Source organism: Drosophila grimshawi, unplaced genomic scaffold, assembly GCF_018153295.1.
Source record: "Drosophila grimshawi isolate 15287-2541.00 unplaced genomic scaffold, ASM1815329v1 contig_1377, whole genome shotgun sequence".
In the NCBI taxonomy this organism is placed as follows: domain Eukaryota; kingdom Metazoa; phylum Arthropoda; class Insecta; order Diptera; family Drosophilidae; genus Drosophila; species Drosophila grimshawi.
Genome location: NW_025062900.1, coordinates 2,574,829 through 2,863,186, shown reverse-complemented (window position 1 = coordinate 2,863,186; position 288,358 = coordinate 2,574,829). Strand labels below are relative to the sequence as shown.

Below are 288,358 nucleotides of genomic sequence, written 5' to 3'. Positions count from 1 at the left end.
AAAGCTCTTTAGCCAACTTATATTTGCAAAAAGTTAGTTCAACTTTGAATTGCCAAACCACTGCAGGTTAAACCAGTACCAGCCAGCAATCCAAACAATAAGTTTCAGCAGCTTAAGACTTTTTTATGATAACTTGTAAGTGGCTTGCAATACGTATCAAATTAAAGGTATTACCTGAGCTAAACATTTCTGTTGACGTAATGGTCAAATGCGCTCAATTGATTATCACAATTGCAAACCCAACTACTCGTCTCATATTTGTACAAATATTGAGGTTTTTTTACTTTTATTTATGTTGTTCTTTGTGTGGTTGCTGTTGTTGTTGTTGTTGTTGTTCTTGTTGCGTGAGTTGTTTTACGCCTCACAAAGTTCACAATGTGTGACGAACGAAAATAAACAAACAAACAAAGAAACAAACAAACAAATGTCAGGGCATATGAAAAATGTGTGTGAACCGACACAGAACCCAAAAACAGGCAGCGGAAGAGAACGCCATTAATATTTGTTGAAGTATACTTTTTTTATATACTAACATATATATATATATATATATATATATATATATATATATATATTAGCCTCAATTCGTCACTGAGCTGTTAAAGCTGCTGTTGCTGTAGTTGTTGTTGTTGTCCTTGGCGACGCGTCGTCGCGTCCTCGTTTCGGCCGGGCTAAGTGTTGTTATTAAAGCCCACTGCTGACTGTCGACGGTCGACGGTCGACGGTTGGCGGTCGACTCTTGACGTCTTTGGCAGTTGCCGTGCCAACCACCCTCTTAGCCATAATTGTTGCTTTACTTAGAGTCGCTCGTTCAGCAAAGCCACTCTTACCACATTTCATCCCACCTTGGGGCACTTGAGCACCTTTTGCGCTTTTTCCCGTTTTCCTGTAGTTTATTTCATTTGTCTGCTTTTCACTTATTTTTCTCTTACAATTTTTGTTGCTTTTATGACTTTTGGCTTTTAGTGGCCTCTTAAGAGGCTCAGAGTGTTTGCACACTCACACGCACACACACACACCCATACACAACATATGAGTAATGTCTCCAGGCAGCATCCAGCAGCACAGCAGAATCAAATTATATAAAAAAATATACAAAAAAAACAAGAGAGAAGCTGCTGTATAATATTACTTATACGCACATTATTCCCGTGTTGCTAATAAACACCTTGCGGGCACATCAAAAATTATTCAACTTCATATAAATTATAACAGCCTCCATGAGTAGTGGTAAATAAATTAAGTAACGTGAGAGGTGAGCGTTGACAAATTAGTTTCTTTTAGTGCGAAGGTAAGAAGAGCCTTAAGACTCATATATATATACATATATATTCAAATTTAATGTATTTATTAAAAATGTTTTAGTAGTAGATGTAAAACTTGCCAAAGTTCAACAACCATGATTTAACCTCTTGTTTAAGACTATATAATACGAAACCAGAAACGCATTTCCTGTTCAAATTCTAGCCTCAAAAAGTGACTTTAGGGACAGGTAAAACCATAGAGTAATATTAGTTTAATAAACCGTGTCTTTTTATTCATGATCTGATCTCGAGATTAAGACTAAATTCAATGTTTAAGATGCGATACTGGCTAAATATTTATTCCATCACCACTCTTAAAAAGAGCTTAAGAAGTTGGTCAGACATTTCGAAGCCATAACTTTGTCAAAAGTAACTCGACTTTAAAAAAAAACACTGCTTTTTGAACATGGTTTAACCTCTAGATGAAAACTGCATTCAAAGTTTACAATGCGATTCTGGCTCGATATTCACAGCTCAATTGTAACATCAAAAAAGTTCTTTTTAAAACTTTCGCTGTAAATTTCCTGTACAAATTCTGACCAAAACAAAATTGGCACGAAAGTGAACGACTACGAGATACCCTGAGCCCTGCCATATATCTTTAATAGAATGTTTCTGTGTGTGCCAGTTAATATAAAATTTAATTAAGCGTAGTCGAAAAATATTCAATGCACTCACCGACAACATCAACAATATAATTCCCATTTATTAATTGGTGCCGATGCTTCTTTTTGTATGCGGCAACAATTAATCAATTTCTTTTGCTGTACAGTTAACACTTCACAGTGATTTTCACAGGAAAAATATACAAAAAACACACAAAAAAATACCCAATTGGAGCGTAGTGCAATAACATGAAAGACATAAAATATTGCTTTCTTTCTCGTAAAATTTTATTTCTTTGCATTTATTTGCTATCGACGCAGAAGCAGATTATTTATTTTCCTTCACACTTTTCTTCACACTTTCCACACTTTTCTTAAAACACAAAAAATCAAACTATTCGAAGCATTCCATATATACTTTTTTATGTATGTTCAAAAGCATCGCTTTTATTAATTTTCACTTCACACAATGATTTTATGGCATTTAAGAAACATGCATTTGCATTCGCTGATTTTTAATTAATTATTACTTATAGTAAGCAGTGAATGATTAAATTCCTCTAAAATTATGAAACACAGCAAGTTGGTAGTCATTCAAACTCTTAACCTTTTAAATTTCAACGAATCAATTCTCCACGACGGGAAAAATGATTCCTTCACCAATCAAGAATTGTACTGAAAATAAATCATTTCACTAAATCAAAATAGTAAAACATTTAAATAGAGTAACACAATTTTAGCTCGAAATTCGTATACAAAACCCGCTGCTAATGTTTAAAATGTGCTTTAATATACTATAATCCATTATTGTTTCAATTTATTTGTGATGAGGCTTTAGCATTACTGTGCATATAATACTATATATACGCAACTCTATATCAATCACAATAATTCACACACACAAATCGATTCCATTAAAGCTGATAATAAAATAGTTGCAAGAACTTGCTTACAGGAATATAAATTCCAATGCACAGTAAAAATGATATTATTATTTTAAAGAGATTGCCCCAGGCCACAACTTCTGGTGACTCACATATAAAATGCTCCGAGAGGCGGCCAAATGTGATGGCCATCAGTAGCAGGCAATCCCCCAACCAATCTTCATGCGCCCGGCCAACCTACAGTAACAAGTTGCTAATGCTGCCTGCTAAATTTATTGTGCGTCTGTCTGTCAGTCGGTCAGTTGCTTTCCTATCCTATCTCTTTCTCTTCATTTCTTCACATTCCTTGTTGTTATTCTTGTTGTTGTTGTTGTTGTTGTTGTATTAGCTGCAGCGCCTTGGGGAAATTAGTTTTGTGCGGCTGCCTGTGCCTCGCCTTCTTTTCCTATTAGAGATTTTACTACTTCCTATTTCCGGCACACACACACTCTTGCACACACACGCTCACATAAACACTGCGCCATCTTTCCATCTTTCCCTATGTGTATTTGTCTGTTTGCGTTCGTTTTTTACGTTCACTTTTATTTTATGGAAATTTCACACCATTTATTAGCCGCAAGTGCGAGCTGGCAAAGTTATACTTTATGCTCTTCTTTCTTAATCCCACTCTCTTTTTGCATTTTTTATGAGTACACACTTTTTTTTAGCTCTTTTGTTTAGTTTTAATTTTTGGTTTTGCGATTGCCCTACTTAAATGTTTGCTGAGTACATTTTAAATTTACTGCGTAGAGCTCTGCAAAATTGGGTCGAAGGTGTTAAGGCTTTAAAGTGTTGACAAGCGTATTTCAATTGTACAGAACAGACAAGATTAAGAAGCTTAGGAATTAAATTAAAATGTTTAAAATTAAGGTAAATTATGTAATAAAATACATTCACGCTGACAGGCACTGTTGTAAGATCATCAGATATTAAATGGGAGACCTTTTTTCTCCTTCTTTTGAGCTTCACAAAATTGTAGCTTGAAGATTTCTTAAAATAGATTACTATTTATTCATTCCAGCATTTATTTTAAATACATTTAATGCAACTCAATAGACAGCTTTACTTCCATGCAAATACATTGGATAAAAATGGACATTCTACCTGCTTTTTTCATTTCTTATCACAACATTTCGCACAATAAAAACTGTGGGGACAAACAATATTTAACAATTTTGCTGTGAAAATATTCAACAGCAGCTGCCACACTTTGGTCCCACAAAAGCAACAGCAGCAGCAGCAAGAGCAAACAGCATAAAACTGAGGAATTATTTGAAAACACGTAGCAAACATCAAACAAATTGTGGCGAAATCCTTTTAGCCGGGCTCTTTTCACGCGACGCAAACAGGAGCTTCAATGGCTGCTTCCGGTTTGCTCTGCGTTATGGCAGCACTTCCGTTTCATCTTTTTGCAGCTATGCTCGCTGCTGTTGATGCTGCTGTTGCAGCACTCCGAAATTAATTCAAGCAGCAAAAATGGCCCGTTGATATCTTTTCGCAAAGCAACAACAAGGACAACAATGATAACAAGGACGGAGCCACCCGCTGTCTAAATGCTCACACAGATGTTGCTCCTTTTTTGTCCCAAATAATATCTTTTTCAATTTTTTTCTCATTCGCATTTAGCCAATTTGGACCGCATGCCGACTTAAAGCAAAACTCACAGATTTGTCGCAGGATATGTGTTTAAAATCGCATGCTGTGCACAGAACACAGGACACAGACAGCATCCCAAAGTCATCTTTCATGTGTAAAAGTCGCGTCGCGACTGTCATATAAGCTCACATTCAAGTTGGACCAAGTTCAATGTCCCACAAACACACAAGACACACGCTGGCAGCTGTCTGTTGACCTACTGCTCATTAGTCTTTATGAATTATTACAATGCGAGGAGTTAATAATCGGAGTCTGAGTCTATATAAATATGTACATGCAGAGAAAAGGAATGAAAGAAATTTTTCCTCCATCATATGAGAATCTCAAGTTAAGAATTTCAGCTTGGCAATCTGAAACCAAGAATTTAAATTAAAAAATGGGAATGAAGCCAAGAAACTCAACTCCGCTAATTCTAAAGCAAACTTGTATCTATATTTAAAATATTTTCGATGATTTTAATATTTGCATCAAGAATACATTTGTATTTAGTATGTAATTCTTATAATATGGGAACTTAAATAAAACTGTATTTTATATTCGTATCGTAATGCAAAAAATGTTTCAAAGCAGCAAAAACCACAATACATTAAATTTCAGCTGGTCATCTGAATAAAACTAGCATAGAAAAGGATGTATAGATTTGTATGTTTCAGGGGATAATTTAAAGCACATGTTTCTCCAAAAAAAAGCCCAAATTTGTTTGAAATTGATGAGAGGCAGCTTTTGAAAACACATTCGATTCGGATGGTTATATTTTTTTGTGCCGTTTTTTGGATTGCTTGAAATGATGGAAGCAACCACGCTGAGCCGTTAGGGTGCACCACAAAATGGGCCAAATGAAAAGTTTGCCTGGTCAATAGAAGTACATATGTAGGTGGTTGAATGGTTAAGTGTTTGCCCGAGTGGATGGGTTGGTGGTTGGTGGTTGGGTGGCTGTGGATTTTGGCTTATGTAGAAAATGTTTGACTGCCAAGCGGCGTTTTTGTATGCTTGCCAATAAGTCAAGGCGCACAAAAAAGGACGAACATGTTTTATCTGCCCTGTGCGCTTTTTACATAAAAAAAACAACTGACTTTTGCCAGAACACAAAAGAGGAAACAAGGGAAAAAGTGTGCAAAATAAAAATGAGAAAGGAAAAGGAGCAAAATGACAGCAGTTTTGAGATTAGCTTATGATGCGAATGGGCCAACAGAACATGCACATATGACAAGGAGCTTAGCAGCAAACACGCCCCTCTCCTCTCCTTTGTTTTCAATGTTACTTAATTAAGGACATTGCTCCCTTGCCCAAGGAATGCAAATGAAGTGCGCGACAGCAAAGGAGAAAAAAATGGAAAATGAGAAAAAATCATTTTCTATTAGCAGGCTAACAATCTTAATGCCGCAGCATAATAAAATTTCCGAAAGGGAGAGAAAAGAAGGTCGAGACACAGAAGAGGAGGAAGGCGAAAAAAAGATAGTAGCAGCCACTCCACTTATCAGTTCTGATAAAAAGCAATAGCAAAAGAGAAAAATACTTTTGCCCCCGCCCCCTCCCAACGCAACCAGCAACAACAAAGTGTAAGTAAAAATCCAGTCAACTGGGCAAAGTGAATTTCGTACCATTCACACAGACACACACACACACACACACATACACACAGACACACACACACACACGCACAGAACGTTTAGTATGGAAATTAAATTTGCATAAATAAACGTCGACATGGGGAAAAGCGACAACGACATCAACTTCAAGCAGTCAGCTTCCACGCAGCAAGAACACCACTGCCAGGATAACAGTCTGGCTATCCACGTATGTGTGTATGCGTGTGTGTGTGTGTGTGTCTCGCATAGTGCTAGAAGAGTTGTCTAAGCCCCACTAACCACAAATGCGACGCCAAGCGACAACCAACGCAATCTCAAAGACGTCTACTACTTGCGCACAAACAGAATTAAATTGACAACAAAAAAATAAATAAATAAAAGAACAACAAAATAGGCAAGTAATGTCAACACATCCCCAAAAAAATATAAAATATATACTTCTATGAAAATTGTGAAATGGAAAAAAAGTTGAAAGACCACTAACAATTTGAGGCGCAAAAAAAACTGTAATAAATAAATAAACAAAGTGCATTTGGAATGCGTGGCAAGCAAGCGAGAAAAAGAAATGGCAATAAGGGTTGCCCGCAGAGTCAGGCAGGGGTAGGTTAACTGTATCAAAAGAAAATGGGTTGGCATGGCAATCGCTTGGGGCTGGTCGAGTTGAAAGTGTTAAGCTTGTTCACAAATCAAGGTCAAGCACTCCTAATCTTGACTGAAACTGTCAAACAATTTGAACAACTGGTTTAGAAACACAGCTTAAAAGTTGCACAAATTTTCTGGAGGTTAGATAACTTAAAGTGTGTATAACTTGTAGCATTTTGAGATTATAATTATGATATTTATTAAAGTGGAAAAAATTAAAGTCTGTAACCTCAAACCTCAAAAGGTGGCTTGTACATCCAAAGAATATTTAAACGAATTATGTCTCCATTATTTGTTACTCATAATTCCCAAGTAGAGCCGCATAAATCAAGAGCAGCAAAACACTTTGTCACACAAGGTCACCAAGACTTATACTCTGCAAATAAATAAGCCGTGAGACAACACCTTAAAATTTCAGTTCCATTTCAAGAATGATATCAAGCTGCCCTTTCCTTAATCAAATAGAAGACATTTGGGATTAATGACTTCACCGAGAAAACGCCACAAGAAATATCAACTTAATTATTCTGTCACATACCGGATATATATGTTTCCCTTATGCGTGCCTAATCTCTCATATGTTTATCAAAAAATATTTGCATTACCAAAAATAACCGAGGACCTCAGCTGGTGGCAAGCATTACGTAACCAAATTAAGTTCATTATGCCAACAACAACAACAAGAACAACGTGCAAACAGCACACACAGCACACACAACACACACAGCCAGAAAATCGCGCTAATTTCGCACAGCTTAAAGTCTTCATTATTTACAACGCTGGCTGAAAAACTGAGCCGCTTTCAGTTGCAAGGCCGCAAAAACATTACTCAAGCTTAAGGGCGAACAAGAAACGAAAAAAATTATGATTCTCCTGTGGCGCACACCTTGACAAAAGCCACAACAACAGCAAACAACAACAATAACGTCAGCGTTGAAAATGACAAGGCCAACAATAAATAAACTAAACAAGCGCCAAAGCGGCCGCAAAATCTACACAAAAATCTGCAAACAAATGACAAACAAGTGGAGCCAGACAACAAAACAACAAACCAACAAACCACTGTACGACAACAGAGCACTGAGAACAAGATTTTCTCTGAACTCTTGCGAATACACACACACACACATACACATACTGAACAGTTGGCAATTTGGCCAAAACGCTGCCATAACATTGGCACTGATTCGCCCTTACCAACCTGGCCCAATTTCAGCAGTTACCTAAATGTTCCACCAAACTCATATCGCTCACATAACGCCAAGAAGTCGCATAAAAACTAAAATAATAAATGCAAACTTTCAAAATTCATCGCTTCTATATGGTAAGGAAAACATCAGATGAATATCAACAAAATCTAATCTTCCAAATCTAATCTAACCTTCTTGTACATTTAAATATAAATGATGCGTGTTAATAGAATATTAAAATACGAGTACTAATTTTACAGGGTCTTAAAAATAAAACGGCCACAAAAGTATGCTATAAAAATTGTAGCTACTCCATAAAACTAGGCGAAATGATGTTGAATCTGATATTTCGAACGCAACCAATTAGCTGGGTGCTTACACACCCCAATAATATTCATGCAAATCGCCTGGCATGGGCGTGGCAGCATAAATTGCAACCCCCCCAACATATTTACATCTAACTGGCCCACGAGGCTATGAAGATGCCTGTAATTGCCACACGGTGAGTTTGCATTGCATTTACGCTTGTAGCGGTGTGAGAGTGTGTGTGAGGGTGTGTCTGAGGTGTGTGTGAGGATGTGACGGTGTGGGGCAGAGTGTGTGTATATGTTAATAAGCGCTTAGCAAATATAACAAACTACAGTGTGTCTTTACAGTATGCGTATGTAGAAACATGCTATGCATTTTAGACTGCCATCCACACCAACTTACACACACACACACACACACACACACACACAGACACATACCTAGGCACACACAGACACACACATACACAAATGCCAAATGCACATAACTAATACAAGCCAATTGCTCAGATTATTTAGCATTGCATTTAGCATTGTTATTGTTGGTGTCGTTGTTCTCTTGCCAGGCATTAGCCGCTGCCAATTTTGGCCACTAAAACAACTCTGTTTCCATTAAAATCAGATGTCAATTGCATTATTTAGTAGATTAACACTTTTTTTTAATCCAATCCGCAAAATGAGCATAGTCCGATATTCCCCATTGATTATGCAGCTGCTGAATTTGGTCATGTTTTGTATTTCTAATACACGCATGCATTTTATATGAGCATCTAAAGTTGGCAGAGCAACCCGAGTGTTTAATTAACAATGCAGATTGCAAGTATTTATTGTTGTTTATACCCAGCAAACAGTAAGTAAATTGAGAGGGAGTAACATAACGTAAACATAATTTAATAAAAAAAATATTGCAAAAAAACGTGCTAGATGAATTGGACTCTGTTAAATAATTATTTTTGCATTCTTTATTATTTTACAACACACACAAATTAAGTATATATATAAGTCACATTAATATATACGTAAAAGTACAGGGCATCTACATGTTGTACTTGTTCAAATTGAAAGGCTTTAATTGTTTTGTTTTTATTGCTTTCCGCCAGCCAATAATTGTGGAAAATGCTTGGTGCGTGATTTCAAGGATCTCATGCAGAGTTCAAAAACTTTTGTCTGGGTCGCAAATTGTTTTCAACCTGGCAGCAGAGAATAACATGTAAAATTAATTACAATTGTCGGAAGTTCCAAATGTAAATGGTTCTAAGCATTTAATGATGTGTGGCGCACCAATTGCAATTAACAATTGCTGATGTACATGTTGTTGTTCTCTTTATTGTTGTTGTTTTGGTTGAGGCTGCCACTTACACGTAAGTGCCTTTGCTTATATATGGCACAGATTAATTCATATGCACGTGTTGAAGGTCTTCAAAACTTGTCTCAATAATTTATTGCTAATCCCATGTAACTTTCCATGTGCTAATTTGTCGAAAATCAATCAAGACATGTGAACAAAATTAATGGTTTTCGATTGCAACTCAAAGTGCTGTAATAAAATAGTCAATTAAAGTCGTGTTAAGACAGCTACACAATGAAGTTTATGAATTGAAGGAGATGTCAAATGAGCAGCTTGTTTGTCAAGGAATTTGGATATTTACAACAAGTTAGTTTCGGGCTGTTTGCATGTTGGCTTGGTTACTTTGTGAGGAGAGTGGCAGTTTTTTAGGGTCTTCCAGGAAGCTAAAATAACAAAAATATTAACAGCCTGTTAAAAGGCTTTACACATCCCAAATGTAAGTTATATAGCCCTATAATCCACACAACATTCGATTTTAACTAGGGGTAGCTAATGCTATTTAACATTGGGGAACCAATTCGAGGAACATTGTCCCTGAACCCCAAGCTGAGCTAACAGTGGCAGTTGTAGTTACATTTAACAGTGCTCGAATTTGAAGGCCATGCAATCCACATGCGATCCACACACAGAACCCCAATAGAATTTGTTGTGGGGTAGTTGTGCTCTAACGTTGCAGGAACGTTAATGCCTCTCGGCGGTGACATGTTAATTTCCAAGGAACTTATTACAAGCAGGCTGCATGGAGGAACCATGCAGGCAACCAAACAACCAAGGAAGGATATGCGGAAGAAAGGAAGCACGAAATGGTGTGCTTCTACGCGGGTGTGTGTGATTGAAGGAGGCGGATGCCGGGGTGTGTCACTTTGATTTCTGCAGAGAAATGCGCTTTAATTTCGAGCAAGAGGCTAATTTTTGTGAAATTGGTTTTCCAGCAGCAGCAGCAACAGCAGCAATATCAGCGAGAGTGTGGCAAAATTTGGTAGCTAAACTAGGGAGAATAAAAGCCAAAAATGGTCGAGATTTTTACCCAAAAAAAAAGAAAGTTTAAAGCAAATATCTCTCTTTAAACAGTTTCGTAGCTATTTTCAATCAATTTGAGTTTATTACTCGACATAAAACGGAATAAGAAATTTCAAATAAATGAAAATTTTTAAAAAATAAACACGTTTGAGAATGCCGAATATTTTATGCTCTGCTGATTGAATACTTTGCAGCCATTTGAATTTAAGTGGCGCAAAATCTGAATTGCGAATGCGCTCAAAATATATAGAATAAACAATAGAAAAGATATAATAATCACATAGCATAATGGCATTTTTAATTCATCTGTTGATTTTCATTGAGAATATATACATTTACTTAACCTGCTTGGTTAAAGAAAACATGTATTTCGATTACATTATCCAACCCCACCACAAGAAAGGGCATAATAAATGAAGGTAACTCGCAAGCAAGGTGCACAAAATCATTTTTACCATAAAATTTATTGCTTTTGGGTTTTCTCAAATATTTGCCACACACAGAGGCACACAGACTTTTGCCCAGACGCTGCTGCAGACTGAACTGGCGCACACGGGACTCAAAAGTGTTTTATAAACCCTCAATTGCTGTCAATTTATTGACAACATGTCGCAGCAGTATCTCCGCCATCGCCTCAAGCTACAAGCAGGTAGAAGAAAAACCCTTTCCAAACAAAAAATGACAAAAAGGCAGAAAGCGAAATTTGTTTGTCAGAGCCTTTGGGCACCCAAAAAACCATGCGAAGAGACTGCAGACCACACCCACAGATACACACACACACACACAAGTGGTTATCCTTTTCTTTTTGTTGTACTCTGTAGTCAAATTAAATGAATAAAAAGGGTATCAGACATATATAAATATTATATGAAGTCAATTGCCGATTGGGTAGCTGAATAAATACGCCCATTGATTATCAGCGATATGTAAGATTTCTGATTTGGCGAGACATGCATGCTGGGTATCAGCTAGTCGAGCATAGTCGCAACTATAATACTCTTTGTTTTTTTCTTCAAGCTGCGATGCTTGTGAGAAATACGTACAATTTACAATAGGAATTGCTGCGTGTGCATTTGGATAACTCGGCGTATGCGCAATCAGCGCACAATTGCTAAAAGCATGACGACAACAACAGCAAAAACAACCTGCAGGTGACAGAATACAACAAATTCAACACAACAAAACGAATGTTATATTTTACATTTCAATTGTTTTTTATGATTGCGCTCAAAGTGCACACGTACCACGAAAGCCTGCTAAAAAAAAAGAAAGCAAAAACAAAAAGAATAAAACAACACAGAAAAATTGTTGTTGCTGTCTTCCGGCTGTCAATTTGAATCTGTGCGTGTAAATTGCACAACAGCTGCTCGATTGACAACCGCTGTCAGTACATGTAAAAATGTGTGTGCGACTGTGTGTGTGTGTGTGTGTGTATTTGTGCTATCAGCATTTTGCTTGATTTTATGGCACGCCGCCGGTTTGAAATTGAAAGTGAAAAATGCCTTTCTCAGGTGCTTAAGTGATGAAGTGCCAATTGCTGGCACTGTTTTCCCTACTTACTACTTTGCTTTGATTGCGCCCCAATTCTGATTACATAGGCGAGTGTTTGCATGTGTGTGTGTGGGTGTGTGAATTGTACCCTTGCGTATCGATTTCACCCCCTCCAACAGAAAAAAAAAAGAAAACGAAAACGAAAAAAATATACATTAGGTAACAAAATTTTATGGGCTCGCGTGTGTGAATTACATGGAGGCAACCGTATGTAAATGGAAATCTATGAGACGGCTTCCTTGTAGCACATATGTACGTGCGATGTGAATGGAATCAGCTGCCATTGGGTGCTTAAGGCCTGCCAAATGCCTTGGAGAAGCGTAATTAGATGGGCGATGCCTATTGCCCATTGTGAGCGTGGCATATGAATTTGAAATAATACTAAAAATACACACAACGAAAAGCTATATAAAATGCATAAATCGAACAAATAAACAGATGGTATAATAAATAGAAAAATCTAAGATTTTAATAATATGGCATGACAAGAAAGGAAAACTCCTGTTCTTATATTCGAGTGGAACAGTTAATAGCTCTAATTAAATACAGCTTAAATAGGCTTGAACCAAATAAAACCAATTTTTTCGTCATTCATATTCGTTGAATGTGTTTAGAGTGACGTCAGCAGTTAGTTTCATTAGTTGCTGATTCCATGATTTTCATAAGCTTGTGCATATATCTTATAAATATATATAATATATTTGTATCACTTCTCACTTTGCTTTAACATAATAAGAATCTAAATGAACTGCAACTGGCTGTATTTAGCAGCATTGTGTATAATGTATAATTTTTAAAATTTAATCATTTCCTAAGAATTCAACTTTCTTCATTTTTTTTATGTATAAACCAAAAGAAACGTTATCCTCATAAGTTTTAAATTGCTAAAAGGTGTTAGTTGATGAGTTTTCAAAGATCTTCTAAGGACTTAGACACCGAGCGACTCTCATGCGATTCCAAGAATTATTTTTCACCATCATTTTCAATTGTTAGCATTTTCTTCAACAATATTCATTAAATTTTCATAATTTGGATGGCCAACTTTTCATCTAACAAATTTATATAAAGTTCATATATTATTTTTATTTTTTTCATTTTACCCAAGTTACGAAAAATAACTCACTTATGTTGGGCAGTAAAAGCATCGTCAGTGGCATAAAAATGCAAATTATACTCAAAAGGTTAGCCTAAATATTAAAGGAGAAGGCATCAGTCAACAGCAACAGCAACAGCAACAACAACAACAACAGGAAGAGCAAGAGCTGTGGGGCAATGTGGCCAACTCCCAAAAGCACAGTTACTTGCTGGCAACTGGGCCACTTCAGCGCAAACTACTAAATTAAGGCGCTTGGTAATAAAACAAGCCAAAAAGTAGAGATGATGCCCAAGTAGATGCAACAACAGCAACAACAACACCAACAGTGGCAACAAACAATTTTACAACTTGAGGCGCGCGCTAACATAAAAATAAATTTCTTATTTACATAAAGAAACTTTTAGGCAAGCATACAAAAAAATGAAATCAAAATAAAAACCGCAAACGGAAAAATCTCAAGTGGGAAGGGAAGCAGATAACCTCAAAAAAAAGAAATGAAGAAGAAGCCAACAACGAGGCAACAAACATTAACAACAACTACATTTGCATATTTATTTATTTACTTTTTTTGCTCTACAACTTCTTCACTGCACACACACACACTCACACACACACACAGGCACAACAGATTAACACACGCATACTACTTCAAGTGTAGATAGGAGACAGTATTGCCCGAAAAGTATGCAACAGCTAAGTGACTTTTGTTGTTTAATGGCCTAGTTGAGAAATATTTGTATATGGACAAGTTTGAAGCATGCAATCAAATAAAATGCTAATGAAGCCCACAAAGAATCACAAATGCTCTTTCCATGAAAACTTACTTATTTATGTAGAAATCAAAACAAGTCCCAATTTACTACTTTATGTATATTCAAATCAAATTTATCAAATTGGTTTAATAAACTAATAATTGAGAAGAAGCAGCAGTCTTCTGCTCGAGCATACTGTAATATTTTCCTTATATAGCCAAAAGCTATGCAAAACTTGATAAGCCTAAGGATAGTATATGCTTAAAGCCTTAACAAATAGATTTTATATGGGCTATGGTAACAACATGCTGACACAAATACGCCAAAAAGTGAATAAGGCTCGAGGATCTGATGGAAACTGGGCCAACTTTTCTAGGTAACAGGCATTAAAGGCAGCGATGCGTATGTAATTTGGATGGGGTATGTTTTTAGCGGAGTGTTTGTGTATAGGTGTGTGTGTGTGTGTGTGTGTAAGTGTTGGTATTTTTGCCAAGCTACTATAACAATTCCCAGCGCAGCATTTGGCTTTTGCTCTGTTTGCAGTTGTCGGCTCTTGATTTGCTTACATTGCCAGACGCAGCTGCACATTTAGATATGTGTTTTGCGGGGGTGGTAGATATGTACTTAGGGGATGAAGGGAGGAGACGGAATGTGTGTGTGTGTGTGTGTAAAGCGAACGTTTCCCGCTTGTCTGCTTTCATTTGGCTGCCGCTGTTGTTGCTGTTCATAGTCATTTGCTCGCATAACCATCTCTATTTCATTTCTTTTTTTTGTGTTTTGTTTTTGTTTCGCAGTGGCCATAAATATTCAGTCATTGTTTTGCTTTATTATTTTTATGGTTATTGTGTCGGTGAATACGCCCCATCGCCACCCCCTTTCAACAGTCCGCCCCCCTCCTTTATCACCTGCTATTGTGCCTTTAAAATGTATGTTGATTATTTTTATGGCGCGGTCACTTGGTGGCCAATCGAGAATCAGAACAGGATCCATTTAAATTCGCCTGGTAATATGTCAATGTGCAGTTTGTATATACGAATTTATCGTTTAACATGACAAATTGCCACGCCCTCCCCTTTTGTGTGAGATCAGTATGGCATCAGTCGCTGTCAATAAACGTGAATTTATGCATTCATTCAAGCCGCCAAAAACAAATGGGTTACGGGCTTTGTGTATTGAACTGAGAGAACACTGCAAAATTGACTTAAATATTGCCTGCAAACGCGAGAAATATATTGACACATAGAGTTTAGTGTGATTTGTGCTCTCACATTTAACACCATCCCAAATCGCATTCCAAATCCACGTTGCCATCAAAAATAAGCATTTAACAAAACCCAAAATGAACAAGAATTATAAAAGCCTCTGCAAGAGCAGCAAATAAAAGAATCAATTGTATTTTTGAATACAAAATAGATGATATAGTATGAAAATATAAATATATATCTGCAAGATTGCAAAGAGTGCTTTGAACTGAAAGAGTTGTTTGCATATACAAAGATGGGCAGACAGAACTGAAGCTGCTCATGAATATATACATGTATACTTTAAGGAGACGAAGCATCTCCTTCAGTGTGTTTATAAGCCACAAAGAAATTCGACAAATTCATAGGTAACATACAAATAAGCTTTTGCTTGCTGACTTTAATATCTTAAAGCTGCATCTCAGTTTGAAGCAGCAGCTTCTAAAGCAGACACACCCACCTTGACATATATAGCGGAACCACTTGTGTGACACGTGTACCCAATTTTGAGGTGAAGACTAACTTACACAGATACCAGCAAACACACATATATATATATATATATATATATATAGAGAGAGAGAGAGGGACACACAAACAAACTCAAGACTCAGGATTGTGAAGATATAACTAAGCTGTAGGCAACAATCGAGCCACTTTTTGTACCATTTTCACAGACGAAAGCTTTGCAACCTTTTTCCACAACTAAAACCCATTGAATTCTGAGTTGTTGTTTGCAATTTTTTGGTTTTGCTATTTTAGTATCTGGGCTATTAATATTTGTGGCTGTTGTGTTTTTGTTTGTGTTTTGTTTGCTTTTCGCTGCTGGCAGCCTGACGCCTGACGCCTATTCTTGTTGTTGTTTGTTCGAAAGACGTGTCCATGTCCTCATTCTTGTCCTCATCCACTCGCACTCATGTCCTGGCTCTGTCTTTGGCACTAATACGTTTAACATGGGTAACATGATAAGCTAAGCAGCGTGTTTGTCTAGGCCTTGACTTGATTTTAACATTTCGTTTACTTAGCTGCTGCTCAAATTTGATGTCCCTTGGACTTAATGCCGGTCCGTTTAAGGATTACCCTAATTCGGATCTAAATTTTTGTATTTGTATTTTTGAACGTGTACTTGTAAATGTATAATTTGCATTTGCACACCCCGCTCACGAACACAATTAATTGCACTTCAATAGAAACATTAAAAATATTCAAAAGCACATGCAAAATCAATTAAAATGGGCAAACGATAACAAAACATTTTTAGTGAAACCACAAATCGTTTGCCGCAAAACCCAAACAGCAATAACAACTCAAATGACACCAAAGAGCAATTGTATAGAAACCCCAAACCCAATGCTGATCATGTTCCCATTAGAATTTAAAGCATTCCGCATAAAATATATTTCTCTGTAGTTATATTTACAAGCTCCATTTGTGTCGCAGGCTATGGTAAGAGGGGTAGAGAGGAAGAGGGGATTTTTGCGGAGTAGGGTAGCCCTCAAACAATTTACATTGTTTGCTAATGGGTAAATAAATGAGTGCACTTCAAAACTAGAATTAATTCCAAAAACAAATTGTGTTTAAAACACAGAGACACTTTAGGGCAAAATTGCAATAAAAAAATATAAATATAAATAGATAAACAAGTAAGAATAGTCTGTTAGAGGAAGCTCGGCTAGGAAATACCCTTGAACGAGTTCTTAAATACACTGAATCGTTTCGAATTCATGTTCTCGTTTTAATGTTAGAAGATTATTGAGTTAGTGCAAGTTTTCTACATTTGTATGACTTATGAAAATACCCGAAAATGAAATCATCGGCTTGCGATGACACAGCATTTCTTTACCTTTGTAGAAGGTATAATAATTTTATCATGAACTTTGTAACTCCATAAAGTAAATATTCCTGATTAGTGGAGTCGATATATGTTCGCCTATTCGTCATTTTCATCAAAAATTAACAACTAAAATTCAGATGAGGTCTATTTAACTACAGCCTATTACTTTATATAATCTTTGATGTGTTTTCAGTATGAAATTTGTAGAGCAGATTAATAAGAGCAAAATGTATATTTAAAATTGTTGTAGCCGAGAAATTGTATTCCAAATCGTCTATATCGACTCGGATCTTGATGCTGATCAGGTCAGACAGATTTTTTCTGCGAGTTACACAACTTTATTATAGGATTCGTAACCATTTTCAATTGGTTCAGTTTTCTCTCAATGTATGTTAGTATGTAAGCAGGTGTAGAAAAATATAGCAGTTGTCCTCAGAACAGACAGGCAAAAACAAACAAAATCCTCAACAGGAAGCACACAGAACTAAACAGATATCCTGTGCGACTTACTTGTATACCCTGCAAAACATGCCTTTAGCTCATGTTTAGTAGAAAAGAAAAAATTATATCACTTGCAAGTTGCATTTCATCAATAGTCAATAGTCAATAGTCAATGTTGCCTGTTCGACCATTCCTTACAGGGTATTAGTAACAGAGAACAACAGCAACAAATTTGCAAACGATGTGCATTTTCTTTACTGCCCCTGGCAAAAAAATAAATAAAAAAAGAAAAACATTTATAAAGTAAACGCAGCCGAAAAGCAAATACAACTTCTCATGTGAATAAAATACGAGTGAATCTGTTGAGCATGAAAATTGCATTTGTTTGAATAAAAGGACAAAACTGCAGTGGGTGCAACACTGAGTTGTAAGTTGTAATTATTTAGATTGGTGCAATTATTTAGATTGGTGGATTAAATATTAAGTAAGATTTCATTTATATTCCCAAATCTAAATCTGAATTGCAGGTTGAGTTACATTATTCCATAGGTACTGAGCAACAATTTCAAGAGAAGTACTTTAAATAATAATAAAATTAAAAACAAGTTAAAATGGTTTAGTCGAGACAGCTCGAAAGGAAATACAAAATAAAATAATAATTTAATATGCATACATATTTCAAACCAAACAATTCCCAATATTACACAAAAGTTTTACTAAAATTATCTTCGCACACAAGCATATATTTTTCATTTTTAACATTTATGCATTTGGCTGCATACATAAATGGCCAATATAGGTTAATACAATGAAAACGCTACTAAAGCGATTATTTATAATTGAAATCAGGCTAAAAATATAAGCACATTGGCCCACTTAACCCTATCGGAAATTTACAAAAGCAATTTGTATTATGTAAAATGAAAACGGAAAAAATAACGTTGCAAATCAAGCAACAACAAAAACTTACACATGAAAAATTATCTACTGCAATTAAATGTGTGAATTTCACAATTTAAAAGCAAAAAAATGTTTTAGTGTTTTTTTTTTTGTTCGTTTTTGTTCGTTAATTTTTTATGTTTTCATAATTACGAAAAATAGTTTTCCAATTGATTGAGCACAAATGCAATTCAGCCGCGAACTCTGAACAAATTATATTATAATTCTTACGCAGTCTCTCTCCCTCTCTCTCTCTCTGTCTATCTCTCTCTTGCACTCTCTCTATGCCGTAAATAATTTAAGCTTACTCACTTACCACTAAATCAATAAATTTATGATTATTTGCGCTGGACTGAAATGCATTTTTGGCTTTTATTCAAGCAGCGCGAAATTTAAATTTCCCAAAAATTTGCTAATCGAAATCGAATATCTGATTGCTGTTCGCTGCTTGATAAATAAATTTATGTTTAAACCGGAAAAATGAAGCGTAAAATGACTGAAATTTATTTCGTTTCATTTTAGTTGGGATCTAATTATATCCTTGGCATTATTTGATTGTGTATTAAATTCGGTTTTCATTCAAATAAACTGCAGCTGAAAACAACTTAATTGATAAGTTTCAAATGAACAATTTCCACCTGTTCTCTCACCTATACTTTAAGCGATTAATCAGACTTTAGCAACTCCATCACAAGATAGATGTGATTATTTAACTCCCAAAATTAAAAATCAGGTGAGTTGAAAGTTGTTATTATGTATAATTCTTAATTATTGCCCTTAATAAATTTTCTAGCAAATTCTCCTACAATCAAATCATCACAAGACCTTTTAAAATGTATAATTTGTAAAGCTCGAATAAAATTCATAATTGTATTTAATAGTTAATTAGTTAGTCCATTCAGGAATCTTGTTCATGAAAATATTTTTCATGTATCTTTCCCCACACTTTAAGGATGCAAATATTGTGCGGCAGGCAAACTTTTGACGAGAAACTGTTGCCCAAATATGGGGGCACAGGGAAAAAGGGTTAAAGCTTTGGAAAGGAGTAGAAATTCCAGTAGGAAGGAGGGGAACGTTGACGACGCCGTTGCCTGGCCGCATAAATATTTTAGATTTTGTTTGGCCGGACTTTTGTTGCTGCTGTTTTGCGAGTGTCATTCAAAATGAAAGGGAAAGGCAGGGACACAAAATGGCGCTGGCACACGAAGAAGAAGCAGCAGCATCAGCAGCAGCAGCAACAGCAACAGCAGCTGCATATTTTGCCAACCTAAATGGCAGGCTGTTTATCCGGCTGACGCTACATGTTACGGCCAGCAAACTGTATCCACCTCTACAGTACCTCTCTCACTCCACTCCCCACTATACCCGGCCCCACAAATAGTTGGCCAAGTTGGCATGCGGCAACTGCAATGTTGTCGCCGCTGTTGCACAGTGTGTTCCTGAGATAACTGCAAAACTATGCAAGCTGCTGCGGGTAGCTTGGTTTTATGACTGACGAGTTAAAGGTTATTAATTTGTTGTATGCGCCGAAAAGCGCTTAATAAATATTTTAATTAAGAGCCAGATCATGTTGTGTGGCCTGTGCCAAAGGATTGAAGGTCCTTGTGTTAATATTTAATGAACTATGTCAAAGCGTATCGAATGATAAGACGAAGACCTGAACTCAGACAGGCAGGCAGGCAGTCTGCTCCTGTGAAATCTGAGAAGGATTTTTAGTTACTTGTAGCTGAACTTTCACTGTAACAGAGAATGAGATAGAGAGAGAGAGGGAGAGAGGGAGATAGCGAAAGAGAGAGATGGAGTGTGGATAGGGCAAATGTGTCAACTTTTGCTTCTACAAAAACGTCTGCCAAAAAGTCGTACTTAAAGAACACAACATACATCCACACACAAATACACTGTAGAAAACGAAAGTTTATTTAAATATATATACTTCTCTCTCTCTCTCTCTCTAACTCGATCTCAAACATAGTCTTTTTCTGTCCATCTTTCTCAAACATGCTCTCTCAATCTTTCTTATACATACTGTGGCTCTTTATGCACTAATTTTCCCTTCATCATTCTCTCACACATTTTCTCTGTATTAAATATTTTAAATATCAACCCCAATTTATTTCAGTGCACACACAAATTTCTATGCATACGAAAATGTGATCTGATGCGGCTGCTGCTGCTGCTGCTGCTGCTGTTGCTGCTGTTGCTGCTGTTGCTGCTGCTGCTGCTGCTGCTGCTGCTGCTGCTGCTGCTGCTCTGCAACTTTTGCCACACGCGCTTCGCCAGCCTTGAGGAGACATTTAGCTTATGCCACGCCCCCTTGTCACCCATGGCCCGAACCGAGCAACGCAGTTAAGGCCTGGAGCAGGACCCCAAACACAGTGTTAGAGCCGGGGCCAGGACGCAGCTTAGCTCTGACACATTTTACACATAATTTTCAACACCTAAATCCGCAATTTAGTGCAGCCATCTGATTTTGCACACGTTAACGCAAACATAAAACGTTGGATTTGTGGCATGTGGCAAGCGGCACACTGCACCGGGTGTTGGGGGAAGCGCTGCAGCGTGGCAGCAACAACTACACTACTGCTGGCCATTCGACCTCACACATTTTTCTTTTTCCCGCTTTCTTTCTTTTTTTTTCATATTAAAGCAACCTCGAAGAGAAGAGGGGAGCCAGAGAGGAGTCAAAGAGAATGAGCTCAACTGCTTTTTGCATACGAAATCAAAAGCCAAAAAAAATGCAATTGTGGGTTGTTAACGGTTGCCCTCCAAAATGGTAACATTTCGAAATAAAACCGTAGCTGATAATATAAATACAGCAACATTAAAAAAAATGCATTTATAATGATACAAATGTAAAAATATATATATTAAAAATATATTATTTTATAAACAATCCCATAAGCTTAAGCTTAAAGAAGTAAGAGCAGAAGAGGTAAGAATGGAAATATCTCGACAAAAATAGTAAAAAAGGGTCGGAGATACTTCCAACTCCGATCGGAGATACTTCCAACTGCGACCCTTTCATAAAACTCTTTTCACTTATTTTAAACGGTTTCAAGGTATAAAGAATATTATTTATTTAATTATTTATTGATTTAACAACACAAAGAAATGCAAAATTATTTTATATTAACGACTTACACAACTTTAAGGGATTCATTTAAATCATTTAATATAAATTAGATAATCATCGTTTGCAGTTCCCATTTATCATTGCTGGCATCATTTTTTTACGTGCTTTGTAAAACAATTCACTAAGCTTTGGTCAACTCTTTTGCCTAGCCCCTTCTCTCGGCTCAAATATATTTTTTCAGCTGGCCACATCCACACACAAACACACACATGGATACCCGGATTTTGTACATGTGTTCATGTAATTTACATACAGACTCATTCGTAGTTGTTGTTGTCGTTGTTGCCGTTGTTGCCGTTGTTCCCTTTTACCCTTGTAATTGTTGACCGTCCATCATATGACGTCGCATGTTTGTTTTTAAACAAAAGTTTACATTGCATGCAAAAGCAGCAGTGGACAGAGAGAGAGAAAGGGCGGTGAGGGAGAGAGTTGAAGGTGGTGAATAAGCCAACTTGAAGCGGGAATTAATAAAACAAAAAAACTTGTTGGCAGTCAGACCAAAAGCAGCTGAGAGAAAAAGCGTACATAAAAATTAATATGCAACATTTTGCTGTGAGTGTTGCCGTCAGGCATGTGTCCATGTGTGGCATGTGTTGCATGCACATATGCAAATGAGATGGACAACAACAAACTGAGGAAAAGAAGAAGAACATTCTACGCTCTCACAGGGCGGTATATTATTATAATGCTGTGCGCCGCCTGGCTCTGTGTATCTTCGGTGCGTAATCAATTACATTTATGGTGTGGCAGCTGCCATCAGCTGGCAGCGCAGCATTTGTATAAATTAAGTTTGCCGCAAATCTTGTGCCCTTTTCTCTTTTTTTTTATTGTGTTTGTTAGCATCAAATCGAGTGCTTGTGTCCTGGCATACATTTATCATCTATGCGTGAAGACGACAAGAAGAAGAAGTGGTTCGAGTCACCCACAGGGGCAGCACTTGGAGCGCCTGCCACAATATTTTGCGAAAGTGGCAACAACAAGAAAATACAGCAAACTTTGGCAGACTGCAGCTTAAATACCCTAACAGAGTCCCGAGTCCAGCTCGCAGTTTGGAGTAGATATTTAGATAAACACAAAGAGTTGTTTATAAAAGAACTCATCTTTCAAATGATTGTTTTAGAGGAAGGCTAAGTGATAAATTAGTTCGATGTTGAGATATTTATGTGTGCACTGCCTGCAACATACAAATTGATATATTCAAAGCAAATGCAAGGACTGACCTAGCTATATAGAATCCTCTGTTAAAGCTCATCAAGAATACACATATATATATATGATGAATAGGGTCGCCGACGTCACAAAAGAGACTAAAAACTCTTCTTCACTTTCTGACACACTTATCGAGAAAGCAAGAGTATTGAAATGGGAGCACAGCCCATGCCCAGTCACGGCCAACAACTACAAGCTGTAAACAAATAAAGGAAACTCGACCCAACGACCTAACTCCGATACGGTGACGAAACCACCACCTCCCCTCCCCCGCTTCTCCTTCCTGGTCATCATCCCGCACCATACAAAAGCAAAAAGCAAACCAGTCAAGACAAAATGCCCCAAAGGAATCGCAACAGTTGTGTAAAAGTTTTCAATAAGCTTTTCCTCAAATCGACAGCGCAACGGAAATGCATAAACATTTATAAGAATTTCCTCTCCCAGAGCCATGTTGAGCATGATTTGATATGGCATCTTATTATGGTCCTTTGAGGCAGTGTGAAATTCATTCACGACTTCCTATAACAAATTGTATTGTTCTGTGTCACTTTAAATAAATTCATATTTAAAAGTGACTAAAGCATAAAGTATAAATATACTCGTAATGTTTAGATTTTGATATTCATTTATCCAAGGCTTTTGCTGTCAACTCTGGACTATTAAAGTTGCCTGCGGATTAAAGTCTAACAATATTATCAGGTTTCATAAGCCATCAAGCAAAAGACCGAAATTCATTTCTGATTAGTGGTCACTTAACAGCCATCCCCCTTCCCCTTCTACTTGCCTCACTGTATGTGGCATATACGCTTTCATTTGTAATCATCAGCTTTCGGATCTGTGGCGAGCATCTGATTTGTTGGCTAATTTATGCGCTTCGTTTGATAATAAATTTTATATTTACGTTGTGAAAATACCAAATATAACAAAACTAAACATCTATATAAACACACACACACACATATATATATATATATATATGTATACTTATATAGCTCATATGTGTGTGTGAATGTTTTTTTTTGCGACAGTCTCGACGTTGTTTGCCAATGACAATATGTCATTTGTTCCACATTCGACGTTGTCCTTTGTTCATTTCTTTTTTCCCCTGTAGTTGTATTTTAGATCAACGTATAAATATATTATACTGTATTTGTTGTTGTTGTTGTTGCTGTTGCTTTTGTTGTTGTTTGAATTCCAAACCATTTGTTATCGAATTTGTTTTGCTGCTTATTTTGTATGCCAGCCAGAGAACATTTTAGCCAAGGGCAGTCGAGTGGGCGTAACGCTAAACGGGCGACAACACATCTGCACCCCCAACCCCACCCTGCCTCAGGGGCACAAGGACTGACACACACACACAAATACATACATCACTGTGGCAGGAGATAAACTCGTATGCATGTTAATTTGCTGTGATTCAATAGGTTTGCATTGAGTTATGGCAGCATTAGGCATTGGATCTAGATTCTTGGGCATATATGTATGCATCCAGATATATCCATATATATATATATATATATATTTGTAAGAACATGTGTTTAGGCTAACAAATGCTTGGGCATTTGTCTCTGCAGGGATTTGCAGTGCACAAAATGCCGTTTAATATTCATTTGAATCAAGAAAAACACATTTGAATTCGGTTTAAAGTTAAGCTTTGCGATTTAGCGTTTTTAAATTTCATTTATTGCAGAACACATCTCTTATCGAATCACATGAATCATACTCTTTTAACAATGAATTGTACTTAAACACGAATGTGTTGGTCGAGAGTAGGCGACTTTCAAATACCCTGAATTTATATAATTTTAATCAGTTTCTAGTTTTATTGTTGTCATTTTTAATGAAATATAGAAAATAAAAAACGGTCGGCTATGGTTCCTATAGCAGCTATATGATTTAGGCACATAATCCGATGGGTTCCAAACTATATACTGCCTATGAGTATAGACGAAAATGAATATATAGACTTGTCTAGTGATGCCAAAACATATATACTGTATGAGATCCAAGTCGTCTTCTTCAATGCGATACAAACTTCTCCACAAAATGGCAATAGGGTATTAAAAAAATAAGGCAACACATGCTTTTATTCACAAGCCCCAGCTGAAATCACCTGTTTGCGTGAACGCGTGCCTAAAACATGTTTACATATTTGTACATACATACATCCATATATACATAAACGAGGGTACACAAATATATATATATATATATAGATACATATAAACTTAAAGGGGCGCTCTGATAAATGCACACATATAAAAGGAGGTATTTCTAATTCAATCTTAATGAAATCTTTACAGTTGATCAATAATATATCAAGCTATATTAAATAGCTATTCAGTTGTTATAGTTATCATTTATACGGACTAGATCGACTCGGCTGTTGAAGCTATATGGTGTCGCAGATGTTTTATTTACATTTCATTTCACAACTTTTTTTCTACCCATTTTCAATTTGAGAGCAAGTTTGCTATAAAATCTAATCCGATTCCACTTTTACACGTGGTATACACATTTTTTGTTGTTTTTTTTTAACTACCCTTAGCACAGTCAACCATCGAAAAGTAGATAATGTGTATAGCTTTTGGGTTTTGTTAGTGGCTTACAACTTTATCGACGCACTCAGCGAAAATAACCATTAGCTAAACTCCTTGCATCTGCATATAGAACAACTGGCAGCCACAACTAGTGTTCCCCAAAGACTAAGCTCAACTTATCGCGCTTCTATTTTGTTTTTGGCGGCCAACATCAACGTTAAAAATGCGACATAAAAAATAGTAATAATAATAAAAATAGAAAAAACAGAGCACAAAAAGAAGAAAAAAATAGAGAGAGTGCAAAAGGCGTTGAGATAAAGCGCGTTGGCAGGATTTTCACAGCAGCTGCCGCTGCTCCTGCTCCTGCTGCTGCTGCAGGCCTGTTGACAACATTTCCGTTTCCGGTTGCGCGATATTTGCCGACTTGCCTAGCGCCACCTGGCGACGCCTGCTTGCTGCGACACATGATAAAGTTATGACAACTGTTTGTGGGTGGCAGCAGGAGCTGAGCGGAGGAAATGGACATGAAGTGAGTGTCTTGCGTTGCAAATAAATTGCATTTGTTTTTGGTTTGTACTTCTTGTTGTTGTCGATGCTTAACCCTCCAAGCTTACCACAGTTGCGGTCAAAATAATAGTACTGCTGCTTCTAAAAGCATTTAATACAGATTTGACTCATTTTATAGTAAAAACATCGAGGCATCTTCAAAATGAAAACTAATTCAATTCAGCAAAACAAAAACTGTTTTGTTTCTCATCTGAGAATGTTTAAAAAATACTCTAGTTTTTAGAAATATTATTAAGCCGCAGGAAAAGCGGAGAAAACTTCATTATTATTTCACTGCTATTGTAATAATAACAATTAATTAATATTTTTTTGCAAAAATGAATATAAAATAACTATGAAAATAATAAATTTAAGGACTATATTTTTGTTGTTCATAAGTCTTATATATATGCCAACTTTTAATAATAAGACAACCTTAGTTGATTGCTTTGCATAATTTTGTAATCATATTTTAAGTATTTTTTACTACTATTTTGACCGCATCTGTAGTTGTTGTTGTTGTTGCTACTTCAGTCGAGTTTTTGTACTTATTTTCGTGTAAATTCAGTCACGTTCTCAGCCTGCAATCAGCGCTGTTTTTTGTGCATTTCTCCCAGTGAGTCGTCCTCGTTTGTTCCGCGTACCTATCCCTAGACCCAACCCTAACCCCTTGATGCCCCTCATTTGCCGAATTTTTTTTGGCCAACAAAAGCCGCATAATTTTAGTGAAAATATTTATATTTATTTCGACATTTTATGCACGAACACGTTTCTGGGTTAATTTGCATTTACAGCAGCAGCAACTAGTATTTGTCGCCGAGTGTAGTTTGGTAGGTGGCAAACCAAAAATTGAATTAACAACTGAATGAATTGGAATTTATGTGCGAGCATGCAAAAATATATTTGCTCTCATAATTTTTGGCTAAAAGAGCGCCAGATTCTATTGAAGCTTCCGCATGTTGCATAAATGCAGTTGCCCCGGCAACAGGTGCAGAAATTCAGTCTCAAATTGGTTCGTTCAACTGATGCGCTTATCCATGTAATCCTTAATATATAATTATAATTTTGAATAGTTAATTTGGCACAATAATTAATAGAGATAAAAGGATATTTTTGTCTATTCGGAAAATTTACTTCGGTTTAGACTCAGTTTGGACATTAATGCGATAAGATTAGGCAAATGCTTAAATGTCACTTTAATGTGGAATCTAAAATAAATTGGATTAATTGAAGCAAACAATTCTTTTGTGTTCAGTAAAACAGCTGTTTAGCCAGAAGCGAAATGCAAACAACGAATAAATGTATAAATATATCAACTTTTGGCCAATCATAAATTTATGGAAAACATTTCAGCAAAATACTTAGAAAACTAAACATGTGATATGCCCCGAGTGTGGCCAGGAACTGCGTCTTGCAAATGTTGGCAAGAACACAGGTGCTAATTTTCTCATGCGGTTGGTTAATGAAATCATTTGTAAAGTTTTCACGCTTAGCTCTTGACTTATTCAAGGGGACAAGGGGACGGGGAAGGGGAAGGGCAGGGGCAAAATCTGTGAAAGCGCTGGAAAAGCTAGCAGCAACAGCAACAACAACGTGCAGAAAGTGGCTTTCGATGTGTTCTACCATAAAGTTTTTGGCCAAGTCTCCCTCTGTCTCCCTCTATCTTTCTCCATTTCTCTCTCTCTCCATCTCTCTCTCTCTCCATCTCTCTCTCTCTCTCTTGCTCTCTCTCTTACTATCTGTCTCGCTCTCTGCTGTCGTCAAGGACGTGAATGGGTTGAAAATGCCGCTGAGACGCCGCTGGGCACATGCAAAATTTACACAAAAACAAAATCCCTGACAACATGACCAACAACAACAATAACAGCAACAACAGCAACAGCAACAGTAGCAACATGAACATGAACATCAACATCAACAGCAACAGCAGCAGCAGCAAGCGTAAACTTTTCTAAAACTGCACGAAAACTTTTCAAGATTCACAACTGCAACACTTGAAGCGTGTTGAAAGTGCTAAACATACAAACACACACACACAGACACACATGTGTGTGTGTGTGTATGTGTGGAGACATCCTGCATATCCTGCCTGTTTACCAAATGAGTTTTGTGCTAGTTTGTTTTAATGCGCCTGCAGCCAGCCCCGAAATTTATGTGCAGACAAGCGCAGGACGAATCTGTCCGGATCTGTTCGGTGTAATGAACAGATAACTGCTGGCTAATTGTTGTGTGTCTAAGTGTGTGTGTGTCAGTCCTGCTGTCTGTGTTTGTGGCATTCATTGTGGCTGCTCTCAAGTATTTATTTTGATTTCATATGCACATAAATTTTGTATTTTGTTTGGCTTAGCAAATTTATTACAACTTACACACACACACACCAAAAAGTCAAACTCTCAACACATTTTGAATAAATACATAAACTTAAAATACGTTTTGAAAAAGATTTAAAAGGTCTTGTTATTTCTTTGGAAACTTTTGCTAAATGTTGTTGGCTTACCACTTCTTGTGCAAGTTAAAGTTGAGCCGGAGATAGCAAATCCCAAGTCGGGGTCAAAAACCTGGAAGTCAAATGAAGAAAAACGAACTATTGAATGAGATTTGATTCTATTGACTAAAACATTGAATAAAGCACTCTTTTTTTGGTTATTTAATATTAAACAAGGCGCACTTGTTTTATTTCGACTCATTTAATATTGTCTCATGGATTCTATTGTGGCGAAACGAATGGATAAAATCCACAATGGACATGCTCCACAATGTATCATTGAGTTGAATTTATATTTTTACATTACAGTCTTGCTTTTGTTACGATATACGAAGTTTAGGTTGATCGTGGGACTATATAAGACACTGTAAGGCATGACAGAGTAGTTAATTCAAGCACTACCTTCAATATGAGATGCCAGACAATTCTTTTGCTGCTCGCAGTTGGCTTCTGCATCCTCACCGGTGTCAGCAGCAGGGGAAGATCAAAGTGCCCCATATTCTGTTCTGCAAGGATTGATCCTGTTTGCGCAATCTTGAGGCGTGGCCACGTATCCAGCACTTGCACGTTTCTCAATAGGTGCAGACTGGACCTTCATGTATGCCGGACACATCAAAGTAAGTTTAAATATATTTAATGAATAATTCACATCATTTTATTATTGCCCAAATCCATTACACAGATTGGCGTGTCATTAGACAAGGAGGATGCAGATCGGTTTCACCTGATTGCAGGGATCTTTTGATGTCCGGCTGGTTCAACAGATTAATTAAATTTTAAATTACAAAATAATTAATTTTATAATTCTTAAATATATATGGCTCAAGTCATGAATAAAAATTATGAGATGAAAATCGAGTCAGAATCTCTTTTTCAACTTTGATTACTTCTGACAAAGATATGATTTTTGAAAACTTTTGACTCGTCCGCTCCAACTCTCTGTTGATATTTCAATTGTAACCGTCTGTGTAACAATTCTGCAGTAAATGTGGTTGGTTGACTGCTGCTGCTGCCAATTCATGCTGAACCGAAAACAACTTCCCCAAAGTCGAGTTCAATAACTCGGAAGCCTAAAATTGCCATTCTGTCTGAATTGAATATGTTTTATTTTTAGATTTTATTGTACTGAGTAAATCTTTTAATAAAGCTCCGTATTTTGCTCATTATATAACAAGTCGTTTAATATTGTCTTATGAATTGCATTGTGTCGAAAAGTATGGACGATTATTTGCATATGCTCCACAATGTATCATTGAGCTGAATTTATATTTTTACATTATATTCTTGCTATTGCTGCGATACACGGAATTCGAGTTGATCGTGGAACTATATAAGACACTGTAAGGCATGAAAGAGAAGTTAATCCTAGAACTATCATCAATATGAGATGCCAGACAATTCTTTTGCTGCTCGCAGTTGGCTCCTGCATCCTGGGCGGTGTGAGCAGCAGGGGAAGAAAACCATGCCGCGAGAGATGTACTGCTGAGCTTGATCCTGTTTGCGCAACCTGGAGGCGTGGCAGAGCCACGAGCACTTGCACCTTTCTCAATAGGTGCAGGCTGGAAGTTCACAAATGCAGAACACGTCAAAGTAGGTTGAAGTTTATTTTATGAATAATTTACATAATTTTATTGTTGCCCAAAACTATTACACAGATTGGATTGTCACTAATCTAGCAGCATGCCAAACGAATTCAGATGATTGCGTTTATCTATGGAGGACCGGCTAATTCAACTGATTAATTTAATTTCAAATTACACAATGATTAATTTAATATTTCATAGATTTATATGGCTCAAGTCGTGAATAAAAAGTCCTGGTTATGGCATGAAAATCGAGTTAGAAACGCGTTTTAACTTTGAATGTATTATTATTATTATTATTTACCTAGAGGTCAAACCTTCATTAAAGAGACCCTGAGAGCTCTGCTGCAGTCAATTCAAGTTGAGCCAAACACAGCGTATCAAAACTCGAGGTCAATAACTCGTAAGTCAAAAGGTATAACGCCTTATTCCCGCAAAATGTCTGAATTTAATATTTGTTCTTAAATTTTATTGTATTGATTATAAAGATCTTTGTTTGGCTCAATATCAAACAAGTCGCAAGTGTTTTATTTCGACTCATTTAATATTGTCTCATGAATTCTATTGTGGCGAAATGAATGGATAAAATCCACAATGGATATGCTCCACAATGTATCATTGAATTGAATTTATATTTTTACATTACATTCTTGCTTTTGTTACGATATACGAAATTTAGGTTGATCGTGGGACTATATAAGACACTGTAAGGCTTGACAGAGTAGTTAATTCAAGCACTACCTTCAATATGAGATGCCGGACAATTCTTTTGCTGCTCGCAGTTGGCTTCTGCGTCCTGAATGGTGTCAGCAGCAGAGGGGGAAGAATAAAATGCGACCCAGTCTGCCCGGCTTTGTTTGATCGTGTTTGCGGAACCTGGAGGCGTGGTGGAGCCACGAGCACTTGCACGTTTACCAATAGGTGCAGGCTGGACCTTCAAAGATGCAGGACAAATCAAAGTAAGTTGAAATATATTTTATGAATAATTCACATCATTTTATTGCTGCCCAAATCTATTACACAGATTGGGTTCTCACTAGACAAGGACAATGTGAAAGGGATTCAAATGATTGCAGGAATCTAATGAGGTCCGGCTGATTCAACAGATTAATTAAATTTCAAATTACAAATGATTCATTTTATAATTCTTAAATATGTATGGCTCAAGTCGTGAATAAAAAGCATTGGTTTTTGAAAATCGAAAAAGGTTTGACAAAATCATGGGATGAAAATCAAGTCAGAATCAAGTTTTCAACTGTGAATGTATTAAGATTATTAACTAATCTGGAGGTCAAACCTTGATCCTGGAAGCTCTGCTGCTGCCAATTCAAGTTGAACCGACGACAGCGTATCAGAAGTCGAGATCAATAACTCGTAAAGCAAAAAGTAATATTCAATATAATTTTTATATTTATATTTATTTAATATATTTCTTTTACGTTTTATTGTACTGACAAAAACATTTAATGAAGATCTTTGTTTGGCTCAATATCAAACAAGTCGCAAGTGTTTTATTTCGACTCATTTAATATTGTCTCATGGATTCTATTGTGGTGAAATGAATGGATAAGCTCCACAATGGATAAGCTCCACAATGTATCACTGAGTTGAATTTATATTTTTACATTATATTCTTGCTATTGTTACGATATACGAAATTTAAGTTGATCGCGGGACTATATAAGACACTGTAAGGCTTGACAGAGTAGTTAATTCAAGCACTACCTTCAATATGAGATGCCAGACAATTCTTTTGCTGCTCGCAGTTGGCTTCTGCATCCTCACCGGTGTCAGCAGCAGGGGAAGATCAAAGTGCCCCACATTCTGTTTTGCAGGGATTGATCCTGTTTGCGCAATCTTGAGGCGTGGCCACGTATCCAGCACTTGCACGTTTCTCAATAGGTGCAGACTGGACCTTCATGTATGCCGGACACATCAAAGTAAGTTTAAATATATTTAATGAATAATTCACATCATTTTATTATTGCCCAAATCCATTACACAGATTGGCATGTCATTAGACAAGGAGGATGCGGATTGGTTTCACCTGATTGCAGGGATCTATTGAGGTCCGGCTAATTCAACAGATTAATTAAATTTTAAATTACAAAATAATTAATTTTATAATTCTTAAATATATATGGCTCAAGTCATGAATAAAAATTATGAGATGAAAATCGAGTCAGAATCTCTTTTTCAACTTTGATTACTTCTGACAAAGATATGATTTTTGAAAACTTTTGACTCGTCCGCTCCAACTCTCTGTTGATATTTCAATTGTAACCGTCTGTGTAACAATTCTGCAGTAAATGTGGTTGGTTGACTGCTGCTGCTGCCAATTCATGCTGAACCGAAAACAACTTCCCCAAAGTCGAGTTCAATAACTCGGAAGCCTAAAATTGCCATTCTGTCTGAATTGAATATGTTTTATTTTTAGATTTTATTGTACTGAGTAAATCTTTTAATAAAGCTCCGTATTTTGCTCATTATATAACAAGTCGTTTAATATTGTCTTATGAATTGCATTGTGTCGAAAAGTATGGACGATTATTTGCATATGCTCCACAATGTATCATTGAGCTGAATTTATATTTTTACATTATATTCTTGCTATTGCTGCGATACACGGAATTCGAGTTGATCGTGGAACTATATAAGACACTGTAAGGCATGAAAGAGAAGTTAATCCTAGAACTATCATCAATATGAGATGCCAGACAATTCTTTTGCTGCTCGCAGTTGGCTCCTGCATCCTGGGCGGTGTGAGCAGCAGGGGAAGAAAACCATGCCGCGAGAGATGTACTGCTGAGCTTGATCCTGTTTGCGCAACCTGGAGGCGTGGCAGAGCCACGAGCACTTGCACCTTTCTCAATAGGTGCAGGCTGGAAGTTCACAAATGCAGAACACGTCAAAGTAGGTTGAAGTTTATTTTATGAATAATTTACATAATTTTATTGTTGCCCAAAACTATTACACAGATTGGATTGTCACTAATCTAGCAGCATGCCAAACGAATTCAGATGATTGCGTTTATCTATGGAGGACCGGCTAATTCAACTGATTAATTTAATTTCAAATTACACAATGATTAATTTAATATTTCATAGATTTATATGGCTCAAGTCGTGAATAAAAAGTCCTGGTTATGGCATGAAAATCGAGTTAGAAACGCGTTTTAACTTTGAATGTATTATTATTATTATTATTTACCTAGAGGTCAAACCTTCATTAAAGAGACCCTGAGAGCTCTGCTGCAGTCAATTCAAGTTGAGCCAAACACAGCGTATCAAAACTCGAGGTCAATAACTCGTAAGTCAAAAGGTATAACGCCTTATTCCCGCAAAATGTCTGAATTTAATATTTGTTCTTAAATTTTATTGTATTGATTATAAAGATCTTTGTTTGGCTCAATATCAAACAAGTCGCAAGTGTTTTATTTCGACTCATTTAATATTGTCTCATGAATTCTATTGTGGCGAAATGAATGGATAAAATCCACAATGGATATGCTCCACAATGTATCATTGAATTGAATTTATATTTTTACATTACATTCTTGCTTTTGTTACGATATACGAAATTTAGGTTGATCGTGGGACTATATAAGACACTGTAAGGCATGACAGAGTAGTTAATTCAAGCACTACCTTCAATATGAGATGCCAGACAATTCTTTTGCTGCTCGCAGTTGGCTTCTGCGTCCTGAACGGTGTCAGCAGCACGGGAAGATCAAAGTGCCCCACATTCTGTTCTGCAAGGATTGATCCTGTTTGCGCAATCTTGAGGCGTGGCCACGTATCCAGCACTTGCACGTTTCTCAATAGGTGCAGAGTGGACCTTCAAAGATGCAGCACACGTCAAAGTAAGTTGAAATATATTTAATGAATAATTCACATCATTTTATTATTGCCCAAATCCATTACACAGATTGGCAAGTCATTAGACAAGGAGGATGCGGATCGGTTTCACCTGATTGCAGGGATCTTTTGAGGTCCGGCTGATTCAACAGATTAATTAAATTTCAAATTACAAAATGATTCATTTTATAATTCTTAAATATGTATGGCTCAAGTCATCAATAAAATGCATTGGTTTCTGAAAATCGAAAAAGGTTTGACAAAATCATGGGATGAAAATCAAGTCAGAATCAAGTTTTCAACTGTGAATGTATTAAGATTATTAACTAATCTAGAGGTCAAACCTTGATTATAGAGATCCTGGAAGCTCTGCTGCTGCCAATTCAAGTTGAACCGACGACAGCGTATCAGAAGTCGAGATCAATAACTCGTAAAGCAAAAAGTAATATTCAATATAATTTTTATATTTATATTTATTTAATATATTTCTTTTACGTTTTATTGTACTGACAAAAACATTTAATGAAGATCTTTGTTTGGCTCAATATCAAACAAGTCGCAAGTGTTTTATTTCGACTCATTTAATATTGTCTCATGGATTCTATTGTGGTGAAATGAATGGATAAGCTCCACAATGGATAAGCTCCACAATGTATCACTGAGTTGAATAAATATTCTTACATTATATTTTTGCTATTGTTGCGATATACGAAATTTAGGTTGATCGTGGGACTATATAAGACACTGTAAGGCATGACAGAGTAGTTAATTCAAGCACTACCTTCAATATGAGATGCCAGACAATTATTTTGCTGCTCGCAGTTGGCTTCTGTGTGCTTACCGGTGTGAGCAGCAGGGGAAGAAGAAAATGCCCCGAAATCTGTCCTGCTGTGTTTGATCCTGTTTGCGCAATCTGGACGCGTGGAGGCGTATCCAGCACTTGCACGTTTAGCAATAGGTGCAGCCTGGGAGTTCACAGATGCAGGACACGTCAAAGTAAGTTTAAATATATTTAATGAATAATTCACATCATTTTATTGTTGCTCAAATCCATTACACAGATTGGATTCTCATTAGACAAGGACCATGCCTAACGGATTCAAATGATTGCAGGAATCTATTCACGTACAGCTAATTCAACAGATTTATTAAATTTCAAATTACATAATATGAATAAAATTATGAAATGAAAATCGAGTCAGAATTTCTTTTTCAACTTTGATTACTTCTGACAAAGATATGATTTTTGAAAACTTTTGACTCGTCAGCTCCAACTCTCTGTTGATATTTCAATTGTAACCGTCTGTGTAACAATTCTGCAGTAAATGTGGTTGGTTGACTGCTGCTGCTGCCAATTCATGCTGAACCGAAAACAACTTCCCCAAAGTCGAGTTCAATAACTCGGAAGCCTAAAATTGCCATTCTGTCTGAATTGAATATGTTTTATTTTTAGATTTTATTGTACTGAGTAAATCTTTTAATAAAGCTCCGTATTTTGCTCATTATATAACAAGTCGTTTAATATTGTCTTATGAATTGCATTGTGTCGAAAAGTATGGACGATTATTTGCATATGCTCCACAATGTATCATTGAGCTGAATTTATATTTTTACATTATATTCTTGCTATTGCTGCGATACACGGAATTCGAGTTGATCGTGGAACTATATAAGACACTGTAAGGCATGAAAGAGAAGTTAATCCTAGAACTATCATCAATATGAGATGCCAGACAATTCTTTTGCTGCTCGCAGTTGGCTCCTGCATCCTGGGCGGTGTGAGCAGCAGGGGAAGAAAACCATGCCGCGAGAGATGTACTGCTGAGCTTGATCCTGTTTGCGCAACCTGGAGGCGTGGCAGAGCCACGAGCACTTGCACCTTTCTCAATAGGTGCAGGCTGGAAGTTCACAAATGCAGAACACGTCAAAGTAGGTTGAAGTTTATTTTATGAATAATTTACATAATTTTATTGTTGCCCAAAACTATTACACAGATTGGATTGTCACTAATCTAGCAGCATGCCAAACGAATTCAGATGATTGCGTTTATCTATGGAGGACCGGCTAATTCAACTGATTAATTTAATTTCAAATTACACAATGATTAATTTAATATTTCATAGATTTATATGGCTCAAGTCGTGAATAAAAAGTCCTGGTTATGGCATGAAAATCGAGTTAGAAACGCGTTTTAACTTTGAATGTATTATTATTATTATTATTTACCTAGAGGTCAAACCTTCATTAAAGAGACCCTGAGAGCTCTGCTGCAGTCAATTCAAGTTGAGCCAAACACAGCGTATCAAAACTCGAGGTCAATAACTCGTAAGTCAAAAGGTATAACGCCTTATTCCCGCAAAATGTCTGAATTTAATATTTGTTCTTAAATTTTATTGTATTGATTATAAAGATCTTTGTTTGGCTCAATATCAAACAAGTCGCAAGTGTTTTATTTCGACTCATTTAATATTGTCTCATGAATTCTATTGTGGCGAAATGAGTGGATAAAATCCACAATGGATATGCTCCACAATGTATCATTGAGTTGAATTTATATTTTTACATTATATTTTTGCTATTGTTGCGATATACGAAACTTAGGTTGATCGTGGGACTATATAAGACACTGTAAGGCATGACAGAGTAGTTAATTCAAGCACTACCTTCAATATGAGATGCCAGACAATTCTTTTGCTGCTCGCAGTTGGCTTCTGCGTCCTGAACGGTGTCAGCAGCAGAGTGGGAAGAGTAAAATGCAACACATCCTGCCCGGCTTCGTTTGATCGTGTTTGCGGAACCTGGAGGCGTGGTGGAGCCACGAGCAGTTGCACGTTTACCAATAGGTGCAGGCTGGACCTTCAAAGATGCAGCACACGTCAAAGTAAGTTGAAATATATTTTATGAATAATTCACATCATTTTATTGATGTTTAAATCTATTACACAGATTGGGTTCTCACTAGACAAGGACAATGTGAAAGGGATTCAAATGACTGCAGGAATCTAGTGAGGTCCGGCTGATTCAACAGATTAATTAAATTTCAAATTACAAATGATTCATTTTATAATTCTTAAATATGTATGGCTCAAGTCGTGAATAAAAAGCATTGGTTTTTGAAAATCGGAAAAGGTTTGACAAAATCATGGGATGAAAATCAAGTCAGAATCACATTTTCAATTTTGAATGTATTAAGATTATTAACTAATCTGGAGGTCAAACCTTGATCCTGGAAGCTCTGCTGCTGCCAATTCAAGTTGAACCGACGACAGCGTATCAGAAGTCGAGATCAATAACTCGTAAAGCAAAAAGTAATATTCAATATAATTTTTATATTTATATTTATTTAATATATTTCTTTTACGTTTTATTGTACTGACAAAAACATTTAATGAAGATCTTTGTTTGGCTCAATATCAAACAAGTCGCAAGTGTTTTATTTCGACTCATTTAATATTGTCTCATGGATTCTATTGTGGTGAAATGAATGGATAAGCTCCACAATGGATAAGCTCCACAATGTATCACTGAGTTGAATAAATATTCTTACATTATATTTTTGCTATTGTTGCGATATACGAAATTTAGGTTGATCGTGGGACTATATAAGACACTGTAAGGCTTGACAGAGTAGTTAATTCAAGCACTACCTTCAATATGAGATGCCAGACAATTCTTTTGCTGCTCGCAGTTGGCTTCTGCATCCTCACCGGTGTCAGCAGCACGGGAAGATCAAAGTGCCCCACATTCTGTTCTGCAAGGATTGATCCGCTTTGCGCAATCTGGAGGCGTGGCCACGTATCCAGCACTTGCACGTTTCTCAATAGGTGCAGAGTGGACCTTCATGTATGCAGGACATATCAAAGTAAGTTGAAATATATTTAATGAATAATTCACATCATTTTATTGTTGCCCAAATCCATTACACAGATTGGCAAGTCATTAGACAAGGAGGATGCGGATCGGTTTCACCTGATTGCAGGGATCTTTTGAGGTCCGGCTGATTCAACAGATTAATTAAATTTCAAATTACAAAATGATTCATTTTATAATTCTTAAATATGTATGGCTCAAGTCATCAATAAAATGCATTGGTTTCTGAAAATCGAGTCAAATCTCTTTTTCAACTTTGGTTACTTCTGACAAAGATCATGGGATTTTTGAAAACCTTACTCGTCAGAATCAAGTCTTCAACTGTGAATGTATTAAGATTATTAACTAATCTAGAGGTAAAACCTCTGCATTATATGAGGTCCTGGATGACTGCTGCTGCTGCCAATTCAAGTTGAACCGACGACAGCGTATCCAGAAGTCGAGATCAATAACTCGTAAAGCAAAAAGTAATGCATTCAATATCATTTTTATATTTATATTTATTTAATATATTTCTTTTACGTTTTATTGTACTGACAAAAACATTTAATGAAGATCTTTGTTTGGCTCAATTTCAAACAAGTCGCAAGTGTTTTATTTCGACTCATTTAATATTGTCTTATGGATTCTATTGTGACGAAATGAATGGACGATTGTTCACAATGGATATGCTCCACAATGTATCATTGAGTTGAATTTATATTTTTACATCACATTCTTGCTATTGTTGCGATTTACGAAACTTAGGTTGATCGTGGGACTATATAAGACACTGTAAGGCATGACAGAGTAGTTAATTCAAGCACTACCTTCAATATGGGATGCCAGACAATTCTTTTGCTGCTTGCAGTTGGCTTCTGCATCCTGGGCGGTGTGAGCAGCAGGGGAAGAAAATGCCCCGAACTCTGTCCTGCTGTGTTTGATCCTGTTTGCGGAACCTGGAGGCATGGCAGAGCCACGAGCAGATGCACGATTTACCAATAGGTGCAGGCTGGACCTTCAAATATGCACGACAAATCAAAGTAAGTTGAAATATATTTTATGAATAATTCACATCATTTTATTGTTGCCCAAATCCATTACACAGATTGGGTTGTCTCTAGACTAGGAGCAATGTCAAAGGGATTCAAATGACTGCAGGAATCTAGTGAGGTCCGGCTAATTCAACAGATTAATTAAATTTCAAATTACAAATGATTCATTTTATAATTCTTAAATATGTATGGCTCAAGTCGTGAATAAAAAGCATTGGTTTTTGAAAATCGGAAAAGGTTTGACAAAATCATGGGATGAAAATCAAGTCAGAATCACATTTTCAATTTTGAATGTATTAAGATTATTAACTAATCTAGAGGTCAAACCTTGATTATAGAGATCCTGGAAGCTCTGCTGCTGCCAATTCAAGTTGAACCGACGACAGCGTATCAGAAGTCGAGATCAATAACTCGTAAAGCAAAAAGTAATATTCAATATAATTTTTATATTTATATTTATTTAATATATTTCTTTTACGTTTTATTGTACTGACAAAAACATTTAATGAAGATCTTTGTTTGGCTCAATATCAAACAAGTCGCAAGTGTTTTATTTCGACTCATTTAATATTGTCTCATGGATTCTATTGTGGCGAAATGAATGGATAAAATCCACAATGGATATGCTCCACAATGTATCATTGAGTTGAATTTATATTTTTACATTATATTTTTGCTATTGTTGCGATATACGAAACTTAGGTTGATCGTGGGACTATATAAGACACTGTAAGGCATGACAGAGTAGTTAATTCAAGCACTACCTTCAATATGAGATGCCAGACAATTATTTTCCTGCTCGCAGCTGGCTTCTGCGTCCTGAACGGAGTCAGCAGCAGAGGTTCGAGAAGAAAATGCCCTGAATACTGTCCTGCTGTGGTTGACCCAGTTTGCGCAACTTGGAGTCGCGACAACGTAACCAGCACTTGCACATATGGCAATAGGTGCAGCTTGGAGGTTCAAAAATGCTGGACACGTCAAAGTAAGTCGAAATATGTTTTATGGATAATTTATGTCATTTTATTGATGTTTAAATCTATTACACAGATTGGATTATCATCAAACAAGGAGCATGCGAAACGAATTCAAATGATTGCAGGGCTCTTTTGACTCCTCGGCTTTTTAATTAATTAATACTTTTAGTTTAATGGAATGCTTCTTAAAAAAATATATAGTAGAAAATCAAACAGGTTTTGACTTACGCCTAAGATCATTTTTTGTGGGTAATTTTTGAACATGAAAATCGAAACATTGGTTTTTGAAAATCAAAGTTATGGCTGTGGAAAGTCATAAGTCGACTCTATAAGCCCATTCTGAGGGTAAGAGGTTTGTGAAAATCGAAGGAGGATTGACAAAGTTCTAGCTGTTTTTATTCGTCTTTTAAGGGTATTCTTTTAACATAAAAATCGATTCGATGTAGATTTATCTACAGCCCCTTAAATAAATTTCTTACAGCTCGATCGTGCGGTATTTAAACTGTAACAATCGGTATTGCAACACTGCAGCATTGTGGCGCAAGGAAAAAGTTAAAACATTTTCTTTTGGCACTTTGGTTTTTTTTAAATTCAACGTAAATTTTACATCAATCGACAATGTGGCCGTGCAGTGTGATTTGAGTGTTTGTTTGAAAAGCTGTTGCTGCTGTGAATTTTATGAATTTCTTGGTGGCTGCTGCAGCTGCAAGTTGAAGTTAAGCTGAACAACGAAGTCGAGGTCAACAACTCGGAAGCAAAAAAGTATAATGCTTTATTCTCGCAATGTGATTGAATTGAATAGGATTTTATTCTATGGCCTAGAAAATTGAATAAAGCATATTTCTTTATTGCATTTTTAACAATTGACCAATTTTTACAATTCGCATCTGTTTTATTTCGACACATTTAATATTGTCTTTCGAATTTAATTATATTTTGTTATTCACTTGAATAAATATTTACTATTGTTAAAATATACAAAGTTCGAGGCGATCACGGGACTATATAAGGCACTGCCGGCCCTTGAGTAGCTACACAGCAAGTCTGAGCACTGCCTTCAACATGAGAACCCAGACATTATTTCTGCTGATCGCTGTTTGCATCTGCGCCGTGTCCGGTGTCAGGAGAAAGTGCCCCATTGCCTGTACGAGAGAGTACAAGCCCGTTTGTGCAACTTGGAAGCGGGCCAACAAAAGCAGCGATTGCACTTTTGCCACACAGTGCACGTTGGAAATGCAAACATGCAGGACAGGACAAAGTAAGCTAAAACATATATATGATTATATATAATAATTTACAAACTTGATCAACGCTCAGATTGGACTCTCATAAGAAAAGGAGCATGCAAAAGGAATTCAAAAGATTGCAGGAAACTAACCGGCTAACTCAAGGGATCAATGAAGCTTCGAATTATAAAATGATTGCCAAATATTTCTTAAATATATGCTTATATGTGCTTTAAAGAGTATTCTTTTAATAACATCTGCATTTAAACGGGTATAAAGTGAACTTGAAAATCGAGTCAAATACGCATTTTCAATGCTGAATACAGTGATTAAAAATTATGGTTTTCGAAAATCTAAGAAGTTTTGACAAACTTATGACTATATACGAAAATCGAGTCAAAAGCGCTGATGAGTCGGATCAATTCTGACCCAGTTTTGGCTGTGGAAATAGACTCATCCCCTCCAAACAAGCAGCTGTTGCCATATCGCGTCACGCGATGAGTGTTTGTTTGCGTAGCTGTTGCTGCTGGGAATTTTGAATATTATTTATTATACTTTGATACCGAAGGTCTCATAGTATATTATCTATCCGTCTATATGAGTGCTACGTCCATAAATCGATAAAATGAATAATTGCAAATCGATATTTGGATTATTATTATTATGGGGGCAATTGCACTGCAAGCTACTCGATCTATTGTGCCCCCTTCTGAGACTATGGCTCTTCCATCAGTCCCAGTTCCCCACGAATGTAAGGATCTTTGTTGGATTGAGTTCTTCTATGTCTCTGGAATTCAAAACATGCATCCCTAGGATGCTGCGTCTTCTTCTAGTTAAGGTGACACATTCTGCTAGGATGTGCATGGAGGATTCGATAATTGCATATTTCCCAATATTTTAGGGTACAGTCTCCAATTTGTTTGATAGATTGTTGACGATGTCCTTCAAAGATCGGCGTATGCCATGCCCTCCCCCGCAACCCCAGACCCCCAGCTTTAAATGGCTATATCCGCCGCAGTTTTTCAATTGGAATCTTCAAATTTCGTATGTATGCTACTGGAAGCCGCCTTTAAGAACCGAAACAAAGCCGATATTTCTGAAAGAATAAATCGATAAATACGCAAATCTTCCACAATCCTAAAGATAGAGTCACAAAACTTGTTATCAAAGTATATCTAAGTCGATTACTCCCGATTGCAATGTTTCCTCTTGTTGGTTTACTGCTGCTGCTGCAAATTCAAGTTGAGCCGAAGACAGTGTATCCAGAATCGAGCTGAATAGCTCGGAAGCCAAAAAGTAAATTGCTTTATTGTCGCAGCATATCTGAATTCAATAAAATTTTATTGTATTGACTAGAATGTTTAATTGCGCTTTTTTTGTGTTCATTTCTTAACATCTGGCAACTTTTTGCAGCTGCTTTGTTGCATTTCATTTAACATTGTCTTCCGCATTTTAGTAAGTTGTATTATTGATTTGAATAAATATTTATATAGGAAGTTGGGGGTGATAATGGGACTATATAAGGAACTGTCAAGGTATTACAGTGTCTACTTCGAGCACTGTCTTCAACATGAGCTTCCAGACAGTTCTGCTGCTGTTCGCTGTTGGCTTCTGCGTCTTGAACGGTGTCTGCAGCAGGTCATTAGAAAAATGCCGCAATGCTTGCACCGTCTGGGATTCGAGGGCTGTTTGCGGAAGATGGAGGCGTGGCACAGTAACCAGCACCTGCACATTTAGGAATATGTGCATGCTGAGAATTCAGAGATGCAGAACAAATCAAGGTAATCAAAAACATACTTAATGAATAACTTAAAAGTTTATAAATTAATTTACTCAGATTGGAAGCTGCTCAGACAATTTGCGTGCACAAGGACTACGAATGACTGCAGCGCCCTGATGGTCTAGTTAATTCAGTAGATGAATTCAATTTCAAAATAATTACATTAATATAAGTTAAATATATGCCAGTTTTTTCAACCAGTTGTGGCTATGGAAACAGACTTGTTGCCAACCACTGAAGAAGCTGCTGCCACATCGCAGCGCGCCACAGGTGTTTTAGTGTTTATTTGTACAGCTGTTGCTGCTGGGAATTTTATATACTTTTATTAGTTTTCAGCTGCTACTGCAAATTCAAGTTGAATCAAAACCGAATTCAATAACAGGAAGACAAACAACGTGTCTGAATTCAATAATATTGCATTGACTAGAATTGAACTAAAGAAAACTTATTCCGTTTTATTTTTTTTTTTATTTTTTCTTTATTTTTGCCCCCATTTTGATTTTTGTTAAAAGTTTAACAATAAATGTTTCACAAGTCGTATTTTACTCCATTTAATATTGTCTTTGCCTCTTATTATGATGTATTATTTATTTATGCAACACTTGCTTACTATTGTTAAGGTACACGAAGTTCGAGTGGATCGTGGCTCTATATAAGACACTGCCAACGCTTCAGTAGCTACACAAGAAACTTTTACGCTGCCTTCAAAATGGGATCCCAAACAATTCTTCTGATGCTCATTGTTGGATTCTGCGCCCTGTCTGTTGACAGCAGTAGGTCTCCAGTGCAAAAATGCCTCACTAGTTGTCAGGACGCGCCTCATGGGGCTATTTGCGCAAGATGGAGGCGTGGCTTTGTAACCAGCACTTGCACTTTTTTTAGTGAGTGCGTAATGAGATTTCAGAGATGCAGAGGCAATCAGAGTAAAGAACATCAAATATTCTATGAATAATGTGCAAATTAATTAATTAACTTATTTACTTAGATTGGGTGCTGGTCGTCAGAAGCGCATGCAGAGGGAATTCAGATGATTGCGCTAGTCTAATGAGATCCGGATAAGTCAACAAAATGTAAAAATATGATGTTTCTCAAATATATGCTTCTGTGTTTAAGAGGATTCTTGGTAAAGTTCAATAATAAAGTTTGTCAAATTTAATTATCTGAATTTATTGATAGCCCTTGATGTAAGTAGTTTATAGCTTAACTTCTGGTTGGCTAATCAAAAGCAACGAGAGCAGATAGTTGGGCTCAAGCTTAAGCTCAAGTTTAAGTCTAATAGTTCTGGCCAGGCCAATAGAAAAGTTTTGCTTCTGGCCACTTTGGGGCCTCTCTCAGCACGCTCAATTGACCAATTAGTGGAGCAACCCGCACAATTGAAATGTATTTGTGGGGATGTGTCATGAACTGAACATGAAATGGAATTATTCAAGTGGAAGGGAGAACAGCGCTGATTAATCACATATGGCGGGTCTAACAATTATGGCAAGTGTCTTGGTGCTTGGCCAGGACCTGCCAAAGTAAACGTGACCCAAGATGTCAAACAGACAAGAGCATTACACAAACACACCCACACACACACACACTTGAACACACACATTATGCAAATGTCGGAAATGCTTTATACTTTAATTAATTTGTAATCCTTGGTATTGAAGTTTAGGGGCACTGCTGCAATTAGAGGCAGCTGTTCGGTTGCTTGTTGTCTTCCAAGGATTAAATGGATATCCATTTGTACCATCCATGCATTTATCAAACGTCAACACACACACACAGACACACACTAACACACACCACGCCTATCAAATTCTAATTAGACATCTCCAATTTAATCATCAAAGTTGAGTAACAATCAAATCTCAAACTCCTTTCGAGGCTTGGGAAGAAAGGGAAGTGGAGTGGGGTACCCATAACTAAGCCCCGAGTGATAGTTTAATAGAGTTTATAGAACGGTTGTTTAATTAAATCATAGATATATATGCAATATATAGGAAACTATACTTAAAACTTTCAATTGGTAAAGTTTGAGCGAATTAGTTTTTAGTTAAGTTAGAAGCGAATTTAAATTATTGCTTAAGTTATGTTCTTCGCTTTATATGGCTAAATTAAGACTGAAGCAAATTAGAATGCGCTAGTAAAGAGAGGTCAACTAGGAGAGATACCCTTTAAATATTTATTCATTATAAAAATACTTTTGTGTTAGCAGAATCTCTATTTCTCATGCGTTTGTGCTTTTTGTGTTTATTTTCATATGCCATATTTATTTATTTTCATATAATGTCAGTCGAAAAAAATACAAAGAGTATAAAATAAATTAAATTAAATTTAAAAAATATAGTAAATTAAAATAGTAAACATTTTCAAGATAGCGTTAAAGAAGAAAATAAACCTTAGTATGTCTGACACATATCTTTCAAATAATGTCTCTTATTACTATCGGTAATCGAGTTTTATCGATAGTCTAAAGTCGAAACAAGTCTGTTATCGGCGATAAGCTTTTGCGCGGCATTAATATATAGTTTTTGCCATTTTGAATGGGTTCAGGATTCGAACCAAGATATGTAATTTATAATATAGTTTAATAATTGCTTACTTTGCACAAATAATTTTGGCAGGCAATTAATTATGGCAATTTATAAATCTTCAATTAAATAGTAAACGTACCTAAAACCCAAGCATTCAAAAGTCATTTGCAATAATGCGCCGCAAAATATCGAAAGTGAATTATTTGTGGAAAAACCCTAACCCAAAATTAAAGCAATAATTTCCGGTTGCCTTTTGTTTGAATCGTTTTGCATGGAAATATATATTAATTTATTTATTGCCTAAAAACCTAAAATCTGACAGAGAATTATTTACACTGTTGCCACGCCCACTGTATTGTTCTTAGGAGCGACTGCTGATGTTGCTGTTGTTGCTGTTGTAATTGCAGCTTTGTCATTTGCCTTTGATTTGTGTTTTTCTAATGTACGCACACAAAAAGCAATTTGTCTGCCACAGAAATTAAGCCTGCCCCACCGGCTCCCTCTGCCACATGCCACATGCCAAATGCCCCCCTCCTCATCGCTTTAGAGCACTTTTCGAGCAGAAATTGTGTTAATTTGCATATTCGAAACTTTTGCCTAATTGAACATAATGCCACTTAATTAAACTTAGAAAACTTCCTGAGAGGGGAAGAAAACATCTCAACAACTATTTGGGAAGCGAGCATGTAAAACTGTGCCCCAAAAACATTTATGACACTCTGATTCTTCTTGTTTTATGTTTGATAGCAGTTTGTTGAAATGTTTCGATTATGACTCAAAACATGTCTCGCCCCCTTTCGCTCCCTCTTTGCTACCCTTCCCTCTGGCTATCTCCATCCTCCTCCCTTTCGCACATCTGACGGCTATTAGCACTTTAGAGTTTGTGCATAAATTATTTTTAAATGACTTTTAAACGACAGTTGAGAATGCCCAAAAATTGGATAAGTTTTTGATTACAAAAATAAACTCTTAAAAGTAAATATAAATATAAAATAAATAATAGTTTGCCAAATCTTTCAAAACTAAATCATTTAAAATGAATGCTCATAGTTTGAATGGCAACGTTTCAATGTGAATGGCATAAATCGACATAGACACAAATCAGTTATTTAAACTGCGACTTATCGCTGGAAATGTAAATTTGTCAAGTATCAAATTTGAATCTATCGAGAAGGAAAGCTAAATCGATCAAATATCGAGTTTGGTAAAAGTATCGATAGTCTTATGACTGAAATGCTTTTACTCAAAACTCATAAATCATAATTATCAATAATCGAATCGCAATTTATCGAAAGGTCAATTGCTAAAAGGATCGATATAACTCGAAAATCATAAAGTAGGCAATATTTCAAAGTGAAAAAAATAAGCTTAATTTTACAGTTATAAAGCAAAATTTGTAGTTTTATCAGATATGGATTTATCTCTATTATTTTTGTTCGCTTTTATTTATTTATTTATTTGTCTTTTCGTTTACATTATCGATTCATTATGTTGGGATGAATTCCAGTGGAAATAAATCGATTTCAATAGTCGTCGACGATCAAAGCAGTTCCGGCTAAAAGAACCTGTTCCGAGTTGACGGAGCCACCCAACTTCAGTTCCAGCTGACAGATGAGTTTATCCCTTTTAGCCCTGCTATATAGGGGAAGAGAAATTATCTCATCGGTTTGATATCGATTGCTGGCAAACTGTTCGATTTTCTTGAATTTATCGCCAGCGCGTGCATTGAGTTCGTTCTCTTCATCTTTGATTGTGTAGCTGATGAAGAATGCACTCGATACACTTGCATTTGGTATTTGTGTGTCTCCGTCGAGCTGCATGTGTTTTGAAATAAATTTTATAGTTCATTTATTATTAATAGTTTTAATTTTCGTTTTTTCGTTTCATTTAGTTTGGACATAGACCAGCACGTTGGGCGTTAGTCTGTGCAGTAACCAACTGGACGAAATTACTCACTTCACGAAAGTGCATACTCACTCAACGAACTGTACACATAACAGCGCTCCACACGTTAATGCACCGAAATACTTTAAAGTGTGGAGCAACACAGTTCAAAACAAAAGACAAGCGCAGCTGATTAAAAAGAAATACGAAAATAATATTCAGATAAGCCCAAATAATAGTTATAAGAATAAACAAGCAAGTGCAAGCTAAATAAACATTAAGTGTGCATGTAAAACAAAAGTGTACTGTCACTACTCGTAAAATACTCGAAATCAGTGGTAACAGCAACAGCACTTGCTGTGCAGCCCTGGTGCCTGGAGTTAACAGAGCGCCGGAATGTCAATCAAATAAACAAAAAGAAGCGGCGTGAAAAAAAGGCGAAAAAAGCTGCAGCGATATCAAAAATTGAACAAATGCAAATGCAAACGTAAATGTTGTAAATAAAAACGCACAAAACACAATTCAAAGCGAGTGCTAAACGCTATAACAACCGTCAAGCTGGAGACGCATTTTATGGCCAAGATGGGCAAGGTAAGCAAACAAAAAAAAGAAGCAGAACACAAAAAAATCCAAACGCAAGAAAAAAAGAGACAAAAGACTCGCAAGAAAAGAGACAGCTGCGCTGATTGACAGACAGACAGACAGAGAGACAACGAGACAGGCGGACAGGCAGACAAGAGGCATTTTCATTTCGTGCATAAAATAAAGAATTTAACCTTTAATGGAGCCACTTTGAGCATCAATAATTTTGGATTCATCTCATTTGCTGTCGCTGATTTGGATTTCAACTGCAATCGCTGCGTGGAGATGCCAAAATTGCGCGCCTGCTGCAATTTGAGGCAAGCGAGCAGATTCTCACAGTTGTACACTTGCACCAGATTCACCTCCCGACCGAAATCTAGCTGCAGCTGCCCCTTGAAACGCTCCTCCGCCGCTTCCGCTCGCACCATCAAACCCCTCAAGTAATCCACGACGCTTTTGCTGCTTGGCCCTGGCCACAATTTCGCCCAGCTGTGCGGCACCTGCATGGAGAAGGGGAAAATTATGGTTATGGGATATTTTGAGTGATCGTTGGGAAATTAAAAAAGGGATATTATCCATTCAGCGGAAATTCAGAAATTGAAATCGATCACTTAGCATTTTTTAAAAACGTGTCTCTTGAAAGGAAATATATATGTTGTTATTGGCATATTCTTTTATCTGTCTTAATACATTTATATTTCAAATGAAAGATATTTCCTTGTTCTTCTAACCTTAAAAATTTCTCAAAAATACATCAAGTTTCTTACTATTCGATTCTCAGAAATGTCTGAAATTCGATCATAGATTTGGAGTGTGTGTTTATCAAACTCAGAGATCTTGTTCTCATTCTTCTATCTACCTACATAAATATACTGCTTTGTTCTTCCAACTTTCAGTACCTTTAAGCATAAATTAGAGAGATCTTAGATTTGGAGAGTATTTGATTATATCGTTTCTGCAATTTAGACAGCTATTGCAATTCATTCCCAGAAATCCTAAGTTATATATATATATATTAAAATATAAATATTTATAAATCTCAGAGAGTTATTAAATGGAAATTCTTAAATTTTCAATATACTCTATGCTAATTACAAACTTTGTATATTCCACATAGAAACAGGTTATTTTTCAATTACGAACTGTGCAACCGAAGTGTGGCCATCTCTACAATTACCACCCAATCTAACTCTCTCTCTCCCTGCTCCACTCTCATCCCACATCGCATGCTCACCTGCTGCTCCGATAGTGCCTGCATTGTTTGTGCATCGACATCCGCTGGAGAAGCATTCATTCCAGCTGCTGTTGTCGCCGCAGTCTCCTTAAGCCAGTTGTGCAGCTGGGAGAGCAACTGATGCACTGCTCTATAAAGCTGGGCGCCCAGCTGCAGCTCAGCGTGCACGAATAGTGTCCAGGGCGTAGGAGTGGCAGTGGGCGTTACTGTGTCTGCCGCCTCCTTGGCAGTCTGTGTGATGCTACAAGATGTGGCCAACTTGCGCCACAAGCTGAGCAACGGTTTGATTTGCTGTTCGAGACGTTGTCGGGAATTGGGAGCAGCAGCAGCTGCCACTTCACCTGCTCCTCCTCCTACTCCTCCATAGTGCAATGCACGCAGCTCGTTTATGATGCAACGCGTCTGTTCCATTTCACGCTGCTGCTGCGCCTGGTTAGCCAATCCATAAAGACGTGGTTCATCCTGTTCGGGCAACTTCTCGACTGCTGCATAATAATCCTGCAACTGGGAACTGGTGGGCAGTTGACAGTAACTCAAACCCAACGGTTGCCAGCGATTGCTCAGCACATCGGCGCAACAGAATTGCGAGAGATAAGTGTGCAATATATCCAAATCCCTGGGATTATTCAATCTGCCGCCATAGGCGATTGCTTCGCAGAGACGCTGCATTATTGTCCAATCGCAGCGTCCACTCGCCAGTTGTGCGTCCAGCCAGCTGAGCACGCCCAGCGCCGCCTTTAGATCCGCTTCACCAAACTCGTAATACTTGGACCATCCTTGGGGTATATATTGGCGCCGTTGCTGCAACACAGCGTGCAGCAGAAAGAGAACCAGTCGCATCTTTAAGCACTTGGCCGATTGCTTAGTCTCCGCCTCGAGTCCGGCGTAATTTTGTAGCATGCGTTGCAGTTGCTGTTTGAGTCCGTGCGGCTGCTCGTAGCGCACTTGAAGGCATTTATAGATGGTTGCCTCGCTGAATCCCCTTGTGGACTCGCAGAGCAGCCACAGCCGAAAGTCGGCTGACTTTTTCAGTTCGCCCAATAGTTGATCCATTTGCTCCAACCAATTGGGCACCAAATGCACATTCTTCACACACAACCATTGTCCTTTGGCGGCTGCCTCGCGCATCGCCATCAACGCTCTCTGTTCGCTGCCTCTGCCAATTGCCAACTCGACATATTTCTCTGTGCCCCATTTCTTTAGTGCCACTCCTCGCAGTTCTGTTGCCGGATCCAGTTCGGGCTGACTGATCATTAGAATGGGTCTGTCGCAGCTGCTCTGCTCCAGCAGCTGTTGCACACTTGGCTGTGTGGCTGCCTCGGGAGCTAAACCCAACAATTGGCTGCTCGCCAAACGCAGCTGTGGCAGCAGTAAATCGGGTCGAAAGATTTGAGCCAGGAGCACGCGGTGAAAGGGCGTTTTGATATTAGCTGTGGGCAGAAGGGCAAACGATTAAGTTATAAATATAGTGAAACTAATTAACTTAAACAGGAAAACAAAACAAAATTATAAATACAACAATTAATATGATTTACATACGCAGCACATCGTCCGTTTGCTGTTCGAGGAAGCCTCGCCACACATAATCCTTGTCCAGTTGCAGTTGCGCACGCAACTCGGGCAGCTGTTGCAGCAACAGCGCCAGCTTCAATTGTGCCTCACGGCTCATGCAATCGGGCATTGCTCCACCCAATTGGATGCTGCCATCGGCACTGCCCATAAAATTGCCAACGAACAGTTCCCATTCCTTGGCCCCAATTGACGATCCGTATGCCTGGCGACAAACCCACAGCGCCAGAGTCAGTTGAGTTTCCCGTTGAATGGCTCGCGCGAGATGAAGGAAAACACTGCGCACGAGACGCTCGTACAGCAATCGTGGCTCCTGTGGCTCCTGGCCACGTAGTGCGCCCAAAAAGAGCTCAATGTACACCAAGGCGGACAGTTCGTAGCCCTGCGTTAAGCCCGCATAGAAATCCGCTGCGCGAACGCACAACTCACGTAGGCCAGCGAATTCCGAGAGCAGTGTTTGCTTGACTTGTCCACTCTGCTCGAGAGCTGCATCGATTTGAGCACTGCTCAACTTCACCTCATTGAGGCTGGCGAGTAGTGGTTCATTGCGCAGTATGTCTCCCTCGGCTTTGGACAGCTGCTCGAGCAGTTTATCCTGCAACGCCATACGCTGCTTGAGCAGCTCACCCTCGCGTTGGAGCACCTCAATTCTCTGCTCCTCCAGCTTGGCATTCTTGAGCACAATCGCCTTGGACAGCAGTTGATCGGCGAGTCCCGTTGCGGTGACTGTGAATCGCAAGAGATTCACCCTGCCTCGCTGCTCCACAGCCAGCAACTGTTGCAAACGATGCGATTTGCTGATGAGCACCAATTGAAAGTCCTCGTGCAGATCCACCAATTTACTGCCCACGGCCAGCTGGCGTTTGTTGAAACGCACATAAATGTGTCCCTGCAACAGCTCGAGCAGCGGCGGACGCACTTGCTCACAGTCCTGCACGAGCAGCGTCTTGCCAAAGCGCACAGCCAACTCCAGTTGATAGCCAAGTCTCTCGTTGGCCTGCGATGTCAGCTCACTGGCTCTGCCCGTCGCTTTCATATGAGCTGTCAACCACTGTCCCGTCGTCTGGGTGGGATCGAGCAGGAGTGGAACGGGACAACTGCCAAAGGGCAGCGATAGCATCTCTCGCAGCAGTGCAGCACTCTCAATGATCTGCGCATCGCGTGCCAATCCCTGACTCTCCCAAATGATCTGCTGCTGCTCGGTGACCAGAGTTTGACGCAGATCAAAATTGGTTCCGGGCAGCTGAAATTCCGCGTGGAGACGTTTCAACGCAGCGCTGTAAAAGGGCGGCAGATTAATATAAGAGTTGTACATTTAATGAAGAGAGGAAAAGATTAGATAAATATAAGAGTTGTCTATTTAAAGAAGAGGCAGATAGATGGCAGTGATAGGGGAATAGATTAGATTATATAAGAGATCTAGACTAAAATTCTATCGTTGCAGAAACTCAGCTGTATTCTCTTCTAGAATTTTCATAAGCAATTTGCTTTTAAAGTTCCACCCGCTGTGATAATGGGTGAAAAAGGGTTCTATAATAGATTCCTTAGTCTTTACTTAATCGGATTTTTGATCTTTCTCTTCTGCCACCACTGCACCACTCATATTACTCACCCCCGTTGCTCCACGCCCCTGCCCGCATAGTAGTTGATGGCCAAGGCGAGCAGCAGTGTTTTGCCATCCAGAGTTTTGTGCGCACGCTTCAGTTCCGCCAGCTGTTCACTCCAGGTGGCATACTCGGCACTCAGTTTGCCCACGAGGAGCTCGGCTGCTTGAAGCGTGGCGCCCGCCTCTTGTAGCTTCAGTTCCAGCACGGCTGCCTCTTGCGTGTATGTCTGCAACTTGGCCGACAGCTGCTGGACCCGCTTGTCCACATCATCCAATCCGCTGGCGAGCTGCTGCATCTCATCCTCGGCTGCATTGAGATTGTGCTGGAGTTCGTTTTGCTCCCGCTCCAGCGGCTTGATGGATTGGATGACACGCGCATAGCGAACACTGGCCTGCACCCAAGCAGCAAGTGGCGCAGCTGCAGCCGAGGCACGTTTCGCATTCTTCGATTCGTAAGAATCACCTTTGGCCTGCAGCAATCGCTCGACGGCATGACAGTTCTCGGGACTGATGTGTGCCGGGTCCAGGGAGCGTATGTCTTCCTTGACGCCACGCTTGGCCAGAAACGTTTTCATGCTGTTCCACGAGGTGTCCCTGATGCCCATCAATCGCAACACACCCTCGAGAATATCCCTCACCGTCTCGGGCGGAGCACGCAGTGAACGTATTTCAGAGAGTGCCTCGGATTTGATTTGACCCACTGCATTGCTAGCCTCCGCTAGAATGGGTTCCACTTCGGCCAGTTCTTGCTGAATCTCACGTTGTCGCAGCTTCAGTTGCTCACTGCTCTGCTGCGTCTGTTGCTTCAGTTCCAGCATGCTCGACTTCTGCTCATTCGCATTGTGCATCGTGGCCGAGATCATTTGCAGCGCATCATTCGCCAGCTGCCGCTTCTCCCCCAGTGCCTGCTCCTGGGCCGATGCATTCGATTTGAGCGTGTCCACAAGAGCATGTGCAGCTGCCAGTTTATCTACGCCCAACTGCAACTTGCCCAGCCGCTGATCAATCTCGGCCGCCGCATTGCTGTACAGATAGAAATAACTGCTGATTAGCTGATAGTAGCGTTGAGCAGGCTGCTCCGGCGGCAACTCCTCGGCCACGTCCGCAAAGTGACTGCAAACGGGCACCTTGCCACGTCCCACTCCCATCGACGACACCTCATTGAGCAGCTCAATGAATTGCTTGGGCAGCATCGAGAGCGTTTCCCGCGACTCCGGGCGCACATAGAGTATATCCATTTGTCGATGCAATGCCGGACAACTGTTGAAGTAATCCGCCAGCTGGGGACTGCTCGGATCCAGCACGAGTATCAAATGCAAATGCTCTCGAGCGCCTGCAATTGAAGAGAAGAGAGAATATATAATTTTTAACAGAATAACGATTATTGATCATATGAACATAATACATATTTTTTTAAAGAGATCAGTTTAAAAATTATTAAATAATACAGATAGTTTGTTATGCAATTGAATAGAAGTGGGATTATCAATCATATTAAATTAAAACATCATCATCATCTCATCTTCATAAATCAGTAGATGAAAGATGTTTGCAGTTGTAAGACATCCATGGCTATGATTTATTATTATTTTGATTCTATCCATTCCATCCACACCACTTACGCTTCATAAAGTAGGCGCCCAGTGATTCCTGATAGCCCTCCAGCTGTGCGGCCTGCTTTAGTGTGCTGGCTACGGTTTCCAGATCATCGCCAAACAGCTCCAAGATCTCACTGCCCTCGAGCAACGCCTCAATGGGTTTCAAGATGTCCGGCACATAGCTGAGCCAGCAGTGTTCGATGAGCAGATAGCTCATCTGCTGCTCCAGCGCCGCTGTTTGCATGACCAGCTTGAGATCGTTGTAGAAATCGGTCAGAGCATAAGTGGCGCCACCCTGCAGACTGAGCACTTTGGCCTGTTGCAGTGTGGCAGCTGCATAAATGGCATCCACATGGCGATCGCCAGCCTCCGCCAGTACAAGCAAATGTGCATCGTTGCGGGCGAGGATGCGTGCCACTTTTGCTGAATACTGCAGCAACTCCTCAGTAATGGGAGAAGTTATGTTGTAGCTCTCCGCATCTGATTGAGAAAGATCATATTATAGATTAGGCAGAAGACTATGTTCATAGCATTGAGCAGACAATATTAAACACACAGCACATTTAAAATAGTTATTATAAAAGCTCTCCGCGCATCGTCATTGAAGTTGACTCCAAAAAAAAAAAAAAGGAACATAAAATCCAGGTAAATTCCTTTGACTTCCGCATTAGCTACACAAAATTTCATCTTTCACTTTGTGAGTGGCAACATTTTTCTGTTATTTTCTACCCGTTCTCTATATACTTGCAGTGGATGACCCCCGAAGAGGAGGCACGCCAAAAGTTCATCATGCGGGAACGGGACCGGGAGAGAAAGCGCATCAAACGCATGAATCCCGAGTATCGGCAAATGGAACGGGAACGGGATCGATTTCGCAAACAGACGCCAAGGCCCAGTGTAGTTATCCCGATTCATAATGTGTTCATTTTTGTTGTTTTTTTTCCCCCACCAACCCCCCAAACCCTTTTCACTACTCACAACAACTGCTCGTATCTTGAAACAGCTAAAGTCATAACTTAAAGGGACATATAGATAAAGATATATACTCTTTAATAGTTCGGGGTAATGTGCAACTTCAACTTCGATGCGTGGGATGTAATAAGAAAGCTCTGTGTTTATAAACTGGACGGATTAGAAAGTGTTATTAGTGGTTCAGGACTTTCCTACTTGATAAACGTAGCAATATAAAAATTACAAATACATACAAACGATTCCTCCTTATAAATATGGATATGTTTAAAATTTGGGTCAGTACAGGGTAAGAACGAATTTTATAATAGATCAAAGGTTGCCTAGTAATTTAAGACTCACAGATAAAAACAAGTTTCAACTCAAAATTGTGGAAGATTATACAAGGACAGAGTATAAAAAGTATTTCTTTAGGGTATCAAAATCAAAAAAGATACAGAACATTTATCCTGAACTTCTGATTACATAAAAGAAAAGAACTTATAGCTAAACCCTTAAAAAACTAAACAAGTAATTCACTGTTTCAGTTCGCTTAACTCACTGCATATTGTTATTTGACGTTGTACTTCCTCCAGCCACTCATCGTGAGACAATCCGTGCAGTTGTCCCTTCGATTTAGGCGACTTGGGCACAAAGTACACTTTCTGTATAACATTGTAAAACAATTAACAAGCACATATATAGTGAGAAAGAGAACGACTTTCAATTAGCACACACCTCCTTGCCAAAGTATTTGCGCATTGTTTGCTTTAAAATCGTCTCAAATTGCTGCACATGCTCCTCGCTGGCCAATCGATCCCTAAACATGCCCAGCAGCTCGCAATACAAGGCCTGTGGGAATGAAGTGCACCAAAATTGTCAATTGGCAATTCCATTAGGAGTCGAACTAAAGCCACTTACCTCATTGAAGTCACTCGACGGGTAGTAAACGAGACCCTCCAATAGCTTCATAATGCACTTTGGACTAAACTGATAATGCAACTGCTGCTGCTGACCACTTGAGGCGGTAAAAGATGCCTGCAGCTAAAAGGTAGAAAAACCAGAGGCTAGTTTTAACTTTGGGCTGTAGAGGTTTAAATACCCTGGCAAGCTTTTAGTAGACGTTGAATGTAGTTTAAATATTTGTTGGTGATTGAGTTTTAGTTATGGTTATGCCAGCTATATGAGAAATTAAAAGATAGATTTAATTATGGGAGAAAGTCGGACGGAAGTGAAGGGAGATTATAGACTAGGCCGATTATACTCATCAAACATATATATGCAAACCAAAATTTTCAGTCAGACTGATTTATCAAGTTAGCAAGAAAGTAGGACTTCTCCGGACTTTATCGACGAGCCGATATAGAAAGAAATATACTCAATGATATATCTAAGAGAAGTTGCATTAAGTTATCCTTAAAACAAGGATACGAAAATAAGATCTTAAATCTTAATGTATATAGAAACAAACATATAGAAACATGTAGTCAAAGTTACTTATACCATCTGCACAGGGTATACAAAAGCGCATCATCAAAGAGCAAAAAGTACTCCACATAATGGACAAATTCGTTACCTTGTCGAAGCACTCCATTAGACACTCGCTGACATGCTGCAAATTGATGGGATTGCTGCCGACCCCTGTCCTAAAATGAGACTGGAGCAATGGCTCGAGGCGGCACTGAACAATTGCGAGCATATCGGAGGCACTTGGTCTGCCCACTCGCACATACTGATTGATGGCCAAATAGCGTGGGGCAATTTTCAGCAAATTTCCGCTAATAGACGCACATATTTGCAACCCGCTAACGCTAATCCATTCTAGATTGTCCGCATAGAAGCCGCCGCGTTGCACCAGTTGCAGCAGCAACTCCACAATCTCACAGGCACCCCAAGCATCCAGTTGACACAAATCCAAATTCTTCATAAACAGCACCAGACGCGATTGCTTGGGTTTATATTCGCGTCCACGAACGCCGCTCACAGTGACGCAGTGCGTCCGCAGCGTGTGCAGCACATAGCCAGCTGTTAGCTGCGTGGAGCAATTGATGCTGGCCAGCTGATAGCCCGAGTGCTCCTGCAGCGCCTGCTGCAGCAGCAGCGTTTTGCCTGCTCCACTCGGTCCGACGAGCATGAAGGCAGTTGCTCGATTTGCCGGCTGCTCCAGCAACGAATTGATAATGCCCAAATGTGCCTTGACATGGGCCGTAACAATCAGTTGACTATCCTGAGTCTCGGCTCTGTCAATCACACCCACCGCATACTGCTCGAGGGCACTGCGTTGCGGCTCGTAGTAGCTCAGCTCGGCATGATTCGGCTGAGCCACATAGAGATTCGCTCGCTGCAATACCAGCTGCGCAAACTCCCGCTGCCGTTCGCTGGGCACATAGCCGAGCAGGGCTCGCAATGTGGCCGCGCCATACTCCTCCAGTGACTGACTGTTGTGCAGCTGCAGCAGCAGCGATCGCAGCAAGCTGACACGACTAATTCCAGGCATCTGACTGTAAGGGGAGAGGTTGGGAAAAAGAGAGCATTAGATGAAGAACTGTTAGTTGAGTAGTATTCTAGACATTATTCCTGATTCATATAACTTATATGTTAGATATTCATTATACATTTATCACCATTTAACATTGTCATAATTATTACAATTAATCAGTTGCCTGTCTTAATGAGAAATGCCTGCTAAAAGCTTAATATTTCTTCTAACTTACTTCAACAAATGTTCGCTTTCCAGCCAGTCAAAAGCAGTCCTGAAATTTCCATCTATATAGTTTTGTAGTAGATCTCCATAAGGTTCCTTTTCCAGTTCATGCTTCAGCATTTCTTGCATAGGATAATAGTCGTAGCTGTGGCAATGTATATTATTAAATATAAGCAGTACTTTTTTAGAGTTTTATTTTAGGCTCACCTCATATTGACAATGCCCATGCGTGATATCGTAGCTGGGGAGGCGTGACGCACATCGTCCGTTTCGAATATAAAGTTGACATTGTTGCCAAACTGTATGCGCCAGCCTGAGGGCAGCGTTAAGAGTCTGCAAAGTGTTTCAAGATATGTTCAATTTAATTCACTCTTAAACAATATTAGAAAATATTTAGAAACAGTAGTTAAAAGTCTTAACAGGGGACAAGAGATAAGCTATAAGATGATTTCACATCGTTAATTCATCTAATGGATGAAAAATTAGTTATATTTTACTACGCATATTCTTGACCAGCATCAAAAGAAAACCCTTCTTAGCCATGGGTGTTTCGCAGTGTGTAAGAAAAAGCCCAACTCAGAGACTAAAATAGACAGACTTAAAAATATTAATATAAGTTTTCGTATGCCTTACGCTGATGCTTGATCATTTTATCGAACCCTTGAAAATATTGATACAAATCAATAGCAATTAAATTGTAAATTTATAGCCTTCCAATCGGTATATAATATACCCAGACATATTATTGCTCAACTGTAAAATTTTCATTAAGATCGGATGAGAAACAACGATTTTTTCATGTTGAAATTGGGTTGGGTTCAGTTTATCTCCCAGTCTAACTAGATTTTTTCTGTAAAATTAGCTGGCAAAAGTACCACTTCTAGACTTAAAAAACTTCACAACCCACAAAACAAATCCACGCCCTTTATTCTGTTCTTTTGAACTTCGTTTCGAGTGCGGCTCCTACGAGCTATGCTTTAGTTTTTCTTTTTTTTTTTGGAATGTTTTCTAACTCTGCCCGCTCTCTCAAACAACGACAAAAAAAAAAAGAAAAACAAAAAACCAAAACACGCTTCTCATCTCTACTTGCAGCTGATGACACCCGAGGAGGAGGCGCGCCACAAGTTCATCATGCGCGAGCGAGATCGAGAGAGAAAGCGCATCAAGCGACTGAATCCCGAATATCGGCGAATGGAGCGCGAGCGCGATAGATTTCGCAAGAAGGCACGACGTGCTAACGTAGCATTTTTCCAATATCTCTATATATATATCTAAATTATAAACACGCCACACACACACACACCCACACTGAGACAGACATATACACATAAAAAAAAGCTAGCACTTAAGTAGTAGTTGGAAGGAAAATCGTATTTTTGGACCTGGGCTTGGGCATGGGGCTTGTTTTAGATTAGTCAACTTAGTTTCTTATTTACACAGACTGATCGACCAATTTTCCAAACAGAGAAAGGAAGTGAGCGGGGAAAGGGAGAGCGATAGAGAGGGAATACAAATAAACCCAATTGTTAGTGTCAGCCACATTGTGCTTTAATAAGTTTTCCCCCCGTTTCTTTTCTTCTCTTCCCATCCAACAACTATCAGTTGACGCCCGAGGAGGAGTTGCGCCAGAAAATGATACAACGCGAACGGGATCGCGAACGGAAGCGCATCAAACGCATGAATCCCGAGTATCGACGTTTGGAGCAGGAACGCGATCGGGATCGGAAGAAGGCGCGACGTGCGAATGAGGCATTCAGGCAGCTGGAGAAGCTGCGCGATAAGATACGCAAGGAGCGCAAGAAGGGACTCCTGGTGACGGATGCTACGCAATTGCCGCATGAATTTGCCTCAATTATACCGCCAGTGCCTGTTGAGCCTGAGGTGATTATATCGACGCCGCAGACACAGCAACAACAACAACAACAGCAGCAGCAACAGCAGCAACAACAACAGCAGCAGCAACCAATCAACACACACCTGCAACAGCAGCAGCAGCAACATCAACTTGCTGCCGCCGCCGCAGCTGCAGCGGCACATCAGCAACAGCAGCAGCAGCAGCAGCAACAACAGCAGCAGCAACAGCAACAACATCGTCGTCGCAACATGTCGCATGTGGCAACATCGGCGGCGACGCTGACGCAATTGTCAGCGCCCGCTGGCCATGCGACGCCGACGCACCTGCAACAGTTGAATAAGCTGCAACAATTGTATCCGCCACCCAGCTTTGGTCATCCCGCGTTGCCCATTGCCGGCGTCACGTTGATGCCACAACTCTGCCATCCCATATTGCATCAGAATCTGGGCGCCACACTGTATGCGGCGCCACCGAACGGCATCAAGCAGGAATACGGCCAAGATGTGAGTAGCCTCAGTGCAGCGGCAGCAGCCGCCGCAGCGGCAGCAACCAGCTCTGCCTCAGCAGTGGCTGCGGCACAGGCAGCGGCGCTGGCCTCGTTGCGTGGCGTCCAGACAGAGGAGTCCGAAATGGCGCTGAATCTCGAACCGGAGATCATCTTGCAAACGCCAGCCGATGTCAATCCCGCGCAGCATCACTTTAATGCACACCAGCAACAGCAGCAGCAGCAGCAACAACAACAGCAGCAGCAACATCATTTGCAACAGCAGCAGCAGCAGCATTGCAACATGTTTCAGCATATGGCGCCACAGGCGCACATGCAACATATGCGTGCAGCGCCGCTGCCACCGCCGCCAACAGCAGTGACGCTGCCGCCACCGCCACCGCCACAGCAACAACAGCAGCAGCCAGCACCGCCACCAGCAGCACCATCGCAGCAACAGTTGCAGCCGCAACATGCGCAGCAGTGAGAGGAGAGAGAGATTCATGCACTCGCCTTTAGTTCATAAGCTCAACTAGCCACATACGCATTTTCATCCTTATTATTTAAGCGGAAGAGAGGGGAGAGAGTTACACACAGCGGGGAGAGTGTGATACGAGTGTACTCACAAGTTGGTCTTGTCAGCGAACTAGTTGCAGTTCATTAATATTTATCTAATGCCTAAAGTTAAATTCAGTTGAGACTTTACAGCACTCAAAACTTAACTCTCTTGTTTAGATCAAGTAAAATATGGTTCTTTCATATACAAAAAAATTGATTTATAGAAATTATAATCAATTTTGAATTGTTTTCAAATTTGAATTAAAACTAACCAGCTCAAAGTATTACTGATATGTGCATGTACTCAAAAGGCAAAAGCTATCTTGAAAACAAAATAGAACTAGTATAAAGTCACACATGAATGCATAAGTATATAAATCATTTCGATTTTAAGTAATATTCAGTTCATTCAACTAGAGAACCAGTTCGTCAAAATACATCAATGAATATGTTTTAAGTTCAATAGAAAGTTTTCAATACAAGCCATCAATGAATCCGTATAAAGCCAATTTGATTTTTAAATAGAACAAGTTTAAAAAAAAGGCAATTCATAAAAATGAATAAATCCATTTTCACTTGGAAATATTTAACAGAAAGTTACTTGAAAAAAAAAGAACTAGTTCAAGGCAACTACCAACAACACTCTCAACTCTCTCCAAAACACACACGCACACTCATAAACACACACACATACACTCACAAGAAAAACTCATGTTCTATGTAAGAAAAGAGAGAGACTCTTTGGCGACATTTCTAAAATGCCGTTACGTTGTGTATTACGTTTACTACGTTACGTTATTTGTTTTAGCGGGCTTCCCTCATTTAATGTCATCTGTTTTTTGAGCATTTCTATGTTTTAAGTCCTTTGTTTTTTGGTAGCTAAGTGATAGGTATAGGCATTTGCCCATCCGTACAATAAAATACTTGCAACATTAAGATACGAGATACGATATATGATAATGTCTACGTCTAAAAATTGTATACCCCATACGATATATATATATATATATACATATATGCCTATATGATATACATATAGAAAATATATGGCAAGCCGCAAATAATTATTACGAATTTATGCGCAAGTACGAGCAAAAAATATATTAGCAAAAGCTGTTGCTAAAAAAATTTAAGTTCAAATGACTTTTACTTTAATCTAATGCCAAAAATGTATAAACATTTATATAAATTGTCAACTCTTCGAATGCCTCAGAAATCCATCCACGATATTTAACTCCCATGCTGAACACATTTCAAATACCGAAGAGGAGATTTTGCTCTAGAAATGCGTTTCTGATTCTAATCATAGCGAATAAACTTAATCCATGATATAATCTCTAGCTTAAACTTAAAAATTCTCTAGCTAAACCGTCGGGAGAGCTTGCTTAGGTGATACTCTGACCCCAGCTGCTATATACATGCTAGGCGATAAAAAGTGCTTTTTAACTCACTTGTTATCATCGAGCACGGAGTTTAATGCCTCAATCCACTCGGGATCAATGCTGCCATCGCACACAATCCACGAATGGACATGGGCCGGCTCCTGATTGACGAGCACCGCGGTGTGGGTGAGGACGCCGTCTAGCCATTGCCGTGTATCAGTGTCCAGTCGTCCCAGCAACTGCACTCGACTCATCGACTTGGGACTGATGGTGTGTACGCGCAGCTGGGCCCCACTTGTTGTTGCTGCGGTCAACGCCTGACGCAGCAGAGCCAGAATACTCGACTTGCCACAGCCTGGTGGGCCGACGAGGACAACGCCCATGCGCTTCTGGAGCTGCTCATGCAATTGTAATGCCTTCTCAATTTGCCCGTCATTCGCGCTCAGATTGAGCGGCCCAAAGGCGGCGGCCAGTGCCTGCCGGAGCGGTGTCAACGGTGCCATTGAGTCACCAATTTCCGGAAATACATTGCGCAGCAACATTTCGAAACGTTCGACGTCCTGCTGCGCCAACTTGGACATGGTCGATGAGCGCAGACAGTGGACAACAATGCGCAATTCATCATCGTTGCCATCAGGTTCATTATGCTGTTGTTGGCGGCTGGTTGCTGCTAATTGTGTGCGGAGTCCCTCGCCGCAGACGAGCAGCACCGTCTTCAGTTCGCGCAGTCCCCAATCGTAGTGGCGCTGGGCGGATAGCATTTTACCGCACAGATCGAAGAGTTCGACGATGCGCGTAGCAATATTGGCGGCAGCCGCAAAACCCTCCACAAACAGCATGACGCGTGCAATTTCACCCGGCTCCGGTTGTTGCATCACAATCGGCCGGAACAATGCTTGTATATTGCCCGGCAACTTTTGTCGGCCGCCGTATTCGCCACCTGCTGGATTCAAAGTCACAAATATGCCACAGTGCTGGTTGAGTTCCACCTGTTTGAAGAGTTAATCAGTAGTTTAAGTTAAGTGGACAGCTTAAATTAATTAACAATTCAAATAAATCAATATTGTTAAACACTGTTTTTGGTGGCTTGTCCAAATCTCTTTTTTATGCTGACCTACTTTTGAAAACACTTTAAGTTGAATGCTATGCGCAAATATATCATTCTTTGAATTTGGGACTTTTGATGCTGCTTTAGCTGCTGACGGTGTTCATCCATCATGTTTGCTCACCTTTCGCTCGCCAATTTGCACAGTGTCCGCCTTGTCCTTGAGCGCACTCTGAATGGGCTGGATGAGCATTGATATGGATGAGAGCGTTGCCTCCTGCAGCCTATTGAACTCATCGAAGCAGCCCCAGGCGCCGCAGCGAGCTAACCCGGTAAGGATGAGGCTCATCGATTCGGTGTCCACATTCTGTCAAAACAGCAAAACAACATAAATGACAAATTGCAAGCAGCCAAAGCACTCACCTCATCGCAATTGAAAACCAACACGAGACGTCCCAGCATGCCCCCGAGTGCTTTGACGCACTCCGTTTTGCCAGTGCCCGCCGGCCCGAAAGGATTACCGCCGAGTCCCATATGCATGGCCTGGGTGAGGATGAGATAACACTTGTGCGTCAGTTGGGTGTGTACCAGTTTGTTGGCGTGACCGAGAAACTCGTAGGCGTATTCAAATTCTGCATAAACCATGCGCACCAACACCTGTCGTTGCCCATTCACATAATATCGCAGTTGACTCAGCCAATACCAGTCTGTGGCTTGCATCACATTATGGCGCTGCAGCTGCTCCACAACGCTCACATAATGCACCAGATCCAGCAGCAAAGCGCCTAGCTTAAGACTGTGCAAACTGTCACACTGTTGTTTCATGGCCACCAAATGTGAGATTTCAGCTTGCAACTGCTTTTGCAGCTTAGCCAATGACATGCTGCCAATTGATTTCTCCGTTTGCCTCGTGAAATGGAGCGCCCGTGCGGTGGCAAGAACTTGGCTGGCATATTGCCGTAGTAGCTGCTCATTGAGATTATCGCTGGATCCATTGGTGTGGTTGTAGCACTCGTAAATCTGCCCACGCAACGTCTCCTGCACAACGGCGACGAGCTCATTTAACCAGCGCTGTTGGAGGGAATAAGAACTCAGCTCTCAACTCATTGGAATTTTACTAGTTGCACTCACCTCAATGTCACCGGTCATGTCAACAGCTTGGCTTAGTCGCAGCTCATCACCCTCGGCGCTGTGCACCGCCAGTATTCGATAGTGATTGCCATTTGCCGCCTGCTCAATGGACAGACTGTGACAGCCGGGGAAGAGTTTGCGTATGTGTCGCTTAATGATGTCCGCATCCTTGGATGCCTGACCCAGCAGCTCCAGCAGATCGTCGTCGCCGAGGAAATAGAAACGTGGAAACGAGTTGCGTTTGTCCTACGAATGATTTATAAAGGCAGTAATAAAATTAAATATATAATTAATAATTGCATAATATAATAAATCTAAATAATTATAAAAAGACAGATAAGACAAGTGGATCGGATATGTGCCAAAGAAACTTTATCAACAGTACAAATATCATTAAGATTGAATAAGAAGCACAGGTTTTTGAAACCTAAACTTATTTTTATATATTGAGCAAACTACAATCTGTAATCCTTCTATGTATCTATAAGCTGAGTTCGTGTTTCTATAAGGGTTCCACAATTCGTGCTGCTCTTACCGTTATATAGCTCATTAGATTCTGTTGGCAACGCGCCAATTGCGTCTCGAGCGCATTCACAATGGTGCTGATGTTGTTAATCTTAAGCAGAGCCGTCACCCGTGGATCCATTTGAATCTCACGCATAACGTAGCGAAAGTCCTTGTCGATGCGCTTGAACAGAGCGTGCTCCTGCTGCAAGGTGCCAGCGCCAAACACTGGCTCCAAATAAACCCAACTATAGTGTAAAAGGATAACAAATATCAATAAATAAGTATTTATGGATATTAAGAAAGTCAAAAAAGATGAAAAATTCACCGTCGCTGTGAATGACTTAAGCTGCTGAGCAGCACATCGAGCGTATTGAGACGACTCTCCCAGAGACCCGCCTGATCCGAGAAGCTATCAAAGGCAGCCGAGTTTTTGGCCGACTGCAGCAGCGATTGATTGTCGCCAATCTTGTTTAGCACCTCCTGATAGTCCTTGATCAGCGCTACGCTTTGCCCGGCGGCATCTGTACGCTCAATTAGCTTGAGTTGGGCGGTAACCGACCACTGATCGAGTTCGACGAGAGCTTGCCGCACAATCTGCTCGGATGCCGCCTGCCGCACAATACTCCCAATCTCTGTGGCCGATGCCTGCAATGCATCCATATCCTCCAACAAATCCTGCACTTGTATGGCATGCAAAGGCTTCGATTGACGCCGGTGCAGCAGGTGAAAGATGGCCGCCCAATGACGTTCACTCAACGCATCCGATTGCAACTGCTGGAGGATGGGCAAAGTGAGCTGCAAACGTTCCACCTGTTGCCGGATGCGTTTCGCAGGTAAATCAATAGAGCCATGCACCGTGCCCTCCCAGCGGCCAATGAACTCGTTGAGAATGTACGGACGTCGCCTGTAGATGGCCCACTCCTCCTGAAGTATGGGCTGCAGTTCGTCCAAGAATGCATCATAAGTTTGCCACTGCTGGGACTGTGCCTCCAACTGGGCATCGATTGCAGCAAAGGGAGCCAGTGCATCTGCGGGAAATTCCATATTGAATTTATGGCATTCGTCGAGCAGCTGCTGCTTCTTCGTCTGCAATTGTTGCCAGTGGGCGCGTCGCTCCTTAAAGAGTTCGAGGCCGGCCAACTCATTGGCCTCCAGCTCCGCAATGGTCGACTCCCAGCGCAACAGAAACTTCTCCGCCTCGTTGCGCAGATTCTGGAGTTGAGTGTGCGCCTGCGTCTTAATCATATCCACCTGCCTCTGCAAGATGACCGCATGATTCTCCAGCAGCGGCTGCAGTTGCTCCCACTGCAACATAATCGTGGCCAATGCGGTCACACGTTCCTTGCACCACCCCGCCAAGCAGGCATCCTTCTGCCGGACCAACTCCAACGTGCCACTGATCTGTGGCAACTCGCGCATAATATTCTCATACTTCATGCCCGACTCACTGATGCTGCCCTCGTCCATGGGCACATTCTGCAGGAATTGCAACGCATTCTGCAAAAACTCCTGCACCGCCTGTACATCGTTGAGGATGGAGGACCGCAGACTGTTGGACAACGCCTCCCAGTAGCGTCTGCTCAGGTACTCAATATCTGAGCGCAGGGGCATCACATTGATCACAATGCAATCGATGGATTCCTCCGATTGCTGCAACTTGGCCAGCTGTTGACTAAATTGTTTGCACGCACGAAAATTGCGATCCCAATCGTCGGCCTCGTTCAAGTGGATGCCACACAACTGTTCCACATCCACACAGCCCAACGCAATCCAGGGCAGCCAAATTAGCTTAAATTCCTCCAGCTTATCGAAGAGTTGAGCAGCTCGCGCATAGAGCGGTCCAAAGTGATGGCGATTCAGCGTCACCATGGACTGAAATAGCTGAGTGCTCTGCTCGGATAGGCCATGAAAATTGCTGGGTCTCTCAATGAAGCGTCGCAGCTGCGAAAAGTAGACATCACGTATCTCCTCCTCCGGTGGACTGTAGCAGAGTTCGCGCTGACGCAGCAGCAACTTAATGTGTATATCGGGCAGTTTGTTGTTCATGTCCAGCAGTCCGAGTATATATTGATACTCAAGCACCTTGTACAGCTGATGATCCCAGTGCAGCTTGAAGGCATCCAAATTGGTGTAGCCTTGGCGTTCCAGCGTCGCCACCAGCTCACGTAGATGACGTAGCTCATCTTTCCACACTTGGTTTTGTGTCAGCAGATCGGTGCCCATCAGTTTCATGACCTGACAGAAGAGGTTGGGTTAGTTATTGCATAGATAAAGATAAGTTTCCCCTACACCCACGCACCGTTCGCTTGGCCTGCTCATGATAGCCGACTAGTAGCGTATTATCCGCCGACAGCTTGGACACTGCCTCCTGCAGGATGTTCACATACCGTTGCACCGACGCCTCATCCTGCCAAGCGACCGTTTCGCTTTGCACCAGACGCTGCAACTCCAGCGCATTCTTCAGCATTATGGGTCGCTGGCAGGGAATCATGCGATCCCCAATCGTGTTGTGGAACGTGGCAATTTGTTGCAATCGGCGAGCATAGCACATATATTTCGCAGCATGTGTGGCTGCGGAGCGCAGCTCGAGTGGCACCGTATAACCGAGATTCTCAAATTCGCGCACATCCTGGCAAAAGGTGACCAACTTCGGATTGAAGGTGACACGCATCAGCTGACGACCCTCCTTCTCGAACTTGACCACGGCCTGATCGTCACGTAGTCTGTGAATGGGAAGGAGTATTTGAATGTTAATTCTTATTTCTTGGGGAGATTTGATGTGGCTGGTCACCTGAGTTCGCCACTTTTCACAGCCGTCGAGCATTGACCCGACCAGATTTCGAAATTGGTGCGCAGCAGCGATTCGGTCTCTTCCTTGATCTCCTGCACCGCTTTGTTGATCTTGTCGAAACCCTCACGGCCGCTTATCAAATGGCTGACCTTTTCGATCTCCTGGATTTGATACTGCACCACTTTGAGCCAACGGCACTCGTTGCAAATTACCGACAAATGACCCGTATCCGGTTCCATATTCGTATCCGTCATCGCCTTGCGCAGATCCTGCAACAGTAACTGCAACGATTGCAGAAATTGCTCCCGCTCAATTGTGAGCAGCTCGAGCACAGCGGGTCTTTGGATAAGCATCTCGTATTTGGAGAAGATGAAAATGACCTGGCGTGGATTACTCAAATGATGATGCAGTTGTGCCTTCAAAGCAGCTGCAATACGCTCATCGATCGGCTGCAGCACCTGCTCGAAATGCTGCAGCGCCTTGTGCCACTTCACCTGACCAGGTGGCGAGGTGTCGAATATATTGAAATCTAGATGGGGAAGAGGCAGAGTGAGAGTGAGTTAATGTTTGAGTTTATGTTGTATTATTCTTATACTCATTGGTATATGCAAATCTACTGGGATTATGAATGATTTTTATGGCTTTGGAGATATATTCTTCCATGCGTTCCCTAGTTTTTAATATTTCTCTCACCACTAAACGCTGCCTGCTCCTGGAACATCTCCTGCAGCTCGGCATCGTTGAGGAGCGTGGCAATCTGTTTATACAGTTGTTTTATGTTCCGAATCTCTCCGAGACGCTCCTTGAACTGCTGACCACGACGCGGCAGATGCGGTTCTCCCAGCCACGGATGCTTCACGTAGTTGGGCCAAAAGAGACGCGTCAACGAGTCGCACAACTGCATCCAGGCATCTATGGTGTCCATGCACTGCCCCATCACATTCTGCACATTATACGAGTTCAGGCTCCAAATGTCCTCTTCGGCGAGCAGTTGACGGAGACACGCCTCCCACAACCGATTGCCCATTATGTCCAGCAGATCCGTCATCCGTTGCTGCGGATAATTGTAGGGCAGGCGCCACAATTCATCTAGACTGTTGTGGGCGTGGTCGAGGAACTCCTCAATGCGACTGCTCGAATTCCCGCCACTATCAATGGTGCTATATTAATAAAAATAAGATAAAATAAAAGCAACATAAATATGTAATATGATATGTAAATACACTCATACACATCTGGACATTAAAATACTTTCGAAGACAATTGTGAATTAATGCGAGTTTCATATTAAGAAAAGTTTAATTTCCTTATTGATTTTATTTGCCAAAACTATGATTTGAAATTATTTATTACAAGAAAGCCTTAACTGAGGTGTCAAATAATATTAAATGCACCAAATCACTACCAGCTGTGTATATTTTACTGTCCAGGTGTGTACATAGATTCACATATAAACACAACATGCATATATGTATGTATATAGAAATTCAACTTACTTAATTTTTTGCTCAATATTCTCCAGCACGCCAATAAACACTTGCGCCATTTCGCGATCAAGTCGTGAACTTGCCTTTTGGCCCAGTTTCTGTTTCCAATATTTAATTTCATCTTTTATGCTTGTTATACCTGCAAAATCGCAATTTGCACTCAATAAAATTGCAAGCTGACAAAAATGAGCAACTACCGTTATTAACTGCAATCAGTGTGACCGTGTGCATTTATGTGTTGAAATGATCATGTTGCCACTGAGCAGCATTTGCCAAGTCAACGAATTTGCATTGCATATATAAGTGCTTAAATTGATAATTTAACTTAGTTAGGTTAGTAAAAGTTATCTTCACTTTGATTTTGACTCTTATGCGACTTTTGTTTTGCTAAAATGTTAAGCATTGCTTGGAACTGAAGCAGTGGGAACACTTCATGTTAACAAGCAGCTCCTCCAAATGATCTACCTTTTTGAGTAAGAAGCTAAGCGATAAGTTTGGTAATCGACTAGCGTATGTTCTTATTGGAATTATGCATTGATTATTATGGTTTTGAGCAATGTTCACTTACCGCTCTGTGGCAGACCCAGCGTGGAGCCCAGCGAGACATGCAGATTCTCGAGAATTCCGCTCAGCTCGGGACTGTATTCGTTGCGCTTAAACGAAAGAATTTGCGAGATACACGCTGTAAAAATAATATTGAGAAAACAAATTGCATCCGCTGGCAAGTAAATATAATTGACAAAATGAAATTGCAGAAAAGAATCGAGTTATGTGCAAATGCGATTAAAATGCTGCTTGCTGCTTGCAGGTGGCGAAGATGAATATGGCCGAGTGCAATCAGTGCTGGCCACATTTGAACACAAAATAGCTACATTTAGAGGGAAAAAGTTAAGGCTCTCTGCTTAGTTGATGTTGTGATAGATATCTACTGCTAGTAAAATTAAATTAAAATATATACATAACAAATGTACTGTATATCATATTAATAAATTATGCTAAAATGTTTCTCCTTTTTTTTTTTGTTATTTTTCGTACCTTGTTAGCTGGACGCACAAAAGAGCCAAGTATTATCAGCTAACTAGCTAGTTTTAGCAGGAAACAAATTGCAATTGACAGCACTGTGTGCAAACAGCAAAATAATTTAAGCTCAACTGGAATTACCGTATAAGCTACAACGACAACTACAACAACGAATACGAATCAAATATTTGTGTATGTTGCATACAGTACACACACACACATACATATATACACTTGAAACTTACTCGAGCCGTGTTGGCATGGGGCGAAAAGACACGTGAAACGGAATTGTAAATGGATTTAACCAGGCCACCCTCCAGTGTTAATATGCCCAACAGTGGCTCAACTGCCCCCCCTCCGCCTCCGCCAGCACCGGCTGCACCCTGTCCCACCTGAGGCACCTTGTAGAAGAGTAAACAGACTTCGTCGTTGGGTATGCGATGCTGAAATTTGATTTTGCCATCCGATTTATTATGCACGGCCGAGATAACAGTGTGCTCCTCCTGCTCCACAAACTCCAATATAGTCGCTGTTTGCTCATCCAGCTCCGTGCTCGGAATGCGTCCGCCAAAATACTCAACTGAGTGCAGACAGAGAGAGAGAGAGAGAGAAAGCGGGAGAGAGAGAGAGAGAGGGAAGAGCGAGAGATAAATGGTAGAATTTTTATAGTTTTTTGTGTGTTGTAAAAATGTGTTTTGTGGCTCGATAGATTTTTATAACCTGAACATGAAAATGCTTAAAAGTCGTATAATGCAGTTGTGCCAAAGGCAATAAGATAAATATGTATTCTTGATCAGCATTAATAACCGAGTATATCAGGTCATGTCCGTCTCTATGAGCGATATGATCTCCGAAATTATTAAATCTAACTTCAAACTTCAACTTAATTATGTTTTATCGATAACTATTATCATATAAAACTCGATTAGCGATAGCAATAAGAATCACGATTATAAAAAAATCTTCTGAAAATTCTTCAATAAGTCCAATAATCTTTGTCAAGTTGAGGGTTTCGATATCTTTTGAGTAGGTAACATATTCCCCAAGATACTACATCTTCTGTAGGATTCTTCCTCAATGTCACAAAATCGCCAGATTCCGCTACGGACTATATCTAGTTTAGTTGGGTGACTTCTTGACCGACTATGTCCTGTAAAAGAGAATGGTGAGTGTTCAAAGTATATTTTCCAGATAAATATTGCTTGCTTAAATTGTTTTGTTTTATAGCTGCTTATAGCAAGAGTCATTAGTCTCTGTCTGTGATCTAGTCTGGTGCCGCATTCCAGCTCCTAACGGGGTACTGGGTACAGGGTATCTGCTAGTCGAGCACTCTCAGCCAGAGCTTTCTTACTTTTTTTATTATACTACGTATATAAATAAATATGTTTTCCTTTTGGTTAACTTCTGTTAACTTTGGCATTTCACTTTCAATACACACAAGTGAAAAAAACAAGGAAAAACACTGCCAATTTAAATGAATATATTTAACAAAGTTTACCGGATGTGTTTATTATGAATTTTGTGCGCTGACTCATTTTATTGATATATATTAATATTAGTTTTACATAAATATTAATTGATTCGGTATTTATTTAAACTGAGCTCCCGCTGCACTTTCAGTTTTCACACTGTGGCCTCTTTCACTTTTGGCCCGATACAAAGCAAATAACCAATTTGTTGTTGCCTGCCGTGTTGTCCGTGGCAACTCGATTCCGGTTGCCAGGGATTCTAAGTTGTGTATTACCAAGCACAACTTTTTTCTGTCTCTCTCTCTCTCTCTCTCTCTGTCTCTCTCTGTTTTTTGTTTGCTTTTTGCACCTGTTGTTGTTATTTTTTTTTTTTGTTCTATTTTTTGTTTTGTGGGTACAGGACACGTGTTTAGCGTTTAAGTTAAGGGATGGCCAGGTGAGGTGGGTTGGTTAGTGATAGTGAAATGCTTGCTGACATTACCTCAAGCGGAGTTACAGTGCCTGCTAATGAAACTGAACGTTGTCCTCTCTCTGAGCACTAAAAATGCCTCAGCAGGTTTATATCATTTGAATGTCCATTAATTGAATTGTAGGCGCGTGCTCAGATACCACTCAGATACTCAGATGCCGTGTCCTGGGAGATGAGCTAAGAACGAACAGCCAAGTCACGATACGGCAACAAACTTTATGGCCATGTCCAAGCTGTAAACGGAAGCAGCAGCAGCAACTACTCAATATTGACAGGCAAAAGAATCGGTTAAAGCGCTGCAGTTCAAGGATTCCACTTTTCAGCTGGGGGCAGTCGCAGTGCAGCATTGACTTGTAGATCATTTATTAAAGAGGAAATGTATGTATGTAATATATGTATGAAGAAACGTAGGGATAATCACAGATTTCGTTTAAGGGACATTAAAGGCTGTCGAGGACGCCACGTGTCGACTTCGAATTGAGAGTCTCGAGACTCCAGACCCCAGCCATAAGAAGATTTAGAGAAATGAAATGAATCTAAGAACAGGAATAAACATGAAATTATGGCAGAACCTAGGACCATAAATCATTTATAAGAAATATATCTGAATGGTCATAGTGCAGAGACTCTAACTATAATGATGAATAATATACTTCAAATCAGCTTATTAGCCAGATGTATTGGTAAAGAGTATCTAGCTCTATTTCTAACAAGTAAAAAATATATTCACCTGCAGACATCTAAATTTCACTATAAACTTAAAAACCAACGCAAATGATTTTTTGTCCAACTAAGAAGAACACCCAAATTGAATGAGTTTGGTTTGCATATTCATTAAAACATGTGTTCAATAAGAACTGTCATTTTGATGATTTGAGTTAATATTAATAAGATTTCGAAATAACTAATTTCAATTACTGAAAAAATTCTTTAAAATAGTTTTTGATATAATCAATGAATTTAATTATTTTTGATTATCAAACAGTTACAGAAATAATAATATAGACCATAGTTATTTGATCACAGCAAGCTAATTGCAATTAGTGTTTAGTTTAGTAATAAACGCAATCTGGACATGCATAGATAAATGTATTTATATATAGATACATCAGTTTGCATATATATTAGATACATGTGCCATAAATAAAGAACAACCACGCATATAAATTCATATCTGTCACTTCGAACGGTTGATTATAATCAAATTTTGGTTCGCAGGGGAATTTGCATTCTGAGCCTCCATTGTGTGTGTGTAAGTGTGTAAGAGTGTAAGAGTGTGTAAACTTAGTTAAGCCAACTAACTGCTAACTTAGAGCGCTCTATAGAAACGCACTGTTGTGCGAAAGTCTCAAAAGGCAACTTTCACCGCACGTAAAAGCGAATTTAATAATGAATGAAAGGGAAAAGTTGCAACTGTCTCCTCTCCCTCCTCTCTGCCCTCTCTCTCCATTTGCAACATGCTCCTCTCATCGATTTGGCGCTTATCCTGTCTGCACATCAGCCTTTGCAAATATTGTCAAAATATTTGAATCCTGTTGCAATTGCTGCTGCTGTTGTTATTTCTGTTGCCCTTTTCCATTTCCGTTCGCTCAATGATGCAACTTTTTATTGGCTCACAAATATCTGTGCGTGGCATGCAACACATTTTTTTTTCTACCTTTCACTGCTTTGGTTTTTTGTGCTTTGTGTTTGTGTTTGTGCCAACAATTTAAATACCTATGCCCCCAAATTAACTGCATTGTTGCCTGGCACTTTTTAAACCGCCAAAAGCTTTTGCCAAAAGTAATGGAATACATTTTTTAACACTTACTGCCAAAAAACACAAAACACAAAAGCTAAAAACAAAAATTAAAGTTTGCTTTCATCCACAAAGCAGTTAAATTGTTTGCATAGCTTTTATTTATACTTTTTGGCAAGGTAAGAGTGATTCTGTCGCCAGAGCTCGACTAGGAAATACCCCACAATGTTTGTATTGCTATAATTTTTTACTGATGACAAGAAAGATATATGGTTAAAATTTTAGTTATCATTTCCATCATTGATGGATTTTTAACTAAATTTAGAAAACGGAGAAAATGACCGATAATGAAATGAAATAAACTAGGTCAAAGTATGGTAAATGAGAGCACGGCTTCTCAAACAAACTGACAGGGAGACGGACATCAACTAGTCTTTTCGATGCTGATCAAAAATACATGTATACTTTATAAACTTGCAGCAAAATTCATTATTTTTATACCCAAATTGGACAATTCTCTTAATTAAGTAAGTGGAATAAACAGATTAACATAAAAAATGATATTCAGACAATAAACCTTTTCGGAATTATATTTTTCAATTGTAGCTCAATCTTTAGTCTTGTTTTAATTTAAATAAAAACGTAATTTATTTACACTCATGTCGAAATCTAGTTTAAATCCTTTTCCAGAACATCAATCACATAAAAAACTACTAAATGGCTTTCAAGCTTTGTGAGTCTGTCGCCCAAAAAGAGCTGCAACAAAAACAAACTGTAGAAATAACTATTCAAAAAATAACGCAATAGCAACTTTGAAAATTTGAAATTGACACATTCTGATGAATGCCTTCTGTGCTGAGTGGTTGCTTTTTGTGCGGCACTGTTGTCTCTCTCTCTCTCTCTCTCTCTCTCTCTCTCTCTCTCTCTCTCTCTCTATGAGTGTTTGCTTGTGCGTACAAATTTAATACCAATTTTTGTTGCTGGTGTAATTCGTCGTTGGCGGTACATTTAAGCCTTGATTCAAATCAAGCTTAGTAATTTGGCTCATAATGCCCGTATGTAAACGTTTTTCTTGCCAAACTCGACACAAAACGAATGTATTTCCATGTGGCTTTGAGCTTTCTTTTATGCTCTGTCGGCTTAGATGGATGGGTATATTAGTTTTGACACGATTTTCTTATGCTGGAGACTTGAAATGTTGTTCATTTATTAGTTTATGCTGGAAATTCGTATATCTCTAAAATCAGAAGTACAAATTGAATGACCACGGCTACTTCCTCTATATCTAACAGCGCGTATCTCCCACAATTTTACCAAACTCTCAAGGTAAATTACTAAGAACCACCTTCAAAGATTGGTAGCTACATTTTTTCGATACGCATACCCCGCCTCAAAGAATTGCTCAAGATCATATATATTCCACAGTTTTATAGCTAGAATTATAATAATCTTCCCCGATGATAGGTAAAACGATTCACGCCCACTTCTGCCCACACAAATTGCTTGAGCATATAACTCGCATAGTCTTCGAGCTTAGAGTTATAACTGGTATCAGAGTATTTCTCAGTTGGTTATGCCCAACTGTCAGATTCTCACTTGTTTCTTTTGTTGTCTTATTACTGTGGCTTGTAGTTGCCCTAATAGACCATTGTTACATATGACGATTTATTTGTTTATGTAGTTTTTATGTGCGAGTCAGTGGCTGACAGTCTATGCCAGGGTTGCCACACACACACTCACACACACGGACACCCAAATATGACGATTTCGATAATATTTTATGTGGTCTTCTCCTTCTTTGACTCTTGCCAGCAGTTTGCTACTTGGCTTGTTTTTATTGCCGCAGCGATTACGAGAGTGAGTTCTTTCTGACTAAAGCCGACTGAAGCTGGAGTGGAACTAAAGCACAACATATACATATATTTATATATACATGTATGTAAGTATATCCACTGGCAACAAGGAAGACCAAAAACAATGGCCTGTGGGCCTACAGCTTTAGGCCATTTTAGGCATCTTTCTATCACACACAGAGACAGGGCGCAAATTTTAGTGTGTTAGCTTTGGCCAAAGAATTTATGGTTTATGGCAATTTTGTTGCTTTTGTCAAATTACAAAGTGTTGTCATACCCTGAATCCATTCAAAATGCCTTGTACGAAAGGGCATAATGAAGAATAGAAAATGTATAAAACAGCCAGAAGCAAGCATCGTCGATTTAGTAATATAAACAGTAAATATATTGTTGATCAGTTGATTTAGCCATGAACAAGTCGATCTGAAAAACGAAGACACTTTAAATGTGGAATATAAGTACTCGAAATTCACACGCAGCCTAAGTTTATTTTGTTTTATCGATAACTGCATCCGGTTTGTAAACATCGATAAAAATTGATTTCCGATAGCAGTAAAAGACACAATTTTTAAGATAAAGTTAAAAATAAAATAAAAAAGTTAGAAATATAATTGATTAAGTGAACAAAGTTCATTAAGATCGGAAACGAAATACAGACTTTTTTAAGTAAAACTTTCATAATGAAGAAACTGCTAACAGCAACCCATCCATGTATTTAACAGGGTATCTCCCCGACGAGCTCTCTCGACTGTAGTCTTCTAACTTCTTGTTGCTGTTGTTCTGTAAGCAGCTGTAGCTTCTTTTGTCTTTTGTCTGAGTGTGTATTGAAGCGCATAAATTGTCAACACACACACACACACACACACACATTCACACACACATTCATACACACACACAGATGTAAGTATTATGTCTTCTCTCATGCGACATTTTACATTGAGAATCGCTCTTTGATGGCTGACCTCTTTGTTTATTTGTTTACATTTCGGCACTCGTAAAATGTTAGAAATGTGTAAATTTTTATCCTGACGCTGCTAAAAAAAACACACACACATCGAGCAATAACAATCGGCCATAAAGTGGAAATTATATCAAAGATTATGATTGCTATTCGAATGCTAAACACAACACAACATAATACAAAACACACACTCACATTTATAAATATAAATTGAAAATAATATTGTTGCTCAAAGACAAATTTAAATTGAGGTTATGTGCACATATAAATTGAGGATATGTCGTCTTTTATTGCACAGCTGTGCATCGAATGCTATCACAATACGTAATCCTGCCACTTAATATGAATGTTATCAAGTCAAATTTGTATATTTGCTTTTGTCTCGTAAATCGGAAAAGAACGACAGATGTATTATTATGTATTCTGTGTTTAGGTGATGAGCTTAGGAATATTATTATGATGGACTGCTTTCAATGTGGATTACCTGATAGGAAGCTTGAAAATATTAAATTGACAGTTAATTATATATCATATTTGGTAGATTTCTATATTACGATGTTGCCAAGAAGTTGAAGAGCAGTACTCTCTTTGAATCAATAATCCTCTCAATAATGTTGCATCGCAAACACTCCCTACAAGCTAAGTCCAACAGGTTTCACTGACTATATCTATATCTATCTATCTCTCTATATTTGAATTACCCTTATCGACTTCTAGGATTCAGATATATGCTTCCTTAATCACCTCTCCTGCATCATTCTGCAGATTGAAAGACTTATTTAAGTATTTATTGTCTTATAATTATATATAGTTTAACATATTTAAAAATCAAATTGCAATTTGTTGGCTTTATTATTGTTTACATAGCGTAAGTTGTTGGCTTCAACACATATTGGTCGAGGAGAGAAATTTTGCTCGGCAGACATGTGCCATAAAATATGCATATGCAATATTAATGGGCGTAGCAACAATTCATCGTTAAGCCGTGGCCTTTAATCAACCAGACACACACATACACACATATACACACATATATATCTATATCAGAAGTTATACTTGTGCCAAACGTGGCAATATGCGTCTGCCTCTCTTCGGCTAACCCCATTTGGGAAATGCCAACAACATAATTCCGTTGCATACTTGGAGGCGCCACCAGTTTCTACGCGTGATGCATTTGCGTGATTTGCGAGCTATAAATTGTGACTTTCAATGCAGTTGCAAGCCGACATTTGACATTTACTAATTGCTACAGACACAGACTGACAGAGAGAGAGAGAGAGAGAGAAAGTGGGAAAGTTAACTTAAATTTGCGTTGAAAAAAGATTCGTCTACTTTTCGCTATTCTAATCAATTTGTATGCGAGGCCAAAACGACGAGATCACATCAGCAATTATTAATCAACGTTGGGCTCTGAGTGCTCTCGTTATATTTGCTGTCCTCGTTTGTATTTCTGATTTTTCTCACACCCTGTAAAAAGTGCAAATGCTTCAAATATAGAGTATAATGCGTGGAATTAACAGAAGGCTGCTTTTCTAGAGTCTTCAAATTGAGTCTACAATAGGTGACAAAGAAGTTAACTGCTCTAACCGGGAATTCATCGCACGGAATTAACAAAAATTTTGATTGCCGAGCTAAAAACTAGGCTTAATTAAACTTTAGAGCTATTGTTAATATACAACATCTAGAGAGGCTGGCATCAGTATCTATATTTGGAGACTTAATCGGTCTATACATGTCAACTACTTCTACTTTTTTTCCCATATTAGATTCCGCCACTAATAACATCGGCTTCAGCATTTGGTTATTAAAAAATTCAAATTATGAAGATGATATTGAAGATGTTGAGCATCGATTTAGGAACTTATCGATAGTTATGCTGAACTATGAAAAAAGGGTCCAACTCCAAGAAGTATCTTCTCATTCGCACAGATTTTTGATTTACTTATCGCTATGATAAATATCTTTATACATATATATTATGATACATTCAAGTGACTGTGTTAGACTGCACTTTCCTTTAATATCAACTAACGAATATATCGATATATGCAAATGTATATTGGACTACATTTAAGTTTTTACAGGATATCTTTCAATCAAATAAGCTGTTCAAATAATTTTAATTTTGCCTGCTCGATAGCAACGTATCACTTTCACAAATTGAAGTTCCCATCCATTTTTTTTTTGTATTTTGTTGAGCACTCGAATATGCAGCATGACTTGTTGTTGTTGTTGTTGTTGCTGCTGCTGCTGCGACTGGCGTGCTTCATTGGGAAAGTCATGCATATTCATTGTTTACTTAGGCAAGCCAACGACACACAACGAGCTCAGCAAATAGCAACAGCAGCAACAACTGCTAGAGCAACAGCAACAATAATAAACACAACAAGAATTTCACCTGATTTCCTACAAATCATTCTCTTCATACTCCACTACTTTCTGTATATCCTTTGGCATTTCTCATTGCCGCAAGGACATTTCTGAGTTGTTGCTACCATTGTGATATATTTAGATCTGCAGTTTCGTTACCGGTTACCGTTGTTGCTTTCAATTAACCAGCAGACAAAATTGCAGCTCCTTGCTGCCAACCCACAAAAATGTCTCCATCAAATTTTGTTTAAAAAAATAGAAGAGATTTACAATTCCAAGCACTAAACGACAAAACTGTTTAGCATTTACTTTAGCAGTCACCGACAAATGGAGAGTTTTGGGATTTCCCTAATCGCAATCGAGATTATGGGCATTGACAATTCCAAAAGTTTGATTTTCACTCTTGGGGCATCTGAGTTTAGTTTTAATTGATGTCTCCCAGCTGCTCGAAGGATGACTCCAAATTGATTTGTTTGTACTACGATACTGCAAATCATACAAGGGAAATGGGAAAGATTACGTTACTCTTCTGTTTGTATTTTGCAATTATAACTTGTTGTTGTTTGTCTATTTTTAATCACTTCGAATACTCCAGTCGAGGTAGGAGATACCCTAAACCAAGCTGTTGAAGAAGTAGTCTTGTTGAAAGTAAGTTATTTAATATGAAAGTATATTTTGCTTAACATATTGAAATTTGTATATTTCCTTAATAATGCCAGTTGGAAGGCCATATATTTACAGAAGTGTCATGTATTGTCATCGAAAATCGATTTTAATCGATTGTAATTCTCAATTAAATTAAATAAACTTGAACTGTGAATGGATTATGAGCACTTTTATTTAACATTTGGAGGGTTTAGCATAATCTCTGAGATCAGGTTGTTCATAAAGATGGAAATAAGTAAATTAACTCGGCTTTTGATGCTGGTCATGAATAGATATACCTTATGGATATCAAATATGCTTTCTTTTGCTTTGCACAACTTCATTATAAACTTTATCCCATCCTGTTTGTTTGCTACCCATAGTTTCAATCCAAAATTAATTCAGGATGACAAGTTTGTTTTCTTAGCCAACGATTTGGAATACATTCTGATTTTAGCTGCATTATTTGGCTTGCTAGAGTCAACATGAATTATTCAGTGTTTATCTGTAGATCTATGCAATGTGCAAAATTCTTACATCTGAAAAGGTATTTAGCATGAATGCGATGCCGCATGCAAATGACTAACTAATTAAACATAATTAGCAACTATTAACAAGATAGCAGACCCCCTCCCTCTGCCCCTCTGCCAGCCACCCTCCATCGCAATGTTTAACAAGGACACACACTTGGTCAGCTTGGGTCAGGACAAACACCCCAAAAGGGACGACCAAATCAAAGCAAATCAGCAAGCGCTGACAGACCAACACAACACAACACACACGTACAACACACACACAACTTGCTCACACACAACAAATACGCACACCGCCCCACAGACGACACACAGGCATACACAATCACAAATAGGCACTCGGACCCTAATAAGTCAACTGCAATGCATAAATTTAGCAGCATTGTTCGAGTGGGTGGTTTTTGGGAGTTGGGAGTTGGGGGTTGGGTTGGGGCAAGTGCTGGTCAAGTGTTTGCGCTTGTGACTTGGCCAAATAGCCGACAAGCTGAGTTCGGACCAAGGCATTTCATGATTGACAATGTGGTTGACTTCTGTCTCCCATCAGCCTCGCCTGCCCTCTCTTCTCATCCGCTTATATGCCAACACTTTGGCGCAAATTTGGCAATACAACAAACGCTTTAACCTTTGGCAGGCCGCACACATTTCAATTGTTCGTACCAAATTTGTTGCACGGCCAACAGACGTTAAACATATGTACAGTGCTGGTCATGTATTTAGGCACGACTTGTACAAATTATAATGATTATGATTATGTGGCTGGTGAATATAGGAAATGGATGCTAAGAAAGTTCGTGATTTATATTGTCTACTGCTAAGCCAAGATATTTAAGAGCTAAAAATCTTGGTAGCAAGATTCCATTTATTCCAACTGGAGGACTCTCAACTTCTTTGTTAAAGGGAACTAAACTTGATTAAAACTACATAATTGGGTCGACTCCTTTCGTGTTTCTACCACAATGACCCGGACTGTATGTGTGTGTGTGTTTTGGTTAGGGCCACATTAAAATTGATTGCCTGCAAGCATTTTGTGCCTTGCTTAAGCCGTATAATAAATTGCGGCTCTTGGTTGAAATGTCTTCTTCGTGTTCCTGTTGTTTTCCAGCAGCTGTCGGCATCGTCATCATTTTGCTGATGTTTTTGATTTTCACACTTTGTTGTCATCATTTCAACATTAGAATTTGTCCTACTGCGTGCTGATTTTTCGATTTCAACAAATTCAACTTCAACATTTCTATGCAAATTAATGAAAGTTGTTAGTTGCCCAAATCATGGCCTATTAAAACAAATGTTTCATTATTTATTTCGTTGAATGAAATAATTTCCTGTTTTGCTTAAGCGCTTATCAATTAAGCTCAAGTTTCTAATCTTGTATGGTAATCCTTTCGTATGGCAAACGGATATTAATATTATCAACAATTTACGCATTTAACTGCATAACACACACGCACACACATAAAGACTAATTTCAAATTCAATTTCAGCTGGTCCCTGCTGGCAACGTCAACGTTTCAATGCCAAATATAAAACTCATAAAATTCTAAACATATTTGAATATGCGTGCAAAATTCACATTAGGCTGGCACCGTTGAATCCTGGCATTCAGGTGGAAATATGAGTTTATGACTTGAGCCGCCGCATATATGATTGCCATAAAATGTCATTTCATTTTATTTCATTTTATTGAGTGTGCGGTGTGATGTGAACGAGATTCCCTCAAAGCAAAAAGTATACCCAGTTTCTAATCGAATACAGCATTTAAGTCCATTTTGGATTGTTAGGTAAGCTCAAAGAGGTTTTCATATTACTAGAACTTTTTAATTGTCTGTCAGGTTGTCAAACACGTTATAATTGAGCACCAACACGAATTTAGGTTCTGTTTACGGTACGACAATTGTAAAAGTTACAGTTAAGACTGTAGTTTATTCTAATTTTTTCCGGATATCTTTTAACTAACATTTATTTATAGGAAATTGTTATTACAGTTAATTTTTCTATTATTATCAAACAGCATTCACGATATTTCCTCGTACTGTCGAAATTCTATGTTTGCTTAAAGTAAACTTGTATCTCACTAGCTCAATATAATTGTTAACAAGCAAATAAATTCACGTTTTATTTTTTCTAAATTATAAACGAGTATTTTGACTCGCTGCCCCTTCACCTTTGCCCTTCACTTGCACTGTGCCTGTTCAAGCACAAAACTTTTGCGAATAAAGCAGTTTACTGTGCCAGTGGGATTTATAATCCACACAAGCGTTATAAATGCTGCTGCTCTTCCACCTCAGACCCAGCCTCATCCTCTGAGGAACCACTTAAAAAAAAATAATAGAGTGAGCCACATCCTGGACATCGTGGTTTGCTTGCTCTCTGCTCGATCTGCTGCTGTCCGAGTCGCAGCATTTCAAATTAAAAGCATTTGCCGTTTTTATTGCTGTGTCTGCAGTTCGTTTTTCTCTTTTTTTTATACCCCAAACCCATTGCAAATGGAGAAAATGGGTATAATGAGGTTGTGTGAGGGATATGTCACAGGCGGAAGGCATTTCATCGAAAACTTCCTCCAATTATCTAATATCGATTCAAATCGATTACTGATTGCATAATTATTACCTATTATGCCCCTTTTAAGAATATTAATCTGCCATAAACTCCAATTCTTGAACTCCTTGTTGGGGTAAGAGTTTCTGTCTTTCAAATTGTTTCCCTAGAATATTTAACCTTCTCCTGGTTAAGGCAACTCAATCTGTTGTGTTGTCTCTTAGACTATATCTAGTTTGGTTCAGTGACTTGAAGATATTGATGAGTAATCTAAGTCTATTCTTGTCCATAGATATTTTTTACTTGATTCGTTTTGATTACATCTACATCTTCGTCGTAGATGGTACCTCTCTGCCCCATTCTTGCAAATCTACAACTGATCATAGCTGAAGAGTATCTTGTAGTCGAGCTGCGTCTTTCTTGTTTCTCTTCTCTCTGTCGTTGGCAATACAAATTTTTATGTCCATTTCGCTTTATTTCACACTTTCTTGTTTATTATTGCAGTGCTCTGGCCCCACTGAACAAAATGAAGCGTTTGACCTTTTTTGCACCGCCTCCCGCTCCGTTCATGTGCCTTCTTCACATTTACAATAATGTTGTTGCCATTGATTTATATGCACGGACTTTTTCGGCGGTAACCCGTAACCCTTTACCCGATACCCTTTCACTTTGTTCAACTCCTTCCCTCTATCTCTCTCTTTATGTGTGTCCTTTGTCCTTATTGGGCTAAAATGCTAACTTAATTGTTCTGCCAGCGCCTAAAAGCAGGCAATTTGCCTGTTTTACGCTCACTGCATCTGCCTCTGTCCCTGCCTCTGCCTCTGTTTCTGACTATGCTGGCACATCCCAAGGCGCCGTCAGCATTTAAAAGAAAAACATGCTCTTCATTAGGACAGTTAATTAAGCCCCAAATCATTACACAAGTTGCATTGAGTGCGAGCAATTTGAGTTGGCTGTAAAAAATATATAAACACTTTTAAACCGTTTTCTGAATGAGTAAGTAAAAGGGGAAGTAATTAGGATTGTCATGGGCTTAAGTACATATTTAATTTTAGCAAAAAATTGTATATACATTTATAAAGAGAATTAATTATGTTTGACTTTCAAAAAAAATATGTATTTTGCATAAAAACATTTTAATTTTGTCATATATAATTCTTGCAACATAGACATTTACGAATAAAGTTGCAAATAATTCCTTATACAACACAATTTATTTGTAGCTTAGCTATGGATTATTTTCATTTTATTTAGACACAAATTTGTAGTTTGTTTATCGATTCGGCTACTGAAATAAACACAATAATACCAACCATAAATATTTAAATGCTCTCATTTTATAAATCATTTGTCAACTGAATTTCAATCTAACTTTTAAATATACAAATAAACTGCACATTTAAGCTTGCAGTCAAAATGTAATTTATAACGAATTTCTTCCTTTGACCTCTGTATTTTTATTTTCGCTTTAAACACGCAATAAATGTCAACGCCTTGGACTCGTTCCACATCCTGTGAGGGACACATTATTTAACACTTGCAACACCAGCAACGTAGATGAGAGTATATATGTGTATCTGTGTGAGTTTATGTGCCTTTGAAATAGATGGGAGTTGAATAAAATTGAAAAAGTTTTAACTAGAAATTTCTGCTACGTTTCGATTCGCTTGTGGTAATATATGGAACTAGTTCCTAAAACTAGTTATTATCAGAATGTTTGATATAAAATCAGTCTAAAAGTGTTAACCATTTGTGATTTTTAATGCAAATTTCATTTGGCTGCTCCTTTACAAGTATATATATATATTTATAATATTTTAAACATGAACTGAACCAAGTTTGTCATAAAAATCGAAATGGCTTTCCTCACAAAAATATTCTTTGAGCAACAACTCCTATCAACATCTCGTATGCAGGCGTAAAAGAGAATTCACAACTTGGCCTAAACACTAAGCTTTATCCAGTATCTTGCTCTTTGTGCGTCAATCCACACATTTATTGCTCCTAATGGCATTTGTCGCTCCTGTTCGCTCACAACGTTGCAAATGCGACTCTTAAATCTATGCAGGACGTCAACACTAAGCCATTAGGCCAGCTCAATCACCCACTCACTGACTAACTGACTGACTGACTAACTGGCTAACTGGCTGACAGACTGACTGAGCCTGCATAACATCCGCCTGTGGCACAAGGCAAAGCCATAAAAAAGCAGAATATTATGTCAATAGATAAAAGTCAAAGTGAAAACGACAACGACGACAAACATCGCGAGTTCAATTGTGCAGTCGATGTTTGCTGCTGCTGCTGCCTGCTGCTTCTGCTGCCTGCTGCTTAACCAGCATCCTAAACATCCATTTATCCATTCATCTATATATCCATCCATCCAAGCAACCAGCATTGACAGTGTTTATTTTATTGATGTCGCTGGTTTTATGCAACTTGAAGCTGCCACAACAAAGTCATCATTGCGACGTGGCAAGCCAAGCCAAATGTGACTTGGCATTGTGATTGTTGTTATACCCTGAAGCCCAATCAAAACGGGTAAAAAGGATAAAATGAATTTGTGCTAGGGACATGTAAGAGGCAAAAGGAAGCATAAATTATATATACATATATATATTGTTGATCAGAAACAACAGTCGAATGGAGTCAGCCATGTATGTGATTATAAAAGCTAAAGACTTTTCAGGTGGAGTAGAAATTAAATATTTATACCATAAACAAATCGATGCTTAACTAGATCAGTTAACATCGATTTCCGATTGCAGTTAATTTAATTAATATAATTAATATTCTTTGATATATTAATAATCAACTGTAAACATTTCATTCAAGATTTTGTTAACCAAAACGTATTTTCATATTGGAAGACCCAGTCTGCATCTGTGTAGGGCATCTCTCAGTTGAGCTTCCTCCACTAGAGCATTCTTGCTTATTGTTCTTGCTACTGTTTTACGAGCTAGCGAAGCGACTATAATTGTGCATTCACATTCACATTCACATTTACATTGACATTCGGAATGACAGTCGCAGTTACCAATCCCCATATTACAGCGTCCTTTTCTGCCCGCGGCTCTGAAACTCTGTAGCATTTTGGCCGCGTCATTTGCAAGTGATTTATGGGGTTTTGTCTTGGGGGGTTGGGCTTGGGCGGTTTATGGCAGGGATGCTTCGGGTTTGGAATTGAGCGCAAGTTACATTTGCTGTGCACTTGATTAACAGGCAAGTGATTGAACGGTTATTGCTAAATTGAATCAATATATTGGCGTTAGTTTTGAGCTGTTTATGAAGTACGGCATTGGTGGAAAGAAAATATTTTGCAGAAAGTACAAGTTTTGATAAATATTACTAGATTTACTGTATTTCTTTTAACCACACTTGAGCACATATAAATATTTTTGTGGATTTGAATAAAGAGTACTATAATTTTCTATCCAATTAAAGAAGACATCATTATTTATCAGAATCAGTAGCCGATTCGGAGCATATCTCTCCAGATCGTATTATCCTTTCATCATATTTTAAGTATATCTATTTTATAAATGTAGGCAGGTCAGCCTTGGAAACAATTTTGTTTGTTTTTATATAGTTTGTGGGAATATTAAGTTTGTTTACAAGAGACAACAGATTTATTCAACAACTGAAGAGAAGTCATCCATTATTTTCAGATAGTACTCAGTGTAATAATGGATGGATTTAAAACACTTCTGCCTTAAATATTTCATCAATCACGGTATATCCGTTTCAGCAGTTTAACACTCCAGTTTATCTGTAATAGAAAAGCCAAACAATTGACTAAAAGTTAAATAATGTTCATTGGATGATTTGATGGCATTGTGTTCAACTCTTTCAATTGTTGTCAGCTGTAATTTATTATAATATATCGGCTATTGCCAGCCACAGACGGTGCTGTCACTCACAAAACACTCCACAAACATCGTTTGTGTAAACCCACAAAACAAGTTCACGCCCACACACACAGCACACAAAAACACTCTTACACAAATGACAGCCATAAAAAATATTATGGATATAAATATTTTGAAAACTAACACATGCAATCTTCTGCAATTTTCACACTGCATTCGCTTGCCAGCAAAAAGGGGCGAAAACAAAACATAACCAAAAACTGAACTTCAACATTCCACAAACCTAAACCCGAATCCAAGCCAAAGCAGCTGTCAGCACAAACAGTTGCCGGGCAGACATAAAGATTATACGTATGGGTTTTATTGTAATATACCCTGTTGACTTAATAAATGGCTAAGCAGAGTTTGATAAAGTGGCGAATAAATTATTTGTTTAGAGAACTAAAGGTGAAAAGCTGGATTTTTGTAAGTCTATAGTCAGTAGAGTTTATTTTGGATTCTGTTGTTTATTTCTAACAATATAAATAGTTTAGTTAGCAATTTAAATCAAATTTTTTCGTTGTTTTTCAATTTTTGAACGAAATCTTTTTATACAGCATACTCTACTGTAAATCCGATTACGGAGTATCTTCCAGTCTCTCACTGGCTCCGTTCATTGCAGCTAACGATGTTATTCACACATACCAAATATTTACGTTAGTAACTATTTATATCATCTATATAATCCAGTTCTTGTTTTCATATATTGTAATATTGTTGTTGCTCTTACTTTATTTATTGTCTTCAAATATTGTAATATTCTTGTTGCTCTCACTTGAGCCTGAACAAAAACAGAAACATTTTGTAAAGACCAAGTTTAAGTCGATGCTTAACACAAGTTTCTTTGCGAATGTTTGCTTTAAATGTTGTTGTCCCATTTATTGAGCTGATGGAAATACCCGAAGTAAAGATCAGCATATGTTTCTTGTTTCTCGTCTGACAATTGTAATTTGTTTTTAAATGCCATTTAGATTGTAATAAATCTAGTTTTGTGTAAAGCCTGCACGTTTGCTGGTATTACTCATTTAGAGGCAACAACACTTGCCACTGTGTTGAAAGGAGCTTAGATATCTATGTGGAATACGGCTTACTTCTATTTCAGTTGCTGATTTGATTTAAGGCTCAGACTTGTTGTCCAGTCTGTCATTTTCAATATTTGGCTTTTCATTAGAAACGCGTAAATCAAATTCAATAAAGTTAAACATTTAAACGTGTTTAAAGTCACTTAATCATAGCACATAAATCTCAATGTTGTTTTGGCATTTTTCTTTGTCGTCGCGACTCCAACTGGGTCTTAAAGTGTCGACTCTGTCAAGTTCCAGCTCCAAGTAACCATTAGACGAGCACAATCTTTAGCATACACAGAGAGAAAAGAATAACCTACAATTCGCAATATTTATTGATGGGTATAATGAAGTTGTGCAAGAGTATGTAACAGGCAGAACGAAGAATCTCAGAGCCCACATTATATATACTTTCTTGATCAGCATCAACAGCCTAGGCGAGCTATGTCTGTCCGGTTGTCTTTTCTCACGGCATACTTCCAAGACTTTAAATACCCGTTATAGGTTAAAATTATATATTCTTTTTGTAATGCTGTACATTTTATATGTATTGTAATTACATTGCATTACGCATTGCAAGATTCGTCTCCGATCCCATTAGCTATATGTATTCAGCTGTCTACTTATACTTTTCCTTCTACTATATCATAAAGTTGCCATAGAAACGATTTGAATAACTTATTTGTTTATTTGATAAGGGTATCTAATCCTCGGCTTGCCTAAGATAGTCTTTTTTATTTGTTTCTTCTATTGTTTTGTATTTGTGGGTTTGCCAGCATTTTTATTTGTTTTTCCTCAACATTTTTTTGATGTGGCCTCGCTAAACTGCTGGAAAATAGCAAATTTATGTTAATTTTGTACGTTTGGCATTATTGTAAATGATGAGCGTCAAAAAAAAAGGAAATTAAATGCCATAAAAAGTGAAACTTGACAAAAGAAAATGTCGAGACAGTGTAAATGATATGCAAAATATACAAGAAAACAGCAAATAGACAAAAAATGTTTAAAGTATGCGAAACTGATATGAAAATGAAGCAGCTTGGAAACTTTTTGTTTACTTTATGCAATATTTGCAAGTACATAATTCAATTTCTGCAAATCTGTTTGGGGGCAAAAGTCTTTATACAAATCTACTTAACGAAGTGATTTGCAAGTGACCCAAAGATGCACACACCCAAGGACTTACACACACACACACACATACATGTATATATTTATATATATATTTACACACACATCAACCTTCTTTTAGCATGTTAAGTAATAAGATTTTACAACTATTTCTTTTTTTGTTGCTGTAGCTGGTTGTGCCAAGTATTGGCTGCCCACATATCATTTCTCATGCAGTTGGTCAGCAGCAGTTTTATCTTATTGTGCCACACACACACACACACACTCACACACACACCAACACACAGAAGAAGAAGAAGAAGCATACACACTACACTTTTCGGTTTCGGAAAATCAACACACACAATTTGATAGATGTTCGAGCTGTGGAAAAGTGACGCATTTACATTTCTCCATTTTCTTTTTTAAAGCATTTTTATAGCTGGCATTTCTTGGAAAGTTTGTTGCTTTATTTACTTATTTCCACTATCTGCCGGCACTGTCACTTTACTCCTCTATATTCTTCTCTCCGTCCCTCCTGTCTCTGTTTATTTATTCATTTTATATAAATGGTGGCCAAACTCAACTTGCTGTCTTCTGCTCTTGAAGCTCTTCAAAATTCAACTGAATTCAATTGAACGCATCTTTGCAGCACTCACCACCGCCCCACCCAACCGATAAATGGGCTGGAAGGGTTTGCATAAGGACATTCGATATTAAGGGTAAATATTTGTGAAGCACTTACATTTTTGTTGTTATACCTTTAACCCATAATTAAGTTGTGCAAAAGTATTTAACAGGCTGAAGGAAGCAGCTCCCCGAACACATAAGGGATATTTATAATTTAAAAAGATCGACAGTCTAGTCCATCTATATGCGCAATCCGGTTTTGAATATAAGAAATATTTTCAAATTGAACAACTTAATTTTCGAATATAAGCTGCGATTTGGGTCAGTTCCCTAGACGAGCTCCCTCGACTAGATCATTCTTACTTGACTTTTTATAATAAATTTTTCAAATTATGCGATTGTGCTTCAGCTGCAGGGTATCTTCTAGTCACCGTCTCTCGACAATATCACTCTTATTTGTTTTTTTTTATTATTGTGAAAGCCAATCATTGAGTGCAGCGCAGAAAAGCCAATGCAATCAAATGTTAATAAATGAGTTGGTTGTGGTTTAACTGACTGTAAATGCAAGCGATTAATCCGATTATGGCCTCCATTATCTGTCGTTTAAGTAATCGCTGCATTTACAATATATTTGTATGTGCGGTATTATTATGAGATTCAGTTGTTTACTATGCGATAAGTGTGACCGAGTGATGCGAGAGATTATTTATGGCAATGATAAATCTGCAATATGTGTAACTGGATCGAAAATAGAATGCTAATATAATGAATATCTGACGACATTTAATGGCGTTTAAACTTCGTCAATTCGTAGACAGCTCTGTCTTTCCGTCATCGATCTATACTTTTGATTGGCAAATAGCTTTTTAAACCAATGAATTTCGGTTTGTTTCCATTTAAAACTAGCATTATTTTGTCTTTAGTCAAGTCTTTAACAATTCCTTAAATCGAACAAAATTCTACCCTCAACTATGAAATTTTACTTCGCTTAATGACTAACGCTGGTCAAAAGGTAAATTGATTTAAGTCTGGGCACACTTATGCTCGAAATGTGTTTGCTTATTTCCGGTTCCAGTTCCAGTTCAGATTCGTTTTTTTTTTGTCACACTCTCGCCAGGACTTCCTTTTCCTCTTTGGTAAACACACAATTACCTGAGCGTGGCCGTGTCATGATTTGCATTGCACTTGAATTATTTCCGTTTGCGCTGCTTTCACTTGCCCCACAGAGGAACTGAACTAAAGTCGACGAGATAGGTGCTTAAGGGACGGAGGGGTGGCTGGAAGGGGGGGAAGTGGGTTAATGGGAGGTTTTTATAACTGCACACATGCATAATTTCATGTTTAATGCCACGTGCCGTTCATTTTGTTCGCCTTAAATGCAGTTATCTGGATTTTTTTTACGTTTTTACCCCACTATTATGGCCATATCTTCTGTTAGATGAAACGTGAGCTCGCGCATGAAAGCGTGCATTCTAGAGTAAGGTGAAGTCGGTAGGGAGTAGGGCGGTCCTTTTATATGCAGATTACCAGCTGTAAAAGTCAGCTGCTCTAATGAGACTCTCCGCAGCATCTGCTCTGGGCTCCCGTGCACATGTGTCTGCTCACCGATTGACTGCACATAAAACGGGGTGGCAACATGAGGCAGCACATCATGCTGCGCATTGTGTGTATGCTAAATTTATGCGCACTGAAGAGTGAAAAGCAATAAGCTCTGTTAAGTTGTGCATAAAAGGGAAATAGGCATATTGACATGGGCCCATCAACTGACAACTAGCTTTCATTTTCTCGACGTGGGTTGAGATTAGCGACCGGAAACTGGCACAATATGTTTATTCAATTTAAGGCGAACATGATTTGCTGTCAGTTCAAGCATTATATTATCTTGAGATGACGCAACGAAATGTCAAAGTTAATGTTAGCTGACAAGCAGTTAAGTTTGACCGAAAGTTGAATACACTCTTAACGGAAGTCGAAGCCCTGCATAGAGGCTGTGAAATAGTAAGTGCAACAAGCAGCAGAAAGCATTTCTGGTCTCACAAAGTATATATATTCTTGATCAGCATGACTAGCCGAGTCGATGTAGCCATGGATGTCTGTTCGCATAATGTAGTCTGCAGAAACTTAGAAACTTGCATAGGCCAGAACAGACTGGATTGGTCTACTATAGCATATAGCTAACAAGGCAATAATCGAACAATTGGTTTCAAACAAGAGATGTGCGTAATATTCCGAGCTTCGAACATAAATTTAAATATTTCATGTAACATTCGTCGTGCCAAAAATGAAGGTTCTTCTCAAGTTTGCAACTGTTGAAATGATTGCGATTAATGCACAATGAGACCGCATACTAATTGGCTGCCATGTTAAGTAAACAGTTGCATTTACGCAAAGCGTTGCCTACTTTCATGCGTTGCAACTCGCGCTGTGTTCGTGTGTGTGTGAGGAGGAGAGATGGAAGTGGAGTGGAAGTGTGTGTGTGTGTGTTCAGGTTTCAATTAGTTTTAACTTCGCCACAAGCAATCAGATTCAAAAAAAATCTCAAGCGCAGTTTGCATTTGCAATGAGGCAGCGATTGGAGCGATTTTACCGCTCACCAATTTGATTGCGGTCCCTTTGACACTTTTGACTTTGGAGCCACGAACGGATTAGCGCCGGCCACCAATGTAATGCAAAAGTTTGCGAGTGTGTGTGTGTGTTAATTCAAATTATTAAAACAAATACGCAAAAGTTTTTGGGTTGCGTAAAGTTTGCCATTTAATTAAATTCGAACCGCAGAAACTATGCGCAGCGACAAAGACGCCCGAAAGTATGCAGCGAAATTATGCTTTTGCTTCACATTGTGCTCTCTCACTTTGGGGCAATGCGCTCACACTCGTTGCAGGAATGTGCCAAATTCTCTGTGCGTGTGGGTGTGTGTGTGTGTGTGCACTCAGAGAAAGCGGGAGAGTATTGGTTGGGCGTAGTGCTTCGACTTTTGATTATGTTCTATGTAATTATTAACTTCGCTTGTTGACTTTTAAATTTACAGTTAATATTATCTAAATAAAAAATATGAGCTTTTCATTTGAGTAAAAATTGCTTAATTTAAGTTTCCATTTCCGCTAACTTAAATGCTAATAACAGAATTTATTTCAAAATGTTATCAGTTCTTTAGTGTTTAAAAGAGTAATATAAACATAGAAAAACCTCTTCATTTGCATACGAAAACAATAACTGCGATTTTTCTCACAGTGTACGTGTATTAGCCAACAATAAATAATAATGGCCACCAGGCTGGGCCATAAAGTGCATTGAAGCAAACAATTTTTAATAAATATATTATTTCTCGGTCTCTTCCACTTCCACATCCACTTCCTCTCCCTCCGTCTGTTTCCCTTTTTTTTTGAGCCAGTCCCTAAAGCTCACATATGTGGCACAAAGGGAAGGGGGAGACGAGTGAGGGGGTACCTACATGTTCCAAAGTATTTTACATAGTTTCATTTTGGCTTTTTTGGCAAGCTAACAAGCAGCTCAGTTTCTATTTCAGTTAAACAATCCTCTGCTGTAAGTTTCCCTTTCAGCTTCCGTTGTCTGTCAAAAACCTTGACCCAGAAAACGCGGCCCACAACCAAAAATAGAAAGAGGGAGGGCGAGAGAGTGAGAGTGAGATGGGGGAAAAAGAAAGACAGCTCTGGCTTTGGTTGATTAGTTGTCTGCATGTGGAATTTAATTGACTTGAAAATAAAAATGCAGCGCTTGTGAAAATGAGTTGTTGTGTTAAATGTTAAATGTGAATTGCAAATAAATAATATATTCAAATTGACAATATAAATTGTAGAAGCAAAGTTATTTCTATCCTATAGAAGTTGCATCTATTCCAGTGAGAAAGCTGTCAAAGTCACTTAGTCAAGACTTTGCATACCCATAACTTTGTTCAAAGTCATTTGTTTTCAAAAAAGTTTCTTAATGAAGGCTTGACTTCTAGATTAAGTTGGAAATGCGATTCTGGCTCGAAATTCATGTTAGAAAGATACACTCAGAAATTGCTTGTGGAGATGAGACAAGAATTTCCACTTCGATGACTTTGTCAAAGGTGATCAGGTTTTCAGAAAGCAGAACAGAAATTTATATTCAGATTTTGTAATGATATCATCGATATTTATCGATTTGAATTTAGCTGTGTTACCGATTTTCCAGCTAACAGTGGATGTGAAACCACAATTTTCATCTAACTAACATATCTAGGTTAACCTAGGTCTAACCTAATCTAACATATCTAACTTTAAGGGTGTCAAAGCTCACACGTACATGGGCGGACAATACTATTATTTATATATATATATACAATCCCTTAAACATCTTTCGCTGTATTAAATATTTTTTGCAATCCAAGAAAATTGTCTGACCTTAAACCAACTGCGAAGTGTGAATGCTGTGCGTGTTCTTATAATTAATACGAGTGTCTGTTGAATATTTATTTTTACACTCACCGACCGGTCAGGACGAACCGTCTGAGCGTTTTTCTCTTTGTCTGCCTGCCTGTACAGAGACATCCAGTGAAATCAATTACCTTGTTGCAACAGACACAGCTGCGCTTATATGTGTGTCTGTTTGTGTGTTTGTGTGTGTGGGGCAATTATAACTTGTTCGTGTCTGTTAATTAAATGTGTCAAGTGAAGGCATTTAATAAGCTTCAGTTATTTACAAAGAACGAACATGGCATATACGTAATGTGGTCCCAACTGCCAATCAGGCATATGTACTTGGGGCTTAAGGATGTTGCCTTAAAGTCACTGTCTTTTGAAATTTGTTATACATTAAAATATAAAATTTCGCTTATGTTCAGGTTCTAAATTTCAATTGATAAAGTTGCTGTTCTGATCCTGGATACTTTTTAGCCAACGTATTTATTAACTTTTTATTATTAACAGATTTAAAAATTAAATCTAACAAATTAGGAAATGTAAGTAAATAAATGGAAAGAAATGTTAAGTTACAATTTGAGATTTAACAAAAAATATATAATTGAATATCGAAACTTAATCCTACGTTTAGTTCATTGCTAGTTCGTCCTGGCCGATATCATTTAATTTGGTTGGCCGACAAAATGCCCCCAGGAATATTTTCTTTTCGGTCGCTTTTGGGTTTTTGGCGTTGATTAATCGAATCACCATTTAAATAAACTCACTTTCCGAACCGTTTTTTGTTTACACAAGTGCGACATTTTACGCCATTAAAAGTGAATTTTGAACGCAGTTGAAGTACCCTTAAAGAGCCAGCAAACAATACACTGTTAATTAGACGCGACCTCAAAGTGTTCAATGTGTGTTAATCAGCTGAAAATTGTGTGAGAAATCAAGGCGTTGACTGTCACATAATTTGGGCTCCCCCTCAATGTGCCAGACAGACAGACACCTGCTTGAACTCCATAAGCCCCAAGTAGTTTTGAATCTGTGGGTTTATTTGACGGTTAAGCAAGCGGCATTAATTTGTTAAGTTCTCCACCCTACAACTGACAAGCGGTTTCATGGCTTACATGGAGTTTAAGAGGAGGACGACAAGGAAAGCTAAATACTAAATAGTAAACTCTACTATTACCTATTTGCAGTTGCTTGTCTTTGTCGCGAGAGTTGCTGCAATAGTAGGGAAAGGGAGTCAAGAACACAATTAGTAAAGAGACTGTTTTAGTTTCAATATGTAAAAAGTAAGTAACATTCAGAAGCAGGCATCTCTGACCTCATAATATACATAAATATATTCTTCACCAGCACCAAGAATCGAATCGATTTGAGAGACTATGAGATTTTGAGATTTCAAGTTCAAAATTAATTTACAAATTGTCGGACTCCATATGCAAATCAAGTCTATTTAATTTTGCAACTACCCCTCTTGAGTGAATATCGATACAATATTTCAGAGCAAGTCTACAATTTATATAAAATCTGTATTCAGGGTATTTCTTAGAAGCGCTCTTGCTCCACTCGAGCCATATTGACTGCTCACAACTTCTTAAGTCGCCCTCGCACTTATGCATGTGTTGCATTCTAAATATTTGCATACATGTTGCAAAATTAGTTAAATAAGCATTTAGCGTTGTTTTAATGTAAGTGCTTATGTTGCTGCCACGACAGTTGTTGTTGCTAATGCTGTTGTTGTAGTTATTATTGTTGTTGCTGCGTTTCGTTTAGGCCACATTTGTATTACTTGTAATGTTTGCCTCCCTTGAGCGTCCGCAACTATTAACAAAAAGGTAATTTTACCAGCAAATTGACATAGAAGACAACAAGGTAAAAGTTTGCTACTAGCACATACAGACACACACACAGACACACACACACACACACACACACACATACACACTCTTACGCACACACATACATGACCGGAATTTATGTAAATGGAAATTGCAGTGCATAAGCTGAGCGGCGTCGTTGGTAAGCGTTACGTATACGCAATGTGAATGTGTTGCAGGCGGGAAATGCCGAAAACCATTTTGCACGTAGTATTAGCGCGCTGCTTTCATTATTTGTGCCATCTTTTAGGCAACGCCATTACGCCAGCTGGCTGCCATATTGTCGCCTAGGCTCAACCCTAGGTCTATGGAGGGTTGGTGTGTGTGTGTGCATGGGTAGGGGTATGGGGATGGGGTTTATATTTCGGTGGTTTTTCTGCGGGTCTGGCACTTTGCCTTTAGTTTTCGTTGTATGTATTTTCTTTATAGGTTTTCTGTGCCTCAGCGCCATTGCCAAGTGTTCAAATGGGTTTCTCTCTATTCCATTAGGTGTGCTCGCTTGGCCCGTTAATTGGAAGGGTTTTCTCTTGCCAAAGTAATTGCGTTGAGCACACGAGAGTTCATAAGCACTAAGCACTTTAAATATTCTGAAACAAACATACTTAAAAGCCATAACGGATTTCATAATTGCATTGCAGGTAGCTGAGGCTCGAAAAACAGACGGTGTGGCACATAAATCAACCCGAAATGGCCAAAAATAAAATAAAAATCGATGTGTAAATTGTTTTTAAGAATTTCGCAACAATTTAGAATTTGATGAGAAAATTGTTTGTAATATTTTCAAATGGTAAGAAAAATCTGTAATCATGTTTTGTATTAAAGTTTGTAACGAATTAAAAGAGCCGCCTCCAAACCCATAAGGACAAACAAACCAGTTAGAAGTATGGCTTAGTTGCAGTTTATTTCATTTTAATTCCTTCAATAAAATGAGGATATTTTCTAGAGTTAAACAGCAGGATGTGGGAATATAATCCGTTGAAAATCAAAAATATAATCAAGCTGTGTAACAAAACAGTTCACAAAAAACGTATTTCAACAAAGAAGTCTGTGAAGTTCACAAAAAATATTATTTTCTTTAAGTATATATTAATGGGCAATGTCAAAACTAAATCTAAAATTTAATGCAGAAACTAATCGTTCTACTTTTCAGCAAAGCCGTTAAAATTAACAACTTTTTCAGTTTGCCGCTGGAGAAGAATCCAATTACAAAAGTAATTCATAAAATGTGCTCACAAATGCACTGCTAATTATCAGCACTGCTCGAAGAGGTTTGGGGTGAGAGAGTGGCAGCCACTTATTAAGCTGTCGGCTGACTGTGACCAGTTGCTGAGGCAGTTGCAGCTTCCCGTGCAACTGTACAGAGTACGACAACTGTCCCTGGCTGGCAGTATCAAATATACAAATAAATTGCTTCATTTTCGAATTTCTGTCATACTCGACGTGCCGTCTGTCTGTCTGTCTGTCTCTTTCGCTGTCTGGATGTTTCCTTTCTTTTTAGCACATATGTTTTGGAAATCTATTCGTGCCACGAATTTCATTTTCAACTTGGCAGCTGCAATGTTTGCTTTTGTTGCTGCTGCCGACGTGCAACGGCTGCCAGCAACTTATTAAAAATGTCTGCAGCAAGCGCAATAAAAAAGAAGAAAACTGAAAAGCGCAGAGCGAAATAGAGCAAAGGGAAAAAAAGAAAAAAGAAAATTACTTGCCGCAAAAATTGCAACGAGCATAGTTGACAATGAGATGACACCGAGCAGCTTATACTTTGCAAAGGCAGCACGAAAATTCATCTCATGTCTTGCTCTGTAATTGTTAACACACACAGAGAAAAAGGAAGAGGCAGAGATGGAGTACTTGCTTTGATTTAACAACATTAAATTTGTGCCACACACCAATTTAATTGTCTTGCAACTATAACATCATCCTCGTCATCCACAGTACTCCACTTGCCACCTGTGTGTTCGCATGACTGATGCAGCAGCTCTGTAATTATTTGCAATGGCTTTTGGCCTCTTGCTGTAAGCCGGCTTAAAGTGCACTCAAAGAATTTCGATTCGTAATCGAATGCGTTGCACAAGTAAAACGATGTTCAGATGAGTCCTTCCGTCCTATTATTTATTTACAGCCGCCTGTTCTTTGAAGGAAATCCCACACATGCCTCAAAATTCAATTTCTAGGCAGTTGAGTCAAATTCCATATTTAATCGAGGACGTACAAGCAATGTCATTTTAATATATATATTATAATATATACTTAATCAGCTTTTGTAGCCGAGGTAATAGAATTATATTTGTCTGTGTATCTATTTGTGTCTGGGTCTATCTCTCTGCAGCTAAGCGATTATTATTATCCTTCAAATTTTAAGCTTGAAAAATGTGCTTGCTTTTGCCGATGAAAATTCCAATGGAAGACTTGATCTACAAATTGAGTTATTGTAATATATATTTTTCGAATAAGCATATATGTGGGGCATGTCAGAGTGTGCTCAACTGTGATTAATCTTTTTTCTTATTACTATCACTCTTTATCTCTCTGTCTCTCTGCACATAATTCACTTTTTAACTTTCTTATTAAGGATTTATTTTTCCTCTGATTGAGTTGTTTCTGGGTTGCCTTCCTTTCTTCCAATAATTGTTGGACCAGTTAACATTTTAATACTCCCAAATTTATTTTTTACGCTTTAAAGCCTAATTAAATTATGCATTATTCAAGGCATGCAGTTAAAATTGTTTAAAATAAATAGGTGGAATTTAATTATGCAATTTCATTATGTGTGGCTCAAAATGTGTGATTAATGTATGCCATTTTAACGACCAGACTCACTAGAAATCTGTTCAATCATGCTAATAACTTTATTCCAAAAATATGTCTACATTTATTACCATATTAATTATAAATATACAACAGTCGCACATTAAGTTATGTGAGCAAGGGCATTAATTCTTCAGCATTGAGAGCTTAACTGTATTATTTTTATTTATTTTTATTTTGTTTTTTTATAGTAGGGTTGGTTGTAGTGGAGAATACATTGCGCAGAATGCGAGCGTGCTTTTTGCCCTATCAGCAACTTCAACATTGTCTGCGCCACCCTCTTCTTTTGGCCCGCTCAATGACCTTACTCATTTCTTTACAACACTTATCCTCGTTATGCATTGTTGCACTCAATTGTTCGTGTCGAGTACTCTCCTCAGTGTCTGCGAGATGTGGCTGCGATAGGGCAGGCAGCCAATTGGCCAAGAGTGGGTTTTAATGTGGCTACTTCTCAAGCAGCAGCAGCAGCAGCAGCAGCAGCTAACAATCAGTTTCAGTATCAATGTCAGCAGTGGCTACCACCCATTTGCAGGTGTGCCTCATTTAATGAATGATGATTATAAGACTCGTTCTTGGTTGTACTACAGATTTACGCTTAATGAAATTTGAACGGGTTATTTATTGACTTAACAAGCAGCTCTCTTTCTCTACTTCTCTCGGTCTCTCTCTGTGTCTTTGTCAGGTGCCAAGATAAACAACATTATAATTAGAGCATCAAATGCAGACAAAGCCGAGCAAACTTGGCAGACATATCGTTTGACAATTCAAATAGGAAACTTCTAAAGAAACAAGTAACAATTACTACAATTGAAACTACATTATGATTTGATACTCTGCTCTACTCAGTACTATCCGATATCAATATCCGATATTTATGTGTTATTTAATGACTTTGCAATCAGACTTGATTGTGCTTTCAATTGATTGCTGTGTTGAGTAACTCCAGCGAACACTCAGATAGAGCTCAAGTTGCTGTCACAATGGAAAAAACGAAATCATCAACAATATTTATTTTTGTGATAGGAAAAGCATTTCAGTGGAGAGTAAAAGTTTTCGCTGATTGTTGTAGAAAGAGAACAATTACTGCTGAACTGACGGACGCTTTGTGGTTTGCGTCAGCAACTTGTCCAAAACTCAAATGCCTCACAGCATTTATGTATGTAGCGTATTAACAATGGGAAGTGCCTCGAGGCAATGATAAAACACATACGCGTCGTCAAACTTCAGCCTGGACGGACGGGCAGGGAAAGACCTCAACGGGCAGCGAGCAAACGAGCAGGTGTTCCAACTTATTCATTAAAACAAAAGGAAACAGCCACACCAGACAGACAAGACGGACAGACTGCAAGACTGCCACAACAAGCAGGAGAACAAAAGTGGCAGCAACTCAAGACGCCAGTTGTACACTGTGCAAAAGATGGGGCATAGAATTGAGAGCATTCTTTTAAAATGCAAAACGCTCTGAAAACCAGAAATATATTTGTTTTTGAAATCATTATGTTCTAATCTTGATCATAAGAAGTTCAATTATATTCGAATTTAAGATCTAAATCTGTTCTTAAAAACAGAAGAAAGACGACAAAAAATCTGAATCTGAAGACTCAGTATAATATTTATAAGTATATCTGAGATTTTTATATGTCCCTTACTTTAGACTTTAGTCAATAATATGTTTTGTGTTTGCACTATACACATATACAGTTTTCTCTCAGTGTGAGCAGTCAGCTAGAAGTTTTGGTGCTGTGGTGCTCCTGCTGTTGGGTGCTTAAGATTGTGGTCGGCACGCAATTGCGGCAATTTCAACTTGGATGCGCTCTCACTCTCCACACACACTTCAAGCTGCCTGAAGCGAGCGAGGCGACTTAGAAGCCGCAGCCAACCTCCCGCGTCTTGCCCCCTTCTGCTAGTCCCTGCCAGAGCACCTCAACTGACATCCGCCGCAGTCCATTGCCATCATCCTGGCAATGGGTTGAGCCACTTGGCGCCAAATCCGGTTTTTGAGCATAGCGCGTTAACTTTTAAATGCCCGGTAGCGATGATTGCGAAGACAACAACGACAACGACCAATCCCAATTCATGCAACACCAGCTGCCTCTGCCACAGCCACAGCCACAGCTTCCCATACAGGATACAGGTTCTTATTCCTTCTTCTGGCCCCCCATCTACTCTCTCCTCTCGTCACTTGCTCTTTGCATACTACATATTTCCAGTTCGATTTATCATGCCCAAAGTTATGATCGCTTAAGTGGCTGCCGCTTGTGCATTTAGTTGCCGAACTCCAATTGACCGCCATAAATTTGTTCCCATGACAACTCTAATTATGCTCGAGTTTTAAAATTGCTGGCTTCTGGCTAACTAATTGCATATGATATGTTAAGGTCCCTTTAGTATATATATAAATGTTGCAATACAAATATTCATTCATTAATAAAGCCTTTGACTCAGTGCTGAAAGTGGCAATCTCACTTTGACTATATGAATATCTCTTGGCACCTCAATTTGTATTCTATAGTAAGTTAGTCCTAAATTCAGTCAAGCCAATAACTCATAAATCAGATCTTTATCAGCTAATGCATTTGTTTACTGAGAATGCATACAAATGGAATAATGTTGTTTTGAGGGGGAGATGTAACAGGCAGAGGGAAGCATAAAAATATATATATATTCCTGATCAGCAGAGACTTCTGTATAAGCTTATATTTATTTTTAAATATACATAGACATACTAATGATCAATGAAAATAGATTTTGTTAACGAAAACGTATATTCATATTGGAAAACAAGTGTGCTATGTATTTAAGACCAACTTGTAGTGTATTTTCTAGTCGTGGTATGTCGTCAGAGCTTTCTAACTAGTTTCAATTAAATTGTCGATAGAATTGTTTTGTTTTCATAATCACACCTCAGATTGTATCTTCTGTACGCGCTGTACATAAGTAATGTGTGTTTTTTTTTGTTCTCCGCATAATTGCTGGCAAATTATCATAATTCAAATGAAGATTGAGCCATTGCATGGCTTAGACTCGTGCCAAACGATTTGTAAACCATACCAAGATCATAAATATTTATTGTTATGCTTTTTTGAAGCAACCAAAATTCTATTTACGTATGCCGCAAGCAAGGCAGTCACCCCAATATAAAACCACAAAATTATGAACCAAAAGCAAAAAGAAGAAGAGAAAAAAAACAGTACTGTTGCCATATAGTAGCACAGCGGAAGTTGACCAGCAGATATTATAGAACTTTTCGAAACGTCGTTCGAGTACAGAAAGAGGCCATAAATATTGTTCATTTGTAAATAAATGGCTTAAAAATAGATAGAAAAAAAACAGTAGAAGTAGAAACACACAAATAGAAAACGCACAGCGTACAGCATATAAAACATTGTCCAGTTTTGTGCCCCATGTTCATTTCCACAATGGTTGGTTACTCGTCGCACTTGCGCTTCTTCTATTTCCTAGGCAAACATGTACATGGGCCGTCCATATACAGTTGTGTGTGTGTGTGTGTTGTGTTGTGTGTGTGTGCGTTGTGTGTTTGTTTTATTACAGTATCATCTTCCGGTCACTTTGTCATTTCTCCACAACATATTTCAAACAGTTACGACGAGACAAGTGGCCGTTGCGCGTGTCCAGACCGACGCACTGAACCAGACCCAGGAACTAGTCGCACAACAACAACAGCAGCAACTACTGTAACAAGAACTGGAATTATTAAAAATACAAACAGAAAGAAAGAAACTCGGCTGGACAGAGTCAGAGAGAGAGAGAGAGACCTATAAACGGATGTGGCATAGACTAAGTCGATTGCTTCTCGATTCAACCTCTCTTTTTTTGTCAGCTTATTGCTTTGTCGTTAATATGTGTACTTGAAAAAGATAAGCCTGCACTACCTATTAATATTTATTTATTTATCTTATTTGCAGAATTGTAACTGATCAACTGATATAAAACATAATGTTTTATTAACGACTCGTTTCTATTAATAATTTTGATTTGTGTTTTTCTAATTTTAAATGTGAGTTTGAGTTTACTTATCGTCCTAAGCCTAATCAAAATGGCTTTTACAGAAAGGTTCACTTTTAATAATGTTGTTTCAATGGAAATTCTCGTCTCGTGCGGTTTTTCTCCCATAAAAATCTCAAATCTTGTATTTAGAGATAAAACTTTGCCGCCAAGATTAGGCTGAAAAGTGGAAAACTTTTAAAGTTGCATTTTCAAGCCAATTATTTGAAAAAATCTTACACTTAAACGCAGTCCCTTTAGTTGATTATGACTGAATGAAGTATGAAAGAATTACACTTTCAATTTATTATTTCTTAAACATTGTTTTCCATTCATTTTGGAAATTGAATTATTAATAATATAAGTTACTTATCTGAAACCAAAGAAATAGTTTCTAATTATATTTTCATGTTTAATTTAATTTCATATTTGTTGACTTAACTTGAGATTCAAATACTGCTTATATGATTTTGATTTTTGCGCTAAAGAAATCTAAAATTAAGACTAGATTTTATATATTTTTTTAATATAACTTTTCTGTGAGTATTTGCTTCGGTTGTGACTTGAACATTTCTCAACGTGTCATAATACTGTGTGGAAATTTGTGGAGAGCTCTGCAAATCTAAAGCGCAATAGCGGCTCAAAATTGCCACGCAAGCCGCAGCGAACACATTGACGAGGCACACTCACAAAGTAAGCCGCTGACCAATGTGCAACGCACGGACGCTGCCCAGTGGTCGCAACTTAAAAGCAATGCGCGCGGTTGCACAAACTTGTGGAGGTGGCGGGCACCGTAGAGTTGGGGAAGCCAGACGCCTACACTAAGCCCCCCGCCTCACATCTTCCCACCCCACTTAAAACCACAGTAGCCGCAGCGTGCTGTGTCGCATAGCGCTTTGAATATGAATTACACACAGAGAGAGAAAGACAGAGAACACACACGACTTTGACGCGTTGCATGCAGCAGCAGCAGCAGACAGCAACAGCAAAAGAAGACGAACTAGAAATTTGAGAAGGCAGCGGACGCAGCATGGGGCAGGTTGCATCTATATTGCTGTAAGCTGACTCAAAGCATTCTAAACTATGCGAGTGATCCGAAAATGATGACATTAACATGCATCAAAGGTGAAGTTGCAAAGACATTTCGGACAAGTTGTGGTTGTTGTTGTTGTTGCTTCCGCATAGTTGATTATGATTGTGAATATTATTGGCATTGTCAACTTTTGTACGTTGATTGATTGATTAATTGACAAAAGCATTGCCGTTACATGCCAAACAATGTTTGAAAGTATTTCAATTTGCATATTCTATGAAATACTCGTGCAGTGAGTATGAGTGCATTCATTCAAACTAAACACGCATTCACTCAACTAACTAACTAACTGACTGACTGACTAACTGACTGACCGGCTGACTGGCTGACTGGCTGATATTTGGTTCATTGTGTTAGTTATGCAAATGCTGCCGTTGTCGCTTCCGTTCGAACAACGGTCAAACGGCTCCCCAAAGCAACTTAATTATTCATTAATTTCAACTTAAAACGAACATCGAGCGTGTTACTGCAATTTAAATACCCTGTATTTAGCAAATGGGTAACTTAGCTCAAAGTAATGAACTGCAGTGAATAATAGTTAGTTATAAATAGCTATTTATACAGACTTATTATATTTATATATCATTTAAAAATCCTGAAAAACCTAATCAGACAATAAAAATATTATATGATAAATCTGATATTTAGAAAGATGAAGGAATATAATTAATATGGCAAATAATCCCTTCCATAATTTGGAATCTTTACTATTTCAGTGGTCAAGCGGCAGCTCTACTTTAAATTGGTGTACAGAGTATATAGTAGTCTAACACACACACACACACGCACTCCCAATAACATGCTTAATTGTTGTCCCATTTATTGAGTGACCAGAGATTCCCGCCGGGGCGTGTCACTGCATTTACGGGCTTTTGTCACCAACAATGAAGTGTTGCTCGATTATGAAATATTTAAACGCATTGTGGGCCGTTGCAAGGCGTGTGGGGTGAAGCGGGGGAGGGGTGCCCGAGCTTATGCAGCCATTATGATTGGGTCACTGTGTCTGCAGTCAGCCTATTAACGGCTGAATGTGTTGCTCAAATCTGGCTTCTAGTTTATTTTAATTGCAGCAGGCTTTCGGTCATGTCAGTCAGGCCACAAAACCAATGTATTAACATTCTCAGTTGTTGCCACAAACAACAGTGGAAACAACTTGCTTTGTTGGCATGTATTTTGAATCTGAGAGCAGTCAATAGATTCCATCAAAATTCACCATCTTGCACAATGTCGTATGTATTCAATCCTGGCTATATTGGACCCAATCCACCCTGCTGTGATCCGGAATGCACCGACGAAAATGATTGTCCCAATGCCGAGTGTGGTCCATGTCCTGGACCTCAAGCACCTTGTGGCGGCTGTTCGCCAGCTGTGGATGGAAGACAGCAGAATACCACAGAAAATGAAGATTGTCACAATAAAAGGGATGACACACAACATCAAACCTCAAAGCAATAAATAAGTAGAAATTTCAACTTGAATACGAGGTTTACTTAGCTTGAAATGTTATGCAGAAGAGTTGGGCTTCATTGGGTTATATCTACATAAGCAAATCAAGCTGCCTTTGATTTCCAATTCATGTGTATTAATCTAGTTTTCTGGCATTGCTTCTATATTTCGTAACATAAACAAAACAGCTGGTCAAAAGTAAGATTTTACAATGTACTAGAAAAAAACTCACATTTAAAATCAGTTTTCAGTTCTATAGACTTTCCTCAACATGGCTGGTCCTCTTTGCAGTTTTGAACGCACAAATCCATTTTACATTGGCCCATATCCAGAAAACGCATGCGGTTCGTGTCCATACGGTATTTATTCGGGATTTGTGCCATGTGGCTGGAGTGATCGCTGCAAGGGAACGGCCGAGAAAAGGGAATGCAAAATTGAGCTGAAGGAGAGCAAAGCAGGCAGTGAGGAAAAGTGTGAATAATCAATTGAGACGGGAAATGGAAAAATTCATTTTGCACATTTTGTAATTATTTCGAACAACCTAATTCAGTTTAAAGAGCGAAGCAGCTAATGCATCAGAAAACGTAATGCATTAAAATGTTGATAATTATACCAGCTGAATGAACAGATATTATTAGCGAATTCTATTAATGATGTAGCACAAAGCGAATAATATTTTAACTTTAACTTTATTGAGAATTCAGAGGTTAACATCACAAAGCAGATCTTAAATACAGCCACTGATATCCTCAACCACAGTTCGAGCAACTTTTAAAACGGTCATCTCATAATCTGCATAGGAAAATTGGAAAAAAAATCCTTTCATTAAATTCAAGCATAGCTTACCACCACAGCTAATAATTGAAAAGTCCTCCGGCTGGGACTAATTAGCTCAGCAGCAGCAACCGGAACCGCAGCAGCCCCCCCAAGGACGCCAACCACCGCAACCGCCAGCCGGGACCAGACAGCCAGGAGGGCAGGGTCCAACATGGAATGGATCAAATTTGCCAACAATTTACATTTTTAAATTCTATATTCGGTTTAGCGATTTTCCTGAAACTGAGAATAAATGGCAAACAAATATATGAGCAGACCTCCATTAGGACAATATGATTATCATAAGTGCTGAATTCTAGCAGATTCGAGCTTCATTCATATTTATTAATATGTTTGGGCATGTGTAATCTTGACAAATAAATCAAAGGCTGTAAAATTGGGGAAATAAATTCCTAATACTCCTAGAGCAACGATGAGGGTAACAAAGAAAAAAAGATTCCACCATGTGAACAAGTCTATAAGAAATATCTTAATCCAGTTCAAAGTCCATCTCACAACATTCTCTGAGCCTGGCTGGCTATCCCACTCGAAGATAGATTAGTATGGAGTGAGTATGGAGTTTTTTGAGGTAGGGGAGATTGAGGATCTAAATTAATCCATCAATTTTAAGTAGTTCATTTATGCGGCTATATTCAGATTTGTTTGATTGATCAGCCGATTTATGACTAAGCAATCGAAATCGATAATTATGATTATTATTTTTGATTTTGTACAGTTTTTTTTATAGGTTTTTTGTTTATTGTGAGAGATCTGACAAAGGAATTCAAAGTTTTTTAAATAAGAGTTGAGTATAATTAGGTTGGGAAAACCATAGTTGGCTTTTATAAATTTATACAGTTTTCTCTCCTAACGTTGACCAAGTTTCAATCTTTCATTTCCTTCCAAATTTTCTGTGCGTAAACTACACAAAATATGACAACAAAATAATAAAATAAGAAACGACGAGCAGTGGACGATAATATATATCATATATCCTTAGCCTAAGAAAAGTGAATAATATTTATGTAAGTCGGCATTTAACATTGTATTATTGTTTGATAATATGATGATGATGTTGCATCAAGTGTCAGCCAAGGCGATTAAGCATCCAAAATGTATATCGTTTGCAAATTTGATCCGTTCTACGTGGGACCCTGTCCGCCTGGTTGTCTTGTGCCAGCTGGCGGCTGCGGCGGCTGTCGTCCTTGTGGGGGCTGCTGTGGTCCATCCTGTGGACCTTGCGGATCCGGTTGCTGTGGTCCCTGTGGAAACATGGGTAGCCCCTGCTGCACTAGCTCCCCATGCGGTTGGTAAACTGGGTAATGTCCATCTGATAAACTGATAATATCTTAAATCTAAAAATGTTGATATTTAACAGTGGTTGACTGTAAGGAGGCTGAGGATATATATATATTGTTATTGCCAACTCTCTTTCTCTCTCTCTGAACATGCAATATAATAAATAATGTTGAAATTAAGTATATAGATTCTGTTCTTGGCTGCTGGATGCTGGATGTTACTAGGACTAGCGTTCGCTTGTTGTCCTAGGTAAGGACCAAACGCCGAACAGCTGTTCGGTTCGAGTTGCCACGGCGCAGACTCGCTGCGAACCGCGTTGCGTCTAATGGGGGGTGGATGAGTTGGGGGTTAAAGCTAAAAACATCGAATGTGGAGCATTGTGTCAGGTCAAAGGCTGTGGCATCCATTCTGCCACCTGCCTGATGCTTGATACATGATGCTTGCCTCTGCTCTGCTCTGCGACTATGTTTTGTTTTGGTTTAGCGCGATTTATGGCGCCCACATTCACACACACACGCACACAGACACACACATACAAATAGAAACACGTGCACCGTTAAGTTGGGTGTCCCTTTAAGTTAGTCCTGCTGACATTTAGTTGGCTGTGTGTGTATGTGTGTGTACTTTTACGCTTCTGCAGGATATTTCACTCTCATTTTGGCATACGCGCTTGGAATTTATTGCGGCAGGTCGGAATTTTCATTGCTTTGCTTTATGTGCTAGTCACCTTCGCCAAGCATCTCCCCCTACCTTCCCACACCCCCATGTCATATAGCTTACTCTTAAAGCAATTGCTCAACAATTCTTGCATCTAGTTTTCGAATCAAGTCTAGTCATTGTTGTGCAAATTTATGTTTGTTTTACAGTCCGGGAACCAAAATTTAATCAGCAAATATCTTTTTGCTGCTTTATTGTTTTCAGAACAAAGTTGAGTATTTATGTAGTTAATTGAATATTTAATATTTGTTTAAATGAAATACTTATTTAATGCCCGGAATGATAATAAAGTTGTGCTCGACCTCATATATATATTCTTGATCAGTATAAACACTCGATTCGAAGTCACAATATCTGTGTCTCAGTCTGTTCGTCTGTCTGTCTTGGATCATTATTATTTGCTGTATTCATTATTAGGACGCAATATTGAATGTTTAATCCTGGCATCATCGTTGCCTAGCAAATCAATTAATTTTTAGATATGAGTAAATATCCTGAATAAAACTAGCTCCATTTGTTATTCGTTTGTATTCAAATTTATTCACTTCGAGTGTGGAGCTAATGATCATCAGCAGTTGACGAGGCAGAAAACATAGAATAGCCGAAGCCTTAATCGACTCGGCTTGAGCCGGCTCGAAGTTGAGCGAACATGTTGCGTGTAATGGACACCGTTTACAACTTGTTCGAGCTTGCGTGACAGTTCTTAACTTGCACTTCGCCCAATCCCAAAGTCAGTGTTCGTTTTACATTCGCACAGTGCGGACGTTGTTCGTTTTTTGCTTCGTCGCTTCGGTTCAGTTTGAACAGACGTCTTCGCGGGACTTTTTCGAAGCCAGCAAATAGACTTATCGGGCCCAGTGTCTGAGTTCGAGTTCGTGTTTGAGAACTAAATTCAAGTTCAAGTGCAAGTGAATGCTAGTTGTGAATGAAGCGAATTAAACAAGGAATTTTTCTGCATATTTCGTGTTTGTTCGCAGTTATTAGTTAGTTGTTGCGTGCCGAGGGAAGGGGCAAAGAACCCAGCAAACCCTTTAATCAATTTTCATTTATTGGCAGGCTTCAGCTGATTTGAATATTTTTCCAAAACACCCAAACTTGATTAGATTGAGCGCGTGTGTGTGTGTGTGTGGTGTGTGTGTGTGGTGTGTGTTTGCCATGTTTAACAGTCGCCTGCCGCAAGAGGCGTGATCGAAAGTGACATTTTTCATAATTTTTCGATTTACATGCCTTCGCTCATCAGGTAAGCTCAAACAACAACAAAAACAAAGATCAAATATGTCAAATGAAGATTTGCATATCAATGAATATTATCATATGAAAATATAGTGCAGTTTTTTGGGGGCTTATTAAAGGAGTTATTTTCGGGACTTTTATTTGCGTAGCTGCCTGCAATATTTTGCACTGGTTTCCAGTGCATCTTTTTCGATATATTTGGTAATAAATAAAAATTGCTAAGAATGTTGTTTTGCATTTTAAATTTGACATTTTTAAATTTAAACTACCACAGCACTTTCATTTAAGAACAACTATAATTATATTAAGTAATTCGCCAAATTTATTTTGTGGTCTGCATTTAGTCTACATTAAATAAAAACAACTATTCTTTAAAGAATCCTTGAAATGCGATATTTCAAAATTTGTATTCACACAAATATTCAACTGATTACAAATTAATTTATATGCAACAAGAAATTAAAAATGTCATTCTCAGTGAATATCAAAGTATTTGAAGATTGTTTAGCTTTACCACAGATGCCAAAGTTATCTTTTTTTCTGCCCCAGGGGTCACTTTAGATTGAGAGTCTTTAATGCAGAATTAATTCATATAATATCGCCGATCTGTGCGGCCAAAAGTGAAGTTGAGGCACTTTTGCACTGTTGCCGATGCGGCAAAACTGTTTGAGATTGTTTCACTTTGCTTGACAAAATATAAAGTTGTTCATACAAATATTTCTATGGCATCTAAATGACAAGGTTATATATTTTGCGAATTTATATCTAATCATAATCACAAGCAGAATGAATGCAAATCTATAATTAAAAATACACAAATAAAAAGTCGTATCGATAATTATATTGCAAAACAATTACTCTACTTTTAGATCAAATAAAAATATTTAGTAATGAATACATTTTTATGCAATTTTAAATTTTCAACTTAATTACATTTCTATTAAATTATTATTCAATTTTAAAACTGCAACGTGATTACGCACATTTTAGATTAAACTGATTATAGCTGATTAAATAAAAGACTGTTTGAAATAGTGCCCATAATTAGCCGCAGGTTTATCCAAAGCGAAACAAATTTTAAGTCAACATTGTGATTTGATAGATTAAACGTCAGATATTTTGATAAACCTGCTCACATTACTCAGTTGCATTTGTCGGCCTTTAATTGAATGGAGCTCAACATGAACCTTAAGCTGTAATCATACGACACCTGTGCCAATGTCTGTAGAAACCGCAAAATCAATAAACCTCAAAGGCCAACGGATATAACAAATACACATATCACATAGCTGCTCTTCCGCTATTGAAGGGCTTCCATTTGTAGAACCTTTGCGTTTATCGCGAAGCGTCAATAACATTAAACCGCAAGTAATTTAAAGCTGACAAATAAATCTGAAAATGTGAATATAAAATGTGCACATTGTTGGCCAATCGATTGCTAATTCATTTCCTGACGCACTTCCAAAATCAGCTCATAATTTCCCATAGAAAACTGAAGCTCATAAATTAGCGCCCAGAAAATTGTCGCACATAAAATAAAATTTTATGGGTTTTGGGACAGCGCGTAGAATGTTGGCCATAATAAATTGGTGACAGCTCCTATGAGGGGACCATTGTAAATTATAAGCCAACAGGTTGGCTGTAATAAAACCCAACATTGAATTACTTTGCAATATTATATGCCTCAACTTTCCGCTACTGCACCTGGTGGCCTTTTAAAATTTTTATTCAAATTGGCAAACTTGAGAAACTCATTCGTCATGCCCAACTAAACTGGGGTTAATACGAGTATGATGAAAGAGCGTTTTTCTTCTTTTCTTTCTTTTTTTTTTGTTTGTTTTGCTGGTCAATCAACCAGCTGGAACACTTGGCTTCAAGGGGTTGTGCGAAGAACCCTTTGATAGCCATTTGGCTTACTTTTAGCCACAGAACCAAATGTAATTAAAATTGATATATATATATATATATATATACTATATATATATATCTTAAAGTCGAACTTAAAGTTTAAAGCTCAAGTTAATAATTAATATTAACATAGTAAACAGTATTTGTGGATATTTTGACTGGGGAGTGCTACAAGTTTAAGCTGCCTAACAAAGTTTGTAATACTTGTGTTATTGAGATTTAATCTTTAAAGTAACTTAAACTTATGAATTTTCATGCGGATTAAATTTGCTACAGGAAAATCGATACTTAACTGCGGATTATGACTTTCCTGTAAACTTAGCGCTTTAGTTCTTGATTTTTGAATTATTTTGTAGCCAAAGTCTGACAGAAATTAATAAATATTTTAGCTAAAAGAATTTTAAATTTTGTAATGTATCCATTAAAGACTGAATGGGAATGCAACTGACACAAAGATTTTGTTTGTTACATATTTATTTACATATTTAAATATTCCAATTTTCATCAAGAGTTGCTAGAAATAAACTAGAAGGCTACAACGAATCGGCAAGTGATGTTGATTAAGAATGTTTATACCATATTCCATAAGGGTCGGAGACAAGCAATACAAGCTTCAAGACGAAATAATAACACCCTCTCATTATAAAAAGAAAAGTTGAATAGGATACTTTGTACGCCAATTGAATTATGAATAATATACATTGATGCATTAAATTTTAATACAAGTAAGAATATCATTCTTAAGCACGCTGAATAAATCATTTTCTTGCAGGCTGAATAAGTCTCCTTTAATGCAAAATGATAAAACCCCCAGCAAGTGTATATTAAAAGCTAACCTAGAAACTTCCATCTGATGTAATATATAAATACTACTCATATAGTTATAGTTTTCCCTTTAACCACATACATAAATGGCATTTATGTTTATTCTTTTTCGCTTCTGTTCCCCACACTTTGCTCCACCCAAATTGAGTTCGTTTTGGGTGTTATTCGGCAGCATTAGCATCAGCATAAACATTATCAGCAACAGCCCGTCTCGTCAGCATTTTCCAGTGTCTCGCTTTAGCATAATTTGGGACATAAACTCGCATAATCCGGCGCCCTGATGACAACTAAAATGGTTTAAAAATGGAAACACACCATAGAAAAACATATAGCTCGAAAGTGAGAAAAGTTGTCAGCACCCTAAAGGTTATCGTGTCAGCGTGTTTCTCTCTCTCTCTCTCACACACTCTCTCTCTCTCTCTCCCTCACTCTGTGCGTGTGTGTTAAATGTTTAAAAAATGAAGCGCTGAAAAGTTTGGCGGTTGTATTACGCATACGCCATGTTGAGTGCGCCTTGCGGGGATTATATCTTGGGCTCATATAGTTAATGACATGCAGCTGCTGTGTGTTAACTTTGCTGACAAACTTATGAATTTTAAGGTGATTCTCATGTCGTTCGCCAGAAGTTTAAGTCCATATCAAATGAGCAGTCGGCTCAAGCATACGTCTCGCATGAGGGGGTCTCACTTGGGGGGTCTCACTTAGGTGTGCGTGTGTGTGTGTGTGTGTTTGTGTCACAGAAGGGTTGTGCGCATCATAAATCAATTCAATGGTGACTGGCTGCCAGCCCAGGCCACCCACCAACAGCTCGTCGTAATCAAAATCATTTTGTGGTTTTCAACATTTGCTCTCGCTTTGCTATTCGCAGGTAATTAATCATTAAAAGTAATAGGTTTTATGTTTTTGATTTGACAGTTAAATAATTGCAGCAGTGACAACTCAATTCCACATATCATTTCACCTTACTTTTTCAGCTGCACAAATGTTGCAATTCATATTCATACAAATGGAAAATTAAATGCAAATTTTTGCTCTGTTCAAAATAAAATCTGTGAAAAAGCAATAATGTTGTAGTTGAAAGTGCTTGACTGGAAAATACCTTGTTTATTATTAACACGACACTTCAATTAAGTAAAAAAGAAATAAAAGGCCAAAACAAAGCGCTTATCCGTTGACAGAACTGCTTAACGGATTATGGACTTACAATTGGTAATTTCAATAACAATATTTTGCCATTCTAAAAAACTTTTGGCTTTTAAATAATACTATATCCCTATAGCTTTCAACTGCATATTTTACTAGCAAACATTGTTAAACACAATATACTGTAAAATAAATATAACGTAAAATAAATGTATAAGCTGCCAGATTTTATGGATGTTAATTGAATTTAAATAATCGAATGTAAGCTGGAAGACTTTATATTGTTGTGCAGCTGCAAAATTTATACACTTGTTTTTATATCGAATAACAAGTGTATTATAATTATGGCTAATTAGGCAAATGTGCACTCGACCACTTTTGTATTATGTGCTAATTAACGCTTTCAGCTGTTTATAATTTGTGAATAAATGTAATTTTCCAATAACAAACTGAAAAACATATTTGCAAAAATTATTTTTTTTACCATTTCCCATTAGAGTATTTTGAGCTGATTCAACTTTCAATTTGAAATGTTTATTATACCGTTGAGTAGTTTGTTTATAAAGTTTTCTTTAAGCACAGCCCCCGACTGAATAACAGATAAGATTCAAGTGCAGTTTTGGGCATAATAAACAAACAAACAAACTTAAAATCCCAAAGAGTCGACTAAAACTTTACTAAACGTTGACAATAAAAAATTATTAAAAATGCGTCAAAGTCTTTACAAGAATTATGCCACAGTCGCAGTAGCCATAAACTCAAGTTTGAGTTTATTTCGCTTACACAAACACTCCTGGCTGGCAAATGCCGCTGCTCGCTGTGAAGACTCGCTCAGTGCCACTTCAAAGGAAATAAAACGTCAGCTTACAAAAATATACAAAAGAAAACAAACAAAATAAAAACACAATTCTGTGCAAACTCACAAAAATACAAAATTTCTTTTTTTTTATTATTGTTGCTTGCTCCCATGGAGAGTCTGGAACTAAGCCACTCAGCTTGTGAGTTTTTTGTTTGTCTGCTGCTGCTCAATAATAAAATTGATGTTATATTTTTCAAGTGGCCGCATGTATTTTTTTTTTTAATTTTTTGTTTGTCCCAAAGTTTTTATATGAGAATGTTTTGTGCATTTTTATTGAAGTGTATTTGGCTAGCTAATTAAATGCCGTTTTTGCAGCCCATCTTGAAAGTAATACATATTAAATATTCATGCGGCATTTAATCAGAAAAACAAATAGACACACACGCGCACTCACACTCACAATCGAGCACTCATCACCAAGCCGGGTATTCATTTTTGTTTATTTAAACATTAAATGAGCCTACATTTGATTAGCGGCGTGTGTTTTTGTCTTTCATTTCAACGGAAAGCTGGCAAAGCAGTCAGCCGAACCATTTGGCTTAACCACTGCGGATTCTTGGGCTTAATTTCGCTTTCATTGCCGAAATATATATAATATATATGTATATAGGTGGTAAGCGTAAGCAGTCGACTGGCAAGTAGCCTGTAATTGAGTTTTAATGAGAAAAAAGTATTCTTACTTGGAAGCAGGGTATAAGTATTGATTCAATTCGAATTCTCATTTTACAAACATGATTTTACTATACAAATAAAAACAATTTTTAACATGTTATTGCTCAGTAATAAAGAAGTCTGTAGTGTAAATAAGGTCTTCGAAAGATAATAGACACAAAGATTCAATACAACTTTTTATTCAGCTGCTTATTCAATACAACAGCACACTCATTCATATTTTTGTGTACAGGGTATGGAAATAATGCTTTGGGGTCGTATTTTATTTGCTTTTGGCTGAGTGCGTTCATTTACATTACATTTGTTTTTCATTATGTTGTTGATACTCCCATTTGCCTTTTATGCGGCCAGTTGAATTAAAATTCAAAAATTTATATGTTTGTGTACTATACGAAAAAAGAAAAAAATTCGCGCAATTTTCTTGTAATTAAATATGTAGGAGCACATTAATAAATCGATTCTTAATTAAATGCAGGCCATGAAAGCAATGCGGTTTAAAACGATTTTTGTTTTACAATTTTTTTAACCAGTATACAAAATGTGAATATTTTAAGTACAGAAGATTTTAAAGTTCATAAAAGTATTTTATTCAAATATAGATAATAATGACTATTTAAAAAAAGGAATAATAATAAGAATATGCATATAATACAATCTGACTTTTGGTGATTCATGTACAATATATTTTAGTGGCCTGTAGACTCATCTTCTTCTTCGTCATGGTTACTTCTTTAGAAGGGTGTAAAATGAAGTACCCTAGCTTTATTGTGAACTAAACTCAGCTGGAAATGTATTAGGTATTTAATTAAGGATGCCAAGCTATTACTACTGTTTAGTACCCCGTTCTTAGAGCTCAACTTTCTTGCACTTAAGCTGCCATTTACGAGTTCAATACCCCGCCAAAACACCAGCTGGATGGGGTTTTAACTGTGGAGATGAAAGAAAACCGTCTGTAACCAGACTGGCAGCAGCAGCTTCTGCTGCCGTTTTGTTGTCGACTGTCAGCACGTTGTCCAAATGACAAATGGGCGCATTTGCCTTTTGTCAGACAGCAGTGGCAAAGATATGGCGGAATCGCGCCAATCGACAATAAAAATAAAAACAACATAAGCTGTGTGCATGGCCCACAAAACGTAAACAAAACAACGAAAAAATAGAAGCAGCGAAAACAAAGCGGCTTTATGCCACACACACGTCACAAGTCGCAAATGGGGAGTGCAGAAATCGAGGCAAATACATACATACATACATACATATATATGCATGTATATTTATTTATTTCCGCACGTTGCCAAAAATTGTCAACATGGATCAATATCGATGACATTGCCGAGCCGAACTTTTAAGCTGACAGAGGGGTAACATCGACATCGACATTGGCTTCGGCATCGTCATTGTATCTCAGATATAACCGGGCATAAAACGGAGCGAATTTGTATCTTAAAGTATCATATTTCTGCCCATAATCATAATACTTTCTGTTCATGTTGATGTTGCTCTTGTTGTTGTTGATTTTGTTGCTCTTTTCGTTGCGGTTGCCATTGAAAATTGTGTAAACAATAACAACACAAATCAAGCGCAACAACATTTTGTGTTTTCCACTTCATTTGCTTTGCTTAAATTGCTCTCAAAATTGTTTTTGACTTGAGTTGAATTTTTGCCCTTGGATTTATCAACAGCATTAAAATGTTTTCCTTTCTGGCTCATAACAATTACAAAGCTGATTAGGTTATTCGTTTTATTAGAGCTAGTTAATGTTATCAAGTTAATTGCTATTTGTTAAACCCCTCAGGACCACTTTGGATATATATGTCAAAATTTGTTGGGTAATTAAATCATTTAAAACTCACGATTCTAAAGTAATTATATGGCTTAAGTCAAGTGCAATGTTTACTTAATGCAATAAACTTATATTACGACTACTACTACTACTTACAGAATAATTACAAAACTTGAATATGAATTTCTAGCCAGAATGGATTTTTTAACTTTATATGCAGTTTTAATCTAGACATCAAGTCCTGATTAGGAAGCAGTGGTTTTTGAAAATCAGATCATGTTTGACAAAGCTACAACTGCTAAAAGTTTTTCTATAAGCACTTTTTGGGGACATTTTAATATGAAAATCAAGCCAGACTGGATCGGTTCAGCTTTGGCTATGTTATGGCAGTGAAAAATATTGACTACAGCTTACAAGATAAAATTAATAGGCTTTAAAAGTGATTGCGGGATGTCTTTGCAACTAAAAACTTAAAAAAAGTAATACGTTTTGGAATAACAAAAATAATTATTGATTTTTAACTAAAACTTTTGTGTCAACAGCAGATATTTACGGAAAGTAATAAATTGAATAAACAAATAAAAAACAAAGAATAATTGTTTGTTTTCTTATTCGCTGACCTCCTCGCAATTTTCCCCTTTTTTGCGGACTCGCCACGCGTGTTTTATCAGCTGCTGCGTAAAATAAAATTTGCATTCGAGTTGCGAGCGTGTTTTTCCTGTGTTGTCAGTCATTAAGCGTAGAAAAACAAAATAATAAAAAAGAGTAACCACAAGCGAAGTGAAGAATTGCAGCGCACATTGAAGTCAAGCATACGCCGCATGTGCCGGGTCAAAAGCTGTTCAGTCTAATTGCAAGACAGACAACTTATAATTTATAAAACTCAATTTGCTAATTGCTATCAAAATAATGAAGTCTACCACGGAGTCTATGGAGACTGCTGGACGGACTGTTTGGCTGCCCGGCTGCCCGGCTGGCTGCTGATTGCAACCATCAAGCATCATTCGAGGAATTTAAAGTGTACTCGAATCATCTGCGAATACCGGATGCTGCAGTTGCAGCTCAACTAACTGCAGCAATAAAATCAAGCGTGCAGCTGCAGCAGTAGCTCTAAAAGCTGGCACAAAACTTTCTCGGCGCACGACGATTCATACAAATGAAAGTTCAGCTTGAGCTTATGCAAGCCAAAAGTTCACCCTTTTTGCCATAGACGCACACACACACACACACAAACACACATACACACACATATCCTTTTGAGGTGTTTGAACAGAACTTTTGAACTATGCTTTCCAAGAGTTTTGCGCTATCGTTGCTTATATATTTATTTTATTTTTCCCGAGATGACTGCATTGTCCATTTATGTCTTGTTAAGACTTTTATATGCTTAAGTCTATATTTAGTTTTATTCCTCTGCAAGTTTCCCAAACTGCTGGCCTAACTAATCTTTAGTCGCTTTCCGAAACCATGTGCGACTGAAGTATTTTCCTTTAACGCTGTTGCTTGATTAATTTCTTAGTAGCTGTGAACTGCAAAGTTGCACACAGCTTTTGGCATCTTTGGTTGGCATTGTGATGGCAAACAACTTTTTCAACTTAAAGTCATCGTAAATTAAATTTCCCCTCTTCAGCGTCATTTTTCGATATGTTGAAGCGCAGCTTTCTTTCTTTTTTCTTTCTGGCTGCTTGTTTTCCAATTAATTACCAAACTAATTAAACAGCTCCATGTTGCTTCATTCCGCTTAAACACCACAAACAATGCAATCACTGGATTTCATTGAACATATTCGAGTTCCTTAAAAATAGCACGCTTCTGACTATTTAAAAATTAAGCCAAATATCACAATAAGAATTGCAAGGAGGTGCAACAACGATAATGATTGGTGGCAAGTTGAAGATTGGGGAGCAACAGGTGCAACATGACAAGATCTCCATATCCATATCCATATCCAAGATCAAAAACCATATAAAACATATTAAACTCTTCCAGCACACGCAAATCAGCTGTAAAGCTAGCAATTCAAATAAGCTAAATACAAATAATAATAAATAACTAAATATATGCCTGGCAAATTTTGTTTTTCTTATTAAAAATAATAATTTCAAAGTCCTTTTATTAGTAAAGCAATAAGATTGCCGCAAAGCAAAATGATTGAAATTTCAGTGCGAATATCCTATATAATCTAAAGCACGAACTCATTAACTTAAAATATGCGCAATGGCAATTTGATTAGGGTAATTTGCTGATGATTCTACACGACACACTGGCATAACCAGCATACCCAGCACACATCCACCCAAACAACAAACAACATCAAGCTCATTGTTGTTAAATGTCTCCACATGCGGCAACATATAATCTTTGGTGTAATTTGTTGATGGCTGCGGCGGCGTTTATGCCAAATTAATATGCAGCATCAGCCAAAGGCAAATTACGTCAATAAATTAAACGACTGACTGTAGAAGAAAAGAAAATGTTCGGCGAAAAGTTAACAAAGTTGTCTTCCTTGAAATTATGAGCAATTTCGTTAGGAAAAAAGGAAACCTACCCACAAAATAGGCAAAGTTGCACGACTTTGCACTTTGAATAATTGCACGCACGTTTCAGAGAATTTTGCGCCTATTTTGGTGCTAGCTGCCTATATTTAAATCGCCAAAAGGAGGAGGAGGGCGGCTAAGGAGAGTCTCGAGAGGGACTGTTGTGGGAGGAACTGAGAGTATTTGGCTAACCCCTTTTGGCCGCCCCCGGGCGCACTACGTGTTTTGGTTGCCATAAAAGCCAAATCAGTTACGGCCACACGGCTGTCTGGGCCACATTTACGACAAGCTTCGCTAATTTTAAGCAACTGAATTTAATTTTGCCCTTTTTTTGGCGCGTTTTTGCAACTGTGCTGTGCCAGCGTGGCAATACCTTTGTGGCCGGCTCGTCGGTGCGTGTCCTTAATTTTGTGCAAAAATATTGTGCTGCTTATGACCAACTGGGAAATACACGTTGTCAGACAAATAGTTAACCTATTTAATGTCAACTAAAATAAATTAAATTTAAAATAAAACGCAATATGTAAATTAAAAAATAATAATTAATATTTATTTGATTTATTAGATTTATAATCCAATCAGGCCAAAATAAAGTAGTTAGTATGATTATTCCCCAAACAAGACGTTTAAAATTGAGTTTTTAATGAAAGAAATAGAGGACTCTGAATTATAATTATAAGGTACTCGAAAGGGTTAATAGAAGGAATAATTAGGAGATTACTTAATCTAGTAAAAGTGGAGAGAAGTAACGAGGCGGTCTAAGGAGAACAGAAATATTAATTTGGCTCAACAGCGCAGCGAAATTGACTTTACCATTAACTTCTTATAACTACAAATATAACGCCTAAGAAGGATTCAATCGGTGTTTGGAGGTAATTTACCCCAATCATAGCGACGAAGAGTGAAAGATATGAAAATTCTTTGCACAGATTGACATGTTTTTAAAATTTCAGTTATGCTGTGTGCATTGAGTAACCGATGTTATTTTCTAGTTAAATCAACAATAAGAATACTCAGGGTTCCTGGAATATCCACATAATGCCGAGGATCAAGCAAGCTTTTTGGTCTTGTACGACCCTATCAAAGGGATTTTAAATAACGCACAGGAAGCAAAAAAAAAGAAGGAAAATCAACAAAAGGGAAACAGAGCGTGGAAGAGAGAGGCAGAAATACAGAAAAGAATCCATAGAGAGAGAGGGAGAGAGAGAGAGAGAGAGGGGGAGAGAGAGAGAGAAGCTTAAAAAGTGGCAGCCACAGCAGCAGGTGAAGAAACGATTGTGAAAACCAAACCACACCAAACCAAACCAAATGCAACGAAAACTCTACTCAAAAACACAATACATTTCATACAATGCCAAAAAAAATGTGTGTGTGTGTGTGTTTGTGTGTGTGTGTGTTTGTGTGTGTGTGTATGTTTGTGAAATGTTGGCCACACACAATACAAGCGAAATACAATTTGGCCAAAGTGTAGTGAAAATATTGCTGTAAATAAATACTTTAAATTTAATACAAGTGGCCGGGGTAAGAGCTCTCAAGGATACTTGAACGTATCCTTCGCCGTTGGCCAACGAACGCATCGGCTCTGTTTGGTTGCTGCTTTTGCACCGGAAAGTGTTTGGCCAATATTTTCATAATTAATGGCTTGTGCATTGAGTGGCAATACGACATCAAGAAAATAATTACAAACAGTGGTGTCATTGTGGGTCGCTTTTAATATATATAATTGAGCCCCTGTCTGCGAAGCAATGAGTTCACAATTGTTGTTATTTAAAAGGCGATTAAGTCACAAACAAATGAAAGGAATATCAATGAAGTTGATGTGCGCATTCAGCTTTGCTTTCGTTTTATTACAGCGTCGGTTGAAAAGAAGTCATGTAATGAAATATGCATATGACTTTAACATGAACAAAGCCAAAATAAAAACGTCCTTCGATTTAAATGTTCATTACATATAGCCTTAAAATCCCTTGAAGGCCTCATGTGAGATGTAAGCTGCGTGAATTGAATGAAAGAGAGAGAGAGAGAGAGAGAATCTGAATTATAACACAAAATAAATACCTCAATAAGTAAATAACAGTTATTTTGTACAAAGTTTTACTATAAAATATTTCCGCTTGCAGCAACTAAAAACAATAAATGTCCTTATAGTTTTCTTCATCAAATGGTTATTAAAGTAGCTTAATTTAACACGTTTTCGAAAGTTTTAATTAAGCGTAAACTGCACAATCTATAATCGTAACCGATTCTTACGACTTAAGCAACTTTAATATGACTTTAAATTATTTCAGTGGAAAATAATTAAAATTTCATAATTGCCTCAAATAGCCGGCAGCATGCAAAACACAAAACACAAAACACAAACCCCAACCCAACCCAGCCTCAACTAGGCCAACTCCAACACCATAAGCGCTTTCAACAAAAAGAACAGTAACCACAACAGCAATAGCAACAGCAACAGCAACACCAGGAGACAGGACGAAGGACAAAGTAGATATCGTTGTCGCTTATCTATGTGCATAAGTTATGAGCCACAGTCTCGGTCGGCGGCTACTCGTTAAAACGTGTTCGGTGTCATGAGGCTGAGACAGTGCCCCTGGTCACCGACAAGCCACGCCCCCAAAACGCCTGTTCGACTGGCTTCCACGGTCTGCGTTTGCTGTCAATTTGGTCGAGCACATCACGTGGATAACATTTTCCATATTTAAACGTGGCAAAATAAAATGTTCACTTGCACAAGGGGAATACATTAACACATCTTTACAATTAAGGACTGCAAGGAGCAGCAGCTGCATAAGGGACTCCCCAATGCACTTACCAGTCGCAAGAAGCAGTTGAGTTCTCGCCAGGACTACGCTCAAGTTGCCTGCACAACAACCAAGATGCTGAAACCGCCCATATATATGCATTAAATTTAACATACAAAGTGGTGGGCGGATTGGAGGTCCTGTCCAGAATTCCTGCAGTGGATGCTGCAAGCATCGTGCACATTATGCAGAGTCAATGCAACTGACCACAAAACGAGCCAGCAGCACTTACATAGCCAAGCAATGAGCCAAGAACTGTACGCACCGAGAAAAGGACTCCCTGCCTGACCGCATCGCAAACTGCAAACATGCATTGTACTGGATACACACATTTACATATGTATATAAATATATGTATATATATATACATTTTTGGTGGTGTTAAGAATGCAAAAAGGCATTCTTTGCAACCGTATCCTTGCTTAAGGTATTTCTTTTTATACGGTTAATTTTTTATGTCTAACGAAAATTGGGCCAAGAATTATGAGCGGCAAGTTAAACTTACAGCAATGTTCTTTAAATTTTATCATTTTCAAATTGCCTGTATTTAATCTGCTGGGCACTTTTAATATCATTTAGTTATTACTCAGTAAAAAGTTTATCTTCTACATATTTTTACAGCAACTTGGCAACATTGTTATTTATATATGGCAAAATATAATCAACTGTTTTCGTTTGCCATCAAAATATTTTCTTTATATTTTTATATTTCACTTGCAGGTTTTTGTTGCATTTCTAGCAATTAGTAAAATATGTGTAAGATATTTTTATATCCCATAAGCACTTGTCATACCTTTCCAGTAAATCTTCCCAGTTGGCAAGTGCTTTGATTTTAATTTGCATGAAATGTTTTTGGCTTGCAATTGCAAAATTGTTGCCAGTGTTGACCACAAGAACCGCAAGTGCTAAATTGTCAAGCAGAAACTAAAGGCGGCTGCCAGCGAACAAATTCAATTAATGTAAAAACGTTATGCGAGCCAAATATTTGTACTGCCCGTATTGCCTTGCCAGGGAACTGAGCTTGGCAATATGTGCGGGTGCTGGCTGTGCATATCGTGATATCGAATGTGTCTAAACGCATCGGGCCAACTTGGCTAGCTGTCTGGTTGTCTGTCCGCTTGGCTGACCATTTTGGCTATCTCCGGTCAGTCTCGGTGCTTGTGTGTGGCGGCTGCCTGCCAAACTATCGATTGCCAGTGCCGATAGCCACAAAACTTTGTTTACCGTACTTGGGCATTTTGCAATCAGTTGAGGGCAAAACTTTGCTGCAATATTTATGACATTTACACACTTAAACTCACTCTCTCTCTCTGTCCCTTTCTCCTCTCACTCACACACGCACACACACGCACTTTAGCACTTTCTAATGCATTGGTGACCTCAATATTTTCCCAAAAATATTTTTGGCTCCTTACAATTGGCAACGTTTTGGCCAAAATCTGCATAGCATCGCCTTACTTGAAATGCAGAGAATTTTCAACTCTACAAACATTTTCTATGTGGACAAAAGCAGGTTAAAAGTCCATTCATTTATTTCAGATTTTTATGTCATTGTTTAATTATACAACTATCACTATCACACAACAAAAACGTGAATTCACTTTCAGTTTCATTTCCGCGCCAGTGTCAGAGCATTTCAATTAGTAATTTTAATCATGATACTGGCATCAGCATTCGTGCTCCTCCCCTTTTGCAGTCTGCATAATTTGCCAGAAATTCGCCGAAATGCACAAAATGTTATTGTTATTGCTCTGGTTGCTAGTTGAATTGTTTGTTTGTTTGTTTGTTCATTTGCGGAAATATTGCACTGCATTGAATTGGAATGAATTCTATTTGGGTCGCACAAACAAATAGCAATTCTTGTTTTTCATTTTTTTTTAAATTCATTGAGCCTAATGGCGAACTTTTGTTAGTTGGACTACATTATTATTAGTTACCAAATAATAATAAATGTATTTATTTTAGTCATTTATATTTACAAAGTACAGATAAAGATAAACAAATATTTGTATTTGTATAAGCATCGGTAAACGGGAATGATATTGACAATATAGTTTATTCTATTGCTTGTTAATTAATTTTTTTCCGAAAAAATAGCAATATTTAAAATAAAAATATTAAAGCATTGCGCAATCGATATAAAAATCAATTGATGCTTTTTAAATCAGTATTAAAGCATCGTCAAATAGAAAGCAAAAATTGTTTTCTGATTCAATATTATATATTTATTATACAGATTCGCGAATTTCTAAACAAGTTTACTGGTAGCAACTTGATATTTAATTTCAGCTTCAACACAGATCAAAAGTCGATTTCAGTTTCTTGGCAAATACAAGTTTGTTGCTGATTCATACAGCGCCCATTCTATAAAGTTTTCTCTTTTCTTTACCATTCTGTGTTGGCAAAATATTTGCACAAATACAAATATTCCATTTCAATTTCGGGCCATTAGTGTCGCCGTTTAAATATGGCAAGCACCAAGAAAAAAGTTTTGTTTTCACGCTTTGGCATTAAAAGGAAACAGTCAAACCAAAAGCAAAAAAAAAAAAAAGAAGAAAAAGAAGAAAAAAACATGGCAAGAAAGTAGCGGCAAAGTTTTTCAGTTTCCCTGCAGTGCCCCGCAGCTAATATGCCACTCTCGAATGAACCCCTCAATCCTCCGTAACTTTTATTTGTCTGTGTAGCCATTTCACAACTTTAGCCGCTTTTTACCCAGTTTTGTTTGTTTGCACAAGGAAAAATTAAAAGAAAACAAGAGTCGTAACGAAATCGAAATAAGCCCACACGACCCGATCAAAATCAATTTGTCTACGGCATGTGTAGAAATATTGGTCCTGTAACCAGTCGAAAGAACTCTTTAGCTTGGCGCAGATTGCCTTTAAGATGCACATATATAAATAATATTATATTTACATATTTTAAGCTACTTCGGCTGATTACAAGCCATAAATTGTGTACCAGGCAAATCTTATCGATTAGAACTATTCACATTTGAGAAGAAAGTTTATTTATAGTTATTTAAAGAACTTGTTTAATGAAATGCTCGGCTTACGTTAACTTCTGTCCACATAAGTATGCAACACTTTTGACAGAAACCACACAATGCTCTTTTATTTAATTAAAAAAAGTATACATATATATATATATATATATATATATGTATTTTTTTTGGTCTTTCTTGATGTTTACCCAAAACTTTGCCATATAAAAAATATGACTAACGATGTGCTGATGCAAACCACACACACACAACACACACACACACGCAACAGACACGCCTACACTAAGCTTGCTAAGCCACCTCCGCCGCCCCCTGCTTTTTCTCAACTAGCCAACTTCAGCTGTGGCAGCTTCCATGAGCCACGTTGCTGCTTTTGTTGGCTGCAGTGGGTCATGTGGGTCAAGTGGGTGGGTCAAGTATTAGAAGGGTTGGCTTACAGCCTCTCACACTCACTCTCATGGCATGGGTTAAGTGGTTTTTAATGAAAGTTAGAAGCCGCTTTAATGCAACTTGTTGTTGCTAATTGTGTTATGGAGAGACCACGTGACCAAAGACTTTCCCGCCTCTAAACCACCCACCCAACGGTAAACCGCTCGCACAGCCATTTTTAAAGCACATCTAACAAATGTGGGACTAAGAGCAAAAGTTGGTCCTTCACAGAATGTTGAAACATTTAAAGCGATTAAAAGTGCTCGATGGTGACGCATCATTAATTGTTCAGGATAATATCCTTAAGCCGTTAGTGATAACTTCATGGAAATGTATTAAATTATAACTTATGCAAGTTGCCATAAACCAAAACTGTTGGTCACAATGGCCCCAACAAAAAATCACGCATAATTTAGCCAATGCATTCGCTTTGTTATCATGCATTTTATAGCCAGCATAGTGTTTTATCGTTTTTTTATATATATAAATATATATATATATATTATTTCAGTTTATTATTTCTGTTGTTCTTTCTCCGTTTCTTGCGATTTTTTGTTGGCACTTTTTCAGTTGATTTCCTGACCCCTGGCTTCCTGATCGGAATTCAGTATTTCCGCTTCGTCCATTACGCTTTTAAGTGCGTTGTGTTGTTGCCTGTTTTTTGTTATGCAGTTCTCGACTTATTTACTATTGTTGCCGCTGGATAAATGAGCAGCTGTGGCAGCTCCAGGAATTCAATTTTTACTGTGGCAACTTTCAATTTGTTTTCAAACAGAATAAACAAAAATAAATCTTTTAAAAATATTTAAAAATTTGCAGCTGATGGAAATTATTTGCTCTTAGATTTAGTTGGAGCGTAAGGTAATTTAACGATTTTTTTACAGGTTACAAACCCGAGTCATACGCTCCGCTTGGCTCATCAATTTTAAAGTTCCTTCCGCTATATATCCTGGAGAATTTTATTTTGCTTGGGAGCAACATTTGCAATTTAAAGAAGAAAATTACAAAGAAAAAAATAAATGTAATTTTCTACATAATAGTTTGAATTCAGTAGATAGAGCGTATTATGCACCTTAAAGTATTTGATCGCATTATTATATTCCATAGAGATAAACTGGCTCACTCATGCGTTATTTCTAATTCATCCAAATGAGTTTCAATAGTTAGATAAAATGTTGCTTTGAAGCAACATTCACAATACAAATTTTTCCTCTTCCATTAAATAAAGTTTTTGTTTTCTTTTGTTAAATATTATTCATGCATATATTCATTCAAAGCTACAAATGCTTCGACATTCTACCTTACTTTGTGGTCAAAAGAACGGGGCTCTAATCTTGCTGCCTCCCTTCTAACCGAACGTCAGCAGCTACCAAACCCAATTACATTTTTATTTAAGAAAGTAACAAAATACTTGTCTCTCTTGCTGAACTCAGCTGACAGTGTCATAATTTAGACCCAAATTAATTTACTTTGCTTCTGTATAACTGTAAACACGGTGTATGGGAATACATTAATCTTCTCCTTGGCCTCATTCCTTGGATGTGGCTAAGGGATTTCATTCCCAACTGATTTCCTGGCTGTTTAATATGCTCAACGCTCAGTGATTTTAATTAACATTTCTGATTTTGTGGCTTAGCTGTGTATCTCTCTGTGTATATATATAAATGTGGTTGTGTGTCTGTTTTTGTGTGTGTGTGTGTCATGCTCCTTATTAGCACACCTGTGCACACTGGTGACACACAGAATCTTGGGCCGTGCTCCCTAGTTAATTGAATTGCTGCTTGTTTAATTAGCTGTACAAGTTTTTTATGATTAAGTTTTCGTCAACAGCTAATTCTTAATCTAACATAATTAATTCATTTTAAATCCCAATTCTTGTCGTTACAGAATTTTACGTACCAAGTAGCTTGTGGCCAAAATAAACTCAACCAAAGGTAAGTTTAACTCCTTACAATGCCATTGACATTGATTGGAACTTTGCCAGTTAAAAACATGTCATTAAATTAAATAAAATAAAATCAGTTGCAAAACCTTATTTTTAATAAATTTATTTAAAATATAACACATAGAAAGAAAATGAAAGTTTGTTCAAAAATTAATTTAAATTGGTGGATAAGGAAAGTTTCTGTGCTAACTTTGAGCAATGGAGTGTGCAAATATTTGCTTAAAATGCCATAACAAATGGACTATTGCAGAAGCATAGCTTTTGTTGCGGAACTACAGTGTGTTTTGGTTGTTGTTATTGATTTATTAATAGTTGGCATTAGTTCATAGGGTTTCAAAATAAATGCCGTAGGATGTATGTGTATTTCTGTGTTTCCTGTTTATGCTGTATGAATGGGCAAAAGAATGCAAAGCTTGTTCAACAATCTGCTGACCATAGCTTAAGGCCAAAAGCAGTCCCAATGAATAAATACTCCTGAAATGAAATTCAATACAGCAACGCACAACAACAACAAAAAACAGCTGCAGGCAACCAATTTTGTCAGTGTGTGTTTTGTATGTGTGTTTGTGTGTGTGTGTGTGTTTTGTGTGTGTGTTTCGTGTTTGTGTTTGTGTTTTGTGTTTGTGACGATATCGTTAATCAAAGTTGTGTATGGGAAATCAAATTATGAGTGCGCCTATACATAACACCAGGAGACATATGCACATAAGTATGCCACAAGAAATAAACTACAGTGCAGCAGCAGCAACAGCAATAGCAGCAGAGGAAGAAGGACTAGCAAGGACTTGGCTGCCAGCCTGCCTGCTTGTTAGCCTGGCTGGCTGGCTGGCTGGCTTGCTGGCTGCTTGCCTGCCAAACTGATGAAGTTGATAATGATAAAAAGGGGGCCAGATAAAATGAATGGCAAGGACGTAACGAGGCGCAAGAAGCAAGCAAAATAAATTATGAAAAGAATGTTTCACGCATGTGCATAAGGAAACGGGCGTGAATCCTGGCGCTGGCTTCCTCTGTACAAATATATATATATATATATATTTGAGTGAATGGGTGGGTATTTGTGTGGATATGTGCTGCTGCTTAATTAATTTGATTTCATTCATTCAAGTCAAGGAAATGTAAAGGAGCCCGGCAAAAGGCAGTTAAAGAAATTGAAACGCAAAAAAAAAAACCAGCAAAAGAATTTCGCAATTGCAACACATTCATAATTCCCAACAAGTTGAAGCTTGAAGCTGGCACAAAAAGCAGAGTGTTCAAGTGTATATGTGATGGGAAAACTCATTGAACTTGCTGCAGAAAACAAAAAGAGACGCCAAAGCCTGTCGACATTGGTAATAAAGCGCTCACAAGTAGTATATCCTTCCTGCCTGCCTGCCTTCTACACTCTATTTGTGTGTGTCTCTGTGTGTGTGTGTGAGTGTGTGTATATTTCAAACGAGGTTAAGAGCTTAATGAGAGAAAACGAGAGCGTGAGTGCTGGCAAAACAGCCTGCAGTTGACATATGAGATTTTTATGTGCCGCACATAGCCTTGGGCAACAAGAGTTTGCTATTAACATACCGAGTGTCCTCACAAGGTAAATGCTAAGGTTTTAACTTAATTAGTGCAGAGAGCCCTCTCGCATTTTCTACGAAATGTGACACAATTTTCGGTCATTTACGGTTTGCGGACGCACACCACACACGTATTTCCACAAAACTCACATTCGTAATTGACAAACAACGTAACTGCTATTTATCCGGGGAATCTCACTTTTCCACTTAGGTCACACGTTGTGTTTTTGTTCAACTTTTATTGTCATCTAAATGCACCTGCATTGAGTACTATACCAAAACTATATGGTTTGGTGTCAGCTTTTTATTATGCTTTAGTTTGTTCACATTGCTAACTTCATGATAATCAAATGAGTAACTCGCTTATGCATTCACTTAATCTGCCGAAAATTCTCGATTTACTTGTGAAAAATGCCATCAATTCCAGTCATAAGTAGAGCTACCGAAAAAAGTTTCATTTCTCAGGTGTCAACCATGACAAAAGGTTAATAACTTTGTAATGGTTTCCTTATACCCTCATAATTTCATCGTGTTAATCAATTATTTTATGCTTCTAATATTTTGACAAATAATTAAGAATGGGATCCAATGATCGGTATTTTTTTTTAAATTAATATTTTACTATACTTTTTAGCAGTCTGACTCAGGTCTGGTAGGGTATTTAATTTTTGAAGTGCCAGAGAAAACCACTCTGTCTTGTTTTTAATTGCTTTTCTCAGTAAATCCAATTACGAACTTTTTAATGTTCTCGTTGGGATAATTCCAAGAATTGTTGAAAGTCTGTTAGCTGTTAAATATAATGATTACTATCGATCTCTTGAGTTAATTTCATTTTATTAAATTTCATTTTAATCAGACTAAGTTACATTTGTTCTAAACTCAAGCCACAAGCCGCGCAATTTCACCCTAAATATCCTGGCTAACTGTATACATTCATTGGTTTTAGTTATATTTAACTTGGCATGTCACCTGGGAACACTGAAGCACTCCAATTTGCCAGATTGTGGCATATCTTCATTCACTGTTTGCACGCTTGTTTCGCATAGTTGCAACCAACTGCTGCTGCTGCGGCTGCGGCTGCTGCTGCACCATTTCTATGTCAATTAGTCAAAAGAGACTAGAAAGTTATGTTGTTGCATTTACCTTGTAAACTGTTCTTGTTGCTGCTGCTGGTTGCTGTTGGTTTGCTGCTTGTCGCTGTTTATTTATTGTCACGTCCAGCGGCAGAGAGCGTGACAAACAACATGTAAATACGGATAACAATCACCCGCAGCCGGAACACATAGTTATACTAACCAAATACAGATACAGAAGTGTGAGTGACCGTTGAAGCAGCTTGCAACCTGCAGCATTGTCTGTCATTGTTAACCACCTCAGGCCATTGTTTAACCGGCTGCTGCTGCCATATTTGCAGTAACTGATGACATTAATTGCTGCATTTTGTTTTTGGTTTCTCGTATTTGGTTAGTGTTTGGAATGTTCGCCAGTTTTACGCCACGTTGAGCATGTGTTTTTGTTACCAACTTTACAAGTTAACGGATTGGATTGCAGCCCCGCAGCTTGGAGTAGCCCCTCTTGCTGAGATATCAGTTACTTTAGCACGCGCACCTGATTTATTAGTCTGTGCTGGCAGTCAAGGTCGTCAGCAGTTTTGATGACTTAGTTAGACAGTTTTAATTAAATTTCATTTAATAATTCAGCAGCGTGATGTTTGTCGGCTCCTGTGAAATTTATGACGAAAAGTTGGCTGCATATTTAACTGACAGCTTTTAACAAAGGCGACTGACTCAGCGTATGCCACACAACGTGATAAGGAAAATGTTTTTAATTTCAGATGGGGCTGTAGCTGGTGTCGAATTTTAAAGGATTTTCGTGTTGAGGTATTGATGTGGTTGCAAAAAGCAGACTTTTGTTCAAGGGTAAACATATTTCTTTCGCTGAATATCGGAGCAGTCTGGCAAAGGATCTGCTTTCAGCTTATATGTCCATCAGACTCATTAGCCTAACTCATCCAAATAATTAACAATTTTGTTTAAGGTTTTCATCAGCTTTACAAAATGTGTGTTCAATTTCATTAATTCATCTAACCCAATCCAATCCAAATAAATGAGTTACAAAGCACTTGAAATATATCGAATTAATTACGAAATATTATAAATAGTTTTTAAAAGTATATTAAATTCAAATTAAAAATAATTATTTAAGCGATTGCAGCCGAAAGAAAAATAGTATTGAATTTAAATTAACTTTTGCAATTAATGCCATTTGTGGTTCAATAGTTAATGAAGTGCCAAATGTTCGAGTTCACAACTGAATTGCACGCAGAATTCCCACAATTCGTTGCACTTGAGCAAATGCGTTGACAGACGAACGGACAACAACAACAACAGCAACAACCAGTTGCAACAAAAAGCGCAAAAAACACACGCAAAATCAACAAGTTCATTAAAAAAAGTTAGCAAAGCGCAAAAAGCGCCCTCGAGTTCAACTCAAACGAATTCTACGCTTCACTTGAACTTTGTGCAAATTGTTGTTCTTGTTATTTGCTCTTTTTTTTTGTTGTTTTTTTTAATGCACTCGATTTTTTATCTACCCTGCGGCAGTTCCTTCCTCCTTCCGCCTTCCGCCTTCCGCTCTTCGCATGATTTAACTATTCACACACCTACAAAATTCGCCAAAAAATAAAACAGCATCAAAAGAACGTATAAAATTAAAATGATTCGGCTCATTTGTGTGCGGCCACAAAATTGCTTTTTGGAACCGAATGAGAAAAATGCTCGCCTTGACAGCCGCAACTGATATACTCTGGCATTTGAGTTTTTAATGATCAAAATATGATATGCCTGTATTTAAAAATATTTTGTGCTGACTGAATGATTTTTGACAAACGATTTCTTTACTGATGTAAACGAGTAACGTATTTCTATTCACAAGCGTGAATGATGAAAGCGAAATTGTTCTATGCAAATCGGGTTTGAATTCATGTTGCCCTAGATAAATTCTTAAACTGAAGTTGATGAACTTTAAGTTCAACCTTTTTGAGCAGAAATTGTCTATAGAGATATGATTTCTGCAAAAGTGAGGTAAATATATAAGGAAACTATCAGGTAAGTTATTGAGGAAATGCGAGTTCTGCGTGTAGGGTATCTGACGGAACCGGAAGTGACGTTGCATTCGAATTGTATGCACATTGAATATGCTCAAAACCTTTTTTCCCCCTCTCTCTCTCTCTCTCTCTTTCTCCCTCTCTCGCTCGTTCTCGCCCTTTGGCTTTTGCAATGTTCACGTTTGTTGCACTTTATGGCCAGCGAAGTGTGTCGATGGTAGCGAAAGTGAAACCGCTTAAAGTTCAGTCAGCGTTGGCCCCCTTTTTTCTCACTGTGTATGTGTATGTGTGCGATGCATTGTTAACAAGCAGCCAGGACTGCACAATGTGATGCCGGAAGTTTGCGGTGGGAAATTTCATTTATGCTGACACTTGACTTGGTCTGACTCGCCCTTTTTGGTCAAGCTCCCTTCTCCCTTCTGGCTTTAATTTGCAGCACATAAATAATGGAAACAGACGTTGAGTCCTCAGCTCGATTTGTTGGCCATTTGGCCTTGACGGCCGGCAGCAGCATTTGCTACCAATTCTATTCAATTTCGCTGCCCAACGTTATTCGTATTATGTTCAACTTGTGCACTTTTTCCATTTCCTTTACGTCCGCTAAAGCGGAAGTGGACTGTGGGGCCAAATTGAAACAAAGGACAGCCGACAGCACTTCATTGATTTTGTTGGTCTTCGTTGTTTTTGTTTTACACACACACACACACATCTATATATATATATCTTTTTTTTTCGCACTCACTTTGGAAAACTGTCCATTGGCCAAGTTTGCTCTTATGCCGTTAAATGTGACAATTTAATTGTTTCGTAATTGTTGACTCTTTGAAGTGGGCTTTGATTTATAGTCGAAAATTGAATAAGCACCTTACCACAGTGTGTCAGATAGTTCTTTGCCTCTAATACAGTTAAGCTTTGTAGTTTATTCGTTGACCCAGAATCTCATTCCTGTTATGTGTCCATTTCTTTGTGCTTATAAAAATTGCAACAACCAAAAAGAAGAGAATAAAATAAAAACTTTTGAGCAATGCGCTGCCAAAGGCAATTGAGTTGTAAGTCGTATAAAAAATTGCATTGCAACAGGATGATAAATTAGGTAACAAATTTATTATTCTTCTTTGTCGTATTATGAATTTGTTGCGGAATAAATTTATTTAAATTTCAGCATTTGCCAGTAGTGAAAGTGATTGTGTAACTTGATTTATTGGATAATATTTCAAGTAGAAAGTCTTGACTTTAACGTATTTTATCCGTGTTACAAATTGTTTAATTAAAGTTATATGTTTGCACTGACTTTGATTAAATTGTAGAAGTTTTTTTTAATCAGCATTCGAATCCAGAGTGCATAAATAATACGAAAACAAATGTATTTTATGATGAACACTAAGAGCTTATCCCCAATAATCTCCAGATTAAAGAAGATACAGTTTATTAAAGAGTTTTGTTTAATTTAAATATTGTTTAGTGCTGCATTAATAGCTGCCTCTGTTCACTTATTTTTGCAAACTAGTCAATATCTTAAGCTACTTTAAACTTTAGCTGATAGGATGCCTATAAAATTATCTGAAATGGTTTGTTTTATTCAGAGACATTTCTCAGACAAATTAGAATCATATGGCAATAACATTGACGCACAAAATTAAGCCATTCCACATAAGTGTAGTCTTCATTAGCACAATTTGTAATTTCGCTTGCTTGTAAAATCTGAGTTGGCTTAATTGCATAACAGCAATAGTCTTCGTTTGTAGCCCGTTTAATTTGCTAGTGTTGCTACACGTGGCATTTCCCACACAGTGCTTCCACAAGCTCTTTAAGCGCAGTTTATTGCAAATTTTGTCCACGTTTTAAGGTGCAACAGAAGCTTGCCTCACCTGAAAACGGTGTGGCAAGAACGTGTCTAACTAGCAAACAAGAGCAGCAGCTGAAACTTTTTGTAAATGATTGCAGTGCATGAAATTGGCTGGCATTCATCTTAAGAACGGGTATAGAGCAACATTTTCCGTTGCCTGCTGCTTGCTTCCTGCTGCTGCTGTTGCTGTTGCTGTTGCTGCTGCTGCTGTTGCTGCTGCTGCTGCTGCTGCTTATGTTGGCACTCAAGAACAAGCTGGCAAAACTGATTAACTCAGTGCTGCAAAAGCAGTAAGCACAGCTTGGCATGATTTTAGCCTGGCTGTCTGGGCAGACTGCAGGCCTCGAAGAAGTTGCTGCATAATTTAATTTTGCAAGCAAAGCCGCCCCCAACAAGCAGAGTCCAACGGAGGTGCTTAATGTCTCATCTTTGGCCTCATCTTCATCATAGTTTCTGCATCTCAGCTATATAATTTTTAATGAAATATTTTTTTGCATTCGAATGCAATTACAATTTGCGCATTTTTCACACTGACTCTTAAAACATTACTTAACTCTACAAATAAGCTTGTAAATCCTTGAGCTGACACGCCCACACGCCCCAATGTCATGGATGCTAAAAGGTTCGTCAGCCTTTTGGGTATTTACTTTAACTGTCACTCCGTTGACGGTAGCTATTTGCTTAGCCACGCCCCCTTTTTGGTGTCACGCCCCCGCTAATAACAAAAGACTAACAGAAACCGACGTTGGCTGTGCTAATTTCAGCAGTTGGCCATGATGAATGGCAACCACAAAACAAATTTATATTACAGAGCCAAAATGGCATCCACAAAAGAAACCAGAAAAATGTTGCAAACATATTTTTTCATATTTTCACTTTATTTTTATCACGTGAGGGACATTTTTTCTCCCATGGAAATTTATGATTTTTCATAGCTTGTTCAACTGACCTTTTGGCACTTTAAATATTTGCTGTCCCTTCAGCTAGCTTACTTGTCTCCCATCTGCTTCTATCTGCATTCAAGGCAACATTTCAGATGCACAGCCAAGGCGAAAGGGGAGGCTGAAAGGTGGGCGTGGGTATTTTGTTACGCTTCTTCATAGAAATGTCACTTGGTTAACTAAAAGTTGGCCAAGTGTCGCTCTTGGCTTTGACTTTGGGTTTGCCATAAACAAAGTGGCCATGAATCTGCGTACTCGAGCATCTTCATGAGTGTGTTCATGAATGCTTCTGAGTGCGTAAATGTGGCTCTCATTAAAGTTAGCTCAAGTCTTTCCATGTGCAATTAATTATTTCATAATTAAATAATAATTTTCTTCAATTCTTGCAGGCTTGTGTAACCATTAGCAAAGGTGAGTACAAGAACATTTTGAATTATATCAAGGCAATTAAAAGTTAATCAAACATTATTATTATAACTAAGATGCTTTCAAGGGGTCATTAAGGTGTAGTGGCAATAGAAAGTGAATCCCAAAATGAATAGATTTCAAGATAAGACTGTGAAACTTTTTCACCTACAATCACTTTTCGAGGCTATAATTTTAACATTCATTTTGAGACGGATACGCCTCTCCAACTTTAAATGTAGAATTAATCAAGAGACCAAACCAAGATTGAAATTGTCTGATTTTTTGAAAATCTGATTACTTTTGACAAGCTTATACATGTGTTGAGGTCACGTTTTCAACTTAAAATATAATCAAACCGTGCTTTAAAAATTTCTCAGAATTGCCCAAGTTATGACTCTGTAAAGTTTTCACCTGTCCCTATTGGAGCTTTTTTTGGAGAGTAATTTTATCAAGCTGAAAATCATCAATCAATGGTTCAAGCTGCTGTCAACGCTAAAAACCGCGTTTCAAACCAGATTTTATTAATTCCTCGCGCTCTGACATTTTTAAATGTGCACTAAATTGAATATAATTGAATATTTCATCAAGTGTATGAAAATACTTAGTTGCAGCCTAGCAACAAAATTTAACTCTGATTTACCTTTCCATTTTATAAATTGGGTTCTGAAAATTTGCAAGTTGCCGCTTTTAAAAACCTCGAAGAGACCAAAAATTAATTCTTGTCAAATTTAAGTACTGCTAAAATTGGAAACTACTTTTAATATGTGATAATTAACTAGAAGCTGTGCATTATTAAACTTATTTTGAAACAATTGCGTAAGCTAGTATTTTTGTTGCTATAATCTCATCGATCGGCTTTGATTTGCTGCTTGTGCCCTGTGCTCAGAATCCATGTACCTTGAGGCGATCGGCCTTGGCCAGGCCAGCTTTAGTTAGCCATTGGCAAATGTTCTCGCGTTGATCACCCTGTAATTGCAAAACCTCACCGTATTCGGGATGCTCGATGACAGTGCCGTTGCATGCAAATTCCTTTTTGCAGGAGCGAACGATCTTCTTGAGATCGTATTCAGCCGACAATCCCTGAATTGTGGTTAAAGTCTTGCGCCCGTTGCGCTGCTGGATACGTATATGGACAAGGCCGTCCTGTATATCATCATCTGGTCCTCTAATGGCATCTGCGAATGGATCGCGCGAGTTGAGATTCTGTATGGACATCAAATCAAAAACTATTGAAGAATGCCGGAAAATGCACTAAGAAAGGATTGTTTTCTTGCTGATCTTTTATGAACGATTGAATTTGTCTGATTTGTCTTTTACTTATATTTTTTTTTTAGATTTATTTCAATTTTCCTTAACCAGTATATTGAATTTTATGACTATTATTTTTCGGATGGCAGCCAAAAGTAATTTAAATTGTACGCTGTACTACAGATAACATTTTCTAAACCTGCTACGACTCAAACAATACTTGGTTGGCATTCCAAATCAATTCGATTGCGTGCGCGTGTCGATAAGCCTCAGGCTTACTTAGTTTTGCCTCATTTCATTAGTAGACTAATGAAAACTAACGAAGTCTGCCAAATTAGTGCAGCTCTTCGATTTTCAAGCCCCATTAGCAGCATCAACTTAACGGTAATTAGGGCCAATAAGCTGGACCGATTTCCTTCGCGCCCTCATATCTGTAGGGGCAATTGTTGTCCAATTTATGAAATTGAACAGACTTCTTTTACGGCCTTATAAAATTCAATAAGTGCCTGCTGTTTTGCTCGCCTTGGGGGCGCAGCATAAGAAAATGTGTTTAGGTATGCGCGAAAAGAAAATGCATAAATTCAATTTAGAACAATTTCCAAAGAGGTATTTCGAGTATTGCGTGTTCTAAGGCGCTGTTGCGTAAAAATATGTTTTTTGCTTGATTAATTTTTGCGGTTGTAAGAATGCCGAAGAGGGTCTGCTGAACAAATCAAAAACATTTTTTTTGTTTGCTTGTTGAAAATGTATATAGGGTAGACTGTTTGTTGCCTGCAAGTTGACAGAATCTCATTTTACCTTTTTATCTTCGTTCTCGATGGTCTTCCAGAGCTTTCATAAATTATTTTAAATTTAATCTAAGGCATGGGCTGAGAAGTTAATCATTACAATTGCATAACCATATCATACCCTATTACACTAATTTGATTGCTACAGGGTGCTTAAAGAAAAGGTAACGAGGAAACGACAACAACGAAAAAGGTAGCAACGCAAGCACAAAATCAAATTACAAAATTTGCATTTAGTGTGAGTGAGTGCGCACAAAAGTAGGCAACAAAAACTTTTTGCCAAATCACATGCATACATTTGGTATCCCAACGCACACAAACACAAACACACCTGCTGCTGTTGCTTGATGATGATTCCGGTCTATTATTTTCTTTTCCAAACTAAATTAAAAAGTTTCTGGGCTTTCTCGGCAAACATTCCACATTCCGATTATAATGAGCTTGTCATGTTGCTTGATGGAATTTTCTGTTTTATATTGTTTTTGTGTTGGGCAATAATCTAAAAATGCAGATGCCAAATGCAAAGTAACATTGCCAATTTATCATGCGGGCGAAAACCAATTTGCATTAAACACTGTGCACAGTTCTAATTGCTTATATCATGTGCCTTGCGGCAACCATAAAGCGGAATGCCACATGATATATGAACTGACGTCTAACTGTATTTGTGTTTACTTGCCCCAATGGGCAGGCTAAAGTTTCAACGGAAAAATATGATGAATGCGACGCGGAAACTGCGCGCTGAGCGTGTGGCAAATAATGAAAAATTACAAACACAAACACGCACACACATGCAACGCACACTAAGCAACTAAAAACTGTTACACACACACACACACATACACCCACACACATACACACACACGTGCTGGCACACACTGGTTTGTACTGCGCTGCTGCATACTTTTGGGCGCTGTAAAATATAAAATTCTATGAATTTGTACGTACATCATTTGAAAATCGTAAAACTTGCAAGTGTTGCTTGTTGAGTACACATACACACACACACACACACAGCAAGGTGTGTGTGTCTGCTGTCATAAACAGGCCCAGCCACTGGAACAAAAAGGTAAACTCAGGATACATTTTTGTGTTGAGTTTTATTTTTATTATTCGTTTTTTTTTATTTTTGTGTAAAAAGCGCATACACTTCTTAACATAATTATAATGCCTGGCCAAATGCGAATGCTGATGCTGATGCTGCTGCTGTTGCCTGATTCCTCTCTGCTGAGCTGAGCATGACGATAATCATGATGCTTTGGCTTGATGCTGATGGCAAATGGAGTTGGTAAAAGCTGAAAAGCTGCCGTAGACGTTTACACACTGCAATTTACTTTCGATTTTTATTTTTTTTTTGGGGTTTGGGCTTGGGGCATTATTTGCCTAAGTTTATGACTGTGCAAATTGTGCTAAATTTGATGTGCTGCTGTGAGCCATGTGTAAAAATTAATAATTTTCACTTAACAAAATGAAATACAAGGCAAAAATAAATATTCACTATGACGCTGTGCAAATTAAATAAAGTAAAGCAAATATGGGCAAGTAGTAAAAGTTCCTGAATAAATATTTACATCCTTATATAGAATACAATAAAGCCAAACTATTGAATTTGGAACACATATATTTTCTGCTCCACAAGCAACTTGCAATATATATTTGTATTAGAAAACGAGCCACTTAAGAACTTTTGGCTAAACTAAATTTGATGAGAACTTACAAAGCATCTTTGTAATTTTCCTTTGGCAATAAATTGAAATGTGTCCAAATTTAACAGCATAAAGCAACTATCCAAAGCAAGCAACAGTTTTCAACAATTTTCTTGTGCTTTTGTTAATTTTAATGTCCAAAATTTAAAAAAAAGATGAATATTCATTATAAAATTTGTATGTTCGAAGCGAATTAAGTTAAAGTTAGAATTATGTCAACTTTGCAGTGGTTATTCAATATTTGTCATCTTACAACTTCAGCCCCAATCCCAAATACCTATAATAATGCAAGAGCACACACAAGGCAATCAGCTATAATGATTTGCATGTAAATGTCCCTCACACGGTTCAAATTATGTGTGAAAATAGATGCTAGCAGACCGAGAAAGAGAGATTATCTCTCTCTCTCTCTCTAGTATTAGTAGTAGTCTAGTAGTAGTAGAGAGAAAGAGAGATAGAGAAAGAGAGAAAGGGAGAGAATGGGGGCCAGGGTTGTTGAATGACATAATCAATAAAGAGGTTAAATTGCAGGTTGACATGTGATGAAAGCCACTTGTGCTGTGGGCGACTAATGAATGCCATGGACATTCATAGTTTCATTTGCCCTTTGCCACGTATCTGGCAGGCGTTCTGTCAACATATCATGCCACCCATCCATCAGTCCAACAGTCAGTCAGTCGTTCAGTTCGTCAGTCGGTCGGTCATGCAAACAAATAAAAGCGATTTTATTGTAATCCGGAATGTCAAAACATTGCAGCGGATGTTTAGTAAAGCGATTCGGACAGCAACAGTGAAGAAGGGCGCATCAAACAACTCTGTTTAGCATGTAAGCGGGCAATTGAATATACGTATACATTGACATGAATGTGTGTGAGTGCCTGTGTGTGTGTGTATGAATTTGTGTGTGTGTTTGTGTGTGTGTATGTATGAGTATCACCTACCTGTGCAGTTTTATCGCATGTCACGCATTTTGCTGTGAAAATCATTTGATACTATATTTTCTTCACATTTTTTTTTGCTGCTTCCCTTAACGACACACTAAACCATTAAAGCTTCTAGGGAGAGAGAGTTGCAAAAAATAAGGATTGAACCCCTATAGATTTTCCATTGATAAATAGCTGACAGTTTACCGGTGACTGCTCGTTTTGCAACACGTACACGCACACAGACACACACCCAAACACACACAAACATGGAGGTTGCCACATGCTAAATAGTTTAAGACCACCAATCACATTAAAAAACAATTTCCGCTTAAGCACTTTCGAGCATATCACGCACAAAAAATGGAAAATGGAAGAGCGACGAAATGGTTTTGCAGAAATCAATAAAATGGATTATGCTAAATTTGGGGAAATTCGGGTTGAAGATAGTGGAACAGACTGGTGGTGAAGACTTGCATTCAAATTGAATTATTATTATATTATATATTATGTCATAATAATTATTATTATTACTATTAATATTATCATAATTATTCTTGGCATATCTGCTAATTTATTGCTCTTTTGATATACACTTTCAAAATGGCACAAAATGGCAGAAAACCAAACTATTAAAAATTTAAAGCCTGCAAACAGCTATTGATGAAATTGATGAAAAATTTAAGCGATCTGCGGCTGGCCACTCAACTGCTCGTTGGGGACAAGAAAACATGTCACGGGAATAATATGAGGCCTGCGGCAATCCCATAAAAAAAAATCTCTAAGAAATATTAATAAAAGATGAGCGACATTAGTGTCATCTTCTTCTTCTTCGGCGTGTATATCTTGTTCTTTTTGTGAATGTTCAACCCAAAATCGTAAAAGTAGCAAACTGAAAAGAAGAAGAAAAAAGGAAAAAGAAAGAAAACACTTTTTACTACTTCCTTTGAAACCGAATGAACGCCTTGCCACGCCTCCTGCTTCTGTACGCCTTTTGCATTGGCTGTCATCTAACCTCGAGCGATTTGATGACCTTTTTTTCTGCTTGCGCTTTGGCCAGAAGCTGTTAGCTTTTGCTTGGGCTCTCTTTAAACCGATGCCAAATGCAAAAGAAAATGCCGTAAAATTTGTAACACTTTTTGGGACACCAGACTTTGGGATTGTTGCGACGGCGACGGCGACGGCGACGAGGCAGGAGAATGAGGCAGAGACACAGACGCTATGCTTGAGCTATTTTCTAGCGAGGAGACGTTGTCCCTGACAAGCATAACACAGGAAACAACAACAGCAAACAGCAACAGCAACAACAACAATAACTGTAAGAAACCAGCATCAAAACTTGGCCCCTGGCACAATTTGTCACACATACATGACACATAAATTATACATGTGTTCGTGTGTAAAGAAGTCTCGCTCAGTCTTGACTTCCTGTATGTGTGTGTGTGTGTGTGTGTGTGATGTCCTGGCCTGGCCCTCTTTGATTAACAAATTGTTTAGAGTACGCTGAGCAATGACCAAAACTTACTGACTTGTGGCTAATAAAATATGAATGCCGCAAGTTTTCAGCCGCAGCATCAAAAGCTCAGCCGCATACATGAATACATGTGCATATATATACATATATATCCGATTCGCAAATTAGTCATGCGCATAAAAATATTGCTTGTAATTTATGTCTGCCTTAATGCATGTGTGTATGTGGCACATTTAACTTCGCTTAACGTTCGCATTTTTGCATATGTTTTAATGCTGGAAACATGTTTCGATTTTTTTTGGGAATAGGCCTGCATTCCAAATGCGTAATTTAAGTCTTTTTTTTTTGCTTTTTTCTGTTCTGTCATTTTCTGTAGATCTCTTTTATTTTTTATGATTTTTATTTGTCCAGTTCGTTGCTATATATTTTTGTGGGCAGCTCTTTTGATTACATCCCAATCAATTGGTGGCTGTTATATGTTTGCACATTTCAACAGCAACTTTCGGCTTTTGAAATGTTCTATTTTTATGATGCCTTCGGCCGTTTTTTGCGTTTCTTTTTTTTGTGGGCCCTCTCATGAAAATTTGTAAGCATTTTAAGCTGTTTCCTTTTGCTGAGACTTCTTACAGGCTTTCCGTTTTCCGTTTTACATTTTTTTTTTGTGTTTGTTGTTGTTGTTGTTTATTCAAATTACAATTTTATTGTATTGCTGAAATGCTTGCAAATTGCCAAAACGTACATTTTAAATTCAATTCTTATTTTAGGAAATTCCATAAAATTTAACAAAGAGCAAAGAGAAATAAAGCAGTTGTGCTGCTCTTATAAATGGCTTAAAATTTACATTAATTTAACGACACACGGAAATTAATAAGGCGAGAAGGATAAGTAAATTGATAAGCACTGTAAAATTTTCAAGCAAAACAAATTGGCTCTGATGGGCAATTAAAATATTGTATTTATGTGTTTGATTTCATATCGCAAAGCTTATCCCTTTGTCAAGCTCATTAATATGCTGTGGCAGAGTTCTGATTGTTGCCTTGAATATTAAATAGCACAACAAGAGTCACTGGCTTTAAGAGCAAACTGTAATTAAATAAAGACTTACATATATATTAAAGAAATAATCTGCATTCAATTTAAAATAAACTTGGTTCGCATGGATGTCTGGAATGCGGATTACATTTGAAATATTCTAGCTTCTCATATATATATATATTGACATGTATTCTTCTCTATTTTATTTACAGTTGAGCAAGTTTTTTTTTAACCATTTTTAGCCTCATGACGCCGAGGCCTACAAATATTTACAATTCATGCTGCATTTTTTTCGTAGACCGGCAACATTATTTTTCAATTAGCAGGCTATAGAGAATCACATATATTTAGCTCAAGGACAATTGAACTGTTAGCTGGGCTAAAAGTAAAATTGAAGAAAAGAAAAACCAATCTCACCCAAACTTGGCTCTACTCGATGCTGTCATTGCTCCTAAAGACTGAGCTCATGACGACAACTTACAGGCCCGACTTCATAGCTGGCTGACAGTTGAGTTTTGGCAGCGCTCTTTTGTTTAGATGCTTTTCCTTTTTGGCTTCCACATCGGTGGACAAGGAACAGTTTTGTGGCAAACTCACACTTGCACTTGTTTGTATACACAAGTGATTCACTCAAGCCGAACACACTCACACACACACACACTCTCACACACATGCACAGCACATTCATCAGTCATGCAAAAACTGGCATTACAGCAACAGCAACAGCAACAGCAACAACAAGTACAAAACTGTGCTCACACTTGTGCATTCAACATGTTTTTGCAATTTACCGATTTAAGCGCTAACTGTACACGACATCTGATGCGTGCCCCCCTCTCACTGCCCCCCCTCTATTTCCATCTTACTTCTTCGCTTTTCCACTTCATATGTACACAGTAAACAAATTAGGGTTTCAATTCGATTACTTCTGATACTTCTGGAATAAAAAACTGATATTAAATTTTAATGATATTTTCATTTAAAACAACAAAGAATTTATGTAAAAAACTTGTTTTTGTCAATGTTTATTGTTCTTCTTTATACTGAATTTATGCATGTGTGACTTTTTTCCCCAAAAATGTATATGCATTTTAAATTGAATTATTTCAGAGGTTAAGCCGCAAAAAAAAGGTTGTCTGTTTTGACAAAGTTTTGCAAATGAAATTGAAAACTTTTAATAGAATTTGTGTTAAATTTTTTGTTAATTTTGAATTATACAAAAGTTGAACCTTTATTTTGTAAAGTGCAATTTCTTGGCTGTAGGTCTTGCGACAGCCAAGTTTCTGTGATCATCAGCGCGCAATTCAAGCGGAATTTTCACGAAAATTTACTTTGACGTTTATGCATTGCGTATACGCCGTATATGTCGCTTGAAGCTGGCGTCTTCAGTTTTGTTTGCTTAAGAGCACAAGACAGCCACGTTATTTGATTAGACATTAAAAGGCAGCTAGAAAAGAAAGAAAGAAATCATTGCGCATAAAACTGTTTATTTAGCGTTGAAAGCCTGTTACAGCCTGTCAGATTCTGCCAGTTAATGTAAACAGCAATGTGACATTTATATTTCTAATAAGTATTTGTATATGCTGTATATATACACACACACAGCTCAGCTCAGTTAAGTAATTGAAAGTTAATATACATTTGTTGGCTGACAGAGCGCAAAATTATCAAACAGCTTAATACGATTGCACACGGCGTATACGTTATACGTAATGCCAATGTGCGTGTGCCACAGATACGTGTATCTTAAATATACGCACTCTTAACTGAGTAAAGCATCTGTCAGCCTAATACCTTCAATGTAATTTCGGCCCAGAAACAGGACCAAAACAGAAGGCAACGCAACAGTTTGGCCAGAAAAAAGAGAGAAAAAGAAACAACAAAAAAAAAAAGTGGACTTGCCTCAAGTTGGTTACCAGGATTTATGCAGTCTTCCAGTCGTTTTTTTTTTTTTATTTATAGATTAACAGCGTCCATCATGAGCGTACAATAAAGGGAATACGGATACCAAATAAGTTTGCTGGCCATGGCTAAAATCTCGGTCTCAGTCTTTAAATGTTTCAAATTGTCGACAAGGGATTTGGCATGGCATTTATGCTCAGATAAGCGCCTGTAGTTGGGTCTTATCTTCGAGCAATACTCGCATTCTTATGCCACGCTTCCCTGCTTAGATTTATTACTGGCCATTTTTTGTTTGCTCTCCTCTTAGTTGCTTTTATTTTTAGTCTATTCGCAGCAATTAAAGTGCTGGGCTTTTTCTTTTAAGTAGTTGCAGCATTCTTTGTATTTGAAGTGTTGCCTCAAAGTATGCAAATTCCTTGAGCAGTAATCTGTGTGTGCTTGTGTGTTGAAACTTTTGCAGACTTACGCTCAATTTAGTCATTAACTTTAACTTTCTTGCCGCCCAAAACCCTTATTCATCAAAGGCAGTTCACACTGCCTTATGCCATATATGAAGCATAATTATGCCTGGCTGTGAATGACAAAGCAAACATATGACCAAAGAAAAACTCGCATAATACGCCAAAGGCAGGCGAAGTTTGACATGCGGGGAAAAGAAGCCGTCAGAAAAACAGCAAAACTCGCAGCAAACAAGCGATGCCAAAGGCAGCGTGGAAAAAAATACTTTGCAGTTTAGTGAAGTGCGCGCCATGAGAGACATAATTATGCGATTTAACACTCTAGTGTCGGCTAAGTGGAACGACAACCGACAACCGACAACCGCCAGACCCCAAAGATCCGCCTTTGCTTCCCAATTGCCGTCGTATCATCGTCCTCATCGTCATCATCGTCGTGCTCGTCCTTGTGGTGTTCTCGTTCTCGTCGAGGCATTGAACAAAAGGAAACGTTTGCAACAAGAAAGGGAAATTTGTGCGCTAAAAGTGCACTTCCTCGCAAAGTGAGACGAGCACAAACAACAAAAACAATCAAGTTTGTCTACAGTTACTAGAGTGCTCAATTAGAATATACCCTGCACTTAAGTATTCACTTGAAAATATATCAACAACATGTTCTAGACTTGGTTCTTTTGATGATCGCTTGGACTTCGGATTAATAATATTTTACCGCTTGAAACACTCCATCAGATTGGCTGTTCTAACTTAATTTTTGATGCCTATAACATGGTTAAAAATATATATCAGGAATATCTTTTGGTCTCAGTTGGGCCATTAGATTTATTTCACAACTAGTTTAATATACTTGTAAAGATACTTTCTCTTCCACTTTCACTTTTTTCTTCTTTTTTTTTGCTCGGGCTTCACTCAATTAAATTACTTTTTAAGCGCAAACTTTTTGCTGTTGAATCTGTACCTCCCTTCTGGTCTTTATATGAGTTTTTTAATGTGCCTAATGAAGCTGACATGAGGTTATTTTTTCACGATTCAAGTTATGCTTTTGATTCAGTTTAATTATGAACGCTATGTTAGGCCATGTACACATTTCCTTTTGCTAAAGAAGTCAATGCAAATGATTGCACAAACTGCCTCATTTAGCAGCAAATCAAATCGCTTCATTTCTAAGTGGATAAGCACATAAATAGCTATGAATGCACGCGACCTGGCCTACCCAACAAATAATAAGTGGGACCAGGCCTAGGCCCAGAGCAGAAAGCTGGCCAAATGCCTAGACGAATGAGCAAAATTGAATGAAAATGAAAATTATGCTGGCACTCGCCTGGCTGACTGTCCGTCCGATTGACGGCTCAACAGCCTTTGCATCCTTATGCCAAATGGAAATGTTCTAAAATAACTTGGCCCTTTTTTTCAGATCACTGAACTTTTCCCCAGTACACCAGAGACCAGAAAGAATAACAAAATACAGCATACACTTTTGGTTGAGCAAAATTAAATTGTATTTTGACTTAGCTTGAGGGATTTTTGTTTGTGTGTGTGTTGTGTTTTGGCTTTCAAATGGCCGAGACATTGAATCTACTACTAAACAACTGGGAGTACTACTAAGCAAGTTTCCACAAATGCCAAATAGCTTTCAAATGAAAATCCATCTAGTTGCCAAACACAAACATTGCAAGTCCATTTGAAAATGCTTCTAAAATTGCTAGCGAGCAGAGTACTTTGCTTATTAAATGATAAGTTCACTATAATTAGACACAAATTAGATAAATCTGCACTTAAATAGATTAGCTATTCACTAGTCGATTGTATTAAATATAAAATATTAAAAGATTTTATTTACTATACCTTAAACTGATTTAACATAAAGTGCCAACAAAATTGAGTTCTTAATTATCGTTGGCAGCGCTTTGCTTCTTCATTGTTTGTCAGTCATAAAATGAAATTATACGCACTTGAGCTTAAGGAATGTTAACAGCAGCACCAAGAAAATGAAAATGAAAAACACAAAAATTCATAAATGAAAGCATGGAAACTATGTACTCGTAGTTTTTAATTAAGTCTTGGCTAAAGGAGAGCAGCTGACGGCCAAGCAGTCGAAGCTATTCGAAAGTGTTGACAGTTTCAGTTGACGCAGCTAACAAACTCATTTCGCTGTGGACGACAAAGGCGAAGGGCGAACACTCATGTGTGTGTGTGTGTGTGCGTGTGTGTGTGTGTTTGGGTACACCTCCCTCCCTCCTACTCCCTCTCCTGTTGTGCAATATGAACAATGTTGGGGATTTTCATTTAAGCCCATGGCTTTAACTGAACACACACTCACCACACACACGCACACACACATAACGAGCACACTCATCTGAAACTTTATTCAACCACACATGTGGCGTATGAGCGATGTCGTTGTTCTACGCCGTTATGATTTTGTTGCGCGCTTATCTACACAGCTGCACAACAGCTAATAAATGTGTGTAAATTAGTTATCAAAGGCCAGGCACAAAAGCAGCTCTTAATCATAAACTCATCATAATTAATATGATATACCATTGTTAGGTTTTGGGTCTCATTAAGTTTAAGTGCCGCTACTAAAGTTAGTCGCTTGGCTCGGCTTAGCTGCTGATTAATTAACGCTGCAATGCGTCAGATAAAACTTTATTCCTAGAAGTCTTCAGCTTATTACCACAGTGCCTAATTATCCTAAGGCATAACTATAAAATGGAACAAAGCCTTAAGGCTACACGAAATTACTGCTATCCATAAATAATTTAATAAAATTAATTTCATGTAAGCTAATTAAAGTTCTTGCGCCCTTTTCGGTTCTTTAAAAGTTGTACACAAATGTATATTATTTCAATGAAATTCATTTTCACCACAAACCAGGCAACAAATTTGCAAAAGAAAATGCCAAGTGCGACGGACACTCGAACGTCAAAAGCGGGCAATTAATCATTTTTCTCTTATTATAATATAATTTATGTTCGGTCCAAAACTTTGTCAACGCATCAGCAATAACTCTTCACTGCCATCCATAAATGCCAATAAAATGTCACGAATCCTACGATTGCCAATTCGCTTCAATATTTGCTTGCTATTTTCCATTTCCCTTTTTCCGCGCTCCCCCTCCCCCTTTTTGCCTGTCATTAAAACGAATTTTTCAATTGAACTCAATTGAAATGTCGAAATGCTCATTAATTTATCAATTCGTTGACGACCCTTGCACACAACTGACATTGACCACGGGACGCGGAGGTTGTTATGAAATTTCACTTCAATTTACATACTGCTACACTTTGTACCCTGTAGCAAGGTGGATTTATTTGAAGGTGGTATTAACGGTCAAACATTATATAACAAAGAGAAAGAGACTTCTTAGTCATTCAGGTAGCTAGAAATCTTGGATTTTCAACACCGAATGCAAAGTTTAATTTAACAGGGTATCACCCGTCCGTCCGCTCCAGTCTATAGACTCTAGAGATTTCTGGCTTACTTTTGCCCTCTCGCTGATCATTTTAATCAATCATCTCGTTCCGTTTTGCTGCTCTGAGAGCATCCGCTGCTTCTTTCTGTATTGAAAATTGAAGAACTTAGCAGGGGAAATGTTTTGCAGCTTTGCATTCGTCCCTTGGACGCAGCTAATTTATCAATGCTGAGCGTCATAGCAAATATTTTGCTTTGTAATGAATAAAATAATTTTTGCTGAATTGGTGCCCTCGTGCTGCTGCTCTCCTCGTCCTGTCCCATCCTGTCCAGGGGCAAACGAGTTGAAAGGATGCCAAGGACTGTGTCCGCTTCGCTTCATTTATGTGATTGAAAGCACATTGTGTCACACTTTAATATTTATGACAAAATGCCAGTTGGCCTTTGGGGGTCATTCGACTATATTTAACCTTTACTGACAGCATTTCCGAGCATATTTTTATCATCTCCACTCTTATTTTTAATTATATTCTTGATCTCAAGGATGCTGCTGGCCGAGCACGGTATTTCCTTGGCAATATTAGAGCACAAAAATATATTACCCAGTGCATTGCATTTTTTATGACCATCTGAGACATTTTTCCATTACATTTTTTTATATTTGCTTTTTTTTTACTCCTATGCTACCCTTTTGTATTGACTTTTGAGCACATAGGCCGCATTGTACATACATACATCAACCACAAATACCGCAGTTCACATGTAGGAAAACTCAATCAAACTGTTAATCGACTTGTGATGCGTCCCATCAACCACTCAACCATTCCATTATTCGCACCACTCGTGCGTACTACAGATCCACCAATTTCCCAGTCTCCCAGCCATTCTGTCCACCAACATTCCATACGTGTTGGCTGTGCCAGTAACCCTTTTTGATTGTTTTTTCAAGAGTTTTCCAACCATAAAATGTCAATAATATGTTTGCTATTTGCGCTTCCTTAATGATATGTTTGCCCTGCATTGAACTGCGGGCCATCAGCCGGCTTAATGTCAATAGGCCATAATAAATGCCAAATTGCTTTGGGTGGAGCACTGATATCGTATAACTTGCCAGATGCTCTTCCATTTCTAACAGTCGTTTCTAATGTTTAATGGATTGCTTTGCTTATTGTCTTTTATAAAGTTTATGGAATTTTTGTGCTCATAAATGTTGAATATGCATATGTGAAAATGTATGAAAATTTAATGAAAACTTTACTGATGGATTATTTTCATTTTGAACAACGAAATACTTTTGCTTCCTGTTTCATCATGATTTTGATGATGATGATAAAAAAAGAAAAAGTATTCCAAATTACACTCAGCTAAATTTAATCCAAGCAATCATACTATTAATAGCTTGCACGCAATGAAAATATCTCGAGGTATCTGAAGGATCTCAAGATACTTGTTAATGAACTTCTTGCAGCGCGACATTTCCAGGCTGATTGCTGCTGTTAACTCCAGCTGTCCGAGATGTCAATCTAGAATAATTGATTTATTAATGGTTGCACAAAGTTAGCCAAATGCCGCTCGAATTAAATGAAATCTTTATTAAGCTTCGATATAATTTGCAGCACAGCCTTGGGCTATTCAATGTATATCAAGCGAAATTTCCACTCCAACGCAAATTGATAACAATTAAATTCACCCACAAAACAACAGAGGTCTTTGATTTAATTTGCTGTACTTGTTGTTAGTGTGGTCGCTTAAGCAAAATATTATTCTAAGACCGCATTCAATCACACAGTGTTGGTAACTTTAAGCATCTTCTTGGAATAGTTGACAGCTCTGAGGGTGCGAGATTTAATGAAATGTCGGAAAAATGCCACAACTGCACAAAATAAGTTAAATTAAACAAAACTAATGAAGTGTATATATGTGGGTGTGTGGCTGTGTGTGAGTGCTTAAGTGTGTGGGTGTTGTGCTTGATGCATGAGTCCTTGGCGCCGAACAGTGGCTGCTGCTGCTGCTGCTATGCGGTAGCAAGACAGACGGCTCAGCTGCCTGGCCAGACACCGCACGTGCCTCCGTTTGTGGCCAGCACGAGTACACACAAACGACGATGTTGTAATTTCTGGCTACCTTCTTTCAAAATGATATAAAGCTCCCTCATGCCACCAGCAGCCAACGACAAGAACAACAGGCCACAAGAAAATACAGCTAACTCTGTCATGCCGATTATTTGATACTCTCTGCAAAGCGGAGTCAGATTTCTCATGTTTAAAGTGAATAATTTTTTATGAAAACTCCTTAGAAATAGAGTGACAGTGAAGGAGAGCGAAGTGTCCTTAAGAATATGTGTTTGTGCATATATTTTTGGTTCATTCATCGACTTGGCCGTTGGATGCTCATCCACGGACATGCCTTGTCGGAGGCCCAACACATATTGTGATTAGATTTGGAAGAGCCCTCGGCAAGGGTATTACAATGTGGTGACGGCATCCACAGCCTCTTACTTATGGCTGCCTGTTTGAATTTGGGTGTGTGTTTGTGTGTGGCCTTGTCGTCTGTGCTTGTTAGCTGGAGATGCTTAGCTCTATGGCGGATGAGATGCTTGCGTTATTATATATGCTGTTCCACACAGCTCTTGCCTGGCTCCGGGGCAGCGAAATGAGCAAGCGGAAACAATTAGCGTTGTAGCATTATTTGTAACAGGCTGTTTGGCTTGCCATGCCTGGGCTTGCCTTGCCTTGCCTTGCCAGCCAGTAATTAAGTGTCTCATTAAAAAATGATAAATTTAAATGGGAAGATCTTTTACAATACTCACAGACCGTCTCAAGTGCGCTTAAAGACATTACGGCAATTTTATTTTCTACACAAATTTAACGAGCTCACCAAACTTTGCTGTTTCGGTGGCCGTAAAAGTTAAGCCAAAACTATACACGACTTGTTTTGCTTTCTTCTTTGTTATTTTTTGTAATCTACAAATTGGCGCCTTAAACCCTTTTCTGGGAGGCATTCCCTTTTCCGTCTGTCAAATCGCAAACTTTTCCGGCTGGCCAAATTCAACGGCTTGTCTTCCTTGACTTTCAAACTTTAAATTGTTCAAATAAAAAACAATAAAATAAAATAAGAAAAAAGGAAACAATTTGATGCCTGAAACTTTGAAAGTTTTCATTTTTGCCTTTGATTGAATTCCATTTGAAGTTCATCGTTAGCATTTATGAGCAGCTGCTGTATACATTTCCGGCCTATATGCATATCCCTTTAAATTAACAACTTTGATAACTATTACCCACTTGGATATATTTACGTACACATAAGTGCGAATAAATCCATAGTTTCCACAAAATGTACAAACTTTAGTTACGTCCCGTCAAATTTGCATAATTTAAGAACTATCCAAACATTTACGGAACAAAGTTGAACAAAAATGAGCTGCAACTGCAAAACTGCAAAACTGCAACTGTGCAACTGAAATTGAATTAAAATAAATCCCCTGTAATGTGCGCTGGCAGCTCAAGTGGCATTAAAATTCATTAAATATTGAATGTCGTTCTTTCCATCTCAGTCTCGCATACGAAGTGCATATAAATAAATCAGTATAAATGTAAGAACACTTTTTCTCCATTAACGTTTAATTGCTTTAAGCAACTTTTTTGCGAAAAGAAATTAAAATAACAATAGCTGAATTTAAATTCAAGCTCGTTATTGTTGTAGTTCTGAAATAACACTCGTCGACAGACTTAAATCCAGATTTAAAAGCATATAATAATAACGAATTCACATTTTACTCGAGCTTATTGTGTTAAGTCATCTGTATTTTCTACATTGGTAGAAATGTGATCTCTGTTCAGATAATGTCAGTTGTGAATGCACCAAAAAGTAACTATGCCTATATTAAATACGTTTGTTTTATCAGATTTTCTGTTAATTTGTATAGGGGTTGAATACCTTTCTTGTTTGAATATTAAATGTTGAAATATTTAAACAACGCTCGAAAAGTTTCTACGTAACTATTAAACAGCGGACACTTGATGGCAAATATATCCACAATTTCCTTGTGAAAATATCTAGCTCTTAAATATTGCAATTTATAATCCATACGTGTGCGCGCCATTTTTATCAATTTTCCAGAGCAGAGGTAAGCCCCACGAGGCGGGGTGGGGGAAGTAAACAACAGACAAACAGGGGCAAAGTGTAGCTGCAGGCTATCAGTAAGCTGGCCGGATTGAGCAAAGTGGCAGTGGCGCGTGATTATGCCACGCCACAAAATAGAGCAGCAACCAGAAGATGATAGACACGATGCTGCTGCTGCTGGCCAACACTTGGCCTGCTATTGGCCAGGCCATAAAAGACTTGAGCGATTAGTTGCAAAACGTGCAATGCATGCGATGTCCTTGCCAATCTCAAACCCAATCCCAATGCTGCCACTGATGGCACCAACCTACGCGTGCTCTCGCCTCTTCTCGCCCGCCCACATAAAGCCAAGCTCAACACAACCGCCAAGGGCGTCTGGTGAGGGCGAGTGGGTGGTCCGCTGTTGGGCTCTAAGCCGAGTTGGTCATTTCTTTTGGCTTGTGGGATTTACCAAGGAAACCAGATTCTCGTTCTCAGCTGCAGCCACACATTGCCATCCAAAAATGGCATTACAATTGTTTTTGTACAAATGTTGTAATTGCCAAAACATGTGTTTAACAACCAATCGGCATACGCCCACTTATGGTCGACCACTTGCGAGTCACTTGTGAATTCTCTTTTATTCTCTTCTTTTTTTTTGGGATAGTATAAATGCCTGTTATACTCTGTTCCCAAGTGGCAAAATGAGTAAATTGGTTTGCAACAGACTCGCATATTTGTGCACAACATAAAGTTAGATTCGCTTAAAATTAAATAAATTAAACTTGTCGTAGTTAAGGGATATTGTATGATAAATATTGTATTTACTTATTTATTTCACAAAAGCCAAATTGGTCTAAAATTGGTATTTGTTCAAGTTTACAATTTTATTGATCTGTAAATTATATTTCTATGAAAGCAATACATCTGCCTTTCATTATGAAGTAGGCTCTTCACCTGCGCTGCAGCTGTTCTATAATTGGAAACGAAGCATGGAGCAGTCGAGAGAATCCCATTGAAACACTTTGGCTTGTTTCTTTTGATTTATTGCACGACCCATAAAGCGTGAGAGTTTTCGTCTAATTGCCTCGTGCAGACATAAGAAAAATGTATATATAAACTCTGTGTGTGTGAGGAGTGGTTGTGTTGCTGTCTCTCTCTCTATTCCTCTCTCTTTCTCTCACTCTCTCTGTCTCTCTTTATCTATCGCACTTTGGTCATAGGTGTCTCTTTGTGCATTTGGATTGCAGCTTTTGCCGCTCACTTTTGGTTCATTTGGTCGATGCGATTAGCTTGTGTGGCTTTAGCTCTGGCTTTGGCCTAATGTGACTACCAACTAGCCACGTCGACAGACTGTGTGTGTGTGTGTGTGTATGTGTGTGATAGAGTGCGTATGTGCGTCCAATGCGGAAGTGGAAGTGCGCCGACGACATTAAGCTGGCACTGGCCAATTAAGCACGCCAAATGAGCAGCAATCTTTTGACTCAATGATGCCTTAAATGCTCCTAAGGCCACACAGCTACACCTTGACCACTTCTGCGTAGCGTAGCCAGCTACCCACCAATGCGAAAGTTCATTTCGAGGCATTAAGCCCGACTGAACCAAAGTAAATGAACTGTACACTCAAAGAAAGGACTTGCTTAGAGCAGGCAACGATAACCATACATTTCAAGCGCTCAATTTCTTTCTTAAATCTTTCCCGTTGCCTGAGAGCTATGCGATACTTTCTCTGAGTGTATGTGATATGTGAACGGCTTTAAGTTTTTTGTGCAAAGGGCTAAAGCAAGGCAAGGACCCTTCACTACCAGCCCAAAATGCTGTGGCAACTGTTTCAGATATCAAAACCAACTGCAAGATATTAACTTTCAACTGAAGCGCGGCGAACGTTCAGCGGTCTCATTGTCGCTGATGTTGATCGCGGTTTTCTGAGCTGTCCAACCCGTTTCAGTGTCAGTTGCCTGCTTAGCAGTTACTCTCCCCCCGCTCCACACTGCTCAGTCTTCAGGCCACAGTTCTCTCTGTTAGTACCTGCTGCTCACTGGTCACGGTCGCAGGTTTCCTTTGTTGTCATTTGATTGCATTTTTAACGCTTCACGCCAGCGCTTCCATTCACACACAATAGCCACACCCCCTTAGCCCCCTTCTCTCTTTTTTTGTATATTCTGTTCAAATCTGCTTTGAAGTGCAGCAAAAGGCATCATCAACATTCACTTCTTCATCTCTGGTTGCTCTCGATTCAGCTGCGGCATCTGCCCCTGCTTTAGCTTAATTGAATTGCAAATGCCGCAAAGCTGCTGAAATGCTTGCAACAAGCTGCAACTTTGGTGGCCAGAGAGTCAAGTGCATTTTACAAGCCCATTCAAAGGCATCAAAGACATTCTGTAAAAAAATGTGTGTAGTTGATTTAAAGCTTAAATGATGAAGACTTTGGCTGAGACGGAGACGGATTTAAACTTAAAACTGTCGCAACTTTGTCTCAACTGGATTAATATTGCTAATATATTTGATTTGCGTTCCCAGACTTATGAAGTATAATATTTTGTCTGAGTTTATAAACTTTACTTAACGCTGAATCGTAATATGGTTTTTCTCGTGACTTTAAATTTGATATATCACTCTTGAAAGGCCAAATCAGCATACATATTATTTCTTCTTATTTATTTTTTTTTATAAATTGCGGCCCATTTAGTGGCTGCGCATAATTTAACACTTTTTGGAGCTCAACCAACAAACAAGCAGCCAACTCATATAGCCAGAGCACGCAGTGAACCCATAAATAAAAGTGCAGGTCAAAATTTGTGAAATGCTTTCGCTTTAAACCCACTTGGCTGGCCATTAAAGTCTAAAACTTTGCCCGCCACATACAATAACAATACACAAATCTAAAGCCCCCAAAAAATATATATATATATATTATATTGTAATATAATTTCTCGAGCGTAAATCTAATTTATCAATTTGTGTGTGCAAAAAAGACGACGGCGAGCAAAGCGCCAAATCGAATAAAAGGCAACCAAAAAGGCCAACAACAACAGAATGAAAGAGAAACAGAAATCGGCCGCAACATTTGCTGCCAAATCAGAGAATTGGACAAAAGGATGGGTATGGGAACTTTTGTGTATGTGCGGGGTGTATTTGAGCCAGCTTCTGCTCTCTATATAAAACGTGCCTCAGGCCTTGTGGTAATTGGCAATAAATGTGTTCATGAATTTTAATGTTGGCTCGACGGTCAGCACAAAGCACCACCCAAACACCCCAACACCCCACCACGCACCGCCGCGCTTCTCTCACTTCGAGGTTACAAATCGAGCCACGCCCACGCGCTGGCATATAACTCATAATATTTGGCCAGCTGCTTTGAGTTTTTCTTTTTTGTGCAGAAAGAGGGTGGGGAGGGGGTCTTAGCCTTTAGGAGAAATTTAATGTAATTTGATTTTCGGCCGACACACACAAATATTGAGATTTATTTCATTTTGAATTGTGTGCTAAAACAAAACATGTTTTTCCATTAAACCTAATACAATTGAGTTTGACGCTCAAATCAAAAGTAAATGAACACATTTGCACAGCGAGCGTGTAACTTAATAGGGCCATAAGCCAACGGAAGGAGAACTTAGCCCCGCTTCTTCCACACCCTTCAGTGCAAAAAGAAGGCCATGCATATGTAGAGCTCTGGCACTTCTGGCCACTTCCGAGCCATTCGACCCGTGTGTGTGTGTGTCGTCGCTGTAAGTTGGTAGTAACTTTTCGGTTTGATTTATCATATTCAATTACAAAAGTAGCGCACGTATTAAATGGCCGCATCCGCATCCGACTGTCCCAAGCATATGAGGCGTATGAGTAATTTAGTTCTGCAAAGCTTAATGCCTCACTGCCCCTCTGGTTTCGCTGACTGCTTCCGGCAGACTCTGTTTGCATTCGAATAGGCAAATGGCTTGGCTTACAAACGGTTGCTCAGTGTTTAAATAGCACAAAATGCGACGAAGACCAAGTAAAATATGCACGCTGAAAGCTGATATCAGCAACTACTCTGGCTCAAGTGGTCTCTCTGCCATTCTGCCCTCCAATCCAACCACACTTTTTAGGACAATTCGCGTGCGCCATGTGCTCGAACCGGCAATATGAATCGGCGGCGCAGAACGCAAACAAACTTTGCCAAAGTCCAAATGGAGCGTGTGGAACGTCAGCTGGCAGCTCGGTTAACTTCCATATAACTAAATGTTTTCCTTCTTCTCTCTGTGTTTGTTTTTGTGTCGGGGGCGTGGCTTAGCGTGCGGCCTGCTCACAAATCTTCAGTTTCTTTAACGAGCTTGACAGATGCTGACTTCTGGGTTAACCGCTCGACTGCGGTGGCTTCTTCTGCTTCTGTTTCTGCTTCTGATTCGGAGCAAGTTTTCATTTTGTGCAGATTAATTTTTGACTTGATTTTATTTATACGTTATTTGTTATTAAGTTGCAGCTTTATGTTTACTTTACAAAAGTTGATTTATGGTAAGCGTTGAAAAACTAGCAAATAAATTGAACGATTTAAATCAAAGATTAAGCTATCGATGACCGGCCAAACAAATAATGTTGTTAAATAAATCTACCAATTGCAATATGTGACTCAAACAAGCCCATTATGTTGAAAGCAGTAACTTTCACATATATATATATATTTCGCACAGCTTGCCTTACGTTAAAATGCACTTTTGAGATTGTACAGCAATCCCCAAGTTAAATTGAGTGTGCATTGTGTGCAAAGCAACCAAAAAAAATGCAAGAAAAAGAAAAACGAAAATCGAGCTTGAAATTGAAAATATGGAGAGAAGTATTTTTTCATTTTTTTTTTTTTTTGTGAGACGTAACTCAAGAAAACTGTCCCCTTCCGTTTTGTTTTCCTTTTTTTTTTTTTTGGCCGCAAGGCTACAGCAGGCGCAACTTTGGTCTTGGCGGCTGTCGCAATTTTTCACTTTTACCGCAACAACTTTGCAGAAATATTACTCAAAGGCGAGCGGCAGCATCAGCAGCAGCAGCAGCAACAGCAATATCCTGACAGCAAATCCGAGGAGCACACAATGCATAAGGTGGCGAAGATGAGCTGCAAACTTGACAGTTGCTGCCTGTTCGTCGGTTATGGAAAATGAAAAATATGCTGCACATAAATCCTGCGGCAGACACAGCCTGCAGCCTGTCTGTCGAGGCAGCGTACAGAAGCAATGCGAAAATTCTTATGAAAATTACATATACAACTTTCATGTTGCATGTTCCATGTTGCATATTTGGCTTTCAGGCAAATTGAGTTTGTCCCCGAACACTAAGCACGCATTATAATTTCGCGCTTAGTTTTGAATTTAGCTCTCTTTTTTGCCCCAACCACATTTTGTGTGTTATATTGTGTGTGTGTGTGTGTGTGTGTGGCGTGGCTAATTTATGCTGAGCGCAGTGGCTATGACAGCGCCACGAGACCGCCGCAGTTTATCGCCGAGCGCACCAGTGTCCACCAGAGATGGCGACCACAAATCACTGAGGTCAAACATGGGGCGAGAGCATAACCCACATCGACTAAAACTCGAACATGTGTTAAAATAAATACAACTACAGTAGCTGAAACTAAAACTAAAATAACTACAACGAAAACAGTGCACAACTATGTCAACATCTGACACCACGTTGATTTCAATTTAAATGGCTAACAGTGAGTGTGTGGGTGTAAATGTGAATGTGAATGTGAATGTGATTGCGGGTGTGAGTGTGCGTGTGAGTGTGATTGTGGATGTGCGAGTATATGAATATGTGGTGTGGGAGGATGTGGTTTTCTAAACCGATTAGCAACAGTGGCCAACGCATGACACAAGAAATTACAAATATTTAAACAGACAGTTTTCTATACACACGCAGAGATTTTATGAAGGTTATAGAATATGTGTTAAACTAAGAAATAACTGCAAGGATTTTCATTTAAATTTAAAAAATAATAATAAGAATTGTCTTGAATAAAACTAGAATTATGTGCTTGGCTTTATTTATAATGAGGAGAGTTGGCAATATTATTTAACGGGCAGAACGAAGCAACTCCATAAAGTAAATTATAAGTAAAGTATAACTAAAATTTAATAAAAATTAATAACAAAAAACTACTATAATTTGAACAAACTACAATTGTACTTAGTTTGTTTTTCAGGGCATCTGCCAGTCGAGCTGTCACGACTAGATCATGTTAAATAGTTCCCATTTACACTATTGAAAAAGTTTAAAATGTTCAACGCAAGTAGAGCAACAGTGACTGCAGGGGTGTTAAAAAGTTGAATTAGTTCTGACTGCGGCCAAGTGTTTAGCTGTAATTAAAGCCCCCACTAATTGCCACTCAACCGACAAACCAAAAACCAAAAAAAGTAAAAAAAAACAACTTTTTTTTGTGTATATCTATTACAGATGCTTTTAAAGTGGCTGCTGTTCAGCTTGTGCATAATGCCGGCCATGTTCAGCAATACGAGAAGGAAGTGCCCCATGGAATGTAGCTGTAGCATTGATGATTTGAATCGTTATCAGGCCATCTGCACGAAAGGTAAGTGGCGCAATAAGTGCAAATGGACGTCGAGCGGAAAAGGGGCCTCCACAGAAAATGTGTGTGCAAATTATGCAGTAGACGAGCTGAGTAGTAGAGTTGTGCCATGTAATCCACAGTTGCGGGCAATTGTGGATGTGGTTCTTGTACATCATTAGGATAACATCATAATTACAGTGCTATTTTCTGCTCGCATTACCCAGCTGCCAGTTGTGTGGCAGTTGCTGATAGTTCGATTTGTAAACTGAGAATGATACGAGTACTTTTGTCTACACATGTACGATTGTGTACGCTTTAAGGATTGGGCATTCGTCGTGCTCCTTTGGAATTGCCCGACAATTTCAATTTGTTCAACTGTCATTTGCCGTTTGGTCTGGCAGCTTCTTCTTCTGGTTTTTCTTTTTACTTATGCTTCATGCAGCCAAAAATCTATAATTTCAATTTAACGCTTGTTTGGTTAGCGCACACATTGTAAGTCCTCAAGTCCTTTAATGTGCTTTGAATGCGATGCTTCTGTCGTTTTAATTTCATTTAACAAATGTGTGTTTGGCATATCTCGTAGTATTGAAGCGTCTGCCATTGGCAGAAAGTAAGACAACGAACTCAGTTTCAATTTGAAGATTATTCAGCCTGCATTAGATATGCTCGTTATGTGAAAGGAATTTATTTAAAGTGCCTGTTTCTTTTAGTTATTTATTATATGTGATTTGTTGGCCCCCTTTTTTGCTGTCTTTGAAAGCGGAAGGTTTTCAAATTAAATTCTATGATTATGATTATTCACTTGGGTAATTTTGAATCATTTTAAATCGTGTGCAAAGAAAACATTGGAAAAGGTTATAAGTAACGAATTCCATGTGGGAATAACAATTCTTAAAAATACTAAAAGTAAATCAAAAAATAATAATAGTAATACAAGTTGTTCTAATGAGCAACCTTGCTCATCCATCCTTTGTGGCCGAACATATAATACTTTCTGTGAAACTGCAAAAATACTCATAAATGCCAACAAAAATTGCTGGTGCGCTAAAATATGTTACAATCAGCGTTAATGGCATGCATTCTTTATGAAAATTCGCACAGAGCGGGCAGAGGCCATATATACTATATACACATGTATGTATATCAACTGATGCTGTGGCCCCAAACAATACTCACAGAACACAATAATGCAACTGCAAACGCACACAAATATTTAAACATATATAGTGCAGTGCGAAAGAGAATATAATAAAAGTACACAACAAATGCGGTTACAAAATTGTATGCGATACAAATGGTTGGCGAGGGTAACACAGTTGTTAAAAGGATAACTGCTAACTGCAATTTTGTATAGAAACCACCCGAAAACATTGTTTGCATGTAACACAAAAAAAAAAAGACGACAGGGGCATGGTTGGATTCTGCAGTTAATGATCTTGTTGTGGCATTGTTACGCTTTCCTCATTGTTGGCCGGGCGCGCATAAGTTTTATTTAAATTTTTATAACCGTGAAATCGCATTGTAGTTGTGGGAGTCGTAGTAAAATTAGTTTTAGTACCACCCGAGTTACATACCATTTAATTGCTTTCGTACACAGGTGGGTTGAGCTCCTTATCTGCGATTCAGCTGGATGTTGACGTGAAGGTAATCATTATACGTGGACCTCGTAACTCTATAACCATTGGACCGGCACTGCGTCAGTTTATGCAGCTGCAAGAGTTACGCATCACGGATTGTAATCTGCCAGCGATTGGGTCGGAGTCCTTTTGGGGCCTTAAATATCTGCGCATATTAGGTGAGTAATCAATTGTTTATGACCGCTGCTCTTAGAAAGTCGCCCAAAAGCACCGAAAGCAGCGATTTCAATTTAAACAGCTGCGCTTAGTTAAAAACACTCACCAGCGTCGAGCAGCGATATGCAAATAACACAATCAAAAAGGGGGCGACTCAAAAGGCAGCAACCGTTGCGGTTGTCCTGCAGCCTCGTAAAAGTCAACGCAAATAAAAGTGCGCCTCGCAAAATGTTAAATGAGCACAGTCGTTGTGCGGTCGACAGCACTCAGTAATACCTTCGATAGGGTATCCTTACTACGTCGTCTCTCCTGTAACGCATAGATGATTGTCATGCTTAATCATGTGCAAATACCCCAGGGGATTTACAAGATTTTCTGCTCTGTGTTGTGTTCTTTTTTTTTATGAATATTGAACATCTTTTGATAGCTTGTAAAAAAAGTAACATAAAAATATTTATGTTAGATTTGCGAGCCACATTTTATTAGTTTTTTGCGACATGTTGGGGGGCTCTAAAACGTTAGGCTAACGCAAAATATCTAAGAGTTCGTTCTTACTTTTAAATTTCTAATAATTTTACAGCTGCATAAAAATCTTATTCAATTTGATATAGTAGCAGTTACACTTGCTTAACACTACATAAAGTGCATATTAATTTTTTGTCATACACAACGCTTGCCAGACCAGCTCCAAATGAACTGTCAAGTGTATTGTATTTTCGGCTGTATATGATTGAAAATTTCTTATTTGTCAATAAAATTGAAATTGATGCGCCAAACAGTGAAAAGCGACCCACAAATAAAATAAGATTGGGCCAAAAATCAAAAGTAAAAGCCCAAACCAGGCAATCCGTCGATATCGCTACCCGCTTTTCAGCTTGTTTATTTGTGTTTTATGTGCGCTCGTCTGTCTGCCTGTCGGTTTGACAACAGAGCCCCCGGAGTAGCAAGCGTGGCCCTCCAATTATTTAAATGCGCATTTCTTTGTTTTTTCCCTCTTACCAAAAGTTAAAAGTCAACATAAAACACACACACACACACACACTTCAACATGCAAGGCACAAATAAAAAGTGGCTGCTGCAGTTAAAAACGTTGCCGGTTTTCAGCGAGCAAATGAAATTCTTTTTTCATTTTTTCATTTTTGTTTTGTTTTCTGCGCCGCGTCTCGTTTCTATTTAAATTAATTTTTTAGCAATTGTTTAAAATGTTGAAGAAGGCGTAGCACGCTGCAGCTGCTCCCTGTAACAGTGTCCCTCCATCTGACACAATGCCAGACAAACTGGAGCAAAAAGTTGCTCTCCTGGCTTTTAGCTAAAAATGCTACTCATGTTGCCTAGACAAAGGGGCGTATGTGTAATTTGTTTTGTGTGCTGTGCTGTGCTTTATCTGCGGCAACTTTGTTTTTAAATGGGGCAACAACGTATTGAAGTCAAAAATAGTCGGTATGTGTCTGTGTGCGTGCTGTTTTCCTGCAGTTTGTTTTAAAGTTCCTTTCGACTTTTGTTTCACAAGTACAATTGCATTCAGTTCGTTGTGCACTGAAATGTCTTTTATTTACTCTTTCGGTTTTCCATTTATTTGCACTCGAATACAAATATTTCATCATGATAAGCAAAACAAGCTCTTTGTGGTTATTAAAAAAAAAAAATAGCAATTTGCACAACAAATGAACATTTATACTTTGTATACAATATCATAAAAATAATATCATATTCCACTTTATTAAAACCAACCACGCTCAAAAAAAAAACTGTTGCATTCTTTTATGCGATCAATAACCGCTGACGAAATGACTACAAAAAAAAAACAACAAACAACAAAAATAATATAATAACCTGAATGTCAATGGTTGGCAGATCTATCGAAGAATAACATCACAAACATAACGGAGAATAACTTTCGTGGTCAGGATAATCTGCATGAATTGGATTTATCAAAAAATAAAATTTTACGCATGGCCAGCTCAACATTTCGCCATCTGACGGTGAGTAGTGTGGCCTACATCCATTTGATATTTCATTTATTTTATTGCAGCGCAAACAATGTTAAAGCGAAATTATTCAATGAATATTTAAAGTGAACATTCAGTTCAGCAGCCAGCAAATTGAGAAGTTGCGACTAAATGTATGAAACATTTTTGAGATAGCTGCCAGAGATACCTGTGATATTAATATGGTTAACACTAGATCTTAAATATAAAGTTTGATAAATCAATGAACGGCTAAAAAACACACTAAAGTATTTAGAAGGAGAAAAGTTGAAAATAGTATGCAAGCTAAATACTTTGAAGGAGAACAGTTGAAAATAGTATGCAAGCATTAGTGATCATCGAGAAATATTCAAGAAGTTGTTTATTAAAAAATACTATTAAGAACTCCAAGTTTGATATCGAACTTGGCTACATAAAGAAGGCAAAAGATGACAAAAGAATATTTTGAGTTTAAACAAGAAAGAAAGTTTATCTACTGATTGTATACCCTTGTAGACCGAAGTTAGATTTCATATCAGAGTTCAAGATATTAGTTTGTTTTCGTAGGTTCTAAGCAAATTTAATTTCAATATATACTTTTACTTAACAACTCTGTATAATTATTGTGGCACTTCTCGCAAAGTTCTGTTGCTATTCGATATGCCGTTCAACGCTCCAAAAAGTAAAAGACCTAATTCAAATATTCGAGCAGATTTCGGCTGCATAGTTTTGTATTTGCTTTTAAGTCAGTTTGTAATAAATATCATGGAATTTTTAATAGCCAGCACCAAAAATTGTTGCTGCCTTCATCTGCTGCCTGCAAATGAAAGTTTCTTCGTGCCTGAATTAAAGTTTGCTGCAGTTGCAGCTGCAAGTAAAACTAAAGCATTTGCTTTGGCTTTTGCTTTTGCTTTTGCTTTCGCCTGGACGGCTTGAACGGAAGTGTCAGTGCACAAAACTTGGTGCATTTTCTTCAATTTGCTTTCGATTTGGTTGTTTTCACCACTGCTGCAAGTTGTTTTCCACTTCCTCTTCCTCTCTGCCCGCTGTACGCACTTGTAACGATATCTCCGAGTTCCTTTGCTGCAGCCGCTCTCGAAACTTTTCACACTGTTGCAGTGAGTATTATGATTCTGCTACAAAGTGTGTCAGGCAGAGGCAGAGTAGATTTTTGCGACAAGAGCTGGTTAAGCATCAATGACCAACCAGTCTACCGGTTGGTGATTTTGACAAGACTTGGCACACAAATAATTGTCAACATTTATCCAGCATACATTTGTTTTTCTTTTGTAATTAGTTACAATCCGTTGGACTCCAGTCTACAAGGGTATTTAGTTTTCGGCATGCCGAATTCAGCAAGTTAGTTTCCGGTTCGAAGCGCTGCTTGGCAATATTTGTGCCCGGTCTGGAATTATAAATTATTATTGGCCATGCATTTTTGCTTTTTGTGTCGCATGAAATATTATTAATTTAAATTTGGTGCGTGGCCATAAAATAAACTTTTGACAATTGTATAACTCTATTTTGGGGTGTGGTGTGGGTGCTGGCGAACAGGATCTGCGACGTCTTAATTTGGGCGATAATTCAATTGTGGAGCTCGTGCAGCGCAACTTCTTCATGCTGAGCAGACTCAAGTACCTGGACTTGAGCGGAAATCCGCTGCAGGATTTACAGCCGGATGTCTTTCGCGATGTCTCCGTGAGTATACGCAACAGCAACCAAAATAACAACAGCAACATTGTTCAGTCTGTACATTTGTAACTGTACGCACTTTCCGGAACTGTGTCTCTGTTTTGCCCTTTTTGCAGGAGCTGAAAGTGCTCAAGTGCCGCAATTGTCAGTTGAAAAAAATCAATCCGCAATTGTACAATTTATTGCCGCTTTTAACCGAATTGGATATGGGACGCAACGAGGTATGTCGTCAAAGAAACCACCAATGGAAAACTTCACAGTCATTTGCCAATTATTTCTTGGTTCGCTTCCTGTTGTTTCTTGCAGTTCAAATTCCTTGACAAGGATGAATTCCGCGACGTGAAGCGTCTCACAAAAGTTTTACTCGATGGCAATCAATTGTCTGTGGTCGTCGACCAACTCTTTCGCATGCAGAAAAGTCTTAATCACTTGGGTGCGCCATTGAAATTATAGTCATCTAGCTTTCAGCTAACTCACTAAATTCTCTTCCACTTCTCTATCTCTCTCTCTATCTCTATGTCTCTCTCTCTTATCCCCTTAGATTTATCGTATAATCGGTTGGCCAAAGTACCGAATGATTCGTTCCTTCAGCTGACCAATCTCACATTTCTCGACCTCTCCTACAATAAGCTGGTGCGTCTGGAGCCGCAGTCAGTGCGCAGCTTAAGCAACTTGAGGTCGCTGAACATCAGTGGCAATGTCCTTATGGATTTAAAGGATATGCATGAAACATTTGAGGTCAGTTTTTTAAGGTCTTTAAATTGTGAGACGCTCAGGCAAACTTGATTGAGTGCGTCGCCATCCATCAATTAATGTTCAAATTATTTGTCCTTCGTTGTAGCTGATACCGGATCTAACGCATTTGGCTATTGCGGATATGGGTCAACTGCCGGTTGGATTGCTAAAACCTTTTCGACAGTTGCGCTATTTGAATATATCCGGAAATTCATTGGACAACATGGCATTGCAGGTCATCGATCCGTGTCGACAGCTTGAGGTAAGTTCCTCTCGGTGATTGAGTAAACCAATGTAAAGTTATTGCCTAACACAAACACAAGTTTGCCACGCCCCACTCTCAAAGCTATTGTGATGTCTTTGCTATTCAAATGGAGGAGCAACCATGAACAGAATCTTTTTTTATCATCCTTGTGTGTTGTGTGTGTGTTTGTGTGTAGACAATTGTGTATTTATATGGCTGTTGATAACTTTTTGGCCAATTGTAAACGTATTTCAACAAGATGCATTGACAAAATGACAAAATCGCATTGCTGCCTGTTTGCAGCTTCCTGTTGTTGGCTTTCACCATTTTCGATTTTCTGTTTCTGTTTCTGTTTCTGTTTCAGTGTTAGTTTCAGTTTGTGCTCAAGAAAATGCATTTATTTTGTAATTGTGCCTGAGCCAACTTGGCTGACAGTCTCTATTTCTTTAGCTTCGGTCTGCCGGCGTCCTTGTACATCGTGTCCTTCCTCCTTGTCACTCTCCTTCTCTATCACGTTCGTTGTCTTTGTGTATTGTTTTCACAGTTGCATTGTCATTGCTATTCCACATACTCATACAATTGTGAACAAGGTGTATGATGAAATTGAGTAAAGTGTGTCTTACTCAAGGGCAGATGTTCCAGGGTACATCTGAAGGACTAAGAGATGATTCTATTTTATATTTTACAGAATACAACTTTAAGCTAATCCATTTTACAGAACAATATCAGCTAAGGATTTTAGTTATTCACATCCCTTGTACCACTAACAGGGTACTTTCAAGTCGAACATATCAAATTGCTACTCGCAGCAGTCCTACCTACATTATTTGTCGTTATTGTTGTCATGTTGACTGTGGCAAATTTATGACACAACACTTACAAAAGCAACAATCAGTTGATGCCATTAAGCTTTTCATTTTAATTGAATTTAATTGTGTATAGTAGCACTCATCGTCGCACACTTCACTCGAGCTCTTTGGTTTTGCTCTGGTTGCTCTGGTTGCTCTGGTTACTCTTTGGTTTATTGTTTGTGGCTGGACAACAATTAAACAATGTAACCGATGTTTTGGCGCCATTTGTGGCTAATTGCCATTTGATAGGCAAATCCCATGCACCAAATAATTACACACTTTTTCAGCATTTAACAATGTTTTTCTTTTTGGTTTCTACAGTTTTTAGACCTATCACGAAATCAATTATATGGCATCAATGCGGATACGGCGCTACGAATTCAGGGTATACGCAATGTGAGGCTGGACAATAATCCGTTGATATGCGATGAATGCCATATGGGAAAATTAATAAATGTCGTGCGACAAGTGAGTCCAAATTCAATTCAATTTTTTAACTGAACCTGACTGATGATTGCTTAAATCAAATTATAAAATAGACAACCTTTTGCGCAATGCAGAGCTTAATTTATTTCTTTGTTTACTTTGCTTTTCATTTGTGCAGCTGCAGTGGAAATGGGATACGTATCCAATTTGCTTTTTGCCAAAAAATTTGCGTGGCGCTGAAATAATTAATTTGGACATTGGCGGGCTGCACACGTGCCTCGATTACATCAGCGACGAGGAACAGAATGCGGCAAGCACTTCATATAACTTTCTCGAACATGGTAAGCATTTTTAATGCATCTTTTCAATGGCAGCTATAATTGAAAATTCATTTAGTGCGTATTTTTATATTACATTCCTTTTTATTCTTTTTTACAGGCGGTCTTAATACTTTGGCTATTTTGGGTGGCATCATCTTTGTGCTGCTTGCCGTCATAATCCTATCACTGGTGGCCTGTTTCTCCAAGAATCGAGCACGCTACTACACCAGAGAGGATCATCTGAATGGCAGTGAGTATAAATTGCAGGAAAAGGATAACTAACACAAATTGAAGCCTGACGCATGAGTGTAAAGCGTTATTCTCTTGGGCAAGTTGCCAAGTTTGCGGAAGGTGTCGAAATGAAAAACTGTCTTTGCGTTCGTTACCTGGCTAAGACCGAGTGATATTTATGGGCCTGCTTCACGATTTTTTCTGAATGTTTTTTTATTATTTGTATTTTAACATTATTTTTCTTTTGACTAGCACGTAAAATTTTTGTCGAAATTAAAAAGAAAGCAGCGGCCACACTTAATTAATTACAAGTACGTGCTTCATTATGTCGAGTAGCCTTTGCACTCCGCTCCCTAGCGCTGCCTGCGTCTCTCTTGCCTAAATGAGGAATAAATAAATTTCAAGCTGACCTGCGATGTAGTACATTGGAGGCCATCGCTAATGTTTGTGTACACACCTGCCCTAGCCTAACTTGGTTACCTTAGCACAAATTGGCCCCGGGGCCAACGGTGGTAGTGCCATTCAGCAGAACGCACTCGAGGGAAACGCAGCTCCAACGGAAAACAAACGCAAACTTCGGAATTTTGCGCAATTGTAGCAGTTTTTCGTTGTTTTTTGTGTTTTTTGTGTGTGTTTTTTTTTTTGCAAGCAATAAAAAATGGTCGCCAAGTCTGCGGCAACAGAAAGTTTTGCCACACCGCATTCGATTCCCTCGATAAGCGAACGTTCCAGCGAACATACCGTAAAAAACAATGTGGAAATAAAAAATTGTTCCACACTCAAAAATTCAAGCGACGATTGCCGCAAGAGTTGGGCAACCTGCAAACATACCTGCAGCCATCCAGGACACGTGATGCGAGTATTGACAATTGCAGGCAGTTCTGCAACGATTGCAGTGGTGCCCAATAGATTGAAGATAACTATGCCTAGCAAATGAGAAATGGTCCACCTAACATCCTGTGAAAAATATGAAATACCATCGAACAGCTTCGAAAGAAATTCAATATCCGTGCAAAAAAATGTATATGAAAGCACAGACGGAATTAAAAAAGTCGACAATGCTACAAGCGTATATAAAATAAGCATAACGAATAATAAATAAACTGAAGCAGACGAAAATACAGTCGAGCATCAAACAAGTAAAAACAAATGACAATGAAAACACAAATATTCAGAGCAGCAAATTTATGAAAAAGAAAATATTAAAATTAAAACTTTGAGAAGCCAGCAAAATAATCACTGAAGTATCTTATGTGCAAAAGCTAAAGGCAGCTTCTTGGAAAATTCCATATTTTAAGAAGCAAATAACATTTGGTAAATAACTTCAAAGAGTCACAAAATGTTTTCTTCAATTGGAATTTGCTCGAGAAATTGAATTGAAATGCAGAGGCAGCTGTACCCAAAGCAACGGACGGATTAAAATAAATGCAAATTTCGTTGGAAAGAAATGTTACAGTTTGAGCAATTCTGCAAGCAAAAAGTTGTCAGTTCAATTTTAAAATGACTAATTGAAAGTTTACAGTACATATTTTATTATATTGTTGCATATTTTAGTTTTGCACACCACTGTGCTCGCATGCTCATCTCTCTTGATGTTGTTTTCCTCCGCAGGCGAGAGCAAATGTTTGGAAAAGAATTTGGAAGCGACCACAATAACGACACTGGGCAATGGCAGCTCACCGACAACAACAACCACTTTGACACTCGCCACATCGCCAGCAGAAGCAACCGCGGCAACAGCAACAACCCCAACAGCAACAACAATGGCAACACTGGCAACCAACACAAGCACAACAAATGGTCATATTCAGAGTACAGCAAATGGCAGCACGCCATCGCATGCCGCAAGTGGTGGCGGCAAGGAAATCAACTTTACATTTCCCATTGATGATCGTGTTTGCACCATTGATGAACTAGTGCTGCCACCGGCGCCGCCGCCACCGGCCGTTGCCCAAGTGCATCCACATCCCAGCATGGGTCGCCTAATGTACAGTGCATCGCATTCGCCCAACAACAGCATGAGCAATTGTGCAACGGCGCTGGCAGCGGCATCAGCGGCCGCAACGGTAATTCCAACTGGTGCCCCATCGCCCATGTTGCCAATGGTATCGGGTGCCGCTGAGGCTGTGGTTGTGGTGCTGCCACCACCGGCACAACCATCGGCGACGCAGCAGCAGCAGCAGATGGGTAGTTTGGCCAGTCTGCGCGAGGTGCAGCAGCAGTTGGTGCATTTGAGCAGTACGCTGGAGCCACTGGTCAGCGTTAACTGACCCAGGAGCTTAGCACCACCAGCAGCAGGAGCCGCCTCAACCGCAGCATCAGTGGGTAAGTTTGCCAAGCAAACATTCGGCACGACAGCGACGTAAGCCACAGGAGAGTTTCCCACAGGACCTGAGCAATAGCTCTTCGGCAAACGTGGCGTATAATTAATGAGCGTTTTTTTGTTTTTTTGGTTTGTTTTCATTGGGGTCAAAGTGATGTGAAGTAATTGGGATTTGAGTTCTAGTAATTAAGTTCATTTATCATTGTTGCGCATTCCCCCCTTCAAAACGCCAGAGCTTTGAGAATGTCTTCAAAAATAAACTTAAAAAAAAGTTCGAGTAAATGAAGACATTTGCTTTTGAAGCTGTTTAAACTGGGGAAGCGTGGGGGAAGGAGAATGTAAGCACACACAATACGCATTTCGATCTTTGAGCATTTTCCATACATACCCATGTGTACTGCCATTTTGCTGTTAATGATAAATATTGCTCATACGCAGTGTATTACGAGCGTTTCATTTATATCGTAGTTTTATTTATAAAACACTTTTTTTATATAACTCTGCATCTGTGTGTATACAAAATTGTGGACATCACTGAATACACAATTAATTAAAAGAAAATAAAAACAAGTAGGCAGCTAGTTCGTAAGCAAAAAATGACACACATTTTAAATGTGATCAAAGTAAATTTTGTAAATAAAACCAAGAAGTTGAATGGAATTCTTAATAAGAGCAATGCGAAGAAACTGAAATGATTAATGATTATGAAATTAATTGAAAACTGTACATTTGGCAAATGCGATTCAAAATTGAGCAGCCGCTGTTTTGTTTAGGCTAACCACTAAATTATACATTTTCATAAGTTTTCGATTATAAGTAAGTACGTAAAAATTAGCACTTAGCTAGTTGCATAGATTTTAAACACATATACAAAATAAAATCACTAAATTATAAGAAATACAAAAAAAAATATACATTAGAATATGTTTATTAGCATACAAATGAAAATAACTCCAATCATTTAAATGTTCACAACTGAAACCCAACCATTTAACCCAAACGATTTATTTTTATTCAATTTCCAATAAAAAGAAGAACAAAAGCTTCTGTAAATTTAAGAGCATTTTATTTCATTTTTTATAACAACTACAATTGTTTTTATGTTCTACAATGAAAGCGCTAAAACCGTAATACATTGTGACAGTTTATGGAAAGTAAAATTAATAAAAATAAAAAACATAATAAATTTTAAAAAAATTTAATTTATTTCAACTTTAACAGCTACGTATCGCACTTACCGCAAAGCAAAAAATGCCAAACCAAAATCGTTGACAAAAATCAAATAAAATTAATATGAAATACCAAAACCAAAGCGAAGCAGCTAAACGAAGGGGACAATGCGAATCAGCGATGCAATTTATTAAATAAAAATGCGGCACTTGCAACGTTTTGTGGTTACTTGGGGCGCATCGCCACTTGGCCACACTTGCCGCCCATTATGTGTCATTGTGTGAGTGTGAGTGTGTGTGTGAAAACTAGAATTATTCTTGTAACATGTGGGGCCACATGTGCAGAAGCTGCTGCTGTTTGCCCATCCCGCTGGCTTGTCCCCAAGTGTGCTACCACAAGAGCCACCATTTTAACTCAACGCAAATGAAAATTGCTTCCGTTTCCGTTTTGCGGCACACTTCCGTCGTGCGGCTGCCCTGCGAATTCGAATTTGGATTTCCTATTGTTGCTGATTGCGTTGTGAACAAGCTGGCAAAGTCGCTGCGGCTACTTTTTCCATATTTGGCTTTGATTTACTAGCAAAGTGCACTAGGAAGATTCATTGATTGTCTCCTCGTTCGTTAGGGTATAGAAAATTATGCTCTTAAAACTTGCCGACTGCAGGAGGTCCTAGGCAACATCCATTTGTCTATGTCAGTCATGAATCTTACTGATAAGCTTTCTTCTGTTTTCTTAACCCTTTGCTGGGGGTGTTTGTATTTTGCTACGAAATATGTTGTGCATACGAGAATCTTAAGTGCTTTTGCTCAGAACAAGTAGCTGAGTCGATATCATAAGTTCATCTGAGCTTACTTCTTATCTTATCTCCTTTATATTCACGTTAAAGGGTATTTGATTTTCTGTAAGTCACAAACAACTCTTCACAACTTTATTTTCTCCATTTGGCTTGTTAAAAAAAACTGGCAGCTTTGGAGCTCTTGCACTTGAGTGGCTGAAAAAGAGTTGAATTTATGCATGAATATAGAAGAAGAAGTCGCCCTGTGTTTTGTGCTGCTGCGCTGCAAATGCATTCGAAATTGGTGTGGAGCATCGAGAGTTGTCACTCAAGACAGCACATGCAAATGGAGCTTGTCCATTCACGTCGCTTGAGATTGCTCATCAAAGTGGCAGCACTGGATACTGGTCGAGGTTCGCCATTGATTAACAAGTGCTCTTTGGCAAATAGCTGTGCAACCAAATTAAAAAGCCAAACACAGAGATCGTTTCAACAGCAGTTGAGAATGTAGTGCTGTCTTAATCCATTTACGTTTTACGTTTAAATATGTTGCGCATACGTCGCGTGTGCCAGGAACTGGTATTTTAAGTTCGAATTTTATGCAGAAACGTAAACATTTTTACTACAGCCACTTACTGGCAATTGATGAAGACGATGCCAACTTGTTTCCCATCTGTTGCCATCAATTGACTGGCAACTCGAAGGCAGAGTGCCTCCGGCAGCATCTGCTGTCAGTTTGCCAGTTGCCAGTTGCCAGTCTGCCAGCAGCTGCACCTTTGCTTTGTTCAAGCCTGTGAAGAATATAAAATCCACTCGAGCTTGTCTGCTGCCTGCCACGCTGCCCCTGAGTTTTTATTAGTTTTCGGTGCAACAGTTGTGGTTCGATGTGTATATTTAATCAGTCAGCTTACTCAAGTATACGCCAGGCCAACACCCCTCCCCCAACCGGCAACATGTCCGCCAGCCTGTTTTTATGGCCTGCATCCACTTTGGGAGCACACAATTTTCAATTTAATGAAATGCATTGGCTTTCTGGTCGGTTAGGCTAGTACACAGGATTTTCAGGTAAGATTTTATTTAATTGGCCATGATGCGAAAATATAAAATAACAAGATAAAAATATAACTTGAGATGTGCTTGGAAAAATGTTTATTAGTGAAATCTTATTTAGTAGACAATTTATACTTTACTCGTTTGGCTTTAGATATTTTCAAAGGATATCAAAATCTAAAGCGATTTTCACAGAAAATAAGACTTATCCAATTTCATTTGATTTGGGTTCTTAGACGACACCATTATCCTTAAATGTAATTGGAATTGATGCTTGCGAGTGGAAAGTATTTGGCAGAGATAATCTGTAAGTATTTGGCAGAGTTAGAGCTATTTCTTAAATCAGTTTTACTAGCTGTACAATCCCAACTCACATGCCTAAAAGTATGCTGCATTAATTATATATATTTTTCGAGCTTTTCTATAGTTAATTGAAAAGTGATGCATTATGTATTTGATTAACTTATATTATTAAATTATAATGTGCAAATTAATATTTATTAATTAAATGTAACTGTACAAAAATAACTGTTTGCCTAGATAGAATAAGTAGTTAAAGTTTAGGTTTCCTTAAATAAACATTGTTTGTAAACCAAGTGTTTACTTGCTTACCAACTTAACTTGGGTATCCTTATGTAATATCTCAATAGAGAGACATTCACCATGGTAGGTAACTTGCCAAGTCACTTAGTCATTGCATTAGCCCTCCGAAAATGACCCCATACTAAATGCGAGCATCTCATATTTCAGCCAAATCACATCTACTTTTTAAACAAGCGATTGATTAATCAGCATATATGCAAAGTAAGCATTTCAGAGAAATGGTTGACAGTAACTGGCGGGGCTTTGCTAAAAATAATAAAAGCTTTGCTTGTAACACTCAGCCGAGGCAATCAATCAGGCTGTCAGTGGACTATTAACCCTTACATATTGCTGCATGACAAATCGCTTTTGACACGCCAGACAGCATGACAGACAATGTCTACACTTGCAGCTACAGTTAAAGTAACAGCTACTGTTTCCAGTTACATTTACAGTTTCGGGTCCTTAATGTCAGGACTGGCATTTGTCAGCACTAATTGCTTTACAAAGCATGTTCAAATGTTGCCCACAGAAACAACATGTAAAAGAAAGCAAAAATGAGAAAATACAATGCTTGTCAGCATTTGCCTCAACAGCTTACAAAAACATGAAATACAAAACAAAAATTTGAACAAGAAAAAAAAGAAAACATAGAATAAAAGTGAATAGTTCGAGAAAGATTTCATTTCGACGCCGACACTTGTGGCATTTTGGCAAACATTGTAACATTTAGGAGCTGCAGCATATACAAATCTCTTCTGTGGCACAAATTTTGCTGTCCTCTGCACATTGACAGCTGCCCCAAGGCGCGTCTGCTCAAAGTGTAAATGTTAAAACAGACGAGTGTGAATAAAATCAAAGGTATAAAAGCTAGTAACTTATATATTTTACACAAGGTACATATCTATATTGGAAAGGTAGAAGGAAGAAGTAAGATACACCTAGCTACACATGCAGCTTCTCTCTATTGCCACGTTGAACAAACTAAGTAGTGTTTAAAGTAGCTGCATTGTTTAAGTTAAAATTTAATGGATTTCCAAAGTATACTCAAAAAGTTGCTTCAAATTTCTCGCCTCGAAGCTGACAAACTGTTGGGGCAGTTAACAGCCTACCCGAAATGTGCTGTTGGTCAAATGAGCCGCATATTTGGCCAGCTAAATTGGCAGCAATATATAATTTGGCCGACGCCAAATCTTTCTCACCTAAAACGTACCCTGGGGTGTATTTAGAAACTTTTCAAAATGCATAAATATTTGTGGGTGAAGCTGAAGTTTTAGCGGCGGTTTTGGTTTTTCGGTTTTTCGATTTTTGCCAAACAAAACAATTTTGACAGCGACCGAAACCGAAAAAGTTTCAATCATTTTCGGTCAACGTCATTTGGGCGATAAGATCGACACGTACATCAAGTTTATTACTTAGGCGCCAGACTAATTTGATGGCAGGCGTTGGAAAAGTTTTGCAGGAACTTTTAACAATTCGGTCGTTATCACAATGCCAAAGACAATGCATAAATCTAGGTAAGGCGAAAGCAAACTCACAGGCATAAATATCTAATATGAGCCCATATATATCACGCAGACAGAAGACAGACCATGCCCACATTTCCTGCGTCTGTTTAACGCCCCGGCACAGACAGCCCACAGCCCGCAGCCCAACAGCAGCAACATTTTCCGTATTTTCCGCATTTCCCGCTGCGGCTGCCATCAGATTTATGATGAGACAAAGTCGCGCGCGTGTGTGACTCCATTAAATGTGTTAATAGGATAATGTCACCAAGCAAAAAAAAAAAAAAGCAAAAAAACAACATAAATAAAAATATGCCTTCCGTTTATTTCAAAATTTCGGAAGTGAAGGCAGCAGTGGAGCAGGAGCAGACACAGTCCCTCTGCGGTTAAAATGCAAATTTAGAAAGCGAGGTAAGCAAGTACTTAAAGTCATAGCTATCCAAAAATAATGTGTATTAAAGGTACATTGACGAAAAATGCTTACAACAATGTGTTTAAATACTACAATAGTATTTTCTTGAATTTAACATTTGTGTTTAGCAATAGGCTTGCTTAATCAGATTTATATATAATTTTCTATTCAATTGGAATATTTAAATATGTTTATTGAATGGAAATATAACAACTTATTTAAAGCTATTCAATTTTTACATTCGTTTTTCCAGTAGAGCTTTGAAGTCAAAAAGTAAATATCAAACAACAACACATCGCAGTGTAATAAGGTCAAGGTTAGCCAGTTGGGGTTTAGTGTATGATAAATGTAACCAGACAACGTCGCCAACAAAAGCCTCATTCACTTGTTGTAACGGCAATTGCTGCCATAGAATCAGGTACAAAAATATACAGACAGAGCTAGTCAAGCGGAAGGCAGACCTGAACACGTGCTGACAGTCAAATAAAGTAAGGACTCCGTGGTCTATCTATCTCTCTATGTATATCTATATATATATACATATATATTCATGCATATATGTGACTGTGTATATAACAATGGGGACGGACGAGTTTAAGCACGCAACTTTGTGTATTGAACATGTCATCTGCAAAATTGTGTCGAAAAAGCCACCACAAATACATGAACAGGTGCGGCAGGGATTGGGGTAGGTTATGCGGGTTGTTGCTGTTGCTGTTGTTGGGCCAGCACAAGTTGCATCTATTGTTGTGCATCAGGTATTTTGACAATATTTTGCGTTATGGCTCGGCATCGTGCAACATGGGCTTGCAGCTTTTGCCAGACTTTGCTGCCCCGACCCTTCGCTCGATTGAGTGCCACGCCTGACTGTCCTGACTATAGATCAATTTAACAAGCAAGCATGCACATGGGAAATTAGCTAGCACTAACGTTATTTCTGGGATGCAGCGACAAAACTGTGCTCACAACAACAACAACAGCTTTGTGGTATCCTCTTCCCAAAATTGTTGCACATACTCTGTAACGAAACTGGTCTTTTTGGCTTTGTGCACACAATATTTCCGTTCCTTTCTAGCTGAATTTATGCAGAGTGCAAGCAAAAATGTATCAAGTGTGTGTGAACGAGGAGCTTGTGACTGGACTCTACAGCCACATACAGCATATTATAAATAGCCAGCTGGGAAATACATACATTAAGATAAATTGTTAATAAATCAGTGCACAATAAGTAAGGTATAAACTAAGATTTCCTGATCGTATCGCGATGAACAGTAAAACATGAAAAATAAGAGCATTATCTAAAAATATTGTTTGTGTTTTTCTTTTTAAGAAAAAAGTGTATTAAAAACAAAGAAAAGGCTAAATGTCTGAATATTTCATTTAATATATTTATATTATATATTATATAATACAGATTTCGATATGTGGAGCGTGTGTAGTTCAAAGATTCGTTATCTTAGAGCACAAAGTGTTTGCAACGAAACAATTAACATTAACAACTAACCACATTTTGTGAAAGTTAAAGTTAATCGAATTAAAGTTACCCAACAAATAAATATGCCTGGTTCTGCGCTTTCAGCTGGCTGGCTGGCAATGCAATTGAAATTTATTTGTCTATTTGGAGAGGGGAGAGATGGAGTCAAGTCAGCGGCAGCAGTCAACAGTCAAGCAGCCAAGAGCAGTTGACGATGAACGCATCAATGCAAATATCAAAGCAATTATTGCATGACCGTGACGCCTTTAGGGCGTGGCTGTTGGCTCAACAACAACAACAAGAAATTCCGTGGCCATGGCCCATAACACTAAACACCTGCCCGCTGCGGAGGCTGGTGTAAAAACACAGCTTTAAATGCTGTCAGTGTCTATGTGTGTTTATGTATGTATTATGTGTGTGTGTGTGTGTGTGTATCGGTGTATGTGTGTGTTAGATATATAGAGAGATTTGTTCACCCACGATTAGTTGACGTTGGCGCACACAGTTTCCGCGCCATTTGCTGTCACTTCGCCAGTTTGCACATCGTCAGCCCCGACGATGACGTCGTCGTTCGCGTCCACGTCCTCGTCCACTTTGTCGTCCTCGTCCTCGTCCCCGTCCTTGCCAAGTTCGCTCATGCAGTACTTGAGCATTTCTGTGCTTTTTTTTCTTGACTCTGGCTCAGCTTCCTTCGACTAATGGTAACTGGAAATGGAAGCGACTGCGACAACGTTGATTGCCGTTTGTTGGTGTTGCTTGCCCCAAAATGTTGTTCTTGCCATACCCTATATACATTATATATGGGTATCTGGGAATAAAAGAAAATATCTGAAATATCTAATTTAGAAATATGTCATCAAGAGCCAACTAGATAAAAGGCAAATTCAAAGTTTGAGATCTAAAATTCAAATGTGGTTTTCTCGTTTTGATTAGCTGAACAATTTCTCTTCCTTGACTTTTTTCTTTGTACGAATGTATGTTAGGGTATTTCGTAGTCGAATACACTACACCAGAGCACTTTGACGTGTTCTAGTAGTTGGTGTTGTTGGTTTTGCTGTTGACATTTGCGTTGGCGCCAATGTTGCCAATTTTTGTTTGCCTTTCGCCTTCAATAAGACAAGCATTTGTTGTTGTTGGTATTTCACTGCAATTTTACGTGCTGTTGGCCATGATAATCGTAATACTATTGACAATGTTGATGTTGATGTTCAATTTGGCCAACTGGCCCATAAATTTATAGCTACTTGCGCGCACGTGTTGGCACATCAGCTCAGGCTTTAAACATTGCCACCATTTCGGGCCTAAAGCCGCCTTTGTTTATGTATCCTGAACACTTTGTATTTGGCTTTGGCTCCAAATTTGGCTTTGACTCTGGCTATCATTGCAGTTGTTCGCCAGCCAATTGGGCCAACGACAATTGCACTTGCTGCAACCTGAGCCGATACAGTGGCAATCTCACTGATTGCACCAATACAATTTGGCATTTTGGCTTTTGTCTTGCAACAGGCTATTCAATTGAATTGCGTAAATTAGCAGCTTTGCCCCACAGCAAGGCTATTTGGGTGGTTTTAATCTACTGCAGGTGCAGCACAGTTTCGCTCTTAAACCATTCAGATCAATGTATTTAAAGCTTATAGTAAAATGTATAAACTGAGCTGAAGCTTGAATGTGATTGGGAACAGCTTCTTCTACGGCGATTCCTTATCGGCCAAAAACCCATGCAAAATATGCATTTTCGATGAAAATTTTGATTTAATTTTCAGGCAAGCTTTAGCTCTCTAATTCTTAAGAGTCCCAAATAAATACAGAAGAACAATAGCTGCAAGAATTTGCAGTTGAAGAGTTGCACAAAGGACTGCGAAGGATGAGGCATGAGGGTGAGTTTTGAGGCAAAGACACTGAGAGGCAGCTCCTGCACAATTGCGCGCAAATAATTGAAGTTGGCATTGTTGTTCGTGGCGCTTTGTGGTTGGCGTCGACGCCAATGTGGCTTAAGCTTGCAGTGCGTGAAGTTGCATCATATACAATATACTTGCACAAGAATGAGTGTTCATGCATGTGTTAAGTTGCAAGTACAACACAACTAAGAAGCTAAACTTGTGTGAAGGCTAAAAGCACTTGGCTGCGGTCTGTGGGCGCTTGCCTCTTAAACTTGATTGATTTTGAGTGTGCTCTCAAAATCCTCAGCACAACACCATTGGGAGTCTTTAGAGTGTTATACACGCTGAACAACAATGAGTCTCTTAAAGTACAATCTTTGTTGCATAAACAAATATATTTCCAAGAAATAGAAAACAAACTTTAATGAAATTAGTAGAATATTTCGTTCCTCCTCAGAGGTTTGCCTCTACACACATATTTAGAGAATCCAGGATGTTTATTTCTTATTTGTACGTCCGTTTTCTTAGCCCCATGACCCATTTTCAGAGTGTAGATTTTAGTAATGTGTGCAAAGTACTTATAAATCAAGCACTTGGCCTTTATTCATGCATATATTTACGCAATTCTTAGCATATTGCATCAGCTTGGAACATGATAATATCTACGCCATACTTTGTTTAAATTATATGCCCACTAAGGCATTTAAAGGGGCGTAGGCGGTGGGCGTGCCAATGGTCACGCCCATCGACTAACACAACAACCCACAAAATGTAAGTGCAAAACTTTTGCTATTATTAAGAGACTCATTGTCGGTTTTGTTGGACCCTGGCGACTGCCACTCCTACCATTCCATACATGTTAATTTTACGTGCCCTCAGACACACACACACACACACATACTTACACATACAAACACACATTCAACAACGATAACACAATAAGGCACAATATATTGCAGACAACTTTGCTCATATTTTTAATGTGAGTATGGAGCATAATAATTACGTTCATTGACTTTACTAAGTAGCCAACTTTATGCTAATGTGATTTACTAACGCACAAGTACGGGGTGTGAGAGACTTAGGCTGTCATAATTTTGCATACATAATTGAATGCAGTGGAAATCATTTTCATAACATGGCAAAACAAAATATGTCCGTAACTTTTCTAATGCTCCTGAATTATGAAGTAATTGTAATAAAGTACAATTTAAATGGTCAGCATTTTATGTGCAATTACGCTAAGTTTTTAAAATGCTTATTTACTTATTTACTATTCTATTTTTTGATAGAAGAAAAAGTAAAGAAAGATCTCAGATTAAATACTCACTAATCTATATCAATCACGGACAACATATCTTAATGATTGATAACTAAAGTATTATTTTCAACAGTTCTTTAAAGTATAAATGGACTTTTTGAGTAACTTAGAAAGCACTCTTTGTGCTTTTAGAATGTATTTATAACTTTTGCCACTTGTTAACAATTTAATTAGTAAGAATTACGACACATGCCACGCTTAGTACGTAATAATATTTGCGTGCGTCATTCAAAATGCAAAACAAAAAACAAACAAAATAAATACCGAAAGGAAAGGTAAGAAAACACAATTGCACGCACACATTATTGATTTAGTTAAGTTGGCTATTTATGCATTTTCTGTGCGTATTATTTAATGGCAAGCCATCGATTTTTGTTCGTTTTGTACTTGCAGCAATGTCAATATCAAAGACAAAGCGAACAAGTCAGCGAGGAAGGAAGCCTTAGTAAATTTGCAACAGAGAATGGTTTGAATTCTAGAAAGGTGCAGTTACGCGAGCTAATTGAATTTGCTGCCGGGCTACGAATGCCAGGTATAAATGACGGACTGACGTTGGCCGCTAATTGAAAACGACGCGAACAACGCAACGCGGCGTAGTTCGAAATTGAACAACAAACCAACTACTAACATCATTCAAGGCCGGGGAGCGCGAGTTTGGATATCGAACGAGAAACTCAACTGCATCAAAATGGTTGTCAACTTTAAGGTGTTTAAAAAATGTTCACCGAACAATATGATCACGCTCTATATGAATAGGCGTGAATTTGTGGATTCGGTGACGCAAGTGGAGCCAATTGGTAGGTGATAGCTGAGATCTTCAGAGTGGATAATGGATTAAAAAAAATAATGATAACTTTAACTGACTGACTGAGTTTCTTGCTCTGCAAATCAATAACTTTGCTTGACGAACACTGAATAAAAATACTTTATAAATATTTATAGGCATGCGTTAGTAAATCAAATAGAAGTTAGTACCTCAAAATATCAGGAATAACAATATTAAAATTTGTAAATCATCACTTAAGTTCAGTGTACAAGTACAAAATTATAAGCGCTGGAATTTGCTGACTCCATTCGTGCAATATTAGAAAACCATTTAGGACAGACAGAAGCAACAGCTAGTCTACTTGCCTCCAAGATTATATTAAGTCTGTTTGTGGCGAAACCGACTTAATCAGTTGATAAGCAAGGTCTTTAATTAAATTATGGCTTAATTTATGCAATGGCCAATGGGCAGCAGTTACATCGGCCACAAAGCCGCTTATTAGTTACGTGTTAATTGACCGACAGTGGCAAATGGACGAGACACGTATATGTTTGTCTGTCGGTGACAATGATTATAGCGATATTTGGACTGGTGTCCAATTAATTTTGCAGATGGCATCATCGTCCTGGACGATGAGTATGTGCGTACGAATCGCAAGATCTTTGTGCAGCTCGTCTGCAACTTTCGCTATGGACGCGAGGATGATGAGATGATCGGCTTACGTTTTCAGAAGGAACTGACACTGGTGTCGCAGCAGGTGTGCCCGCCACAGAAGAAGGATATCGAGCTGTCCAAGATGCAGGAGCGTCTGCTCAAGAAATTGGGCTCCAATGCATTCCCCTTTGTCATGCAAATGCCAAACAGCTCACCAGCATCGGTGGTGCTGCAGCAGAAGGCCAGCGATGAGAGCCAACCATGTGGCGTCCAGTACTTTGTGAAGATCTTTACGGGCGACAACGATTGCGATCGCTCGCATCGTCGCAGCACCATCAATCTGGGCATACGCAAGGTGCAATATGCACCCACCAAGGATGGTATGCAACCATGCACGGTGGTGCGCAAGGACTTCCTTTTGTCGCCCGGGGAACTCGAGTTGGAGGTGACTCTGGACAAGCAACTGTACCATCATGGCGAGAAGATATCGGTTAACATTTGTGTGCGTAACAATTCCAACAAGGTGGTGAAGAAGATTAAGGCCATGGTGCAGCAGGGCGTCGATGTGGTGCTCTTCCAGAATGGACAATTCCGCAATACGATTGCGTTCATGGAGACCAGCGAGGGTTGCCCCCTCAATCCCGGCTCCAGTCTGCAGAAGGTTATGTATCTGGTGCCCACACTGGTGGCCAACTGTGATCGCGCCGGCATTGCCGTTGAGGGTGACATCAAGCGCAAGGATACCGCACTGGCCTCCACCACGCTGTAAGTATTAAATCCAAAAAAACTCGGAGTACCAACATAAATCTTTGAATTTCCTACAGCATTGCCAGTCAGGATGCTCGCGATGCCTTTGGCATTATTGTATCCTATGCGGTCAAGGTGAAGCTCTTCCTGGGCGCTCTGGGCGGCGAGCTGTGCGCTGAGCTGCCCTTCATACTCATGCATCCCAAGGTGGCTATTCAACATTTAATCGAAAGATTCGAAACAAAAATCGTACTTACTTTTGAATTATTTTTGTGTGTTTTTGTTACAGCCCAGCCGCAAGGCTCAGTTGGCAGCCGAGGGCTCAATTGAGGCCTAAACATGCAGCTACCTCAACTACAACAGAATACAAAGTGCATATTTATAGAAGAAACGTTTAATCCAAGTGTTATTTGATGTTAACAAACAATTGTAAAGCTGATGTTGCTGAAATGTTCTGAACTGCAGTCGTCGTATTTTCCAACAACTAACAACTCTATTTGCAATTTATGTGTGTATGTGTATTAAAAAACGCTATAATTATAAATATACCATTATATAATTATATATATATATACAAAGTATAAATATTTATCTTTGATATAATACAAATTCTCAACCAAGAATGGAATTCGGCTTGGAACGTTTTAATGATATATTCTTAGTCTCTCAATTGGAACATTTGCATGAAAGACTTGCAAGCTAATTTGAATAAGATACATTTATGTAGTAATATCCTAACCACACACACTCAAATAGACTGCATTATACATAAGTCTGCCACAGATGCATTAACGGTTGCAACGAGATGGTCTGGCAAACATTATGGCCAAGATTATGAATTTATTCAAGTGAATTGCTGCAACTGAATGCTGAATAAGGAATTATTTGCCACATAGCTTATTACATTCGACATATAATGAATCAGCCTGATAAAATCAATATGATAAAAGCTAATCTCAAAGATTACTTTTCTGGCTTCTTGTATTTCAATTAATGTCTGGTCCAATTAATGCATACCTCAGCACACAAAGCATTTGATGAACTACCTCGTTCTGCCTACCCACATTTACTTGAAATTGAAAATTGACAGATTGACAGCAACCATGATAATGTGGAGAGAAATGTTGAGCTGTTTTATTTAAATAGCCGAGAGCACTGATATAAATCTTATTAGTTCAATTACAGTCAACATGACTTGCAGCAGTATAAGACACTTATCAACTGAACTGAAAGTGTTCGATTAGATTAAGTAATCTGTTTTATGAACTTTGAATGAATTGGTTCGCCAACAGAAAAAATCATTGTCTATAGTAATTGCCTAAAAGTATGTTTTGATTTCTTATTTCTTGCATATTTTGCCACTGCTATTCTTATACACCCTTCAAATATTCAGAGTCTTACTAAGCCAGTTACAAATGCGCCATTATCACGAGACTGATAGCAAACTAAAGTCTGATACCCTTTCGACATACTTGACTTTATTTCAGTACATTGCATTAAAGCCAAAGGCACTCATAAAGTTAAAGAACAATTAATAATGAATAATCACATAAGGCGAAATAAAAAATAAACAAAAGAAAATAGATTAAGGCACGATTATCGCAAATGAAACGATTAAAACCACTGCGATTATGCTTTAGTTGGTTAGTTACCAACCCGAAGGGTTCGAGGCATATACTCACTTCAAAATGTGCTGTCGCTGCTGTGGAGTGACCCAGCAAAAGGTTTGGGTTTTCGGTCTTGGTACGCTATTCACAGTTTTCGGATTACTATTCATAATATGGTGGCCCAGTCTCATAGATAGTATCATCATGAATGTCAGTAGTTGAACGCAATGAGCATTTTTCCATTTTCATTATTACAGTTGTTTTCAATTGTAGTCATTGCCGCTGACGCCCACATCGAAAACATTCGATAAATGGGAAACGCTGCCAATACCCGTCTATATGAAAATGTATCTTTGGAATTGGACCAATGCAGAAGAGGTAAAACTGCATGGTGTTAAGCCCAACTTTCAGCAATTGGGACCATATGTCTACAGAGAGGAGCGACTGAAAATGGATCTGGAGTGGCATGAAAATAAGACGGTAACCTTCAGTCCAAATCGCACCTGGTTCTGGGAGGAAGAACTCTCCGGTGGAAAACAAACGGACCTTGTGACCGTACCTCATCTACCATCGATTGTGAGTATTATTACATACACAAATTATTATCTTTATTGCCATGTTAAGATCATTCCTCCGAATTGTTCACTTTTTATATATAAAGGGTTAACTACAATATTTGAATTTGTTATGCAAATTTACTAAAATTCTTTCTGCAAACAGCACTTCGTGCATAACAGTTATGTTATAGTATATAGTTTATAATCCATATAATGTATGTATCGCAAAATATAAACTTGCTCAAGCAATAATGTATCACATCTACCACATAGAAACCCTCATTCGTGGACTGACGCCTTAATTCAATATGATAACTCAACTTTTCACCTCTCAGGCGGCAGCTGCGGAAATGCGAGATAAAAATGCTTTGGTGAAAGCTGCTTTCAACCGAGAACTAAACGCGCATGGTGGTGCCCTCTATGTGACACACACGGCTAGCGAGTGGCTCTTTGACAGTTTCTACGATGAGTTTCTGCATTATGCAATGAACAATCCACTCGCGCCGGAGGTTGAGTCGGATCACTTTGCCTGGTTCCTCGATCGCAATGGGTCTAAGGAGTTTGAGGGATCCTTTACAGTGCACACGGGCGTCGGCGATATTAAGGAAATGGGTGAAATTAAATTCTGGAATGGTGCAAATCACACTGGCTGGTATGAGGGCGAGTGTGGTCGACTCAATGGCAGCACCACCGATCTCTTTGTGCCCGATGAGCCCAGGGAGAAGGCATTGACCATATTCATAGCGGACACACGTCGCATTATCAACTTGGAGTATACGGGCGAGAGCTACGAGATTGAGGGCATCAAGGGCTGGAAGTACGAGGTGACGCCCAACACATTCGACAATGGCCAAAGGAGTGAGGCGATGAAGTGTTACTGCCCCGTTTATCGTCAGCCCAATAATTGTCCCGCTTCGGGCGCCACAGATTTGGGTCCCTCGGCAGACGGTGCCCCCATGTATCTGTCAGCATCTCATTTCATGTATGCGGATGACAGTTATGCCAACACAATAACTGGCTTTGAGCCAAACTATGAACGTGACAATTTCTACATTATAATGGAGCGCAAATTTGGAGTGCCGCTGGAGGTGAATGCGGCAGTGATGGTCTCATTGTTAATAGAACCAGACGAGGACATTGAGTAAGTCTGAGATACATCTACACTCAGAAAAACCATTATAATTTGAAAAAAGAATCTAAAAATGAATCTAAATTTGTTAAATGGAATATATTTCTGATAGAAAATATTTCTGAGAAGTAAGAATAGTTCAGATGTGTTATGGAAATTGGCTCTCTTAATCAAAATTAATCTTCATTTTTGAGGTTTGCCTATCTACTTTTAGTAATGGAATGAAATCAGATATTTTCAGTAAATACATTTCTAAAAGTGCACTATATATAAAGATAAACCTTCTTTTGTTACACAGCATATTGACTGGCATTCCGAGCTTCTATGGACCACTCTTCACCACGGCCAGCTCAGCGGTTATTAACAAGGCGCTCGCTTCCGAGCTAAAGGTATGTATTTGTGAAAAGAAACGATTTTCTGTAGTTTAAGTTACAGTTAGAGTTCATTCATGGCATCTGTTTATAGCTGGCAATGAACCTGCCAGCAATTGGACGCTATACGGGCGTGGGTCTTCTATGTGTGGGCTGCATCCTGTTGGCCGTTGGAATTTTCCTCACACTCAAACGCCGTTGGTATGGACAGAGGGCAGCTGATAATACGGAACTTCTCAGTCCCGACACCGACCACAAGAACAACTGAGGAAGTGACTGAGTCCTATTAGTTATTGGCCAAAAGTCCCTTAATAATGTAAAAAATTAATGAGAACAATGTATTTCGGAATCTGATGTGTTATATTAATATTTTTATAAATAAAGCTTGTAATGTTATCAGTAAAGTGAATACAAAATATTACTGTGGGAAATATATATAGGAAATATATATATAGGACATATAGGATATATATATAAACTAACAAGAAGCGGTCAAAGCTATCTGGCAACCTTGTTGTTCTGGCGCCAATACTTGAATCAGTAGCGATATCAGTAAAGTATCAGTTCGATTGGAGCCAGTCTTATTAACCATATTGCATATTTTTAAATGGCAAATTAAAGCGAAATTCAATCAGCCAAAAATTATGCGTTACTTTCATTTGACTTAGAAATTAAGCTCGTACATATTTATAAGAGCAATAACAGACACCTGCTAATCTAAAACTAGATTTCATCGTTATCAGCTTATAAGTGCCAAAATACGTATTTATGAATTGACTTGTTGTTTTGGCCCCACTAGTAGCAGTCATTAACCCATTAAAGCAATAATCTAATCAAACGGATAAGTTTAGAATATTTGCATAGCTAAATTGATCAGACTCTGATTAGAATAATCCAATCTTATCAAAGCCTTAAACTTGACATTCCGTTTCTTATAAACACTGGACATTTTTGTGTTTGTAGAACAGTTGCAAAATGTGCTGCAATTGTTGCAGTGTGCGCCAACAGAAGATCTGGGTCTTCGGCCTGGGCACCTTTCTAGTTATACTCGGCACTGTGCTGCTCTCGGCCTGGCCAAGTCTATCCCGGCAATTGATACGTGGCATGCTGCCACTGGCGCCCAATTCGTTTTTATACAAGAGCTGGGTGGTCGCACCGGTGCCAGTTTATAGCACCTTTTATCTGTTCAATTGGACCAATCCGGAGGATTTCAATAATACGGATGTGAAACCGCACTACGAACAACTGGGACCCTACACATTCAGCGATTACAAAGTCAAGGAGGACCTCTTCTGGCAGCAGCCGGAAGTTACCTTTGATGCGCGACGTGAGTTTCACTTTGTGCCTGAGAAATCAAATGGAAGTTTAGACGATGTCGTTATTGCACCACACTTCATCACACTGGTGAGCATGCACATGAAAGAAGTATTTGATTGGATGATAACTCACAAGTTGCATTAATATATGTGTATTGCAAGTAGATCATTCTATAGTTGACTGTTCTTGTATTATTCGCAGACTGCAGCCCGCTATGTGCGCAAATATCCTCGGATATTGCGTAAGATTATGAACTTTGCCCTGAATCGCGAGGGAGGCGGCACCCACTTGAAGCACACAGCTGGAGAATGGCTATTCGATGGTTTCTACGATGAGCTCATTGATTTTGTGGTGCTGCTGGATTCGCCGCTGTTTCCGATATATAGCAAAAACTTCGGCTGGTTCTACAATAGGAACAACTCACAGACGGCCGAGGGCAATTTTACGATACACACGGGTCGTGGGGATCTCAGCAAAATGGGCGAGATCCGATTGTGGAAGGGCGCTGCACATACGGGTTACTATGAGGGCGAATGCGGCAAGGTCAATGGCAGCACGGGGGATTTATGGGCGCCGGGTCGCCAGTGGCATGAAACGATTTCCATATTTTTAGCAGATGCATCGCGCTTCATAAATCTATACAGCATAGCGAATGTTACTGTTCAGGGCATCAGTGCCTGGCTGTACGAGACCACCGAGCTATCCCTCGACAACGGCCAAGTGTCGCCAGATACGCAATGTTTTTGCGTTGCCAATCGCCAATGTCCGCTAAATGGTGTACTAGATTTTTCACCCTTAACATATCACGGTCCCTTCTACGTGTCGCATCCGCACTTCTATATGACTGATGAGTCCTACAGAGAAAATACGACAGGACTACTGCCCAATGCCCAGGAGCATAGCATGCATGTGGTGATGGAGCCCACATATGGCATACCGATTAGCCTGAAGGGGCAAGTTATGCTCAGTGCGTTCGTGCAACGCGATGAGGAAATTGAGTGAGTGATGTTCTAAAATCGAATGGCAAAAAATTCATAGGCTATAACTCTGTCTTACCTGTACTTTAGCCATTTAAAGGACATAGCCTATGATCACTATGCACCGATGTTTATGTATCAACTGTACGCCGACTTGGATGATGATCACATTAGGCTGCTCAAGGTCAGTTCTAATGCAGTTCTACGATCCACAAATCCAATACAACTTACTCAATTACAGCTTGGCTTGAGTGTGCCACGAATTGGTCAATTCACCGGCCTGGGTTTGTTATTGATTGGCCTCATTGTGGTGATTGTCGGCGTGATAGTGACTATGAAACATAAATGGCACAATGAGTGGAAAACTGAAGCTGTTGACGACGTTAAACCACTTGAGAACAAAGGCGTAAACAGCGAGTGATTGAGATAAGACTGTGTTTTACCTGTCTTTTTTGTGATAATACTGATATTTTTAGTTATTTGTCGGTGCACAATTGATTAAATTAGGTTAAAAATAGGTGAAGTGCGCCATAAACCGAAATTCCGGAACACAAATTTGGCGTGCTGCTGCTTTCTGCCAATTTGCGTTGAGGTGTTGCCCAGCTGCGCTCGTGTAGAATTACACAAAATTATGGCCTCTCAGATATGCTAAAATTTATTAATATGTTAATAATTGTATTTTTTCTTCTTTGTTTTGGCTCGTGTTATGTGTGGTGGTGCCTGGTGGTGCACGAGCAGAAACCTTGAGCACGTAAGCTGCATACTTTACGGCGTACGAACTCTTTCACCTAGCCACACACAGACACAGACACACGCACACACAGACACACACATATACACACACACTACCAAATTGCTAACTGGAAATTTGAAAAATGCCAACAGAATATTATAAGCGGCTAATTTATATGCGACTGGCACGCAAACCTACGTTTTGCACACACATTGTTCAAAGAGACGGGGTCCCAGGAAGTGGGTGGCGTTGCAAGTTAAACAATGTATGAAAATATGAAAATTATATGCCAGTAAGTGTGTGTTGGCCATAACTTTAATAAATATACGTAGGTTATGATTAAGCCTCAGATACGGTCTATCACGAAATTCTTGCAAAAAATGCAAACAACTTAAATATGAAGTATGAATTAATGTTTATAGTTTACAAAATATTTTTGCAGTAATTGCATTGAATCATAGAAAACAAATTTGAAGTCTATTTTTGATTTATTGGCATAAAATCAATTTCAAAATTTACAACATCTTCAAAACTAAGCTGTATGCATAAATCAATTAGGGCCATGAATGTTATTATATCTTCTGCACTCAATATGTTTTACTCTTTGAGAGTACCACAGATAAATATTCAATGGCATTGTTAAATTTTACTGTTTTTTTTTTTAGAGTTTATAAATCGGATTTGTAGACTTTATTGGAATGAACTCACTGCAATCAAAACAAAATTTATGTTTTTTTTTTGTCTTAAATTATTTAGCTAGATATTTATTTGCATATTCTTGCAAATATGTATTTTTCATCGTCAGTTTCAAATAGAAGCCAAACATGATTTCAATTATTTACTTATTTATGCGCATTTGCTGGCATTTCGGACCAAAAGTTATTTAGTCCGAACGAATCAACTAAAACTGGATTGGATTACACTGGATTGGTCGTTTTCAGCAATTGAAATTTATTACATTTAGATGAACAATTTTCAGACAGCATTTGATTTACGGTACATTTAAAATGTCAGATAAACATACCAAGTAAATATTTTACTAATGTGCGAATACTTGGATTTGAGCAATATAACAATAATATGCTAACATGGCAAATTGTGTAAGCTGAAACTAGTTTTGTAATTACTTGATTTAAATTGTTGACAATTTTGCTCGCGTATAACTTTTCTGTCTAAGAATATGTTTCGCTTCCGCGTCGTCGCCCAATTTCTGGAGTTGTGCAAGGAATTTTTAGTAAATTAAAAGAGAAATGCACAAAAAATATCACATTGTGCAAAATAAAATTTGAGAGATGAAAAAAGCCAAGCTGTCGAAAGACTACCCCAACATTCAGCACTCAAAGGTTGGCCTGACACGTCGCTGGCGACAGACAAACATGTTGTATATGCCTGAGAGCAAATACTCTTAATTAGTGCTCAAGTTTGTAGACTGTTGCAATGAAGTCATTTATAGCATAATATTAATGGTAATTAATTAAGATGTTTCTCATTTCATCAAATCTTTTTTGTGTTCGCAAAATATATTATTTTTAATAAATATAAAAATGTATCGCAAACAACAAGCAGATTTTTTAATCAATTAAAAATGAGCATGAAGAATTGTAGTTATTTGTCAGAGTATTTGGAATTCGTTGAGAACAACAACATTTTTATTTTTTTGTCTTCACTGTGGTTTGGCATATGACTGCAGCAAGCAACAGATCGAGCCGGTGAGCAACTTCATTATTTCGCTTTAAGCCTAAAAACGGACTGTAAAAAACGGTTTTGTCATGCAGAGGTATGCAGTGTACGTATATATGTATATATATGTGTGTGTGGGTATTTTTATACATAAGCCAAATGCCATTGTTGCTGCTCGGCTCGAGCTGTTGTCCGTTTATGTCGCGAAAACTTTGGTGTCCTAATCTGCTGGCTGACTTGCATACTAATTTGTTTGCTCTGGGCCCTCTTACTCCTTTGCGGGATGCCTCCGTTACCATCCTCCATGGTCTTTTATTCACTATCTGTCTATCTCCCTCACTCTTTCTGTCTGCCTCTCTTTCCATATATATTTGTGTCTTTCTCTTGCGCTTTGTTGACAACCCATAGATTACGTTGTTGCTTTTGGCCCTTGTGTGTGTGTCGTTGTGTTCAGGCCAAAGCATGTTTTGGATGAGTACGCAAGTATTTGTGTATATATATATATATACATATATATGTTTGTGTGTGTGTATTTGAGCTCTCAGAGTTGTGTTCAGATGAGCTTATGCATTCAGTTTGGCTTTGTGGGCCCAGTCTCTTGTCCGTGGACTTCATTGGCTGGTTTTCTTTTTTGTTTTTTTGTTTTTTTTATTTTTATTTCATTTGTTTGCTTTTGGTTTGGATGCCCCTCTATAAAGCCTTGTTTAGCTGCTTAATTTTTCCCTTTGTCATGTTGACAGCCCTTCGACAGAGAGGCTCCCCTTTTCTTTTTTGTTGTTCGTGCGTGTTGCTTTAGTTCATTTTTCGCACAATTTAATGTTATTTAATTGGCATTTAAGTTTATGAAAATGTTTGTGTTTCGGGTGACGGCAAACGGCCTTCAACAAGGGTCGTCGCACATACTAATGTCGAGGTCAGTTCTTATCTGACAGTTTGTGTCTGCCTAATCCCCGATTCAAGGGTGCTTCAGAGCTGTTTTTAATGTACATCGCACGCTGAATGAAATATCTATTAAATACATAGACACAAAGACAGACATTTAAAACTTTTGCAAGTTTTATTTATCGTATTTTTTATTACCTAACCCAATTAAATAAATCGCCTTGCAGTTAATTTTATTTGACATTTTAACAACAATGTTAACCACAGCATGGTCCCCCATATTTTAAGTCTCTTTTTTTTTGCAACTCTCGTTTTGGAAATTTATGTTGCAATTTTCTATGCGTTATGCAGTAGCCGCCTACAAATTTCATTTGCGCTCAAATTGCATTGGCCTTTGGCGTCGGACAGCCGCTGCCAAGTTGACCCTAACAGACAGGATGCACAAGCGTAAAAATAACAACAAAAATAGAGAAAAAATCAGACGATTTTAGTTACGTTCACTGACAATTTAGCGGAATTTAAAAATTCAATTTAAAAAAGCCGAGTGCTTGCAGCACGTGTTTTTCTCTATATAATATACGATTTCTATACAAAAGTTGTTATGAAATTCCCACATGCGACCGTCCAACAAATACTACAGTTTTCAATATTCAAACAGTTTTTTGGCATTTAGCGAATAAAACAAATACGCTACGGCAGAGGCGTGCTCAGTTTTTCACAAAGAGGGATCAGCAATATATTTGTTATAATTTTTTTCGATATCTGCAGAGAGAACTGTAATATTTTATTACCTTGGAAAAACGTCTCTGACCCATTAGAGTATATATTTACCAAATTATTTACAACTCTCTGTAAAGGCATAATTATATTATAAAGCATAAGCACAAAAGAACTCTTTTAATAAAACGAAATTTAATTTATGTGAAAATATATGAAAACCGTGTTACTTTTCTAATACTAACTAACGTTGTATCATTTTCGCTGCTTGGTGTATTTTTTTTTTTATTTTGTTCTCAAATGTAACAAACCAAAAAAGAGAGAAGTAATTTTCACAACTTTGTTTATGATGATAATTTATGGGAGAGCTTGTCGTTTATTTTGAATTTGGCATTTACGAGCACAAGAAGCTAGAAAATGCTGTAATTAAAACTACGCACGGCTAACAAAACATATTTTAGCAGCTGGCACAACTCGAGTATTCATTTGGTCAGCCAAAATATTACGCATACGCCATGTGCGCGCTCGCAAAGTGCGTTTTTAATTGCCGCCGCGTGCTTTTATGAAGTGCACATAAAAAGCCAGCCACGAAGCTGCCATTTCCATCCAGCTGTCTGTGTAAGGCAAATGCAAGTGAAATGCAGCAGCACATTTTAAGCGTTTGCCTCTCGTAAATTGAAAAATTGTAAAATTTTCGTTTAAGTATAATAAATTCTAAGCTCCACAGGAGTAAACTTTAAGCAGCAAATTTGTTGTCAATGTGCTGGCTCCAAGCCAAATACTACACTGAAATTGAAAGCCAAAAACTTACAGCATTTACTTCAAGTGATGCTGCAGCAGTGCTGCTTGGAAAAACAATTTGCCAAAAGGATGGAAACATTAAAAGGAACAGCAGAAGACAGCACTCATGTGTACATGTGTGTAAGAGTGTGTATATGGATGTTACTGAGTGGAAAGACACACACACACACACACTCGGGCTGAGCTGACCATTATACTGAAGTGCGGCGAGTGCATAAATTTTTGCCGGCAAGCTGCTGTCGTTAGGCAAACGAGCTGAGGCGCAACGCATTGAAAGTATGATGAAAGCAGATTGTGTCTTCTTCTATTGGAACAGATGCATATTTGCAAGGCAATATCGAACCGGTTCATCGATGCAAATACAGTTTTGTAGCGCTTACAGACTCTTTACTGTGTATACTGTATACGCATAATTGCATTTCATATCCATTGCACACTCACACCTGACACGGAATTTATTGCCTAAGATATTATTTACATGAACAGTTGGATATATGTATGTATGTATGTATGCATGTACATTCATGTACCTAACATCTGTCGCTCAATTCGCTTACAAACATTTTGCAATCAATTCAATCGCAAATTTCACATCCGCATCCGTTTTCCTCAATTTATTGATCCGCAAATTGTGCTACGTCTGGCAAAATGCATGAAATGCATTTAACAATTTTCACACCAGCACCGCAACATTTTGTTAAATTCACATCAAATATACATGGATATATAGGCAACCTGGCCGCCAGCCAACCGACCAGGTAGCCAAACTGGCAACTGGCAACTGGCAACTGGCAACTGGCAACTTTACCACCACCAACATCGTCAAAATGTCACTGGGATTGCCATGGATGCTTGCATATCCGCTTATGCAGTCACAGGTTGTGGTAAAAGGAATATTCACGTGATAACAGCGTATGCAAACACGTAACACAACATTGCCATTATATAAGTAAAAATTCGCATGCCAATTGCTGTTGTGCATAAGTGGCGAAAAAAATATGTTGCAAAAAACATGCTTGGGGCACCAAAGAACCACTCAGTTCAATAAATGCATTTCAATTTACCTATTAATAATATATAAATATATACATATATTGTGTGGTTTTCTTCATTATTCAGGTAAGTTGTGCTTTGAGTTGATGAAGTTTTGTGTTGTTTTTTAAAAACTTATTCAAAGTCAGCTATTTTTCCATCGACAATTTGTTTAGTTTAATCCATTGAATGGTTGGTCATGCGATACGCACAAATCTAACTCTATGGATGCTGTTAATTCTTATGTTGACCTAGTCATGATATATCTATCGGGCACTCCCAGTCACAACACAATTCACACAAAATGCATATATAGATGATTTTGGGCATTGCACTTTGCTATTTAATTAGGCCAACATCATCGCACAGTTGGTACAATTGGCAGCTCCATAGTACGCGTGTCACAATTAGTAATTCAAATGAACCGAATAATAATAATAGGCTGACATTTACAGCAGGGCCTGTGACTGCTGGACTGTGTAGGTCAATTGGAATCCAGTTTCGGTGGCGCTCGTCTGTCCATCGCTGGAGAAGTGCAGCACAAAGGGCGGACGGGCGATGATCTTAGTGCCGGCCAGCCCGGTGCCACAGTAATAAGTGGCCTGTATGGCCTGATTGTTAGCCACATATGAGTTGGGTATTAGCAAATAGTCCGAGGCACGTCCCCAAGTACTGACTGTGCTGTGACAGTCCGAATCATAGCCAGCCCCAGGCGCACCACTGGATTTCGACAAGGCAAAGTGCTCAATGCTGTAGCTGTAAATTCAAGTTAATAATATATGAAAATATAATTAAATATCCTGCTTACGTAATCTGCTGATTTGCACCGCCTGCCACACAAATGACATACTTCATATTTGGCATATAAGCACCGCCAGCAAAATTGAAGCTGACAATGCCACCCGTCGATCCCCTAAAATACTGATCACAGCCCATGGGCGCCAAGAGCGGCAGATCAGCTAGCGGATTTGGCATCAGGGTGTGCAGCAGACCCGGTCTAGAGTTGCCGCCCATGAAAATGGTGCGTGGCAACAGATTGTTGAGAAATGGCAACATGGGTCGGTTGGCTGTTGGCAGCACTTGCGGCAGCTGCTGCGTTTGCTGGTTTTTGGCCCTGGACAGCACATGTTCGGGACACTCGAGTTGCATTATCGTCAACTGCCACGTGGACTGCGTTGAGCGGCTGCCGAGTTTGAAGTGCAATTTGAGGGTTTGGCCGCGCAGCAGTTGCACGTACAAATGCTGTCCGTTGTTGCGGCCGCATAACTGAAAGCGCTGCACCTGCATAAAATCGATGCACTCCATTCGCTGGCTGCTAGCATTGAGGTGCGGCTGTGGCAGCTCCAAACGCTCGAAATCGATGCGCACTTGACAGACTTGGGGGCTCCACGGGGCCACCTCGTACTGGCAACTGTCCAGTTCGCTCAGCTGTCTCGCTGCCGGATTATGGATGACAATGCGCTTTTGTCGACTGCTCGACGCTGCGTTACACTGCAGCTGACACCGCACATGGCCGATGTGAAACGCGTGCAACACCAGTAGTTGCAGCGGCAATAACAATTGTTGCCACTTCATTTTTACGACGAGCAAGCTAGTGAAAAGAGCGTTGATTTAATTTGAAATATATTTTTTTGGCAGTATGTGGCTTTTATATGTGCTGTAAATGTTTTTTTTTTTCTCCCCGGTTTCTTATCAACTTATCAGGCAATCGATAACTGCGTGTGACATTCAACATTTCAGCTGATAACAGATTTCTTCGATAAAAACTTGGCCCACACAGCATCTGGGCCAATACATGTCGATAGATTGCCTGGTTGCGAAATGTGCGCACAGTTTATGAGTCAGCAGCGCACATTTTGCAACTTTTCGTGGTTGAAATTGATTGGCAGAACTGAAAGTGTTTTTAACTTACTTCAACTTTAAAAACGTCTCATTTATTCTTAGTCTTTTCAGGTGAAGTTTAATATTCATGTTGCATATTCTGCACTTTTTGTTCAAATTAAAGACAAAATGATTGAGAGTGTGACATGTTAAGATCTGCTACTCTCCAAAACTAGGCCAATATTCTTTTGATATGCTTTCTTGTCCTTGCTTTCTTTTCCAATTTGTACAACATTAAGTATTTGTTAAAATAAAACAAAGTTTTGATCTCTTGAATACTTGATAGGTTATGCATTTAATATACTGGCATCAAAGCTGTTATTTGCAATAAATACCATTTTATTTAGTAATGCTTTAAATACAAATTCATTGGCCAAACGTTTTATCAATAAATGCCATAAGCAAGTTTTACGCACATTTTATGACACACAGTCAGTGTGTGTGTGTGTGTGCACACGACTACAAGCATAGCAATAACTGCTGCTGCTGCTGCTGTGAGACATTTATGGCAGTCTTACACCTTTTATGGCCCTAACACACAGACACACACACACCTCACCTAAGCACGGCTAACAATAAAATGCCAAGCATTTATGTGCGCATATTTCCGATTGTGTGTTAGGCATGTGTGTGATGTGAGTGTGCGTGTGTGTATGTGTGTGTGTGCGTGTGTGTGCGTGATGTGTGCTTGTGGTTTGCGTGTGTGTCTCTCTGTGTGAGAAAAGAATCCGCTTCTTAATTCATTTAATTTATACTTTGCGGCTTTGCTGAACGTAATTTAAATTCAACATCAGCTCTGACGTCACAATTGTCGCATGAGCTGCGTTTTCCGCTTAACAAACAACAATCTAAAATGAAAATTACATGCAAAGCGCGATTAACATATCAAAAAATAATGTTTCACAACAAGCTTTTCGCTCTTTGCATTTGCATAAAAAAAACGCTTGCGTTTAAGTTGTGAAATATTTATGACACAAGTGCAAGCGCAACATGAAAAATAAAGAAGAAGAAAAAACACACAGCTTTCAAAAAATAAATAAAAGAAAAATCGTGCAAGCAGCGCATGAAAATAAAACTACTAATAAGTATAAAGCGAGCAACAAAAACAAAGTCAAACAACAAAACAAACAAAAATATAGGCGAAAAGGATGAACAAATTGGAGCGAACTGACGTCGTTAGTATAATGGAAAATAAACACAAGAGTAAAATGTTAAGTAGGTTTGGACGACTGAAAGCTACCCTGTAGCCAGCTGTCAAGTTATAGTTGCACATAAATCGCCACAAACTTTCCTCTTGGACAAGTTAAAAAACTCTGAAAAAAGTTATCGCTTTTTTTAATCGTTTTTCTAAAGCTTTTCTATCGCTTCTCCATCACTTTAAGAATCCTCTAGTAAAAATAAGTTCCTCTTTTTTACGACACAAATGCATTAGGGCAAATTAAATAAGTTGGGTGGAAAGCGCATTCGAACTCAATAATAAATTTCGCACTTTTCTGTTGACTGACGAATTTTCCTTCCAAATGATATCACCTTATTTTCGGGGACACATTCAGCAAAAGTTTAGCAACCGCAACCACAGCAGTTATTCCACGTTTTCCCCGCTTTCTTATTTATGTCAATGTTTTGTTTTTGGTTTTTAGTTTTACTCATTTTGTTTTTCTTATTATTATTATTATTTTTATTGTTATTGTTGTAGTTGTAGTTGTAGTTGTTGCTGCAGTTGCAGTTGGAGGCAGCTTGCATGTCGTATCCACTTGTACTACCTTTTGAACTTGCAATAGGAACAAAGAATAAGAAAAACAGAGAGAGAAAAAACTGACTCGCATTTCGTCGGTTGTGGGTTTTATGGTTTCAGTTCGAGTTCGGGTCTTAACTCTTGTTTCCTTTCCTGGTACTGACTGGTCTGGTCTGGTCTGGTCTGCTCTGGTCTCGGCCCTGTTTTGTGTGATCAACAACGTGTATTTTGTTCTTACTCAACATGTTTTGTGGATACTGTGGGAAAATTGCTTCGGCGAGAGAAATAGTGAGTGCAGGCATGTCAAAAACAAATGCACTCACACACTCTTAACTCTTTTGTAGTAGTTTGTCGCTGCATGTATAAAAAGTGGTTTTTGTGCAGTTTCTTGTTAGTTTTGAATAACCACCTCATAAAAGTAATACCACAATATCCTTGGCAGCGCAATTTGCTGTTGCGTTGTTATTGTTGCTTGCAGCACTTCTCATGCACAGCTTGATCGAAATTTAGTGCAAAAGTTGTACAAGAAAAAGTGGGTTATGGCGCCATACGCTAAGGGCAAATTAGTTAAATATTCGATTGGTTGCCAGCTGCGGGGCCAAAAAGGAGTCGTCACTTTCAAAGGAATGATTGCCACGCCCGCCAATAATAAGCAACGACAACATCAACAATGCCAGCAATGGCGACATCTAAAATGGAAATCTACCGGTAACAAGCACATGCATATTTTTCTTTGGCTTGTGTTGATTTTGCTGCCGCGCCCGTCTCCTGCATATTTTACCCCCATTTGCTTATCAAGCGAAATGCATGCAACAACAATAACAGCAGCAACAACAACGATAACAACGGTTCAGAACAGATGTGCGACGTGTTGCTTGCTGCCAGCTGTTAAGAATAAACTAGCTGTTTCCGGCGCTCAAACACTACGCCAAACTGATTACGGCGGAACACATAAAAATGAAAATAAAGAAATGCATGCAACACTTTTATTTTGCTCTCGCAATAAATTTTAATGCAATAAAGCAACAAAAAAAGTGCAACAAATAAATATACTGCAACCTGGGACTCCAGAGGATGTTCTTAAATATAAATACAACTTGAAAACGTAAGTAAAAATAATGGTGTCAGAAAATTTGTTTACCTTCTTAAAACACAGATTGCAATTATAACTTTCTTTGGCATAGTTCTTCAAAATAGTCTTTGACCATTTTATATTAACTGAAGGCGAAAATGTAATACAGAATTGCAACTATTTTATTATTGCCGGAAACGCTGACAAGCGTCACAGAAAACAAATCGAAAACTTTATGTAAATAACAAGAGACAGATATAAAGCGGAAACGAAAGCATGTTGTGAACATTTTGGATCTGTTGCTTTTTCAGATCTGAGTCACAAATTGCCAAACTGTTTTTCCATTTACTTATTTTTAATTTAATGCATTCGGGCCATGATAAACGACAAACTTTCTCTCTGACTGTTTAACAACTGTTATTACTTTTATAACTTTAGCCCAGTTGCGTTTTTATGCGTATACGTGATACATAAGTGCGTTTCCAGTTAAATATTTACTTAGCTAATGGTGACGAGTGACGCAAGGATTACTCACAATGCATCTGTCAACGTAAAATCCAAGTTGAAATCACATTCAACTCCAGACTGACACTGAGACTTATTTATGTGCGTTGGCTGCAGGCAATGAATTGACTTTGTGACGTTATAGTTGGGCCACATGCCAGTTATTTCACCCGCCAGCTACACAACCCTATACGCCTCTCTTTCTATCTCTCTCTCTCTCTCTCTCTCTCTCTCTCTCTCTCTGTCGCTCTGTCTGACAATTTTCTGCCAGTGACAGCAGATGGCGACGTTGTTTTAGTTTTGCCACATAATGCACTCTTAGCAGGCGGCGGGGCAATTTGTCTTTGATTTTCGCCTACGCATTGAGCCAACCGCAAATTGTATCTCAGGCTGCAAGCTGCAACCATCCAATCGTCTTCAAGTGTTCTTTTATCGCATTTCTGCCTGTTGAAGTGAAACCACTTTAAGACATAATCCTTGAGCTGCCACTTAAAGTGGTAAAAAGCTGTTTAACCAGCAAAAAATGGCCATGGCATAATATGTATTCAAATATTCTTATAACAGTCCACAAATTATTTATAAAGAGAGTCCTTTTTTTATAGCTAAAAAATGATTGTTTTACTTAGGAATCAATATTTACTATTAATATTATTGCGCTTTTCACACTTCACGTCGATCTTTAGGGCTTCATGCAATGCAAGACTTAAACCTAAAACTAAACTCTTAAAATGCAACACAATAATTTTAAAGCTCATTCAAATCTTGTACTTGAACAACATTTTATTTTGCAAACAAATTATCATCAAATATAGCAAACACAATTTATATTTACATTAATTTCGCTATGACTGAAATTGTAAGACAATTGAGTAAAGGAGCATACACAATCTATTCTTGAATAGTTTTTCAGAATAAATTCAATTCGTGCAAATTTGATAAACAAATAAATGCACAAGAATAAACAAGAATTGATTGCGTTTAGCGGCAGCTGAGCGTATGTGCACTATTTGCAAATCACCAAACAAAATATAATTTAAAATGCAATTTTACTGTGGCATTCGTTGCATGCAACAATTTAAGTTTTATCTAAATAGCATTTTGTTGACTTTTCATACACGACACGGACAATTTATCGGCATGCATTCATTGAATCGAACTTGAAAATTTCAGCTATCTATGCAGATGACACTTGAACGATTTTCCAGCTACTAATTTAGTTTAATTGAATATATTGAATTGCAGAAAAAAGTGAAATTTTCAATGTTTTATATTTACGTAACATTTTTAAATTTGCAAGCAGGCTATTGATTATTTATCTGCCTGTCTGCACGTAGTGCAAATAAAGCCAAGTTCGATTTATGTGCAGCCGGATCTGGGATGAAAGGGTTGAGCACCAGAAATACAACTCGCCGGACAACACACGGCGTATACTTAATACACACGTAAGCAATGCGTGACTGCTGCAGCAAACACAAGTTGATCCTGAGTGTGTGTTTATTGAGTGTGTGTGTGTGTGTGTGTATGTATTTGTGTTTGTGTTTGTGTTTCTCGGCCTCTGGAGCTTTGCAACAGAAATCAACTTAAAATGTGAAAATTGTTTATGTTTATATTTGAATTGGCTGAAGTGAATAGAGCGAGTGTAAAAATCTCTCGGTCACATGCAAGTATGTGAAGGACATTGAATAAGATTAATGAAGGTTTTGTTTATGGTTTTTAATATGCGGTTGTCTGGCCGCCTGCTGCGGCATCGTTGGTTTGGTCGGATGATGCTCTACTTGCTGCTGCTACAACAACATTTTACAAACGGCTTTTTGGCTGGTTCTGTTGCAGACAAAATAATATTTCAATGAATTTTTTTTTTTTTTGGAGTAGGTGGTGCACTCGAAATACAACAGCAAGCTGGCGTCTACAAACTGACCCACATACACAGATACAATACACACACATAGCACACACACCATACACACATTTACAGTAGTGTTGACAAAAGGAGTTGTTGTCATTGCCACAAGCAACTGTCAGTTGCATGTTGCGAATTGTGTGACAGTTCGCTTAATGTGCGGCCTGTAGGCATTTTTATTGGTGTGACATATAATAATTGAAAATGTGAAAATAATATCAGTGAGGCTATTGAGTTGCTTAATATTTTATTTACATAGTTTATTTTTATCAATTCAACCTTTTGAATGGGTAGTTAGAGGCATTTATCATTTACAAAGGCAACTGTATTTTTTTCGAGACTTCTGTTCTGCATTTATTTTGGCAGCGTCAACAGATTTACAATTGAAATTTTTTAAATGAAACCAATTTTTTTTAAAAATATTTACATTTTATTTTGAGAACAATATTTAATACTTTTGATGATAACTTTATTTAGTAGATGCAAATATACATTTTGCGTATAACTTTCAAGTAGCAGGAAAACTCAAGCGAAATTACTTTGAATTTGATTCCAACTATTTACACATTAAATTAGCATGTTCTTACTTATTCATATTCAGACTTTGCTAAAATATTCAGCTTAAAATAAATAGTATCAGATCCAGCCACCAACGATTGCATTCGTATAACAACTTGATTATTTGTAAGAGCTAACTGTTGTTGATAATCACGATTTAATTATTTTGCAACCGAAACTTGGAGGAAAAAACTTTCTGTTCGCTTTCTTAAGTAAAACGTAAAACTTTTTCTTAGGTACATTTCTTATGGTCGAATGCACTCCGTACGCTTCAGAGAATTTCTCCACTATTCGAGTTAAATAATTCGCACAGCTCGAGTAGTGCATAATTCATAATAAACAACCCGTAAGTAAAGCATCAGACACCTTTAATTAGAGTTGCAGTCAAACTTGCTGAAAAATCAAAGAGAAAGAGCAGCAAAAAAGCACAGTGCTTGTGGGAAGTAAGTAATCTACGCTGAGTGCGTACTCCATTACTCTGAAATAATGTATTACGAATTGCAATTTAATGAGCTCATTGACAGCCACCACAGCCCGCTGCCGTGCAACGAAAATGTAGAATAGTTAAAACAGAAATAAGTTAGTCACGGCTAAATGGCCCTTAACTCTGCCAGCAAGATAAAAAATGGGGAAAAAATAAAATGGAAGAAAAAAAATTAAATTTTAATTATACTCGTAATTCTGGCAAGTCTCGCAGGCAGCTTTAAGTCAACAGAAATTTAAGTCAACACATTTACCACTTTTAATTAACCACCAGGGGGCCGATGATGAATCCCTCCGAAACACGGTGCTGCTGTCAGCTGCTCGAAATGTGTCGCATGTTGACATTTGTTGCCCACACTACATGCTACATGCTACATGCTACATGCGACATTATAAATATTGCGCTTGCAGCAGCGTGTCGCAACAGCCCGGTGAGGGCCACATGACAGCTGTTGCTCGAATAGTTTTTAAGTACTTACTAATGAGTCCTGTAAGTTGACTGGGCTAGTTATGGCATCAGTTTTCTATTCTGTCACACCTTTCCTACACACCTTTGCCAACCTGGCTGATTATTCATTTAAATTACTTGGCGTGAAGTTTTTATTTGTATATTCTTCACATTAAAATTCAATTCTTCTAAAACATTTAAAAGCTTCCTCATTATACTTTTTCATAATTCAACAAAGTACATTTTAATATTTTCTGCTGACTCCCCAACAAGAACGATAGGGTTGAAATACCTGACCCACATGCATATCCAGTTGCCTTATTAAAATCCTATTTGGAACCCCTTTTTTGTCATGTCTTGTTAAAAGACAACGACGAATGCCCAGCGGGCAACCAGGCTAAGAACAATGGCTAACAATGTTACGCATACGCCGAGTGTGTCAGCAGTTGTTACTTTGTAGCCCTGTTGAGTATTTCAAGTAACGTTTCAGGCCGAAAGGTTACAATTATGTAACGGTTGAGGGCGAAACGTGCATGACAGAGTCACAAATATACTTTTAAATATATTTATATATATTTATATAGATGTATACATTTTTCATCCTGGCGTTAAATTTAAACAAGAAAAAGCAATAGAAGCAGCAGATGAAAAAAGTGTATTCACCGTATAAATTTGCACTAAACTAGGATTCGAAATGGATTTTCTAAGCTAAGGAAACAATGGCGTTTCAACATAATCGCCATGAATGAAAGCGCAGCATAATCGACAATGTTGACGTCGGGTTGGGGGTTGGGGGTGTGGGGCTGTGGGTTGTGGGGGTGGATGACTGGTATGACGGTTGTGATGCCTGTGATGGGTGACAGCAACATGGGCATGACAGGCGGAACAAACGAGCTCAGCGTATATGAACCAGAGACCAAGGGAGAGAGAAAGAGAGAGAGAGAGAGAAAGAGAGAGAGAGAGAGAGAGGGAGTGAAGAACTACATCTACAGCTGCTACAGGGCTCAACTGAAACATTGAGACTGTGACAAAATGTACTTTAGTTTCTCTTCTAGTCGTAGTCACTCTGCTTAATACATTTGCATGCTGTTCGCTGAAGGGGCAGGAGGGTGTGGCAGTGGCATTATAAATCGCATTAAGTGGATCATACTTTGCATATGAAGTGCTCGACTCACCAACGCTCCACAGTTCCGATGCCGAGACTACGACTGCCTTGTAATAAAAACCAAGCACTCGGCAACAACAGCAGCAGCAGCAACAGCACCAGCAACAACAGCAGCAGCAGCAACAGCAGCATCGCAATCAAAATTCAAAAGTTTCATTTCAGGTGGAATATCTACGTCAGTTGGATGTGGGGGAGGAGAATGGGATTTTAGTATTGCCAGGGCTCTGCGTTTTATGTTGCCGATTCTTTGGCAGCTGATGATGAATGTTGCCGATAGCGTCGCATTCCTCCCGCTGATAGCGGAAATTTGTAGCCGCATTAAGTTTGTACGTGGAACTTGTTAAACGCTTGTACGCTCCATCATCGAGTTGAAATGAGCTACCCTAATGTAAATTATGCAATAAAGTTTTCATTTCATTTCAAAGTTGAAACTTCTTACGGAATTTGAAGAAACTTTTGCATTTGATTAAACATTTTCTTAAATAATTAGCAAGCCAAATTGAATGAATTAATGAATTATGAACTCATCATCATTTAATCTATTAAAATAAATAAGAAACTCTTTTTGGCGACTATAAACTATGAAAATTGTCTTCGTATACCTCACGATTATTCAACATAAAATTTAAAGTGCCAGTTTTAATTAGACATTTAGTGTGTCTAGACATCTCTTGTTTATGGCCAACTTTATATTTGTGAATCGCCATAAACTGGAAACAATACTTATACATGTCTTTATGGCTATTGAACTGTCTCTCACTCAAACAATGTCTTTAAAAAAATATCTCAAACTGTTATCTGAAATATGACAAGACAAAAAATAGCTTCGAGACTGCCAAGTACTTTTGGCCAATTAGATTGTATCTCATTAGAGCAAAAAGTATCAATAAAGAAATGTTAATGTTTAATGAATAAAATGCAAGACAAGTTTTTGTAGCGTTCGTTGAAATTAATTGAAATAAGTACTTAAAGGGCAATAAATTAAAATTAAAAGTTAAGACAAGAATAGCAACGTGTTCAACTACCACTACAGTACAGGACAGGGACTTGTTAGCGTGTACTAGAATAGAACAATATAGTTGTAAGAACAAAGTGAAGAAGGACCCCTGAACCCACTCCGCCCACTCCGCCCACTCAGTCCGCTGACAACGCCCTCAAATGCCATTAGAGTACAAAGAGAATACAAAGAGAAATACTGGAGCGGCATTGCTGCTTGGTGCGATTGCTATCGGCAATCGCATAAATCTCGTCCTTTGAGAGTTGTTACCGGTTCACAATGCGTACAATGCGCGACAGCGTTGCCACCTAGTCGCAAATTGTACGCAAGGGTTTCCTTAAAGCAATTACAATACGCAGTTTCCTTTTTATGCACTACAGCTCGGACAAGGACTCGGACACGAACTTACTTTCTGCTGACTTCACACTGTGGCAACGTGACTTTTATTGGACTTTGCCTGCTTTTTTTTTCTCTCCTGTATTTCTTTTTTTGTTGTTTCTTTTTGCTGTTTTGCGTTCATTGCTAAAACTTTTCGTCTCTTGTTTATGGCATTTATCGTGCTATTTATTCAGCTTGTTATGCCTTTTGTTTCACAAGCGAAACACCCCCCATTGAAAACCCACTCCAGTATCCAGTATCCAGTCAAGTATTTGGATTTGTCTAGGCACACGGTTCACGGCATATCCTCCAGCGTTATCCTTAACGCGCCTTTGCGCTTATCTAAACGATTGTCTGTGGAGTGATTATGAGTGTTGGTAGGTTGTTAGCATAATTGACGCCCTGTGCCAGTTAGCAAATGCCCCAACCACCCCAAAATTTACCCTCTGCGTATGCCCCATCCAAAACAAACAATAGTGACTCAACTCTGCAACTCTAAAGACAGATACTGAATAATAATCAAGTGCTATTTAGTTACATTTTCATGCCTAATAATAACTTTGATTGTCGGCAACAAATGCATGATCCACATGCAGACTTGGGTAATAGCAGCCAATAGGAAAAGTGTCTGGTTTTATTTCTTTAATATTAATAAAACCAAATCGTAAGTACATCATTACGTTTATCTTTGCTGTACAAAGAAATCTAAATAATAATATTTTAATTTCAATGCAAAAGCGCGAATCACGTTCAGATTCGTTCACTCTCAGTAAATATGCGCAAGTTTGCATGGTGTAATGGATTTCAAACAGGTACCAAACAAATTTATCTTCATTTTATTTCAATTTTCAGCGCAGTTTGCACAGTTAACCGCTGCCAGCAGCTGCAGCTGGAAAATCAGCACAATTACCAAACAGACACCGTAATCATGCTCGAAACACCACAAAGCGCAGTGGAAATTAGTGCAGACTAACACACACCATTAACACAAGTGCTGAAGTACACAAACACACCCACACACACACACACACAGAGTTAAAAGTTTTGATTACAAGAGAAGTGCAATGATGTTCGGTGTTCAAATTCCGCCCGCAATTGTCGCACAGATAAGATGCAAAAGTTCATTTGGCTAAAATGAGTTTGTGGAAATTGTTGCGCTTAACCGAGAAACAAGTGAAAACCATCACAAACAGAAACAACGAGGGGAATGTGGGGAGTGTGTGTGTAGGGGCGAGGGGCGGGGATTTTGGCAAACATTAAAGCCAAGTGCAAACATGACAAAGTCAAGCGGCGACAACATCTAAAGATGCCACTTGATGCTTAAATTCCAGCTCGCTTTAGCTGGATGACATTGTTTCCATCATGCTCTAATGCTGATTGCACAATCAGTTTTGCCTCCAAAGCACGCACGCCACAAGTTTAAAAGGCATTGCGCATACGACCTGTTGACTAGTCGGCAAGAGCCAAATGGCTTTCAAATTTTTTTGGTGGGGTATGTAATTATTGTAAGTGCTTGGCAGCAACAACTACAATTAAAGCAGTAGAGAAAAACCCTGTGCTGGTATGCGAATGTGGTAGGGGTGCTTGGAGGAGTCACTTAGAAAGTGATTTATAATTTGCTTGCCTGCATAGTTGTTGCGAACAATCCTCTTAATTTCCCTAATTGTATTTCAAATATGTTGTTTAAGTTTCTTTAATCTGTTTATTTAATTGGTCGGCATATGCACACTGGTCTTGAAATTGCAATCATACCACAAAATGCCAACACAACGATTTAAATATTTTCACCTGCTTCATACGAAAGAAAAGCAGCTAAACTGACTGCCATTTGCCGTGGCAAGCATTGAAGAAAAAATTTGTGATATTTTCATCGGGATCGGGGGCGCATTAATGCGCATTTAGCATTTCACATTTCAATCTGTGGCATGCCGCGTTATTGCCGCTGATGGTTTTGTGACGTGCTGCGCATACAAAATCGACGGAAGCCAAATAAATATTTAAATCCCCATCGAAAAATCAGTGTCGTGTTCTATTTACGTTTTGTATATCATTAAACTGTAATTTTTATTCGGAAATAACAGCTGAAATTTTCCAAAGTTATCACAACGAATATATAAGTTAAATTAAATGCAATAAATAAATTGAATAAATTGTTTGTATACAGATTTAAAAACACAACTCTTTATGCATAATGAAAAGCAAATTGCTATTTTAGTTGCTTTGAAGATTATCCTATTTTACGTAGTACATTTATCTCTATGTAATATTTTATTTATACTTTCAAAAGTGAAACCTTCTAAAATTTACATTCGCTTTGTTTTCTTAGGCAATAAGCCAACCCATCGAATCAGGAGAAGCAAAACAAATCAGAAACAAACACACCCACATCGATATTCTCAGCCATTTGTCATTTGCTAGAAACTAAGAGATGTTTTTTAAAAACAGACAATCACTGGAAGATAACACAAGCTAAAAAATATAAAAAACAAGTTGAAATTGCATTTGTGCAAAAACTTGTTTTGCATCAATAAAAATTGACATTGGCGCTTATGTGTGTGTGTGTGTATGTGTGTGTGTAAGTGTGTGTGTGAGTGTGTGTGTGAGTGTCATAAATAAGGGTTTCATACAGCCAACGAGCATGCTGCATTTGAAATTGATGCATGATGTGGATGGGGCAACAATAAAAGCAGCCCAAAACAAAGCTAATGCATTGAGTATGAGAAGATTGTGTATATTGTGTATATACACACGAGCTGAACTGATGTATCGGGTCAGCTAAGCAATATACACATGATGCTCACACAAAACCGAAAACTTTCCATAAAATCGTTTACGCAAAAGTGCATTTTACAGCGCTGCATTCTTTTTGTGTGCCTCTTTTTTTCCCCAGCGGCTGCAGCTCATTTGCTCTCATGCAATTTTGTATGGCAACAAATTGGTGCACATACTCAAATCCCAGGCTGAAAGAACAGCTGCATCATCTGCTGCATCATCTGCTTTTCGATATCATTATTATTTGAACGTTAAGCCTTGAAGTCTGCCATCGAGTTGGATTCTACTTTTATCATCATCTTATGTACTCTTAAAAACTACGAAGAAAAAAGGTTGAAAGCCGAACAGACAAATAAAGTTTTACTTTACGATGTCGATTTTTTAAAAAGCTCAAACTCTGCTCCGATAAATATTTATTACTCTTTGTTCTACTTTTTAAATATGTACAAATATTAACCGAGCTGTGCTCCTACACGTGTCAGCCTTGTAGAAATAATAAAAATTAACTGCTGCACAGTTTCGCTTCAGCGTGTTTCATAAATTCGTTGATTTTTTCAAGCACCAAACTACCTGAGCGCCTGCTCGACCTTATAACACATAGCAATATATTTTGAGTATACTTAATTATAACTATTAAAACATAAGCCACAAGGCATTGAATTTACAAGCTGCTCCACCGGAAATTTGCTTTAATTCAGCAACCACACAGGAAATTAAGGCAAATTTGCACAAGCTGCCAGCGCAGAAAAAACAATATCAAAAAAGGGAAGAGAAAAACAATGATAAAGAGCATAAGCTGGAGCCATTAGCTGGGCTTAGAGCAAGGCAAAAATCATAAGCTTGTAATTTCGCTAGGCCAAAAGATGGAAGATGACGAAGAAGCAGCCATCATCTATATTCTCTATGTGTCCGTGTGTGTGTTGAGTAGGAAGTGGCTCTGTGGCGTATGCGTAATATGCCTAATGCAAAACGCAAACTCAAATAAAAGTGATGTGCGCCGACGAGAAAGAGATAGAGATAGAGAGTGAGAGGGAGAGAAAGAGAAGATGTTACGCAAATGTATTTGTAAGCAGCCACTTAGCGCACTTACGAGTGGAGTTTGAAATATGCTTGGCTGCTGACTGCTTTCAACAAGAGCAACAGCAACAGCAACAGCAGCAGCAACACCGACAACAACAACAATAACAACCGTTGAGGAAACAAAAGAAGCAGAGCTAAAATCCTCTTGAGAATTTGACAACATATTCACACGGGCCCAAGTCCTTTTGCTCTGCAATCTCAGCGCGTGCCACACGCTTTGCGCATTTAACGCGTATTTTACGCTGGTTTGGGGCACACTTCACCGTTTCCATATGTGTGTGTGTGTGTGTGTGTGTCTGTGGGTGTGTGTGTGCGTACTTGTGCGTGTCAAATTTTGTGGCATGCAATGCGAAAATGTTGCATGAATTGTTTTTAAAGTCACAGCCAGAGTGAATGAAATGTGAGCTGAGCTTTGATGAAGTTGCACTCCTGTCACCTAAAACTGGCATTTTATACTCTTTCCGGGAGTTTTCACATCCTGAAGCAGACAGCACTTCACCTCCACCATGTGCAGCTGGCAAGAGTATTTTCGTTTCCGCTTGCCACTGTTGCTGCTGGCTATATATGTATATATATATTTTTTGTAACCTCCAGAGGACGTTGGATTTGCACTTTGCTTACCAAACCTGATCTACCCAACCGCAGACAGCTGCTGACATCAACCCCCCAAAAAAAAACTGGCAGCCAACGGACTCCAGACAGCTTTTGCAGACTGACAGCAGGTTAGGGACTTGACTGTGGTGTTTTTTGATGTGGCATTTTTGCCACTTGCGATACTGTCATTACAACTTACTATCAAAATATGTGACGACGACTACTGTTGATGCGTGACGAGGAAAACGTTTATTGAGACTTCTTAAATTTTTAATTTCTGCTAAATATATCGTTCCAGAAATAACACAGAGAGAAATGTTAGAAATTCGTTATTAACTTTTCTGTACATTTTGAATCAACGTTTTATACGTATAAATAATTCAGGTTTACTTATCAAAATAGAAAAAGCAAGAAACTCTCTCAAAATCACTTTATCATCTTGGCGTAGCTGCTGTGATTTTGCAGCTTGGCTATATAAATATGTCATGAGTTGGCTGCCATCACCATGATTACATTTGTTAGTCAGCATTTTTACACGTTTTCATTTTGGTAAATGCGATCTTAGCGATTTACAACAACTTGACTTCAAATTGCTTTAGAGCTGGTGCATTTTAATTTTTGTTTGCTCTGCAAACGTGCAAATGGCTTCGCATTCATTTGGAGATTTACGCATAACGATTCCAGCGGGATTTGCGGTTGCCGTCAACTAATTTACAATTTATGCTATGTGCGTGCTTGTAATTTGGAGATTTAATTAGTGGCCATAATTCATTTGTGTTTTTGGCACCACCACCCCAAATGCCATAGATAATAAATGACATTTAATTGTTGGCCATACTCGTAATTAGTTGTTGGCCATAAGCCATGCTCTGTTACAAATTAAAGGCCAACGCTTATCGATGATCTCGTAATGGTCTGCATAATATGCCTGAACTTTGCGAAATTACTTGCGTCGTTTCGGGTTTGGTTTTTTGCAAGAGTTGTGACTGAATTTAAATTGAATATAATTTAATTTCTATAAGCAGATAAATTATGTGGGGGCATTCACATTTATCTACACTCAGATAAAACTTGCTTAGCATTCAATTAAGTAAAGTTTCAATTTAATATATTACACATTGAGTCACATTTTCGAGTTGTCAGAGCTTGAATCCTTAATCAGCTTAATGACTATATCGGTTAAGGACATCCTGGTCTGCTCGGTGTGCAGTTAATACACCTCCCAAGAGGCAATGCAAGTTTATACCAAACATAAATCACGAATGCATTTGAACTGATATCCGTTAGATAGTTGTGCAAACGTTGACCAAAATGAATCACCTGCGACGCATTCGAATAATTCGTATCTAATATGCGGTTAACCGCTTTGCCAGACTATACATATGATATACATATACTAAGGCGATACAATAATAACAACAGAATGACAACAAGTATTCAACAATAATTAATAATCATTAGTAAGCCGCACATTATTAAGTGGTCGACTAAATATTGAAATTACAATGGCATTAATGCCATCAGGAACAACATAAACAATGGCCTTATTATGGCAACGGCTGCCAGTCCAAACCGAACAACAACAACAATCGCAACAGCAGCAGCAACAACAACAACAACAGCAGCACCAGCAATGACAGCAATGTGGAAATTGCTTTAAACAAACGATGAGCGGCTGCTGATAGGGGAACGAGTCAAAACATTGCCAGCTATCTGTGTACATAGGTGAGTGTGTGTGTGAGTGAAGTGTGTGTGTGCGTGTGTGTGTGAGTGAAGTGTGTGCGTGTGTGGGTGTGCTCATGTTTCTGTGGGTGGAAAATGCGTGTGAATTACAGACATGCGAATTGAAACTGTTACACAGCCGAGCTCATACCCAAACAGCATCATTCCATTGTTATAATAATACCTCAATGGACGTGTTCTCAAAAACGAATTCTATTTGAAACCGCTAGTAAAATATTCAAGCAAACCATACCTTTAGATGAGTATGCCAATACTTTATTAGAGTATTGCTATATAGTTTGAGGAGAAACATCAAATATCGCTTATATTTGTATGAATGTATCGGTAAAAACTGGCTAAGCAAAAACATGGCAATATAATTTTTGAAAGCAAAAATGTTCAGAAATCGTTGAGTTAAGATCAAAAGGTTTGTCAGCATCGTTCATTTATCTTACAGACTACATTTATTTCGGGCATATTCCAAGCGAATTCGATGGAAAGTGAAAAGTGAATTGAAAGTTTGATAAGACATCGAATTTGATCTTGGTAAGAGCATAAGCTGCTTTAAGTTTAATTGGTTTTTATTACCATTAACAGCTAAAAATAAGTTTACTTTACAAAACGTAATTCAAGAATATTGGCGAACTGTTGGAGAAAGTGTTTTGTGGCAAGTCAAAGCCATGATGATCATGTGGATGGGAAATGATTATGGTGTCGCATGTGGTGGCCCTGCTATCACCATTGCAATTGCATTAATAATGCTGCAGCACAAGGACCAGCACGACGACACATAGGTTCCACAAAACGAGGCACAAACACACACACAGAGCAACACATACTGCGTACTTTTTGGCGCAAAGAATTTCATATTTGGCAATAATTATGCCCATGGTTATTTACAACGGGACTGTGCATTAACTTGACAGTGTTACATATTTGTGAGTGTATATATATAAGTATATACATATATATATATATGCCATTTAAACGAATAATTTATGCGCGCATTTAATTAAATTCCAGGAGTTGCACATATTTTCGCATAGCTGACCCAAATTTGCAGCGCGAATGAATTTGGCTTTGCTTACTAATTAAGTAAAGGTGAAAAAAGAAAGTGCGACCGCTAAAAATTAACTTTCAAAATATTTAGTTAAATGAATTTTAGTCGGCACGCAATTGGTCAAACATTTCATTTTTGAAACTAAACATATTCGTTCGCTAATTGGCAACTGACCCCCATTTGAATGCTGCATTCGATTTGGCTAAGCGGATTTTGCCCACAAATAAAAGGCTCAAAGTTAATTATTCTTAATGAGCATTAGACATTAAGCAGATTGTGTTTTTGGTTTTTTTTATCAGTTAAACTGATGTGCTGCCTGATTACATTATTTTCATTTATTTTCATTTCAAATGAATCTACTTTAATCTACATAATCATCAACGATTTTCTTTAATTTTTTTCATGAGTTTTTTTTATATTTTATGTCCAAAAAGTCGCGAAAAATACGAGCAAACCTTTTATTCAATAAATTAAAATGTGAAATACTCTTGAATACTGCATCATGCTCTAAAAATCCAATGAAAATGCTGGGTATCAGAAAATAGATGAGTATAATTTGCCAGCTAACCTATACTTACCTAAACAGAAAACATGTGATTTGCAACCACTTTCACAATTAATTAAATTATTGCCCAAAATACAATATAATACATGGAACATATCTCAACAACATTTTCATTATGCCTGCTGATTTATGCATTAATTATGCATTTTAAATGTCACACAATGGCAAATAAAGTGGCAAATAAAAATAATTGTGTTTAAACGAAATTTTAATTTGTGTGCTTGGTGTTAGTATGATTAATGCAATTGCAAATACGGACAGTATTAATTAAATAGACAGGCGAAAATAATAATAGTTGTAGATATTTATGGAGCAATTCAAATAATGATAAAACAGTTGAAAACTTTTGAAATATGCTTAGTGGAGAAAAAACTATTTGTTTACAAAAAAGATAGTGAATATAAAAAAGGCACATTCAAAGCAAAGCCAAGGAAAACTTTATCAACTGCCCAATAATATCTAAATAGTCAACTAAGCCCAAAAGCTGGGGCCGAGTTGGCCAGCAGCTAAGCAGTTAAGCAGCTAAACAGTTGACCCCCTTTGGAGACGACCCCTAAATCCATTGGTCCAAGTGTCTGACGTGACATGGCCAACTAATGATGATAGATCAAGCATATTTACACTTAGTCACACGCACATGGAGCACAGAGGATGACAGGATGTCGTCATGCCAAGCATCATTGTGCGACACCGTAACTAATTTCACTTCACAGGACAGCATCGATGTGTATGCAGCTGTGAAGGACATCGAGCTGCTGGCAGGGACAACAAACAGCAGAATATGTCAGCCGCACAGCACAAGACCTGCTCATTATTTATTAATTGGATTTAGCATCGATGCAAATTGCAACTGTTTGTGTGTGTGTATTCTCCCTGAATAGTTGCAGGTTTCAATTAAATTGAAATTCCAACAAGCACAAAATAAGCACAAAAAAAAACTAGAAGCGATTGTGTATGTCTATTTATGGCTTACCCTAAATACTTCTGTTGACATTACACAGTTCTCATCATAAATAACTTAATTTCTCTTACATATTTGAGCATGTTTTTAATTAACATAGCAGAAATATTTTCATTCGTTTGAAGTTAGGAATTTTTCACTCAAAGCAATTCACATTTGAATTTTTTGCCCACAGTCAATTTTTCTACATAACTTTTTGAAAGCCATGCATGCTATTATCGCGGATAATGAATTACAAATGACTAATTTATAATTCATTTATCAAAATGAGGCCAGCAAAAGGTATTTATGAAGAAAAAAAAACATAAATATTTTGCATTCCAAAGAAGAAGAATAAAGCTATAAATGTGCAACACAAACGGCTAAGAGTTTTGTTTAAATGCTAATTTTATCTTTAGTTGTTTATTAAGTTTAAGTTGTTAATTATTTGCTAAATAAAAAATCTGATTTTGGGCAAAATCACTTGAGACAAAGAAACTTTTGATTCTGCTTAAATGCACTTTTTGAGGGTATAATATTGACCTGATTTTCTAATCAGTATCGCGATTCAACTTTGAATGTGGTTTTGATCTAGAGGCCATTATGAAAAATCACTGATTTTTGAAAATCTAATCAATTTTTTCAAAGTTACGGCTTTCGAAAGTTTTATGACAACTTTAAATGGTATTTTTTGGTGACACTTCAGCGATCGATCTGCAAATCCCAACATTTTTACAACGCGGCCAGTGAATAAAGCCCTTAAATTAGGCCGAACGTTGCACCATTTCGCCATAAGCCCTGATAATAATGGGTACGTTTGGATGGATTAAATGCCTGCATAGATAATAAAAGCAAGCAGTGCGTTCCACTCGCACTTTTCAGTTTTTCCGCGCGAAAAGTTCGGCTTAACTTTGGCTTAAGTCCAAAAAGAACACACACAAAAAAAAAACAAAAAATAAAACACATTAAATAAAGTCGCTGCGGGCGGCTTATGGCCAAAAGCAACAACAAAAAAAAACATGATGCGTACAAATGCAAGTCTCATTAATTTGGTCTGGGCTGCAATTTAAAATATAGCACTTGCTGGATGGGCGGCTGGGGGGAGTGGCATCAGTTAATTAACACCTGTGTGCTTCTAGCTCTCTGTTGTTGTTGCCATCCAAAAGGGGAGCGTATAGAAAGAGGCAGCAGGGGTGCTCTAGGAAAACCACTTCAGGCACACTTTTGTGCGCGACTGTTGTGTGCGCTGACGCAAAGCGGAAGTGGCACTTGGCAGGAAAGCAGCCGCCGTCGCTGTCGCTGTCGACGTTGCCACAGCAGAGCATCAGCAGCAGCAGCAGCAGCAAGCGTATCGAAAACAGAAACTTTTGATGGAAAAAGTTTGCAACAACAAACGCATTCTGGCCGAACAGCAGTTGGTTGTTTGCGAGGGAGGCGCCTTAAAAACCGTCAAGAAAGTCGCTATAATTCTCGAACAGTGCCTCATGAATTTTGATTTTACACTGTTTGGTGTGGATTATTTTTACCTTTTTTTTATTCTGACGCACAATCTTAGATTTGAATAATGAGCCTGTGCTGAGGTGCACGAAAAATGCAGGCTTAAAGATTTAATGCTTAAAGCGAGAAACGGCTAAACAAATTTATGCCTTGATAACGGGTCGCAGACAAAAACAATTGAAAAGTGCGAGCCGGTAAAAAGTTTTTTGGCCTGCCCAACAAAAGTTGGCGAAGTGCTCAGTGAATTGTGGCCAACAAGAGCAATGCACTACACTGCCGGAATGACAGGTGCCGTGAAATACGGCCCAGTTGCAGCCCCGGACCAAAAGCCACAAGGCCTCGCACTGCCAGAGTCTCGCTCATAATTCATAAAGCAGCGCAGCCCATTGCGGTCATATTATATTTCTGACCAGAGACCAGAGACCAGAGACCAGAGCAGCGCATCGGCCAACAATTTCAAATTGGATGTCAGCAGGCCAGCTCGAGATTTGTCTAATTGCTAAGCAGCAGCAGCGGCAGCAGCAGCAGCAGCAGCAGCATCAAAGGCAGTTATTCTTCTTCTTCGTCCACCTTCCCATTGATCGGACAACTGCAGTATACTCCATGTCCGTGGAGAACTCTGGATTATGCAAATGCGCAGCAGCAACAAAAAGTTTGTGACTCGAGAAAAGAGCAAACTAAATATACAAAAATCTACAAATAAAAAAGTTTGTTCAACTAAGAGATACCCTGCAATAAATTGCTTAATTATGTATTCAATTAGCTCTGTGCAAACTACAGCTTAAACTGTAACTTAAACTTTAGCCAACAAAGAATAATTTCTTTTTTACTTTGGATATCTTCACAATAACCTTATTTACCGATTAGCTGGCGACAGGGTATACAAAGCAAAAAGTAAAGAAAAAAAAACAGACGACGAGAAACTGCAACAGGGGCAAGTTTTTGCTGAGTGTTAGCCGCAGTTAGAATGCTGATGACTTTGGTAACAACTTAAATTGTTTGGCAGCAATGGATATATGGATATATGTGTGTTCGTAGGTATATGCTACTCACCAAAGAGGACAAAGTTGAATTGCGTTTAGGGACTCACGATTTGTAAGTAAACTCGTGCTGCTCCTAATACTGCATAAGCGTTGTCAAACATTTTAGCCAATTATCTCGTCAACTTTAACCTACACATGCAGGTCGGGTCAGAAACTATAAATTTCAGATAGATGATTCAATGTATTTTTAAGTATAATTAATTTTAATGTATATTTAGTATTTGACAATTAATTAATGTGACAGCTTAAAGTGTATAAAATATACGAACAATAATGCAATAATGGAAAAATTTGTTAAAACACAAAACACAATTGCGAAATTGGTCAAATTTATCGATTCCACAAAGGCTTTCGTATTGAAAGCGGAGAATTGTCCATCCGCCGGAGAGTCATTTGGGAACTGTTCCACGTCGATGTTGCTGATATGTTCTGCAGTCTGATCGGGCTCATCAGCGTTGCACAACAAGCTTTCACGACTTTTCCTTGAAAGATAACCCATTTCACAAACACTTCTTATATATGTTATAGATTCATTACCACATCATCGAGCAGAGCAAACGTTTAATCGAAAAATACAATTCTTTCGGCGATGTTGTCAGCTTCAAGTCAGTTGGCAAACTGAAACAATTGGCACTTAAAGCAGCACCAGGGTCGGTCTTCGGTTTCAAATGCAAGATTCATAAGAAAATATCCTGACTCAGCATAAAGCATTTAAACAAATCTTTAACTTCTCGCCGCGTCAACGACAACAAAATTGAAGTTGTTGCTTTTAGCATCTGAAAACAGTAAGAATTCGAGACAAAAAATATTAATAATTTGAAGTATGTGAAAGACTTGTAATGAAATTTACAACAATTTGGTAATGAATAAAAATAAATAATAAATAATTAATTTGAATCACTTAGCAGTCATTTACAGAGCACTAAATTTATATATTTATCATTTAACTAACCATAAAGTATTTAATGGTATTTCAAACAGCAAAGGGTTCAATAATGCTTTAACATTTTTACTCATACACATTGTTTGAATATTTAGTAAGAAAAATTCGATGGTAAGCATCAACAACAAATATTTCCACAACGTAAACAAAAATGTTTTTCATTTGCATAGTTGGGTATTTTGTGTATGTGAGTTCGTGTGCAGAGGGCTTTGGAAATTGATATTGTGATCGTGTTATGGGGATAGTCTAAACATGAATTGAAAGTAAGAATTGTACGTTGCAAGATACCCTGTAACAAAACTAAAAGTATTACTGGGGAAAGTTGATGATGATATCTGTTCAATCTGTTTAGTTTTGATGGAATTTCATTTTGAATCTTGACTTTAAGTTATATATGCTTAACACCCATTTCATTCGTATTCTGTGTAAAGGGTATAAAGTAATTCACACCCTGCTAATCAAACAAATTACGCCTTACTTTTCAATTATTTAATAAATGAAAGTTTTAAATTGAATTGATAAGTTTTGACCTGCGCCAGAAGAGGGTATTTTGAAGAGTATGAAATACTGATCATTAATACAATATATTTATTTTAAATCAAATCTGCGTCGGTCGGCAATTTAGATGCAAACTGTTCGCTCGACAAATGTCAACAGCGTCGCAAAGATTTCACTATTGTTTGCATTAGGCGACAGTAAATGCATTCCATTCATGATGAATGTAAACCAGTAAAACCAAAAACTGTGTAAACCAAAAATTATTGTTGCTGGGTCTAACATGTATTGAAGTCATAATTGATAAAGCTGCAGTTGTGAAAGAGTCGAACAAAGAACTGTAATAGGCTCTCTCTCCCTCTTTCAGTGCCTTATCTTATCTGAGTCACAAAAACAGAAAATACATATATATAAAAATATATATTTATATGAAAGAGCGTACCAGACTTTTCGTGAAGGCGGCGGTGACTTTCTTAAACGGGGGTAGACCGATTAGTAATTTCCTAAAATTGTAAAATTTGTTTTATTTTAAGCCATTTTGCATCTATGTAAAGTTGAGATTTAGTTGGGGTACAGCATTCTAGCCCTGGCTCCCCCTGCACACGCCCTTGCACATCTGCACACAAAAACAGATGTGTCAGACGCTGTTTTTGTAGCTGTTGTAGGTTCTCAGTTGATATTGCTGTCGCCTCTATTAGCACCTTTGGCGCTATGATAATGAGGCAGACAACAACAACTGTTGCTGCCACTGCTGCTGCTGCTGCTGCTGCTGCTCGATGTTCGATGTTGGGTTTTTTTTAGTTCCAAGACGATCGCAGTACGGCATGGACACGGAGGGAAATAAGTTCGCGTCAACGTCAAAGGCGCTTGGCGGCCACGATGAAGTTGATTTTACCAGCGGTTATGAGACACAGTATCGCAAGGAATATAGTCCCCTAAAGCCAATGTTTGTGCCACCGCCGGATAAGCGAAACGCCTGGTATCGCAGCTGGTCCACAATATTTGTGATTGTATTTCTCGCGAGCATTTTTCTTCTGGGCAGCATACTGCTGGTGGTGCAGGTCTTTACTGTGAATGCATTGCAGGTGTTGATCATTGTTACCAGCTATGTAATGATAGCGGCACTCTTGATCTGGCTGGAAGTGCAGAGCATCAAGATACTGTGATTAATGGGGCCACGTAACTCACGTATTCAGCAAACCTTACCTCAAACTGTGACTAATATGCCGGAATTTAGTTTAATTTGTGTTGTGCAAACTTATTGAAAATTATTATCATATGTGAAAAGCCATTTGCTGATTAAGGCATTACACTGATTTCAACTAGCTTTTATCAACAAAATTTTATTATATTAAAAAATATATATATGTATATAAAGATAAACGTTTGGAATCATTTTTGTGCAACTTTAAATCAAGCGACAACTGTTATATATATATTCGTATAGCTCTGCTGTGTTATATACGAACGTGTTAAGTGTAATAAAACCACGACCAATAAATGAACCATCCATAAAGTGTGTGTTCTATGCACGACTTTGAACTAAATTTTTAGATAACCACAATCTGTCAATGAGAACTAATTAATTGTTTATTTACTTGTTGCATGGCATGACAATGGAATCTAATTGACAAAACAGAAAGACCTGTTGACAAACAAAACTAAAACAACAAAAGCTAAAGAAAAGCTATAGATAAAATAGAGAAAAAGAATATCGATATACGAGTAAATAAAAATATAGACAAACTTTTAATACTCTTTGTAAGCCTAAAAGTGATTATACAACAAAGGCAGGGCAAAATTATATAACAAGATAAACTGATCAGTTTTTAGACAAGCTCTATGAGCCATAATCTGTGAACTGCACTAACACGGCTAACAAGCTAAGTTTCCATCAGTTTTGACCTACTTTTTGGTCAGATACCTGTAAAAATATCGTTGCAGCTTGTATTTAAATGGTCACAAACATTTTGACGTCTGTTGTAAAAGCAAAGCAAAACACAACAAAGCTCATCAAGCTGGACGATAAGAAAAAGTGCAACTTTAATTTCCGCTGGCAGCCAAATCGACTAAGAGGGAAAGAACAAGGAGGGGGTTGGGGAGAGCGAATGGGGACAAAGGGCAACAGCTGACTTACCTTAATTACTCACAGAATTTCGAGCCATGCTAATTATTTGCACTGTGCTCTGTGTTTTTATGAATGGGTGTGTTTCTATGACTGTGTGTGTGTGTGTGTGTGTGTGTGTGTGTGTGTGTGTGTGTGCAGAGTGTAGCTCGTGGCTTAAACGACGACGTTGACATCGTTGCCGACGTATTTAATTATAATGGCGAATGCGCTTAGCTTAAGCATTAATGTCGTTTCCGTTTGTTGGCGGCGATGGCTATTGCTATGGCGATGACGATGAAAATGCCAAGGACGAAGGATATATTTTTTGCTTAACAAAAGGCGTGGCCGCTTGTTGTCTTTCCTTTCTTTTTTTTGGCCACCAAGAGGCTCCGAGTAGCGTTTTAATTAGAAGCCTGCAATGTCCTTTGCACATAATTTTTCTTTGGTTGCCAAAAAAAAAAGAAGAAAATTGCTTTGGGAAATCTGGATTGCTCAGTGATGCTACACAGATTAAGTGAACTAAAAAAGGGATAATTTAAATAAATACCCTGCACTTGTGACACAGTAGCTGATAGTCCTGCCTGTCATTATTTTTACTGCCAAAGTCAATCTTTAGTTTACTGCCCGATTGCAGATTATTGTCAATAAATGCATTATTTGAACAAAAAGCTGGCTTCGTTTATTGTTCTGCACTTGCAATTGTATGTTTATTTATTTGTTGTAATATTTAAAGCCTTGATTTATTCATATGTGATGAATTTAAATTATTCTACAACAGCTATGGACATGGTCAATTTGCAGAACAGAAGGTAGCAGGTCAACTATGTAAATAAATCAAGGTTGCACAAGGACTCAACAGTCAAACTGCAACAACTGCTCGGTCTGATTTTGATGCCATTTGGCAGCTGACTAGGGAAATGTGTCTTCGAATTTACTTAAGTAAATCTCAGTTGAACGCTTTTCATTTAGCCAAACAGGGCACAAACTAAGTAAATATAAAATTGCCATGCAAGTTGCTCTGAAAGTGCTTGATGTGTGCGCTTTGGACAAGGTAAATTAATAACTTTTTAAATAAATAGAATCAGGCTGAGAATGTGTTGACTATTTTCTGATGAAGTGCTTGAGATAGTTGCATTTCCTAATTCCCTAAGAGCATAAAATAAATGTAAATTTAAAAATGGACAGCCAGCAAAACAGATAATTAGTTCTAAATGCTTTGTTCATTTATTTATACTTACTATTTGTTTGTATATCATTAAAAGGTAGCCCAAAAGCAATTCCACTCTTAGTTTGCTCACCAATTATAAATTCGTTTTACGACAAACTATTAAAGTATTAAATTAAATTACTAGCGAATAATGCATAATATAATATAAGTCCACTGAAAAGTATTTATTAATTATCGCACACGATGCATCCCTTAACCTTTTTATTTGTTTGCTGTCAATAAAAAATGCAAAAAGCAACCGCTTCCAATTAGAGTAATTATTTTTAAACGCTTTTGCATTAAAATGCAAGTAAATGTAAATATGCTTTTTATACTTGCAAAATATATAAAATCTGTATGGTATTTTCCATTAAATTCTGGAAAAGTGGTAAAGGCCTTGTCGGACAACACTTTGGGCCAACACAATGAGCTGCAGTCGCATTTAAATTTGTTGCACACAAACGCATTTGAATATTCAATTAAGTCCAACTGCCAATTCGGTGATAAGCTGCTGCTGGTATCCCAACTAACTGACAACCGGCTGAGCTCTAGCAAAAATTTGAGAGTTGTCTGAAATGGAAAAGACAACTGAACTCATTGCCAACCACTGTGTAAGTGTGTATTTTGTCATCTAATCGCTTTGGCCAGAAAGCCGAACAATTTTCAGATGCAAGGAAAATTGAATATTGCATTCTTAGGCTTATCCATACAAATTTTTGTCGTTTTCCAAAAAACATAAATCTTTTTAGGCCACAAACAAATTTTTAAGTCGACTCGAAATTTCCTTAAAAATACACAGACAATTTTAATTTCTGTTAAAATAATATTGAAAGAGAACAACAAGTGAAGGGTACTGAAAAGTATCTCAAGATGAAAATACCGCAAAATTCTCGACTAACTCTTTGTGTATACGGACATACATACATACATACATGCATATGTATGATATGTAACGAGCATGTCAAAGCATTTTGCGACATATTTTATTTATTCTATAACGAGTAAATGTCGAAAAAGTCAAGCGTATGCAAACAACATGCATAAATTGCCACAAAAGAGGGGACACTTCGAGCGTGTGGCATCGTGCAGAGTTTAGTCCAGTCACCGCTACTGTGCAGCTGGCCAATGCAAAATGTGTTGAAATATTTAAGCCAACAAAAAAAGGAAGGAGAGAGAGAAAAAGCAACCACAGCAACAAAAAAAAAAAAAACAGACTGTGCCCAAATGCAGATGAGCAGCAGCATTCTTTCTAAGCCAAAGTTTTTGGACACTTTTCTGAAAGCCTAAGAGGCCACTTTAGTTTTAACCACAAAGTTTGGCTATGTGCTCTCTGCTGTTTGCTGTAACCTCGTTGCACTTTTGTTTTTACCATTGGCCTTTCATGTCATTTAACTATTTTTCCTAATTTCTGTTCCTTACTTTTTTCTATCCCTATTTTGGGGTAGCAAATGGGGCAAGGACAATGTTTTCGATTGCTCTGCAAATTCAATGGATAACTGTGAAGTTCTCTCGACGATATTTATTTAAGCTTCTAAAGCCCGTAAGCGACTCAGGTATTTAATTGTTAATTATTTATTTATAGTTTTGGCTATATTACGATTTTATTACCTTAATTGTTTGTTTTTTGTCAGTTTCATTTGACGCTGCACTTAATGGCATGACAATTAATTTGACATTTAATGGTGTAAATGTGTGTTTGTGTGTGTTGCATTGTGTTGCTTGCCACGTGGCATGTTTGTTTATTTATTGTTTTAATGTTTGCCAAGTGTAAATAAATCGGACTAGCATACATTGTGCTTGCTTCATATGGTCACGTGTTGCTTGCGAATAATGCCAGCATATTATGTTTATAAATATCGCAAATAAATCAGACCATTAATGTGTTAACCACTGCTACGCTGGCGTATACTTGATGCATATATAATTGCACATGGCAAGCAATGGCAAGAAATTAATTTAAAGCATAAACATTTTGCTGTAACAAGTAAACAGTAGCTTTAATTATTTAATTCATTCAACCAACATATTTGTTATTCTCGATATTTTCATGGTTCATAGATTTCTTATTATTTATATGCACATATGTATAAATTAAGTTAGCTTTCTAGTTAATTTGTATTCTATATTTATGAGATATAGTTTCATTACATATGCTGTGTAATATTAAAATATAACACTATTAGTAGTAGTTGAGCATTGATATTTGTATAAGTCAACAGTGCGTATGGTTTATTTATATATTTATTTTGATGCTGGCAACTCTAGCGGTTTGTGGATGTACTCAAGCAAAAGCTTTTGAAGGTTTCGGTATAGATTAAAGCTTTTAAGCTAACGACATTGAATGCGTCTTGACTAATGGCGCTATAAACTTTGAGCTCTGGTAAATATGGAAAACAAACAGGTCAGAAAAAGTAATGAAAATATTACAAGTATATATTTGTAGCAAACTTTATGCAGTATTTAAATAATACTCCTTATGTGCAAGCACAATACGCAAGCTTCTGTTCAGCTTTGGCAACTCCTGGCAACCCTACTCATTGTCCAAAGGAGTCCTCCAATGGAAGACAACGTTGACGACGGCGACGACGACTGCGTCTAGCAACGCGAAAAGCTTCTCAATTTGTCGTCAATTTTCCGGCACAACAGACGCAATCATTGTGTTGGCGAAGACGCGCGAGAGCTCTGCGACCACAACCTAAAGTAAAAACACCACAAAAATTATACTAAAAACCTTTGCAAATCAAAAACAATATAACTAATCTAATTAAGGTGTAAAAAAGTACTACAAAAAAGAAATCAAGCGCGAAATTACAACTAAGGAAAGTGTTTGGTGGCTGTGTGTATTTGCCGAGCGGGCGATGGAGAGGGAGACACAGAGAGAGAGAGGGAGAGAGCGAGAGAAAATTGTGCAAGTGCAATAAACTGTGAATTATCCAGAATAAGCAAAGCGCTACACAAAATGCAGCTGGAACCAAACAAGCATCCAGTAATTCTATTCTGTTGAATGTCCAGCTAACTCTCGTTTCGTATATTATGCAAATTAATTTCAATTGGTTTGCACTCTGGATACACAAACGCAGCAGCAGCAGCAGCAGCAGCAGCAGCAACAGCAGCAACTGAAGCAGCAGTAGCAACATTAGCCGTAGCGGCTTTGCTGTTGCTGTTGCTGTTGTTGTGATTTCCGTTGCTTGTAGTATGCGGCAGTGTCGTAGTAGCTATAGTAGTAGTAGTAGTAGTAAGTAGTGAATAGTGAGTAGTGAGTAGTATATAGTTTTTTTTTTCTTCCACATTTTCGTATACACAATTTGGACAACTATGCTTGCTTCTTTGTCGAGTTGCAGCTCGGCAAAATGCTCTCTCTCTCCCTCTCTCTGTCTCTGCTTGCCCCTCTCTCTCTCTCTCTCTCTCTCTCTCATTCTCTGGCTATCTCGTAAGCTCCCCTTTAATAACAAGTGTGTGTACTTGATTTACCGGCATTTGCAGCGCTAAACTCATATAAATTGTTTCACAAGAATTTTTTAATCATACATAAAGCCACATAAAACGCCAAACGAAAGTTGAGAAAGTGCCGGGAAAGTAATTAAAAATACCAGAAACTCATGTTCATGGATAGAAATATCTTGTTACACATGCAACAACAAATGTACTTTTAAATTATGAAGTGCATTAACTAATTTCAAATGTGTAAATCTATTTGATATTTTCATTTAAAGTTCAGTCGTGTCCAAAAGGTTATGCACTTATCTATTTAATTATATACAAGTATTTGGAAGTATTATCTGTGTGTGTCTGGCATTTAAGATTGTGCAATTAAGATTAAGATTGAATAAAATTTCTTTAATTGTTACTGCATAACTACATATTTCGTATCGAACTACTATATTATTATTCAAATGTATCTGCATATATTATTTCAATTCTCAAATTATTCCCTTCCCTATAAATACGGATGCTGCTTTTTAGAATTATAGACTGAGGCTTACTCTGTTTCCAGTTTCTGAGAATACTTCACTTCGTACCTTGACTCATATCATAAATTTATAGATATATATTGTTTCTAGAATAATTGATATGTTAGAATGCTCAGATTTCATTATTTAAAAAAATATTATTTATAGGATCTCTCTTTCTGAACTCGACAAAATACCCTCTCCTTTTGCCCTATTATTGATCAGCTGCAGGGTATTAAAATGTATATATATACATTACAAAATTACAATACACTTTTAATCAAGATAATCATCGGCATAATCATCATCACTCACTATGCATATGAAATGCAGTCAGAGGAGGCCCTGCTGACTCTGCTGCTGACTCTGCTGCCGACTCTGCTGCTGACTCTGCTGCTGTTGCCTATTGAAAGGCGACTAAAAATAAAATATCCGCCTGACTATAATATCAATTACAATGACGGGCCGGCAGTTTCAGTTCAGTTCCATTCCACAAATAAAAACGACGACCAGACCAACAATGATCAAGCGAACGAAAGAAGAAAAAAAAAACGATAATAATAAAGTTGCACGAGACTTTTATTATAAAGCAGTCGAGTCGGCACACAATAAAGAAGCCGAAAATGTTAATTTGTGAAAAAAAAAGAAAATAAGCCCACGAGTTCGACTTCGACTTCGAGTTCGAATACGAGTTCGAGTTCTCGTACTTCTGCTTTTGTAATGAATGCAGCAGCTGTGGACACCGGCGACGATTCAGTCGCCCCAACAATAATCACAGCAATTGCTAGCAGACAGACCCAGCGTGAGAGAGACAGACACACACACAGAAATAGAGAGAGAGAGAAAGAGATGGGAACTGGGAGCATAACTGTAAGTGCGGCAGAGCGTCGAGACGCGACGTCAGTTGCACAATTTTGCACATAAACCAAAACCAAAGCATAATCATGAATAATGAGCGCTTGTGATAAGTGATAAATGCCCAGTGGGAAATGTGTAAGCACACTGAATACAACACGCTTACAGCAAACAACAATAAAATGCATTCAAAAAGAACTCAAATTGAGAAACTTGATTTTAGCTGGGAACATCTCAGAGAAGAATTTTTAACTTTAAATTAAATCTGAAATGAAGAATGTCTTGGGTGCTCTCAAAAATTGCACTATAATTTATACATTATATATATATACATATATAAATATAATATTTATGCAGTCCTGATATGTTTGGAATCCCATCGGGGTTCTTCTTATCGGAGAATACAAAAATATATATTGATGTTTCGTAAGTTGATAATTTATTAACTAACTAAAAAAAAAAAGGTCAGCTAACGCAAAGCAATTAAATTTTATATAGATTCACGTATTAGGTTTTAAAAAAAAACATGATATCAGGAATTATTATCAAAAAAATTCAAAATATTTAACTAATTAATAGAAAAGTTGAAATTGAGTCGTAAACTGCTCTGTAAAAAATCAAAATTAAATGTTTCTTAAATGGTTTCCTCGAAACGAATTAATTTTATACTGCACAAGTTTAGTGCACATTTAACGAGCCTGCATTTGTCACACACAAATATATTATTAAGAAAAGCCACAATACTCTTTACACAGCGTTGCCAGACAAACAGGTTTTGCTGTGTGTGTCATCCAGCCCATTTGCAACTGGGCATTCGCTAAGCCCGTTTTGGACTCCCGGTTGAGCACTAAACGCGCCCAGACTTGCAGTATGAAACGGGAATTGGTTCGGTTCGGTTCGCTAAATGGACACGCCAAAGGTGAAAATTCTTTAAAAGAAAAAAAAGTGCCTCAAAAATCATCATCATTATAACAATGCATATAAAATCAAATTTGACAAAAATATACGTTGAGTAAATATAAATGAATTAATTCGAAAATTTTAATTGTTTAAAGTGTCGCATATATCTATCTGTTTAAATCTTTTGATTAGTTCTAAGTATTTTTTGCCGCCCAAGTGCTTGTGTCACAGTTTGGATTTATTTACGCCGCAGTTGTTGGCCGTTTAGTTTGTCAACTTCAATTGAAATTAATTTACTTTCTTCTGTCTGTATCTGTATCTGTATCTGTATCTGTATCTGAAGCCGTATCCGTAACTTGTGCCTGTATCTGTGTATCTATATGTATGGCCGCCTGTCGACTGTCGCAGCCTTGTGATGCGATCAGATTTAAGCACAAAGGTCAGCAAATAAACAAATTGTCTCATTTTATGGTTGTTTATCATATGAAAGCACACAGAAAAGAAAAAAATAACTAACCCAAAGCCTGGCAAATTTTCAATCTAAATTCGCAAAGCTGCATGAGATACAAAAAGTATCTTTAACTAGCTGGAAAAAAAAGACAACTGCCATGAAAAACGTGAGAGAGACTGGTTTTTTTTCGGCTTTTCCACCGAGTCGAATACGTAATCGGTCCAAATATGGCCAAACTGCAAACGTAAACTGTGCCATTTGTTTGGCAGCAATGTACAAGTATTTATATATTTGTAAGATGATGCAAATTCGATCGTGATCAGCTCAAACTATTCTGGGCATAAAAAAAGCATTATTTGATTTGCATACAAAACACACATTAAATTTCAGACACAACGCCCCGAATATCAATGAGTTTTATTCTTTGAAATTAATTACAAATTTGTTGGAATAGAATATGTTAAAGAATCACATTAAGCAATCTGTCTTTCTCTTAAATGTATCTTATTACTAATATTGTATAGCATTTGGCAATTATGTAAAGTGTCTGCGCAACAATTTGCAAACCGAAAATGAATAAAATCGTGGTTCCATAACCAAAAACGAAACTCAAAACTGCAAAAATACAACAAGAACAAAAAGTGGATAACAAAATAAGTGCAAAGCAAGCGAAATCAAGAACGAGTATTCTTCAAAAGTGCTAACAATTACAAACAATTTGCGTTTACCAGAGACACAAACTTGAATGTCACACAAAATGTTGCAAGTGCCGGGAGCAACATTATTGTTGTTGCTACTGTTGGCAGCAGCTGCAGCTGCTGCAGGCAGCGGCGATACAACACCCATCACCATCGTGGAACGGCAAATTGATGCCAGTCTGAAGAATGCCAAGCTGATTGAGAGCAGAGTGCTGCCCGAATTGATTGGACTGCAGCGCAACCAGGAAGATGACAAGTGGCACCACATCACCCGGTTTATCGACGATGGCTTTCCCGTTTTGGAGCTATACGGCTACAAGATAAAGTCAGGTGAGTGACAAATATAGAGACACGTATTGATATGTGTAAGCTATAAAAATGCAGTTAAGAAAGACGCTGAGTTGCAAAGAAATGATTCAATTTATTATTAAAATATAAAAAGGTCTTTAGTTAAATTCTATAATTACATTATTAAATATATTAAACTGTACAAGCACATTTGAACAATAAGAAATATGTATTAAAAGTTTCGTTAATTGCATGAAAAAAAGTAAGAATGCTCTAGTCGAGAGAGTTCGACGAGGAGATACCCTTCGTCCAAGTCTGGATGAAATGCCTAAAGTAAATGCATAACTAGTATCTAAGATGTGTTCAAAGTGATGTGAATTTTACTAACATCGGTGGTCGATTTTGATAGACAATGAAAAACAGATTCAATGAAATAAAATAATAAAACGAGTCTTTTACTTTTATGCTCTCTGTGATCCGTTTGTTCAAACAGACAGACTGATGGACCTATCAAAATCTATTTTATTGCTGTTGCTGATCAAGAATATATATGCCTGTTAAATACTTAAGCACATCTTACTCAAACTCTTTCAGGTTGGGTACAAATATCAAGTCGATTTTATGTAGATACGATAAAAGAGTTTCAAGTCTTTTGGGAGAACAAATCCTGAAATCCCATGTACTTTTCCAACTTATGATTAAAGAAAGCTTAGACAAATATGATGTGGGCCACTAATTATATGAACATAATTGGGACTCCACTTAATGTCCATGTTTTTCCAGTAAGTGCTTCTTCCAGGCGACTGGTGCGTTAACCAGAATGCTGTTGGTAAACATGCTCCAGGCCCAGCTAAGGAACAGGCACTCCAGAATATGACCACGATCCAGCTGAAAGATACTCATCTTGTTGTGCTCCATGGCCCTAAATAGTGTCAACTTGTAGATACAGAAGATTTGTAGCTGCCATAAATGAGCAAAATGAATACACATTTAATAATGACCAATTCAAAAGTACATTTTACAAACTTACTTGTTGCTGTTTGGAGCAATTGTTCTTGAACCGAAGCAGCCGATGTCCAAACTGGCGCTCAGCCGATAGAATGTATTGAGTTTGGTACACAATGCATAAGGGATACAGTGAGGAGATGCCGATGCTATAGCCCAAACGGCCGATCCTTTGCTGATCAAACAATAGTAAATGAAAGCTCATTATACAAAAGATGAGTTCCTTGAACATGGCCACACCGACGAAAGGACGCAGGAGCAACGCAAAATGTTGTCTCAGTTGCATCAGCGACACATAATCTTCAAGTAGCTGTTTATAGACAGCAAATGTGCAACGTTTGTCTTGTATGCTCGCCATGTGTTGCAACTCCTTTGCATAAAAGCCATGCAACATCAGCAATCCCAAATGTGTCACAAGATTCAATAATATTGGCTGCACGCATACAAAGAGTAGACTGGAAACGCCCAAAGCATAGCTAACAATTGATCCACTTTTCACATAGGGTATATAAGGGAAATTGTTAGCTCTTGTCGATACAATCAACGTGATGAGGAAATTGCAGAAATAGAAGACAAACAAATACCAATTGATGGATGGTGCATGGCCGTAACGTCGATAAAATCGCTGATATATTGCCAAAAACTCGTTGAGTACACTTTCAGTTTGTTGCCTACGATATTTATAAATATATGTAGTTGATATGGTTGTGAAGATGTTCGTAAATTTCAGAATTAAAAAGCCCAGAAAATACATCATCATCAATGCCGAATCATCCGTGCCGCCCGTCACAATGATCAAAAACCGGAGTGTAAAAAAGTATATATGCAAACAGAAGACCAGGATCAGGAAAGGACGCAGCCAAATCCAGTGCAGAAGTGTGACCAGCAATTGCAATTTTCGTCGTCGTACAAATTTTCCCCGGCTGGGTACAAATTTATAGATATTACAGCCAAAGATTGTGGATAAAATATCCAACACGCGGAGCGTTACCGTTAGCAAGGACATGGTGCAAGAACTAAAACCATTTACTCGCCATGCAACTTTTGGTTGCTGGTGGGTGGTGTTGTTGGTCGATTGCTGCCACAATGCCGACACTGATTAATGGCCAACTAAATGTTCAGCTCATTTGTTTAATAGTGTAGCCAAAAATGACAACGAGAAAGAGGAGCAAGTGTCGCCAAAAACAATTTTTGATAAATTGAGAAAGCTCTTAAATTAAGACAAGCAATTCACAAACTTTAACTCGGCATTCACACTTTGAAATGGTTTTTGAAGAAATTGATGTAAATATTAAGTGTTGGCAATCAAGGGGATAATCGAATAGATATTAACACTTATTTATTATTGTATTATATACACAGAGAAGAAGTTTTAAAGGGGTACAATGAAGTTCTGCAAAAGTATGTAACATAAACTGCCTAAATTGTATACATATTCTTGATCAGCATGAAGATTAGTGTGGATTTAACCATGTCCATCTGGAAGAATTAGACGATATCCGGAGACTATAAGATCTGGAATATGGAACATATCATATGCTAGATCAATTTTATTTCATTTTGTCGATAACTGGCTTCGTTTCGCACATGTCGATAAAAATCGATTTCCGATGACACCTTATCCATATTACCCTAATGCATTATTGATCGATTGGAAATTCATGTTCATCAAAAACGATACAAATCGATTTCCGATGACAATAAAAGATACCTCAATCAATATTATTGATCGATTGGAAATTCATGTTTACGAAACGTATTTTCATATTGAAAAAGATCATTTTTGTTTCGGTTTGGCAAAACTGTGCTTCAATTAATAAATACATTCAACAGCTGCATTCCTTAAGCATTTTAACTTGCTATATTTTGGAATATTAATTTAATTTATTTTATTTAACTTGTTAGCCTATCAATTTTTGTTGTTGCCCCTGTGTCCTTTCACTAGCTAACTTCCATCTAACCATCTAATTGTGAAAATGTTGTGTACTAAGTTCATAGAACTGTCCAAATCATAGAAACATTGCTAGACTCGTTGCTCGCATTCGCGTTGAATAATGATAAGCAAGAAACTTGGGTATCCAACACAAACAAACTCACAACTATAAAATCGCACGTGAAGGTATCTCTGAAACTAAACAATGATAGAATTGCTTATGCAGCAAGATAAGAATCTTAAGTTCAGTGTACCTTTACACATATCTTTATTTACTGTGTATATATGTGTGCATTCATCAATTGTATTTGTATTTGTATTTGTATTTGCAGCTACGCCATATACAATGATAATACCGAAAATTGATGTGCGAACAATTGAGAAGCCACGTTTGAAGGAATTCATGTTGGAGCACTTGGTGCCCGGCAAGGTCTTTGATAGCTACAATACGCTGGCCAATGGCAGGGAGGAGGAGGAGTCGTTTGGTAATGGTAATGGACATAAAATCGTTTTTCGTAAATTGGAAAAGTCCCACAACAATGTTTGGCTACTCAACGGCCAACAAATACTCTACAAGCTACGTATCAATGAGCATTTGATGGCCATTGGAATTGATGGATATTTGGGTGATAGAAAATCGCCCTACTCCAAGCGTAACATACAGGAAATGAGCAAGTGAGTAAAGCGACCAACACACAAAAACCGATTTTTCGTTTCCTGCCCGCCTGCATGCAGAATGTGATTGCACATGTGTAAGTGCGTACACTCAGCGAAACCAGAAGTAGTTGTTCATAAAACTTACATTATTATCTATCAAAAACCTAGAAAAAACTTTTAAAAAAGAGGTGTGGAAAATTATAAAAAAAAATTATATTGAAAACAGTTTGAAATTGTTTTTTTTTTTTTTGTTTGTTGTTCTCTGAGTGTAGGCCCTAATGCTACATAGTTTGTTTGCGGTCAAAAAGTGCACTCATGCAGAATTTTTCCAGGCTCAGGCGAAAAGTTTTCTGCTCCAACTTTTGCACACACTTCCTAACATGTACACCCCTCTATCTGGCACTGTCCCTAACAATCTCTCCTTACCCCATCCTATGGTGCAGCCGCTACAATGACCCACAGCCGCTGGAGCAGCCAAATATAACGAATGCCCATGCCAAAGTGGAGCCCATTATTAAGGAATCGAAATCGAGTCCATTGATGTCATTTCTGGCCAACATGAAGACGGGCACAAAAGTCTTTCAGCACTTTCTATCCAAATCGAATCTGACACGCATTATGGATGATAATGCGTATACGGTTCTAATACCATCGGACAATGCCTTTCAACGTTGGCATCCCATCGATTGGGGCTTCTATCCGTTCAGTGTGCCCGAGTTTACCGAGAGCGTATTACGCAATCACTTCCTGCCCATGCAGCGACCATTGCGTATGTCCGATGTCAAGAATATGGACCAAATGGTCGTTCACACCATGGGCGGCGAGGATGTCATCTTCCACGGACAACGTAGGTCGCACAACAAAACTATACATTTCAATATATTTACATTGTATTCAATTAATATTTAATTTACTTGCCAGCCACGCCCACGGTGAATAACGTGAGCATCATGTCGGATTACACACTCTCCAATGGCAATCAGGTGTTTATCATATCCGAGGTCCTATTTGTCTCCGAGGCTGTGGTTTCCAAATTGCATCAGGTAACAAGCACAAGCACATCCTTCACACTCCCACTACGAGTCTAAGACATAATTTACTCACCGCAGATGCACAAGGATAAGGAGACACCGCCACTTTTGGCCTTTCCCTGGTTCGGTGCACAATTTCTATCGCACTCGTTTCTGGCCTTGGAGCGCGATTCAAGATTTACACAAATTACAAGGTAAGCATTTTTCGAATAGTAATTAGAGAGTACATTTTGCTAGCAGTCAAGCAGAAGAGAATACAAACTATAAACACTCGACTACCCAATACCCTGTATGCAGTAAGGGAAGGAAAAAATATTTACTGAATTAATTGTTAAACTGCAAATATTTGCTTAAAGTTTAGTTCGATAGTAAAAAAGTGACTCAAAAATTGTTAGAATCAAAGACTTTATAGATAACAACAACCATAACTTTTGCTGAACTGATCAGATTTAAAAAAATATATTCTGGCTCCAAAATCCTGTTCGAAATCCACCTTAAAATGTTGCATGATGTGGATCGATATTCATGTTATCATTATAAGTTGCCGAGTATTAATTTAAGCTAAGAATAAATAGATAATTATTATATATAAAGCTGCTTTAAAATGATTATATTTGATCTTCCTGCAGATATTTAAATAATGCAGAAATCGCACCACACATTTCCGGGGCAAATTACACATTCTTTGTGCCCGAAGACAAGGCGTTCGAGAAACTCGGCTTCGACAGGCTATCCGACGATGCAATGGTGGGTTAAAGGCAATCCCAAACCGGTCCATATCACAATAAATACATTGGATTTTTGCAGGCTTCGCAGCGCGGCATTAAAATGCTATTGAATCACTTTGTGCGCGGACGACTCTACAATCGAGATCTGAGGGACAATGAGGTGTTCGAGACGATTGGCGGTGGACATATCAAGATCACCCGTAATCCGGGCAGCAACTATACGAGTGTGAACAATGCACAGATCACGGAGAGCGAGGTGTTTGTCTACAATCTGGGCACCATGTACTACATCGACGACATACTCTATTCACATATGCTGCGCGATCATATCACCAAATCGACCAAAACGAGATCAGATCGAGACCCAACCGGCGGAGGCTATCGCAGCACCCAGCGACCCGATGTCGAGATTGTGCCCAATGAATTCGAGAGTGAACACAACGGCGGCGACTATGCGATCCATGGTGATGATGATGACTTCGAGGATGAGATAATAACGCCCAAAGCATTGCCCGTCCAGATCTATGAGTTGCCCAAGTAGATGATGATGATGATGATGAACAAAACACACATATACAAAAGCAACCAGAGTTTTTTGGAGTTGGAGCAGGAGCAGTTTTTGGGGGGGTCCGCAAACATTTTTTGATATGTGTGGGTTTTTTTGGTCTAGGTGAGTGTGTGAGGGACGCGCTTAAAGCGTTTTTGTATAGTTCTGAGCTAATTTTGTAACGAATTTTTTTTAGTTAGTTATTAGTTTTCTGCGTGTGTACATTTTAAGTTAGCGTTCGAAACGAGGCGGTGAAACGAAGTATACTACAACAACCACAACAAAAGAAATGAAAACAAAAGCAACAAAAAAAAAAAAAGAAAAGAAACAAAAAAACAATGACAAGAAATATATATATATATATAAACCTTATACTAAAGAACTTATCAGCAATTACAGTGAAGCTTGTAGAACAACGTAGCGACAAATTGCAACTAAAATACAAAAAAAAGAAAAAAAACGAAAACTTAGAAAAGTATTTCTGGAAAACAAAAACTTTAATATATATATATAATGCATATTAAAATATGTATTAAATTTAGGCGCTCTTTGAAGGTTAGAGAATGAGACAGCTAGAGAGAATGAGATAGACAGCAGGAGAGAGAGAGACAGAGAGTGCATAGCGAAAAACATATCGGCTAATAAATTTAAACATTATCAGAAATGTAGTAAGCAAAACAAAAAGAAATTAAATTCCAATTCGTCGTAGCCAAGCGCAATAGTTGTGAGCAAGAATCAGATATACTATATATATATATATATATATATGTATATGTATAACTGTAATGAATACGAGTACATTATGACAGACATTGTATTTTTTAGTTTATAATTATTATATTGTATCTGTATCTGTGTATATGAACAAGAAGCAAAAGCAATGAGAACGAAAAACATGCAATTTTATAATAGTTTGTTAAAATAAAAATAAAACCATAAAAAAACAAAAGCCAACAAAACAACAACAACCACAACGAATACTACATCATCATTATTTTTCACATTTACAAAGGAATATATTTTGTTTGTTTTTTCAATTTTATTATGAATTAGTTAAACGCAATACATGTAAGTATGCTTAGGATCTAAATATTTGGAGTATTATTGTATATATGATTTTTGTATGCCTTTTTTTTTTGTATAATTGTTGTATATATGTATATGGTATATATAAGTGTGTATGCATGTAAATAATACCTGATATTCTAATTGACCTAAACGATAGCATTGTATTGGTTGTTTTTCCTTTCATCTCTAATGCTATTTGGGTAATCATTGAGAAACCTAATTTATCCAAAGTGAACAAAGCGCGGCGTGCACTTAACAAATGCCAAAAAATAATAATTAAATCGTACCTCGATGAAACCCACTAATAATTATGTAATAGTTGTAAACAGTTCAAATATTGGGGCAGTGGACTTGTTCGATTTGTTTGTGCCATTTTACAAAAAAAAAATAACACAACATTTTCGTTTTGTATGCGGAACACTTCAAAATTAAATATCAAATGCGTATCGCTTATATTTCTATATAATATAATGTATATATGTATGTATGTACCTAAGTAGTATATATATATATTTATATATATGTGTGTGTGTGTATATTATGTGTGCATGATATGGCGCTTTCGTATTGCGTGTTGCGTTTCCTCAAATATGTTGTTCCATTCTCTCAGATTAAGGATTGACAAACATATACATTCATACATAGCTAAAAGTCTAATCAATATATGTATATATATATATATATTCTAATCAATATTCGAGTACTGCTCGAATCACAATCGTATCAAATTCTACAAGGTAAGACTTCAATGCTTAATATTTAAACTTAAGTTTTCATAGAATTAATTTTCTTTTTGTTATCCTTTTTTTTCGGGCAATTGTAATTTGTTTTTGTTTTTTGTGAGATCTAAAACAGGTTGAAGGAAAATTTTAAACAATATTTATAAACAAAAGAAAAAGGTACAAGTAAAATCGTTAATTTTCAAGTGAACAGATTGGAGTTTGCTAATCATACTTGACATATGTGATTTATATGAATTAATCGTTTGCTTCGTGAGTGTTTGCATTCGTTTGTTGGCTATTTGATGTTGTTGCTGGTGCTGCAGGTGTTGCAGGTGTTGTTGCAGCTGTTGTCGTTGTATCAGTCTCGTTATCACTCAAATTCAAGGGTTCTAACATTTGTTCGGCTTCCGATTCGGGTGCCGCCTGGCCACCGACAGCGCCCTCGAGTTCATCGCACAATTCCACTGTTGGCGCCGGCTGTTTGGGCTTGAAACTATTGTTGTCCGCATTCAGTTCGTAGTTCTTGAAGGGATCAGCCAGCTTGTTGACCGATTGTTGTTGCTGTTGCTGTTGTGGGTTCTGTGCCGCAACGCGTTGCATGCGTCGCTGTTGATTGCTGAACGTGGGACTCTCGGAACGAGCGCGTTGCAGCAGCGGTCGCTGCTGCTGTGAATTGTAGCTGGCATCGTATTCCCTGGAACGTCCAAACTCGAAGCCATTCTGCCACTGGACATGCACATTCTCATAGGAGGGATCCTCATGGCGATAGCTGCCGTTGCTGTTGCTGTTGCCATTCTGACGCTTGTCGGTGCCGCAACGCAAGCGACTCAAATTGCTGTGAAGCGGTCGCGTTGCGGCATTCATATCGCGTCGCATGCTGCTCGTGCTGCCCTGGTACCGCATCATGTCCTGCGGCAGCGCACCGATACCCAGTCGTGGTGTGCCATAAGGATTCGACATTTGCGAGGCCACCGAAGCCGTGTCACAGCTAACGCAATCGCGCGAGAACATAAAATTGAAGTCAATTACCTGCAGAGGAAGAAGCAGAGAGAATAGTTTAAAAATTGAGTATTAACAAATGAAGAATAATCTGATACCAATAAGTAATAACAGCTGATAACAGTTGGCATAGAACAGGTTGAGTCTGGCCAAGAAATGGCGAAGAAATCTTTAAAATAGTTTCCTATAAATCAATTTTCAATTTAATAATATTTCCAAGTTTAGCTTTAAAATTGAGGAGGTTTGAAAATAGATTCTCTTATCAATCTTTGGAGGAGGTTCCTAAAAATCTGCATTACAAATCCAATAACTTTTGCTGTTAAATTGCTGGAGTTACAGGTTTTTGACGATTCTTTATCCGACTTTTGAAGAGTGTTACTAGCCACAAATCTTTCGAATTTGTTGACTTATGCTTTTATCGATTAACTATAGCCATAGTCAGCTATATCGTTTTTGGGAGCAGGTTTTATTATTAAATGCCCATCTTTAAAGCAGGCTGCCAGCAAGCTAAACTCCAAGTTTGGTAAAGCTATCTTTAAGTTAAGCATTCTTATCGATTTGCGATTAACGATTTAATCGATTAATACAGATGAATAACTGCTGCTCACCTTGCACTCGGGTCCCTGGCCAATCCACAGTGGCAGCCACTTGTTCACCAGGAGCCACTGCAAACTGGACTTGGAGATGCGATTCAAGGTGCCATTGTTGCTGCCATCCGACGAGGAACTGCTACGCGTTGCAGCAGCAGCAGCAGTTGTTGTTGTTGTTGTGGTTGTCTTCTTGGCCAGCGTTGAGCTTTTGCTGGCTGCACCACTCGCTGTGCTGCGCTCCTTCTCCGCACCACTCTGTGTTGTGGCCGCAGCTGTTGTTGCTGCAGCTGCACTCGTCTCCTTGGCAGCTTTGTTGGCACTTTTTATTTTTGGTATGGCGCCCGTTGGCCGTATCAAAACCGGCGACAAGCTGTCCAAATTAACCAGCTGCTCCTCGGTGGCAGTTGCTGCAATGGCCACAGTCGCTGGTCCCGCGGAAGCGGAGCGTGCTGCCCGCTCCATGGACACATTGGGCGTGAGTGGTGAACAGTGATGCGCTGCTGCCACAGCAGCTGCTGTCGTCTTATAGATGTTTGTCATGCTCTGGGAATTCTCGCCGTGCAGGCAACTGAAGAAGGAGCTGGCGCTATTTTTGACGGGCACTTTCACATTGCCATAATCCATGCAGCCAGCGGCGGCGGCGGCAGCTGCAGCAGCAGCGGCAGCAGCACCACCACCACCACTTGCAGCCGCAGCATTTAAGCCATTGCCACCACCACCAGCCACATAACCCTGACAATTGGGCACCGTACAGCTGCTGGCATTAGTTGCCGCCGCCGCCGCTGCGCCACCATTGGCATTGAGACGTATGTGCCCCACCGTGCCAAAGTGCGAGTGGCCCAGCACCGCATAGTGTCCGCCCAGATTGTAGTGATCGATGTTGCCACACGACGAACTCAAGTGCCGCTCAATGCGTCCAATGCCATGGCCGAGCACGTCGAGGCGCGTATAAAGCGGCACACGACTCGCTGCACCGCCAGCTGCTGTTGTGGTGCTGGTGCCGTTGCTGGTGCGATAGAGTGGCTCATCGCGTATCTGTTCGTAGATATTCTCATATCGCATTGTGCCAGCACTGCTCGTCCCAGCTGCATATGGCAGATTGTAGCCATCGGTGGATTCGGTGTCGTCGAAGCTGCGCTGACGCTGGCAATTCGAGCGGTTGCCGGAGTAGAGTGGTGCACAGCGCAAACCACTGCCATAACGGTTCGCTGCGGAGCAGGAGAAAGTGAAAGAAGTGTGTTAAAAATGGATAAGAGAATGGCAATTGTAAGGCATTGCTGAGCTTAGTTCTAGATAGAATTTAGCAGTCTTTAATTCCAGCGAAAAACTTGATAAATTCGTAGATTGAGCAATTTTCTTATACAAGTTTCTACTTTTTTAAAAGATTATTTAACTACGTCTAATAACATATAATAGTTAATATAATAAATCAAATCGCTGGTGCACAAAATATGCTTAATATCTTTTAAATCATACACAGAAGAAAATGGTTTAAGTTAAGTTAATTAAAACCTTTCTTAATATCAATAAAATGATTATTTGTTTTGTTCATACTATTAATAAAAATAGTTTCTTTATAGTTATTTCTAATCTTGATAAAGTAGCAGGTTTATTATCCAATATATATTATATATTGATAAGAATTTCATTTTCAAGTTAATACAATCGACAATCTGACATTCAATTGTAGAAATATAGCCTTTCAATTAATATATTATAGACCCATAAATATTTATTGATAACCGGTTCAAATTTCATTGAGATCGCCTAAGAAGCTTCGATTTTGTTAACCATATTGAAAAACCATTATCAGCAAGTCTATTTATTTTACAGCTCGGTTCAGGAAATCTTTTAGTCGAGTAATTTCAACTTTGAATAGCATTTTAGTATGATTATTAAAAGCACGTGCGGGTTTGAAGATCGAAATGAGCGATTACGTGACATATCATAAAATGAAGCGGCTTCATAAAAGCATACTTAACAGCAAACCCATTATATATTTTAAGATCTTCTTTAAGGTCATCCAGCAGAGCAGAAAGTCGGATGCACAGCTATAAAAACTTGGCTGTTATTGTCACATTGACTTTTGAATGTTATACAAACTTGCTAAAATCGAAATGTGATAAAAACAAAAGTGAGAAGAGCTTAAAGAGCTATCTTAAGCACACCGAACTCTGATATGCTCTTGCAGACCTAAATTGCATTCGATCGATTTCTCCATTGAACGTTATATGATATGGTTAGCCGACATTAGTTATTTGTAAGTTTGCTTCTGCATAACTTGCTAAACAAAATGGTTTCGTATACAAGAAGTCATCTTTCGAACGATAATTCATTTGAAAACTATATGTTGGCAGCTATATGCTATAGTGATCTGATAAAGCCAACAGAGATATGAAAACTGCCTACGAGATATCTCTAAAACTGGTGGAGTTCTGCTAATGAGAACAGATGAACATGGCAAAATCGATTTGGCTATGAAATTTATATACACTTTATGGGTTCATAGAGATCTGCAGTAGATTACAAACTTATATAACCCTCTCACAATGTTTTATGGCTACAGGAATAATATATCCCACATTGTATTCAAAATTAGTTATGCTTCTCCAATTTATCGCTTCTTCAAGGTGCTTAGCACTTGGCATATCTATGCGAAAATATTGATGGCTACAGGAATAGTATATCCTATATACATTTATAGAGATAAATTTATACACTTCTTCGCTATTTCAAGGTGCTTACCATTTTGCATATCTATGCGAAAATTGCGACGATAGCCCAAACCAGAGCGCACCGCTCGTGGCACATCGTAGGCAGCTGTTGTTGTGGTTGCTGAGCGATCATACAAATCATTGCGATAATTATTCATGGGCAGCATTCGAGCTGGTTGTGGTTGTTGTTGTTGTGGTTGTTGCTGATTGCTGTTGGCATTGGCTTCAGTTGCTGCTGGCTGCTGCTGCTGCTGCTGCTGTTGCTGTTGCTGTTGTGGTTGTTGAGCTGTTTCTTCAACATTCGCAGGGGCATTGGCATTGGCATTGACGACGACAGCAACTTGTTGGTTATTATTAATATTATTATTGTTGTTGTTGTTGTTGTTGCTGGGCTGTCCAATTGGCGCATAGATGTTCTCATAGTGCGGATGATTAGCTGGCTGCTGCTGCTGTTGTGCCGGCGTTGGCGGTGCAACAATATTGCCATAGACAGCACCACCAACGGCGCCCTCCATGCTGCCCTCCGCCTGGCTATTCTCATCATCCAACAGCGCTATGGCCAGCGAAGCCGCTTGCCTAAAACAAAAGCAGCAATATTAATTAAAAGTAACTTTTACTTTTAGTCATAGTTTTTGAGCAGTTACCTTGCCAATGCGCCCTGCTCTTCCATTCACAAGGGCTTGTCTATCATACAGACGCCCGCGTAACTGCGTCCGATGGTCATCAGCGCCGGCAATATGCGCCAGCTATCCGAATCGGGGCAATAGACCTCCACCGATGCCAGATTGGAGGTGCCATCGTCACCACCGACCACATAGAGTAGGCCATCGTGTGCCACAACGCCCGCATTGCGCCGGCAATAGGACATGTCAGCGACGGATCGCCATTTGTTCGCCTCGTAGTCGTAGGCCTCGACAGATTTGCGCACCATTGGCCCGTCGTGTCCGCCCACCGCGTATAGAATATTATTGAGGACACCAACTCCGGCGCCGCTGCGACGTGAAGTCATTTCGGCCACAACGGACCATGTGTCTGTGTCGGGATTGTAGCGTTCGACGGAGGATAGGCATTGACGGGAGAAGCCATCGTAGCCGCCAACGGCATAGAGCAGGCCATTGACCACGCCTACACCGACCGAACTGCGACGCGTCGACATGGAGGCAATGAAACGCCAGATTTCAGTCTTTGGATCATACATCTCGGCGCTGCAGAGGCCGGTGGTGCCATCGAAGCCACCCACAGCATAAATGCAGCCATGCAGCACTGCCACACCGAGTGTGGAGCGACGTGCCTCCATATTGCTGCAATTCGCCCATTGATCCGTTGCCGGATCATACACATCGACGGTGCGGACACGCAGCGATCCATTGAAGCCACCCACAGCATAAACCTTGTCGCCCAGCACCGATAAACCGCTGCGACAACGACGATTTGGCATCTCCGCGGCCTGATACCATTTCTCCTCGCGCAAATCATACCATTCCACGGAGCGTATTGCCTTCGGCGCCTGCCCGCCAATGACGAGCAGAATCTTGGGCATGCCGACCGGTTTGCGGGGCACAGTGCGTGCGGATTTGGTCTCGGTGGGCAGCAGATGATAGGTGAGCGCTTCAATTATTAGATTCTTGCACATAATATTGCCCTCGAGCAGCAGTTCCTTGTCGACACGCTGTGTGATGTACTCCTTGGAGAGGAAGGGCAGACGCACATGCTCCATGAGAGCCGAGGTGAACTGTTCACGCATTGGCACATCGTAGCGCAGCCAGCCGATGACGCATTCGTAGACACGCTCCTCATTTGGCACCGAGATCCGATCGTTGGCTATCAAATTGATGATTTGTTCGTGTGTCAGATTCAGAAACTCGTCAAACTGAATGACCTCGCTGTGTGTGTGATGTGTGTGTGTGTGTGTGATGTGTGTGTGTGTGAGAGAGAGAGAGGGAAAACCAGTTAACGAATTTGTCATAAATTGTGCTAAATTTGATGACTAACAAGTTGAATGATCTAATTTCTATGCAGATGAGCGCGAAGCTGATCAAGTTCTGTTCTCCGTTTTTATGCAGATGAACCGTTAGCTCAAGATCTAAGCGATATTATGTTAATATATAAATAACTGTATTATATTAGACGTAGGAGAGATATGCTGTATAGACGGGTTTTGACCGATGACAGCTATAATTATATTTAAGCAGAGCTCTGACAGATTCCTGGCCTGGACATTAGTTCATAAGAGAACTGATCAAGATTCTATATAGTTTATAGCTTATATATTTTTTATAATTTCTATTTCAAATTCTATATTTTAAATTTGATATTTTATACTTTATAGTTTATGCTTAGCAATTTATATTTTATATTTCTAGAGTAACTATATATTTTTCAGTATGGATTGATTGCCCAAGGAGACTGATCAAGCATCTATATAATTTATATAATTATAGCATCTACATAAGTTAACATTGATTGTTTGATTGATTGTCCAAAATGGATGAGAGATAAGTTCACAGATGAACTGAATCAAGCATCGATATACATTATACCATCAACAAATGATTAGCAAATAACTAGAATTAACTTATATCAATATTTTATATGTTTACATCACAATTAATTGTTTAATTATACGCAATAACTGAGAGATTAGTTCGCAGAAGCATCTACAAAGTCATAAAAATAAAGATGATTAACACAATCGAATTAAATGTGTACAAATATGTCTACAGCACAATTGATTGATTGATTGATCAGCCAAGGTAGCTGGCAGATTTGTTAACAAACTGATCAACAAGCCATAAAGTAACATCTACAAATGCACAACAAAAATGATAACTAGAAATGAGTTTGAATTTAATATGTATAGATATGTTTACAACATAATTGATTGATAGATTCATTGATTGATTTCAGCTTGTTGGATGTTGTTGGATGATCAACTCACTTGAAATGTTGCTCAATGTAGGTCTCCGCATAGTTGAGCAACTCGACGCAGCCATGCAGATCGGCAAATTCGCGTATGCCCAAACAATTGCTGGCATCCAACTGAGTCTGCAGGAAATCACAGCAAGCATCCCGCACATCCGTCAGCTGGAGCAGATTGGCCGCTGTCAGCAGGACCTGCACATTGTCCTCGTTCACCTCGACGGTCGATGTGTACACATAGTCGATGAGCAGCTCGAGAGCACGTGCGTCCACACTCTGCAGCGTGATGCGCGCCTTGCGCGACTCCTCGAAGCTGGTGAACATCGCATAGAAGTACGGACTGCAGCTGGCTAACACCATGCGATGGGCATGGATCTCCACATCGTCGGCAACCAGAATGACATCACAGAGCAGCTTTTGTCTAAGAATCGTATATATGGTAAATGATTAGTAATTGTTGAGTTAGGTCAGCAAATCAAATAAAATCTTCGCCATTCAGCTAGACACATTCCTAGTTATAAATAAAATATATATAAGCTTGAAAAGCAAAGTAATATATTTATACGCTTTTAGATATAATTCCCTTTACGTTTTTCAGTGTTTTGACTATAAAATAAAAAACAAATAGAATAGAGAATAGAATTGAATATATGCTTAGTAATTGTTGAGTAAGGTCAGCTAATAAATTCTTAGCTATTTAGCTAGACACATTCCTAAGCACAGTGAGGCAAATTTCAATTAAAAAAATACATATAAAATAAATACAAATATTAAAATAATCAATATATATCAATGAGAATCAAAGACGTATTAGCAAAAAGAAAAATAAATCAAATGGTTTCCAATTTTACATTTAATTTATTTTACACTTGAGTTTTGAATTTCCAAGTCAAATAAAAATAAAGCTAGACTAGAAAGTAACCTGAACTCAGCTTTTAAATATATAGAAGGTTTGTTCACTATGAAAATACATAAGGTAAATCTGTGTTTCTTAATAAAAATAATAATAATAATATGAACAGCTGATCAAATACATATGTCAGCAGAAATTGTATATAAATTGGAAGACTGTGTTCTTGTGCATTTTTCCTACTGATTTGAATCGATCTTGTTTTGATCTTCTATTTAACATTTTAAGTTATGATCGACTCATCTACTATTAATCAATTATATATATGTATTCTATGGAATCAGAAATACTTCCTACTGCCTGCTATATATTTAATTCTATTTCATCAAACCCAATTCCTCCATTTGAAATGGATTCAGGTTATAGAAAATAATATAATAATTGACGCGAGTGGAAAATTATTTGATTGCATAATCAACAGTCAAAGGCATTCTTGAATTGCATTTCGATGGGCTGCTTTAATTATACAGCATATTTATTGATTAACAAACCAAATTTTGATAGAAATTTAAACAAGTTGCGCAGGCCTATTTAAAATTCGTTACAGGTAAAAACCTATTCAGTCTTTGGACCAAGAGCTCGTTTAGGGCATTGGCTTACAACAATAACAACAACAACCAAGAAACGAGTTTGCTGCGAGAAGAAAAATAAACAAAAAATTTCCATTAAGGTAGTTTTCCCCCCATTTATGCGACAACTAATCAAGTTGCCCCCACGGAAGTGGGAAGCATTTCGAATTTATGAAAAAACATATATAAATAAAATTAACAAACCAGAGCGATTTGAAGTTCAAGGCCAATATTATTTAACTAAACGCTAATAAGCAAAACAAAATGAAAAATAGAAAAAATATTAAAAAAAAGAAAAAACACAAAAATATCAAAGTCGAAAATGAATGCGAATGGCCTCTGGACAAAAAGCGAATAAATCAGGTATGCGAATATGAATGTATATAAAATATTGTTTGTAGACAGACTTATCTGCAAAAAGTTGAAGGGGGCCAAAACCGACAAACAGGCAAACAAAGCGTAATGCGCAAATTATGCGAGAGAATGCGCCGCAGATCAGCAAATATATACACACATATATATATATATATATATATATATACTCATACATATATATAGTCATTAATATGTACACATTGTTGACCGTTTTTAGCCCATCATAAGTATTTTTTCATATTTTTGCCAAGACCAAAATAAACAAATCTTAAGCGACGTCATATTTTTGAAGTATGCCCATTAAAAATGGCATGCAAAAGGGGTATATATGTGCTAATTATATAACTGACGAATGCTGAATACAAATTAGTGTCTAGTTTGATTAGCATTTTGCATTAATCAGCTATATCCATTTATACGCATAATTTGAGCTGAATTAAAGTTTGCAAGTCACTTTATAGGCATTTATAGGGTATCTGTTAGTTAATCACATTGCTGCTATTCTACTAGCCTGCATATTTACAGGACTTTTGACTAGTACATATAATCATTGCGCTGATCTTATCGAAATAATACTCTATATAATCATTTACAGGATATCTTATGGTCGATGACACTTTTACAACTCTTATTCTTACACATATACCGATTACCTGACATTTATTATTCTCATCTATGATCTAAGAATGCATATGGACATTGATATACAAATGTGATTAAACAATATGCCTTTTTACAGGGTATTCACTGGTCCATTACACTTGTAATACTCTTCTATGATCACCTTACAAGGTATTCAACATGTGCAACTGCACATTAGTAAACACTGCATATAAACCTTTTTACAGGGTATTCACTGGTCAACAAACTTTTACTACTTTATCCCCACAATACTCAGCTGTATTCAAAAAACACTTTACAGGGTATTATACACGTGCAACTGCATATTGATAACCACTCTAGTTTGACCTATTTACTGGGTATTTGCTGTGCGATCACACTTTCGTAACTCTTATTCCAATACTACCCATCAATTATCAATCACTTTACAGGATATTAAACATTGACAAACACTGCTGCCACTATCAACCCATTTTACAGGGTATTTTGCTAGCCGAGCACTCTGTCGTCTGTCTCTTTCTTACTTGCGCATCTCGTTCATTGCGTCGAAGGATCTCGCCGTGTGCTGCTCGTTGTTGTATTGCCCCACGGTGCCGCGCTCCTTGCCGTTGGGTCGCTGGATGTGTTTCTGCGAGGATTCGTCTAAACTGTTTTGGCTCGCATAGCGCAGCAGGCAGCTGCCCCTCTCCAAGCCGCTGCCCTCTGCGGCAGGATTTTGTGGCTGCTGCTGCTGCTGTGGGCGTTGTGGCAAGGCCCAAACGACGACGCCGCGGGCGGATGCTGGGGCAGGGGCGGGGGCGGGCATTGCAGCTGGTGGCTCTATCAATAATGGTACCACCGCCGCCGCCGCTTCACCGTTATTCTGTTGTTGTTGCTGCTGCTGCTGTTGTTGTTGTTGTTGATTCTGCTGCAAGTTGCCATTGCTTAAATTGCTCATAATACCGATTGTGTATTTGGTTAGTAAAGCAGTCAACGCTATCATTCACTTCACGTCCAAGCCGAATGTAGCCAACAAATACAAAATTTGTTAATTTCTTGTTTTATTTTTTATTTTTTTTGGAGCAACTCCGCAAGTTACAACTTGAAAATATCGACTCTGTCTAATAACTGATGGGGGAGAAAAAAAATACCATATGATTGTTGGCATCAATAGTTTAACAGCTGTTAATTAACATTATGCAGTTAACAGTTTTGGTTGTGGTGTGCAAGAATGTAAGATATATGTTTCATGGGCAGATCGCGCTGAATTTAAAAGAAAATCACTTGAACATAGTCATGTATATTTATATAATCATTTAAATTTAGTTAAACAGTTGTAATCGGAATGCTCACACTTGCGAATATAACATTTACATAGCTGTTAAGTAAGTGTTCAAATTGTGGCGGTCTGGCAATAGATTTGTCGCTGCTAACAGCATGTGTTTGGTACAAATGTACCAAAGAAAGTACTTTAGTTATTTGAAGCTACGAGATTACTAAATACATATATGGTTTCAATATTGAAAATAACAATGCATTTAGAATATTCTCTTTATCATTTTCATTTAAAACAGAACGAAAAGTATGCATTTGTGAGTGAGACTTCCTCTAGAAGATAACATTTAATATTATGCGCGCTCACATTTGAGTTTAACATTAGCTCACTTAACAGAAAAAATACTAACCGCATCAGAGGTGGCAACGCTATTGCATATCGATATACATCAACTAGTTATCGATACGTGCATCATATTTTTTTTTAGGGCGGTGTTCGCATTTTGTTTTCATGAGTATTATTTGCTGTTGCTAACAAATTTGTTTATATTAATAAATATAAAAGCATCAATAATAAAAATGAAAGCATTTGAGAATAGGCTCGTGGCCGTCGTGCTGCTCTGTTGTGCGCTGCAAACAGGTAAGTCGCGCGCACCTGCGTAGTAAACGATAAGAAGTAAACAAAAAATTGTTTTTTTTTTCTTTCTTTTCCGTCGCGTGATTTTATTTTAGCTTATGGCATTAAATGCTGGGACTGTCGCTCTGATAACGATCCAAAGTGTGGTGATCCCTTCGATAACAGCACATTGGCCATAACAGACTGTCAGCAAGCACCGGAACTGGATCACTTGCGGGGCGTGCGACCGACAATGTGCCGTAAGATCCGGCAGAAGGTGCATGGGGAATGGCGTTATTTCCGTAGCTGCGCTTATATGGGCGAACCGGGCATCGAGGGGGACGAACGCTTCTGCCTGATGCGCACTGGAAGCTATAACATATTCATGGAGTTTTGCACCTGCAACAGCAAAGACGGCTGCAACGGGGCGGGGCTGCAAAAATCAAATTTACTCGCTGTTCTCTTTGGTACATTTTCCGTTGGAGCTGTCGCCCATTTCCTTAGGCATTAACAGCGATTTTCTCTGTTATTTTTCATGTGCCTTCAAATCGTAGCTCAAAAAGACAAAAAATAACAACTTATACACTTATATGCATAAGTATTCTTATATATCTCTCTCTCAGCGCTGACATTCCGTCCGAATTTTCGTCGAAATCTCATCTCTTTTTGACAGATTTGTGTTCAGTTTGGAATTTAGCTTTAGAAACGGTAGACTTACAGTTTTTATTGTAATGCAAAAAAAAATTAGTACATTTTTACAACCGAATAAACGATTTGAATAAAAAAATATATATATGATGTATTTTGATATTCATTTATATTGTATTTAGAAATGTTTTCATCCAAGAGAAGCTATTCTCTGCCTCATTTTCAAAACTTATTGACGCCCTTTTATGCAATATTTAATTTTAACTTTTTTCATTAAATAATTATAACAGTTGTAGATAAATATGAATATGTAATGGAGAAGAGTTAAAAAAAAAACAAAATTAAGCATTTAATTCTATTGTTTGCAGATGACAATAAATTAAATTATTTTAATTGCTTTGTTATGCATAATAGCGAGTCAAAGTATCGATTCTTTTACTGCAGGTGCATTTAAATAAACATTAATATACGCAATTAAATAAATTATATTAACTTTAGAACAACTTTTAAAAACCAATCTTAATTTAAAATTGTATATATATATTCCAATAATTGAATACTACTTTTAGTAGGTGACAATACTTAATGCATTTCTACTCGTTACTCATTCAAACGATACTCCTGAAGACGATTTTTTTCCGGGTCTTCGCCAATTCCTTTCGTTGCTCTCTTCCCATGTGCTCGCTTTTAGTTTTTTCGTTTTAATGTGTCTTCAAATGTTATTTAAAGTTCTAAAAGTGGTGTAAAAGATTGTTTAGTGGATTGGACATTGTCCGTTTGTCGATAACATTCTGTATGCTTGCATTTTAATACGTCAATTTGTGTTTTTCGCAATTTTTTGTAAATTAAAAAGTGCCGTTACTTGGAAAAGTCGGTCTTGCCACACAACTGTTCGCAGTCTTTATGTTGTACTCAGATTTTAAATAATTAATAAATTAACCCACGGAAATGGATAAGAATTTGATGGATTTTTACAATGTTTTCAAAAGCGATCTGTTGAGTAATTGTGATCTGTCAATATATATGAGGTAAGTTTTCTACTTTTGCACTTTTATTATTTTTGTTACTAGCAGCTGCAGTTTATTTAAAACCTATAATTTTTACAACGAATGAATGAACGATTTATATAAAATGAATTTTGTTATACGTGTATCCTAAAAAATGTTTTTAAAATTGTTGTTTTTCAATAAGTTTATTAGATATCCTGAGAATTTTACAATTGAAAATGCAATTATTTTTCAATTTTACAATTATATAATTCATATTTACCTTCTCTTATACATTCATTCAAACGTATATACAACGTACATGCATACATAAAGCCATACAATATGTAATAAAAAAAATTGGCGAATGAGACCATAAATAGGAATGTGTGGACTAATTTCCCAATGCATATCGAGTCCAAGTATCGATACTTTTGTTGCAAGTGCATTTAAATATATTATGAACGATAAAGCACTTTAAACTTTACCCCAACTTTTAAAAACCAATGTTAATTTAAAATTGTGCCTTAAAAACTTTTTTTTTATTCCACAAAACGAAAATCAAATAATTTTTTTGTATTCACCATTCTTACTGCATTTCTACTCGTTACTCATTCCAAGCAATACTCGTAAAGAGGATTTTTTTCGGCTCTTTGCAAATTTCTTTCGTTGCTCTCTTCCCGTGTCTTCGTTTGTAATTTGTGTTTCAATATGTCTTCGAAGGCTTTTAAAGTCTGAACAGTTATGTAAAAGATTGTTTAATGTATTGGCCATTGTCTGTTTGTCGAGAATATTTTATCTGCTTGCATTTTAATACGTGAATTTGTGTGCTTTATCTTGTGATTCGACTTACGGTGCCGTTACTTGACAGATTCGGTGTTGCCATACAACCATTTTTTTTTTTGCATGCACGTGTCTAGGCAAACACACACATTCATATTGGTTTGTGCTTAGCTTTTTTGTGTGCTTATATGATAATTAAATAATAAATCAAATCACCGGGGAAAATGGATAAATACTGGATGCATTTGTACAATGATTCTAAAAGCGACGTGATGGAAAATTATGACTTGCCCATATATCTAAAGTAAGCTTAACAATTTTTTTCATTTTGTTAAACATTTATTATTTTTGGACTTTATTTAAAACCAATAATTTTTACATATCTTTAAATTTGTACACGATTGACTTTATATTTTTTGTTTTCTTTTTATATATATTTATATTTAAAATGCTCAGGCGGCTTACAGCGCCATCTGCAGGACGAAGAATGCGAGCAGAGAGGCTGCACTAAACGCCACATAGCGGCCAGCGCCGCTGGCATTGCACAGGTCTCCCTTGCAAGTGAAACAAGTCTCCACTTGGCGGCTGTGCGTCACTGTGCACTCGTTGTCCTTCTGTCCAACCACCTCAAAGTGACAGTCACGGGATACGATGACACCGGCGCGATCTGTGTGTTGAGAAAGCGTAAGAAAGAAGAAGAGTTGAGTTTAGTTTTCTATAGTTTGATAAATCAAGGTTTCCGAGCTTGAAATGTACATATATATAACATGTGGAGCAGACAGACAGCTAGAGTTCTGTGTGCTAAAAGTAGCGAGTATCACTTCAACGAGTACATGGGGCTTTTCCGTGCCTTTTTGGTTTTATTTTGCATTGTTTGTTGCTAAAGGTAATTAGTCAAACGATTTTATGGATTGCTGAATTATTTTAAACGTTGCTGCTAAAAGTAGCGAGACTATAACTGAAATAAAAATGTTATTTTGCACATACAAAAATGAAAAAATCGAGAAAGTGTTAATTATATTAATCGATTGAATATGTTTAAAAGCAAATAAATATGATAATTAATGATTTTAATTTTTTTCATTTAAGGTAGATCCAGTTTCACTGCGACGATTGAAAATAAAGTTGAATTGCAGATCTTAAATGTTTCTTTTTTTCGAATTTGTTTACATATTTGACTTCTATTTTAAACAAATATTTTTATTTTTAACAATGCATCATCATAAAATTCCTTATACATGTCCAAATGGATTTGATTCAATTGTTTTTCAAACAGTTTGTTGATTTTAATTCGATTTTGTTATTTTCCTTTTGTCTTGCCAAATGTTTAACCCACGCAAAGCTTTATTTCTATCGTTCGAAATAACAAAAAGAAAAAAAGCTCGAAGCTCGTCAAATTGCGTTACTTTTGAGCATTTTTGGAATCGTTTTTTATTATACAATATGCTAATTGGGTTTGGCCTCCTCTACAAGTTACGGCGTCTACGCAATGACATCATTAAGACTCGTAAATGCTCGCAATATTCGTAATTTATTTATATTCGTTTAAGGTGTATGCAAAACATGCTCAATGGGGGTGGCGGAGGGGGTTGTGTAATTGCTGTCACTTACCACTGGTGACGACCTTGTTGCACCTGGTCACCGGCTGCAATTGATCCATGGTATTCGGCTTGGGCATCGTGTCGCAATCCACCTGACGAATATTCGAATTGGCATCCAATTTGTCCTTGCTGCAATTGGGATCCGTCAGCGATTTGCACTGATAGCATTTGATGGCCGTTGCTACAGAAGAGAGCAGATATATGAGAGAGATAAGTGATAGATAAGTGTTGAATGAGTGAGCAGATCAAAGTTTCATTTGAAATGCGAAGTTCACTCGGGCTTACAACCAGTTTAAACTTAGCTCGCCTTATTATGTAACGCCCTCAGCTCGACACAGTTTTCAATTAGATATCTCCCTATATACACATTTATTTATGTATATATATTTATATATATATGTGACAAGGTATTTGCCTATATTTGCTTTTGCTATGAAGTCAGCTTTGAATCTACAATCGTCTTTGTTTTGGTACCAAATACGTGCTAAGCAACAAATGGGAATTTTTGTGCGTTCCTTATAGATTAAGAGGGTATGATGACGTTGTGCAACAGTATCTACTAGACAGCAGAAAGCACAACGTATATATGTTCTCGATCAGCATAAGCAGGTCAGTCGACTTAGACGTGTTTGCCTCTCCGTCTGTATGAATGGTTTATAAAAGTTAGATACTTAAAATTTGGAATATAAGTCTAATATACCCTACACAGATCCACTTATCAATAGCCGCTGTTTCGCGACTATCGATAAAAATCGATTTTCGACATCAATAAATTATCAACTGAAAATTTATATAATTATATGAAATATAAATTTTGCTAACTACTATCAGCAAGTTTAAAGCTATGTACAGGGTATCTACTAGTCAAACAGTGTTGATTACAGCTTTGTAACTTTTTTATAGTTGTGTTTGTGTGAATTTTTGCATATTTTTATTAGTCTATTAGTTTTATATTAGCATTTACGATTAGTCCTAAGATCGATTAAGAATACTAGAATTTTTGTTATATTTTATATATAAACTTGTTGAAAGTCTTTTAATTATTAGCATTTTAAGCAATTTCCAGAAACTATTGGACTAATTTTTTATTTGAAATAATTAGAAATTATAAAAACTTGCAGCATTTGTCTGGTATTTTTCCATTATTTTTTAAATGTGGTTGCTGATTGGAATTTCAATCTTCTGCGTGAACAAATCTTATTTTGCCATTTAGATGCAGCTTTAAAAATTCAAACCGGTTTCACTCTATTTTTTCTTCATATTTGTTGACCCATTTGAATTTGAATACAAATTGAAATCAGCAATAAAACTTACCACTGTGCATGATGCACATGGCAATTAGAAAACAGGCGAACATCTGTTGCAGCATTTTCACACAAATAATATTTTGAATATATTTCTTTTAGTTGGTTTTTTTCAAAAACACAGAGTCAACACTCAGAACTCAAAACTCGTAAATGTTTTAAACGCTTTGGCAGTCGTCGAACAACTGAATGCGCATTTTGAGTTTGGCATTTTACATTTCGTTTTTCGTATTTTTTATTTGTTTGTCGGTTTCACCCCTCCCCCCACAAAACCTCGGCCGCCCACTGGTACAACACTCAACTCAACACGGTTTGAGTGCAAAGCGCAAAAGCTTTTTGCTTTCGTAAATTGTTTAAATAAATTTGAGTTGAACTCAAAACGAGTTCAGCGCCAAAAACAAGAAGAAGAAGGGCAGAGAAACAATCAAAAAAACTATTTTGTTTTGATCGCAAGATTCGCTTTACGACGCGAATGTCTTTGGGTGTGTATTCCCTCTGTGTGTGTGTGTGTGTGTATGCGTGTGTGTGTGTGTGAATTTGGCTTGGTTTTTCTTTCATTTTATTTATTGTAATCGAATTTAATTGCAAGCTGGCACAGTTTTTCAGCCAGTTTGTCACTCTTATTTTATTGAGTGAGCTTTAATACCCTGCATTAGTGTCTAAGCGGGCATGATAGAGTCACAAATTGTTGTAAACAATTGTTATTTGATATAAATTCTTGATCAACAACAATACCTGTGAAGATTTAGCCTGTCTCTTTGTATGAAGGTGCTGAAATCTGAGACTTCAAGAACTAGAGACTTACAAGTTCATGTTTCTAAATTATCATGAATATGCTTTGACATAATATTGATCAGTTATACAAATTTAATTTATTAATTTCGAGAAAGATCGCGTAAAATCGTAGTTTAATATTTATCAGCGGGAACAGTGCTGAGCATCTCCAACTCAAGTATTCTTACTTATTTTAGTTCAAATTCACATTGTACAATTTTCTGTCAGAATTTATTTGATGTGCTTGTCTGTTATTGATAAATATTCAATCTTAAATCTGAAATCTGTTTCTCCCTATCTGGAATGGGTTATTGTGAGTGTGTGTGAGCGGTTCATATATATATATATATATATATTGCTTTGCCTTGTCTGGCCTCCTCTCTCCTTCCTCGTCACAGTGTTTGCCATTTATTGAGCATGATACTTGAGCCATAATCGACTACCCTGTAATCTTGGCAGTCTTGTCTGTTGCCTTGGTGACCGCTTGCCTTGCCTTGCTCTGACTGCCACTTGGGGCAATTGGGCGCAATGAGCAGCAGCAGCAGCTCAGACAGCATTGACTACAAATCCTTAAAAAGGAAACCTCTTTTCGTAAAAGCTGTAAAAAGGCTAAGAAATATTTGTGCCTCATGCCACATTGCATTTGTTTTGCTGCTCCTTGGTTATCAATCAGTCAAAAGTACACTGGCCAAGAAAGTCTCTCATCTTGATTTTAAGAATGTGAAGATAATTTAATTATATTTTTTTCAATGCTTTGTTATTTATTATGAAAATCATTCGATGAGTTCAGAAATTACAGCTTGAAGTCAAACATTCTCTTTTTGGATTCTTGCCCATATTTTTTGCAAGTGTAAAGTTGTAACACGGGTTATAAAGTCGAGAGTTTGTAATCAAAGACAATTCAGAGTTGATGTGTATCTTTTTCAGTCAACTAACTCACAAATTGACTCTTTACATTTAAAGATCCATGGAAATCTACTGAACTTTTATTTTTTCTCACAACCAAAAGCAAATTAAAGCAAACTTTACACGCCATAAAGATTAAATTCCCTTTGAAATCACTCTCTATATCTCTGTCTCTCTCTCTCTCTGCCCACTTGTTGGATAAGCTTTGCTTCAGCTTTGAGTTTGAGTCGCTTTGTGAGCGATTGCAGCGAACTCGTTTCAATTACGCAGCAACTCAAAAAGCTTCGCTTTGAAGTGATCTCCAAGCATATAAGAACAAACAGTGCGGTTGAGAAAAATAGCACCATATTTGCAATTTATCTTTGTTTGAGGAGTTTTTTGTACAATTAAATATGATGATAATCATGGAAGGAAAGGTTTGTTCTTGATTTTTTTCATCTATCAGAACATTTTTGCATAGAATAGTGTTCATAGAATCGATGTTAATCCATGAGAGTTTAAAGATTATTAAAAAATTAACCGGAATCACTTAATAATGGGAAAATGAAGCTCCGACAACAGAAAACACTTTTCAAACTCTGATTTCATAATATTTATATATTTGATAATTGACTGATAATATTGCTTCTCTTTTGCAGCTTTGCATATAGAGTATTAGGGTTGCTGTTGCTGTAAATCATTTGTAGAATGTTTCAATTAAAATTCTCAGATGGGCTTCAACCAATTCAAAATTGTCGTTTATAAATTGGCCAATTTGATTTTGCACAATTACAATTAACGGCATGGGGCATGATTATGGCTTTGAACAATTTTGACAATGTTACACATATTTAATAAATAGGCCTTATGATTGATGAGTTGAGAAACTCAAACATACCCTGTAACTGACCAATATATACATTTTGTATATATGCAACTATTCCATTAGGTATGTTTATATATTTAAAATAATATATTCCCTATGGCTTTGACTATTCGCATATTAAAGTAAATAAAACTTTCAATTCCCAATTTTAGCAGCGATTAATTTGTTTTAATTGATTGAAGTCATTTTGTGAAGTTTACTTTTTAGTCAAAAGAATATACTAAAAATCAGGGAATACATTCCCAGTGCGATTACAGGGTATTTTCAAAGTTCTAGTTAATTTTACTGTTCAACGGTGCGTATGCGTAATGTTGTGCGTTAAAAATCCAGGCACACAAAATATTTCAATTTCCGGTCGCGCAGCGTGCTACATTTACCAGTTAAACATTTATTTATACCCTAAGCGAAGAGGGTATAATTGACAGAAGCAAACACCTTCGACAAGACAAGGCATATAAAGTTTAATTAATTTGATTGAAAACTCCCCTTTTCGCGGATATCGATACAGATTGATTAAGACAAACTATGACATCGATTTTGTTGTTGTATTTTCATGTTGATCAAGCGTTCAGGGTATCTGCTAGTCGAGCACTCTCAACTTATTCATTTCCCGTAAGCTAAACGGCTTTATTTTTGGCCACATATTGTGCATAATAATATAACAACAAAAATGGCAACTTTGTCACTCTTTGTCCAATAATGTTTTAGAGTTGAATGAAAGCAAATCTTAAGCTGCTTTTGCAACAGACATCCTCATTATTATCATTATCATCATCATCATCGTCATCAGCAGTGAACAGTGGCAACAATAAATTCTGATTGAATTTTTCCCAGTGATGAGAGAAGAGAGATGCATTTTACTGCACACACACACAATTTTTCTATTATGTTTTTTTGAGAGTTGGTTTGGGGCAGGTGTGCGTTGTTGGTGGGGGTTGTTTCCCTCAGTGTGCATTTACCGTTTTCTGGTTTCGGCTTTCGTTTGACCGTCTACTGCTTCTTCTTCTTCTGCTTCTGCTTCTGCTTATTATTACCCTGGAGATGCCGCGTTGGGTTAGAATTCAATTATATGGTTGCATAGAGTGAAAGATAGAGGCGAAGATGCCACAAAACCGACAAGCGCATACAAAATGCAAGCAAGCTGCTGTACACCCTGTAAATGTGTGTGGGTCGGGTATACAGAGCCCTACTGTGAGTTAAGCTTTTGCTGCGGTTCAGATGCTGATTGGTTGAGTTGTTGACATTTGATTATGTTTATAGAAGCAGATTGAAAACTTGATGACAGTTTGATGATATCCCCTGGTTAATCTGAAGAATGTTAGATATTGTTGTTTTTATAGCTTGAACCAGTTGAATGAAATGATAATAAAGTTACGAAACAGTTACAGGGTATTTGTAATTCGTTGCCTCTCCGTCACGCATAGCTGTTCTATTTGTTTGCTGCTTGTTATCAGACTTACTATTATTATTATTATCAAGCAGAGACTCAAACCTCTGACTCCTGTCCGAGCGTTGCCTTGACCATTTTGTAATATGATATTTATAGTTATTTTCTACTTATATATATTATATATATATATATATATAATATTCAATCTGCGCATTGCTTGCTCGTTTTGTGTGCTGCATTTTGCTTTCATTGTTGCCAAAGATTTGCTGGCCACAGAATTTGACTTTGGGTTTCTTTCCTTGCCGTCTGCACACACACACACACACACACACACACAATTTTAATAAGTTAGCTCTTTGTCTGCCTCAGCTCTCTCTCCTGTTTGGTTGTACACCTCTACTGAACTTCATTCGATTCGATTCGAGACTATTGTCATTTCATTTGGAAAACTTCGTCGAGCAGAAACAAGCAAATTTTCAATTTCGGACTTGAGCTCGCTCTGCATTTAATGGCGTGTTGGAAAAAACAACAACAACAACGACAACGACGACAACAAACGGCTAGCTCATAAGTTACACTGAGTGAGGATGCGTTGAGTATAAAATTGAGACACTCTTTCTCTGTCTGCCTCTTTCTTTCTCTCACACGTAAACAAATTGTTTGCAGGCACTGTGTAAGAAACAAAACGCCCATATAATCTGTTCAATAACTTGGAAAATCATTGGCAATAAATCAAAATGACTTGCAGGAAGTGGCAGCTACCAGGAACACAATCAAGCCACAACACACAACACACACACAAATAGCATTAGAGTTGAGTTGCATTGAGTTTGAATCCGCTCTTAAAGTCGTTGGGCAAAAACGAATTTCAAATTCCATTCCAACACATGGGCGGCATAAATTTACGCCAGGCATTTTACGCAAAATCAGCAGAATATCAAGAAAACGAAATCCGTTTGGCTTGCTTGCCAATCGCTGGCGACGTTTGAATACCCTTTTGGGCAGCAGCTGCAAACCAAAAGAGAAATATATTATTTTTATATCAGAAACGATCCTCAAAAATTCAGTTTTTATAGTCATTTTAAGCATTAGCACATGAATACATTTCAGATTAGTTAAGTTGATTTATTATACTATAATTATACAGTTTGTTAATATATACTAGTATTAAAATTGTCAGATTGTTTGTAGATCAAGACATACCAGAATGTCGTACCGGAATCGCTAATCGAAATTAAGAACTCTACTCAAACCGGAACCGCTAACAAAAATGTATCGATTGAAATTAAACATTTATTCTTTGAACACGAACCTTAAATTCTTTCGGTTTCACATTTTGCTATATACACACAAGTTTTTTATACCATATCAAATAGTATAATAACGATTTTTTACTTAGAGGATGATGTGCATTGGTCTTTGATGATTTATTGCTTGATTGACGATGATTGATAGTCTATTTTAAATACACAATACAAATTTTGGACTAAGAATTAGATTTAAGATTGTTTACAGCAGCAAGCTGATCTACATAGCTAAACCAGCCAACTGCAGCGTATAATCAATGAGGTTGGCAGTGTTGGAGCTAGTTTTCTTTATTTCTTTTCTTTTTTTGCTAGTTTTTTTTTTAACGCTGCCGTTAACACATCATTTTTGGGGTCGCCTCTGCCATTATCTTTCACTTGCGATCAAATGAAGTGTGCAATGTGTTGTCTCCCTGTCTTTCACTCGCACACCCCCTGCTTGCCCCTGTGTGTGTATGTTGGATAGATGCCCCGGCACGAAATGAGCTAGTCGTCGAAGAGAGGCGCTCTCCTTCTCAATGTTGGGGCAAGTCGACGTTGTCCACGTTTAATGTCACTCGCAAAGTCGCAAATTGCTCTGCATGAGCTTTTTATGTTCATGCAAATGTCACCACTGCAAGCCAGGGGGTCGAAACAGAGTTGGGAAAAGAGGGGGAAGGAGGTTAGACATGAGGGTTACGTAATGTGCCCGGTTTTGGCGAGCGGGCCTTTTGTTTGGCTGGCTGTGGCGAGTGAAATGCACTCAAAAGTTTACACAGAAAGGCCATAAGTGCCTAGGCCGAGAGCGAGGAGGAGTTGGTGAGTGGTGTATGGGGGATGGGGAATGGGGAATGGTGCTGAACTATACTGGCCTATGTGTCCTGTCGTTCTCCCGTTGTCCTCGTTGTCCTGTCCATTTGCCTGTTTCGGTAATTTTGTGCTTAGTGCCAGTGCAAAATCTCTCTCTCCCCAAATCCTTTTTCGTTTGCTGCTGCTGCTGCTGCTTTTATCTCTTGTTTTCCGCTTAAAATCAGATGTCGAAATAATTTGCAACACGCCGTGTGGCACACGAGCCACAAAAGGGGAGCACACAGGCTCTAGGGGTCATGACGTTTTGACGTGGGGGGGAGTCTCCTAAAAGTGGCACGTGTTTATGGGCTTTGGCCAAATGTTGCAGCTCAGCAGAATAGCTTTTAGTGATACATCGAAAGATTAAGGGTGTGAGAGGAGGGGTGTAAAAACCGTTGATTTAAAAGAATCGTTTTTTGTTTTTGGGTTAAGTGTATGGCAGATAGAAAAGATTGTTCTACGATTAGAACAAACAACGGAGACAATGAGAAGCTTGACTTGATTTGAGTTGATGATCATGGTGCGCTACTAGTTTTCTTAAGAGTGTTGATTTTGCTGGATTGTTTTCGATTTGTTTATCTGTGAAAGCACAAGTAATTGTCAATAATTAAATATATTAATATTTAAAGTGGGCTCAGCTGGGATTTATTTCGACTATCTACAATAAAGAGTCCGCATACAGATCTCGTCGCCACAAAGATGAGTGGCTTGTGTCGTTTTTAGGAGTAATTTTATATATTCGACTTAATTACTTCTACGGACGCCAAAGACCACTCAGCTTTTAGCAAAACGACGAGAACAGAGAATAATTGAGACCAATTGAATTGTGCAACTATGATGAAGAAGATGAACAGAGTAATATACAAATCTGTTATTATTTTTTTTGGGTAATGATCTTGCTGTAGTTGCCAACAAACTTGGCTTGCAATAGACTTTGGTAGATTTGTGTAAAGTGTGAGCTGTTGTTGCAACACGCCGTTACAATGGTAAGCTGCTTGTGATATGATTAGTTGAATTTTTATGTATTCGGCAAAAATGCAGCTAAACATTTCCCAAGACGCTGACCTCTACGCAGAACGACGAGAGCGATTAAAGGGATTAAACGGATAAAACAGAAAAATATCTTCAGTTGAGGCGACTACTTCTAGTGCAGCTACAATCAATATAAATAATTAAGTAAATAAATAAATAAACGGCAAACTTGAATTTATAATATTTAATCTGTGCATTGCTAGCTCTTTTTATTTTCACAAACTGAACTTCATTCGATTCGAGGGGAGACCATTTTCAGTTCATTTGGAAAACTTCAACAATAAATACTGGATAGTCCGGATATATCTGGCTAAACTAGTTATCAGTTAGTTTATCGATGTTTATTCATGTAAGATATTTTCTTCCAATTCTGTAAGTCGAACAGAGAATCTTAGCTTCAAAGTCGTCTTAATGAATCTTGGAATATTTAACTAAACTTGACTTTTTACTGCACATATTTGAGTCAATTTCAAAATGTAACTGATTAAATGGCCATCATATTTAGGTTTTAATTATTCATCTCTCATCTAATGTAATGCGAAGCTTAAACAAATGTTTACAAATACCAAGCAATAAGTTAAATTCTGAAGCGCCTTTAATTAAACGTTGGTAGTTCAGCAGTAGAATTCATTACATATTTTCACTTGTATTAATTAACAATAAGACAAGTGGTGCTTTGTGTTCGTGCAACAAGTTGCAAGTTATTTGTCATTGGTTTTGTAGTACAATATTGCGAAAAACACTTCGATAAAACAATAATGAAATCAAAGGCAACAATTTGACACAAATTTTCCCGGGGGAAATGCAATTAATGAATGCCAGCCGAGAAATACTAAAAGCGACAATAAAATTTCCAAATGAAATTTGAAATGCATTAAAGCAGCAGCAGCAACAACAACTGCAACAACTACGACAAGAACAACAATTAAATGCAATGGTAAACTGAACTGAACCGAACTGAACTGAAAGACACATCTGCTGACGAAGTCGGAACAACAAAGTTAATTAAATTGTGCACTGGCAGAAGCTGTGAAAATTAAATCCATCTGCCAGTTGCTGCTACATTTCCCCCACTTCCCATTTTCCCCGAAGAGACTACGCCAGAGATTGGGCTTGGCACAGAATACACGCGCCTAATGTGTTTACATAATACAAATAATGTGCAAATAACAATAAATTAAGCCAAGCAGCAAAACCAAGCCAAATGCAAAGGCAAAGACAAAGACAACGCACAGTTCTAAAACCGAAATTGAAATTCATTCAAAATACGATTGAAAATGATATAGATAAATGCGAGAGTTGTTTAGAATTTGATCAGTTCTAAGTTAAATAAGTTAAACACTTTAATAGATAATAATATTGAATTCCCTTTCCTGCATTCTTTATAATTTACGTGCCGGAACCGGAACCGATATAAAATTCGAGCTCTTAAAACCCTTTCGGCATTCAGTTGATTATAGAAGATTATAGCAGGAAAAATAATTACACAGAAGCTGGTTTGCTTTTCCATATGATATACTTTGTTAGGATTTAGCCTTTTTTTTTTTAAACATATCCAAAATGTATAAAGTTGCGGGCAACCCTCGCTGGAGATGTGTGGCATGCATTGGGAGTCGCCGTGTCTATGGCAACACACAGCTGAGATACCCAAAAGTGCAATAAATTAAAAGTTTTTGCAAGCCCAGGCGAGAAATAAATTCATTATTATTATCGTCTAAATGTCAAAGCGCATTAAAATCAAGTGGGTGGTGAATATTAGGTGGAGGGAGGAGTGAGGAGGACACATATATAAGAAGAGGACTTGGATTTGGAACAGATGTGTAGCTTGTTGCTGTAACTGTAACTGTAACTGTAAATGCCGCAGCTGAGCTTGAATTGTGGCAATAAACCACGAATCGAATTCGCTTCTCCTCTTCTGGCCAGAAAACACGCATATAAATTTCAATTTCCGACACTCGAAGTGGCAGGGCAAATGAAATAACATTTTCATTTAACCTGCATTCGATTTCAGTCCAGCAATGATATCACTCTCTCTATCTCTCTCCCACTCACTCTCTCCCTCTCTGTGTGTGTGTGCTTGTACGTGCATGTCCATTATCGAGTGCTCGCTGCTAGAGGCGGCTCTCCTCTGGCGGCGGCTTCTAGCTGATAGCTCCTAGCTGCAGCTGCTGCTCCTGTTTCGGCTTTGGCTCCTGCTCCTGCTGCAAGTTCAGCAAAGTGCGCCGCTTGCCTTTTGCATTACAGATTGCATTCCTCTCGTCGTTGCATGTTGGCCAAGCATCAAACACGCAACGACAGCAGAGACGAGACGGTCGGCCGGAACACACACACACACACACTGACTCACTTCCGGGCTCTGGCTGGCAAAATACACTCGAAAAACATATGTTGCCTAACTCCAAAGATTGTTTGAAAGCGATTTTGCTTATAGAAATCCATTTTAGTACTTGGTAGCATATTTGAAAATGTCTTTAATTATTTTAAAAATGTTTGAATGAAAATGTATTTTCATTAATAATAAATTATGATATTGAATCCATAAGGTAAACGGCAAAAATATCCAATACACAATGTAAACTGTAAATTTGCTGCATTTCATTTTAAAAGAATTCAATTTTGACATATTTTTAAAGAGAGTTGAACATCTCAACTTTTCTGCATAGATAGTTATGCATTTCTAGTTATAAATGTAAAGAAGTTTGTTGCTCCTTTTCCCCTATCAAATAATTAAGATATTTTATGAGATTTATTTTATAAAATTCCTCAATTCTGTGTCATATATTTTTCCAAGTGTATGCTGCAGTCTGCTCGGAGAGATGCAGGAGCTGGAGCATCGTCAGACACTCATGAAATTGCCCATAAATAACATTTTCTTTACATTTCATTTAGGTTTCCAATGCAAGCGAGGTGCTCCAGCTGCTTCTTCTTAATGATCAGTGTGTGTGTGTGTGTGTGTGTTTGGCTGGCTTCCTGGCGAAGGCGGCTTAACCAACGGGGCGTGGCTAAGTTGCAATTAGCCACAGCTAGCATGTGCCGCCCCTTTACACCCACCATGGGGACGGCCTGATTTAAAACCTCATGTTTACTTTGTGCACTTGAATTGAATGTAGATTTTTCTGCAGCTTTTTAGTCGCTAATTAAAGTTGGCAATTTTCGGCTTGATTTTTGCAGAGTTAATGCAATGTGACAGAGCCAGCAAGTGTCAAGTGTCGGCTTTGCAATGCACGTAGTAAATTAAAAGCTATCTTATATTCATTTGTAACTTGAGCAGAGAGCGATTTAAAATTTTATTATATTTTTATAGTGGCAGAAAAAAGAGAAAACTCTGTTTTTTTCTTGCCCTATGGCATCTCCACTATAACTAGGAACAAGCAGAGCATATGAGCGACCTACAAAAAAATGAATAAATAAAAATAAAACAACAAGAAGCGAGAAGAAGGATAAGAGGTGGAAAAAAGGGCAAACTTATTGCTTGCTGTACGGTCTGATTTCCCCATGGAAATCAGTTTAGCTGCGCTTGGGCTGGAAAATCATAAAAGTCTTGTGATACAAATAAAAACCATGCGATGAAACAGAAATTCTGACGACAAAATCAAAGAATATGACATTAAATGCGTTACGCATACGCCGCGTGTAGAACGCACTTTTTATTAGTCGTTGTTGTTGTTGTTGTTATTGTTGTTGGCTGACTGGCTTAACCATTTGCATTGGCAGCAGGCTTTGGGCTGTGTGAAACGCTTTTAGCCAGCTCCTTAGATTTTCTTTAGTGGGGCAGTGTACACTGAGCCAAAATTGTTCATTTTACATGCATTTTAAGTATGCTTCGAAGTAGATTGATTTGATATTTAAAGTAATGAAAAATACCTTGATTTTAGAATTTAAAATTCAAATAAAAAAGGGTTTTCTTGAGAAAAGTAATCATATCCTAAAATAGTTGAAAAGTTCTTGATTTTCGTGTTTAGAATCTGAAAAAATGTCAAGTATGAAATGGAATAAAAAATTTAAAATAATATAATTGGTTTTAGCATTAAACATCTCTTGTTACTCCCTTCTATTTTCAAATTCATTGAAATTGATGAACAATTATCCCAGACATCTCAGTGTAGGCAAGAACACACACAAGGCACACACAGCTCTTGAGTTTATTTCATGCATTAAAAGCTTTCAGGCTAAGTGTGTGTGTTTGAGTGTGAATGTGTGTTGTTGTTGTTGTTGGTATTTCTATTGGTTTTTGTGGCCTGACGTAACTTTTGCAGGCGCATTTATAGACTTCAGCCTTAGCTTTTAGCACCCCTAAAGAAAGTTTCATGCAGATGCGGTTTGTTTCCCGACGTCTTTTGGCTATCAGTTGGCAAGAATCGTCTGGCCATTATTGAAGTTTTGGCGTGTTTCACAAAATTGTGCGTTTGAATGCGTTTCCTGCGTTGAAACTTATCTAATTCCAGCTAATTTGTCGGCACTTTTTACGCTCAGCTTTCACGATTGTTTTCCGGCTCGCTCAATTTCAATTATTTACCACTACGCCCGCGAACCTATTGGCGGAGTAAATTTAAATTTATTGCCCATTGGCGGCGGCGCTGGCAGCACAAACATGGCTATAAATTTTAGTAGTTAAACAATTGATGTTTTACACACACATGGAGTGGGCCAGGGACAAAGGCTTGGGAATGTCTTACAGTGCGCGCTCGATAACTAAAACTTTTCGATTTATTACTCAATAAAACATTATTTAAAAATATTTATTCTCAAAAGTTCAATTCAAATTATTAAAGAATATATTTTCATAAAATTATTTAATATATATTAACACAATCTGCTACCTTCGTTTTCCATGATTGCTAAACAGTTGAAATTTCATTAATTGGATTGACTACTGTACGCGGATTGTTGCAGCTGCTTGAACCCAATTAAAGTATTTACTTAATGAACAACCCTCGTAGTTGGACCGTAAAATAAATTTCGATTGCATGAAATAGTTGAGACTGGTTTTCTGTATTCTTTTTTTTTTTCTTTGGACGGCGGGACATTTATCCTTCTTAGTTACACTTTCAGTTTGTCTTCTTGTTGTTGTTTTTCTGTTTGGGGCAACAACATGCACTTATTGATACTTATAGCGCCACACACCCCCACACACACACACACATAGACGATTGCTATGCATCTGCTTGGCTTTCTCATAGCTCCCTTGGGTCCGCTGGCAGCGCTGGCAAAATAAATTCAATTTTATAAAACTGATTCCCCACACAATTTCCCACACACAAACCCACACACACACACATACATCCTCTAGCCCCGCCTCTTCTGCCACCCGGTTGCTGCATCCTGCTTTACTTTTGTGCTTGAAGTGTGCGTGTTGTGCATATGTGCAAAATTTTAAGCGAAATGAATATGTATTGGCATTTAGTTGAAGTAGCTATAGGTAACCCTGCTCGCTGCTCGCTGTTCGCTGCTCGATGCTATCTGCTGCACTCAACCAGCTGCCGGTTGCCAGTAACAACAACATACAACAAGTTGAAAAACACCATATGATGTTGATAACAATTTATTGCCATCAAGCGCGCCAAAATGCTATAGTAAAAGTTAATGAAAGCAATTTGTTTGACGCTCGCTAGGGGAGAGTTTAAACACGATATAAAAAGGGTAAGTAAGCTCGAAACACGCACGACTCCGCCTTGATGGAGAAGTGTAAGAAGTGTAAAGGCATAATACGTGCTAAATGCCTAAGCAACTTTTGAAATCCATATCAACTTGTGTGAAACTCGGCCATTGAACGATTGATTGATTGATTGATTGACTGCTCGATGGATGATGATGGAAGAAAGCCCACAATTGCGAGAGCTAAGCGTTTTTTTTGTTACAGTAGCTTTCTTTTATGATGTATGCAAGTAAGAGCCACAAATGAGTTTTGTACAATTTTAATGAATATCAACTTTAATAAATATACTCATATTCTTTCAACGTAGCAGTTACAGGAAGCGATATTAGTTCATCTAGCAGCTTAACGAAACTTAATATATAATATTTATAATCTTGAACGGAACCTCTCCAAAAACTACCCTTTGTTTTATAAAAATGTGCTGTATTTTTGTTGCGTATAAAAAAATGTTATCAAATCCAATTTCAGTCCAAATAAGACTTGAGCATTTTATAAGTATTACTCATAAGAGCACCCAAAGGCGGGGCTCTCTCCATAAACAAACAAATAATTTAATAATGTATTCAGAAATCGCTTCACGAGTTGATTTCGGCAGTTTTTTAATATGCTGCAATTTGCTGTCGTCAAATTTGAGTGCCTCGCAAAACGAGTAAACCTAAATCGCTGAGTGTGTGCGTAGGTGTATGTGTGTGATTGTGTGTGTGTGTGAGTGTGTGTGTGTAAATGCAATCAAAGCAACAGCTTCAACTGCCAACTGATGACTGCCAGCAGCGAGCAGCGAGCAACTGGAGACGCCACACGAGCAATAGCAAAAACAGCAGCGACTTTTCAATCAAACGCTGATGGGCCTTTTTATGATTGTGTGTTTTGTTTCTTCCTTTTTTTTTTGTTGTTTCTTGTGCTACAAACACACACACACAAGCACAGCAAGGTAAAGCTGGTAACCCTTTTCTGACCGGTCACGACGTTCCCGCAGGACAACAAGGACACACACACAACCAAAATGTTGCCAATTCGACAACAGCACTCAAATGAATTGGCGGTTATTGTGTAACGATGGGGGTCCAGGGAAGGGCTGTCGGAGCGGAGGGTGGGAGTGTGTGTGGCAGTGTTCGACTGCTTTTGTGGCATTGCGTTTGCTTTACGGTTCATTGGGTTGGTCGCCACACACACACAACAGTCGTCGGCGGCTTCTGCTGCCAATCTTCTCTCCCCGCCCATTTCTCTCGTTGGGCATTGGGCAAAGTAATCACATTTAATATGAAACGCACTGCAGCAAAAGCCACAAGAGAGAAAGAGGTTATGGAATATACATGTGAGTGTGCGTGTGTGTGCGTGAGTGTGTGTAGGAGGGGTGTACGTGCCGCATAAAAGCAAATGCAGACATTTCTCATATTCTCTCCATATTTTTTTCTGCTGCTCTGTGGGGCTGGGGGGCGTGTGTGTTTTTGGACATTCACTTCCTGTGACCACTAATTGAGCCAACGGAAGTCTAGAAGCCGCACAACATAATTTAAATAAACAAAATGCCACTAAGTGAAGTTTGGACCGCAACCGGACGCCAACCAGACATACATACTGGCCAACCAACCACCCACCCAAACACCCTCCGGTCGTCCCCAACAGTAAGTAGGAGCTGACCATTTGAGTTGTGCCACATCGTTCAGACTTAGGTTCTATGGAACCAGGCTTCAAACTGAACAAGCGAGCAATTTGCAGTGGTTCATAATTTGAATTAATCAGCTCAAATGAGCTAATGAACTGGCTCAGTTGTTCATACTTGAATAAGCAATTTTATGTTTACTAATTCACTTATAGCTTCAAGAGTAGTTTGTACTTTTAATAAATATATTATAAGCTGACTACTTGGCTATTGCATACTGAACTGGAACAGGAAAGTTCAACTCTGCTGTTCATTATTTTGCTACTAAGAGGAACTTCCGCTTCTCTGGCTGGCTGCATTTGCAAGTTTTTTCACTCTTGCATCGTTGTCACACACTAAACACATTTTTCAAAATGCTGCCCATTACATTTACTACTCGTATATATATATATATATATATATATATGTACTATATGAAAATGAGTCTGTTGTCATGTTAAGAACGAGGCTCATGAGTATGGGCGTCACTCCAGCAGTAGTTAATGCAATCACATAGTATTCATATTCATCATAAAACCACAAAGGGCACACTACACATGACTTTCTGCGCAGTGTTGTAAAACGTTTGTGCAGAGCTTAAGGGGTCACTTTACTGGGTTGCCCATTTGCTGTGCATTTGCCTAAGCTATCTATTTCTGCCTCCCCCTCTCTCTCTCTCTGTTTAACTGTTGTTCCACTGTACGTGCCTTTTGCCTGTGGTGCTTCCTTGACACTGTTTCGTAGAGTTTTAAGGCTCTTTGCCTTTTTATTTGGCAAGTGTGTGAATTTGCTTAGCTGTGTCCCTCTTGAGCTCCTAATAGTCATGAAATAAAAGGCAACTTATCCTTAATAATTTGTAAATGCCTTATATATATATATACTTGTTGTAGTTTTTCGAAACAGCATTAGTTTAGGTATTAATATATAATAGGTATTAACAATAATAATATTGTTGAAAATAAGTAAAAGATCAATATAACATTCCGATTACTAATATTAATAACATAAACTATCGATAATGCGCTCGGTACCCCAACTTAAGAATACATTGAACAAAAGTTCTTCTTAGTCTAACCGCCAAATCTAGTGCATCACTTTGTCGCTTTAAAACCCAACAAATATAATAAACCATTCGCTGATTAAGCTTAATTCATTTTATCGATAACTTCCACCGTTCGCGAATTTCGATACAAATCGATTTCCGAATGCAATAAAATACACAATTGTAAATATTGAGCCCTTTAATTTGTATATAATATACCCAGGCATATTATTGATCAACTATAAAACTTTCATTAAGCTTGGATAAGAAATGTAGATTTTTTTAATCAAAACATTTTTTCATTTCTTTCAAAATTCATTAAAATTTCAAATTGTGTCGAAATTCATAGATGACTTTTTCATATTCTGCACACAATTCGGTTTTTCATTATGAGACAATTTTTTCCAACACTATATTTCCTCAACACCTTTCATATTTTCTGCCATTTCTAATCATTCTTTCTGCATCTACAACTCTGGCAAACATTTATCAACACATTTAAAAAAAGAAGGGTTAGCAAAAATGAAAATATTCGGAATCTGTCTGTGTCATAAACTGAACACTTGATTTGTGCAAAATTGTTAACGCCTCTTATCCCTTGCCGCCCATCACCCCCTACCCATTCTTTGTTTGTCTTCTGGTGCTGGTTACTGTTTTTTTTTTGTTTTTAATCATAGCTCACCTGCCTTATGCGCTTTGCTCTTTATGCAACTTGATTCGGGGTGCAGTAGTAGCGAGTGCTCGGCATAATTGCAATGTTTACCTCTCAGCACAGGGCTAAGTGAAGCGTTATGGCGGCGGGTGGCAGTTTCAGGGGGCGGGGACAGGAACGGGGGCGGATGCAGCATACTCTTGATTAAAATTTCTGATTACTACCACTGATAGCAGAAGAGCGAAAAATGCATATAAAACACAAAAAAAAAAAGGAAAATATATAGAAAAGAAAAGACAAACAACAAACAGAGAAAAAAGAATTGAAAAGCTAGCGCAAAAGGTGCCACAAAATTGCAACGATGGCGCTTTGTGACAGCGCAACCGGTTGCCTGCCACCTGCCACGCCCACTTTTGTTGCCTAATAACACATCCAACACAGCCAGCAGCTGCTAACCGTTTCTCTCTGAGCGTGTATGTGTGTTTGTGTGTGTTTTGTTTGGCTTTCATTAGTCGGCTCTGAAGCTTTACAGCAGCAGCAGGCGGAGAATGATGTAAAGTTCCTCCTTTCGGCATGATTGATGATTTCAATTTGAATTTCCATGTCGAGCATCATAAACAACAACAGCAAAAATATCCAACTTGTTAAAAAAAAAAAACAAAAAAGAATTGGAAAAAAAACTACTAACTTAATTTAACTTTTTCCCCAAACTCAACTGGTCCGGCCAAATGTAGTTTGAGCTAAACGCGACTGTACTTCCGGTTCTCTCTCTTCTTTTTCTTTTTTTGAGAGAGAGAGAAGAAGATCGTAACGTGGAACGCTAATTAATGATGCCCCATGACAGAAATTTATGTGCAATGCAAAAACTTTTGCAATATTTGTTCGCATTTCGAGCTGAGGCCGGCCGGCCCACGTCGTCTGTGTATGTGTGTTTGTATTTGTATGTTGGTTTGCTTGTGTGTGTGTTTTGGCACTTCCGTTTCCTGTATTAGGCTGGTCAAATGTACTACCCACATCACATTTGCTTATCTGCAGTTAAGGGCATTATTGTTTTGCCATCTGGTTTGTGGTCAAGTTGTGATACTTTCGATCTTTGAGAATTTAAAAGAAAAATATTGTTTTTGGGTGTTCAATGCTATCAGTTACTACTACTTTTAATATATAAATATTTTTTAATATTTTGAAATTTATGCTTTTGGCAAAATAAGTGTTTTGCAACTTGACATTGTTGTGTCAAGAATAAAATTAATTTTTGGTGTTCTCCTAATTAGACAAAATGGAACGAATACCAAGTTGAAAATATACTTATTCTATCTAAAGGCGATTTTGACTCAATTCAATGATTTTACTGCGAATTAACACTAACTTTTCCATATTAAGTATTGACTATTATTAATTAAATATTGTCTACACTTGGCAAAAATGTGGACTACAATTTGTTAAATTCAATATCTAAATTGGTTGGATTATTATCAACTTTAGAAACTAATAAATTAACATTTGTTAATAGAAATAATAAAAAACCAACACCAAATATTCTTCCCCTAAATAAAGCCATAAAATTAAAGGGTATACAGAATTCAAAAAGGGTTCACAATAATTCAAGTGTAGTTATTCCTTTCATGTTTATTCATACATAACTCGTTCTGGCTTGTGGCACGGTGCAATGTGTATTCATGTGGTCCATATCCATGAGCTGGCCGCATGCTTTAGGCTACTTTGTCTGCTAATGGTCATTGGCTGTTTGCCTGGATTTCATTATGCATTGTATCTGTATCTGAACCGAGTCGCACTCTCTCCCCGGCGGCGGCCCCCCTTTAATTCCCGTCGCTGTGAGAGCTTGCTTAGTTTGCGCATAAAACTTTGCTATTGCATTGGGGGCTGCATATACTCTTCGCTTCTCTAACTCTATCTCTTTGTTCCCCTCTGTCTGTCTGTCGAGTGGTGGCTATTCCTGGCCCTTGAGGTGTGCTTTTCAGCTGGTGTGGCAACTCAATAGCCCGTTGCCCGTTGCACGATGTCAGTTTCGATGAAGCAGTCCTTGCCACTTAAGCCTGGGGCTGTTTATAATATGCATTGATCGGTTTCATGTTACACATCATTGTTAATAAGCCCTATACACGATGTGGACACCAGCAGCAACAAAAGTTTTTATTAATAAAGATGCTTGAGATGTTGTAGATATTAACATTTTTCTTTGGAAGGCTTGATCGGTGTTTCTATTGGTCACCGTCAATAAATATTTTAAATTCCAGTAAAATTATTATTTATATCTTGTCTCATTTTTATCCTGTTTCCCCTTTAAGAATTAATTTGTTGTCATCTTTGCATATATTTAATCTTAATACAGACTTCCCCATCTCTTTTATGTCAACTTTGATCAAATCCGGCCCCTTGTTGTGTTCAACGTTAATCCTGCTGACAATTTTACATCTTCCACACCATTTGGCGCTATCAGCAGCGCTCGACTATAAAACAAATGCAACTATGCACAAGTATCCATGACGAATACATATATATACATATATATATATATAGAAAAAAATAGAAAATAGCAGCAGAAGCAGCTGCAGCATGAGAGAATTCGAGTTAAAAAAATGTGTGGAAACAGGCAATGCACAATGACAACGACAATGACGACTTGTCAAATATTGACGTATCTCTTGAAAATTGTGCTCCAGCGCGGCTCATCCACTGTAAGCAGCCAATGCCTGACTGCTGAATGCTCCTCTCTCCCGCCAGCACTTGCTCCTGATTCTGCTTGTCCTGCTGCTGCTGCTGTGGCAGCGTCAGCAACATCATCAACTGGTTGCCAACACATGAAACAACACTCGCAAAAATATGTAATCTATATTTTGATTTTGATTTTTGATGAATACAAAAAATGTTTAATTGTGTTTTTTGCTTATTAGAAATTCCTTAACAAAACAAGACAAATTTTCATATAGCCAACGCAGATCGCAGATCGCAACTCAGATTAATTTTATCGATAACTTCCCCCGTTCTGCGAATATCGATACAAACCGATTTCCGATGGCAAAAAGGAAACAATTACAAAGAGTTATAGCCTTCAAGTGATCTATAATATGCCCTAATATATTATTGGTTAACAGAAACTCAGACTGCAGCATTTCTAACTTGTTTTTTGTTTTTTGTTTTTCTGAGTGTATCCACACTCAAACACGGACTTTTCTCACATATCATATGTGTTGTTGGGTTCGACATTTTTGTATTTGTTTCAAGTAGTTTCCTCCCACTCTCGCAGCATGTTTTGTTTCGCTTTCGTTGCACTTTTACTGTTCAGACCCGATCCTCCAGCACCAGCTCCTCTGGCACTTCATTTGCAGCGCTCAAGTGGATCCACTTTCATTTGTTTGCGCACTGCAACAAAACGACACAAAAAAGAAAGAAAAAAAAAATGGATAGAAAGAAAAGAGAGAGCAGAGAATAGATGCAAAGAGTGGGCAGCGCAGGGCTCCAATGAGTTGTCTGCTTTTCTTTGCTGCTGCTACTTTTATTTTTTATTTTCCTTCCTCTCTTTTTTTATTTTGTCACCCCGCTTATTGTAGTTTGCAGAGTAGCTGTGCTGCTGCTGCTGCTGCTGCTACTGCCGCTGCCGCTGCTGCTGATTCAGCTTTGTTTGCCTTAAGCCTTTGTGCAAACATTTTGCGCCTGAGACCAGCCCCAGGACTACAACACAGAGACAGAAGCAGCTCGGCTGCATAATAAAACCGAAAATACACTAAACCCCCGTGTGGGGAAAAAAGAGCACTTATCTTTAGCACGTCGAAGATATTATACTCTCGCAGGCTAAAGTCCGAAATGCTTGTGTTTCAATTTAATTATAGTATTTGCTGTGAGCCTGGCTTAAATCGCTGCTGTTGCAACAGAAGCACAGTTTAAGACTCTTTCTTTGAAATGTGTAAACAACATTTGGCCAAACTAGAAAACTAAGAGTTTATATATATTTATCTATAACTCATCTTTCGACTGATTTTTCTTATTGATTGCTTATCGGTGCTGCTGGGCAACAATATTCAAATGCCTCACTAAAATTAGAGAGAGCAGACGTCGTTGTCTGCTACCCTTTGTCCTCTGTCCTCTGTCCGCTGCTCTTGTTTGCCACCGAGAAATGCATCATCAATACCGTACCGACGCTGGGCGGCTATGCGTGTGGAAGAGGCCTCTCTGTGTCCTGTCCTTTGTATGGCCCTTTCTCCGCCAGCCCCTGCTCACTTATCACGCATGCTGTTCCCTGTTGCGCTCTTTTCCACACCGCATCCACTTTGTGCGCCTTTGGCAGTGGCCTTTTTCCTGTTAGTTACTTCTTTTGTTGGTGTTGTTGTTTGTCCACCCAACCCAAACCAATGAGCAGCACATGATATCAGTCATATGCGTCATGCTTAGTCAGTCAATCACGAGACGCCCAAAGTTATTGGCTAATATTTTACTGCCCACTGTTGTAGCTGTGTGTGTGTGTGTGTTTGTGTGTATTTTTGTGTCTGTGCGTCTGCTATTTACTTGGCTACAAAAGTCAGTCATCAACTTGGGCATCAAAACTTGACATTGACTCATTATCATGCAAACATTATATATATAGATATCTGGCTATGATGGAGTGGCAAATAGTCATCGGAATATATCTTGTGTGCATTTCTAAATGCTGCCAAGGCTAAACAAATTTTGAAATGTTGGCGAGAAAGTCAATTCAATTTACTGCGTAATGGTCTGATTTTGTTAGCTTTAAATTTAAAGTATTCAAGATTTTGAAAACGTATTTAAGTTAATTATAATGTTATTGTTGTTTATGTATGTATTTGGTATCCCTATGGTTGGTCTAGTCTGGACTTGGTCAATTGTAAGGTGTTAAAAAAGCTTCAATCTAATTTTACATAATTATTTGGCATACATATTTTTACATCTATCTGTGAGATTGGGAGTTAAGCGGATCTGACTGCAATCACTTCAGCATTGTCCTTATTATGCAAGTCTTAGTTGCATATTGATGCCAAGGAGCTTAAAAATACATTTTTATCATCTACCACCAAAGAAAATAACTGCCTGGCAAAAGGACTTTAATAAATATAACATTTTCCATTGATAAACGAGAGTTTCTATTGATAAATTTCTACTTTTTATATTTAAACTTCCAGAATTCGATGCGTGCTCGAAATTCATGTCTAAAGTATTGTCTTAATAATCTGATCATGGTATTGACTTTTAACTTGGCCAAAACTAAAACGATTTCGTAAGAGCCTTTAATTATAATCTTTTCATTTTGAATCAGCTCAACATTTTTGTATTTCCCAAAAAAAGGAACAACAATCCTATTGCAGCACATCTGTGAATGCTGAGAATGCAATTGACAGCAACTGCTAAAAACTGGTTCTGCGTGGCAGGTCTTGATGAAATCAGCAACAACAATAATAATGAGAAGGCAAACAAACAAGGCGAAAGCAAACTTTGCACTAAATCCTTACAAATGTTTATCTTTTCTTAATCCCGCACTTAACTCTCTGCTCCAGAGACCCGCATTGGCCTTACTCTCTCTGTCTCTCTGTGTGTGTGTGCCAACATTCAAGCCGACTGAGAAATGAGAATGGGTTTTGTGTGGGGATAGAGGGATATAGCTTCCTTCAAATGGCAAGTGCATGTATCTGGCAAATTGCTTAACGCTTCGCAGCGTCCACGACGCGAACCTCATTGCGAACTTGGTTGGGTTGCCGTATTCTTAACACAGTTGTGAAGAAAACTTTTTGCACACAGTGAACATTTTGGTACTTGCCGGGCTCAAAAGTAAGCTGGCCGATGAGTGCAGCCAACAAATTTCTGCAGCGACAACTTTTATAAGTAGCTGCCTGCCTCCTGCCTGGCTGCCTGCCTGGCTGCCAACCTCTTTTTCAACATCCGCCCGCAACGTTGACCGCCATCACGTCCTCCTTCATTTGCACATCGACCGCGAACGTGCAAAGTTCTCCGCGTTGACTTTTAGCCACGCCCACGCCCCGTCTAGCTGCCGCCCCCTCGCCCAAAAGTGTTGTAGATTTCTCAGCTTGGTATCTTGTTTAATTGTTTTTCTTTTTCTTTTTTTGGTCAAAATGTTGCTGCCAAAATACAAACAAAATATTTGCAATTGTCGCTGAAGACTTTTTCTTCTTCTCCGTCTGAGCCGAATGCGTCTTAATCTTTTGCTGATGCTTGTTTATTTTGCAATTACTTAGGCGTTTTGTTTGCGTCTGCACTGCGGCGGGGCTCTGCCAACTTCCCTAGCTACACTCGGCTAAAAAATGTGTGCTGTTATATATTTATTGCCAAAAATTTTTCAAATTGCAGAACCTTTTCAAAATTCAAAAATAGAAAGATGTGACAACTTTAATAAATATTAAAGACATGTAAAAAATACAAAATATTAAAATATAATAATGCTTTCAAATTTCAGTGCATGTAATTATAAAGATTTATTTTTTCAAAAGTATCATTATCAAGTTTAACTTCAAACAGCAAAACATTCAACATATTGCTATGAACCAGTTCCATTCTATATTATTAATTCATGGTTTTCAGGCCGATATAGGTTAGAGTATTTTTTCGAGTGTCAACTTACTGGGTACTTCACCACCCCCCTCATTGTGTGAGTGCGTTTTAAGTGCTCCACTGCGTCGTTGTCTTCCTCCTGCTCCAGCTGCTTGTTTCGTTTTGTTTGCCTTTTCGTTATCCTTTCCCCTTAACTTGTCTGACTGCGCTTTTCACGTCTTAGGCTTGGCAGCTGCCTTTTGGCTCTTTCTCCTGTTGTGCTCGCTGTTGTTCTTGGGAGTTTACTGTGAAAACTCTTAACAGCCAAAATTTGTTTGCCCAATTTTAAGCTTTGATTGGTTGTAAAGGTGCGCAAAAGTGGGCGATTAATTTAAAAAATTTAACTTGCAAAGTTGCTAATATGTTTTGCTTATAAATATATTTGAATCTTTCACAGCATCCAAGTTCACAACGAACTGGTTTTGAATGGGGGCACAATTTGCACTGCTGTTTATCCATTCGACTGTTTCAACATTTCATTTGTAAACATACAAATTATAACAAATCTTCTCGAGAGTTTATCATTTATTTGCCCGCCCACCACAAATTCCTTGTGTTTTTCTGGTACGGCTCATTAAACACACAACTGGGAGAATTTGAAAGCATTTTCAATAAATCAGCAACACTAAATCGAATGCCAAAAAACCGCTTGGAAAATGCGCCTCATAAAAGGGCACAATTAAACGCCCATTAATCAAGCGATTGATGATGACGTGGACGGGCGGAGGGGTGCTGAGGGGGAGGGGGTGTGGCAAAAAATGTGGCTAACAACAATTGCTAAAATCACTTGAGATGAATGAAACTTTTGACTGGCTGTGAGTGAGTGAGGGAGAAACTCATTGAGTGAAAACTATTTGCTGCTTTAATCGGAAACGGAAACAGGCTGACAGTCGGCAGTTAGGCAGGCAGTCAGCCAGTTGACAGTCAATCGATAGATGAGATTCGGTTGTGTGTGTGTGTGTGTGTCGGTTGGGGCGGTCCGTAGTTGGTTTTGCCGCACAATCAAAGCGGAAGTCATTTTCGTACGTTAATTGACAAGCATCCAGGAGCAGTCAGTCAGTAACGTTGGCAGGACCAATAACGATGACGATGGCAACGATGACGACGATAACCATGACGATAACGATGACGATGACGTTGATGGTGTCGCAGACGTCGTCTATCAATCAGTAACGCAACCAACTGCTGGCAGTGCTCAATCTACTGCAGCTACACAGTGAAAAATAAGTTAAAGTGAGGACAACTCCACCTAATCGATTATCAGCACTATGAAATATTCAATAATCAATAATAATTTTCTAAATTTGAAGTCTAACTCTTATAGTCTATGGGATCGGCTGCATCCAGACAAACGGACATAGTTAAGTTGACTTGGTTGATAAAGAAAATATGTATATGTCTTATAAGGTAGAAGATGATTTGTTCTTTGATCTTGCACATCTTCGATTTACCCTTTTACCCATTTTTAATGAGTTCCTAAAATTCTTTAAATAAGTAAATTCACCAACCAGCATTGTTTTTTTTTTTGAGTGTACACCTCTGTATGACAAAATAGTAGTTGAATTGTTTTGCATTGTAAAACGACAGCAGTGGACTGGTTATGGGAAATATATATCTATATATTAAGTTGTCCTGGAATGGGTTTTTGGTTTTAAATGAAAGCTTAATGAAGCTTGCTTTTGCCACGGCTCAAAACTGTGTGCACAATTGGTTTTCAGAGCGGTGCCCAAGTGAATCTTGCACAAATGTATATTGTATATATATAGAGGAATATCTGCCACTTTTGATGGTAGTTGGCGTGATAATTGCGACTGATTTGTGGCTTGCGCTGTCTGCTGACAATTGAAGTTTGTAAATTTCATAAGTCTCATAAGAGATTGGTGTGTTATATATTAAAAATACATAGGTGGATGAAATATGAAAGTAAATCAAGTAAAATACCATTAGATTTTAAATATACCAATATATATGAGATCTTTTATCCATTTACGTAAACTTCACTGCAATAAAATAGTTCTTCAAGGAGAAATCAAACTCGGTTTTATTCAGTCAGAAATTCATTGACATTTGACTGGCTGCGTATCGTTTATTATATCGCCTTCTTTGATTATCCTTTTATGTGCCGCTCCTCTCTGATTACAGTTCACTTTCGTATGCATATATGTACATATATAGTTGATTATGTACATTTTACTTTGTGGCTCGCCGGCAGCCATCAGCGGATTCAGATGCTCATTACCAATGCACAGTCCAAAAAGTATCCATGTCACTTGGCATTATCCAACTGCACAATGCTGCTGCAGGACAGCGGGACGGACGAACGGACGGACGGATGGATGACTATTCGTCAAATATACATATAGAGTAAAACTGTATGACCTACTATTTGATGCTGCTCGACATCAACAGCATTTTAAAATAAAACGAATTCGAATACGAATACAAATGCGATTGTGAATGTGAATATTGTGAAGGCATTGCGAGCACAGCCATTTTGTTTTAGTTGCCCTGAACTGAACCGAACTGAACTGAACTGACTGAATGACAGGCAGTGAGTCTGTCTGTCATTCGCCATCTTTCTCTTTCAGTGTGTGTGTGTCTGTGTGTGTGTGTGTTTTGTGTTGTTCGCTTTTGTGCGAACGCCACGCGCTGAATCAGCATTATTTTGTGTTGCATACGCTAGGGAGGGGGCAACTGTGGCACGTGAATATCAAAACTGCAGCAGCCGATTCTGCTAGGGTCATCGATGGGCAGAAGGATGATGGTGATGATGATGGTGATGGTGATGATGATGACAGAGGGACACTTTACGGGCTTGGTTAGCTCAATTGTTATAATCCATGTGGCGAATGATTCACTACAAAAATTTCCACAGTTGTTGGTTACGATTCGTGTGCTCTTTGTACCCATTTGGATATGCTTGTCATAACTCTTTGATGTTAAAATGCAAGATGCGTGCTACTTGCATGGCATCCCTTCTAGATTTATATTTATTTTTTTCTCATGGTTATTTTAATAGCCAAATCTCGAATGCTGAAGGCTTTTAGCCGCAGTCAAGCCTCAAATAACGAAAGATCAAAATGTTCCAATTGAGCAACAATATATACACAAAGGTTTTTGTTGAAGTAAGACAATGTAAATAAATTAAGAAATGCAAACAATTTATATGTAATAATTAGTACAAAACATAATACTAATTACTAAAAATAAAATAGTTAAGAGGACTTCCTCAACTAAACTTTTAAGTTTAGGAAAAGCTCAAAAGATTGTCGCTAATATTGCGGCTTACAAATGATTAATCTTTTCATAAATAAACGAATCCAGCTAATTGATATCTTTAGATACAATAATTTATACTAAAATCTAGTTTTCAAAGAAACTAAACTTAGACAGTATTCAACTTGATGTGTAAAATTATTAAGAAACAAAGACTAAAATTCAAGAAATTATTTGTTAAAAGAGGCTACTCTTTAAGTGTATACAACATTCGTGCAGCTTGCTTCAGAGAGAGAGAGAGCCAGAGAGAGATATACAGAGTAAGAGAGAGAGAGAGAGAGATATGTTGTTTCTGTTGCTGCTGGTGCTGGCCAACTCGCTGTCCAATCGACCATTTATGGGAAAACTGCATTTGCTGCTGCTGTTGATGAGACTCTGACATAAAACAATGTGACCTGCGTTCCCGATGTTCGATATGTTGTAGTACAAATGAAAGGGCCAGCGAGTGAGGGAGACAAAGAGGAGGGAGAGTGTGAGTTAGAGTGAGAACTACACAGTTCTTATAATCAAACAGTGGACATCTGGGTGCAGTGTATGTGGCCGCTGCAAAACAAAAAAAAAAAGAAGAAAAAACCAGCAAATTAAACTAATTTAACGCAAATTGCTCAACGCTATGCGACGGCTATTGTTTTATTTGCTAACAAACTGCTTTTGTTTTCCAACTGAGGCCCCAGATACGAAACGAATGATGATCCCCCTGACATGGCGGTGTGGCATGGGTTCTGGTTGGCATTCCGTTTGTTTTTCAGCACTTTTGATTGTCCATTGTGAGCTTTTGAATTTCGAGGCTGATGCTGCTGATGCTGCTCCTGTGGTCCTTTTTGCAGCTGAGCGGAAATTGATTTGTGCATTTGATGACACGCTTTTGTTATTGGCATTAACCCGAACCAGCTATTAATTGCTGACCGAGCGACGGACTGACCGACCACTGTGCTAATAGTTCCATTATTATTTTTGTTTGTCGAGGAAACGGCATTTCAAATATTTTTTTCGGGCACTTTATTACCAACTGCCCGCAATTCGATCGCAGTTAATTAAATGCATGTTAATTGTGTGTTGCCCAATCCATACCATTAAATTCCATTGCTGTTATTAAACAATATTTTCCTTTTCATTTTTCTCGTTTTATTGAAATATTTATGATAAAGGCATCCCTTGTTATGGAATAATATTTATTTTATCGATACAAATTCGCTTGCAGTCGGATGAGTTCAATTAATATACTTGCATCAAGTCATGTTGATACACTTAAAGCGAGTAATATTGAAATTTTCGTGAGTTTTGTAACGCATTGCAGGAAACGCTTTTGATTATGTATTTGTATTCTTGATATATATATCAAGTATATATCGCATAGTTATATATCTGTAACTATGCGAAGTAGTATCTATATCAGCGTGAACTTTAAATGCCATCAGTTTGACGCTGGTCTGCAAGGGTGTGTAACTGTTAATTTACCTATGATAGTCATTCTTACTTACTAGTTAGCTAAGTAATGCATTTCGACCTCAATTGTTTAACTGTAATTCAAGCTTATTGTTGTATTTAATGCGCAGACCAACGCAAAAAAAAAAAGAAACACTTTGGTATTTTTTTGTTTTTGTTGCATTACTAAAAGAATAAAAGTCGATTTTTGCATTTTATTGCCACGTAAATTTGTATTAGTCTTTAATTTATATGTTAATTATGTGCCATTATTGCCTTTCATTTGTGTTTGTCGGACTTTGGGAGGGGAGTGGAGTGGAGGCGTAGAGTGGGAGGGAGAGTGGGAGGGGTTCGGAATGTAACCTGCTGTTGCTTTGTCAGTTTTTGTTAATTATTTTTTGCTGTTCTATGCTTCGGTTCACATTCCTAACGTGTTTCGCTGCCTGCCTTCTAATTATTCTTTATTAAATTTGCTGATTTGTGTGTGTGTGGATGGCCTGGCAAAATAATTAAAACTCAGCCCTCGACATGTGTGTGTCTGCGTGTGTGTCTGTGTTTGTTGGGTCTGTCCTTGGATTTGCGTTTATTTATGATTATTGGCAGTCAGCTAAATTAATTGAGACAGCATTCTCGGACATTTTCCATCATTGTTGACACGCCGGCGCAATTAATACGCTCTGTTTTCGTCTGGACTATGAAACTACTGCGTACACTTGAAGAAAACAAACGTGGTTAGGTTGTTGACTTTATAAATGTATTTATGCTCTTACTGATTACCCACAATGGCTCAGTGTATGCCTCTTTCTGAATTCTGTAATTTATGCCATCAAAATAAATGTCAGTTCCCTTTCCGGTTTACTAAGTTCAGCTATAGCTAGTCTCTTGCTGAGTATCTAAATTCTCAGTGTATTGGATGGCTCTATCTATGCTCATCTTTTAATATATCGGTCGTTCGCACACACAGACATACACACGCACACACACATTACAAATGAGACAACATTTATAACACTTTCGCAAGTTAATCGCACTTCAGTCAATGTTTGTTTAATATAAGGGGCTCCTCGTTCGATTCTGTGCGTCGCTGTTTCTGTTCCTGTTCCGGTTTCCGTTTCGGTTGCTGTTGCTTGTGGCTGGCCATTAGTTTGCTGTTATTATGCTCATTAGGCTAAATGGTAGCTAATTTCTTTATAACACTCTAAAATGATGCTCAGCTCATGGGTGTTGCAAATTGCAGGTCATTACTTGCAAACTCTGGTCAGCAGAACAACCCAAAAAGCAGCGCATGCATATAAATATATCTATATATATATATATATATGTATCTGTATGTTAAGGGCTAGTTGTTTGGTGTCTACCCCCCGAGTAGCTATTAAGGCGCTTGCCTCATTGTTTATTGATAGGTTTGCTGGGAATAGCTGCAGTTGCTCGAACAACTTCTCCATTTCAAGTATGGATAATAGCAGTAATTGTCGTCTTTGCGGTTCGCCTTTTTGCATCGCATCGCAACTTATTCATATTCATATAATAGCAGCAATTATCTCATTGTGTTAGTGCTTTTTGCATCGGTACTCGCGACAGTTATTCAAAATTACACTGTTCTTGCAAAAGGGTAGTTAAAATTCCGTCTACACAAAGTATTAATTATTGAAGTGTATCACGAGCTGAGTTTCGTTATGTCACTGTTAATCAGGGTGTGAAACCAAATCGAATTTCGGTTCCGCTACATAAATTGTAAAGGTTGTGGTAAAGTTTATGAAATGGTTCATTGGGTTCTCAAAAAACTGTGAGTTTTGTTTCCAGTTCTGCTGCCTTTTCTCAATTTCAAACTGTCCCGGTTCCGTTTCCTTTTTAAGACCCTAGTTGTAATGCCTAAAAATAAATTCAGTCAACTGTAAGCACCACTTAAGCCATAAACCATTTATTCAATTTTTGTACCAGAAGATTTTGTGACAACTCATGGGGATTGTTCAAGAGCTCTTCACCTAAATAATTTGCAGCATTTATCATTGCACATTTATATGAGAGGCGTTGCCACACAAAACAAATAATATAAATAAACTACTTAAGCCCATCTGAGCCGAACAATGCCGGACAATGCCACAAGCCCAAACCAAATCCGATTCGGACGTTTGTGCAAAAGTAAAAGTAATGCTGATATTGTCATCAGCCACAGGTATTAAGCAACACGTGCCAGCCGCCCTCTCATCCCCCTTTGTCAACACTATTGATAGAAGAAAATCCCCCAGTCAACACCCATCCCCAGCCATAGCTGGCTGTCATTCATGCAACTCATGTCGCCAACAGTTTTCCTACGAAAATGAAAATCTTTTGTTGTATTAATCCATTCGGTGCAGAGCGTGACAAATTTCGATAAAAAGGAGGCAGTGGCTCGATATAGAAATGATTGTCCGGGTTCCTTGAGCCCATTTAACACTTCGTTAAACTTTGCAAAAATGAAAAGCTCGCGGCTCCTAAATATTTTAACACACACACACATGCACACACACATGCACATGCTGAGAAATTGTGCAATAAAATGCATCGAATTACATAGTTGAAAATGTAAACATACACGCCCGGAAAACTCAAGCAGATTCCTCCTCAGCACACCGCACCGCACCGCATCGTAGACGAATGGAATGAATGGCTCAGCTATAAAAGTCAATAATACTACGTTGAGCAACTGCACCAGACATGGTAGTACCCCTACTCCCCTTATATCCCATCCCCACCTACCCCTATTTACGTGAGCTAATACAGTTGCGTATTTGCACAGGACAAAAAAGGAAAAAGGAGAAGAAAGTAAAAAGTAGAAAGAAAAACACTTCGTCTGTGCCTGAAAATGGTCAATACGTGGGTTCTGTGGACTATACGACTACGTCTGCTATTAAATTTCATAGCCTTGTTCTAGCGAATTTACGGCTCTTGAAGTTTTTAAGTAGCCATCGAATAAGGGGCAAACTCAACGTGAAGCAACATGGCGCTGTTGCATGCTGTGATGGTGGTGCATTGATCGATGTTGCTGCTTATGCCACGCAAAATCGATTTGGTTTTTTAGGTGTGCAATGTGGCTCTGCGCTCGGTCTTTAGCAGCTCGGCAAATCTATAATTCTTAACTTAAGTACACACGTGTCTGTTAATGCCTTTGTTGAAAGCAATTGCATTGTTTGCCGCTAGACGCGAAAATATCTTCAAATTGGGGTTAAGTATTTTAAGCAAAATTCTTAATGTACTCTGTATCGAATAAAATCGATTTAAACGGGATCTTAATGTCAGCACTCTAAGAGATAACTTCTTTCTTTAGATATCGTAGCTCAAATTTATATCTTTAATTCAACATTCTCATTTATGTTCAGCAACGCTTGCAGTACTTTTAACAAGAAACAAACAAAATCAACTTTGATTTTATTATTATATTAGAAAGTAGAAGCACCCCTAAATTTGTATTCCAAGTTTCGGCAAGATTGATTTAAGAATGAGGCACTCGTTTGCATGGAAACAGATGGACTTATGGCTTATAGGGGAACGCCTACCTTTCGCGTTACAAACTGCACTACAAATTTGGAATACCCTTTGTGAGCGTATAAAAACTGACTCAGTTTGAAAATACTCTGCTTCCGATTTCGGCTGCTCTTCTCTTCAGTTTGTGCTTATTTATTTATTTATTTTATTGCATTCAGGTAAATATTTATTTATATATAGTTTAACAGCATCATACACTCCAGATCATTAACATCTTTAGCAGCAGCAGCTGTGTGTGTTACTGATAAGCATATTCCACTTTACGGTATTTTCGGCATTAGAATTTCGAACACACATCGATTGCCGGCTCGGCTGTTGCTGCGGCAGTTGCTGTTGCTGCGACTGCTGTTGCTGTGGCTGCTGCTGCTGCTCGCATCGATCGATCGATTTGCGCTTATCAATTTCGAAAATAGCTCGCGTCTCCGTTTATCTCCCGCACACGCTCTCAGCGTTGCATGCCGCCTCTTAATTCAGTCAGTCAGTCGATCAGGCGAGTCAGCGATCATGAGCATTATCACAACAACAGCAACAACAACAACAATTGAGTGTATGTCACATGCGCATCTCATCTAGTCGCAGTTGTACTTCGTATTCGTATTTGGTATTTAGTTTGTCAGAGTCTGTTGTCTTGATAACGTTAACGTTTCCCACTTGCACATTTCTATATCTCTCTCGTATTCTCTTTGTGTGTGTGTCTGCGTTTCGTATTGCGTATTGTGCGTCTGCTCAGCAAATTGAAAACCTCAGCAAATTTAAAAAATATATATATATATTTGTATAAAATATTTAATACAAGTGCCGTTGCGTAATAAACAAAAAGAAGCAAAAATTATTAGCTACGTCAAAAGTCGTCTACGCTTATGTCATTACGTCTCTCGTAACGTGTGTCAAACGTCAAACGTCAACAGTCAACGTCAAACGTAGTCTTAAATAAAGTGCTTGTTTCGCTTTCTTTGTGGGTTTCTGGTCTATTTTAGATATATATATATTTGAATATCTGATATATAATATTCTTAACTACCATATTTGTTTGTGTCTCTAGCAGTTTATGTGAGTACTCGAGTTAAGGTGATTAGTTTATAAGTCTCTCTGTGTGTTTAATTGTACTATTTCCATGTTCTTTTTTCATGTTTTTCTTTTCACTTTTTCCCACTTTCTACTTTGTCGTAATTAAACTCATTTCATTTCGTTTGATAAATTGCGAAAAACAATCTATTGCAAATAATTGAATATAAGCAGTGTGTTGTGTTGATATATAAATCAACCTTAATATTGCTTACATTTGTATCTGTGTGTGTGCGTGTGTGTGTGTGTGTGTGTGTGCTATCTGTTGACCATGCTTGCTGTCTGTCTAAATGTCAATAAAACTGTCCACCTATTAACCCTGACAATATATAACAAAAATATATATAAATATATTTTTATATTTTAATGAATTCCAATGAAATAAGTAGGGGCATTTGTTCGATTTGTAATTGAAATGAAACTTTGATTTAATTTACACTTACCTGAGAAGCTGCAATTATTTAGTTCTCATTAAAAACGGGTTAAAAGGGTGCACTGACCCTCTAATATACCTTTATACTTGGTCGACATCAAAAGCCGAGTTGATTTCAGATACCTTAAGAAGGACTTTAGAATATCAATACGTATCGATTTCCGATAGCAATAACTGACTCATTACGGAGGCATATTGTTTTCATATAAATATTAAAGAAAAAAAACACATTTCTCTGTTAAAGCCTGGCCCGCAATCAATTCCTACCTGTATAGAGTGTTCTAAGCCCTGGCAACCGTTTAAATAAGCCCTTTAGTCATTTAACATTGGTCAATTACAGTGTATACCCAATAACAATGCTTTAATTATCGCTCATTAGAGGCGTCTTTAGCCAACTTGTTGCAAGAATAATAGCGCTAATAACAACCACGCTGCGGAAGCTAAATAGCAACACCAGCAGCAGCAGCAGCAGCAAGGATACTGATATAAATACAAACACAATGGGGCGCAGGACACGAGTTTTGTTTGCTTTGACAAACACAAGTTCCTAATGCCAATAACTGAACCCATAATAATATTATTTATGACCTCGAGCTGCTTATGCTGTTGCTGCTTCTTCTGTTCGTGCCTCCGCTGCTGATGCTGCTGCTGCTGCTGCTACTGTTGCATATATAAATTTATACATATTTCATTATGGGTCACAAAAGCAGCGCTCTGCTCTTTGCTCCATGCTCACTTCTCCAGTGCCCTAGGCGACTGTTTAGTCGCATACAAATTGCATTGATATGGTGGGTAGTTACTATGCTAAATACAAGGCATACCAGTCTGAAGATACGCTCCGAATAACCTATTAATAATACAACTACATGAAATGGGTAGCTGAAAGTTATGGTAAAGCCAAAAACAGACTGAAAGTGTTTCGATTTGGCAGATTTTTAAAGTCAATCTAAGTTTTCTTTTCGAGCATGTAGATACTTGTACAACCACAGGGTATATTAAATTCGAGCAGAGTCTCAGCTAGAGAAGTCTTGGGCATGTGGCTACTCCTACGTTCACAGGGTATCTTCGAGTCGATTACACTTGCCTAACGCATCCTTGTTTTTTTTTTGTTTTTATTTTAAGCTTGTTAACAATGGGAAGTCTTCCCCCCTCTATTTGTTATCCGCTTTTGCAGTTTGTTTGCTTGCGTCTATTGTGATTTTTTATTGTTTATATTTCATATATATTTTATGTCTTGTTTGGCTGTCTTTTCCTTGTTTTTCATGTTGACTCCAATAATATGTGCATTAAGTGTGTTCTTGTTACACTTATTTCTCTTCTGGCTGAGACGCTAAGTCTTCGTTTTGTTGTTTTCCTGTTGTGCATGTGTATTGCTGCTCATTTTCATGTTTTTCCTGTTATTTTCCTATAGAATGTTGTTGTTTTTTTTGTTGTTTTTGCTGTTCATTTTTCATGTAACATATGTTCATTTGAGTTTCCTAAGCTTGTTTACAATGACGACGACCGACTCCTCTCTGACAGCGTCAACAGAAATTGATGATGTTGCGCATACGACATGTATGGCAATTATTTTTCCTTTTTACAGTCTATCTTACTTACACTTTGACCTCTAGCTCTTAAGTCTTTTGTGTTACACAATTATAAATAAGATGTTCACCAAAGCATTAAAAACAAGTTGACCCCACGAAAATTAAGAAAAGTTGAGCTATGACAGGTGAGTAAACAGCAGAGTTCTCAACTTTTGGTAATTTTCTTCTCCACTCTCTGCTAGCAACGAGAACAATTTGAAATAATGTTTGCAAAAGTTGCATAATTGCTTTGGAGCTTTACTTTTGGCAAACTTTTGATATACCTTAATTGACTTTGTCCCGCATTCAAATATTTATAGGCAGCAAATAGCCAATGGGGCGGATAGAGAGAACTATTCGAGCTAATCAAAATGTTAATGGGCTAATGCCTAAAATAGTTTCCTTAAATTTAGATTTAAAAAAATCATTGCTCGCCGAGGAATCTATTTCAATTCATTAATTCATAATATCTGAGAAAAGTAATATTAACCAAACAAATAAATACTTTTAATTTTAACTTGCAAACTTTTATTTATCTATCTGATAACTCGTAAAAATACAATTGCAACATTTGCCAAGTATATATGTTGTTTTACATTAACATTCAGAGCAGGTAGCATTTATTATCGTACATTTTATGAACTCTATAAAATCAAATATCACAAATCGAACATATAGATTACCTTTAGCGCAATATTGTAGGCACAACAATAGCAATCAATTTAAACGTCAATTACTTCAATTTGGCAGTTTCTGCAACCTGATGACTTTGTTAACAAAATGGCAATTGAAATACAATTTGAGACGCACGTAAGCGTCGAAAAATGAATCGAGCCTGTGAAATCAGTTGAATTCAATACGTGAGAGTGTGTTTTTCTCTCTCTCTGTGTGTGTGAGAGAGTTTTAGTGTGTGTGTGTGTGATAGTGTGTCATTCAGCAACAATTTCATTAAAATTTAAATAGCCAAAACAAATTGAAAAGTTGTGCCAAGAAAGTCATTTGCTAAAATTGGCAGAGAGATAGAGAGAGAAACAGAGAGCGAGTCAGATTATCGAAGCAATACACAGAACAATAAAAGTAATAGAAAAATAGGAAAAACAAAGAAGAAAAACTGTTGCTGCTCCAACAAGCCAAATCAGAGGGAAAATACTTTCAATCAGGCTGCAAGTCTGTTTGGATGCCTGCCAAATGTGTAGAGAGAGGCGGGTAAAAATTGTCAACGTACTTTTTTAATCAATTAATGAAATTGGCAAGCGACACGAAAATCTGCCGCTAAATAAATAAAGAGGCTGCTGTTGCCTCTGCAGCTGCTGATGCCTCCGAACTGATTAGCTTTGGCAGTTAGAAGCTGCAATTTTAATTACAACAATGAAGAGTAGTAGGCAGATGATAGGAAGCTTTAACTAATCCTTAAGCCGCCATCGCTGCAATAATAAGCAACTAAAACTTCATCATCAGCATTAAACCTGATTATCATTGGCATGAATTGTGTTTGCTGTTGCCGCTGCGGCTAAAACAATAAACAAAGCAAACGAAACAACTACCAACATTATCGCACATCATTATCATTGTCATTCCGAGCGCGCACTGCTTAAGAAAGCGGTGCAGCAGTCGCGTGGGCTGACTAACAAATACCCTGTAGTGGTAAAGAGAACTATTTGAGATACTTGAGTAGCTGGATGAAGTTTAAACCTTAAATCTATACTTATGAACTTATGAAAGAATAAGTAAATAATAAGTGTGAGTTATCTGTCAATATCGAAAAGGTTGGCGATTAATCATCGTAGGAGATTTCAATATAATATGAAGTCTAACCTTAACTGCAATTATACCGATTGAAATTCAGAGAAAGAATCGCAATTTAACATTTCCTTAAGAATCAGTTAAAGGGACCCATATTATTAGTCCATATATGGTATTGTATTTAACGAAAAAGAATACCGAAATAAATAAGAATCAATTCATAACCATTACCGGAACACTTACACTTTACGAACCGGAACGGGAACCGGAACCGAAATACAATACCTTTTGCTACACCAAATATAACATAAATATTTATATATGTTTAACTAGATAATTAATCAAATTCGATTTGAATTATGAATAAGAAGCTGAGCACATGCCATCCTTTCATGATGCACACACAGGGTACAACTATAACAACCAACAGGCTGCCATTAGTGTTACCACGTCCTCTCCTCTCCTCTGCTCTCCTCTGCCATATAAATACACAAAAACAACCCGAGCATATCTGTCTCTCTCTGTCTATAACTGAGTGTATTGCACGTTGTCGTCCTTTTGCTGCTGTTTGCTTTATTTTTCTGTTTAGTTAGTTTTTATGAGCGTCATTATTTTCGCTTGCCATGGCGCTAAGCATCTTAAGTGCCTCCATTTTTGGAAAAGGACTCTTCCCACTTAAACAGAGACTACACCCCAATCCACTCCTTAGGGTTTTTGGTTGTTTGTGTTTGTTGTTTGCATAGGCGGCGACAGACATCGTTTGGCGGCTTATAATTCAACTTTTGCTGCTAGTTTTGAAAACAGCTTAATAAGAAAGATGGTGGGCCGTTGTGCTTCTTCTTTCTTCCATTTAAGCTCAACCTGTAGAAGATGAACAAGTTGTCAGTTTCATAAAAGGCCATTGCTTTGTTTCATTTCAATTGTCAAGTTTCACAAAGTTATTTTGGATTAATTACTTAACCCAATCAGATTAGTGCAATAAGGTTATATTATGAATGTATTTGAGCTAAGGTAATTGTGGATTTTATACAAAATGTTGTTGTTCTGTAGTGTTAAGTACTAAGTCTCAGCACTCTTTGCAGAATGTCTCAATAAATGTGAACTTTTTGTTTTTACTTACAAAATCAGATTGTGTAGCGTACATTTATTTTATAAAAGTTCAATTTCGGCTTCTTAGTGGCAAAATTCTCA

General features: G+C 38.0%; 14 protein-coding genes across 18 annotated transcripts; 9 read left to right on the top strand and 5 right to left on the bottom strand.

Moving 5' to 3' along the window:
* Positions 1-46,639: 46,639 nt before the first annotated feature.
* On the bottom strand, positions 46,640-99,952 carry LOC6562196 (cytoplasmic dynein 2 heavy chain 1). The gene is made up of 25 exons (XM_032735879.2): positions 99,880-99,952; positions 69,829-70,163; positions 69,132-69,216; positions 68,573-68,702; positions 67,770-68,236; positions 67,077-67,605; positions 66,585-67,008; positions 64,611-66,520; positions 64,314-64,530; positions 63,779-64,024; positions 63,071-63,718; positions 62,832-63,014; positions 61,672-62,591; positions 57,531-57,656; positions 57,334-57,468; positions 56,196-57,120; positions 55,541-55,663; positions 55,358-55,471; positions 55,182-55,284; positions 53,696-54,151; positions 52,080-53,406; positions 50,438-51,744; positions 48,899-50,328; positions 47,859-48,164; positions 46,640-47,012 (listed from the first exon to the last, which is right to left on the bottom strand). Exons 1-25 carry the CDS (start codon positions 99,950-99,952, stop codon positions 46,722-46,724), a joined length of 12,810 nt encoding a protein of 4,269 aa, XP_032591770.2. The 3' UTR covers positions 46,640-46,721.
* Positions 58,419-60,420, top strand: LOC6562843 (hormone receptor 4). Its single transcript, XM_032736201.2, has 3 exons — positions 58,419-58,562; positions 58,926-59,204; positions 59,277-60,420. The coding sequence occupies exons 1-3, from the start codon at positions 58,419-58,421 to the stop codon at positions 60,147-60,149; spliced, it is 1,296 nt and encodes a 431-aa protein (XP_032592092.2). The 3' UTR covers positions 60,150-60,420.
* A 4,221-nt stretch (positions 99,953-104,173) lies between the features above and the next one.
* LOC122322432 (male-specific sperm protein Mst84Da) lies at positions 104,174-104,523 on the top strand. The gene has a single exon (XM_043214531.1). It carries the CDS (start codon positions 104,270-104,272, stop codon positions 104,498-104,500), a length of 231 nt encoding a protein of 76 aa, XP_043070466.1. The 5' UTR covers positions 104,174-104,269; the 3' UTR covers positions 104,501-104,523.
* Positions 104,524-106,304: 1,781 nt separating this feature from the next.
* On the top strand, positions 106,305-106,756 carry LOC6562198 (male-specific sperm protein Mst84Db). Its single transcript, XM_001989236.2, has 3 exons — positions 106,305-106,332; positions 106,393-106,626; positions 106,686-106,756. Exon 2 carries the CDS (start codon positions 106,421-106,423, stop codon positions 106,619-106,621), a length of 201 nt encoding a protein of 66 aa, XP_001989272.1. The 5' UTR covers positions 106,305-106,332; positions 106,393-106,420; the 3' UTR covers positions 106,622-106,626; positions 106,686-106,756.
* A 1,324-nt stretch (positions 106,757-108,080) lies between these two features.
* Positions 108,081-169,514, top strand: LOC6562200 (leucine-rich repeat-containing protein 15). The gene is made up of 15 exons (XM_001989238.3): positions 108,081-108,563; positions 126,402-126,448; positions 134,292-134,313; positions 157,768-157,900; positions 159,477-159,674; positions 161,527-161,654; positions 163,194-163,337; positions 163,448-163,552; positions 163,638-163,764; positions 163,873-164,069; positions 164,173-164,328; positions 165,483-165,629; positions 165,766-165,928; positions 166,026-166,157; positions 167,750-169,514. The coding sequence occupies exons 4-15, from the start codon at positions 157,768-157,770 to the stop codon at positions 168,406-168,408; spliced, it is 2,289 nt and encodes a 762-aa protein (XP_001989274.1). The 5' UTR covers positions 108,081-108,563; positions 126,402-126,448; positions 134,292-134,313; the 3' UTR covers positions 168,409-169,514.
* Positions 135,044-135,665, bottom strand: LOC6562199 (eukaryotic translation initiation factor eIF1). The gene has a single exon (XM_001989237.3). The coding sequence runs from the start codon at positions 135,523-135,525 to the stop codon at positions 135,193-135,195; it is 333 nt and encodes a 110-aa protein (XP_001989273.1). The 5' UTR covers positions 135,526-135,665; the 3' UTR covers positions 135,044-135,192.
* Positions 169,515-179,197: 9,683 nt separating the features above from the next.
* LOC6562356 (phosrestin-2) lies at positions 179,198-181,420 on the top strand. Its single transcript, XM_001989240.2, has 4 exons — positions 179,198-179,427; positions 180,008-180,815; positions 180,875-181,004; positions 181,087-181,420. Exons 1-4 carry the CDS (start codon positions 179,319-179,321, stop codon positions 181,132-181,134), a joined length of 1,095 nt encoding a protein of 364 aa, XP_001989276.1. The 5' UTR covers positions 179,198-179,318; the 3' UTR covers positions 181,135-181,420.
* A 1,021-nt stretch (positions 181,421-182,441) lies between these two features.
* On the top strand, positions 182,442-187,396 carry LOC6571456. The gene is made up of 9 exons (XM_043214720.1): positions 182,442-182,614; positions 182,678-182,980; positions 183,297-184,102; positions 184,389-184,479; positions 184,556-184,726; positions 185,425-185,865; positions 185,980-186,776; positions 186,846-186,939; positions 186,997-187,396. Exons 1-9 carry the CDS (start codon positions 182,486-182,488, stop codon positions 187,174-187,176), a joined length of 3,012 nt encoding a protein of 1,003 aa, XP_043070655.1. The 5' UTR covers positions 182,442-182,485; the 3' UTR covers positions 187,177-187,396.
* Positions 187,397-193,030: 5,634 nt separating this feature from the next.
* Positions 193,031-215,721, bottom strand: LOC6562359. Of its 3 annotated transcripts, none has more exons than XM_043214562.1 (3): positions 215,532-215,658; positions 193,409-194,191; positions 193,031-193,356 (listed from the first exon to the last, which is right to left on the bottom strand). In XM_043214562.1, exons 1-3 carry the CDS (start codon positions 215,537-215,539, stop codon positions 193,050-193,052), a joined length of 1,098 nt encoding a protein of 365 aa, XP_043070497.1. In that variant the 5' UTR covers positions 215,540-215,658; the 3' UTR covers positions 193,031-193,049. The 3 variants fall into 3 exon arrangements, 2 of the variants coding, with proteins under 2 accessions (XP_043070497.1, XP_032592344.1); XM_032736453.2 differs by lacking the exon at positions 215,532-215,658 and adding an exon at positions 215,005-215,017; XR_006246601.1 differs by lacking the exons at positions 193,031-193,356; positions 193,409-194,191 and adding an exon at positions 215,284-215,476 and having other exon boundaries at positions 215,532-215,721.
* A 1,515-nt stretch (positions 215,722-217,236) lies between these two features.
* On the top strand, positions 217,237-217,996 carry LOC6562528. Its single transcript, XM_001989244.3, has one exon. The coding sequence runs from the start codon at positions 217,257-217,259 to the stop codon at positions 217,596-217,598; it is 342 nt and encodes a 113-aa protein (XP_001989280.1). The 5' UTR covers positions 217,237-217,256; the 3' UTR covers positions 217,599-217,996.
* A 4,399-nt stretch (positions 217,997-222,395) lies between these two features.
* Positions 222,396-233,260, top strand: LOC6562529. 3 transcript variants are annotated; one of them, XM_032736051.2, is made up of 8 exons: positions 222,396-222,446; positions 226,427-226,930; positions 230,159-230,501; positions 230,927-231,330; positions 231,405-231,526; positions 231,593-231,708; positions 232,144-232,261; positions 232,322-233,258. In XM_032736051.2, exons 2-8 carry the CDS (start codon positions 226,648-226,650, stop codon positions 232,781-232,783), a joined length of 1,848 nt encoding a protein of 615 aa, XP_032591942.1. In that variant the 5' UTR covers positions 222,396-222,446; positions 226,427-226,647; the 3' UTR covers positions 232,784-233,258. The 3 variants fall into 3 exon arrangements, with proteins under 3 accessions (XP_032591942.1, XP_032591941.1, XP_001989281.2); XM_032736050.2 differs by lacking the exon at positions 222,396-222,446 and adding an exon at positions 225,424-225,470 and having other exon boundaries at positions 230,816-231,330; positions 232,322-233,260; XM_001989245.3 differs by lacking the exon at positions 222,396-222,446 and adding an exon at positions 225,424-225,470.
* A 1,387-nt stretch (positions 233,261-234,647) lies between these two features.
* On the bottom strand, positions 234,648-245,315 carry LOC6562530 (ring canal kelch protein). The gene is made up of 7 exons (XM_032736180.2): positions 244,801-245,315; positions 241,821-242,222; positions 239,527-240,765; positions 239,170-239,458; positions 238,914-239,136; positions 236,187-237,376; positions 234,648-235,608 (listed from the first exon to the last, which is right to left on the bottom strand). Exons 1-7 carry the CDS (start codon positions 245,256-245,258, stop codon positions 234,835-234,837), a joined length of 4,575 nt encoding a protein of 1,524 aa, XP_032592071.1. The 5' UTR covers positions 245,259-245,315; the 3' UTR covers positions 234,648-234,834.
* A 665-nt stretch (positions 245,316-245,980) lies between these two features.
* LOC6562531 lies at positions 245,981-246,937 on the top strand. Its single transcript, XM_001989247.2, has 2 exons — positions 245,981-246,170; positions 246,263-246,937. Exons 1-2 carry the CDS (start codon positions 246,110-246,112, stop codon positions 246,655-246,657), a joined length of 456 nt encoding a protein of 151 aa, XP_001989283.1. The 5' UTR covers positions 245,981-246,109; the 3' UTR covers positions 246,658-246,937.
* A 1,977-nt stretch (positions 246,938-248,914) lies between these two features.
* LOC6562532 lies at positions 248,915-251,655 on the bottom strand. The gene is made up of 3 exons (XM_001989248.2): positions 251,479-251,655; positions 250,175-250,345; positions 248,915-249,230 (listed from the first exon to the last, which is right to left on the bottom strand). The coding sequence occupies exons 1-3, from the start codon at positions 251,531-251,533 to the stop codon at positions 249,025-249,027; spliced, it is 432 nt and encodes a 143-aa protein (XP_001989284.1). The 5' UTR covers positions 251,534-251,655; the 3' UTR covers positions 248,915-249,024.
* Between the last annotated feature and the right edge of the window lie 36,703 nt (positions 251,656-288,358).

What these genes read in the sequence shown, in the direction of transcription:
- LOC6562529 (XM_032736050.2), top strand. Translation starts at nt 226,648, where the DNA reads ATGTCACACAAAATGTTGCAAGTGCCGGGAGCAACATTATTGTTGTTG. An exon ending in CGGCTACAAGATAAAGTCAG is followed by an intron (nt 226,931 to 230,158) that starts GTGAGTGACAAA and finishes TTGTATTTGCAG; the next exon opens with CTACGCCATATACAATGATA. An exon ending in TGTCATCTTCCACGGACAAC is followed by an intron (nt 231,331 to 231,404) that starts GTAGGTCGCACA and finishes TTTACTTGCCAG; the next exon opens with CCACGCCCACGGTGAATAAC.
- LOC6562528 (XM_001989244.3), top strand. Translation starts at nt 217,257, where the DNA reads ATGGACACGGAGGGAAATAAGTTCGCGTCAACGTCAAAGGCGCTTGGC.
- LOC6562198 (XM_001989236.2), top strand. Translation starts at nt 106,421, where the DNA reads ATGTATATCGTTTGCAAATTTGATCCGTTCTACGTGGGACCCTGTCCG.
- LOC6571456 (XM_043214720.1), top strand. Translation starts at nt 182,486, where the DNA reads ATGTGCTGTCGCTGCTGTGGAGTGACCCAGCAAAAGGTTTGGGTTTTC. An exon ending in TAGATAGTATCATCATGAAT is followed by an intron (nt 182,615 to 182,677) that starts GTCAGTAGTTGA and finishes TTTCAATTGTAG; the next exon opens with TCATTGCCGCTGACGCCCAC. An exon ending in CACCACACTTCATCACACTG is followed by an intron (nt 185,866 to 185,979) that starts GTGAGCATGCAC and finishes TATTATTCGCAG; the next exon opens with ACTGCAGCCCGCTATGTGCG.
- LOC6562356 (XM_001989240.2), top strand. Translation starts at nt 179,319, where the DNA reads ATGGTTGTCAACTTTAAGGTGTTTAAAAAATGTTCACCGAACAATATG. An exon ending in GCACTGGCCTCCACCACGCT is followed by an intron (nt 180,816 to 180,874) that starts GTAAGTATTAAA and finishes AATTTCCTACAG; the next exon opens with CATTGCCAGTCAGGATGCTC. An exon ending in TCATACTCATGCATCCCAAG is followed by an intron (nt 181,005 to 181,086) that starts GTGGCTATTCAA and finishes TTTTTGTTACAG; the next exon opens with CCCAGCCGCAAGGCTCAGTT.
- LOC6562359 (XM_043214562.1), bottom strand. An exon ending in GGTGCAAATCAGCAGATTAC is followed by an intron (nt 193,357 to 193,408) that starts GTAAGCAGGATA and finishes TTGAATTTACAG; the next exon opens with CTACAGCATTGAGCACTTTG.
- LOC6562196 (XM_032735879.2), bottom strand. Translation starts at nt 99,952, where the DNA reads ATGCTCAAAAACCGGATTTGGCGCCAAGTGGCTCAACCCATTGCCAGG. An exon ending in GCTGGGTCTGCCACAGAGCG is followed by an intron (nt 68,703 to 69,131) that starts GTAAGTGAACAT and finishes GCGATTTTGCAG; the next exon opens with GTATAACAAGCATAAAAGAT. An exon ending in GCAAACGGACGATGTGCTGC is followed by an intron (nt 50,329 to 50,437) that starts GTATGTAAATCA and finishes TTCTGCCCACAG; the next exon opens with CTAATATCAAAACGCCCTTT.
- LOC6562200 (XM_001989238.3), top strand. Translation starts at nt 157,768, where the DNA reads ATGCTTTTAAAGTGGCTGCTGTTCAGCTTGTGCATAATGCCGGCCATG. An exon ending in TCAGGCCATCTGCACGAAAG is followed by an intron (nt 157,901 to 159,476) that starts GTAAGTGGCGCA and finishes TTTCGTACACAG; the next exon opens with GTGGGTTGAGCTCCTTATCT. An exon ending in ATATAACTTTCTCGAACATG is followed by an intron (nt 165,929 to 166,025) that starts GTAAGCATTTTT and finishes TCTTTTTTACAG; the next exon opens with GCGGTCTTAATACTTTGGCT.
- LOC6562843 (XM_032736201.2), top strand. Translation starts at nt 58,419, where the DNA reads ATGACACCCGAGGAGGAGGCGCGCCACAAGTTCATCATGCGCGAGCGA. An exon ending in AGAAGGCACGACGTGCTAAC is followed by an intron (nt 58,563 to 58,925) that starts GTAGCATTTTTC and finishes AACAACTATCAG; the next exon opens with TTGACGCCCGAGGAGGAGTT. An exon ending in CAGTGCCTGTTGAGCCTGAG is followed by an intron (nt 59,205 to 59,276) that starts GTGATTATATCG and finishes CAACAACAACAG; the next exon opens with CAGCAGCAACCAATCAACAC.
- LOC6562531 (XM_001989247.2), top strand. Translation starts at nt 246,110, where the DNA reads ATGAAAGCATTTGAGAATAGGCTCGTGGCCGTCGTGCTGCTCTGTTGT. An exon ending in CTGTTGTGCGCTGCAAACAG is followed by an intron (nt 246,171 to 246,262) that starts GTAAGTCGCGCG and finishes ATTTTATTTTAG; the next exon opens with CTTATGGCATTAAATGCTGG.
- LOC122322432 (XM_043214531.1), top strand. Translation starts at nt 104,270, where the DNA reads ATGTCGTATGTATTCAATCCTGGCTATATTGGACCCAATCCACCCTGC.
- LOC6562532 (XM_001989248.2), bottom strand. Translation starts at nt 251,533, where the DNA reads ATGCTGCAACAGATGTTCGCCTGTTTTCTAATTGCCATGTGCATCATG. An exon ending in CATGTGCATCATGCACAGTG is followed by an intron (nt 250,346 to 251,478) that starts GTAAGTTTTATT and finishes TCTCTTCTGTAG; the next exon opens with CAACGGCCATCAAATGCTAT. An exon ending in CAACAAGGTCGTCACCAGTG is followed by an intron (nt 249,231 to 250,174) that starts GTAAGTGACAGC and finishes CTCAACACACAG; the next exon opens with ATCGCGCCGGTGTCATCGTA.
- LOC6562199 (XM_001989237.3), bottom strand. Translation starts at nt 135,525, where the DNA reads ATGTCCATACAGAATCTCAACTCGCGCGATCCATTCGCAGATGCCATT.